Below are 288358 nucleotides of genomic sequence, written 5' to 3'. Positions count from 1 at the left end.
CCTGGCTATCCTGGCTATCCTGTCTGTCCTGGCTATCCTGGCTATCCTGGCTATCCTGGCAGTCCTGGCTATCCTGGCTATCCTGCCTATCCTGGCTATCCTGGCTATCCTGTCTGTCCTGGCTATCCTGGCTGTCCTGGCTATCCTGTCTGTCCTGGCAGTCCTGGCTGTCCTGGCTATCCTGTCTGTCCTGGCTGTCCTGGCTATCCTGGCTATCCTGGCTGTCCTGGCAGTCCTGGCTATCCTGGCTATCCTGGCTATCCTGTCTGTCCTGGCTATCCTGTCTGTCCTGGCAGTCCTGTCTGTCCTGGCAGTCCTGGCTATCCTGGCTGTCCTGGCAGTCCTGGCTATCCTGGCTATCCTGGCAGTCCTGTCTGTCCTGGCTATCCTGGCTCCAAGGGCTGGACATGGGAATTCTGCCTTTCACCACTGTGACACTCCAAGCCAGCCCAGTTTGATTTGCAGGTGTGGGAGTGAGCTGGGGTTTCTCTCCAGTGCACATCTCTGAAATGTGTGCAGGTCAGGTCCTCATTAGTCAGAGGAAAGACAACATCTTAATTATCCAGGGAGCTGTTCATGGTTGTGTGTGCACTGTAGGGAAAGTAACATGGTAAAGACACAACTAAACAACTGTGGTGGCAAAAATAGTTTAGATTTTTTTTTTTTTTAATTTAACCCATCAATTTTATGGCTCGTTTTGACCACAAACTGAAATTGTTGTGATTTTGTTGTTTGTTTGTGTATTTTTTTTCCCTTTCCAGTCCCTGGCTGAGATCTGTTCGGTGTTCTGGCTCTGACTGTCAGGCAGCTGCAGCTCTGCCCTTGGCTCTCTGGTTGTGTGTTTGCCCACAAGGGTCAGGGATTTCCAGCAGCTCAAGGGAGTCTTGGCTGCATGAGGAATACAGGATGAGGCAGGAACTCAGAATGTTACCTTGTTTATCTTAGAGGGAAAACAGGAACTAAGAGGAAAGAAGAAGGTTTTATGAGCTCTGAATGAAAATGCCAGTACTCCATCTTCCCATGAGTTTCTGTCATTCTGCCTGACTCCTCACCTGGAGGATTGGGATATTTCTAATTGTCAGTGTTGTAAGAAGCAGCATCATTATGATAGAATCACCTAATCACCTCATCACTCTGCAGAACAATGATTTCCAGGTATTTTATTCAACCTTGGGACAAGGAGTGCCTGGCACAGCTGGCACCTCCTTGGCAGGAATCCTTTGGAGACCCATTGCTTTCTCCTCTGCTCCTCTTACAACCTCTGCTGGCTGCCTTTGGTGCTGATGTTCTGGTTTCATAGGACTCATCCTTTTACTGTAAGAACATCAGAGTGCTGTGAGTAAAAGTTTGTTCTGCTTTAGTTTCTTCTTGCTGTCAACTGTGGATGCCTTTTAGCTGGTTTATTTTTTTTCTCTGTTTTTTAAATTTTTTTTCTTGTTCCCCATCAGAAGATGTGTATCAGGGAGTAGGATCTCCTAAAAGCTTTATTTCAGAATTTCAAGTAATTCTGCTCTTGCTGCTTTTTTCCATGGCTCTGGGAAGTTATGGTAGTTCAACATTGAAATACCCACTGGTGCCATTAGCTTACAGACCTGAGATTCTCTCATCTTTTGAGAACATTACTCATTACTCCATTCTATTAATAACAGCAGCAGGGCTGTTAGTTCATTTTTACTCAGGGTTATTAATTTAATAGTATTTATTTTTAACTTAATTTGTTTTCTTCTTGATATCTCTTTTTATTCCAGTGCTCTTTCAATAGCCAAAATCTTCTTTAAACTCTGTTAGAGGTGAGATGATGACTTGTAGATTTTGATTGCTGGATCAGTATTTTTCCCCTCCTATTTTTGGGAAGAAAGGGATGAACAGCAGCAGTGTCTTGGCTGTCCTCTGGTAACTCTCCCAAGGTGTCTGGAGCAAGGCCAGTGCATGGTGCAGGGCAGGGCAGCTGAGCTGTCCCTGGCACTGGCAATGTGCATTTCTCACCCCTGTGGCCTCAGTGCTGAATTCCTGATCTTCTGGAGCAAAGATGCTGCTGCAGCTCTTGGGGCTCTCCCTGCTCCTCAGGGAAGGTCCTGGTGCCTTCAGAGAGGGTTGGTGGAGTCCTTAATGTAGAGTTGGAGATCAATCCCTTGAGTGCTTCACAAATATGAGGTGAATTGGGTGTGAATCCAAGGAACTTTACTTCACCCATATTCACTTCCAGTGTTTGCTGTGTCATAGCTGCAACCTTCCACAAGCCAGTATAAACATCTCATTTGCTTTTGTGCCTTGAATCCTAAAATGTATTTATTTTTATCATTCAGATATCAATTAAGCTCTGTCTCTACACATACCAACAGTTAAAACAAATCACTTGACAGATACAGTTAATATCTGCTGGAAGAGTTTTATAAATCCTTGGTTTAAAAAATAGTAATGTATTTTTACTTTATATATACTTCTCTTGCTTTTACATATGTGTTTAAAAAAGAAAAGAAAATGGTTTTGAGTTTTGGTGGGAGAAAAAATAAAGGGTAAAGAATGGTGGGCATAGTTACTGAGAGCAGCCTGCTCAGTTCTCTAAAACCCTGCACCAGTGTCCCTGAAAAATACAAGATGAAAACAAAACCTATAAACCAAATCAACCTGAGAGCACAAAGCAGATATTTAATAAAGCCATGTTGACACTGAACATAAGCAGTGATGGTGCAGTCTAAACAGAGTAAGCCAATAAAATGTTCAGGGCAGAACTGTTGTGTTTTCAGGTGGGATCAGGGGTTCTGTGAGAGTGGGAATTGCCAGTTTTACTCTGGGCTGTTTCCACTGGAGTTTCCTCTGAGCTGCCTCCAGAGCCTGGTGCTCCAGATTTACTCCCACAATTAAGGGCAGGTGGAATTTATGGCTGTTTGATTAGGCTGTTGCAAATGTTTAGCTTTGGGCTGGTTTAATGAGCTGGCTCAGGTTATGAATCAGCTGTGCCATTCATCACAGGGCAAAACTTTGGGATGTGACTGGCAAGTGCAAAATGTGTGTTTGCAAGGTCACACAGTGACTATATAACCCAGGACTTCTAATTTAATGAAGAATGATGCTTTCCTGGCCTAAATCCTTGCAATGGAAGGAGCCTTTTGCTCAGTTGAATTGAGGAAGACAGCATGATGCATCTCTGGGTAATGCTGAATTTCTGCATTTAAAGTGTTTGTTAAAAGATGCATTGAAATAAAAGCAGGAGTGTTTGCATTCCCAGCCACACCCAGAGGGGCAGGGAGGTCTGGGGTCCCACAGCAGCTCGTGGTGATAATGTCATGTCCAGGTGTGTTACACCAGGGATATTACAGTCAAGAGCAGCCCACAAACATTACAGGAAATTAATCCAGCAAATATATTCTTTCAGGGTTATCAGCTCATCTGAAGTAGCATCAAAACTCAGCCCATAATATAATCTATTCAACATTTGTTTCTTTCAGGCTTACAAGGAGCATCCTGTCCCAGAGGAATGCTCTGCATAATGAAAGACCTGCCTGGTGAGAGATATTGGATGGGCAGTTCAGCTGCTGCCTGGGAAGAGACAAACTACATTTGGCATAACAAATGGGAGCAGCAAATTCCTCTACATGCATCTATAAATTGCCAGGCATGATTCATCAGCTGGGGGGACTGGAATTTTTGGTGGTAATGAAATCTTGCAGAGTCATACATTTACCAAACTCTGCTGCCTGATGACTGATAGCTTCTACAAAAGAATCAAAGTGAGCCCTTGCTGTAGCTCGAAACATTCTGCCTTCCAAAGAGATGTCCCAGGCTTCTTCCTGAGGTTGCTAATCTGCCATCTCCCTCCTACCCTAAAAAAGGAGCAAACACATTCCTGGTGTCAGCAGAGAGCTCTGTAAGGCTGCCTCAGAGCCTGAATGACTGAAAGCAGTGCTGGAACCCCTGTGCCACAGTGTGCTCGTGGCACCAAACAGAGAAATGACTGCTTGGTACTGGAGCCTGCTGAAATGCAGCTCAATGCAGCTCTCCCTGTCTGGGTATCACTGGGATGTGTACCCAGCAGAATATTAAACATTTAATCTGAACAGAGACACTGCATCCTTGCAGGAAATCTGTAATGGTCTGTAATACAAACCAGAATATTTTCACTGGGTTTTGAGACTTACTCTTCCGTATGCAAATGGTAAAACCAACAGCAGTATCTTCCTTTCCTTTTCCTTTTCAGATTGTTATTGAGGATTTTGGTTCTATATCACAGGGACAAATTGGGGGAAAATAGAAATCATTGTTTAAAACATTAATATAATGAAATAGAAAAAGAAAAGAGAGTAAAAGAGGGCAAAAGAAAAAGAGAGAATTCCTTGATGTCCTTTAGAGTCTTCAGTTACTTGCATTGGGAAAATCTTACTTAAAAAAACCCAGAATCAGTTTGCTTTAGACAAGAGAAGTTCCCTGCAGGTTCATTTCTCCACTGCTACCAATCTGCAGTAACAGGAAACTCCTGTGATGAACTTACAAAATTGCCTGAACAAACCATTTTGAGTGGTGCCATTTCTTTACTTTCTGAGGGAACGCAAGCTCAGCATGGAAGAGTGCAAATGCATTTTGGAGGGGCTGATGGAAAACACTCTGATAGTAAAATGTGGAAGGCTTACTCATGGCAAACCCCACTGATTTCTACCTTATATATTCTTTGCAAAAATTATTGCAGTTTGTGTTTGGGAAATCCCCCAGTGGTGGTGATGATGCTGCAAAGCACGTGAGTTAATCCATGAGAGCAATGAAGTTCAGGGGGCTTCCACCCATCCAGGCACAGTCAGAATATTTGTTGGACAGTCATTAAGAAATGTTTACAATCCATTGACTACTTCACATGTACATCTTTTTGTGGTCAAAGTAATGAAAATATGGAGACTACTCTGATACTTGTTGACTTTGACTTTTAAAAAGCCCATCTAATGAGTTTTAGCCACCTCATTACATGCTCTTGTGATGTAGCAAGTAAATATTGCTAATTAGCTGCTGGGGCTAAACATTTTTGATCATGGGCAATTGAGATTGAGGCTTATTTAGTTCACCATTAGGTTGGAAAAGCATTTTTCCTTGGAGTAATTAATTGTCTACATCTGTGAAATTAGATTAATACAACGGTTTTATTGACTCCCAAAGTAAATCCTTGTTTGAGATGCTTTCTTAAATACAAGTCAGGGTGTGCCCTGATTGGAGTTCTCATGTTTGGGGAAGCTAAATTTGCCAGAATTGATGATAAAAGTTGGTTAGTTAGTGAAATTGAGCTAGATGAATTTTTAAGTGATGTGCAAAAAGCTGCAGGTTAAATTCTGCTTTGTGCTGAAGCTTTCTGCTGAATCATTAAGGGTTTATGCTATAAATATGGTGTCTTAATAGCCACTTTTTCCCCCTTAACTCACCTGAAAGTTATCGTATATTAAGATGCTGACTTCTCCAAGTACCTTGATACTTCCTGCAGGGGAGATAATGGTAAGTTATTGATGCATTTTGACAGCTTTTCAAACAGGTTGTCTGTGTGAAACAGAACTGTACAAAATGTAGCCTTCCAGACGTTAACGTGTAATTTGTCATTGCAGGAACAGTAAAACAAGCCTGGAATGTGTCTCAATTTTCTGAGCAGCAAATGAACAGAAAAAAAGATAAAAAAAATCTCTCTATGAGACACTTGTTGCTTCTGGCATGAAGGAGTCCTGGGGGGAGCTGTGAGCTCTGGGGCTGAGCTTTGTGGGGAGTTGGAGCAGTGGGAGCGGCCGAGCGCGGGGATGGGGACGGTGACAGTGCCAGGCTCCTCTGGTGTGCTCCTGGAACACTCCTGACCCAGCCACCCAGCCTGCCCAGAAGTTATTGTCTTTTTTCTGTTCTCTCTTTCCCCTGGGCTCCTGCCTTGCCGTGGCTATGCAGGAATTGTGTCCCCAGGAGCCATCTCAGCCATGCCCACATCCTCCTGCCCTTCATGTCCTTGGCTCAGAGTTAACTGTAACAGGAATCCCATGTGTAAGCAAAAATGCTGTCAATATTGAATGTTTTAAAACCGAGCCTGGGATATTTTTACCCTTTTTTCAATGCAAGCTATTAAACCCTCTTTCATACAGGGCAATTTTTTGATACAGGGTCAACACAAAAACTCCTCTAATATAAATCCCTGCACCTCTTCTTTCACTGGAACAACCATTGTGAGAACTGCTGAAAGTAGGTCTTGATCTGGCATTTAATATTCTAAGAGAATCACAAGGTTGTGATTATTGGGTTTGGAAGTTGCCACTGACTTCCCTTTACCAGGACTGATGCTACAGTCCCTAATGAGAAGGGCAAATTACAGGCATCTACATTTCAATGTCCACCAGAGCTTTCCAGGTATTTTGAGCCCCAGAGGAGGCTGTTTTATTCTTCCTATCCTGTATGGCCCATAGTACCCATTTTATCTCCCCATTAGAAGAACAAGAATTCAATTAATTAAGCCTGTCTTTAAGCAACTGGACAGTTTCCAGCCAGTATTTCAGTGTCTGGCTTAAATGAACACTCAACTGGTTTCTGCAATGGCATCAGCAGGGCTCAGTGGCTGCAAAAGAACTCAGTTGTGTATTTACCTTTTATGTAACAAGAAGTGGGTTTAGACTGAGCCTCCTCTCTGGAAAGAGAGCAAATTCTGAAACAGAAACAGGTTTCCTAAATTTTATTTGGTGTCTCAGTGTGTGAGACTGGGTGAAGCCTTAACAGAACCCAGACAGTGAGTGGCACAGTAGCAAATCTTCCTCTTCAAAATCCACCCTACCCATCCCCAGATCTGAATAGTTTGAGAGCTTTGGGCTGGTACAAATTAATTGATCTGAATGGATAAAGGTATTTATAGTAACAGGGAAGAGAGTGACTTCCTAGCTGGGGAAAAGAAAGAAGAAAACAGTGAGAAGTTTGGAGAGGAAATGGTAAATGTGATATTTGCATTAAGGGCTGGAGAATGTCTGCTGCCCTTTTTACATTTCTGGTGTGTTTGATTTGTGGCCTTGAAGGACAAGGAGGAGAAATTGAGTATATGTGGGTGCAGCAAGGAGGGGAGACAAATCAGTTAAGAAGAATGTGAAGAAAAAATTAGGAAGAGCAGGACAACAAAAAAAGGAAAGTACCTTATGGAATGAGGAAAAGGGAAACCAGAGAAATTACATGGAGATAGGAAGGAAAAGGTGGAAAACAGGAAAGAACTAAAGTGAAGAACTAGAAACACCCAAGAGGAAGAAAATTATGAACTATTCTGAGGGATAGCAATGGTAAGGAAGAAATACAAACTTACTTTTGTGGAGTTTTTAAACCCACATGCAATTGTATCTCTAGTTTAACCTTTAGCTGTTACAGGCAGAAATAGTGAGCTCTGAGATTAGTGAAAGTGTGGTTTTAACCTTTTTAAATCTGGATTTATAGCAGGCAAACTGTGGCCTCTTGGGTCAGAGCTGATGGTGCTGACTGTGTGCCTGGAGTGGGAGCAGCCCTTTGGGTCAGCACCAGGGGAGGTTGGGCTTCCATTCCATGGGATATTGGTTCAGGCTGGTGGATGGCAGGGATGATTTGCAGATGGATAGGGGATGTTATTCTGACACTAGGCAGCCCAGGACTGTCACAGAAACCTTTCCCCAGGTTTTTATTGTATTTAGGATTGTAATTTAGTTTTATCTCCAAGTATACCTGAAGCAGATTTTCTCAAAGCAGCAGGAAATAGATAAAAAATGCAAATGAAGCCAAATGATGCTGTACCAATCTCCTTAAGGAGTTTGATTGATTGAAATGACGTGTAGCCCCTTTTTTGCCTGGGTACAAAGTTGTTTTTCTCATGCTTTTAGCAGCTCTCTTGACTGTGTGAGGGCAGAGGGAGGCAGAGAGACCCATGAGGTGTGGAGATCATGAGGCACAAAGGAAAGCCAGTGCAGCAGCCCAGCAATCCTGCAATAACAGCTGCACTGGGGATAACAGTGGCTCCTGAGAGGTAACAGCAGCGATGCCAGGGACATTTCCTGCTGTGGGGAACTCTGCAGAGACCATGGCTGCACAGGTTTCCTTCTCCAGCTGAAGCTCCTGCAATCCTGTGCAGCAGAGACAGGGGGGGAAGAGGAGAACTTGAACAGTTCAAGTGCTGACAGTTGGCACTGCTGGGAAAATGGATGTAAATGGCATAAAATTTACAGATTCCCATCCTGCCAAGTTTCTTCTGAATGGATGTCATTGCCACCTCCTCAGCAGGCTTTGTAACAGCAGAAACTCAGCCTCCCCAGCTTCCTCACTCTTTAAATAAGACAATGCAATTCCTCAATAAATCTGAGAGATGGAACTGGGGTTTTACTCCTGAAATCTTGGCTTTGATGCCTTATGGAGCTGGAACAGAGGCTGGACAGAGTTTAGAGGAATGAAGAGGGTATTTATTGAAGGGCCTTCAAAGGCCACACCCTGGCAGTACCAGAGCCACAGCTCCAAGACAGGAGCAAAAGATGCCTTGGTCACGAGATCTCACATTTTTATAAGTTTAAATCCATTTGCATATAGAAATTAACTGCCCAATGAACAGCTTCAAATGATGAAGTTTCATCCTCCTTGCTTGCCTGCCCTCCTTTTTTCACATTGCTTATGTTTTGGGCCTGAAGTTTGAAGAGATTGTCCTTGAGTCTCCAGCTAGAATAGGATGGTTTTGTCTTCATCACCCTGTGAAAAGATCCTACTTAATAAAAAGCTAAAAGCTGCACACCAAAACAGAACAGAAAAACTTAGACCCCAGGGTATCAGTTTGGTAATGTTTTTGGGCTGGATCTTGCCAGGTGTTGGGTGTCTCAGCTCCCCCTGACCTCAGAGGCAGGTGAGGCCCTGGGCCCTCTGCTCCATCAGCTTTTTGTCCTTCCTCTCCCCAGGAGGGTGTGTTTGCCTCAGGGGATGGGAAGGTGAGTGAGCAAAATGTGAGAGCTGCCTTCATTTGCCTTTCTCATCAGGGCTGTGGCACCAATTCTGTTGAAATGAAGTCAGTGGCAACTTCCAAACCCAATAATTCAATCCTGTGATTCTCTGAGGATATTAAATGCCTGGTCAGGACTTGCTTTTGGCAACCAAATCTGAGATAAATGTTAGTACCTGGAATTAGAACATAATCACAGGTTTGGTGAGAAAATAAATCCTGATCTGCTCTCACACTGGCTTGATGGATGCTAAGGCAGCCATTGGAGTTTATTATGTGACTGACCTGCAAATTAAAGAGGCTTTAAGAAAGAACTGACATAGATGATGTCTTGTGGCTTATTCTGTGTGAGTGCCTGAATTGTCTTTGACAGGACTCAATGTAATGCCTTTAAATGTCCCTCGATGTATTTGGGATTGTGTGACTCATGCAAGGGCTTTGAGACCTGAATTTTACTTTCCTCTGGGCTTGTTTGACCTCCCTGTTTCAATTTTTGCCTCCTCCAAAATTAGTTAAATAGACATGTTGTAAAACTTAATTAATATTTTTGATGTTTTGAAATCCTTGAGTGAAACATAGAGATCTGTGAAGGGATCATTTGAGAGCTTCAGTTCCTAAGTGTAGCTGTTAACTGAAATAATCAGAACTCCTGGTCATGGATTGCTTAGGCAGAGCACTGTAAAATATGAAACACCAGTGTACAGTAAACTTTTAAAAAATAATAGAATAAGAAATAGAATCTGTTCATCAAAGGCCACAAAGCTTTTTTTAAAAAAAATTTTATTTTCTGAAGAAACAGAATACAGGCAAGAATATAGGCTTCAGTTAGACAAAAATATTTAATCTGTCCCTCTGTGTTGTCTCAGTGGCTGCCTCATCCCTTTTAGGATTTGGATGTATAGATTTGAAATAGAGCAAACAGCAATACCAAAACCCAGCCCTCTCTGTGTGAATGCTGAGCATTATTTGAGCAGCAGGGAGGGACAGAACCACACTGGATGTTTCCCACCTCCACCTCAGCCCCTCAGCCCTACCAAGGCAGGCAGCAGCAGTGGAGTTGTGGGGCCTCTTTGCCTGTGGATTCCAAAGCTAACAGATTGTTTCCAGGGCTGCATTACCCTGTAGTGAGATTCTAATGAAAGTTTCAGGCTCACTTGTATGTTTTTAAGATAGTGCCATAAACATTTCCTCCAATACAGCCAAGTGCAAATTGAATTGCTTTGATTTACCTCCCTGAAGTAGGGGTATAATAATTTCTTATAAACACGAGTGGCACAAGGCAAAGTCCCCGTTGAAACAGGGCATTTTAGTGCTTTTATCTCTGCCTGGAAAGGATTGGAAATCAAATCTGTCAGCAAAGGCTGTTAACTGTTTAACTCCTGGAAGCCCTCTCACAGAAGTGATGCTGTGGTGTCCCTTGAATCAGCACTGAAATGTGAGCTGGTAAATTCCTTTGTTCTGTAGCATAAAGCTGGTGCTATGTAAGCCTTCCCCATTCACACACTTGTGCTCTCTGCAGTAGGATATTTATCACTTCTCATCCTATTCCATAATTGGGAAGTGGCACCAAGGAGCACATGAATATCCAGATCTGTGTGTAACCCCCATGGAATTCTTTCCTTTGATCCAAATAAACTTCAGGTGAAGTCCGTGGAGAAATTCCCTCCTCTGTTGCACCCATGCCGTGTGAGAGGGAGGAGGAGGAGGAGGAGGCCACCTCAGACCCAGCCATGGGCAGAATGTCCCTACAGGGTGTGAGAATCCCTCAGGGCACAGGACAGGCACCAGCCTCGTTTGCTTGGGGGGTCTCTGAAACCTTCACCCTGTGCTTGGGAACTGGGATCTGTGCTTTGGGTGTTTCTGCATGGGAGGTGGAAGAGCTCAGGAGAGCTTTCCACCCCCTTCAGGAGCCGGGACAGCTGCAGACAGCAGGGCTGGGAGGTGGTGCCCCCACCTTCCCTCACACAATCAGACACACTTTTTAAAAATGCAGATGCCAATCACTTTGCTTACAGAGCTGTGCTCTATTATAACTGATTGTGAAGGATTTGGGAATTGTGAGGGACTCTGTCCACACTTAAGACTTTTGCAATTTAAGTCGAGGGAGGTCTCAAAAACATGTTGATGTTATCTGGTACCTTTCTCTTATGGTGAAAATGTTAATGCTGCAATTACTGAGAAAGACAAACCTGGGACCTGTAAAACAAAACAATAACAATCTTGTAAACAAGTGTCTGTATGATTGCTCTTGACATTTTAATTTGCCACTTATTAAAAGTCCATTTCCTTGACCTGAAGAGCCTAAATTTGAATGAATTTGAGCATCTCACGGCAGCAAGATTGTTAAAACTACTTCTTAAATGGCATAAATAATACTGACCAAGAGGAGGTATTTAACATACAATCATCTTCAAATAGCAATCTGTTGTTTTTCAGTCTATCCTTCCAGAGCAGGTTTCCCAGCACACCCCTGCCCTGGTGATTTGCTGAGGTCACTGAGCAGAAGCTGCTCCCAGGCTGGTTTTGCTGGCTGTGTCACAGCCTGGCTGCAGGGGCTGTGTCAGCCAGCCCAGCAGTGCTGAGTGCTCCTGGTACTGCTTTTCATCGGCCCTCTTGGCCAGAGGGATTTGGGAGAGCTGTGGCAGGCAGGGAAGTGAATTTGCATGAAGTGAAAAGCAGCAGTGTGGCCCTGAGCCTCCAGTTCTCTATCAGAGGGTGCACAAAGAGAAGCAGAAATAATTCACACCTCCAATGCCAGGGTTTCCCATGGAAGCCATCAGACAGGCTCTCTGCTGCTTCTAGCATGACTCTGCATTTGGGTAATGCTTCAATTGTCATGTAAATTTTAGAGTAAGCAAATACAAAGTCCCAACACGTGTTTAACTCGCAGAAGATAAGCTTAATTTAACAGTGCTTCGCTCCTGTAGGTGGGAAGATGCATTGTGATGGTAATTATGCTGCATCTCCTCTCACCAGCTCCACTTCCTTGAGGCTCCTGTCTCTGCCAGCTCCCTCTTCCATGGTGCAGAGCTCACCCAGAAGCTGTGATCACTTTTAATTGCTGTGTGGCAGTGCTGGAGCTTGGTTAATTGTGTGCTGTGCCAAGCTGAAGGACAGGGAGATGTCTAGCTTGTTCTCTCTCAGCACATGAACCTTCCCCAGTTGTCTGTGATTCATTTTGGATCAATAGTTCTTTAAATGTACAGCAGAAAGTGTGATTTAAAGTCAAATTCATCTAGATACATTTAACAGTGCTTTAAAAAATTTATTACCAGCTGAACTGGTAGCAAAATGGCCATGCTGCTTATGATTTGGCTGGTATCCTGACTTTCTTGCTTTCCAGATTATTTTTGGATAGTTTGGCAAATCTGTACTTTCAGGCAGTTCAGCACATCTCCTCGTAATACAACATAAATTGGACTGTAAAAACTAATGGACTGGAATACATCAGGGCTTTAAAGACTTATGGCCAATTCTATATATTATGTGCAGTGAAAGAGGCTCTCAGCCTCAGGTCTGTCATAGGAAAACTCGACCTGAAGTTGAAAAACTATCCAAGCTTTCCTGTAATGGCAGTCTGTCTGCTCTGGGGAATGGCCTGGCTCCTCTTGAAATGCAGTACTTACAGAGAAATTCTGATTTAATCCCCTCTTTTTGGGGCTGCACTAAGGAAGAGAGAGAGGAGAAGGTGTGAGCTGAGTGAGCAATTCAGCAGAGGAGGACAAGAGGCACCAAGCTGCTCCAGTGGTCAGCAAGTGCTTCTGAGGCTGCCTTGGAGCCACTCTGGGCAGGGTCCAGCCTTTCCTGAGGCAGCAGCTGTCCCCTTCTTCCCTCCCTGTGCTCCTCAGAAGTGGGAATGTGTCAGTTTTAAAGAATGTCATCTGGCTGAGCCACAGCCTGCCCAAATGCCAGGCTGGCTCTGCCCTGGCTCAGAGCTGCTCAGCCCCTTTGGTGGCAGCAGCTCCTGGGGGTGGCATTGTCACCACTGTGAGCACTGTGAGCACTGTGAGCACTGTGAGCACTGTGAGCACTGCCACCACTGTCACCACTGTCACCACTGTGAGCACTGTGAGCACTGCCACCACTGTCACCACTGTCACCACTGTGAGCACTGTGAGCACTGTGAGCACTGTGAGCACTGTCAGCACTGTCAGCACTGTCACCACTGTCACCACTGTCACCACTGTCAGCTCTGTCACCCTGGCTCTGTGCACCCAGGGCTGCCCCCCTGTCACCCCCAGCCCAGCCCCACCGTGTCACACCTGGGCTGATCCATGGTGGCTGAGCTCATCTCCCTTCCCTGGACCTTCTCCTAATGCATTTGGTACAAGCCCCACCCTGGCTGTTTGCTTCCCAGCCTTTATGTTCCACATTTTGTTGCCAGCAGTCCCAGCCATCTGCACCCCAAGGGAAGTAAGTCAGCTTGATGTCAGTTATGTGGAAAATTGAGGAAGAAAGAGATGGCCTCTGACTCAAATGAAATGCCATCAGTTCTACAAGATATAAGTCTGCTGTCACAGTTACAAAGAAATTTTATTTTTCAGGGGACAAGAATGACTTTTTTGGGGGTGGTGGAGGAGTTTTTTCTTTGTTTTTTTCTTCATGTGTCATTGGGTTTTTTTGTTTGTTGTTTTTTTTTGGTGTTGTTTTGTTTTTTGTTTTTTGTTTTTGTTTTTAATCTGAGTAGATTCCAGGAGTGCCAAAGACATTAAATATATAGTGATAATAATAAATTATTAATATTAATTAATTAAACATACATTATGTTCCTACAAGCCTAATAGAAATTTATCCATGACTTGCTACTGATTATTTGTTTGTACATTGACTTCATACAGATATCTGAGTATTTCACAAATGTAAATGAATTCAGGCTCGCTGCTTACTTTTTAGATAATAGTAATACAATTATTTTAAAGAATAAAGTAGCTTACCCCTACTGTTTAATATGCATTTTTTAAGTACTAGGGCTGCTTAAGTCAGATTTCTGTTATATTTTTGTCTGAGCTTACTGACATTTTCAGCTGGAGTATCACAGAATCATGGAATGGGATGGAAGGGACCTTAAAACTCATCCCATCCCACCCAGTGCCACCCCATCCATGGCAGGGACACCTTCCACTGTCCCAGGCTGCTCCCAGCCCCAGTGTCCAACCTGGCCTTGGGCACTGCCAGGGATCCAGGGGCAGCCCCAGCTGCTCTGGGCACCCTGTGCCAGGGCCTGCCCACCCTGCCAGGGAACAATTCCTCATTGCCAAGATCCCATCCAGCCCTGCCCTCTGGCACTGGCAGCCATTCCCTGGCTCCTGTCCCTCCAGCCCTTGGCAATTGTCTCTCTCCATCTTTCCTGCAGCTCCTTCAGGCCCTGCAAGGCCACCCTGAGCTCAGCCCAAAGCTTCTCCTGTGCAGGTGAACAATGGCAGCTGTGCCAGCCTTTCCTCCCAGCAGAGCTGCTCCATCCCTCTGCTCATCCTGGTGCCTCCTCTGGGCTCTCTGCAGCAGCTCCAGGTCCTGGCTGTGCTGGGCCCAGGGCTGGGGCAGCTCTGCAGGTGGGGTCTCACCTGAGGGGCAGAGGGGCAGAATCCCCTCCCTGCTGCCCACACCAGGCTCAGCCCAGGGCAGCTCCAGCTCCCACCTCCCTCCTCAGGGAGCAGCTCCAGATCCCCTCCCAAAGGCAGCCAGGGTCAGGGATGTCCCAGCAAGGACTGGCAGCTGGTGGGGCTGTGTCTGGCACCTCAGAGCCAGCCCATGGCTGCCCTGGGCTGTGTCTGACCTGTCCTTGCCAGCAGCTCACACACAGGCAGGGAACAATGCAAAATTCTTGCTCAAAATGCATTTCTGTTCTTTAGTCATGTTTGGTCAGATGGGTTCTTCACTCTGGAAATCATTGGCTGCAGACAGCATCCGCCCTGCTGAGCACAAAATAAACAATTACAGGTTCAAAGTGATCTAAAACCACACAGGGACACCTGCAGAGGGACACTGGCCATTTCCTTCCAGCTCTGTGCATTCCTTGGGCTGGGAATGGCATCAGTGCCACCACAGCAAATTCCAGCCAGGCTTTGCCTCAGCTCTCACAGAGAGGGGCAAGAGGCACCAAAAGGGCAGAAACATTGCCCTGAGTTTACCTGTTCAACAAATAGATTTAAACTGGGAGTACAGAAGGAATATTTTAATTCCTAGATTAATATCCTAATTTATTTTGTATATCTAATCCTTTGTATTCAGTGTACCTGCCTTCTACTGAGTGTTATGGCTTGTATAAAACACTATATATAAATTGTGTAGTGTGTTATAATACTAATATATTCTGAATTTATTAGTTCTCAGTCTATCCTCTGAGAACCTGACAATGAATATTAAATAAAGCTGCTGTCACAAAAGCATTTCACATTATAGCCTTGGATAATTTGTAATACACTAAATATTTTGCATTTAATGAAAAACCATTGGCTTGCATCTACTAGTTTAGAATTAGTTTTGAACTGAGATAGCCAAGGCATTAAAATCACTTTATGTCAGTAAGTACATATGTTTTGGGGAGGTTCTTTATTTGGTGCAATTCAGACATCACTAATACTTATGAAAATTACTTGTGCAATGAGCTGTTACTGTCTCAGGAATTCTCTTCTTTGTCTTTATGGTCCATAGATTTATCTCACTTTGAGGGCTTTTTTTTTTGGTGTAAATAATTCAAATTATTCTTTTCATTTTAATATGATCTGATCAGTATGTATCATGCATTTTAATGTAATAAGAGTTTCTAATTATTTAGAACCATTATTAGTTTTCTGAAATTCAAGGGAATTAAATCACAATGATTGTAGTTCCCTCTAGCATTGCCAGAGAAGTTCTTAGCACTTAAAACCGAATTTCTCAACTAGATTTTCTTAAGATGCTTGGCAGAATTATATTAAATTGTGTTAAATTTCAAGATTTTGTCTTTATTTTTGAGAATGACATTAAACTGCTGTTGCTTTGTGCCAGTCTGGTTGCAAAGAATGGGGTTTGACTTTGCTATTTGCACTGTGGGTACCATGATTTAAAGATGGTTTTCTTGTGCCTGTCCATCCCCACCTCCCCTCACCTGTTTTCCCCTTTTTGTGGTTTTAATTCCATGGTTGGTGAGGTAGAATGTGGGATATTAAGACCAGAATTTTTGGTGAAGTACAGTTAATGCAGCAACAAAACAGGAGCTGTAAAGTCCTGTTTGCCTGCAAGGGCAGGTTTTTTATCCCAGGTGATGTAACCCAGTCGTGTGCCTTTGCTCTGGCCAAGAAACACTGTCCTCAGTATGTGTCTTTTGTCAAAAGAATCTTTGTTTTGAGAAGAAAAATATTTTAAAACTGTAATTTTCCAAAAGTTAAAATGAAATGAAATCTTTACTGCTGTGTTGTTCTTAGATGGACCTGCATATTTAATTCTTAAAATTTCCATACTCACTGTAGAGGACCAGAATATTGTAAATGTGGAAAAAATGGCATGAGATTAAGGAACACCTGCAGACTGCAAAGCACAGGGAGACTCATGACTCTGGGGGGGCCCAAGCTGAAAATTAGTAGAGATGGGGGAAGATTTGTTGTTCTGTGCCTGCACTGCCTGAAAACTGCCTGTAATTATTAATTCCTGGAGGCAGGGTGGATCTGCAGAAAGGACAGGGTGGGCACAAGAGGGTGCAGGGCTCTGTGCTGGTGCTTTCAGAGCAGGCTGGGGTTAGGAAGTTGGTTTTGCAGGAGAAGAGCCTAAAGCTGGAGATGAGGTTGCCATGGATTGGCCTTTCCCCAAGAGCAGACTTTGCTGTCTGCAGCCAGTTGAGTGGAGGGCTCCAATGGCTGAGAACATTAAAGGAATGAAGGCTCCACAAGATCTGGCACAAGAAGAAAGGAAATCATTTATTAGGGATTTCACTGGACTTATCTGACGTATTAGAGCCTTCAGTGGATTTTGTCTGGATTACTGCACAGTATCTTCCAGAGCCTTGCATGCCTCTGCTTTGCCTTGGAAAGCTGGGAATGGAGCAGAGGGTGAATGTCGTGTGTCTGAGCAAATGAAACACCCAGGATTCATCTCCCAGCAGGGCTGGAATGGGATCACTGGGATCTCTGTAGTGAGCTACTTTGATAGGGATTAAGTAACAAGAATTTAGGACCACAAAATACAATTTATATAAAATGACCTCACTTGATTGAAAACCAACACTGGATGAACAGAGTAATTTGGTTTGCCCTCACTTGAGTCCTTCTGTAGGAAACCCTATGCTCAGACTTGCATCCCAAAATGATGCTCCTGACTTTCCATGGATGTGGCAGAATTCACACTGTCCCAGGACAATATCTTAATGCCACTTTGTTTCATGCACTCTGGATGTGGTTAGAATTGGATCCTACTCTGAATTCATCAGCACTGTTTTTCATTTGTAACAGCCGAGAGCTTTGGGGGTTTCAGAAGAATTTGCTTCAGCTTTCTTTTTCATTAGAATTTATTTGCAGCTGAGGGAAATTCCAGCAGCCAGAAGCATCATCACATAAATTAATGGGTTGATCCCACTCCCTGGCCTAGCACAGCTTTGGGGCAAACTTGTTAAACCCTGGCAATACAGGTGTGCCTTTTCCTTCTGATTTTCTAGGTTAATAATGAGAAACTTTGAGGTCATAATTTACAAATGCAAAGCACTGATTAGCTGTTTAGATTAAATTATGAACAGCTTAATATGCTGTGTATGCTTTTCCTAGAAAGACTTGGATTATTTCATTGCTTCAGGAAACACAAGGGGTTTCTTTTTTCCTTGAGACAGTGCTGGGTGCATGTGCTGGGAATGGGAATCTTTGGGGTGAGGCTGGCAGGTTTGGGGAAGGGTCTGGTGGCTGCTTCAGGTCTGACTCTGTCAGCTCCTCCTCTCCCTCTGGTTTTTGGTGCTGTGGCTCTGTAGAGCTGCACCCAAGGAATCCACCATGGGAGTGCACCTTGGTGACTTCTGTGTGGGAACTTTTTTCAGTTGGATCACAGAATTTCCACATTCTTCTGGGGTGTCTGGTGGCCCAGTTGAAGCTACTGAGCAGCATGATCTGAAGAGAGCTGGGGAAATGCCAGGCATTCCCCTGCTGAGCATGTCTGAGGTTTCAGCCCAGGGCCTCTGGTCTCCCTCTGGAGGCTCCATCTCTGAGCCCTTCCCTCTTACAGAGCCTTGGAAAGCCAGGGAAGGGCAGCTGCCCACAGTGAGGGCTTTTTGGATCTAGAGAAGGTGCAGGAGACAGTGGGAAGCTGAACAAGGCTTTCAGAAATCATCTTCACAAAGTCTGTGCAGTAGGAGCTACAAGAACATAAATTGGTATTTCCTCCTGCAGTTTTGTTATTACATCAGGCCCTGGAATGCCCAGGTAGGGTGGTGTGGCTTTAACTCTTCACCAAAATTTTAGGAATTAATTAGCTTACAGTGCTTATGGCCTTCTATGTATATCTGTATATGGACACAAAGGTGTTGCAGCTGCAGCCCTCTCAGAACTCTGCTGCATCTCCATGGATGCTTCTTCCAAATCCAGGAAGCATCAGCTCAGCTCCTCTCACACACAGCCCAACAGACTTTCAACAGCACAAAGCATTTCTCACCCCCATTCACTCTCAGAAAAAGCTACTTTGCTGATAGCAACCTGGTTTTGAGTGCAGACGAAGCTGAAGTAATTTCATTGCATAACCTGCCACTTAATGGCTACAATTAGCTGAGTGAAATTTCCCACAATGGCTGGAGTTGGAGTTCTAATGATTTTGCTCCTGCCAAAATGCCCACTTTCCCCCTAAGACTCCATAGCTGATTATTAAAAACCTAAGGCATCATTTCGACTTCCCCACTCATATCTATCATAAAGAAAAATAACATTACATATGTTTACTGCTGTCACCTGCTTCCTTCCCACAATACATGTGTTCTGCAGGATATTAAAAAATCTATGATGCACAAGTGAGTCGTAACAAGAAAAGCAATTACATCTCTATCTTTATTCAGAGCACATAAGGTTTTGGGCTGTTCAGACAAAGATATGACATTTTCAGGCAGACAGTGTTATTGTTCCACACTCTCTGCAGTTTAGGATCTTTAATAAGAGCCTTCTCTTGAAAGCCTTTCTAGAATATTTTTGCATGTTCAGCTGAGCATTCACGTGTGAAGGTCCAGTGCAGGGCAGCAGAGGGGTGCCCAGAGCAGGAGCTGCTCCTGTCTGTGTAAAGAACAAGCTCTGGGCTTGTCAGGACCCAGGACATTGCTCTGGCTGCCCTGGGTGATTCCAGACCCTGGCAGGGGCTCAGAGACCTCGGCACAGAGTCACAAACACCTGTGCCTTGGATTCTAGCCCATGGAAACAATTACCAACTTTGTGTGAAGAGTTACAAGCCACAAGAGTTTGAGTAGAGTGTTAGTGAATTTGTCACAGGGTGAAAATGTAGAATTTTGGGGTTTTAGAATGGGGGTTCAGGAGGCAAGATGGAGGAATCTGGGTATGTCCTGTCCCTCTTCTCCTCTTCTTGTCCTCCATCTTCTGCTGGGATGGTGACACTTTTGGATTGGTTTAGACACAGACTGTCTAACATACGGGATAGGTATTGGAAAATTATTGTCAATAAAGTACAGTAGTTTGTAATATAAAAAGTTAACACCACCCCAAGGGCAGGGACTGTGCCACAGCCCAACCTGCTGGACAGATCTCAGTGGGTCAGAGAAAGAATGGAACAGATAAGAGAAAATAAACAACCCTGGAAAGCAGAACTGATGAATCTCGGGTTCTTCTTCAGTCTCAGGGCTGGAAAAAAGAGACTTTCCAACACCCTGGGAGCCATTTCAAGCACAGAAAGCCAAGAAGGGCTCTTGGGCTGCTCTTGGCAGGGTCCTGGGCAGAGATGGAGCCCCTGGTGAGGCTGGGAATGCAGGGACAGTTGGGTTTCACTGGCTGTGGTGTCCCTTTGAGATCACCCAGCTTTGCCACTGAAAGTGTCAGAAGAGAGGAACACCTGTACACTCCAAACACGTCTGGCATGTGCAGAAATGCTGTTCTGAGAGGCACAGAGCTGATGGCACCTGCACTCTGCCCTCCTGCTCCTGAGACAGGGGAATCAAGGAGGACCAAGAGCTCCTGGCAGGGGCAGAGCTGGATCTCCCTGCTGAGGTCCCTGAGGGTCTGAGCAGTTCAAATGCAGCTCCCCAAAGGGCAGTGCTGCTGTGGGGGAGCTGCTGGGCTCTCCAGCTCCCTGGCCTGGGGCACACGAGCCTGAGAATGGCCGCAATGGTCCCTGGTTTGTGCTGCACACTGACTCTGAACATGGGACCCTGCAGGAGCAGGGGGGCCTCAGGAGCCCTGAGTGCCATTTTCCCATCACATAAAGCATTTTTGGAGCTGTGTCTGCTGTCACCTTTCTGAGCTTGTTGGGTGTTTTGTGGCTCTCAGCCTCGTGGTTTCCCCAGCAGGAACCCTGATTGTCCCTGTCTGGTACCATGAGGAGGATGCTAAGGATTAATATTTACTGCTCCTCTGCATCACATGCAGGTGTCTTCCCAGTGTCTTTCTAGTGAGAAATCCTGGGACCTGAGAAAGCAAAGAGATGATTTTTCTGCCTTTCAAATCTGTATTTTCTAACTGATCATTTGTTAGTTTTCTTTACCAGGCATTTTCTAGTTTGTCCTGTCTGCAGAAAAACTCTTTTGCAAGACAGACCTGGAGGTTCTGCAGGACACCACAAATGCAGGTTTGTAAATTTATATGAGGTTTATCTTCAGTGGGCAGAGGAGACTGAATAAAAGGGCCTGTGTAAAACACACCTATTAAGGAAATATTTTCAAATTGTTGCTACAAAAACTGTTCAGATTCTGATGACATTCATTTGTACGGCTGTGAGGAACCAGTGGGAAGAATTCTCAAGTGTTCTTTCAGTCCCCTGAGGACTGACAGAGACATTTTGAAGTATTTTGCTTGGTAGCTGTGGTGCAGCAGCCAAGCAGTGCAATGGAGCAGCCAGAGTTTTATGTGTGTGTGGGTCAGTGCAGGTTAAACCTTCAGTCTGCTTTTGAACTGCATCATTACTTAGAGCACCAAGTGGCACCGAGTGGGGGCTGCAATTGCTGCTAGATATGGGATTAATGGCAGCAGCTGAAGTTGCCAGTTTGTCATGCAGACGTTAATGGCTTGGTGGGATCATATTTAAAACTCTATGTGTGGATAAAAAAAATGTTGCTCTGCTTGTTATTCAATTTTCCAACAGCCTGTAGGGGCTGGACTGTGCTGCTCCCCAAACAGAGGGGAATGACAGGGACAAAACACAAAACCTAAATTGCTTAACCTGCTTAAATTGTAGTGTTCTACATTGCTATGACTTAAGTAGGGTATAGTGTGAGGGAAAAAAAGAGCCTGCATGTATATTTTGCCCTTTACAGATAAGAAAATAAAACGCCTTATTGCAAGTAGGTTTTGGTTCTCTTAGAATGAAAAAAAAGAAGGGTAAAATCAAGTCCAACATCTGCTTGGTTTGCTCAGCCAAGAACTTGCCTTTAAAGCACAATTTCAGGAAAAAGCCCAAGTGCTAAGGTCAGCAAGCAGCAGAGGCATCACTTCCCAGTAGATGTGGAGGTGTGCTGGTATTTTCAGAATATCTCTGCATATATCTCTGTGTGAGGTCTCTATGTTTCTGCCACATACCAAGACTTTTGAAATGATGAAACTGTTCTGCCTCTCCATTGCAGTAATCATTGGAATCTGTGTTTTCCTTGCCTGAGGGACGCTCTGGTGGCAGGGTCCCAGGCTCGGGAAGCTCTCCCTGAGCTCAGCTCTGTGTGGCCACTGCTCAGGACCAGGCAGAGGAAAACAGGCTTGGCCATAGGAATGAGGTGCTGTGGAATTGCCCTTTCAACTGAAACTTGGCTGTTCATGGTTCTCCATCCAGGCCAGCATGTTCTGGTCCAACTGGGGAGGGGTGGGACATGCTGGGCACTGCCTGGTGCATTTTTGGAAAGCCAAACCACCATGGTTCCTAAAGATTATTGCTGCACGGGGGTGAGGGTGGTGTGAAACCCTGGCACACAGGGACATTTCACCCTCAGAGCTATCCCCTGTGTGCTGATGGAACCCTCTGGGGGCAGTTCAGCTCCTGCCCACGTTTGTGTTTAAAGGTGTGAGCACAAACTGCTCATGGTGACTGAGCTCCCTTTGCTCCCCACACAGCCCAGCAGCTGTGGCAGCCCCTGCCAGCTGTGCTGTGCCTATGCCAGCTGTGCTGTGCCTTTGCCAGCTGTGCTGTGCCTTTGCCAGCTGTGCTGCCCCTGGCCAGGGCTTGGCCAGGCCCTGCTGAGCTGCTGGAGCTGGGGGTGGATGCCCACCAAGGGCTGCACTGGAGCAATCTGCACAGCTCTGCATGGCTCTGTACAGCTCTGCATGGCTCTGCACGGCTCTGCATGGCTCTGTACAGCTCTGCATAGCTCTGCACGGCTCTGCATGGCTCTGTACAGCTCTGCACGGCTCTGTACAGCTCTGTACAGCTCTGCACAGCTCTGCACGGCTCTGTACAGCTCTGCATGGCTCTGTACAGCTCTGCATGGCTCTGCACGGCTCTGCACGGCTCTGTACAGCTCTGCATGGCTCTGTACAGCTCTGTACAGCTCTGCACGGCTCTGTACAGCTCTGCATGGCTCTGTACAGCTCTGTACAGCTCTGCACGGCTCTGCACGGCTCTGTACAGCTCTGCACGGCTCTGTACAGCTCTGTACAGCTCTGCACAGCTCTGCACAGCTCTGCACAGCTCTGTACAGCTCTGCACGGCTCTGCACGGCTCTGCACAGCTCTGCATGGCTCTGTACAGCTCTGTACAGCTCTGTACAGCTCTGCATGGCTCTGTACAGCTCTGTACAGCTCTGCACGGCTCTGCACAGCTCCAGAGCCCCCAATGTTTGAGGGGGAAGCTCCTGCCAGTGTTGCTGATTCTGCTGAGTTTTGGCTCAGCCGCCCTCTCCCGGGCTGATGTCCATGAGCTCAGCCTTGAGGGGATTTTCTGGGCAGGGATAGCAAGAAAAGGCCCCAGGCTGTGGTGGCAGGGCTGTGGTGACCTTCCCTCTCTGCTGTGCCCTGCCCTGGGGCAGCCTCAGCTTCCTGGGGGCTCAGAAATGCAGTGCAAGGACAATTTACCCTCACTCCACCCTTGGAGTTTGGTGTGCACTCAGTTTAGTGAGGTGCTGGTGATACAGAGGGAGCAAAGTGATGGCAGCCCCAGAGTGACCAGGACACCATTTATATCAACAAAATAACTATTAATATCAAATTGCTCGATCAGAATAATTTATGAATTTAATTTAGCTTTTCTTTAATTTTAATTTCCTACACAAGAATCTACTTTATACATGTTTAATAAAGGTCTAATGTCTATAAATCATGTAGCTGTATTTATTTTGGGAAGTTGTGAGGACTTGATTTTAAAAGAAAACTGTCTCTTCATAAAACACTATATTGATAATCCATGCAAATAGAAGGGAATTCTCTTTGGGGACGAATCCAGACAGGTGGATTTTAGGAATAAAAAATGCCTTATGAAAATGGCCTGAAATCTGCCATATCATGCTTCAAGTGAATTGTAAACTTTGCTTGTGAAAAACAACAGAGGGTTTTTTAAGTCTGCACCAAAATAATTCATACTGAGCACACACACAGTGCAGTGTGTGTTTGGATGCTGTGTGTTTGGGTGCTGTGTGTGTGTGTGTGTGTTTGGGTGCTGTGTGTGTGTGTGTGTGTTTGGGTGCTGTGTGTGTGTGTTTGGGTGCTGTGTGTGTTTGGGTGCTCTGTGTGTGTGTGTGTGTTTGGGTGCTGTGTGTGTGTGTTTGGGTGCTGTGTGTGTTTGGGTGCTCTGTGTGTGTGTTTGGGCGCTGTGTGTGTGTGTGTTTGGGTGCTGTGTGTGTGTGTTTGGGTGCTCTGTGTGTGTTTGGGTGCTGTGTGTGTGTTTGGGTGCTGTGTGTGTGTTTGGGTGCTGTGTGTGTGTGTTTGGGTGCTCTGTGTGTGTTTGGGTGCTGTGTGTGTGTTTGGGTGCTGTGTGTGTGTTTGGGTGCTCTGTGTGTGTGTTTGGGTGCTCTGTGTGTGTGTTTGGGTGCTCTGTGTGTGTGTTTGGGTGCTCTCAGTGTGTGGGTGCCCCCTGGGTGCTCTGTGCTGCTGTTTTTGGGTTCATTCCCCAAAGCCCCCCCTGCACTCTCTCTGCATCCCCAGCATGGCCCAGAGCAGGATCCTGGACACCTGGGCTGCATCCCAGTGGGGAAGTGCCCTGGAAATGGCTTGGAAATGCCAGGAATGGGCTGAGCAGTCAGGAATGAGCCCTGTTTATCATGCAAGAATTGGGTAATTCCATCCCTGACTTCCTGCTGCCTCTCCATTTGCTGCAGCCTGTTGGTGCCTAAGTGGTGAACACTTGAGGCAATACATTAAGACTTGAAAGGAACAATAAATTTTACAATTAGGTTAGCAAACACCAGCGATGGTATTTCTCCCTGTTGATAATTACAAATCAATTATCTCATATGTTTTAAAAAATGATAACTCCCATGGTGGTGTTGCACAGCAAATGTTCTCAGAAAGATGTGAGAACTTCAGGGCCAAGTGCTAGAACGTGTGCAGTGGTTAGCAACAGAAATGTTTGAACCCTGAAGCAATCCTTCTGTGAAAAATGTATTAAATTAAGGTCAGCTGGAGCAAACTGCTGCTGAACATGGTTAGTGTAAAAGAGAGAGCATCTTCAAGGAGGGAGATAATGGGACTGAATTTTTATGTCTAATGAACTGAAGATCCAGGCTCTGATGCAATGTTTTACAATCTGTTTATTGCACTATAGGGGTTTTTGTTCAATTCCATGAGCAACACTGCAAGTATGAAATGAAGTCTCTCATAATAATAAACTAATGACTACACGAGTCTGATTTCAGCAAATCAGTGTTTCTGTTACAAGCAATGGTTGAGTTGGTTATTTGTACTAAAAGGGCTGCAATTATTTACTTTAGCACTATATGTAGGCTGTTAGAATTAATTGACAAATAAGCAGGGTAAATCCATGCTCTAATATTGCATATCTAACTGTAGCAGCAGAGAGAAGAGCAAAGATGAACAGTTTTTGAGGAATAATGGTATTTTCAAAGGAAAGCTGTGTCAGAGAGGCCTGAAGGGAGTGGAGGGGCTGCCTGCAGCAGGGCAGGGCTGGTGGGTGTGTGCAGTGGCTTTTGGCACTGCCCCAGCCCTGCCCTGGAGCTGCCTTGCAGTGACCAGCAGAGACATTTGATGTGTTCTGGTGTTCCCCATGCCCATCTCACCCATGGCTGAAATGGCCTTTGCACCTGTGGGATGTGGCTGCTCTCTCTGCATCTCCCCTGTCCTTCAGGTTTGCTGTGAAGGCTCCTGAGGAGGTGGCACATGGCACTGTGCTGGCACCAGTGCAGACGTGGGGCTGCACTGGCAATTACAGAGACACAGACAATGTGTGAGAACCCAAACAAACAGCACCCACACACCAGCTCAGTTCCTGGATGCAAATGTTGTGCTTGCAGGTGCAGATGGGATAATTGTGCATGGAAATAATCACAGCCCATTTGCATGGGTAATTTGTGTACACAGTGATGGCACATGCATATCTACTGGTGCAAAACCTGCTTTGGAATCCAGAGAGTTACTGTGGCACTGCCTCAGCCCTGGGAGCAGTTTCCCTTTTCAGCCTTTTTGCCCCCACAGATATTGCAGTAAATAGAACAATGGATGTGTGATGTCCTTCCATGAACAGAGCAGGGAAAGGTTATGTCAGAAAACCTCTTCTGCTTTTCAGAAAAAGGAATATATATGTGTGTGTATACATATATATAGATATATATATATATAAGAAAGCATATATATATATATATATATATATATATATGTATATATGTATGTATGTATATGTATATGTCTTATATATGTCTTTAAGAAAGCACCATTCCCAAATTCTCTCCAGCTTTCCTTGGGAAGTGAAAACAAAGAGCAAAGAGAAAGAAGCTCTGAAATGGAAGAGAAAAAGAGCCCAGGCTGAGAGGAAAAGGGGCTCAGTGAAGCTGCATCCCATTTCATGATGGAAGCTGCTGACATTGCAGCTTCATGGCCTTTCCCAACAAACCTGACAGGCTTTACAGCAGCTCTAAATTAGAGTATGGAGCAAAGTACAAGTGGTTAGGAGTGAGTGCAGCAGGCAATTGCTGTAGAGTTTGTTGTCACTTTTAGTCCCAGGGAAGCCTAAATACTGTATTGTCTGTTTTGCTGACAGCACCTGCAAAAGTAAAATGAAAAACAAAAGTCTTTGACACTGAAGGATTATCTGTGTTAATTTTCCATGTTTTGCTCTGAAGGAGTGACATTTGTACTTTTAAACTTTTGTACTGCAGCTTTCCACTATTGTGCTCCTATTGTATAGAGTTTGGGATTGAAATGAGTTTAAAAATGTACCAAAGTGCTGCTTTGGCTCCTGCTGAATGTGTGCAAGAGGAATGTGAGTAACTTCATCATTTCTGCTGATTAATAATTTTAGATGTGTTTTGTGCATGTGTCTGAGAGCTGACAGCACAGATCTTTAGTACCTAATAACATCATATCTTACACATGAGATATAATAGGATTTATTAAGTAGGGCTTATACTAAAGACATTTATTCTCATAAGTTCTGCTGCATGGCAACCCTAGGATTTGTAATTATTTTCTGGTTAGGAATGAAATTCTGGTGTAATTCAGCAGCATTTGCAGTGATCTGTGGTGACCTGACACACAACATTTGGACTGAAGTGAGCAGCACAGCACCTGCCCCCACCAGAGCTGAGCTGGAACCATCATAAAACCAGCTGGGCTTTACACTGGGAGCAGCAGAGGAACTGGTGTCCATAATGCTGGAATAACAACAGCCTGGGTCTAGTTCTCAGAATGTTGATTAAAACAAGTTCCCCACTAAAGCAAACCCATTGCTTTTGTTGTTACTTTAAATCAAAAGTTTTACACCCATTTTTAATTGCAGAAAGGGATTAATTTGGGTCCTGTGCTTCTGGAAGATTATTTATGATGTCCAGAATCAGTAGTCAATCCCTTTAAAGTGTCCTTTTTTGACATCTGCCAGTCCAATGGCATCTTCCATGTGCCGTGGAAAGCAGGGAGAATCTGTCAGAGATCTGAATCTTGGTGGGGAAACCTTTCTCTGTAGAGTTAGACTTGACTTTTTCAAGAGACTAAAAATATCTTTTAGGGCCATGTGTGGTGTGTGCTGCTTTCTTTTAAGGAGTTTTTAAATTTCAGTTGTTTTGGGAGGATCTGGGTGTTCCTGGGCACATTAACACTTTTCTGTTGCTTGGCTTTGAATGTGGGCGGGTTCACACTGAGAAAGGTCTCTTTACATAATTTCCTTTATTTATTTCTCTCTATTAATAGCTTTCTGTGCCTACTACAGTTTATTGGCTACATAAACTGCAAAATCTGGTGAACTTTATGGTCCAGCACAGAGTCAGCTGTGTCAGATCCATGAAATGAGTGCAGCTGGTTTGTGCAGGGACTCGGAGCACACAGAGGGGCTGATAACAACCTGAAAGAACACCATTCCCCTTCAAACATCCTTCCATTAGAGTATGGAAAAATCCAGAGAGCTTGACCCTAGGGGGGTTCCATTATGGTTCCCTGTTCTGTGACAGCTGCCTCAGCCTCCCAGCACCACCACCTTCTGCTGCAGCTGAAGTTTCAGTGCTGAGGAGCTCAGGCACCTGGAGGGATGTGTGGGGTGAGAAGCCAGGGCTCTTGCAGGTGCAGGTGCTGTGGGGAGGATTTTTGCAGCCTGTGTTCTGTGCACTTGGCATTCTCTATGGCTGTATTAATAGGTTACTCATCATTTATGGGCAAATGTTTGCAGATCCCCAGGAGTTTCCATCCAGGAAGCACAGCACACATCCAAAATAGTCCAGCTGGGCAGCTTTGCTATTCATCTTTTGCTGCATGCCTTCAGCTGAACACAAGTGATGAGCTGTCCACAAAATGAAATGTCAGTTTTTATTTATGTCAGTCTCAGTGGTAAAAAGGCATTTCCAGTGCTAGAACCAACCCCTCATTTTTCAGCCATGAGCCCCTGGGGATTGCAGGCCTGAGGAGGGATGGGCTGGGAGGCAGAGCTGTCCCTGCAGGGCTCCCAGCAGTGCCTGATGAGGGAAGCCTTGCCTGGCACCCTGGCACAGCAAAGCACAACCAGATCAACGTGGGCAGCTCACACTGGTGCCAGGCACAAAGCTGATTATGGGCTCTGCTAATTCTCTGGATTCACATCAAAATGTCTTAGGAGCCAGAACTCCTGCTGGGTTTAGCAGTGTGGATTACACTGCAGATTATTTCCAGCTGTAATATATATATATATATATACACATATATATATATACACACAGATATATATATATATATACACACACACACAGATATATATATATATATATATATATATAGAGTCAGGACCTTTTCTATGGATGGTCCCTTTGTCACTCCTGGAGAAAGGGGGGTTTCTAGGGGGGTCTCTGGTGTTCTTGGGGGTCTCTGGTGTTGAGATGACCCCAAGATGTGTTAGAGAGTCTCTTTTCCCAGCCTGGCAGCCAAAGAAGGAGTCAGGATTCCTTTATTCTCATTCTCAAGGTTGTTTATTTTCTCTTGTCTGTTCCATTCTTTCTCTGACCTGCTGAGATCTGTCCAGCAGGTTGAGTTGTGGCACAGTCCCTGCCCTTGGGGTGGTGTTGGCTTTTTATATTATGAACTACGTGTACTTTATTTAAAATAATTTTCCAACACCCATCACCTATGTTAGACAGTCTGTGTCTACTCTAAACCAATCCAAGTGCCACCATCACAGCAGAAGATGGAGGACAAGAAGAAGGAGAAGGACAGGACACACCCAGATTCCTCCATCTTGCCTCCTGAACCCCCATTCTAAATGCCCAAAATTCTACTTTTTCACCCTGTGACAAATTCACTATCATTCTACTTAAACTCTTGTGGCTTGTAACTGCTCACACAAAGTTGGGAATTGTTTTTTCCATGGACTAAAATCCAAGGCACAGGTGTTTGTGACTCCATGCCAAGGTCTCTGAGCCCCTGCCAGGGTCTGGAGTCCTCCAGGGCAGCCAGAGGAGTGTCCTGGGTTCCCACAAACTATCAGCTGACTGTGGAAGGATCTCACTTGGCCCTGCTCAGCCTGACAGCAGCAGCAATAGAAGCTGTGTTGGGGCACAGGAATCTCCTGCAGGGTGAGCAGTGCAGGGCAGCAGCAGGAGCCCAGCCCTGGGGAGGGCTGGACGTGATGCTGAGAGAAGTATCCAAAACACATGAACTAAATTGTTCTTAACCAAGAGCTGTGGAATCAGTAGAGTTTGCTGATTCAGCTGGCCAAGGTGGGTTTAAAACTGGAATAGTTTTTGTTGTGGGGAGCAAAGGGTTCCTGAGAGCTGCCCCTGCAATTTCTCATGAACTCTCCAAGGCCACTCATTGCTGTGTCTCTGTGCTCTTCACTGACACCCATTCCTTTGCACTCAGAAAGACCCTCGAAAATGCAAGTTAGATGACCTCTGCTGACTCCCAGCCATATTAAATTTCATGTTTTTAACAGAGGAATTCATTACCCTTATTGCTAAGATACAATGAATAAGTGGCAGCTTTTTGGAATTAGCAGCCTGATGTCCTATCTCAGATGGCACTTTGACCATACTTTATATGCTTTGACATTTTATTTCATTTAATATTGTAGGATGCCCCAAGGTGCTTTAACCTGGAGGCTGCTGTAAAAATAAAGCTGAAATGCATCCCAGGAGCATTTTGGGAAAGCTTGGCTGTCGGGTCACTGGCACATGGAGCCAACAGTTAAAATACACAGTAAAAGAGTTTCAATAACCCACTAAAAATGCATCATTTATTCCAGCTTATCCATCCCAGTGTGCAAAGAGAGCTCTGGAAACCACTGCAGCTCCTCTTCCTAAAACTGCACATGGAGCCATTCTGCCTTCCAGAGACACGGAGGGAGGTTTGTGTGAGGGAAGGTTAAAAGAAGGGAACAATGATGCCTCCACAGCCAAAAATTGTCCTCTTTAAACTTTAATTTTTCATGCATAAACTGGGGCAAGTGATGAGCTGAACCAGCAGTAGGGATCTGTAGGAAAGCCTAAATGATGCTGTAAATCTTGAGTATAATTTTCAAGCTGTTTTGCTCAATTTCCCTCTCCCAGCTGCAGCAGGGCAGTTCTCCAGGTGACCTGGGAAGGGCCCATCTTTTCTCCTTCTGGAAGATTTGGAGTTGGAGGCTGCACAGAGCCCTGCAGTCCTTGGACACCCACTGGGAAGGGCACTGGGGTTTAACTTTCACCTTCAAGGGAATGGTTCCAGAGAGGGTGAAGGGCAGAAATTCTGGTGAGGTCTTTGACATCATTTCTGTAACTCTGAATAAAACAGATTATTCTGATTCCTACAGTCATCTGTAAGAAAGAAAATAGCCCAGCCCCACAGACCCCAACCCTAGAGAGAGAGATTGTTCTATTGTATTTTTACAATTAAGATAATAGTCTATGATTTCCTCCTTGTTATCTTAAGGAAAAATAAGCATTCATGCAAACACTGGTTATTAAGAATCCTAACTGCTGTCATTGTTGTACAGCTTTTTATGGCCTCAAAAAAAAGCTGGGAGATGGAGCATTTGTAAGTACTTTAATAACTGGTTGTCACTTGTCAAAGAATGGACACCAAGGATATCAGCAATTCACACACAGAGCCACTCAAAAGCTGAAGAATGTACAGTTATTAATTTCAAAGTAAAGAGCTGAGTTTAGTGACTGGTAAAGAAACCAGCTTTGTGGTTTGCAGGAATCAGAGGTTTTCTGTGGGATACAAGGTCTCAGCTCTGGGCAAATCCTCTGAGGCAGAAACACTCTGGCCTCTTACAAGAAGTTTCTCCTCTGCTCCATGTTGGGTCACGTGGTGGTGTAGGTGGAGATAAAGCATATTTTTTAAATCTAAAGGTTACTTTATTCAAAGGAACTCACTGAGTCAAAACACCAACTGACTTCTGGGGAATTAATAAATTAATTTGGTAGCATCATCTCAAAAAAATATCGCATATTTCTTTCTGCTTATATATACAAATTGCATGTACATGTAGAAATAACAATTAGCATTGTGTTATCATCTAATAAAAACTTCCTGAACGTTTAAAAATTTGATATGGCTATTCATGTCTCATGGCAAAGCATTTGTCTCTTGCATACCTGAATGCTGAAAGTTTCATTACCAGTGTGTGAATTTGCTCCTTTAGATCCTTCTTTAAATGAAAAAAAAAATCAACAATGTTGAAGTCTTTGGAACAAGCTTTATTTTGTTTTACTGTGTTGCTAGTGTATTGAGAAATATCACATCATATTAACTTATTTTTTCCTGGCTCACTTGCTTAGAGGTAACAGGACAAAATGCATTATAGGCTGAATTTTAAGTGCATGAAGTAGTTGAAAACCTTTTTTTCCCCTATGAATAGTAGCTGCCATCAATGCACAGTGATGCAGTGATTAATTTGGGATTCTCCAGGGATGGCTGGCAGTGATTCCTGCCTCCCTATCCCAGCATCACAACCTGATTCACAGCTCATTCCATCACAACTGTGCCACAGTTCGTGGGGCTGGGATGGGGCAGCATGGCCAGAGTTGTTTGTGGGGCTGGGATGGGGCAGCATGGCCAGAGTTGTTTGCAGCTGCCTGGCCTGGAAAATCTGAATGGCTCTTGCTGCTTCTTACAACAGAGGATGAGATCCAGAGATGTTGGGAACTGCTGGAAAGTGCCTGCAAACCCTATCAGGCAGAAATACATGCAATTAATTTCTGCTGTTTTCTGCTCTCACAGTGTGGAGGGGTGTGAGGTTTAATAACTCTATGCAGGGCATTCCCTGATGAGACTTTCAGAGCCCTTACTCTGGAATCTGCAGCCCTGGTTGTACTTTTAGCTACAATATTTATTGAAACTCACCTGCACTGAACAAAATGCAAGCTGTACTATTTGGGGTGCAATGGATGTCAGTTCCTTGGACCAGCTGGGAAGGAGGGAGAATTAGCAGATGCAGTTGCTCATGGTTCAACTCCCACCCTTGAATTCTCCATAACTTGCACAGTGAAGGTGAAATATCATGGGTGATTCTCCTGGGGGAGACTCTCACTGCCAGGTGCAGGGAAAGATGGGAAATAGGCTGCAAAGGAGATGCAGGTTATGCAGGTTTGCACACTGCCCTTGTAACTCAAATTTTCCAGGTCTCCTCTCAGTTGCTTTCTTACATTTGTCCAGGAAGAACAAGAGACTCCAAAAGCACCTGTGAGACAAAGGAGCCCTGGTGTGAGGATGCAGCACTGAGGGAATATTTTACAGGAACATTTCTTTGCTGCCACTTTCTCTGTTCTAGTCAAAGGCTCTGCAATCTGTCCATATTTATTGCTTGGTTTAATATACATTATTTAGAGTTTTCCCTGACCTTCATCCCTGGCTCTGAACCACGTTGTTTAATTTTGTGCAGATGGACACAAACACTTCCCCTGCAAATGTAAAATGTGGCTCTGAGATTTTCTGGGTGTGGGAAGGGCCCACAGACCTTTCATGTTGCAAAGGCTTTGGAAGGATCTCCCAAAGCTGAGCTGGACATCTCCACTCTGCCACGGGAAATTCATGGATTAAACTGAGATGTGCCATCACTCATCAAGCTGGTCAAGAATATTTCCCTGTTTGAATGTCTGCCCCACCCCAGCTTGGGAAGAAACATTCCCAGCCTCCTCTTTTTGGTTTATTCTTCATTAGTTTTGGGTTATTCCTCAGCTTTTTGTGTCTGGAGATCATTAGGCCTGTTCCATGCACCTCTATGTGAATCCACCTGCAGCACTGTGAGGTAGATGGAGCCCTCAAATCTCAGTAAAATCTCTCTATCCACTCACCCTGGGGCAGTGCAGCTTTTTATTTTTAATGCAAGTAAAACTGAAGCTTAATATTACACCTCCTTGAAGAAAGCATTTGAATTCCTAAAAGGGTGCTGTGTTTGAAGCATTATAATCTGCAGCTATTATGATTATTTTTTTATTTCCCTTTTAAGCTGAAGGTGGGAATTAGGGGTGCTGCAGTTTTTGAGAGGAAGATAGTTGAATTTTGGCTTTCTGCATGGTGGAACAGAGGAATTCTGTGACAGCCATTTATACAAATGGGCCAAGACATATCAGAGCTGATGTAAGTGCTGCCAATGCCTGAGTCTTGTCAGGTTTGTGCCTCCTGATCTTCACTACAAAGAAACCGTGCAAACATGTCACTTTATCACTTTGAGGAGTTAATTTGTCATCCAGGATGGTTTTAATCTCCGAGAGCACAACCATTTCTGAATTGTTTGTTTTATAACTCTGCTCTGTGAGATGTTGCTGGCTTTGATGTGCCTGTTGCTCTCGCCACAGGCAACGAAAAAACATCAGACAGTAAAATATTCCAGTGCAGAGGGCCCTGCTGACCATGCAGCTGGGGAGGGGCTTGCTGTGGCCAGGCCAGTGGGCACATAGTGACCAGGGCAATGATCACACAGTGACCAGGGCAGTGATCACACAGTGACCAGGCCAGTGATCACACAGTGACCAGGGCAGTGATCACACAGTGACCAGGGCAGTGATCACACAGTGACCAGGGCAATGATCACACAGTGACCAGGGCAGTGATCACACAGTGACCAGGGCAATGATCACACAGTGACCAGGGCAGTGGAGACCCCTTGGCTGAACCAGTGGTCACTCTGTGCCCAGGGCAGTGGTCACTCCATGGCCAGGGCAGTGGTCACTCCATGGCTGGGGCAGTGGTCACTCTGTGCCCAGGGCAGTGGTCACTCCATGGCTGGGGCAGTCAGTGGTCACTCCATGGCCAGGGCAGTCAGTGGTCACTCCATGGCCAGGGCAGTCAGTGGTCACTCTCACTCCATGACCGGGGCAGTCAGTGGTCACTCTGTCACTCCATGGCCAGGGCAGTGGTCACTCCATAGCTGGAGCCCTCAATGGTCACTCTGGTCACTCTGTGCCCAGGACAGTGGTCACTCCATGGCTGGGGCAGTCAGTGGTCACTCTGGTCACTCTGTGCCCAGGGCAGTGGTCACTCCATAGCCAGGGCAGTCAGTCTGGTCACTCTGTGCCCAGGGCAGTGGTCACTCCATGGCTGGAGCCCTCAATGGTCACTCTGTCACTCTGTGCCCAGGGCAGTGGTCACTCCATGGCTGGGGCAGTCAGTGGTCACTCCATGCCCAGGGCAGTGGTCACTCCTTGGCTGGGGCAGTCAGTGGTCACTCCATGCCCAGGGCAGTGGTCTCTCCATGGCTGGGGCAGTCAGTGGTCACTCTGGTCACTCTGTGCCCAGGGCAGTGGTCACTCCATGCCCACATCGATGCCACCTCCCATGTGTCCCCCCAGCCCCGTGTCCCTCAGGGGCTCCCAGGCCCTGCCTGGGTTGGGTTCTGAGGTGAAAATGGTGGATTTTGGTTCTTGTGCCCCCACCCAGGTGAGCTCAGAGAGCTCTGACAGCTGAAGCCATTCATTTGTTTATTATGGACAGGGCTCTGTGGGTTTTTGGCAGTTCCTGATCTGTGCTCTCCTGGTCCTGCCTGGGAAGGAGGCAGGGACTCATCACTTCTGGGGCTTGGTCTCTGTCACTGTGGGAATTATCACTCACTTCAATAATTTAAGAATCATTCTCTTGTTCATTTTCTGTCCAAAACTAAATTCCATCTGAAAAATTGCTGGCATTTTTCTCCTCAGAGTGTGAGCACTTATTGTCTAAGGAATTCAAATGCAAAGAGCTTGATGGCTCCATTCTCTTGGCACCAGCTCCATGCAGGAATTTTGTGGATCCTGATTTCACCAGTACCTTGAGCACATGTATTTTTAAAGTCTTTTTTCTCTTTTTCTTCTCTTTTTTTCTTTTCTTTCCCTTTCAAATTTTTTTTTTTGTTGGTCTGGAGATGCCCAGGAGCCACTGTATATTTAATGTGACAGAAAACTTTAAAAGTAATTTCTGTTTTTAACAGAAATTTATATTATATAATCTCTTTCTATTTTGGTATACATACATAGAAGTATAAATAGAACACTCTTGTTAACCTATTTATGAGGGTTGGAATATTGGGATCATCTATATCATACTGCAATAGTTAAAGATTTCATCAAGATAAAGATTTAAAGGGAAAAGCAACTTTGGACACAGTTTGGTTATTGCAGTAATAAAAGTATTAAATTGCAACTGATGGAGGTCAGAAGCATAAGCCACAGAGGGAAGAGCCACAATGACATGGAAAAAAGGCAAATATAGCAATATTTGGGTATTCTATGGGCACTGGAAAGAAGAATGGGTAGGAAGGAGACTATTAAACATAACATATCCATGTTTTAATACAAAGCCCATATAGAATAACCTGGAAGTAGAGGCAGTTTGAAACTGCATTTTACTTGGTTTGCTGGTAAATCTTTTGGAACAACTGGGTGGCATTTCTACCCAGCAGCTGCAGCAGCTGCCCTGAGAGATGCTGGTGGGCAAAGGAAATTTGCCTGGAAGGAATGAGCTGCCTTGGCTCCCCAGTGAGGCTCAGCAGCTCTGGAAGGTTTCCCAAAGCACAGGACTCCACCACTGACATCACCAGGAGATTCTGGAGCTCTCTTGGGACAGGATGGAACAGCACAGAGCAAAGTTCTTCCTTTGCATCTTTGATTTCTGAAGCTGTGCTGACAGTCTGTCACTGCCTGCCTGTGCTTGCTGCCTGTGCAAACAACCCAGACCACAAACCTCAGACCCAAAGTGCTGAAAGAGAAGGAAACTGCAGGATATTCTGCCAAAGAAACCCTAGGAATAAGTCAAAACCAGTATTTTTCCTACCTGAAATGTGACAGTAGCATATAATTAAATATATATGTGAACCCAAACTGTTACATATCTATATAAAAATCAGGCTACAGTGCTCAGCTTGAGTAACAAAGCTCAGGGATGTGGTTTCCAACACTCAGTTTTAGGCATTATTTAGTTTTACAGAGCTGGAAGTCTTTGCTATTTTGTGTTGGGTAATCAATGGGCTTTTCTTCCCCTCCTGCTGGTGTCCTGTCCCACAGGACAGAATGCCCTGGAGCCCCTCAGAGCACAGCACAAACCCTGAACCCTGGGCAGGCCAGCTCAGGCTGTCCCCTCCCAGCTGTTCCTGGGCTGGGGTTTGGGGCAGGATCCAGCTGGGCACTGCCATCCCTGACTGCCTCTGAAGCCAAGGGTTGGTTGGATTGGCAGAGGATCCTGAAGATTTGGCACAGGAGTGAGAAAATAATGGGTTTGCCTGTGCACAAGTCCAAACCCTGAGAGCAAAGAGCCAGTTTGGGTTTCCATGCTCCCTCAGGAGCAAAGAGCCAGTTTGGGTTTCCATGTTCCTCCAGGAGCAAAGAGCCAGTTTGGGTTTCCATGCTCCTCCAGGACCAGAGAGCCAGTTTGGGTTTCCATGCTCCCTCAGGAGCAAAGAGCCAGTTTGGGTTTCCATGTTCCTCCAGGAGCAAAGAGCCAGTTTGGGTTTCCATGTTCCTCCAGGAGCAAAGAGCCAGTTTGGGTTTCCATGCTCCCTCAGGACCAGAGAGCCAGTTTGGGTTTCCATGCTCCTACAGGAACAAAGAGCCAGTTTGGGTTTCCATGCTCCTCTAGGAGCAAAGAGCCAGTTTGTGTTTCCATGTTCCTCCAGGACCAGAGAGCCAGTTTGTGTTTCCATGTTCCTCCAGGACCAGAGAGCCAGTTTGGGTTTCCATGCTCCCTCAGGAGCAAAGAGCCAGTTTGGGTTTCCATGTTCCCTCAGGAGCAAAGAGCCAGTTTGGGTTTCCATGTTCCTACAGGAACAAAGAGCCAGTTTGGGTTTCCATGCTCCCTCAGGAGCAAAGAGCCAGTTTGGGTTTCCATGCTCCCTCAGGAGCAAAGAGCCAGTTTGGGTTTCCATGTTCCTACAGGAGCAAAGAGCCAGTTTGGGTTTCCATGCTCCTCCAGGATCATGGACAGCTGGAATTCTGTGCGCAGTGCACTGCTGGAGCATCCCTGCCCAGGTGAAGCCCTGTCACTGAAATTCCCCTGCTGAGGAGGAGGGCACACTGCTTCAGGGCCTCATTTCAGGAGCAGTGATTTGGTGTGGGTCCTTTTGTTATATTCCTGATTGCTGGCTCTGATAGCTGAGGCTTAATTCAATGGCTGTGGACATGGAAAAACCTCTCAATGATAACCACTCTGTTTTGTCCTGATTGAATTTGTGATATGCTGTGGTCATCATTCAGTGGAAATCAAGAGCTGGGAGTAGTGGCTTCACATCAATTCAGTCAAATCACTGCTTAAAACTGGAGTTATAATCCTTTAAATTTAATTTTGTGGGCAAATTGCAGTTGCCAGCTCCTCAATTTGACTCGTTCCAAAAACATAAGAAATTGAAAATGCCAGGAGGCATCAGTCCTGTAAATATATTAGTGCCATCTGGAGTGGCGTGACCTTGGACATTTTGCCTGGCCTTAGTATCTTATTGTTGAAAGTAATTCAGCCATTAATACTTGATTGAGTTTGTGCCTCTGACTACACAGAACTTGATTTTTACCTCTCACTCAAAGAGCAGGTGACATCTAATTTAATAAAGTATTAGATATGCATTATAATAATTTGTTGGGTTTTTTTACAGAAAAAGAGCAAGCAAATAAATATAGATTGCCTTGAAATCCACTGTGTGTGCAGTACAGGAAAGAGAACAAGATTTCTGGGTTTTGTGACAGCCTCAGTGAAGCACAACAATTAATTTTAGAGCTACCTGCCTTTGAGCTATTTTTTATCAAGTTTCAAAAAAAAAAATCTGCTTGTACCTTAAATCATTATCAAGCTTTGGGGAAACAATTTCTAGATTAAAATTACTTCAGGACTGGTGAAATGTTACAATTTTGACACAGGGCCCAGTGAAAATACTGGGAAGAATTCTATTGACTTGAAGTGAGCTAAAATTCCAGGGGCTTCAAAAGGTGATTTACATCAATGAGGTGAAGAGAACCAAACCTTTGGCTCACTGCAGGTTAAGTGTGGTCCAAACCTCAGTGCACCCAATGCAGCTGATTTAGCCCTGGGTGTTCAGGGGTGGGCTCATTAACACCAGTCAGGTAATGTCACATCAGGAGGGGCTTGTCAGGGAAAATGAGCAGCTCTAACAGCAGCTGCCTTCTTGCCAACAGAGTTGATTATTTTAATAGCAGCAGTGTTTTACAGAACTCTGCACACAAAGCAGATTAATAGCTGGAAACACAGGAATCTGAGGTAGATTTGTGATGGGCAGAATTGTGGTGTTGCCTGGTCTCTGGCAAGGTCTGAGGTCCCACTAATCTTGGAAAGATTGCTTAATTATGGCAGGAGTCTGTCTCAAGGTGTGCACATCTAACATGGCTGTTGGGAAAGCCTTTAAAACAAAGAATGTTTCCCTAAAGCAGTGAGATATTGGTGAATATTTCAAATATGAAATGCACACTCAGAGGGAAGTTGACTGAGGGCTTTGGAGCACTCTAGGGTTCAGCTCCCATCCAGTCAGCATAAAAGCAACATTTTTTGGTGTAATATCCTTGCCTAGCTTGTTGATAAACTCAAATAAGCCTCTTTTGACATGAGGCTGATGTGTAAGTCCTTGGGAAGGTGACAGCCTGGTCTGCTGCCCTAGGCAGCCCAGAGCCTGTGCTGGGCCACTGGGGCCAGAAAATACAACCAGTACCTAAAACCAGCAGAAAGCAAAGAGAGAAATGTGAAGAAATAATGATTTCATCAACATGATTTGCTCAAAGTGTGAAGAAATAATAATTTCATAAACATGATTTGCTCAAAGTGTGCAATAACTGAGAAGCAGTTATTATATATATATAACTCCTGGCAGATTGCTGCAGCTCCCCATGGGCTGCCCCGATGGAGGAAGGCTGGAGGATGGCCCTGCATGGGGCAGCCTGCTCTGGGCTGAGGGAAGGGTCGGGGTTCCCCTGAGCTGAGTGGCAGATCTTCCATCAGACTGTGCCCCAGCCTGCTCTGAGCTGAATGGCACCTGTCAGAGTCACTTGTGCTGTCATAGTAACATATCTGATAAACAGAAATCCAGGAATTACCAAGGTGCAGATCTGCTGATTGTTTTGGAGCAAGGCCTAAAGTCAGGCAGGATTCAGTGTCAGCTCTGCCATGGCACCACTTTTGGCTATCAGGGACTTTCAAACTTTACCTCACTATTGCTTATGAAGCACTTCAGTCAATCAAATCCATAGGAGCCAAAAATGCAACTAAGTAAATTGTCCATGTCTTAGCAGAGACATTAAAGCTAAAATATGACCAAAGGGTGTTGTGCCAGGCTGGTCACTTGAAAAGGGACAGTGCTCACCTGGGGATTCCCAGGGAACCACCAAACTCTTTGTATTGCAGGTTCATGAACCTTAAAAATGCCAGAGAAGAGAGCAGTTTCTTTAGTGTAACTAATTGTAGTTAATAGAAGTACAGATAAAATTGAATCATTGGATGCCTTTGTTAAGAACCACAGTGAAAACAGGCAGTAACAGCAATGACTCTTCAGTCTCAGCTGCTCCTGGACAGAGGGGGTCATGCAAGCATAACTTTATTTGACATTTAGAGGATTGTTAACGACCAAAGAACCTGAGATCCAAGCAGATCTGCCAGTGCTTTCTTAAAAGTTTCCCTTAACCATGTGTTATGTGCCTTATGTTGAATTAAATCTTCTCTATAAGGAAAAATGGGTTTCAAACTGAACTTTGAATCATCAGGTGATCAAATTTCATTGCAAATTTCCTGTAATTTTGCAAAGAGCTACTCTGAATCCTGATGTTTCATACACCATATTTTAACAAGTGCTTGCACTTGCATTATCAAAAGCCACACAAAGAAGGATCAGCTATCACAGTTTAAGGGGTTATAAGTTTTTCCTGCTTCCCTTCCACTAGGATATAGAGAAGGAGAATTTTGGCAAGCCTTTGGAATTCTGGGGTCTGTTATCTGGTGAGTCTTACTGATATTCCTTACAAAATACACATTGAGAGTCATCCATTCTGTCCAAGCAGTGGGAATAACCAGTATGGAAACTGGCAGGGTTTGCATTCAGCTTTCTGCTTTCATCTGGGCCATGAAAACTGAACATTTGAAATCACAGAAAAAAAAAAAAAGATGATTCCAAAATCATCATTTTTTTTTGGCATAGCTGAGAGAAATATACATCAAAATATGCATCAAAAAGATATTAAAATGATATCAATAATTTTAATATCAAAAAGATATTAAAATTAAAAGATATTCCCCTTGCCAGGCCAGCCCTTCCCCTTGTGAGGATTTCTCTCTCAGTGTCCTTGCTGCTTTCATCCCAGTGGGGAAAAAGGGTGTCCTTGGCTTGGCAGGGGCTGGGCTGGGGTAGGGGCTCCCACCCCCTCCTTGGGGATTTAGAACAGCCCCTGCAGGGGCTTTGGGTCCTGCTCTTGCCCTGGGTCCCTAAGCCAAGCTCAACATGCTGGGGAAGGCTGGACATGAGCTCCAGGGGGACGTGGGCCCTGCTGGCACCACGGGGCTGGGAGGTGATGGCCACAGGCTCTGCTCAGGGACCAGTGTGGCAGCCCAGGACATCCCTCTGACTGCCTGCAGGGCTCGAGCTCCTGGCAAGGGCTCCCAGACCCTGCATGAAGCCAAAGGCACCTGGGACTTTGATTTTGACCCATGGAAAAATTTACCAACCTTATATGAGGAACTACAAGCCACAAGAGTTTAAGCAGAATGATAGTTAGTTTATCACGGGGTGAAAAATAGATTTTTGGGGGTTTTAGAATGGAGGTTCAGGGGGCAAGATGGAGGAATTTGGGCATGCCCTGTCCTTCTTTCTCCCTCCTGGCCTCCATGTTCTGTGTGATGCTGGCACTTCTGCATTGGTTTAGAGTAGGAACACACTGTCTAACATAGGTGATAGGTATTGGAAAATTATTGTCAACAAAGCACACGTAGTTTTTAGTGTAAAATGTTGACACCAGCCCAAGGGTGGTCAGTGTGCCTTGGACTGTCCTGCTGAATGGACCTCAGCAGGCCAGGGAAAGAATGTTATAGAGAACAGAAAAAGAAACAACTTTGAAAAGCACAGCTGAAGAATCCTGACTCCTCCTTTGACTGCGAGGCTGGGAAAAGAGACTTTCTAACACATCTCAGGGTCACTCTGAGCAGAAGAGATTCTGAGAGCCCAGAACCCACAGCTGGGCCACAGGTGAGCCACAGGTGATCCAAACTGAGCCACAGCTGGGCCACAGCTGGGCCACAGGTGATGCACAGGTGATGCACAGCTCATCCACAGCTGGGCCACAGCTCAGTCACAGCTCATCCACAGGTGATCCAAGCTGATCCACAGGTGATCCACAGGTGATGCACAGGTGATGCACAGGTGATCCAAGCTGACCCACAGGTGAGCCACAGGTGATCCAAACTGAGCCACAGCTGGGCCACAGGTGATGCACAGGTGATCCACAGCTCATCCACAGCTCATCCACAGGTGATCCAAGCTGATCCACAGCAGGACCAGGTCTGGTTCCCATCAGGAGCAGCCATTGCTGAGCTGCCTGCTTTGCCTCCTGTATTTGTGTTTTCAGAACTGAGCTCTGCTTTCCCAGGCTCTGTGCTGCATGGGAGAGCTGATGGTTTCAGTCTCTAAGTGCTTGCTGAAATGGCATAAATAGTGAGGCACAAAGACTCTCACGCTGCTGGAGCCGGGGAACAGCAGAACAAACTTGCACTTATGTGACACTTCAGAAACACGAGTTTGGGGCCTCAGATGGAGACAGACAGGAACGGCTGAAAAGTCACTGCCAAACCACAAGCACTCCATTGAAGGAAGAGGAACAGACTTGGCAGACAAAACAAACAATGTCGAGGGTGCTGTAAAGCCCAGTGCTTTGCTTTTCATTTTTCAACTCGGCTGGAACATCACGGAGTGATTTTTAGAAAGGCTCTGCAGCTCTCACATCCCTGCCTTTTGCTCTCACAGCCATTCCTAAAGCCACCTTTTCCCCCAGCCTGCTTTCTCCAAGTTGTTTATCTGCTGCTGGTTTTCATTGGGCTGGCACTTTGCAGAAATGTGGAAGTTCCTTTGGAACTATTTTTGTTTAACTCTTTAAGCCCCTGTCCATGCAGCAAAGTTGTTTCCCTTGCATACCTCTCTTTCTAGAAACTGTATTCCAGAATAAAAGCGATTCATCCATTCTGGAGTTAATTATCTTGGGGAAAAAAACCCTAAAATTCCTTTTGTGTGCTATGTTTATGCTGGGACTTAGAGCAGAGCAGCAGAGCAGAATTGGCAGAACAGAATTCTGAGTGATGGGAGGGTTTTCCTGCAGACAAACCCAGCCCCTTGGCCCAGCTGCCAGGTTTGCAGACACTCCTGCAGCCAGAGCACAGCACGGCTCCCAGGCACTGCCAAGTCCCACACACACCCAAATCTGAGGCTTCCCCTGCCTCCACAGGGATTTTCCTAAAGAAACCATCTCCTCTGCCAGGCTTTCTGCTGTAGAGGCACCTGGGGGAGCAGGGCAGCCCTGGGCTGGTTTTTGTGTTTTCCAGAGACACCAGAGTCTGAGTTATGGCTCCTCACACTCGGGGAGGGAGAAGCTCTTTTGCAAGATCTCAGGTAAAGAGCAGTGCAGCAGAGCTTGTTACATTGATGGTGCTTTACTCTGACATTTTGATTTAGTTTAAAATTCTGTTTAAACTTTACTTCTAGATAGTAGTGCTTAAATTTTTTATTGGTAGGCTGCTTGCAACTAGTCCATCCAATTTGTTTTCTTTCTGTGGATTGGCTGACAAAAATACAAAAGCAAACAGTAGCTTGGAAATCAGCTCTGAAAGTTTAATGAACCTGGGGACTGACAGACGAAGGGGTTCTCTGGGAGAATTCAGCTTTGGTAGTTCCACACCTCCTTTCTTGCTTGGAAGTTGAGTCAACCAACCAAAACCATCAAGATTAAGTGTCCTGGATTTAGGTAACCTTTTTAGGGTCTGAAAAGTCCAATCAAAATGCTACACTTTTGTAAATGTCTTTTTGCTGGTGGCCTTTTAAAACAATGTCTACACGTGCACTGTAAGTCCTGGAGAGCTGAAAATCAAAGTACCTTACAAATGTTGAGGGCGGTTTCAGTAACTCTTGCAGCTATCACAGGTTGAGCTGTACTCTGTTGAATATTGAAGACAAGAATGTCATTTCTGCCTAAGTTAAAGATGTTAGAATTCCACTCTTAGGTCAATTTTGTGCTTGTAAGGAATGACACCAGGGTTTAACATTGTCCTTTCTAAATTGCAAAGGATGGAATTTTCTCCCAAGGTATGTGCTGTGTAATCAGATATTCAGTTTGTTTTGTAATTGGTTCAAAACTTTTGAAGCCTAAGAATGGAACACTCAAAACTGATACAGGGACAATTTTACAAATGCACTCCAAATTGAGGGTTGTTATTGTAGAGAAGAAAGAATTAACTGCTCAAAGAAATGGTACTGATCTTCAGAAGTTTGTATTTTGTTTATCTGAAGAGTTATTACCTTGAAATTAATTTTGTTAAGTAGTCTTTTTAGTGCTTCACATTTACACTAATAAAAAAGCATAATTTTTAAACCTACAAAAAGCAAACCTGCTTTAAGCATAAGTCTCTCCTGAGCTGCTCTGTGTAATCCTATAGGCAGGGAATTTCTAAAACAAATACCTGGGAAGGAACAGCCCTTTTTGACAGGCACATTTGCAAGGCACCAAGGCAGTTCTTTGAGAAATTTCCTCTGAATTAAGTTCAGCTGTTCTCACTGCAGGGAGATTTCATTATTCATTTAACTCTTTTGGGAACAAAGGTACAGATCTAAAAATCCTTACCCTGAAAGATGCTGAAATGCCTCAAATGTCTTTGCTTATTATGTATCCCTAGATCAGCCCTACAACTTCAACACAGAGGACCAAATCTATGCCACGTGTGAGCCTTTCAAATTCAGGGAAGCTGTGCTGAGGGTGAACTTGGCTATCAACAGCTCCTTAGATCTAAATATCAGGGTCATTGCTTAGATCCTTTGGTCCTTGATGTAGGTGTCTCACAGCTCATGAAAGGAGCAGGGCTATTTAAATATTCAGGGAACAAGCAGTGCCTGTGAGAGCAGCAAGAGGCTTCTTCCTTTCAATGGTAAAGGGCCCATAAATTCCAAATGTAGGAAAGGGAAGGAGAAGAAAAACCCGCTGTGAAGAGGTAAAAATGGCAAAATGCAAAGACAGACATTTCAGGAGGACAAAAAGGAAAAATATCAAAAGTATCTAGTACTTCAAATCTAGAAAATTACTTTTTTTCCGAAACAGCAAATTGTAAAATGGTGCAGTAATTCAAAGTCTCAAAGCTTCACCTGGTCACCATGGCCCCATTTCTGGTTAGAAGGAGCCAAAACTCATTTTCATACTGTTCAAACCTGGGTTGGTTTTTTGCTTTATTTCCCCTTCCCCTTCTCCTCCAAGAATACTCCAAGTTATGGATTTAGTATTTACACAAAGTATGGGAAAAAGAAAGAATCAAGGTCATATTCTTCCTTTCATTATCAAATGATCATTCCTGGCTCTCCACACCTTTGGCTGAGCAGGAGGAGTGTCCCAGCCTGCACTGGCTGTGCTTCCTGCTAATCCATCCTGCTGTGTGGGAGGGAGCAAGTGGCTGTGATCAAAAGGAAATCCAGCCTGAATACATGGAGAAATAACGTGGATTTACAGTTCCCTTCATAAGGACATATTTGACAAAGGCTTTGTGCTTTTAATGAGCGAGCATCTCCCTTTGTACCAAGGCAACTTTTATCTACTCGAGGAACTTCCTTAATTTTTTTGTTCTTGTTGTTTAAAATGCAGCTGTTGAGCCTTAGAGGCTGCAGCATTCAGAGTTCACGTTCTGCCTGTTTCAGAAAGGATGGCAGAGCTGTTTGTCTCCTGGGCAGAGACAAATGGGGGTGGCTCTGGCAGTGTCACACTGCAGGACACGTTTGTGGCAGGGCTGGGCATTCAGCTGAGGGATTCTCTGGGTTTGGATCCATTATAAAACAGGTCTGGGGGATTTTTGCTCATTTCTTTATGTTAAATATGTATTTATGTTAAATATGTAATTTCCTGCCATGAAGGCATTTATGGCATTTTTTATTGAAACATTTAAAGGGAAATTTTTAAAAGTGCATCATTGAAGCTGTCAGGCCTGAAGAGCCCCAGGGAGAACTTTTCCTTCAGCAAACACTTCCCTCCTGCTGGGAACTGCTAGAAGGTGTAATCTGTTTGTCAGATGATCATGTTCCCCTCAGGGTTCTCCTGGCAGCAGCCATGGGGCTCCTCAGGACTGCAGAAAGGCAGTGAAATGTTGGGAAAGCTCAGCACCAGCTCTGGGCTGTACAGGCAGCTGCACAAATTGTGACCCCATCCATTGGGTGCTCTGAGCTTCTGGATTTGCTCTTCCTCAGAGCTGACATCCTTTGCTTGCCTCAGAGCTGGCAAATGCCACAGAATGTGTGCTTGGAGGCAGCACAGGTCCCTTGGAACTGCCTGAGCTTCACTGACCAGTTTGTCATCGTGGTCCTGACTAACCAGGCTGGGCTTTGGAAAGCCTGAATTACTGCCCCTTACAATGCATCTATAAAGGCTCTTAGAATTTAAGACTGGAATGTCATCAAATTGTTCAAGTCCATTTTGGTTACTATTAAATACATTGTTTGCACTGTTTGTAGAAGTCTCCAGAATTGCCTCATCTTTCACAAGGACATTTATGGGAGTAGTTTGCTGTATTTGAAAGTGCAAAGCTTTCTGAATTCTTCCAAAGCAACCATCACCCTCTGAACAGACTTAGCCCCTACCAGAACCATTGAAATAGAAAGAAAACAGTATTATAATCCTGTAAAACCTGTCATGAGTATCATAAAGTCCCCAGCAATGACATTGGAAGCAGATGTACAGACAACAACTGTTCTGTGGCCAGCAAAGTCCTCTCTGTGCATTAGGAGGCAGAACACTGAGCTGTGCTCTTGACCTCTGAATAAATCTGCTCCTTCTGCAGACAGCATCCTTTGCCAACCACATCAGGAAAAGTTCCCCAAAGTATATAGTTCTGAATTCAGTTTCTGCTGACTACAGCTCTGTCACACTTTACACACAAAACATATGTTAGTACATTCCAGGTTTTAGTGTGGAAACCCTTATGGAGCAGGATTTTAGGCTGTTGGTTTGTTTTATAAAATCAGCCATCCCTCCAGACAGAAATAGGAATTTTTCCAGCGAGTTGTGTTGGCAGGTGAGCTGTGCAGCCTGTGCAGTTTGTGTTGTCCCATGACAGTCTGCATGCAGCACAGTTATGAAACGTGCATATTATGCTGTAAAGTTGAGGGAAAAGAGGATTTTATGTGTTTAAGTTTTGGAACATGTAAAGCATGTGGTGCACACAGATCTGCCTGGTGACAAGGCAACAAGCTGCTCCAGATCAGCTTCCCCTGCAGGGAAACAGCCCAGAGGACTTGGGTGCCCAGATCCTAAGAAATCCAAAGGGGGTAAATTTCCTGCCTCGTTAATGGACTTTCAACAGGCCTAAAATGTTAAACCAGAACTTGACTAAACTGGGTAAACCAGGCTCTTATGTCAGCAGGAGAAAATCAGGCATTTTGTGTAAGAGGAACTGCATGTGTCTGACTCCCTAAGCTCCTGCATCTTGTTGCTTTTATAGAAAACTCCACTGTGGTCCTGGGGGAAGCTGCTGATCTGTGGAGTTTTTCCAGTGCAATATCTGGACATGAGAGAGAGGAGACTGAACTTGTGCTTTCCTTTAGCCAAGGCTGTGGTGAGAATCAGATGAAAAGTAATTCATGAGGGCAACCCCAGCAGACTTTCTTTTCTAGAAGGACAAGAGCCTGGGTTTTGTGGGCATTGCACTTATCTAGTGCTTTCAAAATCTAATCTTGTCTATTTTCTCTTCCTTGGTCCTTGAAAACACAGATGGTATTTTGGAGTTGCCTGCTGTATAGCTCATTCAACATGTTTTCCTTTCACTATGATTGCTTTGGAGAACAAGTCAATAGAGAATTTATCTGGGAGGGGATGAACTCCCCATGTCAGTGCAGGCAGCCTGGTGTGACTGTCACTGGACTGACACCAGCAGCCTGGGCCTCCTCAAAAAGAGTTTTCCTGCTCTTGTCAGCACTCATCTGATTTCCAGTGGAGAGCACTGAGGAGCCTGAAGGGCTCTGTGTCCCTGCTCTGCTCGTGGGCTCTCACAGAGGTGGAATGAGCTGGTCTGGCCTGCTCAGCCTTTGCAGCTCAGCTGAGAAAGCCCAGAGTTATTGCTCCTGGGGATGTCAGCACCTGCCCACCACTGCTCTGGGCTGATTTAACTTCTGCTAGATGGCAGAATTTTCTCTCACTCCAAGCTTCCTTTGAATGTAAATGAACAATCCAGAGGCTGCAAGCTCATGTCAGATATATTGTGCCATTTCAAAGGTTGTTTTCTAGTGAGGTATTTTCATATTTCAAATGGCAGTGTCTGGTTCTGGCAGCACAGGCCATCAGGATGCAGACTAGCATTGCTAGCTGTTATTGTGGGGAAAAGATGCCATCTTCAGCTGGGGATTTAAGGGAAAAGAAACAGGGAGAGAGAGCTGGAAAAAACCAGATTTAGCAGGATTAGACTTGCCTGTGTCTACATGCTGAATATCAGGCTTGAAACTGTGTAGGGTGTTTTACCTTGGAAGCAGCAATAAAATGTGAGTTTTGGTAAATAATGAATTGAAAACAATGTTTTGTGAAGGCAGTTACCTTTTCACACACTTTAAGCATACCTAGCTCAGGTGGGCATTTCATGAGCTGCTGCTGGAGCCCTGCATCAGAAGCAGAGGCAGGGCAGAGGCAAGGGCAGTGATACAAACCCCTCTGCTGGTCACTCACCCCTGCAGAGCTCCAGGCCACTCCATGCAATGCTGGTGAGGAAATCCAGCTGCCTTTGGCATTTTCCCTGGACCAGGATGGAGCAGTGTCCTTAAGGGTCAGCTGGGGCTATTTTGCCTTTGGGGGGTCTCAGGTGAAGCACAGTGTTGGTAGAACTGAACCCCTCCTCTGTAAGGGTGCAAACAGAACTCAGGTGAATCACTGGGCTCCCCATGGCTGGGCACCGAGTGCAGCATGGGGAAATGCAAACCCAGAGCTTTCAGGTGAGTGTTCCAGCCCCTGCTGAACCCATGGGGAGACACTCCCTGCCCATGGTGGCCTGAAGCAAGCTCGAGGGGTGGCCAGGGCACTGCAGGGCTGGGGGCACCAAGAAATGGGCAGGGTTGGTGTGCCCCAAAATGGGCAGGGTTTGTTTGCCCTAGAAATGGGCAGGGTTGGTGTGCCCTAGAAATGGGCAGGGTTTGTTTGTCCTAGAAATGGGCAGGGTTGGTGTGCCCCAGAAATGGGCAGGGTTGGTGTGCCCTAGAAATGGGCAGGGTTGGGTGCCCTAGAAATGGGCAGGGTTGGTGTGCCCTAGAAAGGGCAGGGTTGGTGTGCCCTAGAAATGGGCAGGGTTTGTTTGCCCCAGAAATGGGCAGGGTTGGTGTGCCCCAAAATGGGCAGGGTTTGTTTGCCCCAGAAATGGGCAGGGTTTGTTTGCCCCAGAAATGGGCAGGGTTGGTGTGCCCCAGAAATGGGCAGGGTTGGTGTGCCCTAGAAATGGGCAGGGTTTGTTTGCCCTAGAAATGGGCAGGGTTGGTGTGCCCTAGAAATGGGCAGGGTTGGTGTGCCCCAGAAATGGGCAGGGTTGGTGTGCCCCAGAAATGGGCAGGGTTGGTGTGCCCTAGAAATGGGCAGGGTTTGTTTGTCCTAGAAATGGGCAGGGTTGGTGTGCCCTAGAAATGGGCAGGGTTGGTGTGCCCCAGAAATGGGCAGGGTTGGTGTGCCCTAGAAATGGGCAGGGTTGGTGTGCCCTAGAAATGGGCAGGGTTTGTTTGTCGTAGAAATGGGCAGGGTTGGTGTGCCCTAGAAATGGGCAGGGTTGGTGTGCCCCAGAAATGGGCAGGGTTGGTGTGCCCTAGAAATGGGCAGGGTTGGGTGCCCTAGAAATGGGCAGGGTTGGTGTGCCCTAGAAATGGGCAGGGTTGGTTTGCTCTAGAAATGGGCACGGTTGGTGTGCCCCAGAAATGGGCAGGGTTTGTTTGTCCTAGAAATGGGCAGGGTTTGTTTGCCCTAGAAATGGGCAGGGTTTGTTTGTCCTAGAAATGGGCAGGGTTGGTGTGCCCCAGAAATGGGCAGGGTTTGTTTGCCCCAGAAATGGGCAGGGTTTGTTTGTCCTAGAAATGGGCAGGGTTGGTGTGCCCCAGAAATGGGCAGGGTTGGTGTGCCCCAGAAATGGGCAGGGTTTGTTTGCTCTAGAAATGGGCAGGGTTGGTGTGCCCTAGAAATGGGCAGGGTTTGTTTGCCCCAGAAATGGGCAGGGTTTGTTTGCCCTAGAAATGGGCAGGGTTGGTGTGCCCCAGAAATGGGCAGGGTTGGTGTGCTCTAGAAATGGGCAGGGTTTGTTTGTCGTAGAAATGGGCAGGGTTGGTGTGCCCCAGAAATGGGCAGGGTTGGTGTGCCCCAGAAATGGGCAGGGTTGGGTGCCCTAGAAATGGGCAGGGTTGGGTGCCCTAGAAATGGGCAGGGTTGGTGTGCCCCAGAAATGGGCAGGGTTGGTGTGCCCCAGAAATGGGCAGGGTTTGTTTGTCGTAGAAATGGGCAGGGTTGGTGTGCCCAAGAAATGGGCAGGGTTGGTGTGCCCCAAAATGGGCAGGGTTTGTTTGCCCTAGAAATGGGCACGGTTGGTGTGCCCTAGAAATGGGCAGGGTTTGTCCCTTCAGAAATGACCTGTGGAAGCTGTGCATGGCAGTTGCTGCAAACTGACTTCTTGGGGGTTCTGTATGGGCTGCTTGCATCTCTTCTTTCCACCAAGAGTGCCTTTTGGGTGTGTTTAAGCTTTCTCCTGTGTTTTAAAGTCAGAGAGATTTTTCCATCCACCGATTTCAAAGCGTGTCGCTTTTACACTGCCAAATGTAGAGCTTGAAGCAGAGTGAGGAAGTCACTTAGAGCAGCCTTTGTAAGAGCCTTTAACAGCTCGCAGGTCTCCTAAATCCCAAGCCAAAGCTCTGTCTGCTAGGCTGGTCTGCATTCTGAGATTTTGTACAGATACAGCAAGTACATATTAAAAAGCTGCAGCAGAACACAAGATTAAAGGGCGATATGTGAAGTACAATATCCTCCAAGTATTTGAAGGGAGGGAAGCAGTTGGAGGGTGACAGTCTGTTCCCTGGCAACTTCTGACATTTGTGTTAATTCTCTGCTGGAATGAAAAATAAGCCTTCTGAACTCTTTGTGTAAATGGAACTGGTGAAAAACCTGTTTTCAGATTGGAAGCAGAGCGCAGGAGCAGCTGGGTTTGTGGAGGATGGTGCCATTTGTCCTGGATCAGATGGTTGTGCTGGGGCTCTGGCACATGGGTTATTCTCATCCAGGCTTCTTGATTTAATTCTCATAAGAAGGGAGTAAGTTCTTTAAGCATTCTCTGGCTGTTCTCCAGCCACAAGCCAGTGTGCAGAGCTGTTACTACAGTGTCAAGGTTTGTTAGGAGGCAGTGCCATTTGTGGGCTTTATGTTTAAGGAGTATTTCCTGCATTCATCTCTCTTTGACATCCTTTTTCCAGCCAAGGAATAAGAAACTGCCTAACCTTTGCTCCTGTTCTTTATACTGTCTGGCAATAAACCTCATCATCCCAGTGACTTGGGCCTTGATCTGGCCAGGCATTTATAACTAAATAGGAATAAATTTCTATTCAAAACTGGGAGGAATTCAGTCTGTTCACAGGCTTAGAGTAAAGGATGAGTTAAGTACCCGGCTGGATTGAAGCTCAGACTGGCTGATGTCATAGGTGAAAGCTGTCATATTGCAGGTTGTGTCCCCTGAGAGGAGGATCAGAAGGGCTTTCTTCCCTTTGTTTTTTCCTCCTCCACTCATTTCCAGTGCTCCACAACCTTTGCAAAGCCTGCAGGTCCTGCCTGTGTTGCAGTTTTCCTTCCTGGAGGCAGAGCCATTGTGTGATGTTGAGATGTCTCAGTTTGTTTTCAAAGAGCATGCACCTGGCTGAGGCACAATAACATGTATTGATTTTTGGGCTGTTTGTAGAAAGTCTCCTTGGTCTGGAGCACATGAAAGCAGCAATGAGGTATTGTGTGGAGTTAAAAGCAGAACGCATTCTTTCTGAAAGCAGAAACTGCTGAGACTTCCAGATGGTGTGCCAGAAAAGTTTTATTAGCCCTCCATAGGCTTTTCACTTTTTCCAGATCCCTGCAAAATGGAGAGGCCTCTCCCTCTGATTTTCTTGCCAAATCCAAATATGAATCTACTGTTTATCCAGATTGCACTGGCTTTAACACATTATTTACATTGCCTGGATTCCTTTTGTCTGGCACCTCAGATTTTGTCCGTGTTGAGGTAGAGTCAGGCATTGCTGGAGAAGGACATTTGTTAAAACTTGCATTTTAGGAACTAATTCTTTCAGGAACAGCAGGTAGGAGGATCTGATCCTATTACATGACATCTGTGGACCGAAAAAGAAAAAAACCCAAAAAACAAAAAAAGAGAAAAGCAAAAATGCTTCTTCCTTAATTTGATCAGCTTAAGTGCTATTTTGGATCATTTGATCACCACTTCTTGTGCCAGGTGACAGCTGTCTTAAGAGAACAACTCAATTTCCTTGTTTATTATGCACAGGTCCTTTCCCAAGGGTGAGTATGTATCTAGTGGAGAAAAGATAATGGATACCAAGTTGTAAGAGGTTAGATGACAGTAATTGAAGCAATATGTTGGCACAGTTTATTTAACTATGAGATTTCAGCTGCATATTGATTTAAAAGAAACTTGAGAGAAGGAGTAGAAGTTGAAGTTGTTTATTGATTTAATTCTTCTTTTCCTTAAGTCTAAGGACTGGAGCATTAATGGAAGAAGGGATATTATTTCTGGCCTGGTATTTGCATCTCAAAAGATGACATTTTGAGAGAGAATCTTTAGAATATGCTGGTGTTTTTTGCCACATGTGAAATGAGAGGGTTGTGCAGATCTGCTTCAACTATTCAGGGAGCAGTCATTTCTCCAATGGGCTGTAAAATGCTGTGGGTGCTCAGCACCCAACAGCCACTGCCAGGTTGAAGGTGTGGTGATCTCCAAGGCTGGGAGCACTGGAGTTTTGCTTTTTACTTTTAACACTCTTCCCATAGTTTGAAAATTGTAGATCAATGAAAAGTCATCTCTCCCCAGCTCCTGAAGGAGCCCACTGGAGCTGAAGCAGGGCCTTTCTTATCACTGTTACTTTCAACTCCGTTGGGATTTTTTATCCCATAAAATATTTAGGATTCATTTTGGTACATTTTCTTTAAGAGAAAAAGTGGTTTACCCCCAATTCACTATAAAAATCAGTATCCTTGAGATTTCTTCTGACTTACATACAATGTGAATCTTTGAATCTGTCAATTTAAGCATTGCAGGGAAAAGCTGGTATAAAACCTTAGAGATGTGAATCCAAGAAAGCTGCAAAAATGCTCTTAATTGATTTTCATTTTTCTCTGTTCATTTTGGAAAACAAGACTGTAAATTTATCCTCACTTCTTGAGCCATAAAAACCTCAAACTGTTTCAGACAGAATTGAACAAATGACTTTGGTTTTAGCATCTTGTACAATGCAGCTTTCCCCAAACCCAAGTGAAGTTCCATACTGTTCTTTTTTTATTAATATTTAGAAGGATGTAAAGGGCCTCTGCCATGCTGTGTACTGTAGAGACTCAGAATAAAGAAATAGCCTGCCTTTTTGAAACCAGTGGTTGAAGCATTGCTGCCAAATCACTTGGAGAAGAAAGGCAGGACACGATCCAGTGAATGGCACAGAGAAAAAGAAACTAATCCCTGGAAAAGGGAAAAAAGGAAATCTTTTCAAAGGGATGGAGGTGGAATATTTATGCTTGCCATAGTAATAGCAGCAGGCCATTGCTCTGTGTGACATTCAGGTGACACAGAGGGCCTCAATGGGCTGAGCTGTGGCAGCCCTGTGTGAGGCAGATGTGTGGGATTATTCCTCCTCCTCCTCCTCCTCCTCGCCAGCAGTGCTGCATCCCACATGTGCCCAGTCCGTGCTCCTTGAACACCTTGAGCACGCACTGAGGGCTCTGTGCTGAGCTGTCTGTGCCATTCCAGGCAGGAGAGGTCCCTGCAGGGGCTGTGCTGGGAGCTGGGGGCTCCCACACCCTCCACACTGGAAGCTTCTGAGTTACACAACCGGACAATGATTCCCCCTCTAAGCAAAGGAAACAGACTCTGCTCTTAACTAAAAAAATCACCAGAACCTTACATAATTAGCAAGGTAAGAGAAGGTAATCCTTTCAGGGGAGGAACTGTCTCCATAAATACAGGGCTGCTTCCATGTGGAAAGGAAATGCCTGGAAACCACCCCCTCCTTTGTTCTCCTCCCATCCTGAAGAACATTAAGTATGTCCTTGCAGCACTCGTGCTTCCTCTTTCAGCTCTCCAGCATCGTCTTGCACAGACAATGATTTCTCCTGGTCCATCCCAGTCCCACTCAGCTCTGGGGTGTTGCTCTCCTCTCCCTGAAGAGCAGTTCCAGGATTTTCCTGTTTGCTGATTGAGATGCAGAAATTCACTGTGCAGGCAGAGCTAATTACCCCTCATTATGCATTCATGGAAAGCCAAACAACCTCCCCTAAATTAACAATGTTTCTCCTCCATTCATTTTTCCCCCCCTGCCTCTCCCCCCTTCTCTCCAGTTACATCCATCCCTCCTTTGGCATCCATTCCCTGATTTTTAATGTGCCCTTGGCCCAGCTCACTTTCAACATCCCCCAAGCTTTGTTTTCCCTGCCCCACCTCCAGCTCCTTCTCAAACTGAGGACGAGGTTCCCACAAGTGACCTCGAGCAGCAGCACTTTGATCTCCAGGGAGCCCCAAGCCCAGGCCTGACCCTCTCACCTCGGACACCTCCAGAGGAGGGGGAAGGAGCTGGAGGCTGAGCCAAGCCCAGCAGGGCATTAGCAGCTCCCTGGCAGTGGCAGGATGAGCTCCTTTTGTTCAGCTGGAAGATAAACAGCTGTCTTGGGGTAATTAATAACCCTAATGGTGTGTTCCAAAAAATGGAATAATCATAGGATTGAGTAATCAAAACTATTGATTAATGTCGAAGGCCCCTGGAAAAGGTTTAGCACAAAATGTTTCATCCTTCTGGGCATGGTTCCACTAGAGGCTGTAGTGATGATTGAACAATAGAATTATTGTACAAAGTCATTGTTTCCAGAATGGAAAAAAAAATTAGTGGTTTTTTTTTTTTTCCTTTAGCAATTCATTCATCAAATAAAATATGCATTTTTGAACAGTGGCATTTCAGCCACCATTCTGTTTTTCAGCTGGGCTCAGAACTCACACACAAATCCCATTGGCATCACTGGTGTTTCTGTGGTGCAAATTAAAGGAAAATTTTGCTCTTAAAAGTAAAATCCTGGAGTCTTCATTTGTTTTCTATGCAAAGAAAAGTGCTGATGATTTCAGGAGAAGTCCTTACTACCTCCACCACTTTTTGTGCTTGAATACTTTTTCTTTGCTTTGCAAAATGGAAATCTTGGAGCAGGAGGTGTGAAGGGAGGGATTAATTTCCTTGGAATTTAAAACAACTCTAATAAAAATTCTGTAACATGTAACTCCTAGGCCTAATAGTCTCTACAACAAATAATACTTTAGGGAACACTAAATTGTGTAATGATAGTTCTGCTCATATTGGCTAAATCATTATGTATTGCAAAATGTCAGCCACTGAAGAAATCATAACTAAGCATGCTGTGAGCCTGCAATCTTGTAAAAGCCTGAGATCATAAAAGGAAAAGTGGGACTAAAAATATTTCAAAGATGCCAGAATGAAAAGGCTAACAACTGTCTTTTTCACATTTTAAAATTTACCTGTTTTCCCCAGGAGAGCATGAAGACATAATCAATCAAAGCAGGGCTTTTGTAGATCCTCCTGTGATTAATCTAATTATTTTGGAGAGATCAGATGAATTTGCAGTTGATATAAACAGCAGTTTGATTGAAGTATCAAAGGTAGATCAATAGGCCCAGAATGTGGATCAAAACATTCTAAGCTAGGGAGCTTAGAATCAATATTTTCATGAGGAGCATCAACAACTGGGACTGCTGTGCTTAAGCTGATGGAATAAATGTACTATTTTCAGGAGTCACTTGTCACCAAACCAGCACTGCTGTGTCTGAGGCGTTTGCTGCACATGAGCCTCTCACAACACCCAAGGAAACTTTCTAAAGCCAGAGAGTGGCAGTGGAGCCCTGCAGGGCTGAGGTCTGGGAATTTTCCTGGCACTGGAAAGCTGGCAAGGGCTGCCCAAAGGGTGGCAAGGGTGGGGAAAAGCTCTGAGAGCTCAGGAGAGCACTGGTGGGGCTGGGGCAGGCTCCCACCACCTCCTGCAGACATCCCTGACCTGGTACAGCAGGAACATTTTGGCTTGGATGTAGGAGAGCAGCTCAGGGAGCAGGGCCTGACTGTAGGGGAACAAGAAGCTTCCTTCCCAAAGCTCCCAGAGACTGAAGGGGGTGATGATCAGGGCCCATTTTCTGTAATTCTGCTTTTATTCTGCCCCAGTTTAGGCTCCAATGCCTGCACTGGTCTCCCCTCAGCACACACACTTAAAAGGATTTTGGGCAAGGATGCCATAGAGCGGTTGGCCATGGGAAAAGATTCCTCTCCAAGTTCCCTGGAGCTGGAGACCTGAGCCCTCTCTGTCCCTTCTCCTCCATGAGTGTGAGTTGAGTTATCCTGATGAAAGATGCTGTGTTTGGCTGCAGCTCTTCTCAGAGGGAGAGGTGAGCAGGGAATGCTGATAGGAGGCACTCCTGGTCATTAATCCTGTGCTGACCCTGCCTGTGGCCCTGAAACTGATACAGCTGATATGGGAAGAGAAAAATCTTCCCATAAACCAGACCCAAATTCAGCAAAAAGCACTTCTACACTTCTTTTTCAGAGTTCAACATAAAACCCATAACACTTGTAACAATTGTCTTTTGATTTTCAAGGAGATTGTGAAGAACTTATTGCTTTAAAAAATAGTTTTAACCTCTCTGACACTTCAGTTTTTAAAAATCTTAGAAGGAGATTGAGAACACAAACAAGAACTCACCAGCTCTGTAGTTGAACAGTGTCAGCTTTTGGCCTCTGTGCACAGAATAATTTCCTTTCCAGGTTCTTTGTGGATGCAAACATGTACAAATGACTCAGAGTAAGGAATACATCTCAAGAAGGTCATTGAAACACAAACTCTGTTTCTTTCAGCAACTTTACAGTAGCTTTCTGGTCTTTTTTTTTTTTTATTTTATCTCTCTAAGGAGGTTTCAGGGTTGCATTCCAAGTTGCAAGGATCCTCCACATGCACTTACAGCACAGGTGAGCACACAAAGGGCTGTTAATGTTTTCTTATTGTTCTGTAGCATAAAAACTCTTTGGACATAATCAGGTTGCTAAACTTTCTCAGGGCTCCTTTTGTTCACAGGGTGGTGCAGTCTCTAAAAGCCAGATTTTTGGGGTGCAGATAGGACTAGGGGTGCCTGGGGAAGTTAAGGAGTGCTGGAGTGTTCCACCTTGGCACTTTAGTGTTCAGATGCTGTTGGAAAAAGCCCTCAATGCCTGTCTGTGCCATAGAGCATGGAAATACCAGGAATCTGTCTCAGTTCCAAAATGAAAGGTGATAGCTGTAGCTGCTTTTCACCTTGCATTTTAAATGTTAGCCTTGAATTCCTTCTCCACCCGACATGCAGCAGAATTCTGGCTGGGTCTAGCAACACTTTTGCCGGGGTCTGACCTTTCCCATGATGTGCATAGTTTGAAGTTCATTAGTATTTTATCTAACTTGTTCTGGTTGGGAAACTGCACCAAATCTTCAGCAGAATCAGTTTGGAAATGAGTTTGTGAACTGATACCTGATAGCAGCCATGCACTTGTGAAAACAGAGCAAGAAGCAGTTTGGTATATTGGAATGGCTCACTGATTAGTTTTCACCTGAGGGCAGCACAGCTCCTGGCAGGGACATCTCTGTGCCACTCCAAGGGGTAACACAGACCTCAGTGAAGCCTGGCTGTCATTACCCTGTGCAGGGGCCTTCACTCAGGGCACTCTGAGAGCAAGGGATCACTTTGGGCTGGGGAAATGCCATGGCAACCATGGTACCTTATCTCCATGACACTTGCTGTGGGGTTTTATCCAGCCTCACTGTGAACTGGGACTGGCACGAACCAACTCAAGCTTATGATTGGAATTTTCCATATGAAAGGATGCTCAGGAGTTAAATCTGGAAATCAGGCAGTGCCTTTAGTTTGGATTTCCCTTAAGCCCCAGAAGCAGAGAGTTGATGGGAGCTGCCTGCCTTAACAGGGAAGGAGGAATAAAACCCCAGAGGTCCATTAGGCACCACCTCACAATCTGTCTGAACTGTGAGGAAAAGTGCAGGGTTTGAGTTTGGAGAGAGAAAGGGGCTTAATCACTTGTTACTGCTCTGGTTCTACACCTAGGGAACAACTCCAGCAACAGCCCTGAATCTTCTTTGCCTGAATGCAGACACATGTGGGGATTCCTCCATGCTGTGAGCCAGGGACTTAGAGCTCCTCTTTATTAGAGCAGCACTGGAAAACACTAAAGCAAAGCTGGATTTATTTGTAAACACAAACAGTTCGACACAAACACCATCTGCTTTTCACCACTGGTTTCTGTTCAACAGTCCCATCTCCTGACAGGGGTCAGCTCCCTGTTTTGGGGGGCAGCCACTGCTCTGTTCTGAGGTTTCCTGGTGGCAGCTTCCCCGTGTCCCCTCAGCAGATGCTGCAGGGCACACATGGGCAGGAGCCAGGTGTTGGGAGTGGCTTTGTGCTAGGTTTCAAATAATAAAATATATTTTCCCAGGAGTTCAGTAAAGCTAACATCAAGAACCCCTCCTCACCCACTTTAAACACACCTTTCCTTGTGTTCCCCATAAAAGTAAGTAAATCCTTGCTATGATGTGTAAACATGATCATTTCAAGCACTGTTAGATACTGGTTCCAACTGTAGTCACTGGTTCTAACCTAAAGCAATGAATTTTTTTTGGTGCTGAAGAAAAAAAATGCATGCTATATTCTCAGTGCTTTCAGTACTGAATGGTTGGAAATTTTGGCAATAACTAAAAACCTTCCCAGCCTTTTCTTGCTCCCTTGCCCCAGTGAGTGTTTCTTGTCCAACTTAACCCAGGTAAATTCTTGAAGATCTCTCCTTTGAACATTTAACAGCCAAAAAAAAAAAAAGAGAAACTCAGTATACATTTAATATGATAAACGCACTTGCTGAAAACCCAAACTTCCAGAGTAGAGACAGTTAACCAGAGTTTTACATGCCTTCCTCTTGACTTCAGTGAGCTGTGGATCACACCCAAAAATATGCTACCCACTGCAACTTTGTAATTCCATTTAGCAGATGCTTTCAAACACAATGGGAGGTTTTCAGAAATATCTTTGTCTGGAAGTGTTCATCTGCAGACATAAAAACAGCCTTGATAACATTAGAGGGAAGATAACAATGTCTATCTCTGTAATGATATCACCTTATCTTTAATTAATGTAGAGTACTGTAAGATGTTTCTCTGAGATATGAACCTCTTGCTAGGGTAAGATTCTTCCTGAAACAAAGTGTTTGAGCCAGGGTAGCTGTTCTAAACAAAGGTTTTATGGAACTTGTTCACCAGCCTTGAAGGCAGCCAGAGCTGCTCTGGTTGTTTCCTTTAAGGCAGGAAAAATAATAAGGAAAAATAATAAGGAAAAATAATAAGGCTTCTGACAGAAACATGAAGCTACCTATTGCTAATACTGCAGTGATTTGATTAGAAACTGCCTTAGTCCATGGAATCACATGACCTCAGCTGTATGTTTTAACTGGAAATGAGCCCAAATAAATCCTCTGGATCTGAGCTTGGAGTAGTTTCAAATTCACTGTCAAAATTCAGACACCTCAGACAGCTTTTACATCTGTAATCTCCCTATTTCAACAATAATTGTGTCACAAAAGTCTTACAAGCTTGTATGAGGTCCCATCCTCAAAATATGGGAAGTACCAGCAATGGAGTTTCCTGTAGAGTCTGAACCCCTCCTTTACCCAAACAATCTGATTTGTAGTTAAGGAATGCTCAGTGTTTATTTCTTCCATTTCCAGTGGGGCCTCCAATTTTATTTTGCTTCCATCTTCTGACTGTTGGTCTGAGCAGCAGTGAGAGTCTTGCATGTTCTCCTCCTCCTTGTTCCCTCTTGTCTCCTTCCTACAGCATTTTCCTCATCCTGGCTCCTGAGGCTGACACCAGCAAATGTCCTGCTCATGTTCTCCAGGCTCTGGGACAAATGGGCTGAGTTCCCATTCCAGAGAAGGTCCTGGGCAGACCAGGATTGCTCACCCAGCTCTCAACCACGTGTCCATGGACCACAGAGCAATTGGGAGGTTTAGTTGTCTCTAATATGTTTTACATGTGTGATTTCTTGTGGAACTAATCAATCGAACATCACAGCTGTTAGAGTTCCCCACCCTTTTAAAAATTCACCCACTTGGCTAAATGTTTATGGCTGATAGAGATCTTTGAGTAGTGAAGAACAGCCAGTGCTTGCTGGAAGAAGGCACAGATGTGAGATTGCCACTGAAATGGTGAGGATGGAAAGGTACAGACCCAAAGCCAGGCCATTCCCAAATATCTTTCCCCAGGAAGTAATCTGCAGTACCAGGGTTGATTCTCTGTCTCTTTGAGGTAGTCCTGGCTCCCAGTGCTGGACTTGCTCTGTTTTGTGCACCTTGTGCTGCTGCAGAACTGTTTTTAGACCTAGTGAACAGTGCTGCAAACAGGCTCCAGGGTACTTTGGAGTGAAGGGCTCTGGGTGTGATCATTCCAAGCCTCTCCCTGAGTTGGAGAGGTAGATGGTGGGAGGTGCTGGGCAATGTCTTCCCAGTCTGTGACATACTGTACTCTCTGTCATGCAAATACAGAACAACTTTCTTCCACCTGAAATCATCTCTGCTACAGACAACCAGGTTGCCATGAAAGTAAGAGAAAAAAAAAAGCACTGTTCTCTCTGCTTAAACAACAGATTTGTCTCTGAGTTGCCAAAATTGTGAGCGTCAGGGTAGCTGAGCACACTTTTGTGTGTACAATTGTCTGTGCATATGTCTGGTACTCCTTGTTTTGGAAGGGCTGTAGAAGGTTTGTATGGAGCCAGTCCATCTGTTCAGTGATTCAGTAAGCTGAGAACAGTCAAACTTGTCACTCTGCCCCCCTTGCTGTCATCCTTTCAGACTCTGCCACCAACCTCAGATTTTAATGTCATTTTTTAAATACTGGCACCCTGCTGCATCCTGTGTTTGACCAGTCCTGTTCATGCAGGCTCAGTGCCACACCAGAGCTCCCTGCCCAGAGAAATGAGTTCTGTTTGCAGAAGGGAAAGTTTCACTGCCCTTTCCATGTGCATATGAAACTCCCTTCTCCAGAGATGAGCACAGATTTGTGTCAAAGACACTGCTTCTACCAGAGACTGAGAAATGGAAGCAATTAAAGGCAGCTCCACCCCTCTGAAGGTGAGGTGGGGAGAGGCATTTGCTGCCAGTGCTTTGTGTTTGTGAGGATTTGCAGTGCTTTAGGGATGAGGGCAGTCTGGGGTGCTGTGCACAGGCAGCATGGAGCTGCAGAGTGATCCCAATGACACGTTCAGATGAGCCAGTTTGTTCCAGGACAGTAAACTGCCAGGGAATGCAGTGCTGTGGGACTGTGCCTGGTGGGTCAGGGCATGCTGGGGCTGTGCAAACACTCAACAATACTGTGACAGGCTGTGGTGTGCTGCTTTCTTCCAGAAGAAAGAGGCTGGCTGAAAAATCCAGGCTGGGCTTCAGATTTGGAAAATACCCAAACTAAATGCTGCCCTGGATTTTGCAATGCTGCCTACTGGAAATGCCACCTGCAGCTTCAGGTGAGCATGGAGTGCCTTGCCCTGGTGCTGCTGTGACCTCTGAGCTGCTGGTGCTTCCAACACAGGGGACATTTCTACCATGGCTGGGATTTGGGCATAACTGCAGAGTCCAGGTAGAGTTTTGGGAGGCACTTGCATTAGAGGGACACATTACAGTAAAAATTGCAGGTGTGAATGCAAAGTGATCCCACACAGGAGTTCCCCCAGGGCCAAGGGGACTGGGAGCAGCGGTGCCTGTTCACACAGCTCTCTGCCAGAAAGATTTATCCCCTGCCTTTATCAAGGACCTGATGCAGAAGGAGGATTGTAGATTCTCTGTGGTTTATCCTTGCCCATATTTTCCCCTCCATCAGGCACATCTCCATTTCATGGACAGCTTTATGCTCAGCTCTGTGAAATGCAGAAAATGCTACAGAGTGCAGTGTCTCTAACACTTCCTGGGAAACAGAAGCTGCAGTGAGGAGCACCAGCATGGTACAAGTCTTAACAGCCAGAGACTGGAACAACCTCCTCCCTGAGGATCTAGAATTAAAATAAAGGACTGAGCATGGCATGGGAAGAAAAAGGACCAAACTTGCCTAGCCAAAGGCATATCACAGGTGAGTGGCAAACCCATGAACAGACAAGTGCTCCCTGAGTCCCTCCCTGGTACCCTGCCCTGGCTGGATCTCTCCTGTTGTAAAATTGGGCAGTGAGATGTTGTTCAAAGGGGAGAGACTCCAAAGGCTTTCACAGAAGTATCTCCTCAGGACACTGCTGTTTTGTGCACACACATGCTCTCATATATATATGTGGGGGGAGAGGAGGGAGAGAAGAGCATCCTGTGGGATTTCTTTTGCCATCTGCCGAGTTCTGAGTGCCATCTGCAAAGTAAAAGCGTTTATGTTGTTTAGCCTTTGTTCAAAATGTATTTTTTGTCACGGTGGCTTTTGGCATTATCACGCATGATTAGAAGAAATATTCAACAGTTTGGAGCAAGCAGAACAAAACACTGACAGCTCAGAACTCTGAAACATCCAGTTTGCAGAGTAATTGGACAGAAGGGTTTGACACTGTACTTCCACTCAGGAGTTGAGATGTGACCTTTCAGGTTCACAGGACACAGACAGCAGCTTGTGTGGAGAGGAGAGGCTTCTCCAGCAGGACATGGGGGAGCTCCAGGCAAGGAGAATCACAATCACCCACGCCATTGCTCGTCAGAAGTGCCTTGGTCAGAGGGGGGTCCGAGCAGTCAGGACAAGTTTGGAACCCAGGAAATCCCTCTGGCTGCCCTGGATGGCTCGAGCCCCTCTCTGGGGGTGCTCAGAGACCTTGGCACAGAGCCCAAGACCCCTGTGCCTTTGATCTTGACCCATGGAAAAACAATTACCAACCTTTATATGAAGAATTACAAGTCAAAAGAGCTTAAGTAGAATCATAGTTTGTCACGGGGTGAAAAATAGATTTTTGAGGTTTTTAGAATGGGGGGCTCAGGGTCCCAAGATGGAGGAATTTGGGTGTGCCTTGTCCTTTTCCCTTCTTCTTCCTAGCCTCCATCTTCTGCTGTGATGTTGGCATTTTTAGATTGGTTAGAGTGGAAACTCACTGTCTAACATAGGTGATAGGTATTGGGAAGTTATGGTAAATAATGTACATGTAGTTTTTAGTATAAAAAGATAACACTGCCCTGAAGTGCCTCTGTCTGTCCTGCTGAGCAGACCTCAGCAGGCCAGGAGAAAGAATTTTATAGATAAGAAACAATAAACAACTTGAGGACGAGCACTGAAGAGCTCTGACTCCTTCTTTGACTGCTGGGCTGGGAAAAGAGACTTTCTAACACATCCCGGGGTCACTGTGGGCAGCAGAGAGTGTGAGAGACCAGCAGCTCTGTGGAGGGGGTGCTCCATCCCTGCCCCCTGGCTCAGTGCTGCCCTGGGCCGGGCAGGAACAGCGCTGGGCACCGCCCGTGCCACGGGGAGCAGCGAAACACAGGCAGAACAGAGAGGGAGAAAAGCAGAGCCCCCTGCCCTCTTTTGGCATTTGTAACACAAATGTGGCTGCTTGCCAGCCGGAGCTGGGAGTCTGCACTTCAGATTTGTTTGTGGCCAAAAAATAGTCGGCTTAAGAAAGAACAAAGAGAACTCTCTAATGGCCCATCATGATCTAGGAAGATAAGGAGAGGAAGAGAAGCTGTCCTTTACCTAACATAGGATCCTGCTACAGGAATCTTCATGGTTTGGGTGGCTTCTGCAGATTGAATTTATGTGAGGAGGTTCATCCAGCTGCTGGAATACAAATTGTTTTCAGCTTCACAGCCATATTATGAAGGACAATCCTATTATGTGCCATAAATTAAAAGAAAAAAATATGGAAGTCCGTAATTTTTATGTCTTCCAATGCAGCCTGATTTTCTGAAGCACACATATGAAGGAAAAATTGATGCTCCAAGTTGTGTTCCAGAGACATTTCTAACTCAGAGAGAGCTATCATGTATAGTTGTAAGCAGGATTATTTCAAATTATTTGAAATACCTTGAAATTTAAGGCCTTCCTTTATGTTACCTATTCCTGGAGCCCCACTGATTGCTGAATCCTATTGCTTTCCCAGAGAGATGGAGGATGAGCGTTCAATGCACTGGAAGTTAGATGGGAGTTACAATTAATCTTTAAAAGTATCGAAGGTGTGCAAGCTCAATTTATTGCTGTATTCTGTGGGTTTGTGGAGCTGGGAACAGGGTTAACATGGCCTGATGCTTTGTTTGCTCTTTCAGTGAGGGGATGAGACCTGTGCGGGAGTTTGTCATAGTTGGGGTGAGCTGTGGGGATGGGGAATACACACCCCATGGACCACGTTCACTGCTAATTCCTGCTGGTTCTGCAGGCTCAGAGAGCTGACAGATGTGGGCACAGTGCTGTTTATTGTTTTATTTTAAATACATCAATTGTCCAAGAGGAGCTGAATTTGGCATTGGATTTAAGCTGAATGGTTGGCAATCCTAAGGTTTACCTGTACCTTGGTTTGGTTTTCTGTGGGGGATCATTTCTACACTGTGAACAGGACACTTTGTGGGATAAGGCAAAAGCTGAGGATGAACCCCACACAGTTATCACAGCATTTTTGGATCCAGGTCCTTCCCCAGACAGGTGGGAGAAGCTGAAAAAGCTTTGCCTCTGTCTGACCAAGGTAATTCATCAGCAGGATCCATCCTGAGTCCTTCCTTCCTGGCACATGGCCTGACAGCGTATCAGGGCAATAAAGCTCTTGGAAGCTTTAGCCCAGCTGCCTTCTTTATGGTGAGAACACTCCACTGGAAGAGCTAAAATTATGATTATTGCTACTGTTATTATTATGTCTCATGGATACAGGCCTGGGATCATTGTCTTAGCCTTGAAGGCTGCCTCAGCCAAATGCACAATGAGCTGGGTCAGACCACCCCAGAGCAGGACACGGGCCAGTTCCATGGGTCTGGCTGGAATATCCACGTTCTTCCCTGCTTCAGTCCCTAGAACAGCCCAAACACAGCATCTGAGAGGCAGCTCAGCAGGCCTTCAGCTGCACTGGGAATCCCACAGGATTATTACATGAAAACAAAGAGCCCCAGTCTCTACTGCTCCCTTGGCAGGGATCACCTGAGGAAGGGTCAGGCTCCCCTCAGCTGGGAGTTAGGGGTGTCAGGGGCCAGCTGGGCCACAGCAGCAGCGAGGGGACTGAGCCTGCTCCCCCTACCAGGATGGAAAATAACAGCAGAGAGAAAAAGCCTGTAAAATAGTCAAGGAGTCAGAGAAATTATCACCCAATAAAACTGCAGTAGAATGGAAATATGAAAAATCTTGAATGAATAAAGGAGGATATGTCTTAAACCGTGCTGTCAAACTGTGGATTCTGTCACTGTCTGAGCCAAGAAACCTGGGTTCAAGGTATGGTTATTTCTCTATGAATAACAAGGTTTGTGCATGATGTGACACTAATAAAATCTCACTGGAGAACAGGAAAGTCTGCATGTCTTAGTGATTAAGCAGACTGACCTTTCGTGGGCTGAATTACATTTGTGTATTCCGTATTTCTATATTTCTTTCCACAGGAACATCTGGTGCTGGCTCATCCTGGAGACAGGTTTCTGGACTGGGCTGGCTGTGGGTCCAATCCAGTGCAGTTCAATTGTGCAGCAATTTCTCCTTTGATGCAAATTTTCTCCCAAATTACTGTTAGCAGATTAACTAGAAATCTTGTGTTCTGAGGAGCTGCATTTGCTGCAAGAACAGCTGTGAAATTTGATAAAATCACCATGGTGTGTTAAAATGGTTTTATAGCAGTAGCCCTTCGGTTAACCCTGGATCATTTAACAGCTGGATAAGTCTTTCAAGAGTAATTAAAATGATGTTCTCAGAGAATTTAATATTTTATACATGGCTTTTTCAAAGAGGAGCAGTGAAGACAGAGATGCCAAAACTGAAAGCCTGGCACTGGACACTCAGTTTTGCTCCCTGGTGCATAAATTTGCATACATATTTGGAAAGGAGCAATGCCTGACTTAAATAAGCAGTTTCCTTCTAACCCCACCTCCTAGATGATGAACCTTGGAAATAATAAAATGTACAGACTATGGAAACTATTGACTAGTTTTAATAGTCAATTAAAACTTCCCCAGTTGCTGTGCTACAAATGGACTATGAAAACTTGCAGAAAAACATGTCACTTTAACTCAAGTCCATCTGACTGGAATAATTACCTCCCCAAAGCTATTCCCTTAAACAGGTTCACAGTTTGGCTATTTACCTTTTTTTGCTGTTAGAACACATTGTTATTATAATTCATGAAGCCTGTTTATATGATTGCCAATACTTTTAAGTATGGATAATTGTGAGTGTTTGAATAACTGACATTATGTACATCAGCTATAGAATTAATTGACATTATCTGATGTATTATATATCCCATTTATTTCAACACCTTACATGGTATTTTGTCATTTTATTATTGCCATATCTCTTCTTTTGACAAGTTAATAATAAAAAGGCAAAACAAAGCATTATGTGTTGTTGAAGTAAATGCATCTTCATTATACAACAAATAAATTCTTCAGCAAAACCTGCCAGGTGCCAGGAAGAGATTGAAATTGCAATGGACACATAAGTAAGTGTAAGTGGGCATTCAGAGGGGACACAGGCCCAGCCCTGCTCCCTGTGTCTCCCAAAGGAATGAGCTCCTTGTTATCCAGTCCATGGCAGGGCATCCACTCCTCCAGCTGGAGCTGCAGCCTTGGCTTCACCCTCCTGACAATGTCCTTTCATTCCCTACTCCACTGAGGCTGAAAGGACTTGGTTCCCAGCACTCTGTGCTCCCATCACTATTCAGGACTCATCCAAGATCTAAGCAAGAGCCAATAGAGTCTTATAATTTTGTCAAATATAGCAGGTGAAAACCATATTCCTCACTTTCAGAGTTTTCAGCCCAATTTTTTTTTTCTGCCCCAAAGCATCAGACAGCAGTGCTCTTGAAATTCAAAAAAAAGAAGGCTGTAAGCATTACTTTAATGGCAAAATCAGATTGTTCTCATTCTTTGTGTGTTAAAAAAAAACCAACAAAAAACCCCGCAAACCTCCCAAACCCAGGGCCATTTCAGTAATACTGTTCAGAGGTTAACAGCAATTTTCTGTAGCTCTGACCATATATATTGGCCAAGTGTGTATCAACATGTCTCATAGTGTAATATCTAATCATAAAATTTGGTATTGAGAGAAGATATAAAAACATTATTTTATTTTCCTATCTGCAACTTTGAATTGGTAAAGACTAATAAAAGAAAATGTAATAAAATTCCCTGTTAAATGCTTGGTTTGTGATCCTCACAGTCCCTCCAGAAATCACAATCCTCATGTTTCCACAGCATAAATAATATGTAGTAAACAGAATTATGGTTTCATTCGGTGTTGTCACATCATGCTGTAGTTTACAACAAGTGCAATTGCATTTCTTTTGGAACAGATTAAGAACAGTGTGGAAGGTGCATTCCCTGAGGCACTGGAGTCGAGGATAATAAACTCCATGTCCATTATGTGCCAATGAGACTACAGAAATGAAATCTCTGCATTCAGAGCAAGAGGATATTTATTTTAGAAGTGCTCTGTTAAGAGATTTGTTTTGGGATATGTTGGAAGAAGACATTTTATGCACTGAATAGACATAAATACCCAATGGCTTGACTGTGTCATCATAAACTGTGAGCAAAACTCAGGTGTTTATAGCATGGCCGACCAAAAGAATCATTGCAGCCTTTCAAAGTTCATTGTTTGTGCTTAAAAATGAGGGCTTGGTTGCTTTTGTCTGTCTTTGGTTTGTTTTGGGTTGGGGGCTTCCCCGTTCTCCCCATTCTCAAAAATTGCAAGTGGATTTCTTGGGATCTGGGGTTAGTACAGCTGGACAAAGGCCAAGAGGTCATTTTCTTTCTGACTGCTATGAGATGTTCTGGTAGATAATCAGGTTGTGTAACCCATATTATTTATTTTAAAAATACTTCAGTGGAATTGAAACTATCATATTTTTTATGCAGCATGAAAATAGGCTTGAAAATAGGAAAATAAAAATAGGCAAATCCCCAAAGGTTGCCTTCCCCACCCTTGGGCCCTTACCTAATGCTTACCTAATAACCCATGTTCCACCTTCCACCTTCCACCTCAGTCCCTCTGCAGTATCTGCTCAGATTTACTTGGGTTTCCTGTCCTGAGGTGCTCCTTTTATTGCTTCTCTCATTTTTCTTCTCCAGATGTGTGGACATCTCTCCATGTAGACATGGCTGAGAGAGCTAGTATTTACAGTGAGCATGGGGAAGGACCTCTGCCAACTGGGTGTGTAAATCCCTTCAGGTTCATCATAAAATCCAACCTGGATTTTGTAAAACATTGATGTGGAAAGGTTTGCTGTTGTAAATATCTGTGTGAAAGCAGAAGGAACAATCACCTTGCCCTTGTTGTAATGATCATTGCAGCGAGCTCTCATGTCTCTGTTACACAGCAGCAAAGTAACTTCATCCTCTTGCAGGATTTCAAGCTGAGAAATTAACTTTTTGTCCATCATGTGGTAAGGGACCTACAAAAAATAAATGGCACATATTCACAAATACTGTGCCAATGGGAAGCAGTTGGATCTTTCTCATGGTTACGGGGTATCCATGAGGCCCAGATCATGACCTGAAGTGGTGCACAGCAAGCCCTGACTCACCTCCACCCCACTTGTGAAAAGTAAAGAGAAAATCTGCAAATTGCATCTGTGCAAAATGGTGTCACAGCCTCTGGTGGTGGCTGCAGTGGGGAAACGCCAATTGCCAGGTGAAATGCAGACTTCAGCACTGGGAGGGTTGGCACAGCTCACAGAAAATGGAAGGGGGATGGACCCTGAAGTTTGTTTCAAATGCAGAGAGGGCAGATTTTTAAACGATGTGCTCTGAAAGACTGTACTTCCACCACTCTTCATCTCTGCAGGCACCCGTCAGGGAGATGCCCTGATTACCTGTGCAGGGTCAATCACCTACACAGATGCTGGGGGTTTTGACTATAAGCTGGTTTGCTGTTTGTTCTTCCTGTTACTGACAGCACACGGAGAGAAGGAGCTTTGAACTGCTGAATGATGTGCAGAGAAACCACTGCAGAAACAAGAGAACAGAGCCCAGCCCAGTCCTTGATGGTTTTTGCAGTTTGCTCAGCCTGTGTTTGCCCTTGTCAGGAAATACAGAACGCTCAGAGCAGCAAAGACTTTTCATTCTGCTTGAACTTGGCCCTGCTTGGAAGGCTGAGTTTGATAAAGTCAAAAGATTCATTGCATCAAGAAAGGTGCAAATAGTGGCACAGTCTAACAGGGCTACAGATGCCAGGCCTTGCTTTGCCTTTCCTCACCTGCCATTCCTATAGCAGAGGGTGTCCTCTATTTTAAGCATATTTTAGCTGAAATTTTATTAAACTTTGTTTGAATCCTGGTAGCAGCTTTCAGCCCAGCTAGAGCTGTAGATGTTTGCTGAATATGACAATTATTGTGGGTTTTGGCACTAATTCTGCCCAGGAGTGCTCTGAAGTAGTCAGAACTTTTGGAGTGGAGAAGAGTGCATGCACTTGTGCTTGTTTTAAGCATTCCAAGAGGAAACTCTGTGAGAATTTTCTGATGGTGCAAATTGTGAAACCTCTATGGCAGTGGAAGGAGGAGCTGCTGTGGGATTACTGGGATGAACTTGTACTGTAGTGTGATGGACATGGCTCTTGGTCTCTTTAAGGGTAGAAAAACCTCTTTTTGATAATAGCACAGTCCTTTTAGGCTTCATAAAGACTGGCACTGAGGGGTTTTTTGGGCATCAGTGACCATGGCTAATTTAACTTAGCATTATGAACAATAAAATACGTTGTCAGGCATCAGATCTGAACTCAGGAATTGTTTTTTTGTTTCTCCCTATTGAGATTATAAATGTAAACCCATAAAAATTGTGAAAGTAATTTTCTAGAATTTGATTTTATGATGTTTTATTATTAAAACAAGAAATATAGTTTCCTATCTTAGGGAGAACTAGAAACAACATAAATAAGAGTCAGAGTTTTTGAGAAGAATGAGCCTATTCCTTCAAAGTTGCAAGTTCCTGCTGCTTTGGAAAGTGATAAATCCCAAAGAAATCTCACCTTGGACATTTTACTTGCTGAGTGAATTCAGAAAACAGCTATTTTTTTAAAAAGAGATATTATAATATAGCAATCTATTATTCAGAAAAATGTTTTAGCAGCTCATTCAGAAGCATTTGTCTCTGTAAAAACTCTGCAGTCAATGCAAAAAGCAACATTTTGGAAAGCTGAATTTGGGGCAACTGACCTTCCAAAAATTCAGGCCAATTAGAAAGCTGGACACATCACCTTAGTAACATGTAATAAACAAAAGGCATTCTTAGCACCTAATTGTAAGTTAGAACTTACTTATACAACACAATTCTTCAAGGATCACAAATAATGAACAAATTAATGAAATTTATAGCCTGTTTGCAAATCACTTGTTGACAGAAAGTGTTTTCCTTGTCAACTCACATTACTCATTGCCAATTCTTTCAGTGACTGACTTCAAAGCTACAGATTCCTCAGTGATGTTTTTTGGATAAACTCTCCTACTCCAGCTGGTGTGCAACAGTCCTGCCTGTGATTTTAATAATTGCTATGATTAATTACTTGCTAACGTTGCTCCTTGCCCCTTTTGCTGAGTGCATCCAGACAGGGCAGTGCAAACACTGTCAGGGCAAGAGAACAGCTCCCTCTAAGGCTCCCCACACTCCTGGTGCAGAGGAGCTGAGGAGGATGGCAGGAGGGAAAGCTGGAGAGAAAGGCCAGCCCCTGGAGAAGCTCTTCCCCCCAGGAGCAAGGCAGGAGTGCCTGCCAGGCCCTCGTGCAGAACGTTCACTGAAATATGAGGAGTCACGCGCGCGGACTCCGACCTGCCAAGCCACGGCTTACACACTGATTATACAGCTCGTCCCTTGGGTTTTGGGCCAAGATTTTAAATTGTAACATCCCTAAAATCCTTTGTTTTGTTCCCCTTGGTGAGAGTGGTGACTTTCAGCTGGGAGCATGGAGGTGGTGTCAGGATGTGAACATGTCAATAGGTATTTATTGCTCCTGAAATTCAGGACATTTTCAAGGCATGTACTCAGACTCAGCCCTTTAGCCTTACCTTGTCCTTTCCTGCCTTTGAAATCCAGCCTGTCTCTTTCTGATCTGCTGCTGCTATCTCTTCTAATTCTCTTTCTTTAATTCTCTAATATTCTCTGTTCTAAAGCAGAATCTTCAACTTTTTCTACTGTTTTGTTTGTCCCATGCTTCCAACAAGCATTATAGGTTGTCTGGTAAATTCTGATTGGTTATGTAATCAGCTGGACATGGAGATAAACTGTGGCCCAAATGTTTCTTAAAATATTTTGTAATTACCTATAAATTTTGATGACTGCCTGCCCTAAGTCATTGTAACCAGTAGATAAATGCAGTGTTGAACTCTAGGGAACAGCAGTGCAAACAAAAGTCCATTTACACAGAATTGGTATTTGCAATACTCTAAGACTCACTTCAAATTTCTCCCTTTTCTATGTGTACATCTCAGCACTGACAGTGCTCCTCTTCATCCTTATTTTGGGAATTTCTTGGTGTGTTTGCAGAGGTATTGGTACAAAAATGCAAAAGAGAAAGCTGAGATTTGGTTGCAGAAGAGCATTGAATAGTTTCAGTGAATATAAAACTTTTCAAGACATCCTGAAGTGAAGAAATTAAAACAGGCTGTGAATGAAGAATAACTGGCTGAATTCTAATTTAATTGTAGATTTTGAAACTGCATAATTTATTTGTTAAAAGACATAAAATCTAGTAAATATTTTTTTTCCAACAGAGGAGTTTTCAGATACAGTTTTGATGGAGTAGGAGGGAGTTTTGATATATTTCCTCCAGTACAGTCTATTTTCTAGCTGAGAAAGAGAAGGAAAGCCTGGAGAACTGGAAGTGCTTTGCTTATGCTGGTCTGAAAAAAACACCCCAAATACACTCGATTATCTCCTCACAGAAACACAAAAGGATGATGGAAGAAGGAAAGAGGGAGAGAAGGGACAGGTTTGGGGCCCTGGGGGGATATTTGGATCTCTGGGGCAGATTTGGAGCTGTGGAGCAGATTTGGAGCCCTGGGGCAGGTTTGGAACCCTGGAACAGATTTGGAACCCTGGGGAAGATTTGGAGATGTGGGGCAAATTTGGAGCCCTGGGGCAGGTTTGGAGCCCTGGGGCAGGTTTGGAGCCCTGGGGCAGATTTGGAGCTGTGGGCAGGTTTGAAGCCCTGGGGCAGATTTGGAGCTGTGGGCAGGTTTGAAGCCCTGGGGCAGGTTTGGAGCCCTGGCCCACATTTGGAGCCCTGGCCCAGGTATGGAGCCCTGGCCCAGGTTTGGAGCCCTGGGGCAGGTTTGGAGCCCTAGCACAGGTTTGGAGCCCTGGCCCAGGTTTGGAGCCCTGGCACAGGTTTGGAGCCCTGGGGCAGGTTTGGAGCCCTGTGGCAGGTTTGGAGCCCTGGCACAGGTTAGGAGCCCTGGGGCAGATTTGGAGCTGTGGGCAGGTTTGGAGCCCTGGCACAGGTTAGGAGCCCTGGCACAGGTTTGGAGCCCTGGGGCAGGTATGGAGCCCTGGGACAGGTTTGGAGCCCTGGGACAGGTTTGGAGCTGTGGGCAGGTTTGGAGCCCTGGCACAGGTTAGGAGCCCTGGCACAGGTTTGGAGCCCTGGGGCAGATTTGGAGCTGTGGGCAGGTTTGGAGCCCTGGCACAGGTTTGGAGCCCTGGCACAGGTTTGGAGCCCTGGGGCAGGTTTGGAGCCCTTTCCCAGTTTTGGAGCCCTGGGGCAGGTTTGGAGCCCTGGCACAGATGTCACCCAGCAGAAATGGCGTGTGGGGGGAGATGTGGCACATTGGTGCTGCCACATCCTGTTCCCAGGGGAGCACTGGGGATCCCAGTTGCCAGGGTGACAGAGGGAGGATGCAGAGTGGCAGCCCCAGCAGGGCTCCCCTGCCCCTCCTGCCCAAGGGGGCCTGGCACAGCCCTTTCCACATCGCCCCTCACAGGCTGCACTTCCCTGCACGATCAGCAAACGCAGCAAAAAGGATGAATTGACTTAATGAGTTATTTTGATCTCTTCTGAAGTGATAAAAAGAAAGCTGTAAAACTCAGTGCATACAAGTTCCAACTTGAAGACATCTAATAGTATCTAATATAGTAATTTGATTAATGTTCTCTGCTCCTTCTGTAGGTTTCTCTAATGCACCCTGCTGAGATTTTGGAAGTGCTCACAATGTACACAGGAAATTAAATGACAAAGAATACACTGTGAACTGTTCATATCAAGCAAACTAGAATGAAATACAGTATTTGTTGGGAGAATAATAAGCATCCACATGCAATGCTGCATGCTGGCTAACAATTTAACCAGTGCTTGAAAAAACAGATTAACTATATTATGTGCCTCTCCCATCTGTAACTGCCAACTCATTACATAGCAAGATAGGTTCCATCTCAGCCAGCCTGAGACCTCTAAAATCAATATAACTCTTTAAATGCAACTTAGAAACTCCTAGACTATGAGCTCAAACCATAGCATTGGTGCTTGCCTATTTAAGTGATAATCCAGAGGTAAAACTTTTAAAAGAAGTCTGTCTGTGAAAGTAAAAAGCGTGATACAGGTCTCATTATTGGAAAGCAAAGGTCTTTCCTTTCTTCTCAAACTCAGGTGGATAAAAATCAATCTTCAGCAGGACTGGTTGTGCAGCACTGAGGGCCAGCTGTGAGGATCTAATAGAGCCTCTGGGCTGAGGGAAGGCAAGAAGATGTACTTCTCCATCAAAAGGGAGATAAATCTTCCCAGCTGCTTGTTTCAGTCTGCCATGAATACCATGGTGTGCCTGGATTTAGTACAAGACAACCAGCTGTAAGCTGGGTGCAGTCTGGATCTGGTGCTACCTTGTACATGCAATTTTAGCCAGGCAAAAATGTGGGCTTTGCAGAATTTAATTCCTTTTAATGGCCCTAGTGAAAACACCCGTGAGTGGGTGCATCTATTTCAGCACAGGACAACTGACAGATGCAGCAGGAATATTTCATGGCATCACTGGAGTACTGGGTGTTCCCTTCTGTCACTCTCAGGTAGCCCTGACTCGGATTTCCCTCACCCTGGGATTTTGTCAGGTGTGAACATGTGAGAGGCACTGCAGCAGTGGTCCAAGCAATACTTGTTTTTTGGTAACAGAAAAAGATTGGAGCACACACTGATTCTTCTTTATCCAGATTTGGGCATGGCTGCTAAGCAGAATTCTGCCTTATATCTGGATTTTTAGCGTGCTGATAGCAGGGGTCTTTAGGGATCTTTGTTTAATTCCCTATTAAAGTGCTTCAGATATGAAAATCAGAAAAGAATTGTGATTTCAACATTCAAACTGAAGATCCACAGATTATGTATTTCAAACAATCTTTGCTCATTTTTTTCTTATTATTGTCACAACTACCACATTTCTTTTCCAAGTACTTTTAGATGACCCATATCTTCTCTTTTTTCAGCAAGAAGCCACTCATGCATCTCATGAGTATCACAGATTCTCACTGTGTTTGTTTATCAGTGTGTTTTCAGTGTCTCTTGATCCTTTTGGCTGTCCAAATGTTTGTTTGGAATTATTCATAACATTAGGGAGTCAATCTGCTTTACTCCAGTTCTAGGACAAAAAATTGCTCTGGTCAAGACCTCTTCAAGACTGGGAGCTGCATTCAGACTGGAGTCCACCAAAGCACAGGGATGCACTAAAGTTCCCTTGCTCCACTGGTCCTCCCGTGTAGGGAAATTGTTAAATTGGAATGAGAATTGTTATCAAATAAAAGAGACTACCAGGGATGAAACCCAGAAGGGTTTCTTTAAATGCAGTTCTAGCAAACTGATAATTCAAGCTTCTAATTGTTAGCAAAACAATAGGAAGTCTATAAGCTGGATATTTGCCAGCAGGAGCCACTTCTGGAAACTCTTTGCTTTTCTCCCTTCATCTGCTGCATTGAGATGAGGGAGAGAGTTATGTCAACACTTGGAGATAATCTTTTTATATGGGTTTACATAAGAGAATAAGGAAAAGGCTGAAAAAATTGTTCCCTTTTGTAGGTGTTGTACTGAAGAAAAGCAAAAATATGGAAAGTTACTATCTGAGAATAATAAAACAAATAAAGGAAATAGGCCTAAAATGAAGGAACCCGGAAAGGCATTGCCCACACAGGGGCAGTTTATGCTGTGCCACTCTTGTATGAATGCACAGGTTTGTGGAGTGTTTCTCTTCAGGTTTCTGTGGGAGAAACATCAGCAACCAATCTCAAAAGGAGCAGATTTAACAAACATTATTAAACTTGAATAGCAAGGAGCAGCAGGGCAGTTTAATCACTCCTGTATTTCTAATGAACAGGAGTGCACTTGATTGCTTTGGAGGTGGCTCTGAGCTGCAGAGTGAGTCCCCAGCGAGAGGAGGAACTGCCCCGTGGGGCTGTGTCAGTGTGTGCAGGACAGGGAGGGCAGCAGTGCCTGCCATCCTGCTCCAGGTGCCCCAGGAGCACAATTTGGCAAAAGAGGAGTTCTCTGTTGCCTCAGTGGGGCACTGCTGGTGGCAGAGCTGCAGCAAGGGCTGGGGTGGTGCCCAGGAGAGCCAGGAGGGCACATCTGGGGCTGCTGGGCTGTGACACCAACACTCCCCCCCAAGGTCCCAGCCCACAAGGCCTGCCCCACACAGGTCACTGCCACACTTTTCTTGGATTATTTTGCAATCACTTGTGGGTTTTTTTCCTGGTTTTATAGTAAAAGAGTTATTTTAACTCACTGTTTCCCCAGTTCTGACTCAGTGCTGTTCTCTCGTGGCATTCCCTATTTGCATTTTACAGTTCTTATTCTGATTACAGCTTGAGCCTGGCAGAAGTGCTTTAAGCAGTGTCTGGTTTACTCAGGCTGAGGTATTTTGGAGTGCTGCAGACATTCAGATATCCTCTGCTGAATTTAGCAAATGTCCTGCCTGGTTTTCCTTGCCTAAAAACTGAATAGAATCATTGCTCTCTTTCTTTGCCTTCCCCTCCCTCAAAGCTCTAGCAGATGATGGTTAAATTATTGCAAACCTTTCTGTATGGTAGCTCAAGGCACCGGACAGCAAATGAAAAGGCCAAAAAAGTATCTGTGAATAGATTTTCTTGTTTAAATTTTCAACCAAGAGCTGCAGTGAATTTTTCAAACTATTTTAAATATTGTAGAGTTCTGTCATATTTTTGCCATCCTGACATTGTAAATTGATGTATTTTATTGGCCTGACACAACAATAAATAATACAATTCAGTTTTATTTAATGATTTCTGGTTTCAGCAGTAGAGAAGCTTTGCCAATTTTAAATTAGGTCTCGGAGTAAATTTAAAATTAATGAAATTTAAAGCTGTGATTTGTTTAAGGATCCAGAACATTCACTCTTTCATCTATTCATCAAGCTCTTTAATTACCTAGTATGCATGAAACCTGTATTATGTCTTATTATTGAGAGATTAATTTTATGAAAACCTCAGAGTAATACATCATTAGAGTGACTCTTGGATAATGTATAGTCTAACCTTTTCTGCTAATCCCACCACAGAAGAAGAGAGGGAAGCTGACAACTCTTCTGCAGTGTTTTATTCCTGCTGTTCCCCTGCAGTATTATCAGCTGCTCACAGAGTTTTCTCTCGTTCCCCGTTCATTTCCAGCCCTCGCTGTCTGTCAGTCCCACTCAGCCCGGGCTCGGAGATGTGCCAGGGCACGTCCAGGAGCAATCCAGGTGGATGTTGTGCCGCTGCAGAGGACGGGCAAGGCTGGGGGACACTGCCGCAGGATTTGGGAGCCTCCCGGGGCTGAGGCACTGCGGGGATGGAGCCGCCTGTGCGGTGGGGAGGGAGGAACTGCCCGCACTCACGAGTCCTGCTGGGAGCTCCGGGAGCCACGGCAGCTCCCACAGGCCAGGGGCGGGAAATGGCTCTCGGAGCTCAGGAACCCCACTCCGTGCCCCCTCTCTGGGGCAAACAATTCCCGCTCGGCAGCTGCAGGTGTCCAACAGCAGCTGTGAGAGAGCCACAGAATGCACGGAGGGAGCAGCAAGTCCAGGGGGAGCGGAGAACCTCCCGTGCCGTGCCTCGGCTCCTGCCCGGTGCACCAGCCCCGGGAGGGTGCGCTCTGTCCGGCCCCAGCCCCAGCCCCGGGAGGGTGCGCCCTGTCCGGCCTCAGCCCCGGGAGGGTGCACCCTATCCAGCCCCAGCCCCGGGAGGGTGTCCCCTGTCCGGCCCCAGCCCCGGGAGGGTGTCCCCTGTCCGGCCCCAGCCCCGGGAGGGTGCGCCCTGTCCGGCCCCAGCCCCGGGAGGGTGCGCCCTGTCCCCCGGGAGCTGGGCCCACCGTGCCCAGGGGCCAGCGGGCAGCGGCTGGGGCTGGGGGACCCGTGCTGGGGACAGGGACAGCGACAGTCACCAGTGCAGGGCTGCACTCACCCTGCAGCCCCTCCACGGCCCCAGCTGAGCCCTGCCCTGGCTGGGCTCTGTGGGCACTGTCCTGGCTCTGTGGACACTGCCCTGGCTGTGTGGGCACTGCCTGCCCTGCCTGTGTGGGCATTGCCTGCCCCGGCTGTGTGGGCACTGCCAGCCCTGGCTGTGGGGCATTGCCTGCCCCGGCTGTGTGGGCACTGTCCTGGCTGTGTGGGCACTGTCCTGGCTGTGTGGACACTGTCCTGGCTGTGTGGGCACTGCCCCGGCTGTGTGGGCACTGCCCCGGCTGTGTGGGCACTGTCCTGGCTGTGTGGACACTGCCCCGGCTGTGTGGGCACTTCCCCGGCTGTGTGGGCACTGCTGTGGCTCTATGGACACTGTCCCGGCTGTGTGGGCACTGCCCTGGCTCCATGGACGCTGTCATGGCTGTGTGGGCACTGCCGTGGCTCTATGGACACTGTCCTGGCTGTGTGGGCACTGTCCTGGCTGTGTGGGCATTGCCTGCCCCGGCTGTGTGGGCACTGTCCTGGCTGTGTGGGCACTGCCGTGGCTCTATGGACACTGCCCCGGCTGTGTGGGCACTGCCCCGGCTCTATGGGCACTGCCAGCCCTAGCCTGGGTGGGGCTCCTCCTCACCTCCAGAGGAGCAGGGCTGTGTGGGCACAAGAAGGATGTTCTGCTGTTGCAAGAAATTATCATTAAATTGTGTCCAATAATTTGTATTCCTCAGGTATGTTTTACCTTCTCATGCTGTGTGCGACCTCTTTTCATTGCTGCCAAAAAGAAATTATTTTTCCATTTTTTCCCCCAGTGCTTCCATGCCAGGCTAATTCTCTGTTCTCTTGAAAGCTAATATATCCACTTTTCGTATTAATATTTGTGAGAGTAATATTAGGAATGTTTTATTTCATTATCTCACAGCTGAGAACTGTAGTCACACTGGGTTATAAAGCAGCTAATTACAGTGTTAGTGACTTTACAGTGTGCCATGCCTGCAGTGCAGCTTGTCAGTTTCTGAGAATTTCTAACAAGAAAGTAGTTTGCAGGGTACTTTGTGAATCTAGTCTGAGAAATGTTGCATATGCAGCAACTTTGCAATGCTCTACATCTCCTAATCAAAACTCTTTCACCTCTAAGGGCATTTGCATTTCATGGAAAACTTGATAAATTCAGATTATTCGACATATGTACTTTTCCCTGTCTGTGCTTGTTAAATCAAAAATATTTAGGATACTGCAGAGTAACAGAATATTTGAGTGCAGTGATCCCTTCTGCTACTCCTCCTCTGGGTTTGCAGCCGTCACTACCTCATAGTAATTGTGGAGTTGCAAAGCTATAATTAAAGCTTCAGATGAGGAACAATGAATAAAAGGGACACCTCTTTCCCCCATTCAGCCTTCATTAAAGTAATTGTCATTAATGAGAAAGGAAAAAGGGGGGGGAATGCCCAATTCATAAGCAGATGTGCAGCCTTTTAACCGTAATGTTTTCCAAAACCTGGTCTCTGCTTAGGAGGACTTGGTTTGGGATTTCCAGAAAGCTCCCTCTGGGCAGTGTGGCATTGCATGGAGCACGCTTTCCATTTCAGACAAAAATCTATATTTTAGAGAGCACAGGTGGCAGTGGATTCAGTTACCTGGATTAAGCAACCCTGCAGAGGTTTGGAGCCCACTTATGTGGGAGAGCTTGGAGAGTTTTAGCACTTTGACAAAACTCTCTGTGGCCACTTGAGCTGGATACACACTGGAAGCAGCTCAGAGTATTTCCCCACACTCAGGAAGTCCTGCTGGCAACTTCAGCAGCCACCAGGCAGCTCTCACAGGCCTGAGCTTGGAAATGGTTCTCTTGCAGTTCAGAAACTCCACTCTGCATCCCCTCCTGTGGAAGGAATTCCTGATCCCCTCCTGGCTTTGTCCTGGAGGTTCTGGCTGCAAAGCACTCCGTGTGCATGAGACCAAACTCCCCTTCTGTCCAGCTCAGACATTCCCAGCGGGTGCTGTGTCACTGTGTTTCCCTGCTGGAGCTCTCTTTTAGTGGTGGAAATGGATTCCCCTCCCTGTGTTCCTCACCTGAGTGGGGTCCCTGCAGTTCTGGAGCCTGGAGATTCCCTCAAAGAGTGGGAGTTTCCAGCAGTCCCTCCCCTCCCCTCCTGCAGTTTCCCATCCCAAAGGTCAGGGCAGGGGGCACAGGAGGGAAGTGATTTCCCTTTGGTCGTTCAGCAGCTCAGGTTATGAATGAAATCCACACTTTTCCAGTCCCCATCCCTTACCTTGCTCACTCCAGACCTTCCCTGAGGTTCATGAGCTGAGCTTGTGTATCACAATTTTCTGTTCTTTACCATTAATGGATGTGCTCTTTAAGGGATCAGGAAACAACTTCTAGTGAAGATTTAATGAACAGCAATAGATGTTTCTTGCACAGATACACACACACACACATGTATTTTGATATCTCACATCCTTTAAAATAACACATACTTTATTTTTCACTCAAGAAAAAAGTCTTTTAGCATTAACAGGAAAAGCAATTTTTCCCCCCCCAGTGATTACAGGAGATGGGTGAGCCTGGAGTGATTCTGTTTTATTGAATCTTCCCAATACCTGACAGCAGTGGAAATACCTGATTTAATAATTCAGAACTGGCGCCTGCAGAAATATTTGCATTGTGCATGTTTGAAAAATACCAGAGCCAGAAGTAACTTTAAAAATCTGTACTTTGTGCTGGTGAGTGAGGAGATGTGTCCGGCCACCTTGACATCGTGGGAAGGGCAGGGTTTGTGAATACAGGGTTTGTATTCTAGCACATTCCATTTTATTAAACAAAACTGTACTTTCTGTCTACCCAGAAATGCCTCCCAGGAGATGCTCTAGAGAAAATCTGTAATTCAAAGTGACTGTTTTATGTTATTCTCTTTCAGCACTTTTTCTCCTTATAAATTGTCAGCAACCAATATATACTTTTTATTTTCCTCTGAATCATGTAAACTAACAAATCTTAATCTACATCTGCAAATTAAAGGCAGAAGAAGTCAATTACAAGTGCTTGGTTTACCTAAACTGAATTGCACTAAGTCTTTTGATTGAACTTATAAAGTCATGTGGTTGATGTTCCAAGACCATAAAACTTCTAAGATGACTTCCATCATTAATATCTGGTGTTTCTGAATTATGAATTCTTTTTTTCTTTTTTTTGCAAGCCCTCCAGTATTTAATCAAAATTTGCAGTTTCTGTAGACATTTTGTTGGCGGATTTGTTTCTTAGAGCTTTCATGAGATGTAAATGCAGGAGAGGTGAGCACAGGCTGCCTAAATGCAATTCAGGCATTCAAAGGAAGGATACCTTTGGATACCACCAGGCTCTCTTGCTCCTTCTTCCTCCATAATCTGCTGTTTGGGCAGGAGCCTCAGCTGACATGTGCTGCTCACATCTACCAGAGCTGGGTCACCCTGCCCCTGCCCTGAGCTGATGGGTGTCACACTGCTGCTGTGACAGGCTGATGGCTCAGCTCTGGACCTGCGGTGTTTGCAGAGCTCACAGGTCACAAATTCAGACTGTGACTGTTGATTTGCAGGGAGCCATTCCACTGAGGCCCACAGCACAGCCCTGCTGGCCATCAGCACTGGGGGCTCTTTTGGAAGCTCCCCTCCCTGCTCTGCCTTTGTCTGTGCTGCCTGCTTGTTCACTTCAATCCAGACACATTTGGAAGTTACCTTTGTGTAGATAAACAAAATGAGAAAGGAAAGGATTGCACTATGTAAAGGTTTGCTGCAGTCAGTAAGACAGGTTTTTTTCAGCTCCTAAAATACACTGAAGTCTGAGGGAGGATGGTATAAAACAATTTAACATTAGAGGATTTTCAGAGATAGTTCAACTAAAGCACTCTGAAGGTACAATTGTAAAGGGAGATGATGCAGTGCTAAATATACAAAATGCAACATTCTATTTTTGTTATAATTAATTGTAACCAGTTCTTATTTAAATCAGCCTGCCAGTCATAATTAGTCTGTACTTTAAATGTTTTGCTTGATGCTGTGGAGCAGAAACAGTTTTTATATTAAAATAATAATGGAAGCTCTGTAGAAAAGTAGACCACAGCATTACAATCCTCACCTGTGTGCCCTGGGAAGGATTCCCTGTTCCAGACAGTGCTTTGTAACACAGGGATGAGATCCAGGCTGGATTTGTGCCAGGGGAGCACTGAGACTGCTCTCTGCAGACACGGTGATGTTTGTTTTACACCTCCAGTTCTCCTGTGAGAGGAGCCAGGACCACCTTCCTGCAGCAGGCAAGGAGCACTTCCTTGGACTCCAAATTGTTATTTCTCAGTGTAGGATTACACACGAGCTTTCTGGTTGCCTCACTTTGTAACCCTTGCTGGGTACAGTTATTTTAGTGGCACAGCATCTAATTTGGCTGTGTTCTTTTTATTCTCAGAACTCTGATATTTGTGGAAGGTGCAAGGGGTGTTGGAGATTTGTGTTAATGCTGTGCAGGAAGGAAGTTTGATGATGAGCTATATTATGTATGGCTCACTAGGTAGTAGTAAACATTCCTCTTTGTTGCTGTGCTTGGGGATTATCAAAGGGTGTTGTGTTCCTAGTTAGAATTTTTCTGGATTAATGAAACAGATCACAGATCACTGCATAGCAACGTGCCTGAAGTCTGTGAAATGTTTTCTGAATAAGGATTGGATCAGGCCCATTGAGAATATAAAGTGCTGGAAAGAACACAGTATGATTTTACAGACCCTGCATTCAGTTGTTTTCTCTCAGTGGCCTCACAGCCTCTCTAATTAGAAACTTGAGGTTTCTCTAGTCTGCTCTGTGTTTCTCCTCCTCTCTTACAACACACCAGCAACATCCAAATCCTCATTGTTACTCAGGCACTCCTGGCTGTCCCTGACAGGGCAGCTTTTTTTTGAATATGGACTGGTTCAAATGAAATTAGGAATGCTTAAAGTTTCAAAGCTTCCCATAGAGATTTATGGTCTGTGCATGTCCATGCTGGGATTGCACATCAGTCTTTGGGGGCTCAAGAGCAGGATGCCTTGAGCCCCCAAAGGTGGAGGCTGCTCATGTTGAGCCAAGGACTGCCACCCATCCCTGAAACTGAAGTGTCAGTAGCCAAGGGAATATTTTGGAGTTTTGAATGTCTACCAAACCCCCAGGAGGTTCTGTAGCTTAATAGGTAATTTTAGTTTTGTTCACAATGTCCATAAAAATGGGAGAAAAATGTGCATCTCACAGCCAAGTATGAGCGGCAGAGAACAAGTCTCCAGTCAGATCCCTCTCACAGGTTCAGAATTCAGAGACAAAAGTACCTGCAAAAGCCTGGGGGTCTCTGTTCTTGTCTCTTCCCAATCAAGGGAATAGAAGCTGGGGCCAGGAGCCTGCTTGTGAGCTCTGGAAATCTCTAACTTTGCTGCCTGTGGCAAGTATTATGAATCTGCCAATAAAGTTATTTTAATGCCTGACAAATGATTGTTGCATAAAGTTCTTTGCAGTCCCATTTCTTTGGCTAGCAGCTTTACTTGTCCTCTGGTTTTGGGGCACAATAAATCTAAAATCAGATCTCTGAGATGAGCCTGCACAAAAAGCTGTTATAAATGCATTTATTTGGCCTTTTATTCTCAGAGAGTGTTAATATCTGATTCTGGTTTAACTCAGAATATCTTGAATTGTTACTGTTCCCAATAGCTGAGAAATCCCAGATCCTCTTGCATACAACCCTTTAGATTTTGCATTTCTCAAATATGAGGGTTGTTGCTTCTTATGCTTGATCCTGAGAAGGTCCAAATATCTTAAAAATGTTCTCCTGCTTATAACACATGAGTAACAAACGGAGGGGGGGGGGGATTTATGGGAGGTGTCTTGGAATCCTTTTGTGGGGGGAAGTCTCTAAGGAATGCAAGTTCCACTGCTGTTCCATTGTTAAAATGCTGACAGAGGTGAAGTGCCTTAGTCATGGAGATTTTGGACTGAGTCAGATGGTGAGAGATGCTCCTGCAGGCCCAACACAAACATGAATTCACCTCGTACCCTCTGTTGTCTGTGCTGCCTGGTGAAGCAGCTTTGCTGTTGAGATGAGGAGGTTTGAAGTGTGTGATTCACCAGAGTGTTGCCATTGATGAGATGCTGAAGCTGTGCACAGGTCACACAATTATGTTTCGACTCACAGGATGGAAATCCAGATGGTTATTCAAGAGCCTCACATTTTTGCATCAGGGGAAAGGTGAAACAACTTCATTAAAATTATTCTTCCTCTTGCCTCTTCTATTACCATTTTTTTTTTTTTTAGTGTTTCTGGGCTACATAACCATATCCAGGGTATTATCCTCCTTCAGGGATGAAGGATAATGGGATATTAAAGGAAGCCCGGGTTCTCCAAACATCTTAGTTTTGCTGATAAATGTTTGCTGTATTTTATGTGCTGTTACAGCAAGAAACATGAGCTGCTGTAGGGAATGTGCTTGTTTCTGTGGTCCTAACAAGGGCATTCCTTTAAATTTTATAAAAACTTCATTCCTGTTTCAATACTGGCAGAATCCAAAATTGAAAACCTATAGGTCACATTTGAATAATTGCCTTGCTTGCCCTGTACCTTAAGCAGAATTGTGATTGTGCTACCCTCGTAGTCTTGGGGCATGAAAACCCTTCAAAGTGATGACCAATGGAATATTCTTTATTTCATTTTAAAAACAGGCTTGTTTTACTAATTTAATCTCTTATTTTAAAGAAGCTTTTCAATTTATTCCTGAGTGTAGCAGAAAGAAACAGTGACATTTGTATCTGTGACAGTCCAGGCCAGTTACCAAGGGCTCTACAGCCTAGAACATTTCCAGAGCTTTGCAGGGAATGGGTCAGAACTGTGGTAATGGCAGAACTGACTTTGCACTCAAACCAAAAAATATACAGATGATAGCAGATTTAGTATTCTATTTTATTTCATTGATAATTTACTGTTTATGTCTCCTTGTTTTGTTTTGGTTTTGTTGCTAGTTTGTTTTTAGTTTGTTGGTTTTTTTTCTTTCAATGAAATGAGTTTGCTGACTGCATTTGATAGGATGGATGAAAATCCAGGGCTATATCATCACTTGGATCTGGTCAGTTGGCATAGCTGCATTTTGTACCAGCTGGGGTTCTGCCTTTCAATTTGGAACAAGTTTTATACCCTGGTCCTCTTTTTTCTATTTGGACTCAAACCAGTAAAACTGGCACAGAGTTTCCCTCCCTTTTCTATTTCTGTTTTGCCTAGTTCCTAAACTTCCTGGAGAAGACAACATCCTTTCTCTTTCCAGAATGAACCTGGCAAATAATTTATAAATAAACAAAGAAATAGCAATAATGGAGTAGAAGGAAAGGAATGCTATCCATTATTTATGTACATAATTAAATGAATCCCTGGTTCTTTGAAAGCACAAAGACAAAAGTTCACTGTGGGTGTATTATGTACCTAGATGCTGAAGCACTTAATGGTGGTCTTATATGAGAATGCTGCTTCCATTTTCTCTCCAGAAATTACATTTTGTTCCATCAGGTAGCTCTCAGTTTGCAGCTATTGCTGCACACACTGCAATTCCTACTCAGGTTTGTCAGGAATTCAGCAATTAATGGTCAGGAGGTTGCTTTTTGGTTTTTTCTTTAATATATTATTGTCCTGTACATCCAAACCCAGATTTGGTGGCAGTAGTGCCCTGCAGGCAAACGGGGTGGCTCCAACCTGTGGCACACATCACCTCTCTGTGGGAGGCTTTGCTGCCTTGGACCTCCCTGTGTATTTTATGGGATGGAGAAACTTAAGCATGAACCATGTTTGCTCAATTAAGTTATTATCCACTGCTTGAATTACTCCTCCACTATGTTTTTTAATCCTCCCAGTGAGGGTTGAAGCTGCTAATTCACACACCAAGAGAATATTTTTGTTTATTTCAGTTTTGGCATTGATATACAAAGTGTTACATTATTTTTCTGTAGTTCTCATTTTCTCTTTAATCCATATTTTTATGTTGCGCCATGTTGCCCAGAATAGTAAGAGAGTCATTTCATACATAGGGGAAACTGGAAAAAAACCCAAATTAATCGAGTTGTCTTAATTGAACAAGGAGATGCTTAGAGTTGAAACATAAGGAGCTGAACTTGGAGCTCTTAATGTGGTCTGCAAAGTTAAGCTGTGCTTCTGAGTGAATAGGTAAGTTTTATGAACTATTATTTTTCCTTCCCCAGACTATTTTCTGTCAAATTCAGCAATCCAGCTCTCCACAGGATAATGCACATGGAAAATAATTTTGTTTTTAGGTGCCACTCAGTTTACCTGCTTCCCATGGAGCTCCTGCCAGCTGCTCTGGAGCTGTTAGATCCTTGCCAACGCGTGGCTCTAGTCCTGAAGGGAGGCTGTGTCCCAAAGTGTGCCTGGCTTTGGGGCCAGCAACTGGTGTGGAGCCCTGCAGGGCACTGCCTCAGCCCAGCATGGAAAATGCCCAGCAAAACCCTCAGCCAGGCCCTGGGAATGAGCTGGGAGTGATGCTGTGCCAGAGCATTCCAGAGAAGTCCCAGCTGTCCCAGCTGCTCCTCTCTGTTCCAGGAGAGGTTCCCTTTCTAGGTATTTCCCAGTATATACCTAAACCTCTTCCCAGTTTACTGTAGGTCATGGGAAAATACTACACAGTAGGTTAGAATTTTGAAATCTGTAGTTAAATACTTGAAATATAAAAAGACACTTCAGACAAGTTCAGTGACAATTTTGACTTTCTTAGTTCATTGCAGTCTGTTTAGCACTACCAGTTATAAAAAAACCCAACCTTTTTCTACCAAGGAAATATATGTAATCAATATTTGTGTTGTACAGCAATCATCAAAATCCATGGGTGTTGCCAGCAATACACCTCAGAATTTAATGAGATCTGTCAGGGAAGTGAAATTCAACAATGAGTTGCCCAAAGGAAACCGCGGCCTACCACCAGGTTTTATGTGTGTGTTTCCTGAGCTTTGGAGCAGAGGCATAACAAGGTCCATATTTCCCTCTGGTGTTTTGCAGGTTTTCCCTGTGTCCAGGGCAGCTTTCCCAGGCACTGGCAGGGACACAGGGCCCTTTTATGAGTGCTGGCTGCTCACCCACAGCCTGGCCCAAACGCTCTGGCTCCCTCCTGTCAGCTGCCCTCAGAGCAGACACCAAAGGCTGCACTTGCTTTGGGGTGAGGAAATCCCACATTGTCCAGGGGCAGCACCCCCAGCAGATCCCAGAAAGCTCTGGGCATGGGCTGTGTGTGAGGGCTAGATCAGGTTTTCTGCACTGACCTTTATCCCCATCAGGGCATCTGAGAGGACACTCAATGTTCCTGGTAGTTATAGAGGTTCCAGTTATTCACCTGGCTGAGGTGTGGGACATCAAAACATGAACAAACAGCCCAAATAATCTTTTCCCATGCAGTCAGGAATCCTGGGTGGAAAGGAGCACTATGCCCATCCATCTCTGGCTGTGATGGTGTTATTCCAGGAGATAACCTATCCTGAAGCCAGGAGAAGGAATGACTGCAGTGAAGAAGAGCAGAGGAAAATGTTTGTTGGAGAGGAGAGGAAATGGCTGGAGGAAGCAAAGCAAGCATGGAATTCTAATGCTAGATTTTATCAATTTATAAGGTTTAATTACTTATGCTTGTGGTACCTCTGAAGCAAAAGGGAATCCAGGTTAATCTTCACAAGATATGCAATAGAAATTATTTATTAAAATAAGGCCCATTACTGTGATTATCAGACACATTTTTAATTAAATCCAAAGTTGTGTCAGTAGAAATTTTTACTTATATGATCTCAAAATGTTTGGGCTTGTTCATCTTTCTAAGCTTTACTTCTCTTCCATAAAGATCATGAACTCGGCTTAATTAGAGGGAGTAGTTAATGTCAGAGCAAATTAATTTCAGTCAACCAAAGGGGCCCTTTGAGGATGCTGCTCCCCACCTGTAGCTGGGAAGTCCCAGCCCTGGCGCTGAGCGAGCTCTCATTAACTGGGAACGGGATTTCCATGGATCCACAGCAGGAGCAGCTGGGGCTGGTGCAGGGACTGTGACCCCACCGAAGGGCAGCACACAGGGCTCATTCCCAGTGCCTTTCCAGCCTCCCCACAGCTTCTGGACTTTAAAGAGGGCTCTGAAGCTCGTGAAGCAGGTTTGCATGCAAGGCCTCTCCCAGGGAGTTGGACTGCTGTCTCTCAGGGATGCCTCTGTAATACATTCAGTTTGCAAGTAGGAAAGATTTCAGTTTTCCAGCTACTCTTTTTAGCTTTTTAGGGACTCTTTTTTAGCTGCTCTTCCACAGAGCCAGGCCAAAATTCTCAGTTGTGTAAGCAGATCAGTTGATCTGAGTATTCATTTTTACATCAGAGTCTCTTTTAGGTCCCAAGCACAAGAGACTATTTTTTTCCCATGGATTTCACTCAATGTTAGCTGTAAATGTCTGCCTTTATTTTTTTTTAATTGAGTCCCTTTCTTTTTTGATGCTACTACACTAACTTTGTATGTAAAATAGCAGAGCAATTTCACATCCTATAATGAATTTATTTGCTTAAAAATAAACACAGTAACTTTTTTTAGGTGTTAAAACATAAAGTAAAAATATCAGTTAATAGTAAATCATTGCTTAAAAATGCAACTTGTCCCAAAATTCTGGGCTACTCAATGTTCTTAAGAGGTTGTAATGAGCTGAATTCATTGGTTAAATTAAAATGCTTTTTCTCATATTCAGTAAATGCAATGTGTGTGCAATTGAACAAAAATAAAATTGAAATTTACATTTTCATCAAATGAATAACCACATGCTGAGGATTGCTTGACTGCAATTTATGATTATGCAAATGAAACAGGTTTTGCAACTAGGATATGTACAATAAATGGGAGTTCCATTATTGTGTATCAAAAAGCCATTAACCTTGAAAATTATATACAATTGACATGAACATTTCTAAAATACGTCCAAAACCTGCTAATGTTCCCCCTCCTCCCCTATGTATAGGGCCTGTACATTAGATTTAGCAAAAGAATTCAGAGAGAATAATTTATTAAATGAGCTCTGCCACTTTTTTGTTGGTGAGCTCTCTGTGACAACTTGCTGGGTCCTTTATTCATTATTTAAATCAGGAAGTGCTGCTGATGAATTCCTCATCTGCTGACAAGAACACGCGTTCCAAAAGCTGTTCCTAAGCAGAATTTGCTGTTTCAAAGTCCTGGTGAGGCAGTGGGGAGGGGGTGCTGAGGCTCGTGGCAGTTCCCCAGGTGACAGGTTTCCTTGTTGGGAGCCCTCCCTGGCTGCTGTCTGGGCACTGCTGCTGTTTGATGGCTCTAAATCAGATTTTCCTCTTCCTCAGGGACAAAAGCAGCAGAAGTGGAGGTAGAGCACAGCAGGACCGGCCCAGAACATGCTGTTGGTTCTGGCTCTGCCTTGGCATGGGCAAGGCAAAGCAAACAGCCCAGAGCTTAAAGCCTTGAGACAATTTTCCATGTATTTCCTAAAAATGGTCCCTTCCTGAGTGGATTTTTGGTTATGGAGAGGAGCCCCCTCTGTGGCACAGGCCGGATGGGGATGCTGGAGGTGCAGCCCCTGTGCCGGGGCAGGTGTGGCAGCTGCTAGGGGATTGCAGTGCTCAGATCCTGCATGCTCCAGCTGCTGCACTCCTCACCCAGAAACATTACCAGGAAATCTCCAAGGCTCCCAGTGCCCTGCTGTGCATTGCCAAAACTCTGGAATGAAAAATACACATCACTGAGTGGTCAAAGAATACAATGTTTCCATAGGCAGGTTCTCAAGTGGTACCTCAAAGCTCGTCTGTTCTTTCAATGACTATTTCATGGCTTTGTGGAAGTGTTTCAGCTGTATCTCTGTGTCAGTTATGCAGAAGAGTTTGATATCCTGGGTTTTTTTTTTTCCATAGGAGGAGTTCACAGGATGGTACACAACATGTAAGGTACCAAGATTTGTTGGTAGGAGATCGCCTTTTGTCTGTTATCCACAATGGTTAATTTGCCATAATTTCTGAGGTTCCTTTTTCTCACATGCCCAGAGCTATCACAGGAGAATGTCCTATAAGCTTTTATTGAAAATAAATCAAAATAATGTTAAACATGGCCCTCATCATCCTAAACCCAGGGCCCTTTTGGCAGCTCTTTTCTTCCTTTGTCTCTGTAAGAAAGTGAATGGGTTTCCTTGCCCAGGTCTCACTTTTAGAGTGGACTTTACATCTAAACCACTGCCAAAAAGATGCTAGCATAGAGCACTATAATGAAATAAAATACAGATTAGAGTGGATGGAAGTGTCATAGCTGGGAAGGAGGACAGGAGGAGCTGGAAATCTGGGTATGTACAGTTCCATGTAAGGGTAGACACTGATGTTTTGAGGAGTCTAAAGTAGAAAATTGAGAGTACAAGTGATTTCATTGGCAAAGCAGAAAAGCTTTGTTACAGACTTGGAAAAACCTGCAGCAGAAAGGGACATATGGATATTTAATTGTAATTTTTCAATATTACTTTTGACCACAGGAAATAGTCTTGTGACTTCTACTGAAGGAGGCTGCAGCAGCTCCCTAGAGCTCCTTTTGGCTGTACCCTTAAATGATTGTCTTCATTCAAATAGAAAAGGGGGATCTTGTGTTACTTTTGAACTAGAAAATGATGGCCAGAATTAATAACTATTGCAGAGGAATTGACTTAAAATGCAGTTACCCAAATTTTCCCCAAAACTGGTGGGGTGTGTTTGAACTGTGAAGTTTGACCAGATGGGGGATGCAAGTGCATCCTGTAGGGTTAGCAAAGCTTTTGCTTTTTTACTTTAAGGTGGCTAATGTTTTTATTCTATATGAAGGGTTGAATTAGAGAACCCTTTAAAACCAATTTAAAAGGTTTTTTTCCCTAGCATTGTATTTGCTGTCTATTCTATTGCAGTGATGCAAGGCCATTCAGTCTCTCCCTGGGGTGAGCTCTTGGGCACCATCAGCCTCCCCAGGTGGAATAGCCCATTGGAGAAGGAAATCCTTCTCCTCACATTGCTTCTTCCACCACAAGGATGAAGCTGAGAGCTCCTGGGTGCCACTGTTTACTTGGAAACACAAAAGAAGGTGGCTGTTTGCTCACACTGGCTCTTGCTTTCATCACAATCTACTGAGACATCTTGGAAAAATAGCATTTTTTTTTTGTACTTTTTAACTCCTGAAAAAATCTATCACAGAATGGATCATGACTGAGCATTTCATGTGCTGCTCCTGCTAAGTTTGCCAGGGAACAACAGAAAGCCAGATCTGTGCCTTATTTTTCAGAACTCTCTGTAAACACCCCCGGAATTAATCTCAGGAAATACCAGAAATGCTAAAATATCTACTTTTTGTGTGTGCTCACAGAGCAGATTTAGGACACTCCTTTGAAGGATGTATATAAAGGCAGCACTTGCCATAAGTTAAAAGCGTCCTTCTTGACATCTCTGGAACACATTTCTCAAAGTACTTAAGGAGTGATTGAACTTTTAATTCCACCAACGTGTCTGGATGTGTTCAAATGGAGCGGTGCAGAACCCCACAGCCTCCAGCTCACCCTGCATGTCCAAGGGCTGTGCCAGGGTTTGTGTGAGCACATGGGGACACTCCCAAAACTGCCCTAACAGCTCCCAAACTCCTGTCAATAGGATCTCTCTGACATGATCTGCCTGCTGTGGTGCTCATCCTCTCTCTCTTGAGTGTAGCAGTCATCAGTGACTTCAGCACCAATTCCTTATTTTAGGGTAGCACAAGTTGGTGGGGCTGATACCACTTTGGGAATAAGCTCATTTTCCTCCGCTGGCAAATACCACTCAAGAGTTTATTCAGGGCTCCTGATTCCTGTGAATTAGGAGTAAGACACTTTTTTTAATATGAAAATGTCGAGGCTGAAGCAGAAAATGCCAGCTGTAAAGTAGCTTTGCTTGGTGCTTTCCTCATCAAACAAGGAGCCTTATTACCCCTCCATTAGGTACAGGTCTGTGAAGAGTTTTTATTATCTGTAACTCTTCAGCCACTAGATGGTGGGAAAGTTGCAATCTGAGAGGACTCAGGGACCTGATCTGCCCTCCCAGGGTTAACCCACAGCAGGCAGGAGTGAACACAGCACTCCTTAAATCATCGTGAAATTTCCCCTGAGGTGGCATCTGGATTGTGGCATTGCTTTGTACATCTCTATCCAAATCAGCTTTGTGCTGCAGAACCTTGTCTGTGTTACCAGGGCAGCTGGCATGAAAAGAATCCCTTTAGTGGCCAATTTCAGTGAAGAAACGGAAACAAATTATCAAGAGTCGAGTTCATGCTAAAATTCAAAAGTACCACAGCCACAGTGCTGGCAGTGCCTGTTCTAAAGCTGACTCTGGTGTGCTGCATGCCTGCAACCCCTGTGTCATCAAATAACTGAGAGAACCCCTAGAACACTTCAATACAAAGTGCACTGAGTAATTTTTGTCTCAGTTGCTTCCATGGCTGATAGCGTGAAGAGGAGGTGTGCAGTATTCCCAAAAATATTGTGTGCACAGGGCTGAGCCTTTCTTGCACAGTGCTCTGGAATTTGCTGAGCTGGTTTTTTGTGTGGACATTTGGAGAGGAAATGGTTTGATTTGAAAATGTCTTTACCAGGTTTATGACTCCCTGCTCAGCTCTGAAGGACAGCTCCATAAATACTCCTGGCTCTGGGATCCCTTGCCAGGGTCTCTGCTGGAGTGGCAGATTCATCACCTCCCTTTTTGATTTGGGAAATGAATCGAAGGCCCATCTTCCAATGCAAATGGCTGTGATAGCAGCCCTTAATGATTGAGGTAACTCCAGAGCAGGCTTTGGGAGCATCAGATGATGGCAATGCCTTTGATTTATGTGCCACCTTTCATTCCCAGCCATCTCAAAGCACCTATAACTTCTGGCAAACCTGTGCTGAGTTAATGGGTTATTTCAGAGTCTATTCAGCAATAACTGTTAAGTGCTCAGAAGGAAGACTGATTGATGGGTGAGATGGCCCAGAACTTTAATTATCTTAATGAACAATTTTTGAACTTAACAAAAAGTCTAGCCCTAACACAAGTGGAGCCATGAACTTTAATTCCACCACTCATTCCATTAAACCCTGAGCTCAGTGGTAATTTAAAGCCTTCTCTCTTGCTCTGTGTGTGTTTTTCAGAGGAGTCCACTGAGGCATTGCTGACACAGAACCACTTCTGCTCTGGAACATCCCACACCTGCAGAGAGCTCCAGGACCCAGTGACAAACAGCTCCTGACCATGAGGAAGCTGCTAAAAAATTTGATAAGCAATGACTCAAGTTTGACAGGAGGAAACAAATAGTTAAAGTATTCAGAATAGTTCTGGGACAATTATTAGATATTAAGCAGATATTAAAGACTCTGGTTCAGCACCTGCTCTGCTGTTTTGTCTATGATAGGAAACAGAAGTGGTAAATAGCTGAACCAGGGCAACAGGCAGCAGGAAAACAGTATGAAAGGCAAACAGATTGCTGTTGAGAAGATGGGTTTGGGATGATCTTAGTGTGAAAGTTCTTTTAAAATTAGTAATTGTGATCACACATACATTGTGTCATCTACACCTCCTTGTACTCTTCTTACGCCTCTCTGTTATTGTACTTTTAAACCTTAATCATTTTTCCACAGAAATGAAATTGTTATTAGCATCTGTTGTGTCTGCATAATTACTGTGCCTGTTAAAAGGCTTATTTCTATTATTTCCAGATCCTTTCCACAAATCCTTACATTGGTAATTAGGATATCTTGCAAATACTGATGCTGTGAAAAGGATCAGAAATTTTCAGCCTGAACTAATAATTTCCTTCTGATAACTCATACTATAGGGGGTACCATAAAAATATTAATAATATTAGAAAAAAGCAATAATTCCAAGCTGTGTTTTACTCTATGTGTTGCCAAGGAGATCCAGCTCTGTGGGTGACTTTAGGACCTGGACTCCTTGTACCAACTACAGCAGAAATGTCAAGAACGTGATAATTATTTGGACTGGAAAGAACTTCAGTATAGTTTGTTCCACCTGTATTTTCATCCTGGAGATTGAGGAGGGGTCAGAGAAGGCACCTGAGGGTGGGGGCTTGTGCCAGGAGCCTTTTGGAGCAATAGGGAGAGGTGAGTTGTGGAGGGGGACTTGGGGTGAAGTCACTGAATGTCCACACGTGGGTTCCTGGGAATGCACCTCTGGGTTTCCCCCGTGCTCGTGGGGAGCAGCACGTGGGCACATCCCCAGAGTGCCTGCACACAAACATGTTCCTACCCAGCCTTCCAGAGGCCATTGGAAACGTGGGGACACGCCTGCAGTGCTCTGGGAAATGCCCAGGGCTGCTGGAGTGCTGGCCATGGGCTGCTCCTGCTGGGCAGGCAGGGCTGAGGAGCAGCAGCCCTGGGCATGGCCCTGCTCTGAGCTGGAATCCCCATCCCCAGGGAGTGAGCCTGTGCTCACTGTGTGCACAGATCTCCCTCTCACTGCTCTTCCCAAAGCCCATCCCAGGGCTGCTCTGCTGCTCTCAGGCTGGAGTTCTGAGTGTTCAATTATCCTGCACAGATGTCTGCTGCTCTTTCAGCCTCTGCCAGCAGAAGGAAGCTCAACTGCCTCTTACATTTATTCCCAAGGAAAAATGGCTGAAGAGTTTTGAAGCCCCTTTCGGCCAGGTTTAACCAATGTTTCCCTCAAAAACCTGATGTGGGTCATCTCTGAGGAGCTGAAGGAGGGTTTGGAGCCTTTCCATTCCCTGCAGCCCTCTGAGCTGCCAGCCCTGCTGGGCCAATCCCCCACATCCCAAATCCTCCATGGTTATGGAGCCATGGCATCTCTGGTGCAGGACAGATTTCTGGGAACTGGAGCTGAAGGAGGAGGAAAAGAGAGATTTGAGCATCACCAGGAGCTGTACAAGGCAGCAAAGGTGAGGGTCAGGCTCCTGGGACCCAGCTTGGGCTCCATGAGCTTGGGAGTGCAGAATTCAGGCTTCAAATGTTGCATTCCCCTAAAACTTCCGACGTTCAAAGGAAACTCTTTGTCTGTCAGATCTCTCAGCACAGATAATTCTGTCATTTCCTCTTGCTGTTTTCTGGTTTTTGTTGATGTCTGCAGGCATGAACCTGTGGTCTGTCCTTTTGGTTTTGTGACATTTTCCTTTCCTCCTCAGCTCAGAGCAAAAGGGTCTTGTTACATTGGACAAATGTCCTTTTCTAAAATTCATTTTTCCTAAGCCATGTGACCACAATGATCTCATTCTTTAAGAGGCTGGGCAGTGTGAAAGCTTGAGAGAGACAAAAAAAGCAGTTTCTGGAAGAACTGTTAAAAGATATCCATTTATCACAACTATAATAGAACCTCATAATTAATTTAAATAGAATTTGTTTTCCATAACACAGATTTTTGGGTGTAAAGTACATCCTTTGAGAGAAGCAAGAGAAAACAAACTCTGTTATTTTTGATTACCTTTCTGTTTTGTTTTTTATTCATTATGTTAATTTTATGCTAATAACCTTCTTACATTAAGGTTCACTTTATACTGCATAAACTGACAAATAGAGCAATATTTATCAAGCATAAATATTAAAAACACTATAAAGACTTCTAGGCTTCTAATTATTATGCTAATATATCTCTAAATTATTCTTGGATTACCACCCTACAGTTCACTGTGGAACATGACACAAAAATGGTAAAAATACCAAAATTCTATTTCTTAATGCTATTAATGAATCACATAGAAAGGCTGTCTATGGATTGAAAAAGCACCTGTTATAGCATTGTGGAAGTGAAGATACAGAATTCATTTCTTCTGGTGAACTGTTGAGCCTTTGTTTATATTATCATAAATACCAAGGAAATCCAAAGTGCTTTTTTGTCTTTCAAGTACAGGAAATCCCAATATATTGCATGGAAATTCCCCCTGTTGAGGCAATTCTTGGTACTTCTTTTCAGTGTGTGTGTTTGTTGGTGTCTGTTCAGATGGTGCAAGGCTGTGGCTTTCAGCCTCTCCTGATTTTGTGTTCCATCCCCAGGGACAGATGGGCCCCAGATCTCAGATACCACATTTATTCTGTGCTGTTACCACTGGGGGCAAAATCCCTCCACTATGTGCAAGGACTAATTGTCTCTTCTTTTTCCACCCAAATATGTGACTTTTTTTTCCAGAAGTTCTTTCTTTTAATAAACATTCCGCAGGTTTTCTGTTGGTTTTATTTATTTGGTTTTGTTTTATTTTCAATGTCTTAAATGTGGGCACTACAGATAGTGACAAAAATGCTGTCTATGGCAGCTGATTTTTCAGTTAACTCTTTACTTGTACCATCTACAATGGAGCAGGCTTGGTGTTAATAGGATCCTTAATTCTCCACAGCTAAATTCACTGCATGTCTCTTTGTAGGAGTTATTACCAATTGGAATAAAGGTGGACTAAAGGTGTGAACTGAGTGTCCCAAGCACAGAAGTGGCTCCTTCCCAGGGAGGCTCCATACCTGGGAGCTGTGGGGAGTCACTGCTCTGTGAAGAACAGCTTTGATTCACTCACTAAAAGCCTCTGCCAGTCACTCTGGGCTGGGGCACTGTGTGCAGTGCATTATTATTAAGTGTCCTTTTAAAATGGAAACAAATGCCTCTGCTGGGATGTAGTGCTCTTGCACAGAGAGCTGCTCAGCTGACAACCAGCTCTTTAAAGTGATATTATAGTGCAAAATAGCGCCGTGAAGGGGGAGGGCAGGGCTGTGTCCCATCAGGTGACAGGGAAGGATTGCCCAGAGCAGCAGCCAAGTTCAGCAGGGCTGAGGGAGATGGGGCTGCAGAGATGAGGGGCTGCCAGGGGCAGGCTGAGCCTGGGCTCTGCAGGGAGGGACACACAGTCACAGCAGCAAGAGGAAAGGAAGAGCTGCTCTTGCGTTCTTCTTTCAGAGTCCTCAGGGAAATAGCTTGAGTGACTCACAGCTTCTCCTTCCTTCCTTTGTGTGTTTGTGAGTGAGTGGATGTGCTGTGTGAGGGTGGCTGGGACCAGTTATGGAGGGAAAGGTAAATCAGAGACACTGAGTTTGCCTTTGGGGCACGTTTAAAGGGCAGAACAGAGGTGTGTGTGCTTTGGGAGGAGCTGGTTTGGGTGCTGGGAACTCAGGTGCAGGGAGGTCCTGTCCCTCTGTGCCAGCCTCCACTGCAGGGCATTTCTGCTCCTGTGGCACTCTGGAGGTGTCAGAGGCTACAGAGGATCCCTTCCCTTCCCTTCCCTTCCCTTCCCTTCCCTTCCCTTCCCTTCCCTTCCCTTCCCTTCCCTTCCCTTCCCTTCCCTTCCCTTCCCTTCCCTTCCCTTCCCTTCCCTTCCCTTCCCTTCCCTTCCCTTCCCTTCCCCTGGGCTGGGCTGTGCCCAAGGTCTTACACAGAGCCACAGAGAGCCAAGCATGGTCACAAGTCTGAGGGACAAAGGTGCCTTTAGACACCAGTGCCTGTGGGTGCTTCAGTAGAGAAAGATAAATATATAGAAATTGTAGCCAGATGTATTGCTCAGCTGTGTCTGCACTGTTTGTTTTAGCTGTTCCATGCTAATAGTTTGAAAATACAATCAAGTTTCTGGTGAAAAGGATTTTTTAAATTAAAAATCAGTACCTATTTTTGACCTCTGTAAGAATCCAAATAAAACCCACTTTGTTGGTTTTGATGTTACAACTCCCAATTAAGTGTTTAACAAGAAAATATTCCTGCTGGGAACATTCAATATCAATTTTCAGTAACTAGCTGCAGCATGAAATCTTGGTTTCTCTGCAGAGAACCAGTTTGTTGTCTGGCCCAGCCAGTATTGATCCCTGTCTCCATCAGGGGAAGCCACCTGGACCTTCCCTCTCCATTCCCCAGCATCCCTGCTTGGCCCTGTTTATAATGAGCTGCAGGGACAGAGTCATGGGGCACTGGGCACAGCCCTGTCCCTGGAGTGCTGCTGCCCAGTCCCACACTGATGGGAGGCTTCTGTATAAACCTGCCCTAAATCAAGAGGAGAAATCACTTTTAAAGTGGATTGAGCATTAATTTTGGACATGCCTTTACTTACAAACCACAGCACAGAACAGTTCCCTTTTCAGGGGTGTCCTCAACCAGCACTATGGGTTTTAGCATGATTTTTGTGCTTCTTAGAAGTACACCTGAGTGCTGGTGCTTGGGAGACAATATTCATTCCACAGGTAGCAGATGAACTTATCCTAAACCACTGTTTTCCTAAAACACTGCAACAAGATGGAGAGGGGGTTAAGGTCATCTGTCTGATGGTAAACCTGCTATGTGCAGAATTTTATTCTGTTTTGTAAATCAGGAAAGCTGAGGTTTTCCAACCTGAAATAGTGTGTGTATAATGAAATAATCTCTGTCTATATATGTGTGAGGGAGCAGGAGGAAAGAAGAAGGGATATTTTCTCCCTTTTTACTTTTTGCACCAGTTGACCACACAGATGAAAACAACCCACAGCACAAAGTAATTGTGAAATCAATCAGTAATCCAACAGTCCTGAGCTCTGGAGTAACCTCTCAGGAAGGGAGAAAAGAAAGAAGAACACAATATATTAAATACAAATCCTAAAAGATAGGTAATGTGCCAAAGAGGTTATTGCATTCAGGAGGCTTGATAAGGGTGATTTAGCAGGTGAAGAGATCACCTCTGCAGATCAGAGAGGGAAAGGACCACGAGGAGATAAAAGGAGGAATGCACAACAGAGAGATAAGTGAGCCTTATCTTCTTTGCACTTACCTCATGGTTGTTAACATTTTGTCTTCTTTCCATAATCAAATTCCCAAACCCTCAGATGCAGAGCACCCTGACCTTTGGTCTCTTCTGTAGTCCAGTAAAACCAGGACAAAACCGAAGGAACCATTGGCGCAATTCAGCTTGTTTGTTTAACAACAAAAAAGTAAACAATACAATTCTAGACTCAATATTTGGGGGTCTACTTGTAAACTGTGATAAGCTCCAAACCTTCTTTTGTTTCTGCAGGCAGATATTGAGCACAAGGCTTGTAAATGTATTTCTGCCTCAGACACTGGGCTGGGGGCTGTGCACGCACAATATTGGCTCCTTCGGGAGCTCACTTGAATTTAGACCCCATGTGGATGCCAGTTCTGAAAGGATGCCTTATACTTACCTACAGAGGGAAAGCTGCCTTTCAGAGGCTGTTCCTGCAGCTAGAAAAGTCTGTAATTGCCTTGGTCAAAAAAGGGTTTTTTCAGCTCCAAAACAGATGCCATATGCCATAAATTGCATGTTTCCCATCACTGTTGCTTACATATGTCCTAGAATTTTTAGGGATTTTTGGTTGGTTGGTTGGTTGGTTGGGTGTTTTTTTTTTTTTTTTTTTTTTTTTTTTTTTTTTTTTAAGATATATTTTATGAATTTTGCTGTGTGGTAAAAATTCTAAGGCAACCTTCCCTTCCCTTCCCTTCCCTTCCCTTCCCTTCCCTTCCCTTCCCTTCCCTTCCCTTCCCTTCCCTTCCCTTCCCTTCCCTTCCCTTCCCTTCCCTTCCCTTCTCCATTTCTTGAGAAGAGTTTGTAATTATTACTGTTCTTCAGGAAATGCTTTACTAGAAAGATAATTGCAGTCTCCTGTTTGTGTATTTTAAACATTTATTGTGTACCTGTAATTTAAAAGTATATTAGGGCAGAAAAGAACCATTTGGAGAATATTGATAAATCAGACAGGTCTGATTTAAAGAATCAGAATTCTGTTGTGCTTAAATGCAGTAACTGCCTGGAGCTTAATTCTGAGATTAAATTGAATATATAGAATTCCATGCATTTTTTATAAATACAACTTGAAGCCACAGACCTTTAATTAAAATGTATAGAAGCATTTTATCAGGCAGCAAATATCTATATCAGTGTTCAAGTGGGCAATGCTGCCACATGAGAAAGGAAGTGCAAGGCCTGTGCAGGTTGGTGGAGAGGACAGTAAATGTGATGCTGAGGATATGGGTTTAATTTAAAGAATAATTTCTGTTGCACCCACGACTTTATTCTTTCATCTTACTGGCAGCACAAATGTTTCCATCCATTTAATTTCATCCTCTTCCTTTTCATCTCAGATATTTATATGTTTGCATGGCCCTATCATGATAATATCCAGCTGCCCCCCAAACAGAAATATCCTTAACAGTTTCTCTTCTTTTTTCTCTCAGAGTCTTCAGGGGGATATCTTGAGTGACTCACAGCTTCTCCTTCCTTCCTTTGTGTGTTTGTGGGTGAGTGGATGTGCTGTGTGAGGGTGGCTGGGACCAGTTATGGAGGGAAAGGTAAATCAGAGACACTGAGTTTGCCTTTGGGGCACGTTTAAAGGGCAGTACAGAGGTGTGTGAGCTTTGGGAGGAGCTGGTTTGGGGTGCTGGGAACTCAGGTGCAGGGAGGTCCTGTCCCTCTGTGCCAGCCTCCACAGCAGGGCATTTCTGCTCCTCTGGCACTCTGAGAGTCTGGGAATTTGGGATCCACGTCCCAGACTTCAGTGCCAGACAGTACCTCAGAGGGTTAAGCATAACTGTCCATTTTTATACAACTTTCATAAGGTCAAACCCCAAAAAGATATTTTTTTTTTACCTGAATCTGCCACATCTCTGTGATTTACAGGAATTCCTTCTTGTGCTACTAAACTCTGATGCCAAAAAAACAAACAAAAAACCAGAATGAACCTGGACAGTTCCAAACCTTTTGAAGAGTTTCTCTTCATTTTCCCCCTCCAGTTAATCTGGTTCCAGTGATCATATGGACAAGGCAGGAGAGTTGAGCAGACCCCAAGGCTGGGCCTGCCAGGATCAGACCTGTCCTAAAGACCTCAGGGAATGTTTCAAACTTCCCAGTCCTGCCTTTACACCGGTGTGAGAGCATCCCATCCATTGCTGCAAAACTCCTGGGAACCTCCCTGTTTTTATCAGAAGGTAAAGCAGTGTGGGAGAAGCTGGAATGCTGATGGGTTCTGTGCTGAAGTGAGAAAAGGAGCCATCAAACATTTCTGTCATCTCATGGCTGGGTTTCCAGCAAGGGCTGGATTGCCCTGAGTAGCCCAGCCTTGGTAACCTCCATGGGCAGCACTGTCATCCCCACAGGCCCTGAGCCTGGCAGCTGGGATGAAGAGCATCAACCAACCTTGTCAGGAGCTGAACCAACTCTTCTTGAGTGTCTGAGCTACAGAGGCACTGCCTCGTGCACTTTTGCACTCACAGCTCCTGAGCACCAGGTGTGCCCCTGATGGAGCCCCTTCTGCTCCTCTCCACCAGGCCTGGGGATTTGCTCTGGGACAGCAGCCCCATTTTATAATCTTTCTTCAAAGAGTATTTTTGAGACATGCAAAGGAGATTTATTTAAACAGGGAGGTAAAATGAGGCCTAGTAATAAACACAGATGCTCTCCCTGTGTTTAAATTCCTTCCTCACAGAAATGTTTTCATCTTAGGTTTCTTTTCAATTATTTTCTTTGCCTAGACCTTGCAGATGTTCACCTGGCAGGTGTGTTTGTGGTCAGCCTTTAGAGCTTGTGGTGGACAGAGCTGAGGGCTGAGTGTCCTGATGGGCAGGGCTGTCTGAACACCCCTGTGGGCACTCACAGAGGCAAAACAGAATTTGCAGCTGAATTTTCCACAAGCATTTCACTGAGCAAAAATGGCCGTGACTGTTTGTCCTCTGGGCAGCTGTGATTCTCTTTCTAGAAGACAGCAGTTATGAAATTATTCCAATGTGTGTGAATTGGTGCTTGTTCTGCCATTCTCACTGGATTTATTGGGGTTGAACTAACAGAAGGAGCAAAACTGCTCCTTAGTCACGTCTCTCTCACAATTAGCAGTGCCAATAAAAGCAGTGAGGGTGTGTTATCCCTGCTCTGTGCTGGGACTGTCAGGGGGAGCAGCACTGATGTAATCACACTCCACCACCAACACAGGGACCTCTGGGTGTGCAAGAAGCAGCTCTAATGAACCACATTCCAGCAATCCCCAGCTGGAAAATGGCTCCTACCTGGGGAAATTACACTTGGATACAGCTGGATAGTACTGCTAATGACAGTGTCTTATTGATAGAAGCACATTTCTTGTAAAAAAACCATGAGGGAAAAGCCTTTAGTCACATATCCTGCAGGATGGGAAGGAGCCTGAGCTGGCAGTGGGGCAGCCCATCAGGGAGGGCAGGAGCAGAAGCCTCCCCAGGCTGTGAGGAGCAGTGGGGAGCAGCAGGGTCACTGAGGTGGCTGCTGGCCACGTTCCCAGGAGCCAGGCAGGCTGGGTCTCAGTGCCATGGCACGGGCAAGGATGGGATGGATTGGCCAGGGAGCAAGGAATGCCACAGGGGCCTTGCCATCAGCAGGGAAACACTGCCTGGGGCCTCCACAAAGCACCTTCAAAAGCCCAAAATGACTTTGCAGAACTGAATGGCTCTGGGCTGGCGTGTTCAGCACCCAAGGGCTGACAGAACCTAAAATGATGCTCTTAACAGAAAAATGAGACTGTGGCTTCTCTGCCAAAGCCTAGGGATCCAGGGCTTTGTCTGGTGCATACTAAAGAATGGGAAAAAGGCTTCAGGAGAGGAAAAGAGATCTCAGAAAGTGAGAAAAAATAAACAGAAAGAGAACTGATATTTACATTGTGATCTTCCTGATTATTTGCTGTGCTATTGCATATGTTTATTTACTGAATGCTGTCTTTTACCAAATAGATTGTTTCATTTCTTCTTGAGAATTGGCTTCTTTTGCTATTTAAGCAAGCAGCCCACAGGAATGCCTTCTCAAGCATTCAAGTTACTTTGCAGACAGTGCTTGAGGCCTTCAGCAGTGTTTGTTTAGAATGGGCTGATTCCCCTTCTGCTCATTGCAGGGCTCTGCTTTCAGGCAATGCTTTATCCAATCCTAATGACAAACACAGGGAGGAGGTTTAAGTCCCAATATGCAGCAGAATGAGTTTTATTTGTTTAACTGGCAGCATGTGGTAACTTCCTTTCCTTCTTCACTCCCCACAAGATGCAGCCCCACCAGAGATGTGGCTGTGTGTGCTTGGCACACAGGACTTTGTGCCTTTGGGTGCACCTGAGCAGCAGATGCAAACCCCTCTGCCACAAACCCCTCATACAGAGATTTGGGCTCCATTTCCTTCCTGTGCTCCCTTTTGCTTCCAGTGGGGTAACAACTCATTCCTGGTTTTATGTGGTGGTGTTCACAGGGGTTCCTGGATGAGGGAAGAGACGAGGATCTGACTCCATGTTTCACAAGGCTGATTGATTATTTTATCATATATATTACATTAAAACTATGCTAAAAGAATAGAAGAAAAGGTTTCATCAGAAGGCTGGCTAAGAATAGAAAAAGAAAGAATGATAACAAAGGTTTGTGGCTTGGGCTCTGTGTCCAAGCCAGCTGACTGTGATTGGCCATTAATTAGAAACAACCACATGAGCCCAATCCCAGCTGCACCTGTTGCATTCCACAGCAGCAGATAACCATTGGTTCCATTTTGTTTCCGAAGCCTCTCAGCTTCTCAGGAGGAAAAATCCTAAGGAAAGGATTTTTCATAAAAGTTGTCTGCGACAGTTTTATGCAAAGAGCAATTTAAAAAAAGTATGTAAGTACTGCCAAACCAGGATTGCACTTTGGCAGTGGCAGCACGAAGTCAAACTGCTCTGGAGGCTGATAACCCGTGTACAGTGTCTGCACTACAGCTCTCTCCAGCTGGGTGGAAACCCCTCCCTTTCTGACAGATGCCATCTGTAGTGTCAAGTTTCAGGTTTCAGCTCTGTCCCACCCTGTCCTGTCCTACTTTTGACAGATTCCTTTACTGCAGTTCAGCCATCCTTGGCAACTCAACAGCTGCAGGCAGATTTTCCCTTCCTGGAGGAAGAAAGGTGACAGCTTCAGCTGGTGGCATCATTTAGTCTGGCAGGGGACTCCAGAGGTAACCCAGACTTAGTAAAATGGCTCCAGCCAGAAAAGGTTGCTTGGGGCTGCTCCATGTTTTAGTAACTCCAGGGATGGACACTCCCCAGCCTCTCTGAGTCCCTTATGGCAATTTCCCCCTCCTTGCATTACATTAAAACGGTTGAAGGTTGGATTCAAATTATAAAACAAGTCTTCTGAAGTCATTCAGCTCCAACAATTGGTTTTCTTTCAAATAACAAGAATTGATTTTGCCCATTTTTCATGAGAGAGGGCAACTGTGCCATCTTGTTTATCAAAAAGTCTTTGGCATCTAATGAAACTTTCCCTGTAAGAGCTGGCTGCCTGTGAAGCTTTTTGGAAGGCTTTGCAAAGGTCATAGCCTCAATCCTCAGCTTCAAAGAGAATGTCAGAAGGCTTTACAGGGTCATTTTATATCCAGCAAAACAGGAGATCATATGGCTACAAAGTTTTAACTTGTCTTGGGCAAATATTTTCTCTAAGCTGCAAAAAATGTTGTATTTATACTTTTAATGTATGCTGTATTATTAAGCTCTGACATTAAACACCTTCATGCCAGTCTGAGGCACTGAACTTTGCTAATCATACAGGAAAACAAGGGAAGGGGAAACCTGGCAGGTCTTACAGAGCATTTCTTCCTTGCTGTTAACTCCAGAGGTCCCTTCCAACCTTGGCCATTCCTTGCTTAATGCTGGATTGATCAAAACTCTCAGCAGGCAGAACTGAAGCCATGGAAGCTCCTTGATTCTAAACTAGAATGTATAATCTGTCCTTTACACAGCACAGGGACCAGGACTCCCAGGTGTATCCTCTGCTTCTTTAACAGGCAAGGGAATGGTGTTAACAGACACCCAGTTTTGATGCAAAACAATGCAGGTGAAGCCTTACCCAAAAAAGCACAGAACAAACCAGAAACCCCAGCAGAAATACAAAAATGCCCCTTTCCTGGAGTATCCCAAGAGTGTTATCCCCAAGAGAAGAGCCTGCTGCTGTGGAAACAATTCCATCCTCCTGCTGATGGCTGGGACCTGCCAGGCAAGTTAATCATTTACAAACTCCAGAAGGGAATTTTATAGAATACAGTGGGGCAAAATATGTTTAACTGCACTGGATAGCAAATTCCTGGAAAAATGAAGTATTGTTCAGCTTGAGACTGCTTGAGCCTGCCAAATAAATTCAGTTGGGAAAAGATGTCGAGGCCAAGATCAAGGGAAAAATGCAACAAGTCAGCATTTAGGGCACTCCAGCATTTATTGCTTTACACACCAGACTCACAGGATATTGGTTTCAGTGCTCTGAAACCCTTCTGTTGAAATGGTTTCACTGTATCAATTTCACTCTAAATGAACAATCAGAGCTCTGGGACCTGTTTCCACCCCTGTGGGGTCTTTGCTAATTGTTCTTCAAGTCCAGCCTGGGCTACCTTGCTCAGACCACTCTGGTTAGTCTGGATCCTGAGAATAAATCTTGAAGGTACCTAATAAGAATGGAATACTCAAGTTATAGTTTCTTCTCCTGTAAATGTTTTATTGCCTAAGAAAAAATGGAAAGATTATAATTCCTTAAAGTAGCAAAAAAGATGATTAGAACACTTTTGTGAAGGTGGAAGCTCTCCTCAGGCATTCAGCATTCTTAGGCAGAGAGAGGAATTGTCATTAGATTGGTTTGAGTTGTGAATCTATCTCATTTTAAAATAATCCTTCAAGATGAGTCATGCTTAGTCCAACTCCCAGTGTAACTGAGCTCCACAAGTAGGAAAAAAGAAACCCAGCAATAACTCCCACTCCTTTCTTCCTCCTCTTCCTGGTGCTGAATCCCCTGTCCTGCTTTGGCCGAGCATTTCTAGCTGGCCACTGGGCTCCCAGAGACAAGAGTGCAATTAGCCTCTGCCTCTGGGCTAATTGACCTGCAGCCTTTGTGTTCCTGCTAATTAGTGAGGCAGCCAAGCTGGCTCTGCCTGAGGCTGACCCGGGGTTCAGCTACCAGGGGCTTTGGGCACTGATGCTAAAGGACAATTTTCCCTCCCCGTTGTTGTCCCCTGTCCTGGCCCTGCAGCAGCTCCTGGGTCAGGAACTGGGGCTCCCTGTCCTGGGCTGGGCTCTGGGAAAGGCTCTGGCCCAGCAGTTCTGGCATTTCATCTTCTGCTGGTTCCTAAAACCAACTTTGCTAGGTTCCTACCTCTCTAGACAACCAAAATATTGTATTGCAGTATTTCATTTCAACTGGCTATTTTTCTTAAGAAATGCTGTTTGATTGGCACGGATTTCGTCTGTGAGGCATCTAAGCCCAACACAGGTAAATCAATAGAGTGATAAAGATGAGGTATCAGCATTGTTCAAAAGATGGGATTTTCATCCTAATGGCTCAACCTGCTCAGCAATTCTCTTTTGGTTTTGCCAGATGTAAGGGCATAACCTTGAACACGAGAAAAACCTTCTCAGTCTTGTAAAAAAGAGGTTCACATGAAGGCAGCATTGCAATTTGTGTTGTTGTCAGGAAGGGTTTTTCTCTTGAGCCTCTCTTGAATGTCACAAAAAATTCAAAACAGAAAGAGTTACTCTAATCAGTCATAGTCAGGCTTGTTTACATAGACATTAACACAAAAAGAACAATTAGTTCCCATTATTACAATTTTCCAAAAATGAGCCTTATTTTGCCTGGTTAATTCAGGTGCTGTTTGAGGGCCCTGTGCTGGAGATATCTTTGAATTTCATGGCTTTAGGTGGACTCACCTGGCAGTCAGTGGTACAATATCAGAGTATGTCCTAGCTTGGTTTATTTGCACCCTGAAAGTGTCCTGGTGACGTGTGAATTGGTTAAAGAAGATCTGGTGGGAGATGGTGCTCAAGAGCTGGGTTTGTGCAGTGTGGGGTATGTTCAGTTGCCATGGTTATTCCAGCAAAATATATGTACAGTTAGTTGAGTCCCTGTATAGTTTAACTTGCACAATGAATAAAAAAATAGGAGCATAAAACTTCTCATGTGAAACAAAATCTTTATAATCTGAGGGTTCATGATAATAAATTGAAACTGGAATATATATTAGGCACAGATACACTGGAGTGGTGGCAGCTAAAGTAACAGTGTTTATCTTTTTACATAAATAGCAAAGCAGGTCAGAAATGCAAAACAGGTCAGAAATAAATGAGTTTCTAAAAGCTGAAGTGATGATGTGATAATCTGCATTTTGGAAATGATCTTGTGGCATTCAGAGCTACGAATAATGAACTTGGCTCTTTTTTTGCCTCTCATTTTCTTCTATCACTGGAAGAGGCAGGAGGAGGAAGGTCCAAAGCAGCAGAAAAGTGACCACTGAGACTGTGCAAATTAGTTACAACCAGAATTAGTTGTTCAGCTGAAGGTAATTTCTCACATGATCTCTCAAGTCTTTACTGACTGTTTGTATTTCTCTTTAGGCACTGAATAATTTGGTAACAGAATGTGAGTAATGCCTTAAAGGGAATTAAGTCTGTCTAGTTATTTCTTGCTGCTCAAAGATAACATTACCTTTACTAGGCTGTCTGGAAAAATGTGTTAGCATGAAATTCATATCCCTATGAACCCTCATTTATAATGCCTGGTTCTCTGCTGTGGTCTAAAGCAATGAGGGAAGCTGTTGAGCAGCAGAAGAGGGACAACCTTCATCCTCTGCTCCCTCTCCGTTTCAATTTCAACTGTTTGAAGTGTTTATGAGAGTGGAAGCTGAAGTCTCACAGGCCAGACAAAAGCTTGAGTTCTTTTGCTTTACAGGAACCTTGGTTTTCAGAAATGATGTTTTTATTCTGATTTTGGAGAGTTTGACTCAGCAGCAAAGCAATGTCTGATATTACAGCACCATATTCTTGTGTTATAAAACAAAGGCATATTTATGAATAACCATGGCCAGAATTTGCCTTGTACACATGGAAATGGGGGATTAATGAGTCTGATCCACCCCAGAGAGCAGTGTTGAAGTAAAGGTATGAAACACACAAGTGGTGAAAAATACATTACAGAAGCAGCATTAACTTTGTCCCTGTTTGTTTTTAATGCAGTGGTATGCATAAAATAAGCCAGAAATAAAATTTCCTCAAAGGTGGAATAGAATGTTAAATTCACTACAAATAATAGTATGGCTAAGCTTCATAATGTCAAGGCTTTTTCTTCTACCATTGGGCATTTCAAACAGATGTAGCATCTCGAGTATCAGATGGTGTAGAACAGGCATCAAAAATCAGTGTTCCAAGGCTGGGTGTGTGACAGGGAATGTGGTGGGCATTGGATGCTGTGTGACTGCAGTGCAGGGGAATGGACTGAGTGGTGGCCAGGGATTTCAAATCCAATATCCATTCCAAAGGCAGAGGTCCATGTGTGAGTTCTGGTGATAATGTGGATAATGATTCTGTCAAGTCAAATGCACTTGCTGACCGATATAAATGAGTTATGGGGGCCTTTTGAATAATGTGCTGGTGATGAGCCATAAATCACACTGCAATCCCCACTCCATCTGCAGAGGGAGGCCTGCAGTGCTTTCCTGGTAACCCTCGAGTTGGTGCACATATTAACATGAAAAATAACCAGTCTGCCAACTTTAAGCAGTGGTTTGCTTTGGATAAACACTCTGACAGTTTGGGCAGGCTGGTAAAGAGGTCTGACAGATTTGTTTGTTGTATGAATAATACCTCATTTATTGTGTTGGAACAACTGACAGTCCCTCATCAATGGCAGCAGGGCAGGGATGAGCACTGTACGAGTCAAACAAGGATCCTGCTCAGCTGTCATTTTATTAATATATTAATTACCTGTTAATTGAACAATGCAGTGTTCAGTATCTTGGTCAGAGACATGGAGGATTCTGTTCTTGCTGAAGAAAGCAATGAAGTCACAGGGTGATCTCTGTGTCAGAGGGCTGGCAGTCCCAGCCCAGGCAGGATGCAGCAGACAGGCAGAGTGAAAGCTGAAGGGTCAGTGAGATGGGCAGCAGGCTCAGGCCCAGCACTCTGATGGTTCCAGGGCTCTGCCAATGGGCTGGGGCAGCTTTGGGGGCTGGTGCATTCCTGGGGCAGGGGATGCAGGCAATTCTGTCTCCTTGAGCATCACTGTCTCACCCCGAGTGTGGGGCTGTTGCAGTGTGTCACCATTTCCCGTTTCAACTATCCAAACCTCCTCAGGTGCGCCAACCTTTCCTCCTCCCCCTTTTGCCCTCCTGCCTGGGAGCTGTCCATCAATCTTAACATTCCAGCAGGGCATCCTGTGGTTGGCAGGATTTCAAAAGATGCCCCCAGGTCTGGGCTCATTGGCCTGTCCAAGTGTCTGTATCCTGGGACCCTTCCCCTCCTCACACCTGGTTGGCCCTTACCTGTCCCTTCCCCTCCCCCTGTCCCCGGGGCTTAAAAGGACACGAGACCATGGGGCCGGGAGTTCTATTGCGAGCTGTTACCACATTCAGAGGTCTACCACCCTGAAATAAAACTCTGGATTAAAACTTTACGATAGAACCTGCTCTTTTCTCTTCACTGTCGCCTGAACCTTTTCCACCACAGGTAAACTGAGTTCCTATTTGGCCTGGATTTGTTCTGAGTGCCCAGCTGCAGCATCCAGCTGGCCAAAGGTATCTCTGGGGTAAAACGCCACAGCTGCTGCCTTTGGTCCAGCAGTGAGGCCAGACAAAGCCAGGCAGGACACACCCCAAAACATCCGGGGTCCAATATTGAATATGAGGCAGGCACAGGGAAGGTTGGGTAAGCTTGGCTGACTCAAGCTAAATTTAAGAAAACAGATTCTAAGAGATACCAGGTTCCAGAGGTGTCCTGTGTGCAGACTGGGAGTAGCCAGGGCTGTTTGTGGCACCATGGAGGGAAAGGCTGAAGCAGGCAGGGCTCCAGACCAGCAAGCCAAGCTTCTGCTTTATTAAACATCAGAGAATCCAAGCACACAATTTAAATCCACAAAAACCAGGGTTCACAGTGCTCATGCTATCACTTGTTCCTGTTATTAATTTTCCCACTGGCACTTACTCCAGTGTAGTTTCGTGGCTGTACAAGATGTGTTTCGTCTGTAGCCAAGCTGTGAAAACCTCAACTTTCTATTTATTCCTTATTTTTTGGTATCACGTAGACAAAAATGCATTTCCATTAAAGTCAATTTTGCCATAAGGCAAAAGTAGTTCCATCTTTCCTGCCTTGTCCCATCTTATTTTCCCAAACTGTAACTTTGTTCAAGAAAAAAGATAGCAGTAACATGCTCTGACAATAATCACACCCTTGTGTTTTAGTGCTTGGCTCTGTGATATTCTGAAAAATAAGAGGTGTTGATACAGACACATATAAATATTCCTGCAAATAAGTTTTGTTTTAAAATACCTATTGTTTTCTTTCCATGTCTGCCTTTATTGTGGAAAAACACAAAAGATTTCTGTCGCTTGTGAGGTTCCTACATTGAGAAAATTACCAACCAGGCACTGTAATTGCTGCAGCAGAGCAACAAATAAGACTACTTCATGTTGTTTAGACAATTTGATTAGTCTTACTCAGGATTTCAGAATGTGATAATCTGCATGTTGCTTTACCTTGAGTGCTCAACCATTCTCCTCAGTGATTTATACAAGCAAATGAAATGTCAACTTGAAGTGTTCCAGATTTAGATCTCCTGAAGCTCCATGTTCCTGCTCTTTGTTACAAACACTCTGTGAAGGTCCCCACCAACCCATGTGTGCTGTTACAGTTCTGGCTCAAACATCATTGTCTCCAAACTTGAGGCAAGACCTCTCTACTTCTCTACGACAGCAGAACTTTGTAAAAAAAATGGTCTTAACATGAACCACTTACACAAAACCACCCACAGTGCTTTTTTGGTCTTCTGGAGAAAACCACAAATTTAGCTAATACAATCTGTTCTCACAAAGAAAGTCCTCAGGACTTCCTCCCAAGGGAAATGTGAATTAGAGACAAAGCAGGGAAATCAGTGGCTGCGTATCAGAGCATTGCAGGGCCACATGCAGCTGGGGGTCTGGCCTGATGCTGTTCTGCAGCTGAAACATCTGAAAAAAAGCTTGGGAGTTGCAACAATTTATGGTTCAGAGGAGCAGAAACATCTCTGTCAAAAGAGCCCAGTGTTGATAGCAGGTGATGCAGGGAAACCTGGCCTGAGAACGTGAGAGAACACCCAGAGACAGCAGGAAAGAACAAACAAACACCATGTTATTATTTGTCTGTCATGGTAAGAAGATCCCCTGTTTGCTGTGGAAGCTGTTCATGTCAATACATGAATGTATTTAACTTCTTGCAGTCAGGTTTGTGTTTTTCCTCACTTTGCTGAAGGAATGGGGCAGTCAGTTTAATCCAAACCCTGATGGAATTCTCACTGGTTTAGGTAGAGCTCCTCAGCTCTTTTTGAATCTAAAACTGAGAAGAACTCCTGAAATTCCCAGTCTACTTGTGGCACGTCTTGTCTGTGTGAAAACAAGTGGGATGCTTCAAATTCCGGTAACCAACTGGACAAGATTAGGTTTTCAATCCTAATTGCAGGCCAAAGGAAGGATTGTATATTGTTCATTCAGCTTCTCTTTCATGCTGACAGATACTTGGAATTCCCACCATGTGACAGAGCTATTTGTGTTGAAACTGTCTTTTGTCCAATGTAAATTGTGGTGTAATTCCAGAAGTACCTGCATTTCCTAAGATATCACTGAAATGTTGCTGCCTGCCCACTGAAGCCTCAATACTGAATAAATACCCAGAAAAGCTGTGTAAGCTCTTGATTTTAATGCACACTTGACCTCTTTGTCTCCAGAAATGTATTCTATCGAGTTTAGATTTCTGTGTCCCTTCCTTTCATCCATCTAATTAACCAAGCTTCAACTTCTTAACTTCAACAGTGCACAACAGATTGGAAGAGGATTTCTGTGCAGACAGTGGGGATGGGTGCTGATCACATATTCTCAAGGTCAGACAATGGAATAACAAATCAGGAATATCCATATTTTATTGAGCAGTCCCAGAACACTGCTGCTAGAATGCCAAGGGACTTACATGGCTGTTACCAAAGTTTTAATTTGTTCTGTTCTTTGGAGTGAAAAATTTTGTGTAGGGCTTTGTTTGTGTTTTTTTTTTTTTTAATTATTTTTACAGAATGCACTGAGATTATATTTCCAGTGTAGCCATGGAGAGAAGGAGGCAAACTTTGAACTTCCCAAGGTGCTTGGCAGCCCCTTTGCTGAGGGCCCTCAGCCCAGCAGCCCTGTCTCCCACTGCCCTCTGCCCCAGGCTGGCTCCAGCCCAGACTGGGGCTGGCTCCATCCCAGACTGGTGCTGATTCCATCCCAAACTGGGGCTGGTTCCATCCCAAATGGGTGCTGGTTCCATCCCAAACTGGTGCTGGTTCCATCCCAAACTGGTGCTGGCTCCATCCCAAACGGGTGCTGGTTCCATCCCAAACTGGGGCTGGTTCCATCCCAGACTGGGGCTGGCACCATCCCAAACTGGGGCTGGTTCCATCCCAAACTGGTGCTGGTTCCATCCCAAATGGGTGCTGGTTCCATCCCAAACTGGTGCTGGCTCCATCCCAAACTGGTGCTGGCTCCATCCCAAACTGGTGCTGGTTCCATCCCAAATGGGTGCTGGTTCCATCCCAAACTGGTGCTGGCTCCATCCCAGACTGGGGCTGGCTCCATCCCAAACTGGGGCTGTCTCCATCCCAAACTGGTGCTGGCTCCATCCCAAACTGGGGCTGGCTGTGCTCTGCCCCATGCTCCAGGTGAGGACACTCTACAGGATCAGAGCAGGGAATCAGGAAGAGCCAGGAGCTGCAGGGCTGATGTGGTGCCAGCTGTGCCTCAAAGCCCCCTGCCCTGGCCCTGGGTGTCCCAGGAGCCCCCTGCTCTGTGTCACACCCAGGGACACCAGCCTGGGCCAGGGAAGGAGCACAGGAGCAGCTCTGGGGTGCTCATCCCAAGCGTGTCCTGGGCAGCACCAAGGGCAGCTCCAGGGGCTCAGGGGTGTTGTTGTCATGAGGGTGGAACAGAGAGGTTGGAAATGCAGGTGTAATTCAGGAGAGAGATGGGAAGGCCAAAGCAAAGAGCAGGGAGGGAGGGAGAGTGGAAAGACAGCATGGAAAACAAGCTACAAGGAATGGATATCAAGGAGTTGGGGAGCTCCAGTCTGTGATCAATAAACAGGGCTCAGGACATACTGAAATGGGGAAATCATTGATCCCACATTTCCTCCATGCAATGCAAATGTGCCCAGACCTGTGTGGAGACATTTTACCATCACATTGCCCCTCAGGACAGAGTGTGGGACAGGATGGGAATTATCCAGGAGGAGTTCAGAGGCTGCATGGCACTTTAGGTCAATTAATATGCACAGCACTGCATTTCCTCCTTCAAATTAATAAACAGCACATTCAATTCTTTTCTGCTAATTGAATGTTTAACTTGTTTGTCTAAGGCCAGGCATAGGTCAGGAGGAGGTTAGGGATGGATATTGCTTGTTTTCTCCAGAGCCCTGAGCCATTGCTGGGTTTCAGATTTCCTCCAGCCTGTCTCATTGCCATACAATTTTGCAGACAGATGAAAGAGTTTCTTTCATTATGAAAACAAAAGGGCAAGCAAAGAGTTAGGGAAACTGATAATTATATACAAACTTCTTCCCCAAGGGCAAAGGGAAAAAAAAGAAAATCAATGTGTTGCAGTTTTTTTCAATATAATTAGTAACTTAATGATGAGATAATTAGTATACATATTTTCTTTTCAGAACTTAACTGTGCAAGGAGTTTATAGCTAGAAGACACTTTCTTTTTATATCATTCTTATGGCTGGCTAGGGCATGTGAACAATGGGAAATGAGGAAACAACTTAGCACAGTTTAAAAAATTAGATAATTTGGGACATACTTCTCAGCTGCTTTATTTGTGAGCTTGTTTTGCTATTTTTCCTTGAATTTCTTGTCTGCTTAAGTTGAAAATTCTGGAAGGCTAACAGCAAAGCTGTGATTATAATGACTTCTGTAGCAATTCAGCAACTACCTCTGAAACTTCCAAGCGATTTTGGTGCTGAGGCTGGAGATTGTTATCACTTGGGACACCTGCAGGAGTCTGGTTATGCATCCCCAGGAGTCACCAGCCAGAGAGTGACTCCTTTGGCCAGCAGGACATGGATTTGTCTCACAGAATATGTCCCAGGTTCCCATCATTCTCTCTTTATGGACTATGTAAGAAATGTGTAACTTCAGCTCAATGTCAGGCAGAGACAAAGCAGCTGCCTGGAGGGTTTATCAGCAATGGGCTGGGTGTGCTCTAGAGCAGGGTGTGCTCTGTGGGGGCAGCAGTCAGAGCTGCTCTGAGATGTGTTCCATGTGGAGACTCCTGGGTTAAGCCCGGGGTACTACAGAAAACACCCAGGTGCCGTGGGCACAGGGCTGAGCGTTGTTCCCTCCCAGCTGCCAAGGAGGAAAGCTGGCACAGTGTCCTGTGAGGCTGCCCTGCCTCAGAGCCCTCACTGCTGCAGCACCATGCAGAGGGGTGCCAGGCTGCCAGGGGTGACACTTTGGCTCTCCTTGGAGGAGGATGAGCTGGGTGTCTGTGTGCAGAGCCTGCTGCTGACCCAAGTGCTCTGTCCCTGGCTAATGCTGGGAGGAGCTGCCCAGGGCAGAGGGAATCTCCCTCCCCACTCTGTGGTGCCTGACAAGGGCTCTCTGTGCCTGGCACGGGGCTCTCCTTTGAGCCACCCCTGTTCCCTGCTGCTGTCTGTGTGTTGAGCATGGAGACTAAGCCACTGTAAGCCAGCTTTGAATTATTAATCCTTTTCTATCCTCTTTCCTTTCTCAGCCCCTCTCTGCCAATATTGTTTCTTGGCTTCCCTGCCAGAGTCTGAGGCTCTGCTGCCACCTTGCCAGCTCCAGGTTCTGCCCTTTGCACTCCCTGGTCCCTCCTGCTCCCATCCCACCAGTTCTGCTGGGTCTTGCACAACTTCCCTCTGGCCATTAGAAACTCATCCCTTCTCCTTTCTTGCACAAGGCAAGGAAGTTTCTTTTCATTCCCTCCTCAGCTTAGACATAACTCATCAGCCCTCTCAAAAAGCTTTGCACCTCCTGAGCCTGGGCTGATGCAGAACGAGCATCCTTTGCTTTTCTTCCCATCCTGAGCACAGCTTGTGGAAGTGAAATGTGCTGAAACACAGAGGGCAATAATTTGACAAAAGCTTCCTTCTAAAGGGTAATTCAGCAAGATGTGAAGGCCAGAGTTGCTTTTACAGGTTTGATTTTCAGGATGTACCATTTCTGATGGGGCAGAATCCCCCTGAAAGCTTCAGTGACATTTAAATGAAGTAGTAGATGAAGGGTCACTCTTCTGACCCAAAAGCTGGTGAAAAGCACAATGATAAATGGACATTTTGTGCACCCCAGTAAGGGTACAGTGAGGATATTTCATTTAGACAGGAAGAAAACACCAGGAGGTAAACAGTGATTTCTTGAATGTTCTTTTCTACAGGAGATTTGGTTTATGACTTAAATTAATTAATTTCATGAAGGGCAATGATAATTGAGACCTCTTTGTATGTTTTATAGTGTGAATACTAATGTAATTAAATGCTTAAAATTAAGACTAGATAAAAACTTGATCTGTCAGTAGTAACTCTGTAAAGACAAATTGCAGTGCACACACCCACTGTAAGAATCTGTGATTTATTTATACAGCCATTTATAATGCACTAAATAGCAGCATGCCAATTATTATGGAAACAAATTGGGCTTATATTAGCATGTCTGAGGTGATCATTGATCCCAAATAACATTATTTGAAGACCAGTAGAGAGAATAATGAGGGAATAACACTCTGCCCTGGGGCTGCTCGATGCATTTCAAAATGGAAAGTGAGACTGGCATATTTTGGGTTTTATTGATTTTATCAAGAAACAAACAGAAAAGCTGTGTTGCTTTTCATCAGTAAGATTTTCTTGTTCCTGTCACAAGCAAATAGCTTCTTTCATCACTGCCAACAACAGGAATGTCTCTTGGAGGGGCAGGGAGCAGAGAGGGGAAAGGCAAATCTTTCATGTTCTGAAATGTCTTTCACTCCTTCCAAAGATGGAGATGGACTTCAGTGGAAATTCTTCTTCAAAAACTAAAGAAATGTACTGAGGAATATTGCTCATTGAAAAAACACAGATTCTTTTCAGGCTTTGTTTTTAATTATTATTTTTGTTCATAATTCCTGAAATAGTAGGGAAAGGCTCACTGCTTGTGAATTTTATTTACTTTTTTTGATGCTAAGAACTGATTCTGATAATTACTTTGATAAGTAAAGCTCACAGTTACTTCTGATTCTGGGATAGTGTTGGAATAAATGTGGTGTTTTGAAAGATCTTGAATTATACCCTGTATAATAAAAAGGAGGAATATATGCATCAAAATCTGATTTTGATGGAAAGAATAAACTGTAAACTAAACAGGAGGGGTGTGATGGCTTCCCTTCTTTTTCGTGTTTTGGTTAAAATTTCAATATTGGAAACTCAATAGCAAAGAACCAAAACTAGAGTTCATTTTATTTCTGATGAAATGAACTACAGAATTCAACAGTGAAATTCTTGAATGCAGTCAGGCAAGGTATCATGAGTGAGACACCTGCAGAACATGTCCAATAATAGGAATGTGTCACAGCTGTCTGAAGGAAGTGATGAAGCAGCTGCAGCTCTTCCACCGAAGGGAAGAGAAGCAGCCAGAAATACTGAGGAAAAAAAATTAAGGAAATAAAATAGAATTTTTTAAATTGCTGGTCCTTTTCATATGAGCTAAAATGCTCCTAACTAGTAATGAAGTGGGCACATTTGCATTTGAGTTTTGAAGGGAGGCCTCAAAATGGAATTGAGCAGCTTGTGATGTCAAGCACAGCTTAGCACAAAGGAGCCCAAATAATGAGCACAAGAGCCAAGCCAGGGCACAGCAGCCCCTGGAGCAGCAGCAGGCAGAGCTGGACCTCAGAGAGCTGGCAATGACCTGAGTGATCAGTGCAGGTCGATTCAATCAATTATCAATACCTGGGCAGGAGAACACCACTGGGGCTGTTCCAGAGGCTGTGCAGCCTCCCAGCTCTGGGCTGTGAGCAGAAATCCACAGAAATCCAACCAGAAATCAGATGGTGCTGATCAGGGGGTTCGGGCAGAAGTGTTGTTCCTGGCTTACAGTAAAAAACCACCTGTGAGATGCCATCCCCAAGTCAGCCCCAGTCACCCAGAGCCTGGCCAGCCCCTGCAGGGCCTCACATCCCTGTGGAGACTGGGCCAGGATTGCCCACATTTGTCTCCAGTGCTCTGCTCAGTGAAGAGCCCCCAACACTGTAACAATGAGCTGCTGAAGCACTTCCTAGGGGGCTGTGCTTAACTCCATTTTCATCTGGTGACAGTTCCTGCCCCTCCTGTTGCCTCAGTGAGGACTCTCTGGAACAATTCACAACTGATCTGACTTCATGGACAAGCAAGGAGGGAAGAGACAGGCTGTGGCAGATGATATTTTTTGAAATAATTATCATGATTATTTTTGAAATAATGATCATTCTAGTTAAGTTTGCCCTGACATGTTTATAATATTGCATGGGAATTAAAACAAAGGGGAATTTTCCTTTTCCCCTAATTTTCTCTGTAGACCTGTGGCTGGGACATCAAAACTGTTTGCAGAGTCCCAGTTTCCTGCTGTGAAAGTTGTTAGCATGGGAGCAGAAATCCCATTTTGGGGTGCCTTTGTTTTTAAATAATTCTTTAATTGTGATTTGCCAAGAACTGTGCTGAGACTTCGTGGTTTTATCTGCTCCAGCCCAGCTGAGGAGATGTGATAAATGCAACCTGTTAACAGCACAGTGAGACACTGGAGCTGCAGCAGGCACAGGCTGCAGTGATGGGCTATAATCAGAGGTGAAGGGAGATGGAGCACCACACAAATACCTCTGAGAAATTTGTTAAACAAACTCAAGCTCTTGTATAATTAGATGACAAGATTTATTTTAGACTATGAGGTATGAGTGTGACAGCACTATAATTTGTCTTAAATAATTTCTTCGCACCCAACAAGACACAGTCTTCAGAGTTCAGTCCTTCTATGCATTTCTTAAAAATCAAACCCAACACTTTTTACACCTAAATTGAATATGGAAATGGAACTAAAGCTTGCTGAAAGGCAGGTCTGAAGTTTCCTTTCAAGATTAAAGAGATTACCTGATTTAGTGAAGTAATTACTCATGCTTTGCTATCTGATTTCCTCTAAAATAATCTTGTTGACAGCTCCTGCTTTATTTATTTCATTGTGAAGGGATGTGTGCACACAGAGTGGCTGAAACCTCTGGGGACAGGACATCTCTGTTCTCCCTTTGCTCCCTGTGTAACCCATTGCTGTCCAGAAGAGACAGGACAGGGTGGCAGTCCCTGCCCTCCCAGTGGAAGGGAAGGCATTCAGCAGTGCCCCAGGTGCTCCCCTTGCCATTTTCCCTGTTCTGAAGGGAGGCATGGAGCCTGCTGCTCTATCTGGTCTCCTAAACTCTGCCATGCTATGAATGGTATCATCATTTTTGTCCAAAAACCACTGAAATCCCTGTTTGCCCCATCAGGGCAGGAGCAAGGGCAGAATTTCCTGCCCTGTCCCAGGTTGCTGTGCAGGGATGTTTGGGATGTTTTGTGCAGCAGTGCCCAGCAGGCTGTGGCCCTTGCCTGGAAGCAGCAGTGCCTGGTTGTGCCCTCTGTGCCCGTGCAGAGGCCCAGGGCAGGTGTCTGTGCCACACTGGGCAGGGCTGCTCTGGTCCTTTACAGTGCCTGCCCCTGGGGACAGTGCTGGGAGCACAGTCAGGCAGATGGGGCTTTGTTTCCATGGCTTTAAATTGCTTCCCACAAATATTTGTGCCAGTCTGCAGAGTGCTGGTGGCAAGGTGAGTCAGTGTGGCCTCAGCAAATGGCTTTAAAGACCAGAGGGAATATTTATGGTAACGTTCCTGCAGCCTAATTACAACATGTGCCTACATTATCCATGACATTTTGAGCTCTCCTGGTTTGTTTTCTGTTGTTTCCAGGTCCTAATGCAAAAGCACTTGCTGGCAACACAGAACTCCTGTTTTCAGGGATCCATCTGCAATTTGAATTGTTTGATCAGACACAGAGTCAAAGACCCTTCTTTGTGTGCCAGCTTTTTTCCCTCTGCAAGTTATGATGAGCTTTTCCTTTTCTCTTATCCTCTGCGTGCTTTCATTCTTGCCACAGGGTCTTTTAAAAACTCTGCATCCATCACTGACATGTCAGGAGGAATTGGAAACTTCATTGAAAGGGAAGATAATCAGCCTTATGTTGCTTGCTTATGTTTTTGGTGTGTTTTATCCTAACTAGGCAGAGCTTTTCTGAACCACTGGTGATCCCAAAGGAAATCAGCTGATTCTTTCTGGTGACATAGCTGGGTAGCCTTCCTGACAAAATAAAGCATCCCTGCTCTGTAGCTGAGCTCTCTGGAGGTAACGCTCATCCTCGAAGAGCTGGAGCTGTTCTATATTCATGGAGCTTTGAATTCATTAACTGTGAATCTGTTGTCTTGTCAAGTCTCTCCTAAGAAATGTTAAAATTCAGCCAGATGTCTGGTGTTATCTATCTCCCCCTTAAAAAAAGAATTCAGAGGGAATCTTTAATCTGTGAAGCTGATAGTCAGCGAAGTTCAGTCCGTTCCCATACCTGGCACTTCTTGTGCCTTTGAACAGAATTATCATGGTGGGGTCAAGGCATTTCACTCGACAAGTTTTTACTCATAAAATGGTTGGGAGGATGTCTGTCACAGTTTATTGGTTAAACTCATGACTACATGACAGATTTGCTAGTTCTGTGAGGCTGCTATTCTGTCACTCTTGATGGTGGAGTGATACAGCTTCTGGTAGCAAGTTTTATGAGTGTTCTTAGCAGAACATCAAGACTCCAAAATTCTGACTTTGGTTGCTCTGGATAGAGGTGTGCATGAGTAGATCTTGCTGTTCCCTTTCTCAGAACTTACAGCTAAGGGATAAAATGGTGATAACATTTGCCAGAGGCTCTCAGTCCTCAGGCTGGTAGCCCAGCAGCCTGGGAGTGTGACTCCAGTTTTACATTAACAATCTCACAAGCTGAAGAGCCTTTTCTTCGTGTTTGTGGCAGTGAACCCAGCAGCTCTTGGACCCCTCACTGAAGTTAGAAACATCAGATTTCTTCTCTTCACCAACGAGCCCCAAAGCCTTGGACTTGCCCAGTTTGCTGAGAGCTTGTTGCACCACTGTGTGTGTGGGGAGTCCTTGGCTCTGGGGACAATGTTCTCAGCCACTCCTGGATCTCAAGGACAGCCAAAGAGCCCCTGGAGTTCCCTCACAGCATCTGTGCATTTCTAAATGGAAAAACAGCAAAGGAAGTTTTCTTGCTGTTCTAATATTTTTAGTGGGGCTTTTGTTGAACATTCCTTATCCAGAAACTGAGCAAAAAAAATATGCATGATGTAAAATCTCAGCATTTCAAAATGCTGGCATTTCCTTTTGACAATAATCCTATTTACATCTGGGTTCCAGCTGAAAGAGGGGAAATTTAAGTGAGATGTTGGGAAGAAATTCTCCCTAGGGAGGGTGGGGAGGCCCTGGCAGACATTTCACATCCCTGGCAGTGCCCAAGGCCAGGTTGGACACTGGGGCTGGGAGCAGCCTGGGACAGTGGAAGGTGTCCCTGCCATGGCAGGGGTGGCACTGGGTGGGCTTTAAGGTCCCTCCAGCCCAAATCCTTCTGTGATTCCATGGTTGTATCTGTGCCAGCATCACCAGCACTTCCCAGCTGCAGACTGGAAACTCCTGCATTCCAGGGCTACTGAAATCCCATGGCTTTATCATGACACTTCAATTTTCTTGCAACAGAACCTTAGTGTGAGGGGCAAGAGTGGTTAAATGACTAGGAAAGATTTCCTTAGGAAATCCTGCTCCTCCAGAGCCTTTTGAGATGTTAATCTTCAACCTGTTTCCTTATTTTGGACTCCAGGCAGACACTGTAAAAGCAGACTGGGATACCTCACTTCAAAAGACATTTTCAACACCAGTGGTTGCTTATTGATTCAGCTGTTCATAAATCATTTAGAGATCCTCCTGCTGAACACAGCTCTCAGACAGGATCCCTGATGTTACTAAACTCAGCTGTACAAGCCCTCCCAGGCAATCCACCCCAACAATGCCTTGTTTGATCAAGCGTCTGCTTTAGGGTTTTTTTTAGCATGAAACCTTTATGTGTTTTCAACAGAGTTTAGGTAGAGAACCCTAGATTTGTGTTTTGAAGTAAGTAAAGGTGGCATTTGGCTCTATTTTTATTGCAAACTACAAAACAAAATCAACCAGTGTTTAAAAGAGTGAGGTAGTTTGCCAAAAAACAACTAACACAAAAGCTGGGGAACTTGAGAAATGCAAGATATGCAACCTTAATTCAGACACCTGGGCTTCTGAATTATGAAATACAAGGGTGGATGATGTGTAATCACAATGTCTATGTGCAGGGGAGAGCTGCTGCTTATCCTTAGTTCTGCCACTCCTGACTTCTGAATGCTTCAATTTGCAGCATTAGCAATTCCCTCTTCTTGAAGCATCTTATCTGTGATTCTCCACAAACTCCAAAGTTGTCTACATTTGGATAACATTTCCAGCTTCTCCCTAAATTAACTTATGTAAAACATCAGGCCACTACTGTGAAGCAGAGGGTACCAGAGTCCCAATAAAATGGCAAAATTTGCCATGGTAAGAACAGTGTATTTTCCACATAAACTACTCTCTAAAAAAAGCTGAATATTTCTTGCTGAAATTTAAGAGAAGCCTGAGGCAGACATCAGCCTGGAATGGAAAATGTCAGTCAGAGCAATTAAAGTGGAGCAAGGCAGGAGCAGCTGAGGCAGAGTGGCAGGAGAGGCTGGGCAGGGCTGGCTGCAGTCAGAGCCCCTGACCCTGCCCTGGAACGGTGCCTCAGCCCTGGGGAGGCTCCAGCCAAGCCCTTGGCAGGTGCTTGTCAGGAGCCAGGACATCCCCCTGGCTGTCCTGAGCAGCCCAGACCCTGCCAGGGGGCTCAGAGACCCTGGCACAGAGCCCAAGATGCCCCTGTGGGTTTGATTATGATCTGTGGAGCAAGTTACCAACCTTAGATGAAGATCTGCAAGCCAGGACAAATTAAGTAGAATGACAGTGAAGTTATCACGGGGTGGAAAAGTCGATTTTGGGATTTTTAGAATGGGGGTTCAGGGGGCAAGATGGAGGGAACTGGGCATGTCCAGCCTTTCTCCTTCTTCTTCTTGGCCTCCATCTTCTGCTGTGATGGTGGCACTCACAGATTGGTTTAGAGTAGAAGCTCACTGTCTAACACAGGTGATGGGTATTGGGAAGGAATTGTAACCATTGTACAGGTAGTTTTTAGTATAAAGACATAACCCTGCCCTGGGGGCAGGCAGAGTGCCTGGAACTGTCCTGCTGGATGGACCTGGCAGGGCAGGAGAAAGAATTTTATAGATAAGGAACAATAAACAACCTTGAGACTGAGAAATGAAGAGCTCTGACTGCTTCTTCAAGTGCTGGGAAAAGAGACTTTGGAATCTTCTTGGGGTCACTGTGAGCAGCAGAGATCCTGACAGGTGCTGCCAGTCCCTGTGCCAGGGGAGGGGTTACCTGGTCACTGTGGGGGGATTGGGTGGGCTGGGAGCAGCTCTGTTCCTGCAGGATCCCACAGGGAGGGGAATGGGGGATTCCTGGCACTGCTGAGGGACTGCACAGCAAGGAGCAGCACAAAGAGGTGAATTAGTGATAACAGGGAGTTCTGGGGATGCTCAAGGTGCCACAGAAGCAGCACTACAAAAGCATCTCTGTTTTCTTTTAATGGGAAACTAAAGACTGATACTGAATAATCTTTTAATCATAGACAGCTTGTGCAGTCTACAAGGAGATACTTCTATTTGATTTGATAAGTTGCACCCTAGAAACAGAATCCCAGGACCACTGAGGCTGGACAGGCCCTCCCAGCCCATGGAGTCCCAGCTGTGCCCATGCCCACCCTGTCCCCAGCCCAGAGCCCTGAGTGCCACCTCCAGCCCTTCCTGGGACACTCCAGGGATGGGCACTGCAACCCCCCCTGGGCAGTTCCTGAGCCCCCTTTCCATGGGGAAATTCCTGCTGTGCCCACCCTGAGCTGCCCTGGCCCAGCCTGAGGCCGTTCCCTCTGCTCCTGTCCCTGTTCCCTGGAGCACAGCCCGACCCCCTGGCAGGAGATTCCTCCCTGTGAGTGTGGGTGGGTGATGAAAGGTTCTATGGCATTGCTCAGGTATCATTTCTGCTTATTCTGTCTTTCAAAGAATTATTTTTGAGAAATAGTTATTTTCATAATATATGAACATGCAGAATGAGAGAAAATGACAGAGGATTTACTTTTTCCCCTATAAATATTGTGAGTTGAAAGGACCAAAAAGCAATTAAAAGCTGTTCCAGGGAAGCCTTGTTACCTGTGCTGTGTCTAGGCTCCTCAAGACACTGAGCCCAAAATTATCATTTTCTCTACACTGAGCAAATAAAAAACATGACTCACTGTCAACCAAAAACATGGATCCTGTTCATACCCCTAATCATCCTCTGCTATCTGGAAACGTGACAGCCCAGTGCAAGTTTCAGAAACATTTAGAAAATGAATATAATTGTGGGAGCTGAAATAAATAAGGGCCTGTTCTCCCCACAGCCCTCCCAGAGACACTTCACCCTGCTGGGTAATCCCCTCCCTGCCCAGCACTGCACTGTGCATGGTGATGAACCCAGATATCTCAGCATCTCGAGGTGTTTCCTCTAGAGAGGTGAGAAATATTTTATGGCTGAGTGCTTTTTAACACCAAAGTCTAATTTTTAGTATTGCTGTCAGTGTTAGATTTTTCTAAAACAGAGGGAAAAAAAAGAATTGTCTTTAAATAGGCTGTTAGCTCCAGTTAGTTATTAGGATTTGGAGCAGCTTTTATCAGGCAGTAGTGGCAGCTCAGCACCTTCATGGAGCAGCACAGGAGCTGCCCTGAGTAAAGCCCTGTGGAGCTGGGTCTGTGCAGGGACAAGGAGAGCTTTATCTCCTGCTGCCTCTCTTTTCCTGCTTGCAAAACATCAAAGCACCAGCAAATGTCCCTGTGCCCACCTGGGCACTGCCACGTTCAGGTGGGTACAGCCTGTGAAGGGAGTGGTGAGTGCTGCCAAAGAAAAGGGAGGTGAGGCAGAATGCAAATCCCAAATTCAGAGTACAGATCAACGTGCTTCTCAATTCTATTTGTTACTTAACCAACTGCAGGTGTCTGTTTTTTTAATTCCTTACTATCATCTTAAACTGGTAAATCAAAACTAAAGAGAAAGAGAAAATTGAAAAGGCTGGTCTGTAAAACCAACAGATGACAAAAAATAAAAAAAGGAAACATTTTTTGCAGGATGTCATTAAGGGATGGTTCATAAATCTTGTCTTTAAGCAGATCCACTGCTCAGGCTCAGCTTGTACTTGTGACTGCAAGTTTACTTTTTTTTCCTTGGTTTTTTAATGCCTCACAACTTGGAGCCTCCCAAGTGAAATATTTGCAGACTCTGGAAGTGCTGTTAAATAGAACTGTGCCCCCACCTCTGTAATAATCTTCAATGCTCTGAATAATCCATCTCCTTCCTTTGTAGCTACACTTTGTAGAGAGCTGGGACATCAGGGATGTTTCTCTTTGGCCATCATTTGACCAGGAAACAAGCCCTGAGCATCTAAAAATGTTGTTTCTTTTGATTAATGCCCAGAGTTGGGTCTGTCCCTAACCTACAATAAGGTCTGGTTAAACACAGCTTCAAAATTCAGTGCCTGTGTTTCCTTTTGGGTTTGTTTGTTTGTTCTGTTCCCCCCATGTGAAGTATAAGAAGGCTGGGCTTTATACTCAGGATTATATTTCCTGAAACCTTTGCTTTTGAGATAGTTACATTGTGTGCAGAAGACTTAAAAGAAAATTCTTTTGTTTTTAAGCCTATGATTTGTGGGTCAGTCTAATAAGTGACTGAGCTGCATTTTTGAGGCTGTAAAAATGAACCAGAAAACAGCTTTAAATACAATGCAGCACTTTGGCTTTGTAGGACATTTTCTCGTCAACAATTAATTTTGCTATAGGGTTTATCTGCAATGCATTTTTGGAGCTCTCCTTGCAGCCAGGCATTTTCACCTCCCAGGATGGGGAACTCTGAGGCTGTGCAGGGTAATGACAATGCTGTGTCTGAGCACTCCAAATGCTGTGCAGGATAACTGGAGCAGATATTAGTTTCCCACTGTGCTCAGTTGTTCCACAGCAGCTAATTAAAAGGCAGTTGACAAGCACAGAAGACAAGCAATGCTTGCTGGAGTCCTTAGCAAGCTGAAAAATAATCTAATAAACCCAGAATTAATTTAGGCTCAAATATTTTTGTTGCAAATGGTTAATGGGATGATGGTTGAACTGGTGAGCACAGACACTTTTCTACATGAAGTAGCACATGACCAGTCTAACTTTTCTCCCATGTAATAAAATTATACAAATCTGAATTATGCACATGTTCCCAAGTTCCTAGACTTCATTAAATACTAGGGGATTAAAAACTTGTATAAATTAATCAATGTGCTATAATCCTAAAAATTATAAAATGAGCCCTTGAGGAAGTAATGTAATATTGGCTTTTTAATTAGCACGACAGCAGAGATTCATTGTTCCCTGGTGTAAGCCGTGTTTATTAAGTGCATTATCAGCTGCAGTGCAAACCCCACCGTGCTGCTGCTGCCTGGGAGGGTGCCTGCTGCTGCTTTGGATTCAAATGACACATTTGCATCCCCTGCTCACACAGGTAAAGCTGAGCTGATGGTGTGTTTAATATTTGACTTGACTTTCAGGAGCAAATCACTCTCTGATGATTCCTGGCCTGTTCTATCTAGATCCCCTTGAACAATTCTTGTTGAAGCCTGGGGCCTTGCTGGTAGCAGGGCTCACAATGTCTGTTCAGAGTGGTCTGAAAATGTCAGCCAGGTTTCTAGAGCCAGCATTAGGTAGAGTGAGGTTTGAGAAGTGCTTCTGTTGCCTGGAATAAAGCACAAAACCGTTCCATACACTGTAAAAATGATAATATAAAAGCAAATTTTTAGCTGAAAGCCTTCATGGTGGACAATATGGCAAGATGCACGTGTGACACAGTATTTCTGTCATTTTTACAATGTTAGTTGATTAGTTTATCTAGCAAATATTGTCCAGTTCCAAGAGCAGTTACTTAGGTGATTTCCCCTGGGTTCTGCCCCACTGGAGCCCTCCCCCAGACCTTTTAGCCCTGTGCTTTATGGTGTCTGTGATGTGTGGTGCAAAACAAAGTGTCCTTGGTAGACTGAAGGCAGGGCTAAACAGAATTTCAAGAATGTTTTAGTAAGGATTTGTTAAACTATGGGAGAGGGCAGGAAAAGTATTAAAAGTTATAACAATGTATTAACAGTCTACAAATTTACAAATATATGAAAAATAAATTAAAAAAAATCTTCAGACATCACTTCCTGTACCATTTGACCTATGTTATGCTTTCAAGACACAAACAATTTTTCATATAAAACTATATTTGAAAGTCTTCATTCATATTCTCCCCTCTGCTTCATCCCACAGGCAGTTGTCATGGTCATGGTTATGGGAATAAAAAGTGCTCCCTCCTATTACACAGGGCTGCTTCTGATAATGTTCAACATCAGTGAATCATCCAAGCTTTTAATTCTGTCATGCCAGACCTGTCAATAAACTGAGTGACAAAATTTGGTGACGTTAACCTTCAGGTGTCAGTGACCACAGGAAAAAAATAGCAGCAAATTTTGCTGTTGTTCATATGAAAACATAAAACCACATTGATTTTCCAAAGGTTATTGTGAAAAACACAGTACATGGCCAACAAATAAAACACCTTGAAGAATATCTATGGCACAGAAACAGCTATGTGACAAATTAATGGGGGGGAATTTGAGACAGATTTATAAATTCACCCTTTCCAGTTTCAAAGTAGATCTCACTTTTTTTTTTGGTAATCTAAAGGTTGAGTCCAGACATTCCAGTCCAGGCCAGGTGAGCCAGGCTGGGCTGTGTTCTGCACCTGGCTGGCCAAGGGGCAGGCACTGAGCACTGCTGGGGCACCTGGCAGTGCTTCCTGAACCTGCTTTACCTGCAGAACCCTCCCTTGGGGCATTTATTGCACCTTAGAGTGGATGTTTGTTTAGGCTCAGGGTGTCTGAAGCACATGCTTTGGTGTTGTGGGAATCCCAGTTTGTGAGTTTACCTTAATTTGGGTCAGAGAATTTAATTTGCGAGCAGCTGTGGCTCAGTGCAGGGCAGGGTGGGTGCAGTGCTGGAGAGCTGCACACAGTGGGGCTGGCCCTGGGACTTCCCTGGGCTGGACAGGCAGCATTGCCTGGGACTGCCCCTCATTTCAGAGGGGAACACAAAACAAAACACAAAAAAAGAGGAATTTAACTCCATCCTTGGCAGATTTCCCCAACAGTGTCTGTGCTCATGGAAACAAACAAGGAGGAGCAGAGATCTGAGCATCTTTCCATGTAATTCCTGTGGAGCTGCTGGAAGAGAGACAAGTTTCCTGTGCAGAACATGATGGCAACAAAGACTGTGGTCCTTTTGTTTCCACTCTGTATTTTTTAGAAATTGAAAGGAAAAACAAAGTCAATGAAATTTGACTAGTCCCCAGTATCCAAGGCTTTTCCATGCATTATTTATTGTCCCAGTCCTCAGCTGGAGTAAATAAGGCTGCTCACACTGATGCTGACTGGGGTTTGCTCAGTTGCATCCTCATTCTGGGCAGTGGAGCCATGCTTTCATACCAAAGATGCATGTCTCTTTTTCTTCCTTCCTCTCTTGCTTCCTGTTGGAGCATTAAAATAATTCAGTGTAAGCAAACTATCCCCAGGATATCCAAGAATTCTGTTGTTATGTCTTCTTCTGTTTCTATTTACATTTGCTGTAAATAACCTTTTGCATTAGTGAAGGAAGGCTCCCAGTTATGGGAAACATTCACTAGAAGCTTATTTCTGATTCCCCCAAATTTCTAGAATTACATTGTGTTATGAGAGACAGCTACTTAAATGTTCCTTCCTTTTCAATAGGATTTTCAGCAATTTAAAAAAATCTAATGCTGTTTATATTTTATTCAGAGAGGTTAATATTCATATTATATCTCTTTTATGTTCAAATACTTCAGGGGATAAGGCAGCACTGAGTTTTGAACTACAGAACTAGATTTGGAATATAAAAATGCATCTCTTATTATGAAGTGATTGCTAGGAGACCACTGGAAGGAAACCCAAATTATGATTTTTTGGTTTTCTACATCCCAAAATAGCCTCACTCCACTGTTTTTTATATGAACATGAAACATTGCTGCTGGGCTCCTCACTTGCATTCTGTGTTTCAGGTCAATGCACTTTGAAGCAGATGGAGCAGTAATTCATGAAAAACAGTGTTTAGGAAAGGAAAGGTAAGTCAGTTTTACAGACCCTGTAATGTCTGGGAATGTCTGACTCACACTGGATTGGGAAGGGGTCAGAGTTGCTCCACAGCTGCCCCATTTATTTCTAGGGGAAAAGGGGGAACAGCACAGCTGCCAGATCCCAGACTGGACACCTCCTCTGTGCATCTCCTCATTTTTCCTCCATCTAATGGATCTAATACTTGCAAATCCAATGAAATATCTTGGCTTAACAACATTTCATGGGCTCTTCCCACCATTTAGCCCTTGACTGAAATCCTGTAAACTGCTGAATGGAATTGCATGGAACAGCAATCACAGGGGAGAGGGGCAGGATGGTCCCAGCCCCCGTGGGTGCTGCTTTCTGAGGCTGTGTCTGAATGCTCACAGCTTCTGACAGCTGGGCAGGGACAGAAATGCCTCAACTCCATCTGCCCTGGCCATACAGGTGGAATTCCAGGTGCCAAAGAGTCTCCATATTAGATTACCACCAGTGCCTGAGAAAACGAGGGACTGGAAGTCATTTACGAGAAGGAAGTTTGTCTTTCCCAATTCCTGAAGAAAAATTATTTAGTATGAGCAGCTGCTTGGTGTGAAATTTAATTCCCTCAGTTCTACCCAGTTTTCTTCCAGCATAAAAGTGTTGGAGAACTTTCCATGAGCATTTGGAATAGTGCTGGTCCTCCACTCAATTTGCTGCTATTTCTTTATCTTCCTTTTAAACAGCTCTTCATGGTAAAGGTCTGTGAACAGAAGTGCAGCAAAAATTCAGAAAAAATTATTGCTTTAATTAGTATATCTTATTTACTTCTTCATGAAATAAAGTGAAGTGTGGACATGCAGAACTTTTAGGGAAGATGTGCAGTCAACAGAGGATGGAGTTGTGAGGGACAAATGATGGGTGCAGCATCCATGGGAAGCTGGGTAGGAGAGGTACCTCAAGGAGCAGTTTTAAGGAAGCTCCACAGGTATATGGAGCCTTCCATTCCCTTCCATTCCCAGTGAGCTCAGCTGGGACAACATGTGGGAAAGTTTTGTGAGCTCACTTCAAAAACCTGCTTGTGATTCCTGCCTGCACTCCCATCCAGTGAATAATTTGACTCCCTGGCTATCTTCCAAGCCAATAACGCTGACCAAATTATTTGGAGCATGCAGATGGCAACAAAAGGGCACCAGGTGCTGTTTTATTGTAATAAAGATGTGCAAACCTTTGCATCACACCAGGTTATTTATCCACATGAATCATCAGGATGCTCAGCTTCCTCCCCTGCTTTAGTAAATGTTGAATAAGAGGCATCAGCTGTTTCCAGAGTGTGCCCTTCTGTATATGGCACAGATATTTTGCTCTGGGCTTCTCTTCCCCACTCTGACCCACAGAGGCATTCAGGGGATCTTCTCTTTGATTTTAATGATTACTGAGTAATTGGAAGCCCAGATGTTCAGTGCCTTAATTGCTGAGTGTTAGCCTATAAAAGAGAGTAGGCAGTTAGTATCTGAAGGGAGGATTTTATGGCATATAAATGTTATTTGGTACATTAAGTGACATTATTTACATCCAATTTAGCTCTCTAAGGTGGCAACCTGAGGCAGTAACTTGCCATGATGGAAAAATTGCATTTGCTCTCCCATGTATCCTGTGTGGATACCAAAAATCAGGCACCAAAGGAGAGCAGGACAATGTTGGTCACCAGGTGAGAGTACCCTGCTACCCCAGCAGATCTCTGACTGCCAGGTTTTCTGTAGGATCAGGGCAATGGCTCTGCTCTCTGGGAAAGGCTTAAAAGTCAACAGTAAAATTACAAAATTGGCTCTTGCAGCCCTCAAACAAGATCAGGATTTGGTGAGATCACAAGAAGGAAATTTCCATTTCTTTCAATTGTCACGCTGATGTATGAGAAAGAACTTGAGCACTTGACATTGATTCAATATCACTCAACTCTGCAGCAACTGGAATTTCTTTCTGTAAGAGAAGAAATTAAACTGCTGCCCTCAGTGGTTTAAAAACTGAGGTGAGGACTTTCTGAGCAGGGCAGACACGGTGAGGGATGGCACAGCTCATAAACTGTTTAATATTCAGGTAAAATTACATCTGCCTCCTTTGATCCCTGTTCAAGTGTCTGACTCCTGCAGGAATCAAATACACAAACTTATTTTCTTCTTTTGTAAATTCCTGTCACCTTTTGGCAACCTGAGCTGGCATTAACCATTGTAGGCCATGATGAAGATCATAGTAAAAGAAATGACCTTCCACTAGGAAATGCAAATTTGCCACTAGGAGAAATAAAAGAAAATATTGTCAGCAAAACCCATCTGTGGTGGACCCAAGCCCTCTGCAATATCTTTGTTATTGCAGCTGGTGGTTTATACTGTTAGTGCACATTATGTTTTTGTGAGCATGTCAGTGCTTGTGCAAGTTTCATCTGGTTTTTTCAGACTCCTGAGCTGAGGGTACAGAGCACCTGCAGACACCTCAGCTGTGGCTCCCCAGCCTGTCTTTGTCAGGGCTCTCCAGCCTTCTCTGCTGCTGAGAAAAGATTTTATTGAGGCAGAAGTGAGAGCCCAAGTGAGGCTGTGGGGAAAGCTGAGGGCAGAACTCCTGCCTTGGAAGGGGGTGGCAAAGGTTAATTGATGGTTGGAGCATTCCTTCCAAACACATCAGACCACGTGTGAAACCCAGCCTGACCTGCAGTGATGGCTTTAGCTCAGGAGATGAGAGAGCTCCTGTGTGACCCACCCTGCTCAGTCCAGCTCTGCCATCAGCACTGCCATTGTTTCTCCCATGGAAGGAAGGCTGGGGGATGATCCATTACCAGGCACAGCACGTTGCTCTCACTGATTGGAAAGCAGTCACACACCACCAAGCATTTATTCTGTTTACTGAGATGTAACACCAAGGAACAGCAATTCACACCTGCAGTGAAGTTGTTATACTTCCTATTTCTTTTCTTTATTCTATTTTTATCCTTCTTCATTTTTCCTGTTTCATTTTTTCCTTTTTTTTAATCTTCTCTGCCTCTCCTTCCCTCCCTCTATGATGGGTGCCAGTGGCAGCCCTGACACTTCTCTTAAACCTGAAATAAAGGATAAATGGTCAGTGGCACTTTCTCAGCTCTCCAAGGAGCATTACTGTCAGGAGCCAGGACATCCCTCTGGCTGTCCTGAGCAGCCCAGACCCTGCCAGGGGGCTCAGAGACCCTGGCACAGAGCCCAAGATGCCCCTGTGGGTTTGATTATGACCCATGGAGCAAATTACCAACCTTAGATGAAGATCTGCAAGCCATGACAAATTAAGTAGAATGATTGTGAAGTTATCACGAAATAGAAAAAGTAGATTTTGGGGTTTTTAGAATGGGGGTTCAGGAGGCAAGATGGAGGAATCTGGGCATGTCCAGCCTTTCTCCTTCTTCTTCTTGGCCTCCATCTTCTGCTGTGATGGTGGCACTCACAGATTGGTTTAGAGTAGAAGCTCACTGTCTAACACAGGTGATGGGTATTGGACAGGAATTGTAAACATTGTACAGGTAGTTTTTAGTATAAAGACATAACCCTGCCCTGGGGGCAGGCAGAGTGCCTGGAACTGTCCTGCTGGATGGACCTGGCAGGGCAGGAGAAAGAATTTTATAGATAAGGAACAATAAACAACCTTGAGACCGAGAAATGAAGAGCCCTGACTGCTTCTTCAAGTGCTGGGCTGGGAAAAGAGACTTTGGAACTCTTCTTGGGGTCACTGTGACAAGCAAGAGGTCCCAACACTTTACCCTGGCTGGAACTGGTGACTTTTCTGTTGGACAATCAGTTTAAACATCTCTGGCTTGCAGATGAACTATCTGTACAAATGTGTGTGTATATATATTCATATGTGTAGCTCAGACCAAATCACATCATGAGCTGTGACATTTAAAGAGATCTTCCTTCTTAGCCATGAGCTGCTGTGTTATATCAGGGAATCTTCCAAAATCAAACCTGTGTCTGGAGCCCAGTGAGGGACAAGAGAAGAATGAATCCTTCTCTCTGGGTCACTGGTCCAGTCAGAGAATCTTCAAATCACAGAATATTTAACACTGCTTTTGAAAAATACCTGTTCCAGTCAAGACCAACCACAGCCTGAAAGCACTGAGGTGTTTGCAGGAATCTTGGAGCAGTCCTCGGAAAGCAAGAAATAAAATGGGCAAGTGAAATAACTCTGAGGGAGCAGGAGCCTCTGTGTGAGCATTCCAGGACTGTTTTCCTTTGCTTGTAAGGGCCATAACCTAAATAAATAAATTGAGGACAGGACATCCCACTTGCCCAATATTTATCACAGACCAACTCCAGAGTTTTTAGATTGCTGTTCTTGCCTCTCCAAACATGAAACTTGCCAATATAATGTCTCTCACAGGGACAGGTGGGCACAGAAATGGAATGCTGAAAAGATTTAAAGGTGGAAAGCAATGGAGACCTGGGTGGTAAGAAAATATTCCATTTGAATTGGTCTCAAGTGTTAAATAATGGATGTGTGTGTATGCAGGCTATTCAAATGTTTTTGATTTCTTATGCTGAAGATTAAAATTTCCATTAGTATTCCACCTCTTCAGTTTTGCCTGGGGACTCCTAATTATATTTTTGAAATTGCAACCAAACAAAAACTTATCAAAAAAGAAACAACCAGATAATACAATAAGGAGCTTTTTACCCTTTTCTTCTTCCCTGCAATCAATGTTTAGCTCTCTGTACAGCCCTTGACTGCAGACTCACCTGCATTAGCTCTTGCATCTCCCCATCATTTCTGCTGCTGAGCCCCTTTCAAGGTGGTCCTAAGCAGTTCCACCAAATCTGGTGTCCTGAAATGCTGCTGAGGAAGCCTGAGGTCCAAAACAACAGAGGTGATCTTGGATTTCATCTAAACTTCCATGCAGTCCCACACTCAGCAAAGAGAGGATTATCTAACTAATGACCAGGTTCTACTCCATAAACTGAGGCACTCAATTGCTTTTGAGAAAATGTTATTGATATTTCACTTCTAATGCTTTCTGCTGCTGAGGCCCTTGGAAATGCACTTTTCTGCAGTTGTTAAGGTGCCTGAGCAGAGTGGGAAATGGGGAGGTGCTGACAGGGCCCAAAGCTCGAGGGCTGTTCTGTTTCCATTGCTGATCTCTGGTGACAGCACATCCCTGCTGGGAGGGAGGGCTGGCAGGGTGGTGTTGCTGCTCTTGTGCTTACACTGGGCAGTTGCAGGGATATTCCCAAAATGATCCCTTTTTGTTGTGCCTGATGGAGAATTGGGTATAAAACCCTGAAGCAGAAGGGTTAAGCTTTTTTAAAGTCTGAGTCTGCTCAGTGTGGGTCACGAGTCACAGCCCCAGAGTGTGTCTGGGGACCAGTGAACCCAGTAAGAGCTGCCTCCCTCCCAGTGCCTGCCCCGGGCTGAGGGGCGAGACAGCTGCTACAGCTTCATGGCACTTCCCAGAATGAATCTATGGAAGGGCACTGGACATAAATGCAGACCTCAAAGCACTACTGAACTTTCTTTATAGCTTATTCCTGCAGTCTTAATTGCAGTAAATTCTGCTGAACTGAAAGCACCTTCCAAGGGCCTGCCTCTGCTTCCCTCACGTGAGCTTTAAATTGTGTTTTTATAATTAAGCAATAAATTTTAAAGCTATTTCAACTGCACTTTTTAATATGCCACAGGTTGTCCACTTGTTGTAGCTGGGGTTTGATGCTCATAGATCATTTTCTCTGCTGTGCTGCATGACAAAAAGCTGTTCCCAGGATTAAAAAACCTTTCTGGGCAAATGGCACCTGTGGCTCTCTCCACAGGGGGTACAATGAACATTTCTGATCTGGGTGACCCCCCCCCCAAAAAAAAAGAAAAAAAGAAGTTTTAATAGTGAAGTGACAGAATATCAGTGTAATGTTATGTTTTCTGAGATTCTTGGTATGATAACATCAATAATAAACTGTGGTGGTAATTTTGACCTCCATAAAGCCACGTTGAGGTGGTGTTATAGGAGTTTCCAGCTATAATACTGTTTTAGGGGTTTTCTAAGGCAGGAATTAAAGATCACCCCCCAATAGATAAATGATTACTCTGTTAGGAAAGCAGGGAACCTTTAGCAGCCATATAGAAAATAAGATATAAAATTGCCAGCTAAATAAGGAAATAATGTGTTTAAAAATATGAAATTGTTTTGAAGTAAATATCCCTGGCCGTAATGGAGATTACCTGGATTTTTGCTCTGTTATATCAAAAGTAGGTAAAATTTTTAGTCAAAATATGCAGGAATTACCCTGTGCCTTTATAATGCTATGGTAGGGGTTTGCATTGGTTTAGTTAATATTAATGCACAGGCCTGTGCTCTGTGGGTCAGAAAAGCATGGCCCTGTTTAATATGCTTTGATTGCTCTGATTTTCTTTTAGTTAGAGAAATGGATGTGTTGCAAAAATGAAGTTTTCTTTTGCTTTTACCATTGTCTTTTCTTATGATGAATAAGGTTCCAAAATGTTCTTTGAACTGAAGCTGTTTAGGCTCGATGGAGCTGGGACAGTGCAGAGGCCGAGGCACAGAGCAGGAGTGGGGCAGGGACTCAGTTCCTGTGGGGTTTGAATTCCTGTGGGGTTTGAATTCCTGTGGGGTTTGAGATCCTGTGGGGTTTGAGATCCTGGGGGGTTTGAGATCCTGTGGGGTTTGAGATCCTGGGGGGTTTGAGATCCTCTGGGGTTCCAGTTCCTGTGGGGTTTGAGTTTCCTGTGGGGTTTGAGTTTCCTGTGGGGTTTGAGATCCAGGGGGGTTTGAGATCTTGGAGGGTTTGAGATCCTGCGGGGTTTGAGTTCCTGTGGGGTTTGAGTTTCCTGTGGGGTTTGAGATCCTGCGGGGTTTGAGATCCTGGGGGGTTCCAGTTCCTGTGGGGTTTGAGTTCCTGTGGGGTTCCAGTCCCTGTGGGGTTCCAGTCCCTGTGGGATTCCAGTTCCTGTGAGACTCCAGTCCCTGTGGGATCCAGTCCTTATGGGATTCCAGTTCCTGTGGGCTTCCAGTCCTTGTGGGACTCCAGTCCCTTTGGGATTCCAGTCCCTTTGGGATTCTAATTCCCATGGGACTACAGTCCCTTTGGGGTTCCAGTCCTTTTGGGACACCAGTTCCTGTGGGATTCCATTCCCTGTGGGATGTCAGTCCCTTTGGGGTTCCAGTCCCTGTGGGATTCCATGGAGCTGTGTTTGGGGACACCTGTGACAGATGAACTCCTCCAGCTGCAGCATTGCAGACAGCCCAAGTAATCTGCAGTCCTGAATACCTCAGGAGAGTCACTGTGTGCTGTGCTGAATTAAACACCTTGAGCTAAGCAAACACAGGGAGACAGCCCTGACTTAGAACTTAATTCAGCCCTGAACCTGTGCACTCAGGTCTCCTGCTTCATTTAATTGAAGTGTGTTTGTGCTTAATATTTGTTGGGAAGGATTGCACAGTGTATTCACTATTTCTTTCTCCTGGTTTTCATGCACAGAAGCCTCTGTGTGTGTTTTAATTCTAACCCACAGTCGTGGAAGTCAACTCAGCATAAAATCCTTGTGATTCCTGAGCTTTGCTGGGGCAAAACATGTTCTAACCATGGCACAGCCAACCTTCCACCAGAGAAAGAATTAAATTAACAGTTTTTAATATTGTGACATTTGGACCACTTCTTATAAATGTGTAAAAACAAAGCATAACACTCCAGAGGAAGCAAAAATTTCTGTTTCTGAGAGCACACATATTGCCCTGATTGACTCGGGGTTACAAACACACACTGGAAACAGGAAAATTGTTCACAATATTTCCTTGGCACGTTCAGCTCCTTCCAGCTTGTTCCCTTCCCTTTAAAGCAGCGTAGAGTAAACAGGCTCAGGTTTTTTGATTTTTAATTTGCCTTGTGTGAAGAACATTTTCTCAGTCAGCCTTGTTTGGTAGAATTCATCTCTTCCTCCAGATTCCACAGGCACCTCATAGAGCCAAGACATTGTACAGGACCCAGGCACTTCCCATTAAAATCATGGATGCTCCCAGGTTTTCCTTGAGAATTAATGGCTTCCAGCAGCACAGGGGCAATGAATCTCTGCTCTGTTGAGAGCCCCATTTCCAGGCTGCCTCTGCTGCAGGAACATTGACACTCATACTTGGTCATACCAAGGATGCTCATGGTCCTTTGATCCTTTGTCACTGTTTCTCCTCATTTCTGGTTATATTCTTCTCTAAAGTTAATTCCAGTGGTTGTTGGGTTGGTTTTATTTGCCCCAAACTACTTCACTCAGTGTCCAGTTGACTGGTGGTATCTTATTTTCTTTAAGAACTCCTCACGTTGTCACCTTGACTGTCAGGACCTCACCTCGCTCCTCTGGTGACTCCAAAGCCCTGCTGGATGTGGATATTTACCAAAAAGCCAGCTCTGGGGGACAGGGGAAGGTGTTTCATCATTCACCATTTAATGGTTTTGGTGCCAATACAAATGTGATTGCATGGAATACTCCAAATCCCAGTGCCACCATGTTGTGGGGGCTGCTGCTCCAGGCTGGATTACACCCCTGTCAGAGCTTCTGGAGATCATTGTCTGTCCCAGATAAAATCTGTCTTGCTGTGTCATGGACAGGCAGTCTCTGTGCTCCTGCAAAGCCTGCCTGTGGGGTGTAGGAGCAGTTCAATGCCCTGAGAAGCCTGGAGCAGCTGTTTCCCTGCTCCAGGCAATGTGGCTGCTGGGCCAAAGCAGTGCCAGAATGGCCCAGGCCCAAGCCCATGCTGGCCCTGGACTGAGCTCTCCATGGGGCTGGGGCTGCTCCAGGGTTTGGGCTCCTGGCTGGGCTGAGCTGGTGCTGCTGCCATGGGGCAGGGGCAGCCCTGGCTGTGTCCTCCCAGTGTGGCACCAGCGCTGTCCCCTCCTGTAGGATCTCTGCTGCTCACAGTGACCCCAGGATAAGTTAGAAAGTCTCTTTTCCCAGCCCAGCACTTGAAGAAGCAGTCAGGGCTCTTCATTTCTCGGTCTCAAGGTTGTTCATTGTTCCTTATCTATAAAATTCTTTCTCCTGCCCTGCCAGGCCCATCCAGCAGGACAGTTCCAGGCACTCTGCCTGCCCCCAGGGCAGGGTTATGTCTTTATACTAAAAACTACCTGTACAATGGTTACAATTCCTTCCCAATACCCATCACCTGTGTTAGACAGTGAGCTTCTACTCTAAACCAATCTGTGAGTGCCACCATCACAGCAGAAGATGGAGGCCAAGAAGAAGAAGGAGAAAGGCTGGACACACCCAGTTCCCTCCATCTTGCCTCCTGAACCCCCATTCTAAAAACCCCAAAATCTACTTTTTCACTTTGTGATAACTTCACTGTCATTCTACTTAATTTGTCATGGCTTGCAGATCTTCATCTAAGGTTGGTAATTTGCTCCATGGGTCATAATCAAACCCACAGGGGCATCTTGGGCTCTGTGCCAGGGTCTCTGAGTGCCCTGGCAGGGTCTGGGCTGCTCAGGACAGCCAGAGGGATGTTCTGGGTTCCCACACCCTCCTGGGGACAGGGACTGCCAGGGCACACCAGCTGTGAATGCTGGGGGGGAAATCCCACAGTGCAGTGACAGAAATGCCTCTTCTTGCATATTTAGTCCTTGGTGCCTGCTCATTATCAGCCTGCATTGTATTCCTGTCTTCAGTGAGTAGGATGAATAACTTCTAATCTGTGTGTTTGGACCAAGAAATATTAATTTGAGCTTCATTGTAAGCTTACAGTATTTTAAATTCCTTCCAAGCGACGTTTGGCCTCAACTGCACAATGTGTTTACTGAGGCAAAAACAAGAGAATGATAATTTTCACTGGAGCACACCTGCAATAATGGCTCACAGCATTTAATTTTTCCCTTGGTTTCCTGGTAGACTTTGTTTTGACACCTGCAAACAACCTTTTCCAAATCAAAGCGAGCTTTTTCTCTCCGTGTCATGCTGCCACCCAAGTTGAGCTGACAAAGTCCAACTAGGAAACAGAGCAATTATAAACACAGTTTCCTCTGGTGCTTGTGCTGTTTTTAGCTTTGCTGCTCTTCCAAGAAGAAACCTGTGCCTAATGTTTCCAGCTTAGCATGTAAAATTAATAAAATCTGACAATTACACTGAACAACATACAATGCAAGTTAAGGGATCCTTTCTGATGTGATTGAACTTGAAAATATTAAATTGGCTCCTTCTTCTTACACTATTTTTTGGTTTAACACAAAGATCATAAAATGTGTATCTGGAGTGATAAACGCTAATTGGCTCTAGGCAGCCTTTTCTCACAGAGACAAAAGAACAGTTGTTATTGCTGTACTCCTTTCAATAAATACACTTGTAAGCTGCAGCTCAGCTGGGCTGCCCTGGGAAGAGGCAGCCTTTCATGAGGAACATAAAAGAGATCAAATTTATAAGTGGGCAGGTAGACTGAAGAGAAAGGTATTTTATATATTAGGGACATATAAAGTGTATTATTTGTGCTCACACAGTGCCAAGAAATATCTTACCAGGAGAAATGCAATCTGAAATTAATCCTGTACCGTGCTAGAGAAAACCATGGGCTCAGCATAGATGTGAATCAGGCCCTGATTGAGTCCATAGACTGAATCAGGTGTGGGAATTAATTCCTTAGTCCTATAAGATTGTCTGATGCTACTTGGGCTCACTTTTGGATTTCAAGCCTTAGCCCACAATATTTCCATTTGTTCCCTTGCTTTCCATTTGTCTTCATGGGAAGGATTTACTTAATTTTCAATATATTGATCATTAAACCTCATCAGCCACCTTCCTTCTCTGCTTCTTGAAGTGTCTTGTGTGTCTGACAGTGACATTCTCCAGGATCATTGATAGCACAGGAGTAAAATGCTTAAATTAAGGACAAATGTTTTTCTTTACTGTGTTGCTTTCCTTTGTATAACCAAGAATAAAAACAGTCACTTGTTCCTTAAATTAGATTTGTTGCTAGTATTTTTTAGTGTGTATTCTTGTTTACTTCATGACCTAGAGTAAAATATTCCAGTGCTATTGCAAGCAGAATTTCAATCATTGTCTAGAGTTTCTGTTACCTATTCCATAATTTCTAGATGATCCTATCTGACACAGCACGGTTTAGATTACACCAGAGACTGAAATGGGTCTGGGATCACTCACCATGATCCCTCACCATGACCATGCTGTTTGGAGTTCTTATATTTCCAGATTATTTATCATTCTCACCGGTAAGTGGGAAGGAAGAGGAAGATATGGGATATAATTTTTTACAAGGTGTTTTCCACAGAGATTGAAATATTGCAATATTATATCAACTGTCCATTATTTCAATTAACTAATTTTGTTCATGGCTTGTCTTCTTGCAGCAGGAGCTAAAAGCAGGAGTGAATTGCCTTTAAGAAATTGCTGTATCATTCCTCAGGAAAAGCAGGGCTTGTTCCAAAGGGTCTCCAGCTGACAGCCTGATTTAGTGCCTAAATACCTGTTTGAACAGAGGCTCCATGAGACTGCAGAAGAACCTTTGGAGTATCTTTTAAGATTGACTGGGAGTCTTAATGAAGGCAAGGTCCCTGCCCTTGGCCCGTGCTGCTCTGGCCTCCAGCAGTCATTATCTGAGTCGTGTCCTGCCGAGCTCTGGCAGCCAGCACGGCCGTGCTGAGCCCTGCTGAGCAAAGTGTTATTACTGGAGCAATGTGCTCAGCTGGCTGTGGGCTGCCCCAGCATTTGGAGGCCCTGCACCAGCCCTCATGGCTGCCTGGGTTCCCAAAACTCCCTGCAGGAATGGGGCTCTGCTGCTTCCAGCTCCAGTTCAGCCAAGAGCAGCCAGACCCTGCGAGAGGGCTTGGTTCCTCCTCACATCCAAACCCAGCTGCAGTTTTTGGGCTGCCCTAGGGTTTGAGTGTGTGATATGGAAATAGCCCATGCTGTTCCTGTGCTGGGAGCTCTGGCAGAGCTCAGGCTGGCCCACAGGTGCTCCTGGAGGATAACACACATGGCCAGCCCTGGCACCCCTGGGCATGTGGAGAGCTGGGCTGGCACCACCAAAGGTGATGGGTTTTCCATGCTCTGTGTGCTCCTGGGTTGATTTGCTTCATGCCAATGTAGGCTCTTCTGAACAGCACAAAGCAGCTGCAAAACCCACACTGAAAACCAACCAGCTTTCACATTACATGATTAAGAACCAAAATAATAACTAAATAGTAATAAGAATATTGTATGAACACTTAAACCATTAGCACTGACCCCTGGCTATTCAGAAAAATAAAAAAAGCATAAATATTTATTTGGGAAAACTGCTATAGGAAAGGAAGAAAAATCTCTAATGTTTGATAAAGCTTGAATCAGATTCAACAAATTGCTTATCTCCAACCAGCTCTGTGCCAGAGTATGAGGGCCAGAGGAGCAGAGCTGAATCACCTGGCATGGTCAGCTTGAACCTGTTGGTGAGCCACACACCTGCAGTTTGTATGAAATAAAGGAGACAGCAAAGGACTGGGGAAGTGAATCAAGACAGAAAGTCAAGTGCCTGGGTTTGTCTGATTGATAACTGGTTTGTTTTTAAAATATCAAAGCACTTCTGGCACTCCAATACAGATTGGCTGAGATATTAAAAAAAAAAGCATCCTTTGGCTTGTGCTGAATATTTTTTAAAGTAAGAATAAATGATAACTCTCTAATTTTAAAAAAGACTCGGAATTTCTTTTGCCAAAATGTTACATCAGTGTCTTCCTTTTTGCTGTTCCTCATGTTATGATTTTTCAATATTTTTTCCTTGTAAACTATCATCACAAACTTTTACAATGTTAGGCACGACATCTTACCTCATAATGTCATTTATTAGCAGAAGTTTAATAGCTGCCAATAATCATAACGTGCTTACTTTTGACTACTGGGACCCCATCTGTTCTGCTACTTTAGACCTAAATGAAAATTATGTAGTGCATTACTGAGACTTTTTACACGTGGGACGTGCTGGGAATCTTTATCTACTTGATTTCTTCTGTGTTTTTTTTTTTTAATAAGACAGCTTTCATTGATGAAAAACTGAAATTACTGAATTTTTTTTCATTAATATGCACAATACAATTTTTCTTCTATTTTATTCTCGTGATAGTCAATAATGTTACTAATCTTGGGTTTGTTCTTGAGTGGTAGCCTGGTGATGAACACTGTTCTGTGCATCCAGGTTGTGTTCATGGCCCTGCTGCAATTGGCCAGTGTTCTCTTCCCTTCAAAAATAATAATAAAAAAAAAGAAATAAACATAGGTAGCTTTTAACAGCTTTGAATATTTGCAGGCTCATTTTTCATTTGCCAGCTGGAGCTGATACCTCTGACTCTACTGTTCCCCCAGTGTTTACAGGGGTTTTTCCCAACCTCTCTGAATCTCTGTGTGGATTGAAAAGAAAACCTAATGTGAAATCTTTCTTTTCTGTCTATTCTGCCGAGTCTGAGAGCCTTTGAGTAAGGCAGCAGCCTGTGGAGGTTGTGTCTGCACTTAGTGTGCACATTAGAAATTCCCAAACGGGGCAGGAATGGGAGGGGCAGCGGCTTTGACCCCGTGTCCCCCTCCCCTCTGCCCATGTGCGCTCAGAACCTCTGCTCCCCTTTGCTTGAGGGTTTCGAGAGCAAACAGTTGCCTGGAAAAAAAGCTCCCAAACTGATAAAATAGGAGCATCTCCTTTCCAATGCAGATCTGCAGCATTAGTCACTGAAATGTTCACTGGTTCAGGGGCCTGTGTAGGTTATTAGCACACAGCACACCCAGGGCTCTGTTCTAGCAGGCACATCTCAGCTCCCAGTGTCAGGGGAAAATTGTGTTTACTATCAATGTGTCCCTGTAAAGAAAACACTGCTAGCTCTCTACTGCTGCTGATCTGGGAGAGAAAAGTGCTGTGGAAGGGAGGGCAGAAACTGGGAGGAGAGAAAAAAGGGAGATTAATGTTGAATCATGTGTTGTGTGTGAGCAGGCAGCTACAGCTGGGCCTGGGATTTTGGATATTTGGATATTTGGATAACTGCAGACTGGGTGAGCTTTAGCTCCTGCTCAGACATGCAAATGAAGATTTCAAATCTTCAGCTCAGAAGAGGAGCTGAAAGCCCAGAACCTGTTTCCTTCATTGTTGAATGGAATCTCAACTTCTCAAAACATGGCTGCCTATTTAGCATCTGAATGGAGTTTTAAAATCCCCTTCTTATACATTTGATTTGAAAATATATTATAATAATAGGAAGGGCCTTTTTTCTGCTGTATGGCAGTGGGAATTGTGCTGAAAAGCTTTGTGGTACTGAAGGGAAATGTTGAGAAGGTGGCAATCTGCACCCTCTGAGCCTCTGCCATGTTTTAGAGCCCCATGCCAGCACCCAGCTTTCACTGCCAGCTCTCCTGGCTGCTGCAGGTGTCCTCTAAGGTGCTGTTATCTCACCTTGCTTGGGTCAGCAGGATGCTCAAACCAGGCTGTGCCTCCTCACCCAGCTTATCTTCTTCTAGCTTGTTTTTAATTAACCTTTTGTCATGTGTTTGAAGACCTGTAGGCATGAGCTGTGGATATAATTCCATTTTTTTTCCAGAGAGATGTCAGTGTGGAGCGCCTGCCCAGACCTGGGAGCTGCAGGGTGTCCTCCTCCCTGCAGGTCAGCCTGTCAGGGCACAGCTTTGGGGAGCCTTCTTTTCAGGAGGGTGGACAAAATGGGCTCTCTGATGCACTTGGAAGATTCCAGCATCTTTTTATCTGAAACAAGGACATAAAAAGCAGCTGGGCATAAGACACAACTGAACAGATGAGATACACAGTCTCTTTTCTCCTAAGTAAAAATAGATTGCTGTTCATTTTGAGCCTATATGATGCAATAAGAGCTCTCTTGCAGTGTAATTATATCTTGTGCTCCAGAGGAGTTACAAAGATGAGGATGCTGCAGTTACTCACCTCCTTTGCCATTCTGATTCCAAGAGGTGTCAAGGGAAAGAGCAGATGTATGTGCTAAGTTATTATCCACATCCTTTTTCAGTGGTTAGCAAGATTTTCTTCTGCAGTAGACCTTATGTCATGAAATACATAAATATTCCTGATTCTCAAATAAGAACACAACTCATCCCTGCAAAGATCATACAAGAAACCACAGCTAGAAATCCCAGTAATATAAATTTTTAAACCATTTTACTCAACTACCAAAGTGTTAGGCTTAGCAGATGTCTTCTTTCCAGTTTTTGTAAACATTTACAGTCCTATAAGGTAGGTGAACAATTAACATGAGTGAGTTTTTGGTACCTGCAGCCATAAATTATTTGTCACTCCTGTAAATATCTTTATATGCCAAGAAATGCTGCCAAGTGAGCGCTGGTCAGGTATTTAGGAACACCTTGGAGGAAAACAGACTGCTTTAAGGTTTGGTTTGGTGTTTTGTTTTGGTTTTTTCTAGTCTCATATGGCCTAAATGAAATCCTCTCCTCCTTGGCAAGGGATGCTGTCTGTGAGACCTGCCTTAAATGTACCTTTTATGGCTGGGAGACAAATTTCATTCTGTGAAGTCAGAAAGTGTTCTTCACTTCCCTGAGTCATCCCTGAAATAACTAAATTTGGGTCAAGCCCCTCCTCCAGCTTTGCCTGCTGCTGAGGCTCCATGGGCTGCTTGCTCCCTTCTCTCTTTCCAGATCTGTGTTTTCCACAAGGAGGTGGGATAAGAAGCTGGAATCCTCATCAGAAAAGGACACTTTTGCTTTCTCCCAGCAGAACCTGGGAACCCCAACGTGCCAGCAATGGGTTTTAGAGGGGAAGGGGAGCATTTTCCAAATGTCTTTTGCCTATAAGGGTGTCTTGCAAAGCACACACCCTTCTGACTGCCTTTAATTGCTGCCTTTTTGGGGTCACAGAAAAATCAAACTTGCAAGTAAGAGAAGAGAAAGCTTCAGAGAAGTAAATCAGGAAACAGATGCACCCAATTTTATGAAATATGATTCATAACTTCTAGCTATGCACTTTCCATTTGTTCACCCTTTTGCTATTCTGGGTTTGATTAAGAAACTTCCCCTTGAGCCAGAATCTGAATTTAACTATAAAAGTCCTTGGGTTGTAGAAATGATGGTGTTCTGTATATAAAACAATTACCTATTTTAGTCTTTGTCTATGTACCAAACTACAATGCAGAAACATGTGAAAAGTCAGCAGACAGTTTTATTTTTCCAGGGAGCCATAAAAATGACCAATCAATACAGCAGAGTTACAGGGTGCAGTTGGGTACTGAGACACAGAGCAGAGAACATGGCAGGAGCTCTGCAGGATGTCCAACATCTCCATCAAGAGTGCACTTCCTACACTTGTATGGTTTTATACAGTTTATTGCTCTACTGTTATTCTCCTAGATAGTTCCAAACTGTGCTGAAATTCCATTCAAGGAAATTCTGTCAGGATGATGAAGAACACTACATTACTCCATAATACTTTTCTCCATCTGAAAGTGAGCAGTTGGACTTTGTATTTTGCTGGCTGAGGATATACAAAAGGAGAATAATTTTGGTCACAAACCCCAGCTTTGAGTGTTTTTGAACTACACTTGCGCTTGAGGGCAAAACCAAGATTATTTGAGTTGAGTTTTGAAACTGTGTATTCCAAACACAGCAAAGAGTCTGTGTGGGGAAGGACACATGGACAATGTAGGGTTGTAATTCAGAATATCTTGGTGTGTAAATTCTGGCCTGGATGTTTCTTGCATTGGCTCTGAATTCAAGCATGGTTGGCATTCCTCAAATCCATTTATAATGCCGTGAGAAAATGAAGGGTGCAGCAAAGTCAAACACCATTTCTTGCCCATAAAAACATATGAAGTAGGGGTGGGGGAAATAGCAGTGGTGAGTTTGGACTTGCTTTCAACCATTCTTTGTGCCATCTTCCCAAGGCTTTCCACTCCTGGAAACTCTGTGTCTGTAGCTGGCATAAAGACATTAAAGAAAATGGGAGCTCCCTTCACAGAATTAAAGTCTGACAAATGTTAGCCTGAGATCTGTTTGGTTTAATGAATGCTTCAATTAAGTTATTTTTGAAGTAATATTGATGAAATTAGAATAGAGAGATCATTTCTTGGAGGAAAGTGGATTGAGGCAAAAGGGGGGTGTCAGGAAGAGAGTTTCTGCAATTTCATTAATGGCTCCTTTGGTTAAGAGATGAAAATACAAATATTGTTTAAATATCACAGCTCTTTTTCTAAAGAACACTCAGATAAACCAGACCAGTATGTTCTAAATTTTCTCCCAGTTCATTTGTAGTTCTTTAGTCTCTCCAAATAGCCACAGAGAAACATGGGGACATCAAAATGTCCCAGGTGAGAGCTCTGCACTGCTCACTCAGAGGCTGCAGCACGTGTGGATCACCCAGGGCCATCCAGCTCTGTTTATCCAGACCAAAAGGTTGCTCTCAGAGGCTGGGGAAATTCTCTCACCATTTCTGGCTTTCTGGTGGCTGTTTGCCAGTTCCACTTCCGGAGCTGCCTGTTGGAAGTTTGCAGCTTGGCAAGATGAGAAAGAGGAATGGCAGATCCACCCAGTCTGCAAAGTTCACGGCAGGCTTTTCTCAAGTTTTTGATGGTTTGAGTTGGTTTTTCTTGTTCTGTACCAGTTCTTCCACCATCTGTGCAATTCCCATTAATAGTTGTGAGTGATTTGTGTGTCTAATTCTTCATGCAGAGTGTTGAAAATCTACCCTAAAGCTATGAAAAAATAATGGGGAAAGCATGTATAATTGAAAATAGTCTTAATCACTGGAATGTTGAAATCCACATGGCTTGGAAGACTTGAAAGATTTCTTGTTTTAGAAAAGCTGAATTGAAAAGTGCTGTCATTTTCTTTAAATACATTCTTTTGAATAAAATATCAATTCCTGGTGCCAGCAGCAAGCTTCTAAACATGTTCAAGATGACATGATTGATAACAAGAATGCTCTTCTCAAGATGTTTCTAATTCCAACTCTCTGTATCAAGAATGTTAAACTTCCAACCTGATATATGATATAATAATGAATATTTAAACCAAAGATTATTATTTTTTTAAAGCCCAAATGGTTACTGGGACTTAATGGAAATCTGAGACCAGGTTGTTGGCTCCAGAGTGTGGATAAATTCTATAAGCTGCCTCTTGAGTACAAATAATTTCTCACTTGATCCTACAATGGTGGGCACAGTCTTGTTGCTATCACAAAGCTAGAATCAAATAGTCATAAATGTTCTGTGTCTGTCTCCATATCTCAAAATTAAGTAAGAAATTTTGGCTTTCATGGCTTCCTGGTAAGTTTGTACCACTGAGTTTCTCCAGTTTTTGAAACTTTAATGGCCAACATGTGATTTGGGATGAGAATCCTCCTCCAGTTTGGGAACTTTGGCCGCCTCTCGTGCCATGGCAGAATGTCAGTCATGTTGTCTCTGCCAACAAGGATCTTTTCCCTCCTGTGGAGAGCCTGGACCCTGGAAGAATGTCCAGTTTGTCGAGGAAAGAAGTGATACCACCGCCTGTGGAGATAAAGAGGGTCCTAAACCATCCTATCTTAACTTTGGGAACCAACCAAAGAACTCTTATTTTGTAATTTGGAGTCAGAATTGTGATGTACAAAAAGCTTATTTGCTCTCTTCCTAAATGTGTCTGAATTTTACCGGCTCCCGAGGTTGCTGCATGCTCCCAGTCAAGAGCTGGGTTGTGTTTTTCCAGCTGGACAAGGTGATCTCTCAGAGGGTTGAGGCAGACACACAATTGAAGGTCAGTGTCATTTCTCATCTAGAGCTCGCCAGCTGGCAATCTCCACCTGTAAATCTCTGAATTAACATCATGGCTTTAAACAATTAAATTTCAGGAACAATATGTGACTAATTAACGGTAGTGGAACTTGGTATGGGAAAGGACAATCTTCTCCATTTTAATTTAAAATGTGTCAGAGTACCTGACTTGGTATTACATTACTGTACATCAATGCCAGACAATGACAGCACTGTAAATAGCATTAACTGGCTGGCACAGGGAAAACCAAGAAAATTTACAGTTGATGTATCAAATTATAGCTCAGATTCCAGCCTCAAATTATAGGCTTGTCAGAAAACATGGTGAAATAAGAGGAAAATGCTCATTAGGTTGGGATAAAATGGAAGCAGTTCCCTGGATATTTTGTTTGGGTCATACCCTGGAAGCCTCCTGTTGGTATCACATGGAGGCCTTTCTGTAGAACCACTAGATGTTTTAACTGGTTTCAGGAGAAGGAAAAGAGCCTTTTGGGTCCAACAGAAACCAAATTCCTTGCAGCTTTTCTGTTCTGTCAAACAAAAAAAACCTCTAAGGGCCAGAAAGTGTCAGGCAGGATCAGTGACCCATCTGTGAGTGTCACACACAGAACTGGGAGGAGGAACAGGGCAGGAATTGCTCTGACACTCAGGAATAGGGTCAAGTGAGTGATTTCTGTGTGATTCACTTGCTGGGCTCCAGATTTCATCCTGCTGAAGTGCAATCTGCTGGGCCCAGGTTCTACAGAAACATTTATTTCAAAAAACATCCATGGTTTTTGGTCCTCTCCAGCTGTTGAGAGTTCACCCTCTTAAAATTCTCTTCCTGTCAGTAAAGCGCATAAAAAAAATGCAGAACCTGTCTAGAAAAAACCTGAGCTACTCTTTTGGAAAAAAAAAATTCTCTTCTAAGTCCATTCTTTCAAATGCATCTTAACTCTGTGCAGTGGATCTTCTCCTGTCTAGCTTGCAGCCATTACTCCTGGACTTTTCACCTCCAGCAGTTCCTCCCTATTCTTGTTTTGTTATTTTATTTACATTGCTCTGATCTATCTCCTCTGTGCAGTATCATTTTCCACTCCCCACTTCCTCAGAAGTGATGGCCTCACATCCTCAGCCTGTGTAAATTCGATTAGGTCTCCTCTGGCTCGGAGTAAATCAATGGGGCTGCTGTGGATTTACACCAGCTCAGAATCTGTCCTGGGGCTTTTAATCATTGTTACAGCCCTTCTCCAAGTAATCAATGGCACATTTGTACTGTGCTGGGCTCTAGCCCCAGGAGAACTTCTGGTCCTGGTTCTGCTGATTGAATTTCATTTAAAGTGGGAATCCCATGTGTGTAGCTGGGGGCACAGGTGGGGCTTTCCTCACCTGAATATGAGAGAATACTGCTTCTGAATCCAAAAATATATCTCTGTGTCCCTTTTGGATGTTGTCTCTCAGGAGGATTCGTTGCTATTTCCTTCAAACCCATGTAGCCAAAGAAGAGAGTTATTAAAAAGTAGATAAAGAAAATGAAAGATGGATTCACAAAGGGAAGGGAGTTAAGAGTTAACTGGGTTTTAGTTGCTGCCAGATTGCATCTAGTTTTCAAATGTTTTCAGGGGGAGGATACTCAGATTTCCTATCTCCAGCTGGGTCTGGGTTTCCAAATCTCTGTCAAATTGAGCCCGTTTCCTTGGTAACAATCTCACCCTCCCACCTATGAATAAGGACAATGGCTTCTCTCTGCTGAGTGGGGATGGTGGAGCCAAAAGAGAAGGATGAGGTGAGTCTGCTGCACAGAACCTCCACCCAAATTCCGAGTGGTTGGGTCTCAGATGGTTGGGTAGAGATTACAGGAGCTAGGTAAGGATGGGAAAAGATGCTGCACACCCCAAGCTTTCCTCTAGACCTGATATTTTTGCTCCATCTGGGGGCAGTTTTACACATGAACAGTTGCAATGACGAATGAAAACTGTGTCTTGCATATGTGTATGCTTGGCAAGTTTGGGGGGTTTTGTCTTCCCTTTCCCCTTTGATTGGGCTTGACTAGGCCCTAAGTCTATATCTAAGGTCAGTCGTTGGTTTGAGGTTTGTGGCCCAGCTCAAGATCTGAGAGACCAAAATCATAAGTTAGAACTAATGTGTCATTTTTTCCCCTTTTCATTGTGCTAAAAAAGCCACCAAGATTTCTTCCAAGGTTTTTAGTCATCCCTCAAGGTTTTTCCATGATATTGCTTTAGATTTCAGGCAAATTTTGAAGCCACTGGAATCTGTCTGTCTTGGCATAAATTATTTTATTTCTTTTGTGCTGTGACAGACGTGGATTTTTTCTGTGAAGTCCCTCTTTGCCTCTCCTGTTGGAGTCCTGCTTTAATGGCTGTGCCTGTGCCATATGTGATATATTTGATACACCCTGAGTCTCTGGAAGGCTTTGTAACACTCTGACAATTCCATCCCCTTATCCAGTGTCCTGCCTTCGTTTACATTATGTGATGGAGCTGACACTTCAATTATAATTTTTGTCAAATACTAATAGACTGTTCAAACATGAGGAAGCCTAAAAACTAATTCTCTCCTTCCTTGTCCCAATTATTCATCAACAAAATGGTTTGCTTATTCACTGAATTGATTTTCTATTACTTTTTAAAATCTAAACCCACAGTAACTATTTGTGATACTGTTATAGATACTGCATCAATTATTCCCTGTAATTGCTTCATCCCCCCACTCATACATCATTCTTCAGTCCCTCTCTTCAGCTGATGGACATTTTTCAGACAGAGCTAAGACTGAGATTCAACTCTTACATCTCCCAGCAGGATTGTAACTTCCTGTCTCTCCTGGACTGTTCTGAGAGCTTGGGTCTTGGCCAAAGCACTGGTGATGGATTTCTCAGCATTTTCTGCACTCAGTTTAGTCCCAGCTGTGGAGAGCATCACCAGCTGCACATAAACCTAAGGAGACAATTGTTAATGGGCTTGGTGCTTGGAGCCTGGATCTCCAAAGGTCAGCTGTAAAACTTGCAATTGCATTTTCTGAGGTGGTGCAAGCGGGCTCTCCACAGCCTGAGCCAGCCTGGAATCCAGAGAACCATGCAGAGAGGGAACATGGGGCTAATGAGACCTCCAGTTGACACATAATGTTTACTGTGACTTTTGCAAAGAGGAAATTTGTAAGACTGGAGATAATCCCCCCATGCTTCATAATTTATATGTCACTCAGAACATATGCTGACATGCAGCTGATTAACAGCAAGCTTTGGTGGCACATTAATTAGTATTTAATCCAGAGGCTCTATTAAGATGTGATAAAATATCTTTTTTTTTTCCAGTAGTCATTCAATTACAATGCACAAATGATCTTGACCATCTTCTGAGTTTCACATATTTCACTTAAAAGCCTAATAACCATGTCTCACTTCTGTGAAAGTTGGCACACACACAACAGACTCCCCAGATACAGCTTGGATTAATGGGAAGTGCTTATGATAAAAGAGCAATTGTACATTTTTTAAAGAATAACTAATGCCAATAAGTACAGCTGAGATGAGTCTGTTATTTGTACATTGTTGATATTCCTTTCTCTCCCCTTTTGCTAAGTGCACTGTGTAGTTTTGAGACTATTATTTCTCTTTCAGCACCTCTTTGTTTCTTTTCTGAAATCAAAGAATGTGGCTTAAAAGAATGTGACTTACAGAAAGGGGGGAGGAGGGAATTGTGCTCCTGGATGGAATTATTTGTAAATAATTTATCTTCTTGCAGTGGTTTTCTCTTCTTTCTTCAGCATTCTTGCATCTCCTTCTTTCTTGCTGGAGCCCACGATGATATTCTCTTTTGCAGATAAGAGTTATTTTGCTGCAAGCTCTCTGGTAGAGCAGTTTTGCCTTTCTGCTGAGAATATGAATGCAGAGTTCTGGTGGCAGTGGCCACAATTCAAGAAGAAAGAGCCCAGGATTTATTTGGTGGAGGAGATAACCCATAAGCTGTAGGCAATAGAGCTGTATCATATTCTATGTGTGCTTTTCTCTAAATTATTCAAGAATTTATTTGTGTCTCTTTGTCTTTTTTATTATTATTATTCAGTGCATCCCCCTGTGACTGTTTTAATGTCCACAATCAGATGTGTTTATTTTTTCTCATTAGCTAGATTTGAAATCAATGTTCTCCTCCCTTGCCAGTTTTTATCTTGCAGCTTCCTTACACCCAAGGAAAACATGGCTGGGAAAAATCTCAGATTTGGTCAGGATTTCCTGCTCTGAGATTTTTCAGGAGCTTTACTGGTGTGTCAGATGCAGTGCCCACAATGAACCATGACCACTGTAAGTCAGCCAGGTCAAACCAAGGAAGTGCCACCACTTGGGGCGGTACCCAGATTACAGCCCAGTACATTTATTGAGATAAATGTATGCCTCAATAATCAATGAAGGGGGTGGGTTTTTAACAGCTGCTGCTGTACAACAGGATGGTTGTTTGTAGTTGTTTGTAGTAAGCAGAACTCTTCTGCATTGGGAATAGAAATTTTGGTTCTGAAACTGAAAAGCTGCTCCTGGCCTTATTTTGTGTCACATGTTCACAGACAGAGAGGCCTTTCCTATGTCATTGTCTCCCAGAGCACCTGCTGAGACATGAACAGACATTTCCACATTGGAATGGGGCAACTGAGATGCCAGAATTGTTGTTCTGTAGTCCCAGACATATCTGTTGGGTTTGCTGTCATGCACTGTCATGGCTTGCCATCACAATCACCCTTCTGAGACCAGAAGCTGCTCTGAAATTGGATTTATTTATTCATTTTGACTGTATACATGGACTTACCTCTAACACTGTGACATATGTCTTCTATCCCTGTAATAATGGACTAAGGGCACACCCTTGGATAGGGTAAATCCAGATGGGTTCACTTAGGCCCAAGTCAGCAAATAAACTTGGAGTCTGCTCTACAAATCTCCACAAAAGTACTGAGCACTTGGCCCTGCCCTTGATTTGCACTCATCTGCTGGGAATGGAGGAAGTTCCCACAGACACCCAGCTCTATCCTCAGTATCTGCTTGTCATTTAAATAGCAATTGCTGTGTTTCTCTTCTTTATTTTAGTTTCTGTCTTTGCAGTATTTCTCAGATACTGCAAACTTTCTTCTCAGCCTTCCTGGCTCCCTTTCAGCACTGAAACTGAGTCTGCTGTTGTTAAATGTCAGTGATGCAGCTACCCACGCTTGGACTCAACACCTCCCCTCCCTCTGTCTGTCTCCTTTTTCCATGTGGCAAATGAAAAGTTTTCAGGAAAAGCACAGCAGGTGCTTGCGCTCTTGTGTGTCTCAGAGCATCCAGGACCTCCCAATATTGAAAGAAGATGGTATTTCCCTAAAATTCCCTCTTCACCCCATTTCCAGTATAGAATAAGACAGAGGAATGGGCATCTGACAAAACATTATTCCTGTCAGGCTTTTAACGTTATTGTTGGACATAACTGAGGCTAACCCTTGCCCTGGAGTCAGTGATCATTTTGCACCAAGGGGCCTGAGCTCTGTGAGGCTTCATTCCCACATGAGCTGTCTGTTTTAGCATGTGTTTAATGTGGAATGGTAAATCCTTCTTAGTGGGGGAAAAAGTGTCCTCAGCCTCTATATTAAACTCTCTCCCCATGCCTTTTTTCTTTCCTCCTGCTTTTCCCCCACTGCTTTCTGCTTGTGTGCAGTTTTTGCTCAGCCTCCAGCCAAAGGCAGCACTATCAGGTGTGAAGGGCACGTCTGGATTTAGGCATGGCTGGGCTGGGATGGAGATGGGGGAACGAGCTCCTGGAGGAGTGTGAGCTCAGCAGGGGCTGCTGAGGCCCTGTCCCTCTGCAGGGGCAGCTCCCAGCCCAGAGCAGCTCCTGTGGAGCCCCACACCCTCCCGTGGGGCTCAGGGCCACATTTCCCCTCCTAAATGTCATGACACAAAGGGATAAATGGAGAAGCTCCTGTTGCTGCACTGTCCCACCTTGGAGCCTGGCTACAGGAGGGACCACCCCGAGCCCTGGAAATAGAAATAGAAATAGAAATAGAAATAGAAATAGAAATAGAAATAGAACAGCTCAGGGCTCAGTGCCACAGTCACTGCAGGGCCACTGAGCACAGCGTGGGCTGGGAGCTCCAACTGGGCTTTAATGGGCCCTGCAGCTCCTCTGCTGCTTTTCACAGAATCCCAGACTGCTCTGGGGTGGAAGGGACCTTGAGGTTCACCCAGTGCCACCCCTGCCATGGCAGGGACACCTTCCACTGTCCCAGGCTGCTCCCTGCCCCAGTGTCCAACCTGGCCTTGGGCACTGCCAGGGATCCAGGGGCAGCCCCAGCTGCTCTGGGCACCCTGTGCCAGGGCCTGCCCACCCTGCCAGGGAACAATTCCTCATTGCCAAGATCCCACCCAGCCCTGCCCTCTGGCACTGGCAGCCATTCCCTGGCTCCTGTCCCTCCAGCCCTTGGCAATTGTCTCTCTCCATCTCTCCTGCAGCTCCTTCAGGCCCTGCAAGGCCACCCTGAGCTCAGCCCAAAGCTTCTCCTGTGCAGGTGAACAATGCCAGCTGTGCCAGCCTTTCCTCCCAGCAGAGCTGCTCCATCCCTCTGCTCATCCTGGTGCCTCCTCACAAACATCTCTTCATGATGCTCCTTAACAGATTTCACCAGCTCTGAACTGGAAAGTGAAAGCAAACGTGGACAGAGGTGAGCCCTGGCTTTGAGTGCAGTTTTGGCATCCCAGCTACACTTTGATTTCCAGGAGGCAGGTGTTTTGTAACTGCTGGATGTGATTGAAATGAGTTTAACACCCTTAATGCATCAGGTTACCCTATCACTTTCTGTAATGGAGTGTTGAAGGAACAAGATAATGAAGGATCTGATTATCAAATGTCCTAGAAAAATTTAACATTGACCTGTACTTTCAAGTGGGCAAAGATAGAATTATAAACTAATTCCACTTTCTTTGATTTTGCTGCACTTAAATGCATAAAATGTTATGCTGATTATCACAACAGCATGAGTTTGCTTTGCAGGAAATCTGCAAGAATACTGGTTAGAAATGTCCTCCTAGCTTGATTATTTTTCCTTATTATTCCGATGTATTGCACTGAGCAGATATTCAGAATTTGTCTGGTTATGTAATGTAGACATTTTCTGTCATGGGGAAATTTCAAAATCATTATTTTAGAAGTCTCATCCTTTGATAAAACAGTGCTGTTTGCTTAAATACTTAATGGAGAGATCTCTTTTATGAAACAGAGAAATGCCTTGATCAGATATTCAGACTTCACATTTCACCTCCATTACCATGCATGTGAGTACAAGGCAGTGCCGTTCCTTCAAGTAAGGTTACAGCATTCATCAGAGCTTGAGTTTATAAAAGGATTTCCATGGAGTTGATCAGATACCTGTCTGACTCTGCTGACAGATGGAGTCAAGTATCTTTTCAGCTGCAGATTGATTGGAGTGCAAGATTAATTTAGTGTCTTCCAAAACACTTTCCTACAAATCCTTTTATTTTACCCTTTGGTTGCCCTGCCAAAACCTTGCTATCTTTTTAATATGATGCATAATAGAACAGCAAATCTATATTACTGCTGACAGTGTCGGTGCAAAGCATACATTAAAATGTGATAGAGAGAAGAAAAAATGCTTTATTGATAGCAGTCAAGGTTAGAGGAAAGCCACTCCTCTGTGATCCTATTTGTGTTTCCACAGTTGTGTTAGTATTCAAGGGAGCTGAGCTTTTTTGGCTTTGGATGAGAAAGGGAAGCAACTTCCAAAGGGGGTTTGTGAGTAAGCCCTGGAGTTACTGAGGTGGAATTACTGGAATAAAACAGGAGAGAGTGTGAACCATGCCTTTTGTTTGAGGCTGTATCAGATATACTGGAAATACTGAGCTTCTGTCCAGCCTCCTGCAGGCAGGACCAGGGCACAGAGGGGAACCCTGGAGCCTCCACACAAGAGGAGGAGCCTGGTCTTGGGTGAGGGGATGGAAATAACTTACCATAAGGACTGCACCTTCTACTGCTGATGTGTTGAACACCAATATTTGGAATAAGAAAATGACTATCTTATTCCACTGACTTGAATAGCTGAAATGTGTGAGAGAATGTTCATTCATTCCAGCATCTTCAATTACCTGAACTGCTACTAGGGTCTTTATACCTATTTTTCCTGCAGTATGGGTAAATATTATCTTAATTTTCTCATAGTGATTTTCTGGTTTTGAGTAATTTGTTCCAGTCCCTGAAATTATTGTTTATGTGAGACAAGGAATGAGGACAATTTGTTTGGAATTTTTTACAGTTTTTGCGTGCTATAATTCTCCAATCTGCTTCAATTGTTTCACTTTAATTGTTCCTGCTAACACTTATATCCCGCACAACCTCTATGAGGAACAGAGCTATTTTAAGAATATACATAAAAGCTGGCAATTACATTGTCTTATCAAGTTTTTGCAGCTTATTAAGTTGTTCAGTGGTACTGGAAATGATTAGACTCAATCCTGTAGGAATGAGAGCCTCAAACAGGAGCCTGGGCTTTTAAAGCTGTGATATCCTGGAACATTCCACCTGCTGAATGGGTTTCAAAGGCACTGGCAAGGAGAAATCATTCGGGGTGGAAGGAAAATGTGCCCAGGTTTGAATAAAAGCAGAAACACATTAAAAGCTCCTCACAGTGGGAGGCTGGACAGACCCAGCCACGGCATGGACTCCTCTGCTTTGTTAAAGAAGTGATGAATTACCATCTTCAAGGTGAGCTCCCATGGCCCCCAGCCACAGCAGAATGCACTCCTTGGCTGACAGGCAGCAAATGTGATCCTGGTTTGCTTCCTGGACAATGCACTAGCCAGGTCCTGTGCCAGGAAGGGGAATTAGGGTTGCATTTCTGTCTTGGGATGGCAGCAGAGACAATGTCAGCAGTCTGGTTTCTCCTCTCTCCTCATCTTGGAGCTGTTTACCACTGAAGGATTTTGTGGGACTGCACTAGCAAAGGTGTAAGTGGAAAAATCAAAGAAATTGAAACACTTTTGCAAACCCATCAAGCTTAAAAAGGCATGTTTTTTAATCAAAAACCCCAAGCGAAGGCCTGCAGTGTGTGCTATGAAAAGAAATTATTTGGCTTGCAAAAGAGACTGAAAAAAATAAAAAAAATAAGCAGACCTGTACAAATTGTGAAAACATGAAGCAAAGAGCTCTATTCTGTGTATTATTAGAACAAGAAGGCCTGGGTTATCCATACTCTTGGCAGTAGTGGGAGTCAGGACAGGCAGTGGGAAGTGGGGACAGATACACAACTTCCATTGGTCTTCCAGTTTTATCAGCACCTGAATGGCTGGAAGCTTTTCATCTGCACAGCTCCTGAGTTTATTATGCCTCCTTTGTATTTATTCTCTCTCTCTCTCTCTTTAAATACAAGCTACAGCATTTCTGCCATCTGAATTCTGCAGGACAAAGCTGGGATCCTGTGTGCAAGGAACATTTCTGTCACACTGCTGGATGCTGAGGAGCTCCTGTCCCAGGTTTCTGCCTGCAGAGGGAAAAAACTTTACATTTTGTAATGTTCTGATGGCAAAATAAACTCCTCAAGAACTTGGAGCCATATGTTGGACAGCTGCTGGGAGCCAGCCCAGGAAGAGGGTGGAGCAGCCTCTGTGTAATCTGTGAGTAGCTGTTGGGTTACTGGAGTTCAAAAAAATGGAAAAAACTTGGATGTTGGTTTTAGCTGGAAATTTTCTTTGCCTAAATTAGTCTTCCCAGATGCTAGGGAATAATTCAGTGAAGATAAATAATGTACAGAAAGAAGAGATGCTTCTAAAAGAACTTTGCAGTAGATTAGTTCCAACCATGTGCATATAAACACATATTTACACACACTTACATATATATATATATATATATATATATATATATATATGTATATATACATACACACATATATCTTAACCAAATATTTGCAGGCTCTTTCAGAGTTAAGTATTTTTGAGTTTTCTTGGAGAAACTTTCATTATGATTAATTATCGTCAAAGTCTTGATCTGGAGAGATAAATAGAGATATATATTTGTACAACATCTGATTTTGCATAGTTTATAAGAAGTTATTTCTCAACAGCCCTGTTTGAGCTTACAAAAGTCAGTCTGCTCTTTTTAAATAGTTGCCAGCTGTGTTATTTTCTTTCATTCATTCAGCTAATTTCTCCCATATTTAAATAGCTTGAGAGCTATGTTAAGGCTTCATTCTGTTCAAAACTCAAATTAAAATGCTGATTTCTGCAGTGCCTGGCATTTCTGACTAGCACTTTAGTGACTAGCTCTGATCTCTTTATTAAAGAGTTTACATGACAGTTGCAATTGTAGAGGGAAAATAAAAATAAGCAGACAGCCTTTTCCCACTGACGTGGCTGTTTAGAGCACAAAGTGGTTTTTGCCTCGTGCTCCTGACGTAGCCGCGCTTTGCCTTTGTGGGACGTTGGATTTTTCTTGGGAAATATTTTAAGGGAATTAGTTCTCAAGGGCTTTTCACTGCAGTGGATGGTGTGTTCTCACAAATGGAATGTGATGACTCTAAATAACTGTTTTCCCTTCCAGGCTGGTTGGTGAGGTGCAGGTAGACAGATCTGTTTGGAATGCTCCTCCTCAGATTTCACTGCTTGCCATCGAGCAGTCAGAAAGAAATATGAGGCTTGTAAAGTGTGGGAAAGAAGCTGCCTTTGACAAGCAAAAGGCCCAGTCCAGGCCATTTTCTTTGACTCCAATAAGATTTGACTAAGACATAAAGAAGCTGGCCTGCAACATGTTAAAAATCTATCTTTGTTCTGAGTGTAGCTTGAACTACTGACCCAGGACATTTGCTACGAGGTGCTCTGGAGCTGGCCTGAAGCTTTCACGACCAATGTTGTTGCTCCTGTCTCTCCCAGATGTCTGTTAAATCAGGATAGATGCTTCACTGAATTTAGAGAAAATTAACTGCTAGCCCTGAGTGCAGGAGGAGAAGATTTATTTAAAGCGCTTGTCCCTCTTTGGAAGACAAAGCAGCAGATTGAAGTTAAACCTGCCAATAAGGATCATGCTGGAGATAAGCAACGTTGAAAGCAGCAGTGTCAGCCTCCTGCAAACTTGTCCTTGGGCCTGTCTGAAGAGGTGGCAGAGTGGACAGATGGCTCTGAGCTCCTTGTCTTGGATCAGCATTTCAATTCTACAAGATTTCTCCATGAGAGGAACTCACAGATAAACCCAGGCCTGATTAGTTGGCAGAAGGTTCTGGTAATTTTTGGGCACACATCCCTGGAGGGGGTTATGGATGATCCCTCTTTTATCATTTCAGACTCTGTGCCACTCTCCAGCTCTGTGTGCCAGGGTTTTTGCTGAAGGAAGGGCCCTGCTGTCACCCTGCCCGAGGGACAGGTCCCAGGGATGGACAGAGCAGGCCTGGCCTCAGCTGGGGCAGTCACAGGCATTGCTGTTGGTGTGTGCAGGATCTGTAAACATCAATCCTTCCCAAATGGTTTGAAGATGAGTAGTCTTACAGGGAAGAAAAGAGAGAAGGTCCCTGTTTATCAAGCCAGGATTTAATCCCTCCAATTAGATTTTTGAGGTGGGAGAAACCCACGGAAGAATTTGAAATGTCTAAAATAACAGAAAGCAGCTATAAATGTTTTTTACCACCTCATTGTTCAGCCTGGAGAGGAGAAGCTTTGGGCTGAGCTCAGTGTGGGGACCTGAAGGAGCTGCAGGAAAGATGGAGAGAGACAATTGCCATGGGCTGGAGGGACAGGAGCCAGGGAATGGCTGCCAGTGCCAGAGGGCAGGGCTGGATGGGATCTTGGCAATGAGGAATTGTTCCCTGGCAGGGTGGGCAGGGCCTGGCACAGGGTGCCCAGAGCAGCTGGGGCTGCCCCTGCATCCCTGGCAGTGCCCAAGGCCAGGTTGGACACTGGGGCTGGGAGCAGCCTGGGACAGTGGAAGGTGTCCCTGCCATGGCAGGGGTGGCACTGGGTGGGATTTAAGGTCCATTCCAACTCAACCCTTTCAATGATTCTCTGATTTTAGGTACATCCTCACTAGTCCCCCACATCTGCTAACCTCCACTTCTCCTGGCTGCTTCCCACTTTTTTCTCTGTGCTCCCTCCTTTTTCCTCACCTGCCAGTTGCTCAGCTCCTGCCCTCCCCCACTTTAACCACCACCACTCAGCTCTTTTTTCCCTTTGGCACCCCCTTTTTCTTTCTTGCAGGAACCCACTGGAAAGAGCTATTCAGGGGCACAGTGACTTTTAAAAGGTAGCTCGCTTTTAAAGGTGAGCTATGGATCCAACCACATCCCTGCAAAGCCTTTTTGGAGTCACTCTGTGCAATGTGACTCATGGCCTCCTCCTGTGTAGGCCATGCTCCACAGACTGCGGGCTCTTCATTAGACATCCTTGTGGTTCCTGAAAGAGTAAATGGTGCTGTCAGCTCCTCAGAGCTCTTCCTGCCATGGGCAGGGATGCAGATCCCACAGTCTGGACTGCACACCTCTGTTCAGGCCTGGGTGACCAAGGTGAACACCTCAGTTCAGGCCTGGGTGACCAAGGTTAACAAACACCTCTGTTCAGGCCTGGGTTACCAAGGTTAACACCTCAGTTTAGGCCTGGGTGACTGAGGTTAACAAACACCTCAGTTTAGGCCTGGGTGACCAAGGTTAACACCTCTCTTTAGGCCTGGGTGACCAAGGTGAAAAAACACCTCTGTTCAGGCCTGGGTTACCAAGGTTAACACCTCAGTTTAGGCCTGGGTGACCGAGGTTAACAAACACCTCAGTTTAGGCCTGGGTGACCAAGGTTAACACCTCAGTTTAGGCCTGGGTGACCGAGGTTAACAAACACCTCTCTTTAGGCCTGGGTGACCAAGGTGAACACCTCAGTTTAGGCCTGGGTGACCGAGGTTAACAAACACCTCTCTTTAGGCCTGGGTTACCAAGGTTAACACCTCTGTTTAGGCCTGGGTGACCAAGGTTAACAAACACCTCAGTTTAGGCCTGGGTGACCAAGGTGAACAAACACCTCTCTTTAGGCCTGGGTGACCAAGGTGAACACCTCTCTTTAGGCCTGGGTGACCAAGGTTAACAAACACCCCTGTTTAGGCCTGGGTGACCAAAGTTAACTCCTCAGTTTAGGCCTGGGTGACCGAGGTGTCTCTGCCCTGTCTGGGTGCTGGCTGTGATTCTCTCCCCACTCTGACTGATGTGTGAAGGCAATATGAGATAGGTTAAAAAGAATAAAGATTTCAATTTCAGCACATAAAGCCTTTCTGAGGTGATCCTCAAAGAAGAATGAGGGAGGGAAGACAGAAAAAGGAGTATGTAGCAATATTATGACAAGCCAGCTGTTTTGCTTAAGCAAGTTAAGATTCCCTTTGCCCCAGTCTCAATTCTTATGCCTTTTGCTGTTGGGATTGTACAGAGACTTATCCAACAGAATCAGCTGATTTTGTGGTATGAAGTGATGCTGTCAGAGAGGTGATCACAGCTGATCTCACAACACAAACAGTGACATTTGTTTTAACTCATGGAAGGCAGAAACAAGAGTGTCTGTGTCACACCTGTGATTTCACCTCAAGTTTTTGTTTCATTGCTCTTTTTATGATGTGTGTTCAGTAGGAAGAGAGAGACTAAGGCAAGAAGAGAAACTGCTTTGCCTTTTGACTTGATTGGCACCTGAATCACACAGAGCAGACCATTAGTAATGTCCATATTTTAATTTCTCAATATTTTATTTCAAATTCTTAGTAGGAGAAAAGTTCTAATAGTTAAACATACCAAGCTCTTGCCTGTCCATGGGTGAGCACAACATCTTACTTTTTTCATGTCACCAAAGCAAAATCTCTGGATTTTAGCTTGGATATTCACATGCCTTTAGCTTATAGGCAGGTAGTTAAATTGGGCAAGCTGAAAAAAAAATGTATCCAATTGTTTGTGTCTAAATGTGTTTTCTTCTGGAAACTCTTCCTGAATTAAAATGTAATTGGGATTTCTATCCCAGTATAAGATGGAATATTTTTATTGCTTCCCCCCCACTGCAGGAATAACATCCATTTTCCAGCTGTAGTTTTTCTGATAAAAAAATATAATTTAATCTGCAGTTTGGATAGCAGCAGAAGCCAAGATTGGAACAAATATGCTCAGACTCTCTCAATTTCCTTGCTGTGATCCATCAGTTCATTATGTCAAGGTCAAAGCTAAACATTTGAAACTCTTTTTATTTTGCAAAATCGAAAATGTCGGGAAATGTCAGGATTAGGAGCAGTGTTGGCAGAATCAATGCTGCAGAGCATCACTTCACCAACAGCACAACACCTCAGTGCTCAGAAGCTCTTGGCTCCCCAGAGAAGGATCTGCTCCCCCAGCTGAGCAGCAGGGACTTTACTAATCCTAGGGAAGGTTTAGCAGCACCTTGCTTTGCTACCAACAGATTCATCCCCCCTGCTTTGGATTTGCTGTGACTTCTCCCTGTCCTGTGCCAGGAGATCAATTTAAAGAACCTCCTGGCCCTGCTCTTGTTTTCTCTGAGTCCCAGCCAGCCTGGAAGGCTTTTCCCTGGAATGCAGTGGCCACCCTTTGTGTTCTTTCACCTTGGAGTGCTCTGCTGCCATGAAAGAGAAAAGTCATGGATTTTGCAGCTCCTTAATTGAATTAGCAAGGTTTTCTGTGTTGGTTATTTTTTTTTTTTAAAGCAATGAACTTATCCCAGTGCAAGTCTCCAGTAAACAAAAAAGAAAATAGAAGAATGACTGTTCCTTCCATGCCATTAAGTACTTAAGCACATCCTTAATTTTATTTGGCATTGCAGTGAGTTCTAGCAATTTTTAAAATATCTTCCTCAATCAGTTAAATAAAGTAAAAAATTGAAAACAGAGAAGATGGAGGCAGCACAGCATTTTAAACAGCAGACCTCATCCCTTGCCAGCCCCTCTGCCACAAAACCTGCAAAACAAACACACAGTAAAGCAGATGTTTGAATTCTGAGCAAAATATTTTAAAACATAACTGTCTGGCTGGAAACTAGGAAGGTGGCATTCATCCCAGGAGAATTTTTTTGGTAGTGCCTTTTTTTTTCTCTTTAAGAATTCATAGTGATTTAATCATAATTGATTTACTGAAATTGAATTACTCATTCAACTTCCTCAGAGCCCCAGTGTGTGCCTTGGTCTCCCAACAGTGAATGAGTTAAATGTTTCTGAGCATCCATTTTCCCAAGATGAAGCTTTTGTTTAGAAGTACCTTCAGAAATTATTGCTAATTCTTGTAGGCAAGTGACAGTGTTGTGGCAGCTGAGTTAACTCATCAGCACTCTAGGAATTGATCTAATTCACATTTCTACCCAGAGGCTGCAGTGGTCACATTGGAGTTGTATTTTTATTTGTGAATAATGAGAGTCCCTTCCCTCCCAGCCCTGTGCTGGTGCCTGCCCTGCTCGTTCCCCCAGCCCCTTTTAGCCTGCCCCATTCCCTGTGCCCTGCTCCATCCCCTGTGCCCTGCTCCATTCCCTGTGCTCTGCTCCATCCCCTGTGCTCTGCTCCATCCCCTGCCCTGCTCCATCCCCCTGCTCTGCTCCATCCCCTGTGCCCTGCTCCATCCCCCTGCTCTGCTCCATCCCCTGTGCCCTGCTCCATCCCCCTGCTCTGCTCCATCCCCTGTGCCCTGCTCCATCCCCTGTGCCCTGCTCCATCCTCCTGCCCTGCTCCATCCCCTGTGCCCTGCTCCATTCCCTGTGCCCTGCTCCATCCCCTGCCCTGCTCCATCCCCTGTGCCCTGCTCCATCCCCTGTACCCTGCTCCATCCCCTGTGCCCTGCTCCATCCCCTGTTCCCTGCTCCATCCCCTGTGCCCTGCTCCATCCCCTGTGTCCTGCTCCATCCCCTGTACCCTGCTCCATCCCCTGTTCCCTGCTCCATCCCCTGTGCCCTGCTCCATTCCCTGTGCCCTGCTCCATCCCCTGTGCCCTGCTCCATCCCCTGTGCCCTGATCCACCCCCTGTACCCTGCTCCATCCCCTGTGCCCTGCTCCATCCCCTGTGCCCTGCTCCATCCTCCTGCCCTGCTCCATCCTCTGTACCCTGCTCCATGCCCCTGTCCTGCTCCATCCCCATCCCCTGTGCTCTGCTCCATCCCCTGTGCCCTGCTCCATCCTCTGTACCCTGCTCCATCCTCTGTGCCCTGCTCCATGCCCTGTACCCTGCTCTATCCCCCTGTGCCCTGCTCCATCCCCTGTGCCCTGCTCCATCCCCTGTACCCTGCTCCATCCCCCCTGCTCCATCCCCATCCCCCTGTCCTGCTCCATCCCCTGCCCTGCTCCATCCCCTGTACCCTGCTCTATCCCCCTGTGCCCTGCTCCATCCCCTGTGCCCTGCTCCATCCCCTGTGCCCTGCTCCATCCCCTGTTCCCTGCTCCATCCCCTGCCCTGCTCCATCCCCTGCTCTGCTCCATCCCCCTGCCCTGCTCCATCCCCTGTGCCCTGCTCCATCCCCTATGTCCTGCTCCATCCCCTGTTCCCTGCTCCATCCCCTATGTCCTGCTCCATCCCCTGTGCCCTGCTCCATCCCCTGTGTCCTGCTCCATCCCCCTGCCCTGTTCCATCCTCTATCCCCCTGCCCTGCTCCATCCCCCCTGCCCTGCTCCATCCCCATCCCCCTGCCCTGCTCCATCCCCATCCCCTGCCCTGCTCCCCAGATCTGGGGGTGCTGGGGCAGCTCTGCCCCAGGTGTGACCCCAGGGGTGTCAGAGTGAGTCCCTGCTGTGCTGGGCTGTGTGGGCAGGGCCTGGGGGATCCCTGTGCTGCATCCCCACCGTGGGCATCACCTCCTGCTCCTCATGGAGCCACCAGTGCAAAATCAGGGCTAAAAGGAGAGGTGCCTTTGCTAACATCTAAGTGCCTCTCTCCATATTTCCTATTTGTTTGTGCTGCTCTCTGTGTTTCCCATTTGTGTGAGCTGCTGCTGCTGCCCAGCTCAGAAATTCCAAGTCCTTGTTGACCACAATTCCATGTGTTGGTTCCATTCCCTGCCTGCTCCTTTGCCACTGCTCTTTGCTTGGTTCTTGTGGCTGCCCATAGCCTTTTGTTTTGCCCCAAGCAGATTTTTATTGACAGTGAGGTTTTTTACCTCTCTCTGTAGCCTTACTTTTCTCCTGTTTTTCACGAATTAATTAAGATTTTAAAAAAGAAGATAGTTTTGCTCCTTAGGTTCATTCCCTAAAAGATTCTTCCACACATATGGAAATTTTGCCAATTCCATCTTAGTATTTTCACTGTTGTTGATTTTATTTCCTTTTCTTACATTCTCACTTCAATTGACTCCTGTCTCTTTCAGAGCTCCTTCAGAAAGTGGGTTGGTACAAAATATCTGTTTCTATGGAAGACACTAATCTTCCTGCACAATAAAACAATTTAATAAGCTGTACAAAATTGAAAAGGCAATTTAATTGCCAGTGCTTATGCATTTTCTTAGAATAGCTAAAATCCCACCAAAGGTGGGATACCAGAGGTACCAGGAGCCCTCAGCTAAAGAACTAAAATAATGGGAGCAGATTCACTGTAAGAAAAAAAAAAGACAAGATATCTTTATAAATTTTCTTTCATTTATTCAAATGTTATAAATATCACAGAGTGTGATAACTTGGTTTATAAATTGAAGGAAGAAAGTGAATGTGCCAACCTGGAAAAAATATAAACAATTATACTGTCAGTCATTGTTTGAATTATTCATTTGAAATATCTTTTAAGAGTTTTCCATTTTGTCTGTAAGGCAAAGAAACATATTTATAGGAGTAAAATGTACTAAATAATTATTGAAGTATGCATCAAAGAATTCCTTTGATTATTTCAGAATAAATATTCCAAACTGCCACTTTGGATTTTATTGTCAAGTGGTGGAATATTTGATGTCTTCTATAAGATTTCAAACCTGAGGCAAACAAATTTAAAAAAAAGACCAACTTTTATCTTTCAAAGGAAGAGCATCGCTGTTGTGAGTGACTCAGAAAAATACAAACGTGATCAACAAGTTGGAAAATAGCAAAGTAATGAAAAATGTATTTCAATTAATGGGAACCAATTCCAGATTTGAGAAATTTGTGTTTGCAACTCCACGTCCTCTGCTGTTTGCCAGTGTTTGTGTTTGCAGCCAGCCCTGACTTGTACAGAACTTTGGATTAGCAGATATTTAGGAGGTTTGTGAAAAACTGTAAAATACACAGATCATATTTTTTCTCCTTAAAAGCACATAGGGATTCACCAAAGTAATTCCCAAGTTCTGTATGGGGAAAAACAAATATTCCAGTTTGTGTAGAGAGCCATGGGAAGTTTGCTTGCACACGTTAAACTTGGGTAAAAGTTAATTAAGGGTAGCTCTATAGTCAGCCAATGGAATTACATGCTAATAAAACTATATTTTTTAATTAAAACAAATCCTGCCAGGGAGGCACTTGAAAAATAAAAGCAGCAAGCCAGAAAAACACCTTGTGAAGTACACAGAACACATAGTAGAAATCCATTCTAAATTTTGTGAAATAGGAGAAGTTTTGAAACAAAGTTGGGGAGAATTTAAGGTTTTTTTTTAAGAAGGGAGAGAGAGGAGCATTAAACATTAAATGGGGAGTGCAGGTAAGGAAAAATAATAGCTACTTAAAGTTGTCTCGTGGTGCAAAATTAAGTCTTGTGATGAAATATTCAGGGCACATTCAGCAGCTGTAACTCAGATCAGACACAGTCCCAGGTCTCTGGATCCCTTTGCTGTTAACAATTAACAGGGCCAGGATCAAGAGACCCAATTAATAAAGAATAACTCTCAAAAAAGAAAGATTTTTGCTGCTGACTGCAGTGGGATGAACGTTTACTATCTAGTTCAATATATACCAATTCAGGCAATGTAAAATATTTGAAAACCATCATAGAAATATTGTGTAAGTATTAAAATTGATAACATAGAAAATTATCATCATTGATTCCTGGGTTTTCACTTAAATCTTTCATCCTTTCAGTTCAAAGTCATGACTATTTGCACATTTGTTATTAAAAGAGAAGCCAGTATTCTTTTTTAAATGTAGTGAAGTGAGTGAATTGAATTTTTTCACTTTCAATTATTCAGGTTTGGATATAAAAATGCATCAAAGTATGCTGTTAATGTGTTACAGGCAAAATAATGGGAAATTGGAACGGAATGGCTTTTGTATCTGGCTGCATCTAGCTATCAAACAAACCTCTCTATTAATTGTTAAATCCTAATGACTTCAAAAGACACTTCTGGGATTGTGGTGGAACTCTGATTCCCAATCTCCACTGGGCACAGTGACTGCACTGAACTCCTGGTCACTACTCCTGTCAGCTCTGTCCCTGCTTTTATTCCCACAAGCTCATGAAAGGCATTCTGTGTTTTGAGAAAGGAGCCTTTCCCAAATCTCTTGGCAGGTAAGGTTTTGGAAGACTCAGTTGTTTTGTAATAATAACGATTTTTTCACTTTCAGTCCCTCGGTTGTAGGAGTTGTTTCCTGGCACTGCCAAGCAGCAGAAGTGATGGCAATGTGAGGTCACCTGATATCTACCTTTCCTCACTTTTCTGAGGAAAAACCCAGACTAATTTGCTCAGGCAGAGCACCCTCAGAGACAGGGTTTGTTTGGGTGGTGCTGGGGCAGGGCTGTGCTAAAGGGAGCTCTGCAGGGTGGGCACAGCCTCAGCTGGGGCTCCCCAGGCTCTGCCAGCACCAGGCAGCCCTTCCCCACCATGCCCTGAGCATCTGCACACCCTGTGCCAGCACAAGCAGCCCTTCCCCACCATCCCCTGGGCATCTGCACACCCTGTGCCAGCACAAGCAGCCCTTCCCCACCGTGCCCTGAGCATCTGCACGCCCTGTGCCAGCACAAGCAGCCCTTCCCCACCATGCCCTGAGCATCTGCACACCCTGTGCCAGCACAAGCAGCCCTTCCCCACCATCTCTGAGCATCTGCACACCCTGTGCCAGCACAAGCAGCCCTTCCCCACCATGCCCTGAGCATCTGCACACCCTGTGCCAGCACAAGCAGCCCTTCCCCACCATCTCTGAGCATCTGCACACCCTGTGCCAGCACAACCAGCCCTTCCCCACCATCCCTGACAATTTCTGTAGGAGAGCTGGGGGTGGGATGGTGGGGATGGATGGACACGAGAGATCTCTGCAGCCAGGTCAGGAACTTGGGGTTTATTGCAAAGGGCCTGGGGGCAGGGCCCTGCTGGGAGCTGCCAAACACAGCTCAGAGCAGGGCTGAGAGAAGAGAGGGGGAGAGAGGGTGAGAGGGTGAGAGAGTAAGAGGGTGAGAGCATAAGGGAGTAAAAGGGGTAAGAGAATGAGGTTCCCATTACAATACAATAAATCTTCTTCTATGTTGAATATTCTAATTCTCACTAACCAATCTAGTACAAGATACAAATCCCATAGCATTTCCATACAGCCTATAAGAATCATTACATTACCACACTGTGTTACATTTTAAACCCTATAAACTCCTCTTTGGGCCCCTTCTGCCAAGCTGTAGGGTCTGCTCTGACCCTTGGGCCTGTCTGCAAGCAGAGGGTGTTGTTCCATCAAAAGGGGATCACCTTCAGCTGGCCACGCCATTGTTTTCCAGTTGTTCAGTAACTGAGGTATCTCAAAGCTTGCTTTCATTTCAATCTCACTTATAGTTTCTATATTCTCAAAGTCTTTTGCCAGACAATCATATTTATAAGGCTTTTCTGTTTCATCTTCCCCAACACATTTCCACACCCTGTGGCAGCACCAACAGCCCTTCCCCACCATCTCCTGACCATTTCCACACCTGTGGCAGCACCAACAGCCCTTCCCCACCATCCCCTGACCATTTTTTCACACCCTGTGGCACAAGCACAGACAGGGAGAGGTGGAACAAGCAGGGCTGTTCCTGTGGCTTTGGGCTCACAGCTGCTCTGGGGCACAGGTGAGGGAGGGGGAATGAACAAGGCTCAGGAGGCACTGGGAGAAGGAGCTACAGAGACCCTGGCTACATAAATTCAGTATATTTGCCAACAAAACCAGATCCTTTATCAGCCTTCTATGGTAGGAAATTCTGTCAGGTTGTTCTCTGGCATTGCCATGCAGATATAGACAGGATGTTTGTTTCATGGCAGATTTTTAATAATTTCCAAGACCATTTGCCTTAAAATGTAACTGGTATTGTCTGAGTTCATGTTACTAAACCTCTTTTAAGACATATATTATGAAATTTTATTTATTCATTATGATGTTTTTTTTTTCCTGAGGTATTTTTTATAAATTAAAAGTGACTTTGTTTTCATACAATATATTGGAAAACAAAGGGGTTCTGTCATTTAGAGAATATCAGTCTCTTGTCTTCATGAAGTGCATTAGAGATCAGAGCAAAGTGGACACTTAAGAGATCATCAGGTTGACACTGTCAAGAAAATGCTTTTAATTTTTCACCTAAACTTGTCCCCTCAGGGTCTCTTTCTTCCTGCACCTCTCATTTTGTTTGTGAAACTTACAGCTGTGGTGCTTCTCTTGTGTTCAAAACTGTAAAAATGCAATAAAAAAGCAAAAAAGCAAAGCAAAGCCATTGAAAGAGAGCACCAAATTGTTGCTATCCTGCTCCCTGGGCTCTCTGCTTAGGAGCTCTATTCACTTAAAACATTTTCCAGCTTCTGAAGCACTTGATTAAAGTCAGTTGGGAAAAAGATCAGCTCTTAAAAGTGCTAATTTGTGCCTCAGAAAACTTGAGTAAGTCTAAATATGCAATTCCCTGTTGCTGTGTGTTGCTGTGGGGTTTGTCTGGGGATGGTTTTCCCATCCCACTGCACTCTGGGCTGCTCTGCTGTGGGTCTGTCCCCTGGGCTGGCAGTGCCAGGTGCTCCTGGGGACAGGGATCCTCTGCATCCCCTGGGCTGTTCCAGGTGCTCCTGGGGACAGGGATCCTCTGCATCCCCTGGGCTGTTCCAGGTGCTCCTGGGGACAGGCCTGCTCTGCATCCCCCAGCTCCTCTGTCCCCTGGGCTGGCAGTGCCAGGTGCTCCTGGGGACAGCCCTGCTCTGCATCCCCTGGGCTGTTCCAGGTGCTCCTGGGGACAGGCCTGCTCTGCATCCCCTGGGCTGGCAGTGCCAGGTGCTCCTGGGGACAGCCCTGCTCTGCATCCCCCAGCTCTGTGCCCTGGGCTGGCAGTGCCAGGTGCTCCTGGGGACAGGCCTGCTCTGCATCCCCTGGGCTGTTCCAGGTGCTCCTGGGGACAGGGCCTGCTCTGCATCCCCCAGCTCCTCTGTGCCCTGGGCTGTTCCAGGTGCTCCTGGGGACAGGGCCTGCTCTGCATCCCCTGGGCTGTGCCAGGTGCTCCTGGGGACAGGGCCTGCTCTGCATCCCCTGGGCAGTGCCAGGTGCTCCTGGGGACAGCCCTGCTCTGCATCCCCTGGGCTGTGCCAGGTGCTCCTGGGGACAGGCCTGCTCTGCATCCCCCAGCTCCTCTGTGCCCTGGGCTCTTCCAGGTGCTCCTGGGGACAGCCCTGCTCTGCATCCCCCAGCTCCTCTGTCCCCTGCAGGGTGTTCCAGGTGCTCCTGGGGACAGGCCTGCTCTGCATCCCCCAGCTCTGTGCCCTGTAGGCTGTTCCAGGTGCTCCTGGGGACAGGCCTGCTCTGCATCTCCCAGCTCCTCTGTCCCCTGCAGGTAATTCCAGGTGCTCCTGGGGACAGCCCTGCTCTGCATCCCCCAGCTCTGTCCCCTGGGCTGGCAGTGCCAGGTGCTCCTGGGGACAGCCCTGCTCTGCATCCCCTGGGCTCTTCCAGGTGCTCCTGGGGACAGGGCTCCTCTGCATCCCCCAGCTCCTCTGTCCCCTGGGCTGGCTGAGTGTCCCCAGAGCAGAGCCAGGGCTGTCTCTCCTGTCTGTCTCTGGCTGTAGGAGCCATTTAGGGTCAGTGCTGCTGCTGCTGTTCCCCTGGGGTTCAACCTCCCTCCCTCAGATGAGGGGAAGAGCAGAGCAGACCCAGCCCTGCTCTGGGGGTGTGTGCATAAACGAGCTCTGCATGGCCAAGGTGACAGTGGAACAGAACAAAGGTGCAAGGGAACTATTTGAGGCTGACAAAGATCTAACTACACCTCCTAGAAGCAACTTTGCTACCATTGAAGCAGATGAAAATCACTTTTAGGGAATGTACCAAGTATTCATAGCTTTTTTTCCCGAATTAAAATAGATTGTCTTCCAGTGTCCTAACTAATTCATGTATCAATCTAATTTGTTTTGCATACTGAAGGCATCCTCTTCATGTCCTTTTTTTACTCCCCCTTTGAAGGTTATTAAAAGTCTTCTAATCTAGTAATTCCTAACACTTCTCTCTTTCTGCAAGAACAGAATTGTCACTGCATATTTTAGAGAGAACCCCGTGCCTTGTCTCTCACACCTCCCTGCTGCAGCCAGCCTCTTTCTCTGGTGGTGCATTGTGAGAATTCTGGTATTAGCAGCAGTTCTGGCTTTGCCTGGAGATGAGAATTCCCTCCTTCAGCTGATGGCTCCAGCCTGCCCTGGGGCTGCTCTCCAGAGCTGTTGTATAATGCACAGACAGGGGAACAAGCAGCACTGGGAACCTTTTCAAACTCTAAACTGAATATTTAGCTGCTGGGGCCTTAGGCCCTCTCTTCCCTCCATGCATCATAGCAAATTAAGAGCTGTTTCTGAAATTATTCTGATGCTGCTCTAGAAAAGTGTTGTTTTTTCATTTTTTTTCCCTCAAGCAACTGTAATCTCAAGTGTCAAATCTGTAGATGATTTCAGAAGTGCCAAAAGACTTTTGATATTTTAATTCTTGGCAAAACATTGGTGTGCCACTAATGCAGATGGGCTGACATGTGAGACTACCAACTGCATGGATCAAAGCTCTTCCAGAATCCCTGGATTTCCTAAAAACTGCTGACACATGGCAAACAGCAACCCTATGTTGCCATATTCAGGTATGTAGCTGCTGTAGTTTTAGTATTTTATATCTATCTTTATATATACCTATAAAAATAAATAAAAATAATGTATGTGATGACACATAAATGACACATAAACTCCCTCCTGAACAAGAGAGCCTGTTCCAATGTCTGGCCATCCTTTTAGTGAAGAAATTTTTCCCAATATCCAATCCAAACCTCTCGGTGAAACTTGAGGTCATTTCCCCTTGTGCTATTGCTGGTTGTCTGGGAAGTACTGGGGCAATTGGCATTTCAGAGGATTAAGTCTCCATGCTAATCTGATTAGCAGGGTAAAGTCTTCTCAGAAATGTGCAGTGTCTTTTGGCTGAGATGTGGGGGCGGTTAACTGGCTTCATTTCTATTCCTGTGCTTGTCCTGCTCTGCTCAAGGGACTGACCTTTGTAGAAAATCAGCCCATTAATTGTGTTATGAGAGCTAGAGGAGGAGAGGATTTACTTGAAACCTTAAAATAGTGAGGTAAGCAGGCATCTCAAAATGCAAAATCAAATAAAAAAATCTATATGACCTCCATCCACCAAGAGGTGGCACAGAACCAGGAAACAAAAGCATAGACATAGGCAGCCACAGCTTTAAAAACACCAAAAAATGGCTCTGGATGAAAAGGAAAGAGCAAAAAAAATCTTCCATATGTGAGAATAGAGGTCATAACAACAGCAATGAAAAACTAGATCAATAATCAGAACAGCAGTAATCAGAATTTACTGAAACAGTAAGAAACAGTCAGAAATACTCTGTAGTGTAGCTGTAGCCAAACGTTAATTTTTGTGCTTTTGAAAGAAAAAGTGTAACTCTGATATTGCACTTTGGTTTCTGTGGTCTCAGTTAACACTCAGAGCATATTGACAAAATCATTAACAAAGTGGTGATGTAAAAAGTGTCACAGATTTAAAGGCCAAGCCCCAAGAATGCTCAGGTAGAGGCTTGTCCCTGCTAAATTGAACAGTTTAGGAGCCAAATCCCCCATCACTCTCTAAGCAACACAGGGATGGGCATCTCAGAGGGGAGTCCTGACCCCAGCCCCCTTCCTGCAGCTCTTACCCTGCATGGAGTGAAGGGCACAGGGCTCCAGCTCTCTTTGGGCAAGCACAGGCCCAGCAAGGCACCAACCCTGTAATTATGGCACAGGCAAATTGATTCCCTTCCAGTGAGCAATCTGCAGAGTGCAGTGCTGTGTGAGATCAGCTCTTTAATTCTGGTGCTGGACTAAACTCTGAGCACCTTGCATTGTTCACTGTTTGTTCCATGGCAAACCCATTGCCCTGTAAATGCCCAGAGTTATGTTTTATATGAAGAACCCATGCCCAGAGTTATGTTTTATATGAAGAATCCCACCTTAAAAGCACATGCTGCAGTTTTGTTGTCTGGTTAAGGGCATGTCCTGTAATCAAAGGGTTTTTTTCAGGTGAACACTCTGGGATCTGCATGTTTCTCTACCAAATTCCACCACTCAAAGCACTGATGGCTGAGCATCCTCACAGAGGTCACAGCTGAAGGGAGCACACTGAGAGAAAGCTTCTGCTGGTGGGAAAGATGTCCTGCCAGTCCCACAATCACTGTCCTGGGCCACCTTTCCCTTCTTTTGTAAAGTTTAGGGTCCCAGCTCCTCTTCAGCCCACCTGTCTTTGCTGCTGGTCTATAAAGGCAGCTGTGAATGGGGAATAAGCTCAGCAGAAATGTCTGCACTATTCAAATTGTTTGGGAAACTTAGAATGCACTAATATCTCTTGTTTGTTTATTTAAAGATGAATGGAACTTCATTTGGCTTGCAAAAAGTAGTACTCAGTTAATAGAAGCAGGAAATATGACAGATTTTCCATGATTTACCTGTCACTTAAATTTTTGTTGGTCAGTAATACTTTAAGCAATATGAATTTTTGTCACAAGAACTCTCTTTGCTTCCAGTCCCAAAACTGTTGCAGGCATCTTTTATGGAAAATCCTTTCCTTAGGATTTTTCCTCCTGAGAAGCTGAGAGGCCTCAGGAACAAAATGTAACCAATGGTTATCTGCTGCTGTGGAATGCAACAGGGGCATCTGGGATTGGCCCATGTTGGATGTTTGTAATTAATGGCCAATCACAGCCCAGCTGGCTCAGACAGAGTCTGAGACAAAGCCTTTGTTATCATTCCTTCCTATTCTATTCTTAGCCAGCCTTCTGATGAAATCCTTTCTTCTATTCTTTTAGTATAGTTTTAATATAATATATATCATAAAATAATAAATCAGCCTTGTGGAACATGGAGTCAGATCCTCGTCTCTTCCCTCATCCTGGGACCCTGTGAGCATGGTCACACTAAAACTCTTGGGCAGGATGCTAAACATGTTTTAGTATATATTTACAACTCTCATGCTGGCAACTTAGGGGAGCTTTTAAGTAATCAAGATCCACTCCAATGTTTGATGTTTGCTGAGACAGTCACTGTGTGTGTGTGTGGCTGAGTCTGTCCTGCCTGGAGTTCCTTAAAATCTGAGTTTCCTTTTCCCATACATTGTAATAACAGACTTAAAATCAAGTAAGTAGTAATGTAGAAAACCTCCCCATTGTGTCTTTCCAGTGTGATACAATATTTTGCTACAAAAAAATTCAAGGGAAATGTGGTTTCCTGTTTTCCTTTTCCAGTGTTTTTGGACAACTGTGACATGTCAGCAGTGTTCAAAACTGTAAGTGCAATATTTAATACTTCTAGTGAGTAAAATACATGTGGAAAAGGAGGAATGTAATAATGATAAGAGAATAACAGTGTAGTTGCAAGGTAAATTCCTTTTTGTCATTAAGATCTAACAAAGAATTTTGAGCAGGCATCTTTCATTGTAGCAAAAGCAAAATTTAAAACACAGCTGCTTTTAGAAGCAGGGATAATAAAGTGAATGAACTTAGAACCAAGGAGTAAGACCTCAGAAAGTATCACTGACTCTTGCCTAGAGCTGCTTTAAGTTTGGGCACAGTGCATGAGACAACCCTGTGGTTCTGGCAGGGGATTTAATGGCTGTGGCACCTGAATCTGCAGTTCCCTGGCTGGTGGAAGAGCAGCCCAGCCATGGGAGCACCTTGGGAGGGTGGGAGAGCCCAAAGGGGTGAGGCCATGGAATGAACCTGTGGGATCTCAGCACATCGTTCCCGATGTCCAGAGATGCCAGGAGAACCCTTGGGGGTCTCGAAAATCCTGGAATGTTGCCAAGAGTGTTTGGTGGCTTGATTTTGATCCATCCACAGAAGTAACAAGAGTCTGAGGACAAGAGAATCACTTTAGAGTACAAGGTGTAAAAGAGACACATTTAGAGGGTGAGATATAGACTTTAAGGTTTTTGGTACAGGGGGGTTATGGAGACAAGATGGAGGGATCAGGGTGTGTCTTGTCCTTCTTCTTTCTTCTTCTTGTCCTCCATCTCCTGTGATGATGTTGGCACTTAGAGATTGGTTTATGGTGAAGGTGCACTTGCCAACATGGGCGAAAAGCATTGGGAAATAAAGGTAAATATTGTGTACGTAGATTTTAGTATAAAAAGACATGACCGCCCCGTGGGTGGTCAGAGAGTGCCTGTGACTGCTTGCAGATCAGACCTCTGTTGGGCAGACAGAAAATTTTGTAGATAAGAAATAATAAACAATCTGAAGACCGAAAAACTGAAGAGTCCAGACTCGTCCTTTGCATCGCGTGCCACCCAAGAACCACTCTACCCGTGTCAGGGCAGAGACAGGCAGCCGAACCCGACATGAACCCTCTGCGATCAATCTGCCCCTCCAGTGGGGATGACAAACTGAAAGAGGAAATTCATTTTCCCCAACCTACCCATGTTTAATCCAAAGAAAATCTCTCTATTTTCTGCATGTGGGACAGGTTTTTGTGCTGGAGATTGCTGTGGCACAAGGATGGTCTTTGGCTGCTCCTGGTGGTTTTTCCCTGTTCACAGGAGCTGGAAGATTGAATGCACCTCCTCAGTATTCAGACATGGCAAGCCCTGGTAATTAGCTGTCCCAGGGCTGGATTATTAGTAAGCTATAAAAATTCTCTAATTTCCATCAACAAATACAGTTTCCAGTCATTATAGTCTGCAAGAATAGCATCAATTTATCTGAAATTTTCTTCTCCTAAGCATCAGTAGGAAGAGTTATTCCCACATGAATTTAGACGGATGATTAGAAAGAGACTTTTTCAAGATGGCTTTAAAATGAAGCAGCAAGACCTAAGAATGTAAATCATGTTCTATGGGAAGAAAAAAAAAAAAAAGCAGATCAGGCTGGGAATGCAAATCATATTCAAGGGAAAAATTCAGATCAATATTAGAATCTGCCTTGTGTGACTGCAGTAGCATAAAATTATCTGCTGAGCTGCCTGTAAAAATGACAGGGGAGAGAAGAAAAAGATTTCAAGCAAAAGATGGCCTGTTGATAATTTGGCACAATTAAGCTAAATTTTAACCACCCAAATTGGTGGTAAAATATTTTATGAAAACAGATGCAGAATACTGGTGGTAAATGCCAGGTACAATCTGATTTCATTGTTGCAGCAAGATGAAGTATAAGATATTTGAGGGGTGAGGAAAAGAACTTGACTGGTATTGAATTCCTGGGCAATGGAAGCTTGATTCTCAAACGTTCAATTAGGAAACAAATCAGTGACCTCATTTTTCCAAGATTATGTCTGACTTTAAAGGAGAGATGCCAAACTTTGATAGACATATTCTGGGGAAATTTAATTTAGGAAAGGCTTTCATTATTACACAACCTTAACAGGAATTATTAAGAATTTTCTCATAGAGGAACAATTAGAATAATAGGCATTAAAGCAAACCAACCAATCATACAAACAAACCTTTACCTGTTCAGCTTTACTTTTTGGAACTGAAACAGAATTCCAAGACTCCTCAGCCCCCACTTCCTGCAGATCTTACACAGTTCCCCAGATTTCAGAGGATATTTTTTTTTCCTGTGGGATAAAGCTTCCCAAAAGTCATGGAGTCTTTGCCCCACTTCCCTGAGGGTTCTGATAACCCCATTTTTTAAAAAATTGTTGTCAGATGCCAAACCAGGGCAAGATTTCAGTTTCAAATTCCTTGATTTAGAGCTGTGCTCTGACCTCCTCTAGCTGCCTCCAAAGCCTGATCTCTATGGGCAGGTGAGTCTCCCTCATTCTGGATAAAATATGTGACAGTACATGCTGAAGTTGGACATTTGCTGAGATGAAGGTAGTGGTGTGAAACATTTGCTAAATTGGTATTTTCTGAGCACCTTGTGAGATTTTTTTTTAAATTTGTGACAGGCAGTTTTGCAAGTGGTACATTCCACATGGGAAATAAAAATTTCAATGTATTTGTCTAAAATTTATTAGAAATGGTGTTTTAAAATTTCAGTGGGAATTGAACGGGGTAAGTAATTTGTTAAGTAATGTAGGTGAAAAAGAAGCTTGTTTTTCACATGAAAGATCCTTTGAGAGGTCCTTGTCTTCAGCATTTTACCATTATGACAGCAGCACTTCAGGGGAAAAAGACACTCATGACTTGTTCTGTGTGAGCATTGAGTGGTGGCCAGAGCTGTGAGACAGCTTTGTTCACTAATGACTGGTGGAAAGTCATGGTTACATGGCACTATCACACTGCACTAATAACTGTGCAGGTCCTGACTTAAGAAATGGGATTTCCAACTTCTCTTTCATGGCAAGTATCCAAATTCCATTGTTTGATCAATCATGTGACAAAACTAAGTAGCAGGAGGTTACTGTTGATGGTTTCAATACTGTGAAGAGAAAAATGGTTAAAAGTTTCTTTTTGAAACAAAAGGCTGTTCTCTGCAAAGGTTTTCATGCTTATGTGGAGCATAGAGCAGTGAGCCATCCTGCAGGGAAAGGGGAATTCAGGATGTCCATCACCTCTGCAATTCCATGCTGCTGCTGGATGAGCACCAAGGCTGGGGCTACAAATTGGCAGGAGGAATTATTTCAGTCTTCAACTGCAGGCTTCGAATGAAAACTCTATCTTCCAAAAGCTGGTTTTGCCTCATTGCCACATTCTTCCTTGTTCACCTGGAGAAGGATGTACTTGGAAATTCCTGAGTAGGCATGGTGGAAGAGCTGTGGGGAAGAGTCTCCTTCCTTTCCCTTTCCCTTTCCCTTTCCCTTTCCCTTTCCCTTTCCCTTTCCCTTTCCCTTTCCCTTTTCCCTTTTCCCTTTTCCTTTTCCCTTTTCCCTTTCCCTTTTCCCTTTCCCTTTTCCCTTTCCCTTTTCCCTTTTCCCTTTTCCCTTTCCCTTTTCCCTTTCCCTTTTCCCTTTTCCCTTTTCCTTTTCCCTTTCCCTTTTCCCTTTCCCTTTTTCTTTGTTTTTAGGAGACAGAGAGATGCAAATAACCATAACTGGGACAGTGGTTTATTCAGAGAGAGCTGCATTTAAGCACAAGCTCAGGAAATATGACCCATGTGAAGGATGTGCCCATCCAAGACCAGACTTCACACCTCTCCTCAGAGAATCATAAAGATTGCCTCAAACAAACCATGTTTAATTTCTCTGTATTGAAAATGAAGACTGAAATGGATGTCTGGATAAATGAACCTAAGGAGAACTGAGAGGTGATTTTGTTTAAATTCTTTTGATTGCAGCAGAAATCAAATTTATTTTGCTGGAGGGTGACTTACCAAGCAAAGCACATTAAATCAGTCTGCTTCCAAGGGAGGGAACAGCAGCAGATCTATATCCATGCTGCAGAGGGAAGTTGTCTGTTACATGCTCATTACACATATTTATGTCTCAGCTGCCAGCTGAAAAGTATTCATGAATTTTATATATTTTAAAAGTGTTTCCAGGTATGCCCTTAGCTTTTCAGGCTCGGTCTGAGCTTGTACAAACTGCAGATTCCCTCTCTGCCTGCTGCAGTGTTTAATTTTCCCCTGCTGGGAGTGGTGGGAGTTCCAGTGCAGACGGGGCTGGAGCTGGCAGGAGGCAGCCAAGCATGGGAGAGGATCCGTGCTCGGTGCTAATGGCACAAGCAGGGGCTGTCAGCTCCGTGCAGCACCAGCACACAAGGGTCTGATGGAATTGTGTGCACCTGGGAACACCTCTGTGAGCTCCTCTGCTGCAGGGCTGTGGGGTGCTCTGCCTGTTCCATGGCTGGAGGCTCCAGCAGGTGAGGAACCTGCCACACGCTGCCCTTGCACACCAGGGAAAGTTCACTCCAGCTGGGCAGAGCTGGCACACAAGGGTGGCAGCCACCTGCACTGGGGGCACCTTGCCTTAGGTCTGCCCCCAGGACAGCTCTGCTTTTGGGCCAGGACTCAGACCCACACCAACACTAACAAACCTTCCCTGGGGATGCCAAGGGTCTGGGAAGGGCTGGGGCTGCCATTCCTCCTGCACCTCCTGCACCAGCCTGAGCAGCCAGAGCAGTTCTGGGAGTGTGGCACAGGGACAGGCAGGGCTGCCATTCCTCCTGCACCAGCCTGAGCAGCCAGAGCAGTTCTGGGAGTGTGGCACAGGGACAGGCAGGGCTGGCTCTGCCCATCCCTCCTGCACCAGCCTGAGCAGCCAGAGCCCTTCTGTGAATGTGGCACAGGGACAGGCAGGGCTGGGGCTGCCCATCCCTCCTGCACCAGCCTGAGCAGCCAGAGCAGTTCTGGGAGTGTGGCACAGGGACAGGCAGGGCTGCCATTCCTCCTGCACCAACCTGAGCAGCCAGAGCAGTTCTGGGAGTGTGGCACAGGGACAGGCATAGCTGGGGCTGCCATTCCTCCTGCACCAGCCTGAGCAGCCAGAGCCCTTCTGTGAGTGTGGCACAGGGACAGGCAGGGCTGGGGCTGCCCATCCCTCCTGCACCATCCCAAGCAGCCAGAGCAGTTCTGGGAGTGTGGCACAGGGACAGGCAGGGCTGGGGCTGCTATTCCTCCTGCACCTCCTGCACCAGCCTGAGCAGCCAGAGCAGTTCTGGGAGTGTGGCACAGGGACAGGCAGGGCTGGGGCTGCCATTCCTCCTGCACCAGCCTGAGCAGCCAGAGCAGTTCTGGGAGTGTGGCACAGGGACAGGCAGGGCTGGCTCTGCCCATCCCTCCTGCACCATCCTGAACAGCCAGAGCCCTTCTGGGAGTGTGGCACAGGGACAGGCATAGCTGGGGCTGCCATTCCTCCTGCACCAGCCTGAGCAGCCAGAGCAGTTCTGGGAGTGTGGCACAGGGACAGGCAGGGCTGGCTCTGCCCAGGGCCTGCTGAGGGGCCCTGCAGGTGGGAAGGACATGGAGCAGTGGGAATGGCAGTCCCAGGGTGCTGGGCAGGCATCTCAGTCCCTCTGGGCTGTGCTCTTCCTGACACCTCAGCATTTCAGCTCTTTTATTTTCCATCTGTTTGTCATCCTGCAGTTCTTTAGTGTATAACTCTGAACTCCACACACAGTGGGAGCTGCTGCTCCCCCATTTGGGGCAGACACAACAATTCCTCTCCAGGCCTGGAATCAAGGACACCTCACTGCCTCAGGCCCCAGAGATGGAAACAAAAGAGAGTTGGGAGGAGCAAACTTGGGGTTAATGACTTCATTACCTGCAGCTGTAATTGGGAGATTAACCCCCAATGTGCAGATGGACCAAACTCCTGACCCATTGTCCATTTTGGGTGTAGCCCCTGGGGAGGGCTCTGCCTGCCCAAAATGTACCTGAAGGCCCTTCAATAAATAGAACTGCTTTTTCTTCCCTTCATTCTGTCTGGCCTCTGGTTTAGGTAGTCTCAGAAAGGCACCATTCCCTCCATGGGGAGCAAACCCTTTCTGGGTGGGAAGGAAGGGAGCAGAGCTACATTTCTAACACAAGATTTTACTTTGCTCAGCAGTGAAAATGTTTGTGTGGAAACCCAGGAGGAGCTGATCCTTCCCAGGCCCAGAGAAGGAGCTCTGAGCTCTTTCTGCTCTGCATTTACTGCAGCAACCACATTCAGAGAGAAGGAGAAGCAGCACACCTTGAGAGTAAATATAAAAGAAACAAAGGGTTCTTTTAACCTATTAACAGTCTTGAACCTTCAAGAGGTTTTAATCCCTAATTATAAATAATACTTTGCTCATTTCTCTAACATTGCATATTCACATCAGGTAAATGGAGTTTTTTTCCTGCTTTTGAGAGACACAGAATCTTTTAGTAGAACAACAGGACATTTTGAATAACCTCAAAATTTAGATTCCTGAAGATTAAAATTTGATTTTTTCAGATGGCTGAATTTTATTTCTTTTATAAGATGTAATGATAATTATATGATTTCAAAACCATATCTTGGTAAATGAATGATGGGGGTTTGTGCAGAAAATGTCATTGATTTCAGTGTCTTGGGCTGTTTCCTGTAGAGTGCATAGGGACAGGAGTGACACCTGCACATTGACACTGTTGATTGCTACCCAAGGGTAAAACTGACCCTATGTGCCCACCCAAACCTTTCTTTTCATGTTCAAGGAGTGCTCTTGTGGCCAAAAAATGTTGAAAGATTCCAGTCAAATTAGTGGTAGAGCATCTGCAGGCATGGAACACGTTGTTTGCTTCTGACATTCGAAGAAAGATTTAGGTCTTAGGTTTAAAAAAATCTGTGATGCTTCTGAATTTTGCAGGTTTTTTTCCATATTCTTCTCTCAGTTCACCATAAGCTGGGTGTTCTTCCAGTGAAATATTGGACATAGGTCCATTGGACTTTGATAAATAAGAGATCTTTAAAATCTTTTTGTCTAATTTTCTGTTGGTATTCAGAGGAGCAGGATTGAACTCTGCAAAGGCAGGCAAATCCCACAGTATTGGCCTCAGGTTATTTAAAATAAAGGATCCCCCTTCCTGTACTAAGGGCATGGTGTAATATATTTACAGATGAGGTGTTACTTTGAAGTTGGGATCTTGTCTTTGATCAAAAGCATTCAGCTTCCCTCATGTCTCTCAGAAGGAGACAGGAGTTAGTTCACACTGGTGTGGGTTTTTTTAATGTTTTGGACAGCAAAAATGACATTTACATGAAACAGTAATCCTGGGAATGTATGAGATAAGACAATTTCAACCATGAGCTGAGAGAAAGGATCCCAAGCAGCCTTGAAACCAAGCAGAAGTAACAGCATGTCACAGTCACTCTGCCTCCCTCACCTGCTGTTAATTAATGTCCTGATAAAGGATGAAAAGTGAAATGTGCTTAAAATTTTCCTGATAATCAGGAGAAGGGTTTTGATTACATACTCTTAATTCAGCAGGCTTCTTTAGGCAGTTTGAATTTACTGCAGTGGTGTGGTATTTGCTGGGGTCCCCAGGACAAAGGAGGAATTGAGAATCTGACTCCATGTTTCTTAGAATGCTAATTTAGTATTTTTTGTACTTATATTATAATAAAAATATAATATTTTAAATATAATAATATAATAATATCATTATAATAAAAATAAATATTTTTGTACTTATATTATAATAAAAAATGCTATACTAAAGCTATATGAAAGAATAGAGAAAGGATACAGACAGGAGGTTACAAAGAATGATATTGGAAAACCCCTGACTCGCCAGAGCCTTGACACAGCTGGCTGTGATTGGCCATTAAGTTAAAACAATTCACATGAAACCAATCAAACAATGACCAGTTGGTAAACAATCTCCAGACCACATTCCAAAGCAGGAAACACAGGAGAAGCAATCAAATAATTAATGTTTTCATTTCTCTCTGAGGCTTCTCAGCTTCCCAGGAGAAGAAATCCTGGTGAAGGGATTTTTCAGAGAATGTGAATTTTTCAGTGGCACAGTGCAGCTTTCCAAGCCATGAAGGAACAGGGCACAGGGACTGGCAGGGCAGTGGGTTTTGGGTTCCTGAGGAGGGCAGAGAAGGCACAATACAATTAAAGGAAAACCACCTGAGTTCTGGCTTGCTTAGGCTTTGCAGTCACTGAGGGCACCGACTTTATCAGGCCTGAGCACTCAGATCAATGGTTTTATCTTTCTGCTGCTTTTGTATTGACTGGCCATGGATTGCTATATGGTTTTTTTAAATGTGAACATGAATGTGTCTATCCTGGGGGGAAGAAAGGAGTCTGGAAGAATAATACACTGTGTGCACACAGCAGGGAAACAGCACCGAGGCATCTCTGTGAATTTCCTTTCAATAAAGCATTTGTAACTTATTGCAGAGCACGACTTGAGTATTGTGGATGGACCAAGCTTTGCCCCTGCCCTTTGTGGCACACAGGTGGAGCTATCCTGCCTAACAGTGGGAACAATGGGAACCTCTAGTCTTTGATTTTTGTAGCATGCAAGGGTTTGGAAATGATTCTTTGAAGCAACCAAAGCTTCTTCACTGAGAGCTGTGATGTCAGAGTGCCAAAGCCCAGTGGGACACCAGGAGCCTTGCCCAGGCTCAGATCTCTGTCTCTGCATGGTGTCACCAGGCAGTGCCAGCCAAGGGGACATCAGGAAGCCATTTCTTCTGTTTGCATTGAGGCTTTTAGGGTCTTCTGATGGTCCTCCAAAAGCACAGCTCTGCTCTGTGGTTAAACAGATGTTTGCTCACGAAGCACAGCTCCAGAGAATCCCTGTGGCCAGCAGGGAATGGTGGGTTTGGGCTCCTGTGCTCAGTCAGGGGTGGGTTTGGGCTCCTGTGCTGGGTCAGGGGTGGGTTTGGGCACCTGTGCTGGGTCAGGGGTGGGTTTGGGCTCCTGTGCTGGGTCAGGGGTGGGTTTGGGCTCCTGTGCTCAGTCAGGGGTGGGTTTGGGCTCCTGTGCTGGCTCAGGGGTGGGTTTGGGCACCTGTGCTCAGTCAGGGGTGGGTTTGGGCTCCTGTGCTCAGTCAGGGGTGGGTTTGGGCTCCTGTGCTGGGTCAGGGGTGGTTTGGGCTCCTGCGCTGGGTCAGGGGTGGTTTGGGCTCCTGTGTTGGGTCAGGGGTGGTTTGGGCACCTGCGCTGGCTCAGGGGTGGGTTTGGGCTCCTGCGCTGGGTCAGGGGTGGTTTGGGCACCTGTGCTCAGTCAGGGGTGGGTTTGGGCACCTGTGCTCAGTCAGGGGTGGGTTTGGGCACATGTGCTGGGTCGGGGTGGGTTTGGGCTCCTGTGCTGGGTCAGGGGTGGGTTTGGGCTCCTGTGCTGGCTCAGGGGTGGGTTTGGGCTCCTGTGCTGGCTCAGGGGTGGGTTTGGGCTCCTGTGCTGGCTCAGGGGTGGGTTTGGGCACCTGTGTTGGGTCAGGGGTGGGTTTGGGCTCCTGCGCTGGGTCAGGGGTGGTTTGGGCACCTGTGCTCAGTCAGGGGTGGGTTTGGGCTCCTGTGCTGGCTCAGGGGTGGGTTTGGGCACCTGTGCTCAGTCAGGGGTGGGTTTGGGCACATGTGCTGGGTCGGGGTGGGTTTGGGCTCCTGTGCTGGGTCAGGGGTGGGTTTGGGCACCTGTGCTCAGTCAGGGGTGGGTTTGGGCACCTGCACTGGGTCAGGGGTGGGTTTGGGCACATGTGCTCAGTCAGGGGTGGGTTTGGGCACCTGTGCTCAGTCAGGGGTGGGTTTGGGCACATGTGCTGGGTCGGGGTGGGTTTGGGCTCCTGTGCTGGGTCAGGGGTGGGTTTGGGCACCTGTGCTCAGTCAGGGGTGGGTTTGGGCACCTGCACTGGGTCAGGGGTGGGTTTGGGCACCTGTGCTCAGTCAGGGGTGGGTTTGGGCTCCTGCACTGGGTCAGGGGTGGGTTTGGGCACCTGTGCTCAGTCAGGGGTGGGTTTGGGCTCCTGTGCTGGGTCAGGGGTGGGTTTGGGCACATGTGCTCAGTCAGGGGTGGGTTTGGGCACCTGTGTTGTGGCAATGGCCTTCCCCTGTCACAGAAACAGAATGGGAATCTCAGCCCATGTCGCAGCCTGAGTCCTGTATGGTTTGTTTGGCCACATCTCAGATCCCCATGAGAGAAAAAAAGGCACAAAGAATCATTTCACATTTCTGTAGATTTAACTCTTTTTAACTAGGAGAAAGCAAACCAATTTTTTAAACATGTTATTTAATGATTTAATGTTATTAAAATACTGAAACCAAAGTGGTGGAAGTGTGATGCCTACCCAGTCAAATGGCTGCTTGCTGGAAAAGCCAAACTAATATGAATTGTTAGTAGAAAAATCCAGTCAAATAGGAGAGTAAGGTCCAGCTACTTAAATCTGTGGAGAAGAACTGACTGTAGCCATGCAAAGAGCACTTGGATCCTGTTCTTCCACTTGCTGAATTGTGCTGAGCAGGACTCCACAAAGCAGATTTTGTCTGGGGCAGTTCCTTCAGTGGGGCTGGGCTCTCTTTCCTTCCACAACAATGATTTGATCTCATATTATATGAAGCCATGCAATGGGAATTTTCTGCATTGCAGGATTCTTACCCTTACAATCAGATAAAAGAACTTGTAGTTGATGAACTTCAGTGAGGAAAGGCACTATAAATTATTTTGACAAGGAAACTTTGTCATTCAAATAGGGTTTGTGCAATCTGTAAATCAAACTCTTAACTCCACTTTGCTCAATTTATGTGATCTTTACAATATGAAGTGATACAATCTGGTGGGTTTTTTTACCTAAATCCAATACAATTAAAACATATAGTGTTTTGCCCACCTTTTTAAAAGCTATGGGGGCTTTCATGGTGAGGGTAACTTGAGATGGGGTTGTGTATCTGAGCTGGGAAAGGGGATTAGTTTAATTTGAGATGTAACAGCAATAAAGCTTTGGGGTTTTTCCCTTGTGCTGACTGACTGCAGCTTCCAGCAGCTTTCCTCTGAGTATTACTGCCTCAGACTCTTCATTTCCTTTCCAGGATCATATCCCCTCTTCCCAGTGATTTTAGCTTTCACTCTTTCAATTCTTTGTCTCTCTTACAAGACCCCCAGATAAATAATAAAAATAAAGACAAAATAAGGGTAAGGGGGGTTTCTCTATGTCTGATAGGCAGCACTGACAAGATATTCTGGTATTTTTCCTGCTTCCCTCTGCTTCACCTGTTCTTTACATTTTGCAACAAGAACTACCTGTTGGCCTAGGTCTGTACTGTACCTACCACAAGGGAGTGCCCATTCTTGTTAATTTGTAATGATATTATTATATTTTTATTTAGTTTAAATGGGACTTTCATCATCTTGAAATCAGAACTGAATAGGAAGAAATATCATTACTCCCAACTATAAGTGTAAATAAACAACAAAGAGAAAATAATCTCTGTTATTTTTTTCCTTTAAAGAATCATAATAAATTATTGTTCTTCTGTCCTACACCACAGTCCTGCCTTGAAGGCCATGGGAAATGAGATATCAGAGTGCCAGAACTCAGAGTGCAGGTAAAAAGCCTGGGAGGGGAAGGTTTCAGGAGTGCCAGGGTGCTGTGGACCTTCAGTTTGCACCTCCCATGCAGAGCCCAAGCCCTGGCACTGCAGAGCTGCAGCCACCCCCACAGCTGTGCCAGGGGAGTTCACAGCAGAGAAACAGCTTTGGAGATTTCCCTTTTCCACATCAATCCTCTGTCTTTGTTTTTCTTCAAATGCCGATTCCTTTCTGCTCCTGGTGCTCTGAGAAGTGTAGAAATGTGAGATGCAAAAAGAAAGCCTTGGAAGTGTTTTCACAAAGCAGCTTTGGTGTCTCACAAAGTCCTGTCTGAATGTATGGGAACATCCAGAACAGAAATACTGTCTTTGCATTATTAATAATGCTATCAACTGAATAGCAAAGTACTTTATAACCTTCTTCCCAAATTAATTCTGCATTCTAGAAAATTGAAATCAGTATAAGTCTGTACCAATTCTGTAGAATCATATATGCCAAAGTATTTCTTATTTGTACTACTGTAGTTCCTCATGTAAATTATAATGAAATTTATCTCTCAACCTCCTGTTGGTCTTAAAAGGAAAATTATCTAAGGTCTGTCATAACTGCACATTGGTGGGGCTGTATGTCCATCCTTCTCTAGATAATTTTTTTAAAAAACAATCCAAATAATTCTTAGAATCCATTATAGTTTGGGTTGGAAGGGGCCTTCAAGCCCATCCAGTTCCACCTTCCACCAGACCAGGTTGCTCCAAGCCCTGTCCAGCCTGGCCTTGGTAGTTGCACTTCCAATGTGAATTTAAGCCCTTGGAGCTGAGCAGAGCAGAGTCCTGGGAGTGGTGAAGGGATCTGGGGGACACCCTGCCCTGTGCATCTCCAGTGAGGACTGCTTATTGCTGCTCTCTTTGGCGTGGCTGAAGTACAATCTACTGAGTCACTCCCAAAATGGGAAGCTTTTGGCAAGAGGCACAAAGCACCGAGGCAGAAGGCTGAGCTTTGTTTGGAGTAATTCCTCACGTGTGCATTGTTACAAGCTGCAAGCTGGAGGAAGCAGTGACCTCTGCACACCTTGAAAATTAGTACAAGGCAAATTAGCAGTGAGTCACAGAACTTGCCAAGGGCATCCTTTTTGAAGTGTTTGGAGAATTAATAAGGGGTGTAGATGCTGCATGTATAACACACAAAGTCGATCAGTGCTGTTGAGTTAAAAATCCAGCTGTCACAGGCAGACTCTGCTCCTGCCCAAAGACAGCCTTAAAAATTGATGGCTTTATAAAATAAATAAAGCTTACATGCTATTTAAATCCACTGCTTAGTTGGAATTTTTTTTCAGCATCCTGGAGGTTTAGGAGGAAGCCGTGCCCTGGCCCTGGAGCAGTTCCCAGCACACTGGGGTGTCCCAGCCTGTCGAGGTGACCCTCAGATATCAGAAAGTCTCTTTTTCCAGCCCTGTGACCAAAGAAGAAGTTGAGATTCGTCGGTTCTGCTTTCCAGGGTTGTTTATTTTCTCTTATCTGTTCCATTCTTTCTCTGACCCACTGAGATCTGTCCAGCAGGTTGGGCTGTGGCACAGTCCCTGCCCTTGGGGTGGTGTTGGCTTTTTATACTAAAACCTACTGTACTTTATTGACAATAATTTTCCAATACCTATCACCTATGTTAGACAGTCTGTCTCTAAACCAATCCAGAAGTGTCACCATCACAGCAGAAGATGGAGGACAAGAAGAAGGAGAAGAAGGACAGGACAGGCCCAAATCCCTCCACCTTGCCTCCTGAACCCCCATTCTAAAATCCCAAAATTCTACACTTTCACTCCGTGACAAATTCCCTACCATTCTATTCAAACTCTTACGGCTTGTAAATCTTCACACAAAGTTGGTAATTGTTTCCATGGGCTAGAATCAAAGGCACAGGTGTCTTTGACTCCATGCCAAGGTCTCTGAGCCCCCTGCCAGGGTCTCGAGTCCTCCAGGACAGCCAGAGCAATGTCCTGGGTTCCAACACCAGCCAACCCTGACGGGTGACACGTGGCAGCACCATGAACGCCACAGAGCCTCCTGGTTCTGAGGGATGAGAGGCAATTCCAGGCCCAATGCTCAGGATGCTGATTGTTAAAACAGAACAAACATGGAAATAGCGGGGGGGAAAAACATCAAAGACATCTTTGCTTTTTAGTGCAGGCTCTTGGATGGAATAACCATCCAGAATTGGACTTCAGAAGGACGATCCCTTTTCTTTGCAGAATGGAGCATTATAGACTGATGGTGCCAGGGGAAAAGCTGGCTCTCCTGGTGCTGCTCTGCTATATAAAGTGCTCAGACAGCTGATTAATCTATGGGATTGGTTATCATTTGACTCTGGATATTTTGTTCAAATGTTTTTTTTCAGTGATTCATGAAGCCCTTATCGGAATTCAAACAGCACTTCACGAATCAAGTAGGAGCTTAAAAAAAAAAAAAATTAGCAGTAATGAGCTCATTTCCATAGAAATAGAGCCAGGCTCACTGGTGGGTCAAACTGTTCTGCCCTTCCTCTTTCCAGTGTTTTCCTCAATTCTTTTCCATTTATTTCATGCATCATTATCTTCCATTTTCTGTGTATCTAAACCATGCCATTTGGCTTTTTGTTCTCTAACCAGCAACTGCCACTTCAAGTTATTTCCAAATGGTGTAAAAAAATTGTCATCCATATTTCACTTGAGAAAATTTAAAATTCATTGTCACATTGCAAGCCATTACTCATGACAGTTTCCTTAATAGATTACAAATCATAGTTTGAAGTAGCATTGAGCAAAAATTTCTAATGCTCAAGCCTCTCCATTCCTCTAGGATTAGTAACATGTTTTAATGATATTGCATTTGTATTCTTTCAGTTTTCTTTCATGAGACATCAAAGAAGCAGCAGAAAGTGTCTTTCATATTCCAGACAGACCACAATACTTTGGTGTTTTCCTTCCTTCAGAATAACTGCTAGCCAAGATGAAAGCCAAGGTCTTGTGAGCAAAACCTGGGCCATCTGAAAAGAGATGGGATCCCTTTGAGGGTCTCAATTTGTTGGGAAGAGGGAATTGCTTTCAGTTTCATCCATCACAGCACAAGGCTTGTTAGGGCAGGTTCCAGAGGAGGAACGTCAGGATGGAAGGTCACACACAGCTCCTGCAGATGTTCAGATTGTTTTGTGCATTTTCATCCAGGAGACGAAGAAGGAATAAGAAAGAAGATTTTATGGCTTGAAATCATATACACAGAGTTCCTACTGAGGGCTGTGCATGCTGTTGAGGAAAAGCAGAAAATATTGGAATAATCAGAAGAGGGAACTGGTCTGAGAGTGGACTGGACTTGGTGATTTATCTGTAAGACAAGAATAAATGATGTTAATGAAATATCCATATTTTATATATACATATCAGTAGCTCTATATAATCACGTGGCTGGCAGCCACATATATAAGGAAAGAGAAGCTGTTCTCAGTAGCTCTACATCACAAAAAATCCTGAGATTCTGAAAAACAAATAGGTTTGAATAGGAAACTAATATTATTGAAATCCTTTATCTAGAGGAGAAAAACCCCATTAGGAAATATGCACTGGAAGGAGGGCACAGGAAAGCAAACATTTTTCCTAACTTGTATCAGGCTGGATCTGAAGGTGGAAGAGGGTTCTGCATCCACTGGATTTGTCCCTCTCCTGGGGGAAAGCTGCTGGGGTACAGGGGTGAGTGAGGGGAGAAGGGAACCCCATCTCTGCTGGAACTTGCATCCATCTCTGTTCCCCAACAGGTGGGAATTGCATGCTGAAATAAATGGCTTTAAAGGAAAACAAAAACTTGTTCTGGGAATAGATTTTCTGCCAAAGATGGTGGAGTGTGCCCAGAAATCCTCACAGGGCAGAGCAGGAGTAGGGCCAGGAGGGTAAAGCTCACAAGGTTCATCTTTCCGGAGCCAGCATGTTCCAGGTGAATGCTGCCAGTGCCACTGCTCCCTTCAGGGACAGAAGGGGTCTCTCAGTCTGCCCTTTTCCTCATTTTCCCCATACAGAAGTGTGCATCAAAGGCAAGCTTGGTCTACTGACTCCTGTGTTACAGCTTCTGTGAGAGCAGCACTACTGGGACCAATAATATCCATATTATTGCACCAGGCAAAAGTGCAAATAAATGGCCTCCAAAAGCAATCAGACAAAAGCACAGAGCATAAGGTCATTAGTGACTGTGAGACAGAGTGGACAGGGTAAAGCAAGAGGTTTAATGTCTCCAAGCAGAGACTGTGGAGCTCCTCCTCTGGGAAGGGGGTGAGCCCCATTTCTTGCACTCTGCTGTTGTCCATGGTGAAATTTTGCTGGAGAAAGGAGGTCAGCCAGACACTTTGGAGGTCAGCAGACCTTTGGCATCAGGAGGAGAGGAACACCAAACCCCCTTTCCTTACTGTGTCATGGAATGTGACAGAACCAGGATTCCAAACTGCCCCAGGACATGCAGTGTTTTTGTGTTATTTGATTTTTATCAAAGGGCATAACAAGGACAGCTGCTGGCCTGGATTTCCAGGCTTGGATAATGAATCTTTGCTGGGAAAGAAGAAGAAGATCCAGAACAGAAGTTGGATGGCACACTCTACCTGTTATTGCTGCAGGAGACACCTCTGCTCCCTCCCTCAGCAGTGGCTCCTTGTTTTGTGAGCAGTGGTGTTAAGGCCCCTGGTGATGGACTGGACATGAACACATGCAACAGAGTGAGAACTGCTGCAGCCTGCAGAGATCTCAAACATTTCTTTATTTGCAGTTTTTTTTCTCTTTATTGAAGCTCTCTCAAATAGAGATGATAGAGAACATCTCCAGGTCTCTCTATGAGGGGGATCTTTACTTTGTCTTTTAGAGAGCACAGTGAAGAGTGAACAGGATCACAGTGCCAACAAAACCCAACCAAATGTTTGGTGTGATTCTTGTTTTTTCCTATTTTGCTTCTTGAAGGGAATTCTGTAGGACAAGGTTAATCCTACAGACTGGCTGTGCTTCCCCCAGGCTCCTCCCTGCTGCAAATCACCCTGGGCTTTACCAGAGAAGCCAGGAACTGTCCTGTTAAAACTTCCCAGTGGCTGGTTCTGTGCTTAATTGTCAGCTGAGTTTTCTGACACTGATCTGTAATGCCATCCTTCTGTGCAGGAATTTTTTAGGATCTTTACTGAGCACAGATGAAGGAAAGTTTCCTTAGCAACAGGAATAACATGGAATACTGAAAAGCTCTCTGGTGACTCTGCTTGTTTCTGCACATGAAAAAAAGGCTTTTTTTTTGCCTTTTTTTTTTTTTTTTCTCTGTGGGATGCAATAGAAAGACTCAGACACACAACCTGACATTTCTTGCCTACTTTCCAATTTTCAAGCAAATGAAGTAAAAAAACTTCAGGCAGGCATCATTCAAGTAATTCTCTTAGTATGCCCAATTCCTTCATTAATTAATTTGCAGAAGCCTATTAGCATATAGCAAAAAGCATGATTTAGCTTGACTTGTATCCAAGGAAACATGTATACTTAATCACTGAGATAATGCTTTGCACCTCTGTAGCACTTCTCTAGCCGTGCTTGGAGGAATTTCAGGGCAGCTTTTAAATGCATTTAGACATCTCCAGATGCAGAGAGGTGCCTGGAGAGTTTTCAGAAAGTGATTTCAATAATCCATCAGTTATCTGCCAGATCCCTTGTGAGAGGCAGCAAAAGAACCATTCCAGTAGTGCAGAAGATTAGGAAAAAAACCACAATGAAGCTTTGAAAGAGTTAAGAGATAATCCAACCTTATGATTCCTACCAGTGGGCTTTAATGACTAACTCAGGCTCCCTGCAAGGCAAGGCTGTGTAATTAATGCAGTTCAAGGAAAAAAGGGACCATTTAGCTGGGGGTGGTGGGACACCAGGTGGCTGCTGTGCTGCAGGGGGGTCCCTGGAAGCTGCACCCTAGCTCAGTGCCCTCCTCACCCCAGGGACCCTGAGCCCTCCCCTGTCTTGGCAAGGGACCAGCACTGGGCCACGAGAAGCCTTGTGGGACAATTAATCTGTTTGGTGGCAATAACTGATAACCACAGCATCTGAGCCCCTCCCATCTCTGCCTCAGTTTCCCCTTCCAAGCAGAGTTTTTGCAGGGTTAGGTTCATTTTTCCAGTTGGATATGACTGCCCTCTATAAATAACACCCAGCCTTTGATCCACTGAGACCAAACATGCCAAAGGTTTGATTTTCTGCAATAGCTCCTCCATCATTCCAGGTTTCCTTGTCTCTGCTTATTTTAGTTTGAATTCATCTTTCTAGATCGTGGGGTTAAAGTGCATTAGAATTCCAGCACACACAAAAAAAATGGGTTTAGGTCCTCATAAAGTAACCTTTGCCTCCTTCTCAAGTGTGAATTAGACAGAAGTTTCTACATCCAGAACTATTGGAAAGAAAGGCTTGGGATTAGGTTTGGTGAAATGAATAGTTTTCTTTATTTTGTCACTTGAAAGAAGTTTTGGTCTCCAAATCTTGCTGGCTAAGGTTTTTGCAATTTCCTGCTTTTTGCTAGCGTGGGCAATGATACATTAAGGGAAGAAAGTGGATTATGAAGACAAACCCAACAGAATGGTAAATAATACTTGCAAAGCAGCATTGCTGACTGAGGAGCTGAATTCAGAGATACTATTCTGAGACTACTAACATTTCATTGATTCTCTCAATTGGGAAATCACGGCAAAAAATTTCCTGCCAAAGCTCAAAATATCTGCTAGATAAAATATCTAGTATTGCAAAGTAACTGGGCATATTGGTTGAGAAATATAAACAAAGAGAATAAAGAAATTTTTGGTGCGAAATCTTTATATCACGTATTTTTATGCCAGTTTATGTTTCCAAAAGAGAATGTTTAAAAGCACTTAAAACAAGTGAGTAAAACTCAGTGCATGTTCTTGCATACATTTAATTGCATCTTTCAGTGTGCAGTAATGAAATGGCATAGCAGGACCATCATTGTGGTCAAAGAGATTTCATTGTAATGCAAGTTTAATTGCCGTGAATGACTTCCAACCATGTTATTAACAACACAATGCACTTGATATTTTTACATATTTGTGGGGTGCAAGACTGAAATGTGTTTGCCAGGAGCTGACAAACTAAATTCTGGGTCAGGGACTGGAACAAGCTATTCCATCTCCTGGTGATGAGAATGAGATATAGAAACCACTGCAACAGAGCACGGAGTGCTTTACATCCAATCTCTCATGACAAGCTGACATTTTCCACCTGTTAAAATACCCAAACAGAGCACTGCACACCTGCTAAATCTGAGATAAAGAAGCCAGGGATGACAGCCCTGTGGGCAGGATTCCAGCCTGGGTTTGGTTTGGATGTGTGTGTGTGTGTCTGGCAGCTCCTGCCTGCTGCCACTGCTGCTGGGCCTGTGGGGGCACAAACACCCAGGAGAGGCTCTGAAATAAGGCCTGGGGATGTCATGGAGCTCCACTGGTCCAGGAAGGATAAAGCTGGGCAGGACTTGGCCTGCTGGCACTTTCTGGGTGTGCAGCAAGTCCCTGTCATGGGGAGGCAGCCTGGCCAGGGCTGTGGGGAATGTCTGTGAGGTCTGGGGACAGCAGTGTCCCTCTGTGCCCCAGAGGAAAGCAGGGCCCTCTCCCAGCCCCTCAGTGAGCACAGTGAGCTCTGCCTTTGCCCACAGCTTCACCCCTTCCCAAACTGCTCAAGGGGAACTCCAGGAACACTGCACAACCCCAAACCTCCTGGAGAGCTCTCCTGGGATCACGGCCCCAAGGGGAAGCTGAAATGACACAACAGCCCAGAGAGCCTTGGAAATGGAACCCACACACACACACTGGTTCTGAAACAGCCCATGGATGAATTCCTTGGAAATTTGCTTCTCCTACAAGTCAAAAGTGAATCCCAGATTAAATCCCCATGGTTTACCTGGCTCCCTAGCCTACCCCGAGCTGCCAGCCATTCCCAGCACAGGCAGTATTTCCTTAGGCTCAGCAGGTTTTCCACCTCTTTTAATCTATTTGTTGCACATGCCACAGTGCTGTCATTGCCTTGGGAAGGTCACCCCTGGTGTGTGATTCCCTGATGGCCAAGTTTTCTTGTTCCAGGTGTGAGAGCTGTGGGGACTGCCTTTGAGGATGGGCTGCAGCTGGGGTTTCTCTGTTCTGCTGCAACACTGCAGGACTGTGTTGGAACCCGGGCACAGGGAATATTTCTTTGCCTATCCTGGGATGTCCTGATCCCCAGGAGAACACTGCTTTTAACCTTTGTCCATGGGGAAAGCTGCCAAGACTTTGGGATGAGTTTAAATCTACAAGTGTGTAAAATAGATAGTAGTAGAGTTTATCACAGGGTGAACAACCTAAAAGTTTTGGGTTTTTAGCATGGAAGTGGATAGGAGACCATATGGAAGATTTTAGGCATTGTCTGATCTCCTTCTTGTTCTTTATCTACTCCATTTTTGGCAGTGTTGGTGGCACAGGGTGATTGGTTAGAAAAAACCACAATAGAGATGTTGTGTGGACAGACAAATAATTAGTTATTGGTAAAGTTATAAAGTTATAAAGTTATAAAGCACGTTCTAAGAGTTAATTAAACAAAACAGCTTTAAAAGGCCGTAACTGTGTGTGTCTTGTGACTTTTGGTGCCTTCTCTTTGTACTCTAAGTCTGACATGTAGAAGGTGTGCAGAACTGCTGATAAGAGAAAAATAAACAACAACCTAAAAACCAAAAAACCCCAAATCCCATCCATCTCTGATTCCTAACACAAACATTTTAGAGGTCTCCTCATCAGGGGGACCCATGGAAGAGGTTCCAGCAGGACAGGGCTGTCTCCTCTCCCCAAATGCAGGGTTTGGCCAAAGAGGGAGTTCCTCCTGGCTGCCAGCAGTGCTGTGTCCCCTGTGCAACCACACAGGCACCCCCAGGCTGGTGTGGGCTGATCTGGGGCTGCAGGGAGGAGCAGGGGTCACCTGGAATGTGCCTCTGACTGGGACCTCAGTCACTGCATGGACAGCCTGCAGGTGCAGGGCAGGCCAAGGGATTCACCAAGGTATCTGAAATTGGTGTTAATAATGGCTGAGAGCTTGGCCTAAATAAAATTCGACCTCCCCCAAATGCAGCAGTTTCTTTGCCTTTGTTTGTAATAGAAGCAGGGTAAAGGAAAATTCCCATCCTGACCATGCAGGACCCCCTCCAAGGGTGCCCTGGCAGCACCTGAGCTGGCACAGAGGCTCCACACTCACACCAGCTTTTCCTCTGCTCCAGGTTTCCCATGGCAGAGTCGCAGATGTCCTGATCCTTAAAATAATTTAATCTTGCTGTAAGAACAAAATCACAGGCTGAGCTGGTGCCTCTGAGGAGATATCCTGAAAAAAGGTACCCTGACACCACATCCTTGGTGACTCCTGGCTCCTGTGGCCACCTCACATCACTGATGGCACCTGTGGCTGTTCCTGGTGACTCCTGGCTCCTGTGGCCACCCCAGATCACTGATGGCACCTGTGGGCACTGCTGGTGATCCCTGGCTCCTGTGGGCACGGCTGGTGATCCCTGGCTCCTGAGGTTCATTCCAGGTGATCCCTGGCTCCTGTGGCTGTTCCTGGTGATCCCTGGCACTGTGACCACCCAGGTGCATTGGCTTTCGTGAGCTGAGCCCTTCTGTCCTCATGTCACCATCTGGTAAGTGTTATTTATGAATTATACTGACAGTGGCAGTGAAAGTGATATTTGGGGTTTTTTTAGGTTGAAATGTGCCATCTATCCTGGTTTTCCATCCACAGAAGCTGATTCCTACATACCATGCTCCCAAATCTCATCTAAGGCTCTCAGATGCCACAGCCAGGATGGGCATTTCAGTCACAAGAAATAGATAATTCCAATAATTAATTTAACTCTGTGTAACACACAAATGAACTCTTTAAAGGGAACAAAACAAGCACAGCAGAGCAGTTGAATCAAAAGCTGATCCTGTACTTGGCTGCCCCTGAGGAAAATGCAGGGGAGGTTCCCAGAGCTCCTGAGTCAGCAGGAGGATGAAATTGTTGTTTCCACAAAGCTGCAAAGTGCTGGGGCTGCTGCCTGTTAGTGATGAGAGCTCTACAGACCTTGCCCTGGTGCATTTTGCACCAGTCTGGCCTGCAGTGGAAGGAGCAATCCAGGCAGGTGTTAGGGAGTGGGGTGCTTTGGAAGGCACACCCTGCCTCCAGTGCCATTCTCAACACTGAAATGCTTTAAGCTTTTATTAGGATGTTAAAATAAATAGAGTTAAACCAATCCTTCTTTGGAGCAGTCTCAGGATGTCTGGGTTGCACTCCTGGTGTGGCTCTGATGATGAAGTGCTTTGATGCACAGTCTACAGGATTATTTGCCCTCCTACAGACCTGTCACTACTAATTTGGAGTGTAAGTGTGGCAGGACAGATGCTTCATTTCTTTCCAGCTAAACCAGGGAGCACAGGTGGATTCCTGGATCCTTGGCTTGTGTTTGTGCCTTTCATTCCTGCTGTGGATTTTAGAGTTCAGCGTTTGTATTTTTAGTTTAAAGCACTGGTTTTCCTCTTTTAAAATACTTTAAAATACTCACTCATAGCTACTGTTTTACTGCTGAAATTAAGCTGTGACTGTGAGTAGGCAAAGACCAGAAAGTGCCCAGTCCTCCTGCCCCAAGGGAGCTGCAGCAGGCAGGGCAGGGTTGGTGGCCTGGGGAAGGGAAGGGAAGGGAAGGGAAGGGAAGGGAAGGGAAGGGAAGGGAAGGGAAGGGAAGGGAAGGGAAGGGAAGGGAAGGGAAGGGAAGGGAAGGGAAGGGAAGGGAAGGGAAGGGAAGGGAAGGGAGGCAGCAGAAGGGGCTGCTGGGCACTGCTGGGGACAAGGAGGCTGAATGCAGGGAGGGGAATGCAGAGCCTGACTGACAGCTCTGCCTCTGGGAACAGGCTCTGGTTGCTCCCCTGGTACTGGAATCTGGCTTGCTGCGAGAAGAATCCAGATTATTCAGTCAAAGTCACCAGGGGGAAGCACCAGGGTCACTCTGCCTTTTGTAAGGAAACCTAAATCCCAGTGATGAACCACCTTGGTGCTTTTCAGCACTTTTTTAAAAATATGCACAGCTTTTAGAAATGAGTCTTCCATTTTAGAACCAAATTCTCTGCAGGTGAAAACTTGTTTTCCCTCAGTGAAGAGGTGCCAACCCTTCCAGCCTCTGCCATTATTTCAGTGCTTTAGCCCCTCAAAAGCAAGGCTGCTGTCCTGCTGGTCCCTCTGGCATCCTAAAATTTCAGTCCCATCCCTTCTCAGCCTTGGTTTCTCTGGGTTTATCCTGAGTTGAAAGAGTTTGTGCTGAGTGGGGTTCAGTGAGGCTCATTTTCCTTAAAAGCTTGCAAAACTCTTTTTCCAATATATTAATTATTGTTAATGGCTCTCTCCATGATTCAGCTTACAGAACCTATTTTAAAATGTTTTTTATGCCTTTGCCTGATTATAGGATTGTTTTCCAAGTGCCAACTGCGCCGTGTCCTGGAGGCTCAGGTTCCCAAAATGAATGAGCCCTTGGCTGTGATTTACTGCTGTGCTCCCCAAACATATTTAAAGCAGACAGTGCACGTCGCTCTGTCAGCTGCTGGTCTGAGCTGTTGTTTGTTTTGCTGAACTCCCCTTCTATTGCATAATTGCATTTGCCAGGTGGAAGTGAGAGCTGTCTGTTTGAAATCGTAATTAATAGTGTCTTGGGAGTTTCCTCCAACTAAACCCTGCTGCAGTTTGTTCTCTCGCTGCACCCAGTGCACATCAGTCACCTCCCACAGCAGCTCTCAAGGTTAGCAGCCTGCCTGCCCAAGGATAGATGGCCTACTTAGGTATTAAACAAAATTACTTTCAGTGAGTGACAATAGATTCAGTGATGCTGGGGCTTCTGGAGAGGGGAAAAAATAATATTTTAATCAGTAAAAATAGGAGAGAGTTTATACGGTGTTAGAAGACTAGAGCTGCATATGGAAAACTGTGTCTGTGAAATAATTTCTTCCAAGTCCTATTAGGATGTAAATGTGATTTAAATTAAATCAAGGAAAGTGACCAACAATTATAAAATCCCATTTCTGAGAAATCGAGTTTAGGATTTGCACTATTTCTCTATCAGACCTTGGTGCTATCTCTGTAATAAAAGGTGAAAAGGTGACTCATGCTATTTAAAAAGGAGGTTATTGCAAATTGAAGCTGGAGCTATAATTGGCTCTCCTGCTGATGCAAGTGAGGAAAAAACAATTAGTGGAACACTCGAAGAAAAAAGGCTGATCTCCAGAAGTGGTGGAAAATAGCAAGTCCTTTCCCTGGCATGCTGGCACGGGCAGGGACAGCCAAGGCTCTCCTGCAGGAGTTTCCAGGCTGCACAACTGGACAGTGTGAGTGACTCCCCTGGCACAAGGTGCTTTCTTGTGGGTATTTGCTCTACAGCTCTGGCATTCCACGAGTCTGTGGGTTTTATTTCCTGGATTTGTTAGTAGGAATATTGCCATTTTGAATTGTGCTCCATTTTTCCCTTCAGTGAGGTGATGAGGGAGTAGCTGAGCTGCAGCTGGCCATTGTATTGCAGAATACACAAGAGCTCCCAGACGTGCTGCAGCTCTCAGAAAAACCTCCCCTCTCCTGACTGGACTTATCCTTAATAATTGGCCATGTATTCCTGAGCTTTTCTGAGCTTTTGCAAGGCCTGCCTTATCAATATTGGATAGAAAATGTTCTTTCCTGAAGTCTCGTACGAGCTGTAAAGGTCAGGGATGATGGCAGTCTGAAAATCCACATTTCTATTTGACCTCTCTATGCTTAACAAGTGTTTAATTCTCTTTCTCCCCGATGGGAAGGGTGATGTGCTGGCTCTGTGACACCAAATTATCCCTCCTGCCTCCAGCTCCCTTTTGTGAAACGCTGCAGCTCTGAGACTGTCAGCCCTGGGGCTGGCACATCCCTTTGCTGCTGCTGCTGTTTGCAGGGTGCTGGCTGGGCAGAGGGGAACCCTCAGCGTGCCCAGGCTCATTCTCATTTGGAGCAGCATTGTTTGTGAAATATGAGACTTGTTTGTGAAATATGACCTTTCCTGTAGTATGGAACAGCTGGAATTTAATCTCAAATCGGTGCTCGTAGGAGTTGGCAATGTCAGGGCCACCGGGCAGAGCCTGGGAGGCATTTCTGTCCCCTGCCAGCACTCCTGTCCCCTGCCAGCATTTCTGTCCCCTGCCAGCCTTTCTGTCCCCTGTCAGCACTCCTGTCCCCTGCCAGGGCTGGGGATGGCTGCCATGTCACACACCGTGGGACAGCCCTGCTCACCACCACACACAGGGCACTGTGCCCTGTGCCAGCACCCTGGTGAGCCCTGCTGTCCTGGCTGGAAAACAGAGCCTGCACCCTGGAGCAGGGGCAGAAAAAAGTTTAAAAAAATCCTAAAAAAAAAAAAAAAAAATAAAGTAACCTTTTGCTAAACTTTTCTTATATAGCCATAAACAAAACTATTTTTACTGTAACACAAAAACTGCATTTAAAAAAAAAGCAATAACTTCAAAACCAAAAAAGCGCAATAAGATTATGTAAAAGAGTACATAAACAAAAACAAATAAAAAATTTAATACCCCCTGTCTTCAGTAAAAAAAAACCCCTCTGTTCTCGAAACTCCTCAATCCCAAAAAGTAAATTTATAAAAACCTAACATCCCAAAAGTAAAAAAATGTTACTTTTTTTAAAACTAAACAAAACATCCTTAAAAAAAGAACCCTAAAAACAACTCTAATCCATACAGTAGTATGGATTAGAGTAGTAAAACCACTGTACATAAAAAAAAAACCCACAATAACAAATATTCTCTAAACAGTACCACGTGTAACATAAACCACAAACAAATTTCAACTGTGCTTCCTAAAAAACCTATAATACAAAAAAAACCCCTCGTGTCCAGTGCAGCTGGAGCTGTGGGATTGCTGTGCCTGGTTTGGAGCCCCGGCTCCCTGAGCAGGAGAGGGAATGGGGGAAGCAGGAATGCCTCTGTTCCTCAGGCACACTGCCATGAAATCCCAGTTTCAGTGGGAAGTGCAGCCTGGCAGGAGGTTGCCAATATTCTGGCATTTTTTCTGTCCCTCATGGGTCAGTTTTTATCATCCCAGCAAGGGTTGATCCCCACACTGGTGGATCTTAGGCAGGGCTTTAGTTAGGTGAGTTCTCTGCCTTGCAGCTGATAAATCACTGATTGCAAAATGGGGCTTGAAAGAGAAAAGCCTCAGAGAGATATAACTTCATGAATGAGATTTTTAAAATTGGTTTTTTCCCTTTTCCTTTATTTTACAGCAATGTAAAGTAACCTTTTGGGCTGCAGGCTCAGCTCTCTTGGGCTGCATGTTGTGACTAACCCAACTTGAAATCTGTTAATTTAGCTAATGTTGCTGCATTACAAACCTGCTGGAAGTTACCCTTTTCTCTTAGAAACTAAGTTTCTAGTAGCTTCTTTCATATACTTTTGGCGTTATAAATTTCAATCAGTTTTAAAAAAAAAATATTAATTGTTTGTAGGTCAGTGTCACAGTTCACTGTTGCATTTAAACAGCATCTTTCTCATTTCCATCCCATATACATGCACACAGAGTTTAAAATGAGGCTCTCAATAGCCACCATATCATTGCAATGAGGAGCTAAAAAGCTTAGGAGTGTTAGGGAGCCCTTTTCATGTGGTGGTTCTTCAAAATATGGGGTGTGTTTTGAGGTTGAATTGGGTTTTCTGTCTCTTTGTGTTCCCCTTTACTATTTTCTCCTGAATTTTGCTTCAGAAACAAAATTCTAGTTTCCCTTTTTTTGTGAAGATTCTTTACAGAAGAAATTGCCTGACCATGATGAACAAATAAAGGAGGAATCTTATTCACTTAGTGGCTGTAATTCATGATAAGCTGCACAAATTGCTCATGGAACCGGGCAGGGCTGGGGATGTTCTGCTGAGGGGGAGCCCTGCTTGGACACCAAACTGGGCATTTTCACAGATTTTTTGGTCTCATTTTGACTGGTTGATTTAAAGCACTTGGGAGCCTTGCTTTCCTGAATATCTGAAACAACTTCAAGTGCAACTGTCCCTTCAAGTGCAGCAGCAATTTTTGATAACAAATTAAATTACTATTATATTTAAACTAAAATTTTTCTTAGTATTATCCTAATTCCCAGAATGCAATATAATGTTTCTCCTTTTTTTCTAATCCAAAGTACCTATAAAGTTAATAAAAAGTTGCATTCCTACATGATCACTTAAAATCTAGATGAAACAAACATTAAACAGCAAAGATGGTATCAAAGCTGGATAATGATACATTTCAGATAATGTTTAGTCTTGAACTACAGAAAAACTAATCACAAAGAATCCCATAATAAATTGCATCTGAAATAGCATTAAACCTTGCAATAAGAGGCTCTTGTGGCTTTTCCCCATCAATAAAAACCTGAACACAGAAATCAAATCCTTTCACTTGTCCAGGCTGACAAAGCTCCAGCTTTTCTGTTGTTTCAGCACTGTATTTATGGAGACAATTTCTCATTAATAAGAAATTTTTTGCATCTGTGATTTTTTCTCTGTGCGTGATGTATCAGAGATGTAAAACCTGCGAGTGTTGGGAAGTGGTTGAGTTACAGGGGTTTAGGGCAAGAGCTGGGATGTGGAATTTGTGGGATCAGAGAGGGATGGTTGAACTCTCTGGATGTGGAATTTGTGGGAGCAAAGAGGGATGGTTGAGCTCTCTGGATGTGGAATTTGTGGGAGCAAAGAGGGATGGGATGGTTGAGCTTTCTGGATGTGGAATTTGTGGGATCAGAGAGGGATGGTTGAGCTCTCTGGATGTGGAATTTGTGGGATCAAAGAGGGATGGTTGAGCTTTCTGGATGTGGAATTTGTGGGATCAGAGAGGGATGGTTGAGCTCTCTGGATGTGGAATTTGTGGGATCAAAGAGGGATGGTTGAGCTTTCTGGATGTGGAATTTGTGGGATCAGAGAGGGATGGTTGAGCTCTCTGGATGTGGAATTTGTGGGACCAAAGAGGGATGGTTGAGCTTTCTGGATGTGGAATTTGTGGGAGCAAAGAGGGATGGTTGAGCTCTCTGGATGTGGAATTTGTGGGAGCAAAGAGGGATGGTTGAGCTTTCTGGATGTGGAATTTGTGGGAGCAAAGAGGGATGGGATGGTTGAGCTTTCTGGTCTGCTCTTCACAAGATGTTTTGTTGCCAAATCAATTTTCAGCTTCTGACTGAACTGCTGATCACACTGCTCTAGGAATTATCCTAGGCGTGGTATTGGGAATTTATCCAAGTGTTTTCCCCCAACTGTATTTTCCCTGGGCTTTGAAAATACAATAAATTAAATCCCAGATTCTCTCTCCATCATTTCGGATTTTTTTCTGAATTTCAGTGAGATTGGGTGCACTGCCTGCTTGGACATACATTGAAAATACAATAAATAAAAATCCCAGATTCTCTCTCCATCATTTCGGATTATTTTCTGAATTTCAGTGAGATTGGGTGCACTGCCTGCTTGGACACCCACAGAGGTGACAAGGAATGTGAGTGAAGGAGAAGGAGGGAAGGGAAATCTCCATCCTGCTCATTCTCCATATTGAGGAGCTTCAGCCACTCTGCTCACAAAAATTCCCTCTTTTTTTCCCCTTGACCCCTTCTTTCAAGAGGATATTTTAAACCTAAAATATGAACTACAGTTTTAGAATTCCTCCTCACCACTTTCTTAGCTTTAGTATTGAGAAATTGGCTCATAAAGGGTTTCTGTAAATTCACTTTAGTGACACTTTGTGTCACTCTCCTGTGAACCTGGGCTTCTGAATAAGGTTTTTGTTAGATTTTAGGACTCCTGTGGGATAGATCAGTTTAATTTATAACTTCTAAACGGTACTAAAAGGAAAATGAAGCAATTATTGCTAATATTTAAAAGCTGGTGATTATATGATATTTACAATATCTGGTGTTTACAAAAAACCCCAACCAATCCCCAATAAAACCCAAACCAAAAGCAACATGGAAACACCTCTGCAAAAAGGCGCCTCAGGGCTCAGATCAGCATCTTGCCAACCTTCAATAAGTCCAGTTGCCAAAAAATGGTTTGAAGTTTTTGCAAGAAAAACACAGCAAAGTGCCAGTTAAATGTCATGTGTTGGAATAAACATATAGGTCAGCAGAGCTCTGTGGAGACCTGAAATTCTGCCTTATAGAGATTTTTCAGGTTTTCCAAAACTCATTCCCATTCAAAACTGGAATGTGAAGGTAGCATTACTTTGTTTTTGTAGAGTTTAAAATTCTCCAAGACATTTGGATTCACTTTGTATAATTAAAAAAAAACAAACCAAACAAAATAAACCCAAAAAACCCCAGAAGTAAATCTATAATGCAACAGCCCCCTTCAGCTGTTTGCCTTCTCCTGTGTTTTTTTGGAGTTCATGTGCAGTGATGTCTGTACAATTTCATAACACATCCTATGGATAGACAGGACATTAAATCTATTGTGTAACTGAAAGCTGAGGAATCCTCTTAGAATGCTTTTACTCTAAAATGCAAATAATGCTCTTTAGTTGTATGTACACATTGCATTAAATGACCCCAGAGCTTGTTGACAATGGTTGAGCAGGCTTCCAATAGAGGGATTTTTAAAAATTATTATTTGTGATTTCAAACGTGCTGATGAGCACGTAGCATGTGTTATCATGCATAAAAATCACACTGAAAAATCAGCCCTATATGGGAAAAATATCTTGAATATGGTACAGATCCACACATACCTGGATGTGTGAGATATGAAAATATCAACACGTATTTTCTGTGCTTAAAATGGAATTAAACCCTTCTTTTAGTCTTGAAATATAGCAGTTCTATCTAGATTTATGTGAGCTCTGTGACAGAATGTAATTTTAGAACATTTCATATTTACAAAGTCATCTCTTCCTGAATTTTGAAGGATACTTTTAGTGCTCTTTTGCACTCAGGTTAAGAGGCTTAAAATGTCTTTTTAAATAGCAATTAATAAAGTTATAAGGTCCAATCCAATTTTTAGACCACAAGATAGGAGAAAACAGGGGTAGTTAGTAGAAGATAAAGTCAGGATTAATTTTATTATATTTACTATATTTATATTACATTTTATTATATTTATTCTTTCCTTAGGGTGGTTTTTTTGTTAAAAACATTGAGTTGGGCCTAGGGTTGATGCAGCCAGATCCTTCCTGAATAAATGTGCTGTGTTCCTGTATTTCACATGTTCTGCACTGATCCTGAAGATCCAGGTATCTGTCTGTGTATTTCATATCCTGAGTGTGTATTTCTTTAAATAGCTTTTCTTTTGTGCCAATCCCCATTCTCAGCACAGAATAAACACTTTTCCAGGGAGTTCTGCCTGCATTTGAACTTGAAGCTCAGCTGCCATTGCTTACAGTGATGAATGGCTGCTGCTTCTGACCGATGGATGCAGGGTGTCGGCTCCAAATTCACATTTTTGTGGAATCAGATTAATAGTGCAACTCTTCTGGTGCTCAGCCTCATGTGAAATCCAATCTATTTATGCTCTTTCCAATTTTCATTGTATTATTGAGAATCATATTTAGTGAGCCTGACTAGTGAGGACACGACACGGGAAGGTAATTCATATTCTACAGGGTTAACTCAGCACTGCTCCCTTGCAGACACAGGGGCTCTTCACAGCCAGTCCACCTGCCTGAGTGTTCCTCCAGGAGCTGAGGAATTTTATCAAGAGGCATGAGGCCAGTGAGAGGACTCATGATTGGGAAATACAACTTTGTATACACCAAGGTGCTGGTGGGATCTCCAAGGCTGCTGCCTGCAGGGTTTGGCTGGGGATGGAGGAGGCAGTGGGGATGTACCAGCAGTACTGGGTGCTCAGGGGCTGTTCTGGAGCTCAGGGGCTGTTCTGGTGTTCAGGGCTGTTCTGGTGCTCAGGGTCTGTTCTGTTCTGGAGCTCAGGGGCTGTTCTGGAGCTCAGGGGCTGTTCTGGTGTTTAGGGGCTGTTCTGGTATTCAGGGCTGTTCTGGTGTTTAGGGGCTGTTCTGGTATTCAGGGCTGTTCTGGTGCTCAGGGATTGTTCTGGTGTTCAGGGGCTGTTCTGGTGTTTAGGGGCAGTTCTGGTGCTCAGGGGCTGTTCTGGTGTTCAGGGATTGTTCTGGTGTTCAGGGGCAGTTCTGGTGCTCAGGGGCTGTTCTGGTGTTTAGGGGCTGTTCTGGTGTTCAGGGGCAGTTCTGGTGCTCGGGGCATTTCTGGTATTCAGGGCTGTTCTGGTGTTTAGGGGCTGTTCTGGTGCTCAGGGCTGTTCTGGTGTTTAGGGGCAGTTCTGGTGCCCCTGGAGCCCCAGGGGGGAGCAGGAGATGGCCCTGGCAGGTGCTGGGGGTGGGAGCCCTCCCTGTCCTTACAGATGTGCTGCAGGAATGCAGAGGGTGGAAAATATTGCTGCCATTTCCAGGCAGGGCTGATGCCTTTTTAGGACTACCTAAAACCAGAGGCCAGACAGAATGAAGGGAACAAAAAGCAGTTCTATTTATTGAAGGGCCTTCAGGTACATTTTGGGCAGGCAGAGCCCTCCCCAGGGGCTACACCCAAAATGGACAATGGGTCAGGAGTTTGGTCCATCTGCACATTGGGGGTTAATCTCCCAATTACAGCTGCAGGTAATGAAGTCATTAACCCCAAGTTTGCTCCCCCCACTCTCTTTTGTTTCCATCTCTGGGGCCTGAGGCAGTGAGGTGTCCTTGATTCCAGGCCTGGAGAGGAATTGTTGTGTCTGCCCCAAATGGGGGAGCAGCAGCTCCCACTGTGTGTGGAGTTCAGAGTTATACACTAAAGAGTTGCAGGATCACAAATAGATGGAAAATGCAAAAGCTGAAATGCTGAGGCATCAGGGTCGAGTCTTGCCTAAGGAGCTGCTCAAGGGGCTGTGGGAGAGACAAGAACAGAACCCAAATCTCCAGGGCTCCCATCCAGCCTTTCCTGTGAAATTACTTCCCTTGCAAGTGAGTTCTCAGCCTGACATGCACAAACAATGAACTTTCTTCCTCCCACCCCCGTGGGACCTCCCCTGTTTGCTGTTGAATGACCCCCAAAGCTGCTGGGGCAGCCATACCCACATTTCAGACCGAAAATAAGGGCACTGAGCAGCTTCCCCCTTATTTCCAGGCTTTGCTATGATACTTCTCTGGAATCTCCTTGTCTCCCCTACAGCTGGGAGGTTTTCATCCTTTAGGACCCCTTTTGGGGGAGCTTTCTATTTTTCTTTTTCCAGTGGTGGCACGAGGGAGACAGGAAAAACACAAGAAGAATGTAATAATTCAGAAATTTATGAAACCTCTGAGGTAGAGCGTGCAAGAAAGCATGCAAGGCTTTGGCAGGGTCATGCAGTGGAAATCTGACAGCTGTTCTACAGCTATAACTCTTCTGAGATGGTACAGTGTGTCTGTTCTAACATCACTTTATTATATATAAAATATATATTTCAGAGAAAACTTTTTTTCCCCCTCAGAAAGCTTGTGATAAAATCACAGTTTTCTCCTCTAAGTCCAAATTGGGGGCAGGGGATAGAGGGGGAAAGGGAGGAATTATGAATAAATGTTTTTCTTCATAATCTGCATGTAAAGTTAACTTTCAGCTGGTTACCTTGGTTCCACTGCCTGGATTGGGGTGAAGCTGACTTGGGCTTGTGTCAGACAGACCATTTTATATCATCACTTGTCCAGTGCAAAACAAAACCAATTTCTTGTTCTTGAGTGTTTTCCTTCCTTCCTTCCTTCCTTCCTTCCTTCCTTCCTTCCTTCCTTCCTTCCTTCCTTCCTTCCTTCCTTCCTTCCTTCCTTCCTTCCTTCCTTCCTTCCTTCCTTCCTTCCTTCCTTCCTTCCTTCCTCCCTTCCTCCCTTCCTCCCTTCCTCCCTTCCTCCCTTCCTCCCTTCCTCCCTTCCTCCCTCTTTTTCTCTCTTTCTCATATAGTTCCACATTTTCCACCAAAGCTATGAGGTATAAATGTACTTCCAGTTGTACCTTTTAATCTCAGGAGCAGTTCCTTTATCTTTTCTGGTGTTGGAACATCACTTTAAAGTGCATCTACTGCACATAAATTCTGAGTAACTCACACCAGCTGTTTAACCTTATCATCATTTTCTGAGCCTTAGCCTATGATCTTTAATTACCTGTAGTGAGCATTTTAATTTTCTTTTCCAGAAGTGGCTTGCCCTTGTTGCCAGGAGATGATGTGAGCAGTGAGGGCTGCCCAGTGCCCGTGGCTCTTCAGTTCCACTGGTTTGGACCTGATGTTGTCCAGGGTGTGTCACTGGTGTCACTTGGCTTTGTCAGCACTGAAACACCGGGTTTGTGGCACAGCCAAAGAGGGACAAGGGTTTGGTAACAAAGCTAAAGAGGTTCAGGGGTTTGTTAGCACAATTAAAGAGGGGAAGTGTTTGTTAGCACAATGGAGAGGGACAAAGGTTTGTAACACAATTAAAGAAGGACAAGGGTTTGTTAACACAATGGAGAGGGACAAGAGTTTGTAGCACAATTAAAGAAGGACAAGGGTTTGTTAACACAATCGAAGAGGGACAAGAGTTTGTAGCACAATTAAGAAGAGGAGTTTGTGAGCACAATTAAAGAGAGACAGGGGTTTGTTAAGAAGGACAATGTTTTTTTAGCACAAAGGGGTGCAAAGGTTTGTTAGCACAGTTGAAGAGGTGCAAGGGTTTCTAGCACAACTAAAGGCCCAAGGCTTTATTATTATTAACACAATTATTATTATATATTATATATTATTAACACAGTCAAGAAGGACAAGGGTTTGTTAGCACAATTAAAGAGGTGCAAAGGTTTGTTAACACAGTTGAAGAGGTGCAAGGGTTTCTAGCACAACTAAAGGCCCAAGGCTTTATTAACACAATTAAAGGTTTGTTAGCACAATTAAAGAGTGGAGCGTTTATTAACACCATAAGAGGGGAAGTGTTTGTTAACACAATGAAGAGGGCCAAAGGTTTGTAGCACAGTTAGAGAGGTGGGAGGGTTTGTGGCACAGCCAGAGGGACAAACATCCGTGCCCTTCATTCCTTGTGCCTGCAGCCCTTTGTTCTGTGCAATGGCTGGCGCTGGAGAGGACTGGGCTGAGCCTGGAATCCCGGCTTGATTTGGATGTGTGGGATGAGTTCAGCGAGCTTCCCCTGCTGCAAGGAGAGCAGAGGAGTGTGAGAGCCTCGCTGGTGTGAGCTGTGGCTATTCCAGGCTTTTCAGGTGGTTATTTCAGGCTTTTCAGGACCTCCAAAGGAGGTTCCCAAGGCCCTGAGATCCTCCGGGGTGAGCTGCAGAGGCAGAGCTCTGGTGTCACTCATCTCCCACATCTGCCACCACGTTGCACTGCAGGAACGCAGCCTTGCTCACTGAGGATGTTATTAACCTTTGCATGCTGGGGCAGCAGCCACTGCACTGCAGTCAGCTGAAATCTAAAAATTCATTTGTGGAATGTCAGCCTGGAACTTGTTTTACAGCGCTGAGGTTACCTCTGCAAACTTCTCACTGATGGAGAATTCCTGGCTGCTATGGAAAGCCTGGCTCCTCCTGCCTCCTGCCCCTGTGGCAGCTGATCTTTGCTTGTTTGAGTCTTATTTCCATGGTACCTGCTGAAGGGCTTTAACCACCCCCTGGTTTCCTGAGGAATATTTAACAGCTCTTCTGAGATTTGGGAGCATCCTGGGAAATGCTGGGTGGAGACAATGGGAAGCTGCATCTCCATGAGAATGCATTTGTTTGTTAAGAAGTGATTTCTGTAACTCCAAGCCGTTTGCTTTGGGGAACTGAAGCTACCCTGCAGAATTCTGAACAGAGTGGGAAATGGGAGTCTCTGCAGGGTGGGTTAAGCTGGTACCAACACTTCAGTGCCACTCGACTGAGAGATGGGGCTTAGTCTGTGCAGGATTGGGTCTCTGGAGGGTAAAAAAATATTTAAATAGAGTATTTTTAGAAGAGAGGGATTATTGAAAAGATTTTTGCTGAAAATAATAAATTCTCAGTGTGGGGAAGAAGAGACATGTATCTTTTCCTGGCAGCTAGTTTGTGTGCAGGTCTGAATATCTTTCTGGCTTAATTTAAGTTATTAATGCCTTGACTTCCCTGCTGAAGTGGGCTGAAATTAACATTTATTCTCAAGGACTTGCTCCTTAGACTAAGAAACAAATTGAGATAAATTTGAATGAAGATACATGGCCTATCATCCCTGTGAACAGAAAGCCAGAATCTTACTTAACACCTTTTTTGAGAAGTGTGAGGAAATGGGGTGAAAATGGGCTGTTTGAGGGCATGCTGGTGGCTTATACTGAGTTGACAACCTCAAGTCTCATCTCTCTGCAAAGATAAAAGTAGAAAATCATTATTTTCAGTTTCTCGAGGACTTTATTTTTTAAGGGGAGAAAACATTTTTGATCTTCAGTTGCATTGAAGCTTCATTTAGGTACTTGTGTCTGGGTGAAAGTTCAGGATTTACCACGAAGGAAAAAAAAGGAAAAAATAATCCAACCATGGTCTTGAAGGCACATGTTGGAAAAACACCTTTCAAGGAGGAAAAAGTCTTCCCTGCTCAGCTCTGCAGTGATCACAGTCTCTGCAAGGACAGTGAGGGGAGCTCTTTGCAGGGGCAGAGCTGCGTGGATGTGGGGATGTTGTGTCACACTGGAATCGACCAGTGCTGTTCTCAGCCTTCCATCCAATCCTTTGGGAACTTTCTACTCTTCTTAAATGCAATGAATATATAAACCAGGAATCAGGAAGAAGGCAAACACACCTTTCCCACAGCCCCAGTGCACTTCTGAAATTTGTTTGCATTCACAGAAATAGTCTGAATGAATGTTGTCAAAACTACTCATGTGACTGAATGTTCCTGCCCTGGACTCATGTTTCAGCCTTGAGGAAGCAAATATTGTTCCAAGGGTATCAGAAAAGGAAATGAAGCCTTTGAGAGTAATATTTTGCATGTCTTTGTCAGCAGACATCATGTATCATTCCATCTCTGCCCTGCTGTAATTGATTTGCAAGTATTAGGCATTTACTCAGCTGGGTTTATCATTTATTGGGATCAGTCTCCCTCCTGCTCTCTCCTCACTGGCAGCTCAGCTCTGCCCAAGGATGGGCTGGAGGAGCCCAGGCTGGGCTGTGAAACACAGGGAGAGAGAGCCCCGGGCTCTGCTGCTCTGGAATGACCTCACCTGACCTGGAAATGCTAAAAACCAGCACTGCCCTGGCACACAGAACTGCAGCCCTGCACTGCCCTGGCACACAGAAATGCACAGAGAAACAGCACTGCCCTGGCACACAGAACTGCAGCCCTGCACTGCCCTGGCACAGAGAACTGCAGCCCTGCACTGCCCTGGCACACAGAAATGCACAGAGAAACAGCACTGCCCTGGCACACAGAACTGCAGCCCTGCACTGCCCTGGCACAGAGAACTGCAGCGCTGCACGGCTCTGCACTGCTCTGCACTGCCCTGGCACACAGAAATGCACAGAGAAACAGCACTGCCCTGGCACAGAGAAATGCAGCCCTGCACTGCCCTGCACTGCCCTGCACTGCCCTGGCACAGAGAACTGCAGTCCTGCACTGACCTGCACTGCTCTGCACTGCTCACCACTGCCCTGGCACAGAGAAATGCAGCCCTGCATTGCCCTGCCCTGCACTGCCCTGGCACACAGAAGTGCAGTCCTGCACTGCCCTGCACTGCTCTGCACTGCCCTGGCACACAGGACTGCAGCCCTGCACTGCCCTGCACTGCCCTGCACTGCTCTGCACTGGGGCAGGGCTGGCTGCAAACCCCCGAGCGCTTTCCCAGGAAGGGCCCCAGGCTGCAGCACAAATATTGTGAAGGCCTCCAATGACCAGGTGTAATTAACATGCTTCTGGTTGTGTTTTAATCATAGCCTAATTAACATGCTTCTGGTTGTGTTTTAATCATAGCCATGTCTCTGGTACTGCTGTGCAGTTGGGGCAGTGACCAGTGCAGTTCAGGCACTTGGGCTGTTGTGCATGAATTAACCTCACTGTGGAGCATCATCTTTTCCACCATGGGGTTTGAAGAAAACCTGGGGGTTGAATGGAACCTGGCTGATGTTGGGGAAATTGCCACGTCAGCTACAAGTTGTGGTTACCCAAGTAGCTTTCATGGCTGACAAACAAGGAATGCAAAGCATACAAGGAAAGTTAAACAAACAAAAGCTGTGCTGCAGTGGATGAATGGGATTGTGACCTCTAAGGAAATGTCTGGAGCTTTCAGAGCTCTCTCAAGTCATAAATTGCAATCAGCTCCAGGCCCTGAGGAACTCAGTCATGTTTTCCTGGTGTTTTGGTGCAGCCTTTGCAGAGGCCCCCATCTCCTGGCAGAGGGAGCAGCAAGGCCACGGTGCTGCATGGGCAGGACAGGCTCCATGGCCAGGGTCTTGTGCCAGCATTCATCCTGGGAAGAGCTTTGAAAATATTGTCTAATTCCAGGGAAAGGGGAGATGAGAAAGGCCCCAGGATAGCATCTCTCTGAATTGCTGGCATTATGCAGAGTAAGAACTGTATTCCAAGAACCCACTGATGACTCTAAAGGGTTAAGGAAAAATCACTGTTTTGACCATTTTACCCCTCCTTTTTAATAAAAAAAAATAAGCCAACATAAAAATACTGTAAATTCTACAGAAATATCATGGAGGAAATCTTCCTATCACTGCATTGTTGGTTAATGTGCTGCCTTTGCACCTTCTCAAATTTGGGATCCCTTCTTCCATCGGGGTGGTCCCTTGAATGTCTGGCTGCATTTAATTTAATTTAATTTAATTTAATTTCATTTCATTTCATTTCACTTCTGCCTGACCCTGACATCCCCTCTGCAGTTCCATGGGGTAGGTGATGATTGTCCCTCTTGCACCCCCAATAATCCAGCTCTGCATCAGTGCCCTTCTGCTCTTTAGGAAAACTCTGCTCTGTTTTCCCAGGCTTTGTTTGGGCTGAGTAACCTTTCTGGTTTTTCCATGCTGATTTATCAGGTAGTGATTGGTTTCTATCAGCTCACAATACCCATTTTCTGTATTGTTGCTTTAATTAATTCCTTCTCATCAAGTTACTGGACCTTTTCTGTATTGCTGCTACAGGAGATCTCTGCCTTCCTGGGTTGCCCATTTGCTGGCAGAAAAGAGAAATATCCACTATTTTTTTCCCAAGTCAGTGGCATGGGAAGTGACCCTTCATGCTGTGAGACTCTGTCAAATGAAATTCCTTGGGATTTTTTGTCTGTTATGACAGAGGTATAAAAGTGTTTGCTTTTCTAGCTATTTAGAGAGGGAGAAGATGGCCCTGAATGCTTTAGAAATGTCTGGCAAAGGCAACCTAAGATATTAAAAAACAAAATAGGAAGACCTGTGGATGTCACTAAATGTACCAGCTACACCAACATTTCTGAGCTGAAAATACAGAAACATTCTGAGATTTACTGGGAGGAATCACTGCTTAGTTTCACATGCTCAAGCCAAGAGCTTTTTTACCCCTTCCTAATTGTTATTTGTGTTCCTTCACCTGAAACAGACTCTGAATTCCTATAATGCACTTATGAATCTACTTTGCATTCCCCATCCTGGAGTTTCATTTTACCTGCAATATGGACAGCTCATTACTCAGGCTCTCAGGGAAAAAGTTCCCTCCATCCCTTCATTCCTGGGGTTCTGTCTCTCTCTACTAACACTCAGAAATGCTTCTTCTGCTATTTTAGTGATCTTTCTGAAATGAAACGTGCAGGTGTGGCCTACTGATAATGCATTTAAAATTCCAACCTTTTCTAACAGGTGAGAATTTATCACTTTTTTTAAAAAGCTCATCTTTGGAGAAGGTGGTGAGGAGTTGTTCTCCTGCCTGGTTTGGGAGCTGAGGAGAGCCCAAAGCACAGAGGCACTTTGACAGTGGCAGTGCCTGCCACAGGCAGCGAGGCAGGACTGACAAAATTCTCTTGGCAAACAGCACTGAGCAGATGCAGATGGAATGGTGAGGTTGAACTGCACCTAGAACTCAATGCAGGGCACATTTTGGTGCTACATTTCTGAAGGATGGAGTGCATGGCTGTGTCTGGAAGCTGTCAGCAGCCACCTGCCTGCCCCGTGCTGGATGCACAGGGATGTCAGAGCCAGGCTGGGCCAGGAGCTGGGAAAATGCCTTTAGCTGGGACACCCAGCAGCAGGGGAGGGCAAATTGGAAGAAGAGATTGAACTTCAGTTGGGGTTATAAAAGGGGAAATTGGATCTTTACCCAATGATTCTTATTGACTGTTCTTACAGATTTATGCAGAGAGATTTATTTCAATAAAGAGGTCCCTCTGTGGTCACAGGGGCCCAGTGTTGGCTCTCTGGTGCTTGATTTGGGCTGGCTTTGGGGATTTAACTGTGTCTAATCTTAAGCACCTTTATAAGTCTCCCAAATCAGGAGTCCAATTGCTCTGTGAAGGTGGTGGTAAAAATAGGCCTGGTCAGTATTTCCCGTGGGCTGAGGGACCTGTTTGAGAGGATGGATTCTCTGCTTTAGCTCTGCAGGGAGCCCAGAGTGATTGGCTTCTGCCTCAGGCTCCAAGCACTCCAGAAATCACACATGAGACTCTGGAGCTGTGGCAGGGCTGCAGGGCAAACCCAGCTGGGAAGTGCAGCCAGGGCCAGGATGTGCTGCCCACGGGAGAAAATGCCAAGTTCAGCCTCTCTCTATTTCCCAGGCTGGATTTCCTTGGCTGAAAAACAAGCAGCTTTTATTTTACAGCAAATATTTCAAGAAAATGACATCAATCCCCATCTGAGACTGCCCTGGGGCATGAAAATAACATAAGGGAAATGTTTGACCAGCGTGTTTCATACTGAAATAAGCAGTGTCTAAGCAAATATTCCTGTATTGTTTCTACAGGCAGACTCTGGCAGGCAGGAGATTCCTGCTGGAACGGGGCTGCTCCATCCTGGTACCTGGGCCTGCAGTGAGCTCAGAGTGGAGCTGCTCCTTTCTCCTCCCAAGGCTGCTCTCAGCCCACACAGGCAGGGTTGTTTCCTCCAGCAGAACCCTTTCCTGCAGGGCTTGATTAAAAACACGTGGCTGAGCTGCCAGTCTGGCTCTGAGGAGCTCAGCCTCGTGTCCATTGGGTCTGAAACTGTTGCTGAGTCTTTCAAAGCAAGAATTCAAACTATTTTTTTTTCTTTTTTACAACTTTTGTCCTAATATATGTTTTTTATGGAAAGTTGGGCCATGAAAAAAATATTCTGTATTTGCACAAAGAATGGGATGTTTATCTTTTTAAAATGTTTTCTGCGAACAGCTTAAAAAATTGAAATCGCTTTTGCAATTTAGAGGAAAAGTGAACTATTTATTTAAGTACTTAATCCGTTGTGCATCAAGGCACTTTAATGAATCAGACAAGAAACAGACCTGAAGCACGACAAAGGCGGTGAGAGGAATACGCGAGGAGAAACTTGATCTCATTTACTTTTATTGGTGAGGTGGAAGGGAGAAGTGCCTGAAATCCCCTAGGTTAATGGGATTCTGAATGCTGTCTTGCCCGTGGTATCTTGAGGAGCAGATTAGCAGCTGCTGGCCCAGGCAGTTGGCAGAGCAGCAGAACTCCCGAGCCTTGGCTCTCTTTGCTCTCTGACCCAGCTGCAGACAGAGCTCAGCTGCCTCCACTCCAGCAGGCCAGCTTCATTAGCCCAAAGTGATGATGCAAAAGCTGTTCTAAGGAGCACCATTAATCACCAGCCCCAGCAAACACTGTTGGGGTCAGCGGGGAGAAATGTTTTTGTCCGGGCCTGTGCAATGCCCCACAGCCGGGCGCCCCTGGCTCGCAATTCCCGTTTTTACTGGGGAGAGCTTGCTCCAAAGCCTTGTCTGCTTGGTCACCCCTCAAGGAGAGAGAATGCCTCTCCATATGTCTTCAGCAGAAGGCAGCTGGGGCTGACAGATAGCAACGAGATGATGCATTCCAAGAAATGCTCAATCCATGGCAAGATAATGAGTGTGGGGGGAGGGAGCCGAACCAGACTCAGACAGAGATGGATGCCAGGCAAGGACACAGAGCTGGGCAGCCACGGGTCAGGCTGGGCACACAGCTCAGCGCCTGAAAAAATAAAAATTTGAGGAGAAAGAAGTTGAACACTTTTATGAAGGAAGTTGTAGAAAGTGCAGAGGCGTGAAAACCAACAGTGTTTTTTTTTATTTCCTTGTAAAACAGCTCAGAAACATTCAGGAAGTGGTAGATTGAGTGGGAGAAGAAATCAATGGAATTTAATGGGTGGGGCAAGCAGAATTTGAGAGCTAAATCTAAGGAAAAATCTGTTGGGATATACATGTGCCAACTCAAGTGTCTGTGTGAAGGGTAATATACTGGCCTGTTTTGTGCATAATAAAAATACTTCAGTGGATGAAATTCTCTCTGTGGTACAGGACTGTAAAGGACAGGGCGGTCCCTTGCAAACAACTGATCACTGTAAGGCCATTTGGAAAATGAACCTTGTCACCAGAGCTGTAGGACAGCCCAGAACTGGCACCTGCCCTGCTGTCTTTGCATGGGTAAGAACACCTGGGGAGAGCCTGGGCCTGTCTGGCAAGGGGCAGGAGAGAAATCATCATTTCTTCTTGCTCTCCAGTGTGTTGCAGAATGTATTTTAGCAGGTAATTTATCCCCCAAAGCTGCAGCTGATGTGGAGTGTCCAGCCCTCTGAGCCAGCAGCAACAAAAAACCAATATAAACTCTGATCTTTATGTAACAGACAGGAGTCAGAATAAAGGTAGCCTGCTTCAGGCAGCCTCATTCTTGAGGCAGTTGGATTTTGTTTTCTTGCTTTCCCTGCTTCCTCCTGATAAACACTATTTCCCAGTCTCCAGTTTCCTTTGTTTGTTTTCAGCCTCATTCATGCAGCATCCCACTTTGTGCTGTGAAAAGACCAATCCCCTACTTTGTGGAGGATTAAAATGAGTTGCACTCAGGGTGTAATTCACTCACAAGGCCAGGTGTCTGTGGTTGGGCTCAGTCTGGCTGAGGGATGCTCTGGCAGGGTCTTTTCCCCCGCTCTGCTGGGGGATTTCTCCCTGGGGAAGCAGCTCCCACCAAACTCCTCCCCAACACCAGCACCATTCCCCAGGCAGGGGTTTGCAGGGTTAATGAGTGCAATTAGCTCGGTGCTATGAGCAGCAGGGCTCTCCAGAGGGGCTGGGAAGGCAGCACAGCCCAGGGCTGGAGGAGCTGTGCAGGGCTGTGCCCCTCGTCCTGCACCGGCTCCAGGTGGGGACACCACGGCCCCATCCCTGTGCCACAGCAAATGGCACTTCCAGGCATTGCCCACCCTGGGATCGCTGGGACCCAGCCCTGCCTGTGTTCCTGGGGCTGGGATCACTCCAGGGCAGTCAATAAAGGAGTCATTCCATGCTGCAAATGGAGTACGGGCTACAGAACCACTGTTTTACTGCATTTGTCACTTAAAAAGACAGGACATGAGAATAAGGTTAAAACCTATAAATCTAAGTCCTCAGGTACTGGAGAGGGACGTATTGTACTTTTCACTGTACTTATCACTGACTGTGATCTGTCAGTCAGGAGCAGCTTTCTGTCCTTCACTGCTTGGACCTGGCTTGGTCAGGGAGTGGAACTTGCAGAAGGGAATAGAGACTTCACAAAAGCACCAGCATTATTTATTATCCACCTGTCTGTTGCTCTCTTGTGGTGAGTTTGGGATTTTTTGAGGGGTATTTTTACTGAAGAAATGAGGAAAAGGTTATTTTGCAGTTTCAGATCATTTGTTCATTGTCATCTCCCTGATTAACTCTAATGAATTCACCTGGACTTTGCCAAAAGCAGGTGTTGAGGAATAGAAACTTTCCACAGCCCAAACCAGATGTCTCCTCCAAATCAGTGGGAATGTCCCTGTGAAAAATGAATTGAATGTGGCAAGGTTTTGCTGTCCTGGGAAAAGTGAGTAAGAGGAATCCATCTTTTGCCATGAGTTCCCCATTATTAAGAGTTCCTCATGTGTTTTTATATAGCAGTAGTAACAAGCCCATTGTGTTTTTATTCTGTCCCTCTCTGATTACACTGAGCCCCTGAGGCAAATTTTTATACTCAGTAAGTCTTCTGTCAGACTATAGAAATCTTTGTAGCAATAGATTGTAATGAAGATTAAGTTGATGGGTTCATGAGTGATTTATTATAAATTATTGTGCAGTAAGGGTTTCTTTTTCCCCCTTGTGTAGTGAAAGAATTATGTGAGTGTGGTCTCAGGGCAACCTCTCAGGGAAATGAGGAGGATAAAACAAGTCAAGAGTGTCCTCAGATTGTCCTCTGCTCTTTGATGCATTTTTGGAAGGCTCTCTTGGAGATGGAGGGGTTCTCTGGTGGGAATTCTGGAGCTGTGCTTTCCCGTGGCACTCCAGCACAGGGTGATGCAGACCTGGGGAGGAACTGTACATAAGTACAAGAATATAAATCAGCTTCAAGATGAAAGCTCTTAAATCTGTTCTGTGCTGCTCACGCTGATTATCATGGCCCCAAGGCATAGTTACAGAAGGATGCACTCAGGAGGGCTCCTTCAGAATTTCCACAAGTCATTACTGATTATGGATCTGCACTTCTAAGTGTTTATGGGGGGATGATTGATACACTGAGGATGTACCTTTCAGGACTGCGTAAAGAGGAGCAAGGCTTGATTTGCACTTGGATTTTCATTATTTTACCATTTCAAGTGGCTCCTATTTCATAAACAGCAGCTATGGTAATGCATTTAGGATGGTTTTCATATTCATGGATACATATATATGCATATTTTTACCAGATAGGCACTTAAAATTTTCCAGTCATTATTATGAAATGCAATATAGCCTCTAAAGCTCATCCTGAAAGGATATCTATAATCAATTAACTGACTCTCCAGAGCAGCCTTAATCTGGCATTTTAATTAACACCATATTGGAAAGCAGAGCAAGCTCCTGCAGAACTCTTGCAACAGGAGCTGGGCATTGCAGCCCAGCTTTGCAGGCAGGGTCTCAAGGTCTGAGGGATGCTTTTTGTATCCCACAGCTCCACTGCTCAAAATCCTACCTGTAGGATCAAAAGGAAGAATGAAAAGGGCTCTATTTCCAAGGGAAACGGAGAGCAGTGCAGCAGCTTCCAAGGAAATAAGATGAGCTGCTGCTGGAGGCCAGCCAGGCAGAGCAGGGCTGTACCAGGGGCTCGTGAGCACAAGTGAGCTCTGGCAAAGCCCAGAGCAGGAGCCAGGCAAAGCAGGGCTGGAATGAGCTCCTTGAGAGGTGTCTGCTTCAGGAGCAAGCAGCAGCGTGATCACTGCTGATATCCCTTTGTCAAATGCAGTAATTCCTTTATCAGCTGTGATTTGATAAATCTGTATTTATTGGTTAGCATTTCAGTGGGTCTCACTTGGCAGAATTTCATTACACTGAGTCTGCTCTGCAGCTGTCGAAGCTCCTCAGAATCAATAATTTACAGCAGGAAAAGCTCCAGTGTTTGTATTTAAAACTTTACAGTGCTTTTTGTGCTTCTGGTCTTTTCTGTGGGAACAGCTCTGGGTGAGAGCCCCAGTTCTGGGCTGAGTTTCTGTAGTTATCTACAGAACTCTTTTCTTTTGTTCTGTGATAATAAACAGAGATGATTTCGTGTAGATAAACAGGTACAAATTCCTTTTGTCACTCCCATCATTTATTTCATGCAAAGACATATTTATCCTGCTGGAAGTTAATGATCCATTTTTCTGAGGGTTTTCTTTCTTTTCACTATTTCTGACTATATAGAAAACTCCACATTTAGAAACACAAACTTTTGTGATTGTTTGGGGACCTCAGGGTGCTGGAAATGAAAACAGCCATACCTGCACATGGTTCAACACAGAGGACATCCAGTGATACTAAGGGGCAGTGATCTTTTCTCCATAAAAACTTTTACAGATTTCCTAAATCTCTTCTGGTGTTGAAGGATTGGAAAAAAATCTGATCTGAAAATGAGACCAGAACACTTGACTATTCAGCTATGTAAGAGGCATATTTGCATTAGCTATCCAGAATTTTAATTGCTCTTACAGGTGGATGTTTACTGAAGAACTTTTTTTGATAAATGAAAGAACTAAATGACACTCTTATTCTTAGGGTTCAGATCTACATTTTCTTTGTTTGCTGGTAGAGTAAAACTTGCCACACAGACTGCAGGGGTCTGTTTGTCCACACAGAAATTTCCTTTTACTGGGCTTTATAAGATGATTAAAATGTTTCTGTGAACCTTGGCTGGCTCTTGGCTGCCTGAGCAGGCTGGGGAAGGGAGGGAGGGCCAGGAGCTGCTCCTGGTGTGTGGCCGGGGTGGAACTCAGCCCAACAAGTGGTGGGCACAGCCTGAGCTGATCAGGAGAGTGATTAAATTCCTGCTGTGTGTAATAATTGCTGTATTGATAGAACAGTGGGGTAAGTGAATTTGTGCTTAATCTGCTGTGTCAACCTGGAAAAAATGTGCTTTGGGAGTGAGGGCATTTTTGTGCTTATATTAATTTGATACCACTTTTGGTAAATGGGTCAGTGATCTGAGGTATTGTGTTTCTGGCATTAAGAGAAGTGCTGGGCACTCCAAAATGTTTAAGCTTTCCTTCCTGTGAAAATCACTTTGTCTTCCTGGGCTTGGAGATGATAAAATATGGTTTTGGCCATCATCATCATTATTATTATTAGTAGTAGTAGTAGTAGTATTGTTGTTGTTGTTGTTTTATTTTTTATTTGTGAGATAAGCAAAATTTTGGTCTGGCAGAGGCAGGAAAAAAAGTGAAGTAGCATCCAAACTGCTCTTTGAAAATACACAGATAAACTGAATCATAATAATAACAACATGCTAATCAAATAATTTGACCTTATTAGAACTCTAATATATCCAGCAGAGCCTGGCATGTGCTGACAGGAGTTTTCCAGCATCCGGTTCTGCTCCTGTGGAAAACATTGGTTGTTTCACAGTGAGGTCTGAGGGAGGTGACTGAAGAATGCTGTTAGACTTTGGTGGGATGAGAGAAAGTTCATTTAATGCTTCACACGCTATTGTGCAGGCCAAGGGGTTCAGGCATCTCAAAAATAATTTCCAGATCAGCCCCAACAAATATCAGTTTTGCTGAAATACCTGAGTGCTGCCCTGAACTGAAACAGAGCTGGATAATTTTAAGTTGGATGCAATGAAAATTCCCTGCAGGCTGGTAGAAGTAAGATGTTTGGTAAAAAAAAAAAAAAAAGAGCTGAGATTGGGGTTTCATCCCCATCTGGGACTTCCAACTTCTTTGGGATAAATGGGAATAGAATCAGAACACTTGGAACAGCAGGGGCAGGTGAGAAGGGCCAGAGCTGAAGGAAACCAAAGCCTGAGGAGTTCCAGGGCTGGCTGGAAGAGGGAAGAGCTCCAGGCCAGCCCTTCTCCCCTTTTCCCAGGAAATGCCTGGTGTAGAGCAGGGATGGCAGCTGGCACAGGAGCCTCCTTGCTCTGCAGAGCCACTTTGCCAGCCTGACCCCAGCCTGCAGGATGAGATTCCTGCCTGGACTGGGAGTGGGAGTGCACTAATTATTGCTGATGGCAGGCTCTGTGTAATAGCAATTCTCACTCAATTACTCAGAGCACAGTGTCACTATTAGAACCCAATTAATTTTAAAAAGCATTCCAATTTAAAGGAAGGCAATATGTTGCATTTCTACAAGTTATCTATAGTGTTAGGATGGCCAATTTAGCCAACTCTTTACTGCATTAGACAGTGATGCAAACAAAGCAGCAAAAAATGGTGTGAGGAGAAATAAATATCTGTGTTTGTGGGGCTGAGAGCTCCCGAGGTTGTGCATTGCAGGCCTTTCTCAGGGTCTGTACCAGCACATGCAGAACCACTGAGGACGTTTTAAACCAAATTTTGTTGGAGGGTAGTGGTCTGCTGTACTTATGGTATGTATGTATGCATGAATGTATGTATGGTATGTACTTTAAGGTAAGAACAGAAAGTAAGTACCAGCTAAGGTCAGTACATAGATAAACATTCAGTGTTCCATTTCACCTGTGATTTAGGATTGAATTTCACAGAATCAAAGAGCTGTGAATGAATGATCTGGGTGGGAGGGGCCTTGCCCCTCTTCCATGGGCAGGGACACCTCCCACTGTCCCCAGGGTCCAACCTGGCCTTGGGCACTGCCAGGGATCCAGGGGCAGCCCCAGGGCCTGCCCACCCTGCCAGGGAACAATCCCTCATTGCCAGTTTCCTTCACTCATAATGAACAGGGTTTTACCTACAGGTCTTTCCTGAAGAGAGAACACCACAGTCATGGTAAATAGTAACAAGAGATTTCTAATTTGAGGCTTCCTTTGGTCTATGGGAAGTGTCAGCTTCTGGTGTAACATTTAAGTAAAATGTAATAAAATATATAATGTTAAAATTAAATGTTAATAATATATATAGCTCAAAGCAGTGGACCAGAGTCTTCTAAATTGTAAAAGAAAAAAAATTGATTTTGGCCTGAGTGTGAGGCATGTGCTAAGACAGCTGCACTCTGTTTCCTGGCTCTTAATGCAGCTGATGCCATCCATGTACACCTGGGGAGCCCTGAGACTCCCTCCATGAATGTGTGTGAAACAGCTGGGCAGAAAGGGGAAATAAGCCTTGGTTTGGGGCAGGAGCTGTTCCTGCAGCCTCTGGAGCCTGGCAGCTGTGCTGTGTCTGTGGGGCTTGGGGGATCACAGCTGCTGCCAGAGAGGAGAGACTGCCCCCAGCAAGGGGCAAAGAGCCCCTGGCAGCCCCTGGCTACAGAAACATTAATTGGGAAGGGAGCACACTGCTAGCCTTATGCCTGGCCTTGATGTGAGCAGCAATGACAACCTCTTTGCTCCCAGATTTTGCTGTCACTTGGTGGTGAGGTTTCCATCTGGACTGCAAGAGATGTTTAAGATTTGAACTGACTGACTGGAAGAATTTAGTGGAATGACTCCATTTGCACTACTCCAAAATGCACAGGGCTGTTACCTGACAAGCTATTCAAGAAATGCTTGTAAATGTGGGTTATTTGTCATTGTTTGTTTGACTAGGAGGAAAACCTCACCTGTTTTCCACCAGCAGCATTTGCTTTCTGTAGTCATTTTGGAAGTTATTTTCATGCTAAGGTTGCATGGGTTTTGTGCTGGGATCTGATGGGGCTGTGCTCAGACTTCCCTTCAGGTGGGAAATACAAACCATGGGATTTCATAGCTGCCATTCCATCCCAGATGTCCTTTGAGAGGCTGTTCTGTAGCCCCCCTCCCTGCAGGCTGCAGTCACTGGTGCTGTGATGATTGAGCCGTTTGGAGAAAGAGGTGGAAGCAAACATGCTTAAAGCCCAGCCAGTGCCCAGAGAGTCAGATCCTCATTAGCAGCCCCTTCCAGCCATGATCACTCAGCCTTGGAGAGCAGGTTTTATCTTGCTCTCCACCAACCTTGCTGCCCACAAGTGATTTGCACTCTTATGGAGCAGAACTGGGAGCAGAATGGATAATAACAAGTCTGAAAAATGCTCTGAAAGCAAAAAAAACCACCCTGGGCTCAGGGAGAGCAAACCTGGAATTCAGAGCAGAAAATAAAGAACATTAAAAGGTCAGGGCTGCTGGAGCTACAACATTGGGATTATGTCACTGGATAATAAATCTTTATCCCAAGAGAAAAGGCAGGGGAATATTCCTGGGGCCCTCCCATGTTCTTCCTCTGGGGAAGGAGCATGTTTACCCTGCTGAGCATTTCCTCGTGGTGGAAGCCATTAATAAATAGAAATAAGCCTCATTTATTGCCCTGGGAAGCAGGGATCAGAGGGGAGCTCCTGCCCAGGGTGAGACCACAGCCTGGCTCAGGGCTCCTGCTGGACAGATCTGGGTTAAATGGGATTTCAGAATCACAAATTTGATCAAATCAGATTTGCTGGGAGAAGCCACCAGGGAGCGAGGATGGGCAGAGCTGCTGTGGGACAGGCACAGGGCTGGAGGATGGATGGGGTGGGGATTGGGACCCTGCTCCTGCTTCATGAACCCCTCCTGGCCTGCACTCGGGGCTTCTCAGAGACAGATTTTGGTGTGTTTGAAAAGTATTTATTTCTGTAATTATCTTTGCAGCATCACAATGGCTTCATTCAGTGCCAAGTTCCCTAAGTTAGTGATGTAAGAGTGCTCTGCCACGGGGACAAGCTGAAGGGAAAACTGGAATTCTGGGCATGGCAGAGCCCACTCACCACAGCACAGACTGGCCAGAGTTGTTCTCCAGTCTCATTACCAATTTACAGTCCGAATCTAAAAGGAGCCACCTTGATCTTCTTTCCTCCCTGTCGCTCTCAGTGCAAATTTGGTGTTTGTTTAATTATATTTACTCATTTATATGTTTTAATAGCATGCTAAGCATCTAATTTATATCTGAATTTATTAGATATAATAGTGTTTCTGTGGAAAACTTAGTACAGCCACCACTGGATGTTTTTCTTTCCATAAGTTTATTATTTACCTCCAGTAAATTACATTTCCATAAGAAACCTAATGATGGCACAACACATCTTAACAACAAAAAATTCCTTTATTTTCCTATTTAAAATTTATATTTTAAGAATTCTATTTTCCCCTTTAAATAATGAACTGTAGACGAGGGCATGTGCATCTTTCTCCTGTGATGTTTAACTGGCATGGTTATCAAGTTATCTTTAAAGATTGTTTGTTGCAGAGCACCAATTGGAACCAAACACCTCCTTAATGAGTAGGAGGTGGATTTGTGCTTGGAACAGTTATTGAGGGAAAAAAACGATCCAGAGTGGAATGGCACTGTCAATGGGAGAAAGCTGAAGGGTTTCCCAAAGGATTTATTTGGATTTCACTGAGGAACACTGGCTCAGGGCAACATAAACACAAGATGTAAACATCCTGTGCCTGAAGCCAGTAGTCAGTGTTCCTTTGGAGAAATCCAAATACATCCATTCTTGGAGGACGTTCAGAGCTGTTTGGTGCAATCCTGGCTGCCCTGGGAGGTGCAGGGTGGAGTGCTGGGGTTTGCTCTGCTTCCATGCTGGGGGGCAGCCCAGGCTCAGCCCGTGCCTGGGGTTTGTGCCTCTGGCCAAGCTGCCCTGTGAGGCCTAAGCTCTGATCAATGGGGCCTGGCTGCCTTGCTGCTGACATTATTGCCTGAAGTCCAGTTCAGCAGAGCTCAGGTGACGGGCACAGGCACTGTGCTTGACCTAAGATTATTTCAAAGAGGACTGAGCACTGCTTTTGAATTTAGTGAAAGCCTCTTTAAAAACACTGCACCAGCCCTGTCCCCTTTTACCAATGCCGTTGAAATGTCAGCGTTGATAGACACGTCTAGTTTTGTTCTGTGTCTGGATTTGAACTGAAGGATGACAGCTATAGACTTTAATATGACTTATCTCTCTCTTCAATCCCAAGCTTTAGGTATTCATGTTAATTAAAATGCATGGTAATGTCAAGCTGGTGAATAGTTACAATGTAAAATGCCAATTATCCTATTTTTGAATGCATCTGAAATAATAAATGAATTCATCAAGCCATGAGCCTCCAACTAAACAGATGTCTGGGATGTAAATGGATGGGAAGGACCAGTGCCATAAGTCCTACAGACATTTGCCAGGCCTCTGATGTTCTCTGTACCTTTGCTGTTAAGGCTGTTGAGGCTGAAGGCTCGTGCACAGCAAGAGGGGTTTGGCTGTGCCTGTGCCAGCTGTGGTGCACAGCTGCAGGAGAGCTGCCCTGGGGCCTCCAGGTGCTCCTGGAGGCTGGAGAGGCACCAGAACTGGCTGTCCTTGTAAGCTCAGGCCCCTATGCTGGAGTGGGGTATGTGAGGTTTGTGGGAGATTTTGTTTTGTGATTTTTTTTTCTTTAAACTGGTGTTCCACCTAAAGTACTCTGCAGTGCTAATGTTTCTTTTTTCCCAGTCAGAACTAAAGAGGTTTAAGCTTAAGCTGAGTGTCTGCAGGAGTGAGTCCTGCAGGGAGGCAGTTCTCCCTGTTGGTCAGTCTCCACTGCAGGCAGGTGGGAAGCAGCCTTTGAGCAGATTGGGCTGCATTTACAGGCATTTGATCTCTGCTGAACTGGGGTAACCAATGAAACCTCTTCTATTATTCACTCTGTCTGCCTCAAATAATTCAGGACCAGTGGTCTCCAGCCACTTTGTGATACAGCTCGCCTACAACATGAAATTTTCAGCAGCTGCATTTGAATCAGTTGACAGTTCAGAAGCATGGTGCTGGTTTGTGTTTAAGGGATCCAGATTTGGATTTAGAACTGCCCTGTGCCTGGGAATGCAGCAGCACATCCAGGCTGTGAGCAGAGTCCAGAGGCGTTTTCCTGCTCAGCTGATTCACTCCACAGCTTCAGCAAAGAAGGGAGGGATGCTCCAGAGCTCAGGCAAGCACACGCATGATTATTTAAAGTGCTGTGCTGCTAATACCAGAGTTCTGTGAAAGTTGGGGATGGGTGAGGTGGTGTCAGCAGAGGCCTTCAGCTAAGAAAATGGGTATTTCCATGCTGAGTTCTTTGTAGGAGGATTCAAGTTCCAAATTGGTGAATGCTTTCAAGTGTCTGAACTGCTGCTTTTGCTTTCCTCCAGAGACTTTCACACACATTTCTATCCATTCAGGACTTGGGAAATGTTAAAAATCCAAGGTGTAACCAAAGACTGGCTCTTTATGAGAAGAGTCAGGTAGAGTTTTGGCTCGTGTCTCTCTACAGAGAGGGCTGGTACCTCATGATAAGCTCTGTGCAAGGTTTGAGAAGCCTGGTCTGCTCTGGTGATGGGAAGTACTGCAGGTGCCATAAAGAGAATAGTGCCCCTCACACTGAAGAACACTGGCCAGGACAGAAGGAAGTTGCAGTTTTTGTTCTCTTCTGACCCCACATCTGACACCTGCAGACCTGGGCTCAAACCACAGTTCAGAATAACTTCAAGGCAAAGGTGTAGGTGTGCACCCACACAAAATAAACCTTTTTCTACAGTTAAGACCCCCTAGCATATGCCCTGGTTTGTCCCTAGAACTGAAGGGCATTGTGAGCACAGTGGGCACAGGTGCTGCAATTCTCAGTTAAACATTTGCTTAATGAGGGATGTAAGCATACTGCTCAGAAACCTGGACTGTCTTTGGAGGAACATTTACAGTTCTTTGTGAGGGGATCTTTGTTCAGCACAGAAGATGTCCCTCCTGTCCAGCACTGCTCTGAGCAGTGGTGGGAGCACAGCTGACTCATTCATTTGCTGCTGTCGCTCAGCAACAGTTGTGAGGGTGATGGAGAGCTGAGAACAGGGAAGGAAGGTGACATCTGGAGACCCTAGGAAGGGAAAGTGGAAGTGCTTGCATTCTGAAAAAAGGATCCTGCCAAGAATGTAAAAGTACATATGGGTGGCTCTCAAGCAAGCTGTAGAAATGTTCTTGATCTTTGAGTTTTCTTCTGCTTCGTTTCTGTGCTGTGTCTCCACTCGTCTGGTGTCTGAGAAAGAGCAACTGTCAGAAGTCAGGGAAGGCAAGAGAAGTTTTAGGGTGTGTGGAAGCTCTGCTCTGTGGTACACGATCCCTGGTGATTGACTCCCTCTATGTGATACGTGAGAGTGAAATCCAGACCATGTAACCCATCTGTCCTCATCTACTTGCACACAAAGGGTCACTATCTCCTTCCTTGGGAAGCCAAATTTTACCCATTCCTTTAAAAAACCCCACAAACCCAAACCCACAAACAAACAACAGAAAAAACCTACAAGACAGACATAAAAATAAAAGCAGAAAAAGTGAAATTTGGGTGTGGTGTTAATGACAGCAAGCCTCTGGGTTCAAGCCTGTGTGGGCCAGCTCTGGACTCGATGATCCTTGTGGGTCCCTTCAACTCAGAAAGGTCTGTGGCTGTGATCTGTGACTGTGACTAATTTTAACTAATTGACCTTTACCAGGAGTAGAGCAGAGTGCCCCCAGCACTCTGTAGGACACAGAAAGAGTGCAAGGACTGTTCTGCATTAAAAATGGATGAACACAACTTATTCTGCATATAAGGTCAGAATCTACTGTTCAATGAATAATTAGGATTGTACACACTTAATGCTTGGATAGCCAAGTATTTCTGGACATTTTATTTACCGGTAGAAATGTGTGTCTTCTCAAGGGACCCATGGGCACACTTTTGGTGTGTTGTGAGTTGTTACTGGCCCCCAGACTGTGCCTCTGCAGGGCCAATGCTTCTCTCATCCTTGGGCCCCCCCTTGGTGTGAGGCTCTGTCCCCATCCCTGTGTTACCTGTCTGCAAACTGGGCCCAGCTCTGCTGCAAGCACTGCAGGGGGCAGTGGATCAAACCTGTTTTCACAGAGCTTCTCTTAACAAAGTTGTTCATCCAACCCCCCCAGTTCCCAGCAATGAGCCCCAAGGCAGTGAATCCCTGAGGCCACAGAGGGATGTGCTTCACCAGCTCCTCCTGCTCGCTGAGATGGCCCTCAAGCAGCAGGAGCAGGGAGGGGATGGTGTTGGCAGGTGAGCAGTGCTGCCTCAGATTGCTCTGGTGCCACAGGATTTCAGCAATTCACCATTTCCAGCAGCAGGAAAGGCCCATTCCTGCAGCAGGACCATCGTTCAGGGATGCCTGACTGCCGGCCAGGGGTGATGTAGGGACTTGCCAGAAGATAAGGAAAGGTGGGTGTTCAACTCTCAGTTTCTCAGCTGAGAGGAGCTGTAGTTCTGGGTGGGGCCAGAGGTGGGAACTGTCCTGGCATTGAGGGGACAATTGCTGGGAAAGCCCTGCTGGGATTGTCAGGGTCCCCTCAGGTCCCATTCCAAGAGTCAGAACTGTTTCTCTCAGCCAGCTCAGGAGCTCTGAGCCTTCTGTCCCTGTGGAGGGTCCTGGTGGTGGTGTTGGGCATCCTTGGGACCCCTTGGAGAGGGTTTGTTTTTACATCTCTGAAGCTGTTCTGACCCAGACACCTGTGCTTGGCCAGAAGCCAGTGCAGAGCTGACAGCTGAGCACAGAGGACAAAAGACACTCCAGGGTGTGAAAACCAAAATGTGCCTCGGCTGTTGGCCCCTGAGTTGGGTGGGGCCATTTCTTTGAGGACAAACTAATTGTATCCCTTCTCCTTTTACAGCAAGAGGACTTTGCAATGGCTTTTTCTTTTCAGCTCTAATTAGGAAAATGTTCTGGAAGTTCAGTATTATTTATTGCCTGAATGTTAGTGACAAATAAACGAATTCTAAAGTGATCAGTGATAGCTATAAACTTGCTCATGGAGTTTGGGAGAGATTAAAATTAATTTGTGATTAAATGACAGTGTTTTGGTGAATTCTCATCTTATTAAAGACATGCAAAGGACTGAATTATCTACATAAACTAAAATGAAATCGATTCTTTAGATCTGAGAGCTCTTATGACTATTCAAAGCAAGGTGGAGGGCATTGCCCCTGCAGATTTTGGGTCAGCTTACAACACTTTGTGTTTATCATAGGATAGTTAGCATAACCCCCTTACTGTTGTTTGGCTTTTTGGGTTTGTTTTTTTTTTTTTAATTTGGTTGGTTAGATTGTCAAGGTGTTGCTTTTTAAATTTGTTTTTATGCTTTTATTTTAATCAAAGCAGTAGTGCCCTTATTTTCTTTTCCAGTCTTTTAAATTAAACAGATTACAGTTCTTAGAGCTTACTATCTCAGAAAATTATTTAATCTTTGGGAAAAAAAGGGAGTTTATTATCTTTGTGTGTAGTTGTGTACTGGCAGCTGATCCCACCCACATTCCTTAGAAAAACTCTGAGTAGTGAAACTTTGGCTCTTGGGTTTTCTGTTCACTCACTTCAATGTTGTAGCCAAACACCAAGTGAAGATTTCAAAGTATCCTGCTCAGTAGTTGCACTGAAATCAAATGAATATGTTTGTTTGTTTTAGCCCATGCTGCACTTTCAATTCAAAGAAGGGGAGCTTTCAGAACCTGAGGTAACAAGAGCTTGATCACACTCTCCCCCTTCTGTCACCCAGACTGGTCTGTACTGGGAACAGACCATTTCATTTGGAGTCTGAATGTTACAGCAAAAACTGTACATTTACAGAATTTACAAGAGCAGGGCTTGGGCCATGTTCACACTTCAGTTACCTCTTACTGGAGTCTAAACAAAGAAACTTAATTTTCCTTAAAATCTGGTTTACTGCATTGTCATAATAAACCAACTGATCTCTTGATGCATTAAGAAACAAAAAATGTTGAATTTTAATAGCATTGCTTATTTTTACAGAAGAAATATAGATGAGAGAATAAGAAAATGTGTGTAAGACACCTTTCCTTACCTATTTAATTTCTTGTTATCTCTAAAGTAGGGGATGCAAACCAAAAATTTCCTCAATCATTGTGGTGTTTCTGCCTTAGTAATTTCTCCTAATAAACCTTCCTCAGCTTTTGCCATCTCTGAACAAGAAATTGCTTTAAGCTATTAATTATACATGCAATTTCTCTCTTTTTTTTTTATTCCAATTCTCTCCCTTTGGCCTATCATCTCTGTGGAGCAGCAAATAGCAATTCAGAGAGATGTGTATCATTACCATCTAAAATGTTGTAGGATTCAGGGTTTGTTAAACCATCTCTTTTGTTAAGGTATTTAGGATTTTTAGATTTTTTTTGTGTTGTCCAGCAGACTGGGAGGTGCTGGCATTGTGATTCCATAAATTCTTAGACAACTGGACAAAGTGCTGGCCAGTCACCTTGGTCTGCAATATCTCTGGAAGCCTCACTGGTGTGCTTTAAAGCACCCAAAGCACCCAAAGTTGTCACCTCTGCTGTTCCCTTCTCATTGCAGGGTGGGAGTTATGGACCATCCCTCCCCAGCTCTCATGGGGTTTCATCCAGCTGGGCTTCAGCAGAGCTACAGGGGCACCTACAACTGGGAATGTCCTTCAGCCTCTCCAGCCTGAGGAGGTCAAAGCTCTCAAATGTTTTGTTCCAAGCTGGTTGTGCCTCCAGCCTCTGCCTCGAGCCACGGTGTGCTGGTTGTGCCTGGTGCTGTTGGGTCTGTTTGCTCTCTGTGCTCCATGGTTTGGGTCTGTTTGCTCTCTGTGCCCCATGGTTTGGGTCTGTTTGCTCTCTGTGCCCCATGGTGTTGGCTCTGTTTGCTCTCTGTGCCCCATGGTTTGGGTCTGTTTGCTCTCTGTGCCCCATGGTTTGGGTCTGTTCCTCTCTGTGCCCCATGGTTTGGGTCTGTTTGCTCTCTGTGCCCCATGGTTTGGCTCTGTTTGCTCTCTGTGCCCCATGGTTTGGGTCTGTTTGCTCTCTGTGCCCCATGGTTTGGGTCTGTTCCTCTCTGTGCCCCATGGTTTGGGTCTGTTCCTCTCTGTGCCCCATGGTTTGGGTCTGTTCCTCTCTGTGCCCCATGGTTTGGGTCTGTTTGCTCTCTGTGCCCCATGGTTTGGGTCTGTTCCTCTCTGTGCCCCATGGTTTGGGTCTGTTCCTCTCTGTGCCCCATGGTTTGGGTCTGTTTGCTCTCTTGCCCCATGGTTTGGGTCTGTTTCTCTCTGTGCCCCATGGTGTTGGCTCTGTTTGCTCTCTTGCCCCATGGTGTTGGCTCTGTTTGCTCTCTGTGCCCCATGGTTTGGGTCTGTTTGCTCTCTGTGCCCCATGGTTTGGGTCTGTTTGCTCTCTGTGCCCCATGGTTTGGGTCTGTTTCTCTCTGTGCTCCCATGGTTTGGGTCTGTTTCTTTCTGTGCCCCATGGTTTGGGTCTGTTTGCTCTCTGTGCCCCATGGTTTTGGCTCTGTTTGCTCTCTGTGCCCCATAGTGTTGGCTCTGTTTGCTCTCTGTGCCCCATGGTTTGGCTCTGTTTGCTCTCTGTGCCCCATGGTTTGGGTCTGTTTGCTCTCTGTGCCCCATGGTTTGGGTCTGTTCCTCTCTGTGCCCCATGGTTTGGGTCTGTTTGCTCTCTTGCCCCATGGTTTGGGTCTGTTTGCTCTCTGTGCCCCATGCTTTGGGTCTGTTTGCTCTCTGTGCCCTGTGGTTTGGGTCTGTTTGCTCTCTGTGCCCCATGGTTTGGGTCTGTTCCTCTCTGTGCCCCATGGTTTGGGTCTGTTTCCTCTCTGTGCCCCATGGTTTGGGTCTGTTCCTCTCTGTGCCCCATGGTTTGGGTCTGTTTGCTCTCTGTGCCTCATGGTGTTGGCTCTGTTTGCTCTCTGTGCCCCATGGTTTGGGTCTGTTCCTCTCTGTGCCCCATGGTTTGGCTCTGTTTGCTCTCTGTGCCCCATGGTTTGGGTCTGTTCCTCTCTGTGCCCCATGGTTTGGGTCTGTTTGCTCTCTGTGCCCCATGGTTTGGGTCTGTTTGCTCTCTGTGCCCCATGGTTTGGGTCTGTTCCTCTCTGTGCCCTGTGGTGTTGGCTCTGTTTGCTCTCTGTGCTCCCAGGGACAGCCTCTGCTTCTCTGCTGCCTTCAGGGCTGAGTGTTTGCCCCATTTTTAAATCTGAACACTGAATTCCAGGTGTCAGCATGCCAAGGGAGGGAAGGCACAGCTGTGCTTGGGGCTTCTGAAGATGATGTACCCAGGAAAAATGTCTGGTAGAAAGGTGAAAACAGGTGAGGCAGTCCCTAGAGAGGGATCTCTTGTCTGTTTTGTCACTGAAGTCCCCTCTCACTGCTGCCTGTGATAGAGTTTGCCTTGAATTCATTGTAGCTGTAGTTTCTCTATGGCTGGTGAGTCCCTAGGGGGGTACAAAGCCATGGATTGTTCAATTACAGTGTCTGAGAGCACTGGGCACCAGCACAAGGAGTTGTCCTTGACGAGCAGGTCCCCAGTTGTGATGGCTGCAGCTAATTCCCTTTTGGAATTCTGCTTACATTGTGAAGCAGCTGTAAAATTTCAGCCTTAATGTGTGCTACCTGGAGAATTTCTGAAAATATAGTACATGGGTATCAAAAAATGGTTTCAGGAATCATAAATTTCTTTTGCCATGTCCTGACAAAAATGATAAAATCTCCAGATGCGTCAATGCTTTCCAAATTGAGATCTTCATCTGGCAATATTATAAAGATGGTTTTAAAAAAAGAAAAGATTTAGTAACAAATACATTTCCCTGGATTTATCTCCTATTTAATATTGTAGCAGCCAAGACTTTTATGTCAGAGGATCCTAAAACTAAGTTATTGTTAGAATTAATCACAAAAGAAGTTGTCGTGCCTACCAAGCTCCCAGAACCAACCAATAGCTTTTCAACCTCAGGTTTAAGTCTCATAAATTTCTCAGCTATTCATGCTTAATATCCTACAGCCTGTGAGCAGTGCCAGCGCTGCTCCAGCTGCACCTCACCAGGGAAGGGTGTCCTGGCAGGGGTGAGCCTTGGGTGAGGCTGCAGCTGCTCAGAAATGTGTTCCCTGAGCAGCAGGGCTCTGCCAGGCCCACCAGGCAGGAATGGGGTGGGGCTGGGGTTCCTTTTGCCCTTTGGGATCAGTTTTAAGGGATCAGTTCTCCCCGCAGGCAGTCAGCACCAGGCTGTGGCAGAGCAGGGGCTGAGGACAGCCCTGCCCCAGCCCAGGGCACCTCGGGGGTGGCAGGGACAAACCTGGGGGTGCTGAGGGGTGCAGGGCTGGGCATGGCAAAGGGAAAGGGCAGCAACTGCACTGAGACCCAAGGGAATCCCCAGTGCAGGGTCCAAGGGCTGTGAGAGGTGAGGAATTAGCAGCTGTTTTGTGTCTCTGTGCATTCCCCACTGTCTGCAACAGTCACTACAGGGAACATCTGGAGCAGGTTGGTCACAATAGCAGATGTACAGATTCCTCCTGCCCACCAGAATCCCTTCATGCAGTTTTCAGCTTTATCTGCAATGTTTTATCTGCTGCACTGCTGAGGGTTTGCTGGTCCAAAGCTCCCAGGAAAGAGGTGCTAGCACTGAGGTGTATTGGATTCCCGTTCCTGTGTTTTCTCCCACCCATGCAGAATTCTCCTTTTTAGCATCTGCTGATATTCTGATTAACTTTCCTCAGCTCCTTTCAAATCTGGTCCTGAAGGGGCATCTGACTGGATAGGTCCAGCATTCCAATATCTCCCATTCCTGCTGCTTTCTTTATCAAAGTTGGTAGTGTCAGCTCTAAAATTTAAAAAAAATTGGAAATTTTCCTTAAAGAATATAACACATTGCTCACTATCTGTTGTGTAAGACTTCCTGACAATGGAATTGCTGAAAATTTAATCCCACAGACCTTGCCCCCCAAACCCACAACCTCCTCAAATCTCTCTCAGAAAAAATCTGTCAATAATTATTATGTGCTTATGTTTCTTTAAGATGTGCTCAGGCACAGGATTGCTCAGGGATCAACCCTAGTGAGCATAATTTGGAACCCCACAGAGATTTTAGATTGTGCATGGGGTGCTGAGCACCTCCTGCTTTTTGTAGTCGACGTTGTGTCCAATTTTTCCTTTGCTTTGTTTTTTGCATCTATTTTATCTTTCTGGGTTACAAGTTCAGTGTTTTAGTGACAAGGGCAGCTGGTGCTGCAGAGCTCCCAGGAGAGCCCAGGTGGTGCTGCCGGGGTGTGAGCAGGGTCCCTCCTGCTCAGGAGAGGCTCCATGGGGAGTGGTGGCTCACCAACAGAGAGGACAGGTCTGAGGGGGTGAAAGTGCTTCAGAGCACCCAGGGGTTGTGCAGGGATGCTCTTTCTGCAGCTGGGTCAGTGTGGCCCAGGGACACTGCAGGTTTGTCCCTTTGTTCTGCTCGTTCCCTGCTGGAGCAGCAGATCCCACTGGATAAAGCACTCATTTGTTGGCAAAGAAAATTGCCAGCTTTTTGTCTGCTGGGAAACTGCAACAGCTGCCTGAAAATTCAGAAAAAAAAAGATAAATTAAATAAAACGAGGTCCTAATTTTGTTATAGGGATAAAAAGATCTTACTGCACTAAAGTTTGCTAAATCCATCAAGCAGCAGAGTGAACCCACCACGAATTGTGATGTGAGAGCCACGAGGGCTGCTGCTAACCAGAGCACAGGGGTTTATGGAAGTGCTTTCCATCTTTCCATGGCATTTTCCAGTTCAAAGGTGTTCTCTGTCTTCCCTCCTGGCAGGTTTGTTAGCAGACCTGAGCAGGTGCTGTGCTGATGTCTCTGTACTTGCAGCACCATCCTCATGTGAGCTTTGCTGCTCTCCTCAGGGCTTTGAGTGACAGCTGGAACAACTGAAAACAACATATTTCAAGACCCTGTGCCCTCCTTCAGAGCTGTGTTAAAACACTTTGTTATTTATATTTAATCTGCCTTCTTGGGGTTTGGTTCAATGTAATGGCTTTTTGAAATCCAGAGGGTATGGGATCACACACTTGCACTTGGACAGAAATGGAAAATGTAATAATACTGTGACCTCCTGGATGTGACTGATCCTTCCTGTGCAGGGGCTCCTCAGTGGTTCCAGAGAGAACCTGGAACCAGCTCAGTGCAACCTAAAAATGAGGCTTTAAATTTGGCACCAGTGATGTGCCCAAACAGAGCTGCCTTTCACCATTGTGCCCCTTCTCATTTGCTGCTGTTTCAGCATATTTTCATTGAGTTAATAAAATATTGATAACAAAAAAAAAAACCCAAAAAACCTACAAAAAACCAAAGTTGCACAGGTTTTCTAGCTTGGGATATGCCTTTTTCGGCTGGATTGCTTCTTTCGGTGTTTTCCTTTATTTGCAGTAAATTGTTTTCCAGTTCCCCAAGTTTGACAAGCTTATTTCAAACTGTTAGAAAACCCCATCTGACCTACAGAGATTAAGGCTCCTGAGGTACAACAAGCAGTTTTCTTGCTATTGAAAACAATTTTGAAAAGATTTTTTGGGATTAATTCTGTGATTGGTTTGGGTTTGGTTTCTTTGGTGTGGTTTTTTTTGTTGGTTTGGTTTTTGGTCTTCTTGTGTTGTGCTGGTTTTTGGTTTTTTGGGGTTTTTTTCGTTTTCTTTTAGTTTTTGTTTGGTTTGTTTTTATTTATTCTGGGTTTTTTTAAGCAAGTTTATTTCTAAGCTTTTTCTTACAGTGCACTTAGCATAGACACATTGCACTACCAAATATTTAAATATTTTCAAGAGAACTTTCCAAGAAACACCTGATATATTAAAAAAAAGAAAAAAAAAGCTACTGAAATATTCATCACATGTTACCTGAAATATCTTGTGAATAATGGGCAGATACTGTACCAGCAGGTAACCTTTAAAATAACTTAATCAAGTAGCAACTGGTAACATTGTGTGATGTTTCTTCTGGGAATAGTGGCAAGCAGCAGAAATGTTGATTACTTGGCCCTTTGCCTTTCCAGTGCTGAATTACTGAAATCACTGTGAAACTTTTGCATAAATGCACATAATTCTCATTTTTATTTTTAGATATTAATATTTTTTGACTGGAGAAAATGCAAGTCAAACTTCCCCTGCATTTTCACTGACGTTTCTGTCTGGTTTGGATCTGTGTGGGTCCTCTCTGTAGGAATATTATGCTAATTTGCAGCAGACTGAAAAATGTGGAAGAAAAATGTCCATGATACATGAATGCACATAGGTAAAACATTTCTTAAAATTAAAATGTGTGCTGCTCCAAAAGACAGCACAAATCTAAGCTGCATCTCAGAATCTTAATAATTGGGATTTTTCTTTTAATCTTGCAAGATTTATCAGAAGACATGATGTAGTTATACTCCTGCTTATTATAGGGGAGATGTTTATGGATAATAATCTGTAAAATTTTAATTTGGTGGTAAAAATAAAATAATGAAATATATATTTCCTTGGATCCAAGCCTTTGGTTTTGCATTTGAAATGTTAAAGGAGCTGTGAAATTGCTAATTTGCATCCCCAGGAAATGTGGAACACCTGCTTTTTGGCAAAGGTCTTTACTGAAAAGGAGAAAATAGTTTCAAAAGATGTGTACTCCAGGGCTGATCACAGCCAGCAGGCCTGGGTCAGCTTTAGTTTAAAATGGAGTTAATTCCAATCTTGAACACTGTATGAACAGGATTATAGGGAAGTTTTAAACACAGATTTCCCTTTATGAGTGAATTTTTCAAGTTTAAAACTGGAACTTCTTATTCTGTCCCTCAGTCATTTGGGGACACGAGCTGTGGGTTTCTGACAGGTGTCACTCTGTAGGTGTAAACTGAGATGCAGATCCTCTGAATTTGTGTACCTTTGTGAGTACACAATATTGGCACAAGGATCCTTGGACCTTCTCCCAGACTGCTCCAAAAGACAAATCAGAGTCGGAGTGTTTTTCCTCTGATTGCTCACCCCACAAAAGCAGTGACCATGAGGGGGAGCAGAGACCCAGCCCTTGGCAGAGCCTTCCTGACCTCTGAGCTCTGAACCTGGCCTAAAGAAAGTTGGGCCAAGAACCAAACAAGAACCAAACCCCTTTGTCCTGCTCCTTCCAGAGCACAGCCCCTGAGGCAGCTCAGCAGGGCCAGAGCGGCACAGCCCGGCTCACAGAGCTGGGCTTTGGGCTTTGGGCTGGGCTTTGGGTTTTGGGCTGGGCTTTGTGCTGGGCTTTGGGCTGGGCTTTGTGCCTGGAGCAGCCCCAGTGCAGGCGGGCAGGAGAGCTGAACTCGTCCTCAGAGCTGCTCAGCCCCTCTGCCCTTGGCCCTGGCTGCGGGAGGGAGCAGCTGCCTGACAAACAGAGATTCAGCACTGATCATTGAAATCCCAGCAGAGTCTGGGACAGGACAAACAGGGAAAACTTTCTGAAATGCTGAGGAAAGGTGGAACCAACTTCAGCCCCTCGAGTTCCAGTAAAGCAGCAAAGTCTGGCCATGGAGAAGTTGTGATGGGCTTGCACATATCCTAAAATAGGCCATGACACTGACTTGTGTGTCATCAGCACAGTGCAAATAACACAATTCCCCATCCATAGCTAGGGAATGAAGTGTTTGTTTGTGCTGTGCCAGCACCACCCCAGCACCTCCTCATTCCATGCTGCACACCCAGGATCAAAGCCCAGCAGGGAGAGGGGGCAGCCTGGGATCCTGCACTGAATTACTGAATTTGGTGCTGGGCTTTGTGTGTATGGAGACAGCTGCTGTTTATTCCTCTTGTGCATATTGCAGTGTTCTCAATTTGCCTCCCACACCCAGTTATGTTCCTGGATTCAGCTGAAAGGGCACTTAAAAAGCAGTATGACACTTCCCTGTGCTTGCAGCCAATGTAACAAAAGTTCTACATTTTCCAGACCTGCAGCACAGCATCAAATACATTTTTAATTTAGGGTAGTAAGTATTGAGGCCAGAAGGATGCAGAAAATTTATTATCACTTCTTATATGACTTCATCTGTAAGTTATCGCTGTCTTGAGCCTGGCTGGACATTTGTGTGTGAGTTTGCAACTCTGCTTGTGGGGGAAAAAGAAGGAAATCATGTCTTGAAGTCCTCTAGTCATCTCTCTTGGTAGTTTACCACTGGTTGCTTGTCCTGACTCTTAAAATGTGTGCAGATTGATTTTTGTTTGGATTTGTTTCCCCTCTTAGAGTATTTGCAGGGATCCCCATGGCAGGGAGGAATGACAAGGAGGACTCCATCTTATCAGAAGGCTAATTAATTACTTTATTATACTATATTATTCTATACTATATTACACTGTGTTACACTACATCTAAACTGAATCTGCCAAGCACTCAACTGCACACAACTGCACCGAATCTCATGACTGTCACCCTCACACACACCTGACACACACACACACCTGGCCCTGACAGGCCAAGGAAACAAAACACCATCACTGTGGGTGAACAATCTCCATATTGCATTCTACTTTGGCACAACACAGGCACAGCAAATGAGATAAGAATTGTTTTTTCTTTCTCTGAGGTTCAGAGAATGTGAAACCCAGAAATATTCTTGAGAAGAATTGTGCCTTGCTTTTTTCTGTAAAAAAAAAATATATATATATAGCAACAGTCCCTCTCACCTCATTAGAAAAGTTCCTTATTGCACATCCACATCCCTTCATTCCTGGGAAGGAGCCTCTCTCTATAGTAGAGGAAATGTATTTGAATATGTGTATAGAGGCTTTGCCCCAGAGGTCCCGGTTGCCCTTGATGGGCTGCAGCTGTAACTGATGAAGATGACCGGGATAAAAGGGGTGGGTAAGCCAGTCAGGGAGAGCCTTGGAGGAGCCCTGACCTGAGAGAGAACAGCATGCAGCAGAAGGAGTCTGTGAGGAGCTGCAGCCATGAGAATACATCGGAGAGGTATGGACTTTAGAAATCTAATAACACCAATATGGGACTCTAGAAATAATAGAAGAAAAACAAGTGGTGATCCCGACGTGATAGTTAGCAGAGCATAAGACAGCCGAGAGCTGTGGTGGCCAAGAGCTGCGACAAGATAAGACAGCCGAGAGCTGTGGCAGCCGAGAACTGCAGTGGTTGCTAGCAGAAGATAAGACAGCCGAGACTCTCTGCTTTCCTGTGCACTGCAGCTCTGTAGAGACCTTTCTGAGAGCCCAGGCAAGGCATTGACATGCCAGTGGGATGCTGCTGCAGATCCAGTAGCTCTGTCTTGGGTGCCTGCCTCGTGTTCCCTGTGTTTGATCAGCAGGGCTGCAGCTGGGAGCTGGCAGGGCTTGGAGGGGCAGTCAGGGTGGCTGCTGCTCTCATGGGTTAAGCACACCAGAATTGTTGAAGATAAACCTAAAGCTCTGTTTTTCCAGCACTCAAATATTGCCCTGCCATAAGGGGTCTGTTCATTCTTGAGATTCAAAAATGAGCTGAAAGGAATTTTAAACTTCTGAGGTTTTGTAAACCTTAAAAACCTGGAAAGAGTAACAGAGAGAAGGGAACAGAGCTGGGGAGGGTTCTGGAGCCCCAGGAGAGGCTGAGGGAGCTGGGCAGGGGCTGAGCCTGGAGCAAAGGAGGCTCAGGGGGCCCTTGTGGCTCTGCCCAGCTCCTGCCAGGAGGGCACAGCCGGGGGGGTCGGGCTGTGCTCCAGGGAACAGGGACAGGAGCAGAGGGAACGGCCTCAGGCTGGGCCAGGGCAGCTCAGGGGGGATTCTGGGAACAATTTCCTCACAGAAAGGGTTCTCCAGCCTGGCACAGCTGCCCAGGGCAGGGGTGGAGGCCCCATCCCTAAAGGGATTTAAAATCCATATGGAGGTGGCATTTGGGACATGGGTTAGTGGTGGCCTTAGCAGTGCTGGGTCAATAGTTGAACTTGATGGTCTTGGTTGGAGTTTTCTAACCCAAATGATTCTATGATTTTAAAGTGGAGGGAGGTTAGTTGGCTCCAGTCTACTGCACTTGGTGTTCTGTAAGATTATTTCCAGAAAAATGCTGTGTTTCTCCATCCATATAATTGGTAGATTGGATGGGACAGGACAGATTAACACCAGCTAGTCTTAATTTGCAAGTTTACAACTGAACTACGATACTTTGGGCAGTAAATGAATATTTTTGTATGTTTTATATATATTAGTATATTTTCCTGTGTGGCATGAGTGACTTTTATGCTGGAAATGGCTTAGAAAATAATTTTGTATCAAGTTGAAACCTGATAACTTTGTTGCAAAAACTTCCTTCCTTTTTCCCATTCAGAGTCTTTGTAAAGTTTCCTCAACATGTGGTGTTTTCACAGAGCACAGTTTTTATTTTGCAATGCTTTTATCATCTGAGATGCTTTTCTCTGAGGTGCCTCTGATCTGTCCATCTCCCAGGCCTGCTGCTCCCAAGCACAGGCTGAGATCTAATGGCACTTGGATAATCGTGCTTATTTTACATCCTCGCTGCTGTGACCCAAATAGCATCACTTTTTACACTTTGTACACTTTTTACATGCCAGGGTTCCACTGCTGCCTTATCCTGCCTGACACCCAGCTCTGTGCCTGTGATGCTCCTCTATGGAATCTGTTCACAGGGAAATCCTCCCAGCCTTGCTCAGTCTCAGCTCCTGCATCTCCCAGCAAAGTCAGGGGATATCAGCAGGAGATGCCAGATTAAGACTGAACAAAGACCTCAGGATTTGGTTCCCTGTCTGTGCATTTGTTTGTTCCTTTCAGCTGAAACTATTTGCCATTTTTTTTCTATTGAATCATAGGACAAATTGATTTAATTATTTTGGTCCCTCAGGGTCTTTGACATCTTGCATACTGTTTAGGGGGGTGTAAAGTTTTCTCTCTAATTTCTTATATTTAATAATAAGCAATATTAAGGTTGCTGTATTTGTATTATAAATGCATGTTTGGATACTTTGAAGAGTCTACTTTGTAGCTTCTTAATCATAAAAACTTGTTGAAAACCTTGCTTTTTCAGGGAGGTGGGGAGAAAATCTTCCAAAGAAAATAAAACAAGTGACAAAATTCTGTGTCATAGAGATGTACTGTGTCATAGAGAGGAAAAAATAACCCCAAAAGTCCCAAATCAGTTTGTGTTCTTAAATAATCTGTATTTTCATGTTTAGAAATAAAAGTATGAAGGGAAGGAGGAAAGAGTTAGAAAATAATCACTTTGTGCTTTTATTTTTGGGTACAATGACACATAGAATTATGTTATAGAACCCATGTTATATAGAACTCTCCGTATTTACATGAATCTGCAAATATTTGAAGTAATTGTATCTCCTGGCATACACACGTGCATTGGTGAATCATGTTGTGAGCTGATACTTAAATCAGTTGCAAAATAATGGTATTTTGCTAAATCAATGTCTTAAAGACTGAATTTGTCACTGATTTTTTTTTTTTTTTTTGGAGGTGAAATCAGCAGCTTTGTCTCTTTCCATTATATAGAATTACCTGTTCAAACAGAATCACAGCATGGTTTGGGTTGGGAGGCATCTTAAAGTCATTTTGTTCCCCCCCTGCCATGGGCAGGGACACCTCCCAGTACCCCAGCTCACCCAGTTTGGTGGTTTGTATGGAGTGTGTCCCACAGCTGTGAGTTTGGGATCCTCAGGCTGTGCCTGCTTGCTTGGATTTCCCCCCTAAAACCTGGGGCAGAGTTTGTGGCTGGAGGAAAGGGGGAATGACTGAGATGCTTTTGGAAGGGACTGATCCTCAGCTGCTGAGGCCAGAGTGAGCTGTGGAGTGGCATCCTTGAAATGTATCTTTGAAAAGTGACATTTTTATTTATTCAGCGAGTTCATTGGGGGGAACACTGACCTGTTTGAAGAAGAGCTGTGAGAGTCTGGTGTGAGTATCTCCCATCACAGCCATCCCTGCAGTGCAATATCAGTGCAGAGAAACAGCACAAATTTTATCAACTTTCCTGCTGTGGATGCACATGAATATGAAAAAAAAATGCTGAAAGTTTGAAGTTTAATCTGCAGTGTTCTTTGTTACTGTCCCATCCTTTACTGTCCCTTTTTGTCTATGCCTCCAATTCATAATTAAAAGGGAGGAAAAAATAGGAGGAGTAGGAGAAAGAAGGAAAAAAATAATGAAATCTTTCTAAGACTTTTGGCTCTAATTAGATTTTCATTAAGCTTTTATAAAATCTATTACACAAATCCTTGTAAGAAATGAGAGCATAGTTCATGGGGATGATTAACAAATTGGCTTAATGAACTTATCTTGAACCTCTCGGACCCACTGCAGAGTTCTCGTCCCTTGCAGTGTTGGAAGGGAACACTCCCAGAGTGTCAGGAAGGGTCAGCTCTGCTCTGAGCAGGGAGGAGGTGTTGGGGAAGATGAAACAGGAAAGTTTTATGAATATGATTGTCTGGCAAAAGACTTTGAGAATATAGAAACTGTGAGATTGAAATGAAAGCAAGCTTTGAGATCCCTCAGTTACTGAACAACTGGAAAACAATGGTGTGGCCAGCTGAAGGTGATCCCCTTTTGATGGAACAACACCCTCTGCTTGCAGACAGGCCCAAGGGGCAGAGCAGACCCTACAGCTTGGCAGAAGGGGCCCAAAGAGGAGTTTTTAGGGTTTAAAATGTAACACAGTGTGGTAATGTATTGATTCTTATAGGCTGTATGGAAATGCTACAGAGTTTGTATATTGTACTAGATTGGTTTGTGAGAATCAGAATATTCAGCACAGAAGAAAATTTATTGTATTGTAACAGGAACTCCGCACTCTTACCCTCTTATCCTCTCACCCTCTCTGCCCCTCTCTTCTCTCAGTCCTGCTCTGAGCTGTGTTTGGCAGCTCCCAGCAGGGCCCTGCCCCCAGGCCCTTTGCAATAAACCCCAAGTTCCTGACCTGGCTCCAGAGATCTCTCGTGTCCGTCTGTCCCGACCATGCAACCCCCGACGCTCCAACGAGAAGGGACCAAGACCAGAGGGGCCCGGCTGTGTTTGTGCCTTTGGGAGAGCAGAGCCACAGCCACTCTGAGGGCACGGCCACAGCCACTCTGAGGGCACGGCCACAGCCACACTGAGGGCACAGCCAGAGCCACACTGAGGGCACAGCCACACTGAGGGCACAGCTACAGCCACACTGAGGGCACAGCTACAGCCACACTGAGGGCACAGCCAGAGCCACACTGAGAGCACAGCTACAGCCACTCTGAGGGCACAGCCATGGACAGCCAGAGCCACTCTGAGGGCACAGCCAGAGCCACTCTGAGGGCACAGCCAGAGCCACTCTGAGGGCACAGCCAGAGCCACTCTGAGGGCACAGCTACAGCAACACTGAGGGCACAGCCAGAGCCACTCTGAGGGCACAGCCAGAGCCACTCTGAGGGCACAGCCAGAGCCACACTGAGGGCACAGCCACAGCCACACTGAGCTGAGAGCACAGCCATGCACAGCCACAGCCACACTGAGGGCGCAGCCACAGCCACTCTGAGCTGAGAGCACAGCCATGCGCAGCCACAGCCACACTGAGCTGTCTGCTCTGGCAGCTGCAGCAGGGAAGGGCCCCAGAGCCAGGCTCAGAGATGGGGCTGGGGCAGCTGAAGGCAGATTTACCTCCTGCACTCCTTGGGGCTGGGGCTGGAACCAGGAGTGCCTGACCTTATGTCTGTTTGCCTGGGGAGGGCAGGGACAGCAGCCCCTGGCCCCGTTTGTTTGTGCTGCTGGAAATCCCAGCACTCTATCCCACAGTGACCTGCTCAAGGGCTGCCAGCACACATCCCAAGCAAGATTAGAACTGCCAAAACAGAGGGTACTTCCAAAAATTATGTCTGAGAGGGGAATTAAGAAGTTTCTTTAACTTCTACACATCTAGGATGTGAGATGATAATTCCTAAAACTCCTCTATGGTTTATTTTATATATATGTATATATATATATATATATACCCTCAAAACATTTTATAAAAAAAATACATTTCTTGATGTTAAGCAGGTAGAGGTGGGAAAGGTCTCCTAACCAGATTTTTTTTGAGATGGTGTGCTTGGTTTGATACTGTTCTGGGATATTTAGCGTTGAATATAACCATTCCAGGTCTAAAAGCACAGGTGAAAGCAAACTTACAATCGGGAGTTTGGTCCTGACTCATCATGAGAAAAACCCATCAAAATTATGTTCTTTAAGGAATATTGTTGAAATATAATGTTTCCAGACAGGATTACCAGATCCACTGGGACAAATAACTCCTGATGGAAGTTCTGGCAGCCCTGGCCCTGCTCTCCCTTCCTTCTCACAGAGTCTCTGCCCTCTGCCCTCACTGGTAGTGCAAGGAGAGCTGTTGTACAAATCAGGGAGGTGCCTGACTGGTTTTGGTTTTTGATGGGTGATTTTCTACTGGACCATTCCCATCCTGGCTCTCTGAGTGTGCTGTTTACCCCAGCACAGCCCCAGTGAGGGAGATGGGACATGGGGATGTGTGTGGCTGAGGAGAGCCCTGGCACTCCTTAGCTCTGCTCTTCAATGTTCACCTCACTCAGCTGCTCCAGCCTGAGAATTAAAACGGAGCTCTGTTCCCTTCCTGGGAGGGAATAAACACCACAGCCCCTCTCTGTGGCTCTGTTGCTGACTCAGCTGTGTGGGATGTGCACGGTGCCCCTCTCCTCCCACCTGTGCAGGAGCAGGAGCTGCAGCTCCTTTGCCATTCCCCCAGTGCCGCCTGAGCGGGAATTCAGCAGCAAAAGCAGCTCAGAGCAGGAATGGCAGCTTGTCCTCATTCCTGCTGCCTCTTGCCAAGCCTAAAGCATCTCCTTTTCACTCCTTGGAGAGGTTATCAAGCCCTTGGAAGAAGCAGAAGTTCTGGAAACCCAAAGTTTGGAAGTGAGGCAGCAGGTGGCTGGGGGTGGTGCCTTTAATCCATGTCTGACACGTCAACAGGACCTGTCCCAGCCCCTTCTGGGCTTTGTGCTCCAGAGCCCTCATCTCAAAATTCAGCTGGGACCTGGAGCTGGGTCTGCTCACTTTTGCCAACACTTATCTGCAGGAGACAGCAGTGGTCAAATAATGGACAACATCTCATCTCCAATCAGGGCTGCGGCAGATAAGCTTGGATAGAGCTATTCTGCCAACTCTAAGTACTTATTAGGAAAAGTCTTTTATCTTCCTAATATCAAGGTTAAAAAACTGCTCTGCAGCCTTACAAGTTATTTGAAAGTTAGGTCTTAAAGGTTAAGAATTAGAAAAATCTTAGCTTGCCCTTGTAACCCTGAGCCACTTCTTTGTGCACACACGCTATTTTGCAATTATTTTAATTGCAGAATAGCGATCCCAGCCTCACATCCTGCAGTTCAGAAAGGTTAAGGAATTGCACCTGAGGGCAACAGCTATGTCACATCAAGGCTTACCTAAATGTGTCTCTGCTGGAAGCAAATATGCCTTGCTGTTCAGAGGAGAATTTGTTAGTCAAATAAACTGGGACTGTCCTGGTGCCACCCGTGTCTGGTCTCACAGTAACCTTAAATGTATGTGAAGAAATGTCCCTTAAGAAGTGTAGTGTTCACTTTGTTATTTCCTATTCAGGTTCTCTGCAGTTTGTAATTTATTTATTAAGGGGGAGGATGAGGGTGAATTACTGGAATAGGGGATGATGCAGAGCTGCAGTTGTGGGCTGGTTTTGGGGTTATTTTCCTGCTGCAGGAAGTGCCAGGACCCCACTATGGGCACACAGAGGGTTGAGCTCACAGCAGGGCCTTGCAGCTCTCTAAATTAGGAGGCAAAAGAAACCTTGTTCCCATCAGGAATTGAGCATCTTACTGCAGAGGATCAAGCCAAAAGTTGGAAGAATGTTGGTGCTGGGTTCATGTACCTGTCCTGAGCACTGGAGCAGTTGGAAATTTGGAATACAGGCCAAATCCTGTGTATGCAAAGACTATCAGTAAAACTGGAGTAAAGAAATTGTGGCCCCCTGTTCCCACTGCAATCAACCTCCAAATCCTGAATGAAGTCAGGAGGATGAGGATTTGTCCTGTAACTCCTGCAGACAGGACCAGGACTGGACTGATAAATCTCAAACTATATATTTACTGATGATATTTTTAGTTTTGATAGGAGGACATGAAAATCAGCATTTAATATTTGTAGCAGTTTTTTGACATTCAAAATTGACATCAAAATTGATATTTTGACATTTTGACATAGCCTTGACACCAAGGACTTTTACTTGTAAAGGATAATTCTGACAGCAGATGCAGTCAGGTATGTAAATAAATACAAAATCTAGGGCAGGCTTGTTTTTTTATGGGATTTCTGCTTTTTTGGTGGGCAAAAGATGACCTTTAAGATGGTGTATATTTGTGTTTTACCTAATCATAATTTTTAATTTTATTGTATATTTTGATCTCTAGTCACCAAATTGTTCCTGAGCAATAAACAGCTCTTTGAAACTGTTCTCAGAAGAAATAAAGAAGAAATTCTATTGCCTGTTTGGTGATGTTTACTTGAAAGCACTTACCAATTAAAAGCAGGGCAAGTTGGGATAACTATTGTATTTATTATTAGGATTTTTAAGCTGGGTAGTTGAATGATCCATGTTAGATCTATTTTTACACAACTCCATCTCACTGTTCTTACACATAACATTAAATGATTGATGTATTTTCTCTCTTTTTTTTTTCTCCCACTTCTGTGAACTGCATTAATTTGGGGATGTTTCCAGCTTAATTTATTACATCTCTCTGTGTGTATTTGTTTCTCTCTTTCTTCATTCAGAGACATTTATTAAATTCAAGTTAAATTCAAGTTACTGAGAGCTAGTAGATGGAGTGAGGCCCTGCAATCCAAGGAAGTTTTGCTGGTGGAAGTGCTGGATGCAGTTTAATGTGGTTTATTGCCCTGGCTCCAGAGCACAAGCTTTGATGTTCATTCTGCTCCTGCTTTGGCTGTCCCCCAGCAGCAGGGATGCAGCGGCACTGGGAGGCACTGGGAGCCCTTGCAGCTGCCCTGCAGCCCTGGAGCAGGGCATGGCCCGGGCTGCGAATCCCTGAGCCCTGGGGCTGCAGTGACACTGCACCTCTGGTTCTTTGGCTTTGAATCTCTTTTATTCCTCTTTGCAACCCAATGGCATAAGCTATTAACATCTCTTCAGTTTTATAAACATAGCAATAGTGTCTTTTCTTTTTAAATAAAGATTGATGCATCTCTGGCTTTTTGGCCGTGGTGGCATGAGGTTCCTAACTTGTCAAGCAGTGAGCAAAGACATTCATTTTTTCTGTTCTCCTCTCCCTCAATTATATATTCTCAGCATAAAAAACCCATTCTGATTAATGTATTTACATTTTCCAGGGCTCTCTGTAGAGCCTGTACTGGTTCAGCACACTTTTTTGGCAGTTCTTGTTGGCACAACTTCTATGACTTGCATGCTAAAAAAGAAAAAAATAAAAAAAAAAAAGGGAGAGAAAAAGAAGAATCATCTGACTTTGGGTTCATAAATGAAGATGTCAAAACTCTCCTCAGCTTCACTGTTGCAACATCAGCCATCAGAGGTTTTTATCCAAGAAATTTCCTCTGTTTAGATCCTTCCAACAGAGAATTGTCATCAATGAATTCTGTGTGAAATTCCATCCTGGACTGTCCCATCCTCAACAGCAGAACCAAAAGCAGGATTGCCCCTGCTCCCTTGGGGAATCAGCACCCCCAGTGCTCCATGGCAGGCACAAATCCCAGCCAGGGCTATGGATCTTTACATACAAATTTTATGGCATTTTCTTTGGGGCCCTACTAACAAAACTGGTACATTTTCCTAAAAGTGATTCAAATTACTGAATTTCAACCTCACAGAGTGAGAGCATATTTCTAACTGATTTATGTACTGTACCTTCACAGTGAATGTACAGTTCTGAAGGCAAAATGAATAATTTGTAACTCTAAATAGAGACAATGTTTAGTGTTTAAAGCTTCTTCATGATTTTTTAAACCCTTCTCTTCAGAGAAGCTTTTTAAAACATGAGGGAAGGCTGAGAGGAGCGCTTTAAACAACTTTTCCAATCATGTTTGTGATTTTGAAGCCTTACCTCCACAGGAATATGTTAGGCAATGACCAGGAGAGGGCTGAGGGACGTGAGTGTCTGAGGCTGTCGTGTGCTCAGTCACATCAGGGATTTCCCCTGGCCTCATTCTGACATTCCCCACACTCTGATGATTTTTTTTTTTCATCCTTTTTGAAAGTTTCAAACTCATTTTCAACAAGCAATGGCACCGGAGCAGCTGCTGTGCTTCAGGTGGTGGTGGAATGGCCCAGCGTGCAGTGCTGGAATGGTCAGGCTGTGCTATGGCAGAACCAGCGCCCACCAGGCTCTCCCTGTGCACGTGGTGATCAAACTGCTCTTCCTGGATTTCAGAGGGGATGGGGTAAAATGTGACACAGGCTCTGCCTGCTGATGTTTGTCCCCTTTGTCCTTGTGCTGTGTTCTATTCTGTTGTAAGAATTTCATTCTCTGGAAGGTTGGGGGGGAATGTTTCAAAGTCCAAGGTGCTGCCTTGCCATGTCCCTTGACTCTGGAACAGCTCCTGCTGTTCTCTCTGTCTCCCTTTACCTGTTTGATGTCAGCTGGGTTTGACTTCAGCCTTGCTGGAGCAGTAACCTCAGTCTGGAGCCAGAGAGCAGCAGCTCTAATTCCAAAAGACCAGGGCTTTTTTCCCTTGAAATTGCTTACTTGTATTCAGGAAGCTGCTGAGATAGAGATGCTGTGATGTATTAATACTTGGTTAAAAAAAAAAAAACAAAAAAACAAACCAAAACCCAACAAAGCAAACCAGCTTTTAAAATTAAGCTAATTTTTTGTGTAAGAAACTCAGGGAATTCAGTGGTGCTGTTCCCATGGAATTTGCTCACAATGTAGGGCTCAAATTTGGCATTTGGGCAGTTGCTACATCTGATTTCAAACTTCTGATATGCAGATTTCCCCCATCTGTCAGGGGGGATGAAGGTTCCTCCTCTCCTCCTATTTGGTCTTTATTTCCACAATAACAGAGGCAGTGCTAATTTCATTAGTTAGACTTTTTGCCACAAGAAATTTCAGTGTATTTAATCTGATAAATAACTAGATGTTGCTCATGATATTTCAAAAGTTAAAAGAGAACAAATTGGAATTTGTGAACTTACATTTGCAAAGTCCAAGAGTTTTCTCAAGGTGAATCAAGGCTCAGAGATTTAATTCCCTTCAGCCAGCTGCCCATGGAGCTGATTCCTAAAATAATGCTAATGACTGTGGCAACTTAGCAACAAAAAAAGGTAAACCAAGTTTTAACAGTTCCTTCAGTTGTCTCTTGCTTCAAACCAGAAAACTAATTATAACAATATTCTCCTGTTTTAATTGTGGCTGTGGATGACTGACGGCAAACATGTAATTAACTGATGCAGGAGTTGACATAAGACAGTTGACACCAATTTTTTATACATTATTATATGAAGACATGTAGTGAAGCAATTAGTCCTTCATTAGTTTGGAGTCATTTCAAAAGCTTTGAAATACTTCTGTGGTTAATTTTTAATTATCAAGGAAATGTATCTTCTAATGGTGTTAACTTCAGGGACCGAAATGAAACGTGCTCCCCTGAGACTCACTGCAATGAGATAAACTCACTGCACAGCTGCTGGGCCCCAGAAGCTTTGGGAGCCTTTGGGGGCTCAGCAGGGCTGAGGCTCTGAAGATTTTCCTTGTTTTGCCAGCTCTTGGTGCTTGCAGAGTGCCAGGGATGCTGTGCTCCTGCAGGCAGGGGAGGAGCTGCCTCCTGCACCCCTGATCATGACCGATGCTTTTGGCTCTTTGGTTGGTGCAGCCAAGGGCTGCAAGCCAGGCTGAGGAGTTCCTGCTCCATTTCATGTGTGCCTCACTCCTCCCTTGCCTCTCCCAGCTAAAGCAGAACTGAAATGTCACCTGGTGAGGACAGGCAGCTGCTGAGCCGCAGGACAGGGGATTTAGTTCAGGTTTCCTTTTGGATTCATTTTGTCTTCAATTTGCTCTCCTGTTCTCACCTGACATTGTGATAAACCTTTTATGAACTTGGACATCTTTCCGTCTACTTGAAAAAAAATTTTAATGTTTTGTTTAAGGAATTACTGAAAAGATTATCTTGGGCTTTCACTGGCAATTTGTCACCTTCTTTCCTCTTGGAAAATCTCTCCTTGGCTGGCTGGAAGCAATAAACAGAATAGGTGTGCATTGCAGTGTGCCATGTGGGGGATCCTTGTTCTGTGCACAGTCTTTAAAAAAACCCTTTATAACTTACATTTATGTTGTGAAACTAAAGATAGTTTATAGAAAAATGTGGGAAACTGAGCTGTCAAAGGCTGGATGGGTCTCTGAGCAAGCTGGTCTAGTGGAAGTCTCTGGCAGGGTTGGAATGAGATGATCTCATGGTAAGGTCCTTCCAACCCAAACCACTCTGGTTCTAATGAAATAAAACCATGCAGGAAACAGAATCTGTTGTTTGTAAAAGCTGGAAAACCACTTTCCAAATGCAGATGTCCTGTGAAATGTTTTGTTCATAAATTTTCGCAGATTTCTGATTAAGCAGTGAAGAGCTGTTCTGGAACAAAGGCCAGTTCTGTTGATGTGAGCATGCCTGGAGTCTGGATAGGATGGACTTTTTGTACCTGCTGCAAAAATCTTTATCAATGCACTACAAGCATTGAAGCTGTGTTAGGTTGTCAGCTAACAAAAATTAAAGCAATCTGAATTCAGTAAGGGAAAATTATAACACCTGGACCTTTGAAACAGACATGGTACTTTTCTATTTTTTTTAATTTTAGTAGTAATAATTACTTTGTAATTAAGCTTTCATTATTATTTACCCAATGTTGCTGGGAGAAGAGTATTTAATTTCTCCCATGATGTTTCAGGGTGCTCCTTTTCCTACCAATCTCCTTAAAAAGCATTTCTGGGTGTGCTGAAACGAGCACTGTCACATCAGCTCCTTTCATCTCGGTGGCAATCAGTCCCTGGTGTCCCCAGGATGGCTGTGGCACTCAGGTCTGGCAATGCAGCACTCAGGGGCCCAGAGGCAGCCTCTGAGAGGATGCTTGTTCTGAGGATGTGCTTCACCTTCCCTTGTCAGGCAGAAATAAACCTCAGTGGAGGTAGCTGTGCCCAACGTGTGTGAACAGCACAAGGAATTATTTTTCCTGAAGCATTTGTACCTTTAGGACACACTTCCAGCTGTACTTGGTGGAAAGGGAGTGAGGGGAAAGAGGGAATAATTTTGGTCACAGTTTAAGGTGCACAAGACTCCCTTCCCATGTGTGATTTTCTGCTCTGAACAGGGGACACGTCCTGAGGTACATGGGAGGAGAAGAGGTTGAGGGTGTTCATGGGGAATGGAGACTCAAAGGAAGAAAATGTTATTAGGCTATTTAGTTTTTAAATGTTTTCCACACACTTTAAGAAAGTTTTAAAACAGGTTTAGGAGAACTTCTACTCGTATCAGGTGGCTTGACAGTTTCTTTGTCGTTGGATGGCAAATTGTAGTGAATAGTACTGCAGAGAAGTAGAATTTGTGTGAAAATGAGGGAAAAAAGGCCTAAAGCAGCACTATACATTAAAAAAAAAAAAAAAGAAACAAAGACAGGAAATCTCCAAACAAACAAACAAAAAAAAAAAAAAGGTGAAGAGGAGGAAGAAGACAAAAAACAAGAAGACAAAGAAGAAGGAGAAGGAGGAGGAGGAGGAGAATGAGAAGGAGAAGAAAGAGGCAGAAGAAGGACCAGAATAAGAAGCAGAAGAAGAAGCAGGAGAAGAAGAAGCAGAAGAAGCAGAAGAAGAAGCAGAAGCAGCAGCAGAAGCTGAAGGAGAAGAAGGAGAAGAAGGAGAAAGGCTGGCCTCAGTTATTTGTGATTTGAAGTCTCCAGGAGCTCATTGTACTCAGCCCTTCTAGGGACCAAATCCTGTTTCCATGTGAGAGAAACATTTTCAGGCTTCAGGCTCGTGGCTGTGTTCCAGGATCACAGAATTGTTTAAATTAGAGAAAACCTTGGAGCCCATGGAGTCCCAGCTGTGCCTGATGCCCACCCTGTCCCCAGCCCAGAGCCCTGAGTGCCACCTCCAGCCCTTCCTGGGACACCTCCAGGGATGGGCACTGCAAACCCCCCTGGGAGTTCATTCCAACCCTTCCTAGGGAGAAATTCTTCCCACTGTCCAGGGTGCCCCTGCCCCAGGGCAGCTCAGGTTTGAGTTCCAGGGGAGGCTGTGTGGCCCTGGTCTGTGCTGCACAGGCCTCCCACAGGCCTCTCCCTCTACATGAAGGTCACATGAGAATTTTGGGGAGGAAAATTATATTTTTCTTTTAATTTTCTTTTTAATTTTTTCCCCTCCTCCTGTTGTCCCAGCCATCTGCATCCTCTGACAGAAGGGAAAATGCAGCATAAAGCGCTTAGGCCTGGGAAAGCAGCCTTTAGCAGGGGTGGCATTCTCACTCTTTTTTCCCAGGGAAAAGTGGGTGGAATTATCTGTTAGCTCACAGAGGAACCTTTTTGACTCTGCTGTGAGAAAACAACTGGTGCTGCTCTGTGCCTGCCATGTGTCCCAGCAGCAAGAGGGGTCTGAGTGGATCCAGCTGGGGCAGGTTGGTCTGCAGCACACAAATTCCTCAGACTCACTCTCACTCTTGAGCAAGTCCATAGAGGAGAGAGAAATAATTCTGGGAAACTGATGAGCAGTGCCTGTGTTTTTTAATTTATCAAGCAGGTGGAGAAAAGGAAGAATGCAGGATGTTTTACCCTTGGGTGACACACAAGGTTGCTGATGACACAGGCATTATTTTCCCTGTATGCTGATAACTCAGGAGTTGACAAAGTTGAGCGTTGTATTTCACAAGATATTTTAAGTATTACAGACTTGACGCTGTGGAAATGGAAAAATGTCAGTCACACTGGTATTAGAGCAGGGAAAAAAGAATGATAAGTACTGAGTTTGTCACTTAATATTACTTAACTCCAAATACTGAAGGTTGTTCCATTTCCAGTGTTTCTTTTCTTCTGAGTATTTAAAGTTATTCTTTAATATCAGAAATAAAGCAGTGGTGGTTGTCTGTGCTCTCCAATCCATCCCCCTGTCCTGGGTGACTGCACAGTGTTAAAGGGGAATGTTCAATAATTCAATAGTGTGAATTTCCTAATTTGATCTTTATACTGAACTTCTCTGCTGTGTTTTGTGCTGGGAAGGGTCCATGAAGATTTTGATTTGCAGCAGTGACTGACACGAGCCCATCTTGGCCATGGTGAGGCACAGCTGGACTAAGGTTAATGTTCATTTGAGCAGGACTCTTTGGTGGCTTCTTAAAACTCTCAGGGTGGTGGCATCCACAGACTTATTGAAGCAAAAACCTCACAAGTGTTGGCGGATCAATGGAATCTCAACTTTGACTTTTCTTTTTCCACATTTTTAATAGTTTGAAAATATTTTTTAATTTTTTGTATTTTCACTTTGATTATATATAGCTGGTTATTTTAAATATATTTTTTAAAATTCTCTTCTATAAGAATAATTTTATTACTGGCCATACTGGGCTGTATTAGTACTTGTAACAGAAATTTGGTGGATAATCTTTTGAACAAAAAATAGAAATTGCTCTCTGTTGGAAGTAGATATTTTCCTTTATTCTTCAAATATAATTTGTGGCCAATCTTTTGTGCTCTGCTTTTTAGATGGAGGGGTGCAGGAGAATTCTTCTCTTGTGCTGACAAGAACCCTTACTTTTGCTGCATTGAAGAATTAATTGGAGACTCAGTTAATGGTCATTTATTGGCAATGATCAATAGGCTCCTGCAGAGCTGAATATGGAGCCCATTTTATGGAACTTTAATGCACTCTGAGTGCACCCTGTGCTCCTTTTGGCCTGGGAATAAATTAAGTTTTTCCCTGTGATGATTGAAACACAATTTTACCAGAACTTTAAAGTAGAATTATAGAATTTTTTCCTTGGTGTCAAGAAACAGAAACTACTGAAATGTCTGGGGCTCTAAGCAAAAGGAATGGAAGTAGACCACAGAAAATGAAAATAGATTAAATTGAGACTCCATGGAAATCATCCTCCCAGCTTTCAGAATGAATCCTTTCTTCCGGTGCAGGTGTTTAGGGTCACTAAATTTCTGTAGTTTTCTCTTTTACTTTTCCTGAGAGTCTTCCATGAAGTTTTCCCTTTGCTGTGCCCATGGAGTGGGGTCCCTGAACCATTCCATGATGCTGTGCTAGGTATAAATTCAATAATGCAGCTGGCAACAATTCTGTTTGCACCATATATACAGAATAGGAAAAATTCAGTGGGGTTTTGCACCATCAAAATTCCATTCCTGATTTGTTGGAGCATCGGGGGTTGCACGGTCGGGACAGATGGACACGAGAGATCTCTGGAGCCAGGTCAGGAACTTGGGGTTCATTGCAAAGGGCCTGGGGGCAGGGCCCTGCTGGGAGCTGCCAAACACAGCTCAGAGCAGGACTGAGAGAAGAGAGGGGGAGAGAGGGTGAGAGGGTAAGAAGGTAAAAGCATAAGAGAGTAAAAGGGGTAAGAGCATAGAAAAGTAAGAGCTAAGAGGCAAGAGGTAAGAGTGCGAAGTTCTTGTTACAATACAATAAATCATCTTCTGTGTTGAATATTCTGATTCTCACGAACCAATCTAGTCCAAGATACAAATCCCATAGCATTTCCATACAGCCTGTAAGAATCATTACATTACCACACTGTGTTACATTTTAAACCCTAAAAACTCCTCTTTGGGCCCCTTCTGCCAAGCTGTAGGGTCTGCTCTGCCCCTTGGGCCTGTCTGCAAGCAGAGGGTGTTGTTCCATCAAAAGGGGATCACCTTCAGCTGGCCACACCATTGTTTTCCAGTTGTTCAGTAACTGAGGGATCTCAAAGCTTGCTTTCATTTCAATCTCGCTTATAGTTTCCATATTCTCAAAATCTTTTCCCAGACAATCATATTTATAAGGCTTTCCTGTTCCATCTTCCCCAACACTTATTTTTTGAGGAATGAACACTGAATAGTTTGTAATATACCTCATGTCCTGCTGGAATGGAGTCCATGGGAAGGTCTTGCATAGTTCCTTCCTCCTGGAGAAACTGCAGTCCTTTTCACCTGGCTTTGATGCTGGCTTTGACACCTGGGTGCAGATCAGTGGGACCTGGGGTGCTCTCAGGATTCCCTTGGAGTTGATGTTAGCAGGAAAAGCACGTGGAATTTGTTGGAGGTGACACAAGCAGTGCCCAGCAGGCTCAGGGCTGCAGACCACGCCAGGTGTGTGTCAGGAAAATTGCAAAAAGGCCCAGGGAGATTACTGAAAAATTGATTGCAAATTGGCAGGCAGGCACAGCAGCCACTGCTGCAGAGTCTATGATTTGTTTATGTTTACCTAATCATAATTTAATCTTTCTGCTGTTGACACTTAATGCTAAACCAGCTTTCTGAGATCATCAATTCCCAGTGTTTTGAAGAAGATTCCAAGAGATTAAGTGATAGCAGCAGTCAGAGGAAACATAACTGGGCGCTACCACACATCCCAGATTTTGGAGAGAGTTGTCACATGCAAGATGTTAATTATTAATTTAAATTAAAATGCTGCTTTGTCTTCAAAAAGAATCTCAGGAGTTCTGAAAAAATAAATATTGGTTCCTAAATCCATTTTCTAGTTTTCATTTACCTTTGTTACTCTGGTTCAGAGGTTTCCTTGAAGCTTGCTTGGCTGCTGGAATACAGATACAGCTCATGTTTGTGCTTCTATGCATCTGACTTTTCATTTCCATAAGATGAAATATTTTCCTAATGAGATTTCTATCCTGCCAGCTGTAGTGTGTCCCAAGGAGAATGCCAAAGGAATGAGTCTGGAGACACCAACCCTGTTCTGTAAACAGAACAGGAAAGACAGACTATGAGAGACAGACTATGAGAGATTCTGCTCTCTCTTAAAGAAATAAATAAAGGTGAGGGAGGCAAGAAGGGATTTGTCTCTTGCTACTAAATTCTGGTTTTCCCTTCTGGTTTTCAAAAATCTAAGACTTTAATTTACTGCCCTTGTGATAATTTCAGCTCTGTGCTGAAACAAAGATGTTAATTCTGACAGGAAGAATATGTCTTTTTCCAAAGATATTTGAAGAACAATGAAGAACCAAGAAAAGAAGAAATCCCAAATTAGCAGATCTTAGTAATATACATTCTTCAGTATTAATTCCCTGGGAATCAGAATGAAGATTAATATCAGCTGTTACTTCTGGCTTACCCAGCTTCCAGCTCACTTATATTCCCAAATACTGAGTGTTCTGAGCTTTCCCAGGTGCCTGTGGCTATAAGTGCAGGGTGAACAGCATGTGAGCAGTGACAGAACCACTCTTTTAAATTGTTGCCCATATCCACTACATGAGAAGGTTTTTTCTTGTAAGTGTGTGAATGATGCTACACCAGTTGAGAGGACACCTGCTGCCTGCAGGATGTTTGGATACATCACAAGGATTTCTGTTCTGCACTGGTTTGTTTCCATGGACTGGTGCCTAACTTGAAAATTCAAGCTCAGTATTTGCAAACAGCGCTGGGAAGTTTTCATCATTTATGTCTCCAGTGGCAAAAATAACTTGGAAGGGATGGGTGATGGTTTGAATTTGGTTAATTGCTTTATTAAAGGAGGAGCTGCTTTCTGAAAGGCCTGCCCAGGGTGTTTGCTGAGTGTACAGATAATATACTACTGACAAATGTCAGGAGCCAGGACATCCCCCTGGCTGTCCTGAGCAGCCCAGACCCTGCCAGGGGGCTCAGAGACCCTGGCACAGAGCCCAGGATGCCCCTGTGGGTTTGATCATGACCCCTGGAGCAAATTACCAACCTTAGATTTGCAAGCCATGACAGTTAAGTAGAATAATAGTGAAGTTATCATGGGGTGGAAAAGTCGATTTTGGGGTTTTTAGAATGGGGGTTCAGGAGGCAAGATGGAGGGATCTGGGCATGTCCAGCCTTTCTCCTTCTTCTTCTTGGCCTCCATCTTCTGCTGTGATGGTGGCACTCACAGATTGGTTTAGAGTAGAAGCTCACTGTCTAACACAGGTGATGGGTATTGGGAAGGAATTGCAAACATTGTACAGGTAGTTTTTAGTATAAAGACATAACCCTGCCCTGGGGGCAGGCAGAGTGCCTGGAACTGTCCTGCTGGATGGACCTGGGCAGAGCAGGAGAAAGAATTTTATAGATAAGGAACAATAAACAACCTTGAGACTGAGAAATGAAGAGCCCTGACTGCTTCTTCAAGCACCGGGCTGGGAAAAGAGACTTTCCAACTCTTCTTGGGGTCACTGTGAGAAGCAGAGATCCCAACAGATAAAGTTCTGTTCATCTGAGAGGTGAGCAGAACCCACTGGTCCTGCTTTACAGGTCCTACCTTTGACCTGCATTCCTCTCAAGGTTTCAGTACTTGCTGTGTAATAGCATCAATAACTGCCTGTTCCCCTTTGGCCTGACTGAGCTGCCCCAGCTCCAGCTCTGCTCTCCCCCTCTAGCAGTGGGAGTGTGCTGAGGAGCAGATCTGGAGCTCAGTGCACAGGATGTCTTCATGGCAATACTCCTGGGGTTTGTTTGTTATCAGGAAGGGCTGCTCAGAATTATGACTGGAATTATGTACAATTGTAGGTGTCTGGAAGAAGAAAGCACTCCCAGTTGGGAATGCAGAGAACACGAGCTTATTCAGTTCAATTGAATGTGTGACTGAGGAAGGGAGGGTGGCAGACAGCAGAGTGCCAGCTGAGTCTGTGGGCTGCTGGGAGGTGGGCAATGGAGTTGCTCCACTTGTGGAGAGCCAGGAATTGGCTCTTTTCCTCTGGAGCCAGCAGAAATCACTGCTCCAACCCCATATCTCTTCTCTGTCCCAGAGGCTGAAGGCAGGAGGTGTCACCTCAGGTGTCCCACTTGTGGCACAGGCTGTGCAACTCTGCTGTACCCAAGGAGGCTGAAAACTCTGAGTTGTGTTTTGGTACTGATGTGAAAAAAAAAAAAAAAGAAAAAAAAAGAAAAAAAAAGAGGAGACCAGGGAGGTGGAATCTAATTCTAAAGTAATAGAAGTTGTCCAAACCTGCTGCAGAGGCAGGATAAAATGTTCCTCTCTCTATTACCCAGCATTCCCCTGGCACTGGCAGGAGAGTTTGTCCTGCTGCCAACAATTGGACTGGACTCTGGACTTGACTCTCCAGGATTTTCAGGAATTCTGGGCAATGGAGAGCCTGCTGTGCTGGCTTATGATGGACAGATCCAGACTGTCAGCCTACTCTGAGAGTGAGATAAATGCTGCACAGATTTATTCCTTGTTTGCACACATCTCTGGAAAGTCCTGGACACAGATGTGGGCAATGGAGTCTTCCTCAAGTTTGATCTGTTTGCATGAATAAGAGGCATTTGTATCAAGAATAAAAAAATCAAGCTGCAGTTGGTGTGAATTTGGGTTAAATCATCCTGCTGATGACATGAGAGATTTGCATTGTGCCCATATATGTGGAACACATGGAATTTGCTTTTAGTAATACAGAAGTAATGTGGGTTAGTCACTGTGGTAGCACAGGATCCAGAGCAGGTTTGGCTGCAGTGAAAGTGCTGGGGAAGGAGAGCCATGAACTGCAAAAAAGGAGAGAGCAAAGGGAGTGAGAAACAGGTGCCTAAATGTGGATTCTTTTCTCGGCTGTAGCTCATACCTTGGACAATCTGTTGCCCCTAAATGTCTTAAGTACTGGAGTTACATGGAAATTCCTTGTGAAATGAAAATTGTCCAGTACAAAGGACCTTTGTGGTTTGGGTATGTTTGGTTTTGTCTTTTTTTTTCCTTTGGCCTGAAAATTAGCTGAATGCTAAACTGGGTAGAAAATGCATTTTTCCTACTACATAATGATAAAACATCTGAAATAGAAAACTTGTCTCAATATGTGACATTTAGGTGTCCACTTAAATGTTTTTCTTTGTTTCAGTTTGAAAGATGTTTCTGAGTTATTGCCATGGATTGGATTCTCTGATTTAATGGTGCAGTGTCTCACTGGTTTTTACACTGACTAAAAAAAATTACAGCTAGATTAGGCAGTCTTTAATCTTCAGTAATTAAATTATTATTTGATTTCACAGCAAAAGATGTGTAGATGTCTCCTAGAATAGATTGATAATGAATATCTGAATACTTAACACTAAGAACACATTGGGGTTTTTCCTTTGAAAGATAAGAAAAGAGTATAGGTTACTGTAAAAGGGAATTTAAATGAGTGTAGTCTGTTCACACTAAAGCAATTTCAAGAACAGTTTAATGACTAAAAGTATTAAACATACTTAAATTTATATATTGAAGAATGGCAAATGAATATGATTTCATTTATTGTATAGAGTTGATTTAGTTGTGCAAAGTGGACAAAAGGCAAGTTCCATTGAGATGAAAACAGGTCTGGGTTGAAAAGGAGCAATGTGAGGAACCAGCTGGGCTGTGCTTTGTGAAGCCACACCCCAGTGTGTCTGTTCCTGAGCCAGGCTTCCATTTTCCCCCTTGGTGTGCCCCTGTCCCCTCCATGCCCCAGGAAGAGTTTTCCTTGCAGGAAATACCCTGAGTACCCTGTGTGCCCCTGAACTTGGTTAGCAGGCAGTGGAGGTGGAGCCCTGTGTGAGCACACCTGCCCCAAGGCAGGGAATTCATGTCCTGTGCTGGTCTCTGTGCTGTGAGGAGAAGAGGAACATGGCAGGACCCCAGGGCCAAGGGCAGGCTCTCCCAACACCCACAGCAATACACATGAGAGCAAAGCACAGGCTCAGGCAGGCTGCCCTTTGAGGAGTGGCTGCTGGGGCTGAAGGGAACAGGGAGAGCTTCTACACTCAACTTAAGACATGGGAGCTGCAGGGAGTGACAAGAAAGATTTCCCTCTGTGAGCAAAACAGAAGGTTATTTTTCCAGGCATGTCTTCAAGCAGTTTGGGTCAAAATACTCATTGGTGTAAGGCCATTAGAGTACAGAAGAGTTACCCTGGGTTAAACTCACCCTCAGTGTGTCTGAGGCAGGGGAGGGATTCTAGCTTTGAAGAAAGCAAGCTAGAGATTTATTCTCTTTTAAGTATCTCCTCCTACACTGTTGTACCTTTTTCTCTGCCTTAAAACTTTTTGCCAGCAAGCCCCTGGTTTTGACAACCATCTGTCAGCCCTGGGAGATAAAAGAGCAGAATTGCTGAAGGCTTCACCGAGGAGCACTGTGCAAAGCCTGAAAAGAATTGTCCACTTTTAAGCTGCCCTACATTTAATTATATGGTTGGAGCTTTTAAGTGAGCACTGGGATTTGAGATGGGATGAAGCCTGCAATTTCTGTAATAGCTCTGAGGACGTGAGTGCTGTGACCTCCTGTTTATTCAGGATTGATGTTGTGTGCCTGGCACTGCCCAACTGCACAGGCTCACACAGCAGAATGCACAACGACACAAAAGGCACGAGTTGACAGCTTGAGATAAGCTTAAACCCTTTGCAAATGTAGTAATTATAATATATGTGCTAATAAGAGTGCCTAGAGCTTTTATTTCATACTCTGGTTGTTGCTGCAGCACAGCTGAGTGAGAGTTGTTAAAATGCTGTGAGCTTTGGACATTGCTCAGCTGTTGCTGAAACACCCCCAAACACCCAAAATGGTTCAGGAGCTGAGTTAGTTACTGGAATTGCTCAGTCCAGGGAGGCCTGAAATGAGGAGTCTATTCCAGATTAATATCAGGATAAATGAGGCTCTTTGGCAACAGTGGAGTTTGCTGAAATGACATATTTTCTTGTAAAGACAGTGGCCACTACCTTCAGAGGCTGAACTAATTTAATACTTGAATGCACTGAAGGAATAAGATTCTCACACTACAGAGGCATTGCAGCCTGAGCTCTTGGCCATAGATCTGTATTGTTATGGAGGTCCCTGGCATTCTGCATGTCCTGCTCAGGTTTAGAGCAAGGGCTGCTGTGAGAGCCTTTTGCTGTCACCCAGAGCAGGGGCAGCACCTCCACACTGACCCAGGCAGCAGGACATGAGCAAGTGTAAAGCATTTTTAGATGCTTGCAAACTTCCCTTTCCATGTTGACTACATGCATGGATCCCAGATTAAAAATTACCTGGCAGGTACAGAAAGCACTGAAAGCAAACTCTTTTGTCTATTAATAGCATGCTTGTGTATTTAATTCTCTTTTCTCCTGCCTATCACCAAGCCACACAGGGTTGTCAGGCAAAAACAAATGCCTATTTTCACAATAGGCAGAAATAGTTTTCCAAACCTTTGTGAATACTCTCAATACTGTTTGCCTCACTTAACTGGGGAATGAGAAATGCAACATGAGAGAAAATATGACTGAAATTGGGAACGAGATGTGGAACTTCAGCTTTTTCATTGCCTGATAACAAGTTCAATGCTTCATATCAGCTTCTTGCTGGCACAGGAACTGAATTTGTATTTAAGGACACAGCCAGCTTAAAACATGAAAATTGAAGTTATTTTTCAGTGATCAACCTTTTTCTGAGCAAACCTGTGCACAGAGGAGTTCTCTCAGTTCTGTCAGACCTAGTGGTTGAAAATAACTACTTAGAAAGAAATACTTTAATAATTAAATAGTCAACATTGTTTGGAGTAGGAATAGTGATTACAATAGCATCCTCTCTGTGCCTGGGCCTCTTGCCAATGAGACTCTCACATGAAAATTGATGAGTAAGCAGCAAGTTTAATATTGCAGCTTTCATTGCTTTGCTGGGAGCAGCATCGCTTCCACTAGAAAATATAGGAGAAATGCATTATCTTCTTGCAATTTATTTATAAAGGGAACAAGTTCAGAATTAGACTTTTTATTTTCTATTTCTGATTTGCCATTATCAGGAATGCATTCTCCACTTTTTGAGGCAAATATGCAGCTGTATGAATAGTATTGAACTTATTTTTCTGATTTGGACTCTGTGGACAGGAAGAAGACTATTTTCCATTTCTGTCCTTCAAAATAAAAAGGAGAGAAAGCAGTAACCCCCTGGATACTGATGTGGTGAGCCTGGTGGAAGCTTTTGCCCCTGTTTACAGAAGAGAAATGTTTGTTATACTTGTGAATGCAGGGGCCACTTCTTTGTTTCCTCACCCCCTTGATAAATGTTTCAGTATGACCAGAATCAGCTCTGTAAAATGAGATACTTTCCCAGTTTGTAGGAGTCCCTAAAGATGGTACTGAATCCTCATTGGAGCTAAAGGGAATGCAGATAATCTTCAGCAGCAGTACAATTCCTTTATTCCATGCCTGGCTCCTGGTTTGAGGCAGAACTCCTCCCCTTCACCCAGAGGTGATGCCCTGCCCAGGAGGCAGCAGCACTCCCAGCTGCAGGAAGCAGGGATCCAGCTCCTTCAGCCCCTGGAGTGGCAGAGCAGCACAGGAGCTGTGGGAAGGCTGCGTGGAAGGTCCTTCCTGGCTCCATTCCCACCACCACAGGCAGAATCCTGCCTTGTGCTTGGGCAGAGCACCCTGGCAGCAGCTGAGAGCTGCTCCAGCCTTCAAAAGGACAAGGGATAACAAGTCCTGATAAAGCAGGATAGCATTTTTGCAGTGGGACAGTGTTCTGTGGTGTTCCAGTCTCAGACCAGGAAAGGAAAACCTCCCTGTAAGGCTTAGACACAGCCTGAAAAGCAAAATAGCACAGCCTGTCCCTGCCTTGTGTGCAGGTGAAACGTGGGGTTTATCATGAACCTCATCCCTTTCAGAGATACAAACACTGAACTGCTTTGAATCTTTGCTCTGTATGGAAAGTAACAGGTATAGAACAGTTCAGGGTGGTGTGAAGACAAAGAAGATAAGCTAATGTGGAAACTGGCCCAGCTGTGACTCAAAATCAGCTGGATTTTACCCCAAAATTGGTTTCAAGGCATTAGTTTCAAGCCCTAGGAATCATTTGTTTAACTTAGGGTGAGCCTGAGAGTTCCCCTGTAAGCCTTTAGTGCTAAGTTATATATATAACAGGTATATATATAAATATATATATATATATGTATAATTTGTCCAAGTTTTTCTTTCCCATTGGTTACTTGTTTCCCCTACATGGTTGCAGTTCTAGAATGTTCCACCCCCAAGTGTATGTATTGTTTCTTGTGTTTCAGGTCTTTGGATCCTGCCCCTCCTACTGTGCCCAGCTTCTCTTGTTTGTTGTTTCCACCCTTTATTTAAGTTCTTTTTGTGGGCAGCACCTACATTCCCGCTCCTTTTTCTTTTTGCCAGCCTGGCCCTGACAGGTCAGGGGACCAGGGAGGTTTGTGGCAGCCACCCTCACTGTGACAGGCTGGGGCTGGAAGCACACACAGGGGTTTGTCATCTTATTGACAGGGAAATGCAAGAAGCTTTCACAGGAGGTATTGTGTGGTGCTCCAGCAGATCCTTTCATGTCCAAATGTCCATTGTTAGGCTGGAAACAACAGCAGGAGAGCAGCATTTTTTCCTGCACTGAGAATGCTGCATTTTAGAGCATGAGGGAGAAGATGGTGCTGTACTGGGAAGCAACCTTCCAGAATTCCACAGCTCTGGGAGCTTGAAGAGAAGGGAGGAAGGCAAAAGCTGCAAGGTAGGCAAAGGCAGCATGTTTGCTGTAGGGAGGGCAGGCTGGAAACAAATGCACAGGATTCTGCCCCATGCAGGATCATGAGGAGCCACTGCACCCTTGCCATCTCTTACCAGAGTGCTCTTCAAGCATTAAATCTCCAGACTGGATTAACCCCCTGTGACCCTGCTGTGAAACCACACACAATGTACCAATGTACCCAGGCTGTGCCCTGCACTAAGGGTTGGGTACAAATAAATGCAAATAAAATCCCTCCCTCTCTCCTTCCTCCTTCCTCCTGAGCTTCTCCTCCCTGCTCAGGGCAGCTTTGTGTGCCCCATCCCAGGGCTGTGCTCAGTGTGCCCCATCCCAGGGCTGTGCTCTGTGTGCCCCCATTCCTGGGGCTGTGCTCTGTGTGCCCCATTCCAGGGCTGTGCTCAGTGTGCCCCATCCCAGGGCTGTGCTCTGTATGCCCCATTCCAGGGCTGTGCTCTGTGTGCCCCATCCCAGGGTTATCCCACAAAGGGGCTGTGCTCTGTGTGCCCCCATCCCAGGGCCATGCTCAGTGTGCCCCATTCCAGGGTTATCCCACAAAGGGGCTGTGCTCTGTGTGCCCCATCCCTGGGCTGTGCTCTGTGTGCCCCATTCCAGGGCTGTGCTCTGTGTGCCCCATTCCAGGGCTGTGCTCTGTGTGCCCCATCCCAGGGCTGTGCTCTGTGTGCCTCCATTCCAGGGCTGTGCTCTCTGTGACCCCATTCCTGGGTTCTGGGTCCCCCTGGAGAAGGGGCTGTGCTCTGTGTGCCCCATTCCAGGGTTATCCCCCAAAGGGGCTGTGCTCTGTGTGCCCCATTCCTGGGTTCTGGGTCCCCCCGGAGAAGGGGCTGTGCTCTGTGTGCCCCCATCCCAGGGTTATCCCCCAAAGGGGCTGCACTCTGTGTGCCCCATCCCAGGGTTATCCCACAAAGGGGCTGTGCTCTGTGTGCCCCATCCCAGGGCCATGCTCAGTGTGCCCCATTCCAGGGTTATCCCCTAAAGGGGCTGTGCTCTGTGTGCCCCATGCCAGGGCTGTGCTCTGTGTGCCCCCATTCCTGGGTCCCCCTGGAGAAGGGGCTGTGCTCTGTGTGTCCCTGTTCCCTCCTGTGTCCTCACAGGGTAGCCAAACCCACATCCACACCCCCAGATTTTCTGGCTCTTGCCAGTGAAGCTAAAGGCCCCTGCAGTATCCAGGGCAGCAGGCTGTGAAATCAGGGCACAGCCATGGGCACCAGGCACATGTGAGCCCATCACTTCATTCCCATATGGGGTTCTCAAAAGCTGCAAGCATGGATTTGTATTTTTACTTCTGTCTGGCCTCAATTTGACATTTAGGAACTCTAATTTTGCAAGAATCATTCCTTAAGCATCATCAGTGCTGCCTCCTTTCCCCTGCTACGTGACCAGAGATAATAAATTGGCTCAACTGAGCCATGCTGGACATTGCTGAGGCTTTTTTCTTGAGGGGCATCAGGTACAATTGGCCAGAAATGGGAATGAATCCCTTTGCACCTTCGTGTCTGCCTTGAATGAACTCAAAACCTGGGAAAAACTTTAATCTTTGGCATGTGGGGGGGCAGGAAGGGAACTTGAGGAGGGTGAAGCAGTGGGGTGGCACAGGGTCCATTAAGCCTGGACAAGGGGGCCTCTCAGGGCCTTTTCCCTACAAAACTGGGCTGCTTTGTCTAATAATACACTGTGCAAGTGAAGGGGAGATCGCTGAGGAGGAAGAGGAGGAATAATTGCTGTTGTAATACTAAAAGAACTTTATGAAGACTTTTATTAAATCCGTATGAATTCCAGTTATAGCAGCATCTTTCACAAGTTAAATTTTTAATTTCTTAGCTATCTCATTTTGTTTTTTTAACACTGTGGAACACTCCATCTTAAATAAATGCACTGGTTCAGAAATAATAGCAGGAGAAGGACCAAAAGAGCAATACATTTTTTACTCAGACTTCTGCAAAAAACCGCCCACAACATTTATTTGATGATTGAAACAAGTAAATGAAGTCTTTATTTGCTATTTATTTGCCTTAAATAGCTGAACTTATAATTATTGGGTACCTGTGATGACACAAAGCTACAAATATAACATAAACCAGGGGATGTGCAGTACTGATTTCTAACAAATACCCCTAGGAAAGCATCAATTAACTCAAATGAGGCCATTTTCACTGAAATGTAGATGTGGATAAATAATGCATGGAAACAAAGTCTGTTTGATAAAATTCTCCACGAGGTTATTCCTGGAGCTTGCATTTGTATTGTCTTTATCTGCAGCACACAGGCTGAGCCCGTGCCCGTCGTGTCCTGCTGGAGATGCTCTGTCAGGGGGGCAAAAGTCCCTGTGTCACATCACTCTGCTCCCAGAAATGGCTGAAAAGCACCCAAGTCCCAGCAGCTGCTGCCATCGTGGCTCTTTTGGTGATGCCATTAAAGGAGGGGTGTCCCCTCAGGTCTCCCTGAAATGAGTTCAGTGGCACCATTGATTGTTGGAGGAAAACCTCTGTCAATAAAAATTAACAATTCACTTGTTACGTTCCCTGGGTGTCACATATTGAGAATTCATTTAGATCTATGCTGAGCATCCTATTCAAATAATGTCATGGTAATATTTGCCTGTTTAAGGGTTTATGTGCATGTCAGAGAGGGTATGTGAGGGGGTGTGCAGCTCAGCAGCAGAAATATAAGGATGCAAAAATCAGATTTTGCTCCAAAAGTTTGTTTTAGTAGGTTACTGCTACCTCTGTAGGGTTCAGCTGAATTTGCAACGAATTTACAGAGGTGGGGTTTGTATTAAATGGAAAATTAAAACCTGCCCAATGCTTTTTCCTTTGGAATGTGTAAGCTCGGGACCTTTTAAAGTCTTTCTCCTTTTAAGTGTAGATCTTTTTGCTCTGGCAGAGGAAAATGGCCCTGTGAGAGACCAGCCAGGGACTGTGAGAGCCCAGCAGTTGATCTCAGTGCTGGGGGTGTTCTTGGCCCCCTCCCTGCCTTGGAGCAGGGCAGATATCCCGTGGCAGAGAGGAGGATGCTGCCTGGGGAATCCTGGCCTCCACAGCCTTGTCCAGATGTGCTTTTCCCTCCTTCCCACTCCTTCAGCTGGCCCTTAGAATGACCATATTTTGTTGTTCACAGGGATTTTTGCACAGGGCTTTTGCAGCAGTACCAGGGCAGTTCTCTGCATTCTGGTGGATGATAAATTGGTGTTGGTGGAGGTCAGAGGTTGTGCTGTGGGATTTACCCTTCCTGCTTGGGCTGGCCATGAGTGGGGGCAGTTGAGGGCTTTGTCTCGCTCCCTGTGGGTGCCTGTGTCCCATGGACAAGGTGCTTCTCCATGCAGGAGAAAGGTCAGAACTGAAGATGGTTTCAGTCACTGCCAGCCTGAGTCCCACCCATGATCTCAGTTGTGCCTTCAGTGTTTGTAGGAGGAATTGTTTTCCTGGCTTTGTGTGCTGCTCCTGCTCTCAAGGATTGGGAGAAGCAGGATAAGTAGGATTTTTCTGGTAAAAATCATCCACTGCAGCAGAACTATTTGTGTACTTCAGACATTCTGATACAGGTTTTTGTGGTTTAACACATAAATCAGCACCTTGTCTGTTCACAGTTTGGATTTTTGTTTAATTTTAGGCAGTGAGTAAAAACAAATTCTCTTTGAAATTCTATTAAAACGTTGGACTTTTTAGTTTGCTAAATGTAAAGTTACATGATTAAAGATATATTTTTATATAATCTAACATTTGGGATTAACTGGTACAATTTTGCCTGTTATATAAATATTTTAGCTTCTCTCGGGGCGAAGTTCATATTTACTTGAATATCAATCAGTGTTAGGGGGAATTCAATTCATTTAATGGGTGCACTGATTGTTACTTAGGAAATTTAAAAGCAGAATTCATATAAAATTATTTGATTGCAATCTTCAGAAAATGAGGTTCCCTTTGAACCCAATCCCAGTTCTTAAATATCTGTTCTATGATAATGTGGTCAATGATTTTTTTTCTACTGGGAGCTTTATTCATCTTGGCTTGGTGCTTCGTTAATGATAGATTTAAAATTTAAATAAAACCACCAGCAACTGAATTTCTGTGTCTAAAGCGACACCTCTGCCAAGACTTTTGAAATTTTGACATTATGTTATTTATTTTTCCTTAGAAATTGGATTGAGAAAGAGTAGCCAAATATATCCTGATTTAATTCTATTTTTTTTTGCCTATAGAATGAAAATTTTGCTCACTCCTTTTGAAGGCTGCTAAGATTATAATGTTTTTTAGTATAAAACCAATTTGGTTTTCCTGAATTCTCATGGCAAATAGCAGGTTTTAGGTTTCTGGTTTACAAAAGCTCCTTGAGTGTGGTAATAAATCAGATATCAGAACTGCCGTTCTGCTCTTGCATGGGATGTTTTCCTGTTGTCTGCTCTGTGGAGCTGTGCTGGAGGAACAGCTGCCTGTTCATCCAACAGGACAGGATCCAAAGAGGAGAAAAAGAGCCAGACAAAATATCTTACTTATGAATTCTGGTTTAATAAATGTGCTTTCTATGAATGATTCATGGATTTTGTGATTACATTCAATTATTTTTCAACAGCTCATGCTTCATTTCATCAAGAATTTCAATCAATGCCAAGTGATTAATTATCATTCTCCTAGTAGCCTTTTGTCTAATAAACAGTTCTAATGATCATGTTCAGCCTTGGCATGCACACATGTCAGCCATGTACTAATCAACCACTCCTGGAACTGGATGCTTTGGGTCTGGTTTTGGGGAGACAAAGCCCCAGTCTCCTTCCCTTGGCTTGCCCCTTCCATCCCAGATAAAAGCTGTAGTTGAGCAGCAAAGGCCAAATTTCTTCATTCAAGAATTCCTTTGTGCCATGGTGAAATATTGTTAATTCCGCTGTCTTGGCCTTTAATTTTTCATCTCCTTTTGCACAATACATTCAGGAAACTTTTTGGAGTGCCTTTCCCCACCCTGTTCTGGGTGTTCTGTGTGTTCATTTCCATCCCCACTCTGCTAAACCCCAGATCCCCACAAGCCAAAGGAGCCTCTGGCTGAGCCTCATCTGTGTGTGGCAGATGAAGCTGATGCTGGTGCCCTTTTTGGGTTCAATTCTGAAACACCTGCAGGCAGAACCTTTCCAGAGCAGGGCTGGATTCTGCAGAGCTGCCTCATGGCTCCAGGCATGCTGCTCTTGCATACCTTGGAACAGATGGTTCATTTAAGCACTGGCAGAGTACCTCAGCTAATTGCTTGAGACCTCCCATTTTTCCTCTTTATTTGGGGAAGGAGTGGGCAGCCCTGCCTGCACAGATATGTGAACATATGAATGGTAAATGAAAACAGAATGGGAAATGTGAAACCACCCTTAATTGTGTGAGTAGCTTTCTTGAGTTCTCACAAAATGAATTAAGGAGGAACAATAAGGATTGTGTGGATTGGCACTTGGGGAGCTGGATGCATTTGTAGCTGTGCCAGCTGTGTGTTCCACCAAAGGCTTCCTGCCCTCTCACAGCTTCCTCCTCTCTTGTGGGAGGCTAGGATACAGATGGAGTGATGATTCCCCAGAAAGGCCTCCCAGACTCTGGTGTGTTGTCTTTCAGCACTGGATTTTCTCTGTGCCTGTGTTTAAAGGCACTTGACAGATTTTTGGTTTGCTAATTTAATGGATTTTTGTATTTTTTTAACATTCCTAAAATCCAGGGGCACAATATGCCACTTAACTTCAGTGTGAGGAAGTGAGATATTTGTGTTAATTCTGGACATACATTCACACATACACATTTTGCAAAACACTGAAACTTCTCCACCTTGTCCTTGCTGCCCTTCTCTGCACCTTTCTGTGTGTCCAGGGAATCCAGAGTCTTTTGTGGATGGGGGAACAAAACCATAAACAGCCTTTGGGATGTGACTGCAGATGGATATCCAGTAGCTTTTTCCCTTCTAATTTCTAAGACTTTGCTTTCTCTTTTTGTCCTTCTGGAGCACTGAATGATCTGTTTGAGTGCCAAGGGCGTTCACATTCAGGGGGGCCTGGGAGGGCTTTCTGCAGTTCCATGCCCACTACCCTTGGTGATTCTCAGGAGCTTTGCTCCCCGTGCAGCCTTTCCCCTGATCCCTGGGGGTGCTGCTGACTGGCCCAGGCTGCTGCAGTGCTCTTCCTGCCCCTGGAAAAACCTAAACCCTTATTTCTGTCCTGGGAGCTCTTCCTTGTCCCATGGCAGCTCGTATGAGGGACCTGGGGATGCATGGCTGAATGTTTTGGGAATTGCCAATGTAATCTGCTCCACCTCCATTCCAGCCCTTCGGGGTGTGCTTGGTGTGTGATCACAGCCTGTCCCTTTGTCCCCAGCTGTGCTGTCCCTGCTGAGGGTTTGCACTGCTGAGGCTGCTGTGACAGTGCAATTTATTTAAAACTGAGTCACCACGTGGACACCTCTCAACACAAAGTTATTTTTTCCCTTTTTTACCCCAAGGCAGGCTTACAGCAGAGGGAAATGCCAGGCCCAGGGAGTTTGTTTGCTGAGTTTAGTCTTTATTTTGATTAGGAAAATATTGTTTTTGACCATGTAAGACATCATGGATCAGGCTAAAGTTGCACCTGATCAACTTTCAGTTTCCATAATTTCCATAATTAATGAATTATGATAAAGTTAAAATGAGCTTTTTCATAGATCTGGAATGAATTTCATTTTTCTGGTGGTTTTTTTTGTACTGTTTTATTCCTGTGGTGCTATGGAAAATCCAAGACTGTGTCATACAAGCAGGAACTTGGGAAGATGAGTGAGAAACCGTGCCTGGTGTATCCTGTGCCTTTTAAATTCTACATGTGTACTCCAAATTTACAGTCCAAGGGAGATGGAGAGAGAAACCAGGTCCAAGAGAGTAAAATTTGAAAATTACAAATGTACTATTTACTGTGAAATTCTGTGTGGAAAAAAGTCTTCTTTTCTTAGGCATAGTTGGTAAGTGAGGGTGTTCCTAGCCCACTAGCATTAGCAAACAGATGTATTTCCACAATAAATGTAATAGTTCAGCCCTCACATTGCAGAGAGCCTTTGAAAGGCATTTTTCATGCAGCAGGGTCATTGAATGTTTAAGTTCTTGCAAAGATGGAATCCCAGTCTATTGCCTAAAAGGAAGAGAGAGGGACAATTTTATATGAGGCTTCAGTGGATTGTTTGTTGACTCTCTCTGTGCCTTTGAGCATAAACCAGTTTAAAATCCCTGTTCCCTATCCTGCTCCCCTCTCCTGGGGGAGCTGGGCTGTTTCAGGGAGCTCCTCAGTGCTGAATGGAGCCGGGGTTAGGAACACACCAGGGTGCCCTGTGCAGGGTACAACAGGCAGGACAGGAATTCCTCACCAGCAGCCTGCCCACGCCGAGCACGGAATTGGAAGAACAAATCTGTGCTTAGAATCTAACAGGGGAAGGAGGAATAAGAGCCAGATAATATCTGTAAGTGTTTTCAAGAAGCATTCAGAAGGGCTACTGCTGTGAGGTAGAGCTAGCCAAGATAAACATTTCATTTCAGGGCAAATCACCTATCACAATGGATACAAATATTAGGAACTCTGAAATGGGTGGTAATGTAGGTTCTCAGTTGAATTTCTGCTGTACTTTGTATTTCTTATCACCTGTATACATTAATAAAAATACACTCAGGCTTGGGAACTGCGAAGCATTTAAGTGTGATAAATGCTCTGTCTAGTGTCTAATAAGGATGATATCTAGCAGATAATATCACAATATTAAAATATATAACAGTATTGTAAAGCATGCAGTTGCAGTCTTACAGGGCACAATAAAAGTACATCTTAATAGCAGCAGGAACATGACCAGAAATTCCAAAGAAACACAAGATGAGAAACATCAGTCTGCAGCTCTTCTGTTGAGTGCCTCAGTCTGAAGGCCAAAATAGTCCAGTGTCAGATGGAAAAGGTGTCATCTGCATCTTCTTTTGAGGCTTCTCTGAACCTGGGTGAATGGTTTTGGCATCCAAATTGCTTTGTTTGATGGAAAACTGAGGATGTTCCTCAGCACACCTCATTCAGGATAGGGAAGTGGAGAGCCTGGAAAAGAAATAAAAGAGCTGAGAGAAGGACTGAAATAAAGACATGGCACTTTAGTATGAAACCTGAAGTGGTTACACACTCCCATAATAGCTCCACAGCTCCTGGCAGGCAGCTGCTGTGCTTCTAACAAGCTGACACAGCCTGGGCTGGGCCCACATTGATGCCCCTGATGAATATCCATCTTCATCTGCTTGGGAGTGAGCCTTATCCCACTCTGGAAACCTTACCTGAATGGACATTTTATATGCAGAAATACATTTAGGACCAAGCCAGAGAAAGAAATTATTTAATTTGTTGAAACATGTGCTTGTGGGGCTTTTCTAGAAACCTGTTCCCTGCTCTTCTCAGCAGAGGTTTGGAACTTCCAGGGCTTGGCTTTGGCAGCTCTAAGTGCTGCCCACTGAACCCTGATCTTCACTCAGAACATGGGAAGGAGTCCCTCAGGAGCAGGATGGCCACTGCAAAGGCACATGGTTGGGGAAAAAGGGAAGAATTTGGCTGCTGAGTCTCAGGGCTCCAGATTTGTGTGTGTGTGTTTGACGTTTTGGGAGTTCAAACCTGCCTTGGGACATTTTGGGTATTAACATTACTGAAAGTTCTTGGTTTTCATGTGACTCCTGGTTTTCATGTACTTCTACTCACTGGGAAGTGCACATTGCCCTTTTACTTGAGGTGTCTTGGATAGTCTGGTGCTCATTTTTTACCTTAATCTCTGTATTAGCACTTTTCTGACTCACAGTATTCCCATAAAGACAAATTATTTGGAAAACTACAAAGTCCTACAGCAATGAGGTTCATTTACAAAGCAAATTCAGTATAGAGGAATAAATAAAACTGAGCAGGTAATAAGGAGAAATATAGAATAATTGCTTCTCAAAAGATACTTATCATACTAGGAACCAAATTAGAAATGTTAAAGTAAAAGTAATACATACTGAAGCAAGTAATTAAGATTTTCAACATACATGGAAGAGAACAAAGAAGTTTTACTGTCAACTTTGAAAATAATTCTTCTTGAAAATTCTAAATACGAACCTCATGCTGAAAGGACTCTGCAATGCTAACTGATACTTAGGGGGGAGTATTTACATATATACATAAATTTTATTTTCTAATAGAGTTGTGCAGGGGACTGTTTGTCCTCCCACTTCATATTCTGTGTCATTGGTTGAAATAAATTTTAAGAGACTGGTTTTTCATAAGTTTTATGGATTCTAGAAACAAGGAAGGACCCAATATACCAATTTTTACTTGCTTCTTTGCATTCTAAAGAATAGCTTTGTACTGAAAGCTCCATACTTATGGAGAAAATAATACTGCAGGAATACAAAATAGAAAATTCCAGCATATTTAAAATGTTCCTGAAGCTTCCAAACCCAACTGCATGTAAGGATCATACATTTATGAATAAAGTTTAAAGTTTCCCAACCACACTGCTTACATTTTTGTAATGTGCTGTAGCCATGTGGCCCTTGAAGTGTCACAGGCCACATTTTTAGTGCTAACAGTCTTGGTATTTTGATTAAATAAAACAATTCCAGTGGCCATGCCTGAGTTTTGCATGTTATGAACCCAAATTTAAGCTATATATTATTCCTACTAAAGCCACACTGCTGCTTGAATAGTTACTCAATTTAAGCCCCTTTAACTGGATGTTCCTTGTTGCTTTTCAGCTGCTGAATTTCCTCTCCAGCAGACATTTCCTCCTTTTTAAATGTCATATTTCCTCATGTGCACCATGGTTTTACTGGCTCTGGTAGCTTTCTCATCCCCAGTAAAGCAGATCTGCAGATGAGCCTCCTCAGGTACCGTGAGTGACACGAAATTTCACCTGGTATGTTGTGAAATTTTATTGCTATTGGCAAATGACCCACGAGTGTATTGTAGCATAAACTAACATTGTCTGACTGACTGGTAATGAGCTGATTAGTAATGCAAAATAATTGCAAACAGAATTGATACTGCACTCCTGTGAAAAACAGCAAAATCAGTACGGTTCCACCTCTCAGGCTGTAGCAATTTTTCTATTTTTTTGCTTATATATTTAAGTTGTGGAATTGACTCTCCCTAACCTGTTCTTTCTCAGAAGAAATGCATTAAATCTACGAGGTGAAATAGGCATAGGTGAACAATGATACTTAGTGGTTTTACAGTCTAGCTTGTGAACTGTATTACATCATTCTTTTGTAGGGAATTAAATTCTTCAAGTCCCTTCAAGTATGGTCCACATGTGCAAATGATTATTGGAATGTGGCAGCTACATTCTTTGGGAGAAGCAAAGCAGAATGGCATCCTCCTAATTAAGCTTCTGCCTTCTGGAGAAAGAAGAAAAAAGGGGGGAAAAGAAAAAGACTGAGGTTCTTACTTAAGTGGCATTTGCAAGACAGAATCAATTGAAAATTAACTTCAAGTTCCTGTCTCAGACAGATTTTAATGCATGTCTGAGTGCCTTTAAGCCCATTGACCAGCTTATAAATGAGCACAGAGTTCTCCCTGAGGCACCCAGGGCTTGCTGGGATCCCGTCCTTGGGCTGCTCCCAGTGGCACTGACAGGCTGAGGCCTTGAACCAGCCTGCAACCATCAGAATAACCATCCTGTCAGTGGGCTGGGATACCCTGAAAGGGGAGTTGGGATAAAATTACTCTTTAAACTTGCAGAACAGGACTGGCCAATGCCCTCTGGCAGAGTGGTACTGGGGGAGAGGATGCTCTCAGAGTCTCTGCCACAGCCATAGTTTCAGAAATCTTCCAAAGACCATTAGTGCTGTAGGAATTCATCACCCCTAAGGAACGTATTTACACCCACACTGACAGAATTCCTTATTGCTCTAGTGAGGAGGAAGGAGCCAGGACAGCAGAGAGACAAAGAAAGGACCATGTTGTTTGGATTTTTTAAATATTTTGAAAGTTTTGAAAGCATCATTCTAATCAGGTGAAGCAATTCAGTAACAATTTTGATTTGAAGACTGCTTTTCAGGGGTTTGAGCTCTTTCACAAGACTGTTTAGGAAATAATTCTCATAAAGTGTTTTAAGCCACTCTGTCATTCCCACTTCAGTTAGTGAGAAATAGTATCTTCCCAGATTGCCTTCCCCTACCCAAACCAAGAATTGAATTTCCAGTTAATGATTTTATGTTTTCTGTTAAGTTTTATGTTAATCTGACCCACAATAGTTTAAGTGACTCATTGATTTCCTTATTTTTTAAACTTTTGTTGCCATTTTAAACTTAGTTGAGTCCTGTTTGAAATGGGAATGTAGTTTCAAAGCATCAGTCCAAATGTTGCTTTAAGGAATTTCCTGGGTGATTTCACAGCTTGTGTGTACACCAGGGAAAAGACTCAAAAAGCAAGCAACAAGTCCAGGAGGATTTTAATGTCAATGAATATTAAGAAAGCACAAATTATATGGCCTGAAAGTTTTGGTGCCCATATAAATTTGTATATTTCCCCATTGAATTATCCCAATGTGGATAATTTACCTTAAAGGAGCCACTTTGTGAGTGAAGATCATTTGAAGCACAGAATGTCCTGAGCTGGAACATCCACCAGGATGATGGATCCATCCCCTGGCCCTGCCCAGACCCCCAACAATCCCCCCAGGATGATGGATGCAGCCCCTGGCCCTGCCCAGACTCCCAACAATCCCCCCAGGATGATGGATGCAGCCCCTGGCCCTGCCCAGACCCCCAACAATCCCCCCAGGATGATGGATGCAGCCCCTGGCCCTGCCCAGACCCCCAACAATCCCCCCAGGATGGTGGATGCATCCCCTGGCCCTGCCCAGACCCCCAACAATCCCCCCAGGATGATGGATGCAGCCCCTGGCCCTGCCCAGACCCCCAACAATCCCCCCAGGATGATGGATGCAGCCCCTGGCCCTGCCCAGACCCCCAACAATCCCCCAGGATGATGGATGCAGCCCCTGGCCCTGCCCAGACCCCCAACAATCCCCCCAGGATGATGGATGCAGCCCCTGGCCCTGCCCAGACCCCCAACAATCCCCCCTGTCCATGCCTGGTGCCCAAAGGCTCCTGGAGCTCCGGCAGCCTCGGGGCTGTGCCCATTCCCTGGGCAGCCTGGGCAGTGCCCAGCACCCTCTGGGGGAAGCAGAACCTTGCCCTGCTCTGCAGCCTGAGCCTGCCCTGGCCCAGCTCCAGCCACTCCTGGGTGCTGCCCCTGGCCTGAGCAGAGATGCCCCAGCAGGGAGCTGGGCAGGTGATGTTTGTCTGGAAGGAGTTGGTGATGAGATGAATGAGCCCAGATGGCTCCTTGGGTGCTTGGAGCTTTGCTGCCCCTTTTGTGGGGTTTGGCTGTGGCTGCTGTCATGCTTGGGATGATTTCCTCCCAGGCTGGGTACACAGCTACCTTTTCTTTCCCTCATTTGATTATTTCTCACTTGCATTTCCTCTCCCTTCTGCTGCTGTTTCCAGGCCAAGTACATTTAATGAAAAATACCATTCTCCATCAGAATGTGTGCAAGTCCCAGGAAAAAAATATTTCAGCTTAGGAAAAAAGGGAATTAGAGAACAATTCCATAAACAGCAACTGTAGCACCATCACCACCATAGCCTGCTAAGAGCTCCATTTATGAGTGCAATTAGGCATATGGATAGCTCAGGTTTTGTCATCAGCCCAGAATGGGACAACTTAGTGAGGCAGATTCAATCTAAATCTATAACAGTAAAGCTGGTCTAAGATGTAACCCTATAATATGCCTGGAAATGAGAAGTTGTTGGAGAACTGCTTTATTTGGCAACATTTGCTAATGAAAGGATGCAATTCCATGCAGCAGGGAAAAGGATCCCTGACAGACATACCTGCCTGATGCAGGGGCTGAATGCCTCAGATTTATCAAAAATAACTGGGGGGAATCAGGGCAGGGGGGACAGTGCTGTGCTCCCAGTTAAATCACTCTGAGGGGCCAAGCAGGAAAAAAAGGGAATAATCTTGTGTGCAGGATAAGAACAGACTGAAACAGAGACACAGAAATAATGAATGTAGGCATTGCACCAAAAATGATTTTGTATCCTGTGTGTTTTGAGGCAGTTGTGACTGAGCTTTGGGTTCCAACAGGAGCAGACACTTGTGCCCCATTTGCAGCTGGGTAATTACAAACCTTCTGCCCTCTGCTTAAAAGAGACAAAAACCCACCTTCTGTTGGAGCAAGACAGAAAGCAATATTATCCATGTGCTATCTTCAAATAGAGCTAAATAATTTTCTGCTCATTAACTTAATTTACTGGTTTGTGCTTCCCTGTTTGTGGGGTTTGAGTGGCAGTGCCTTGTATGGCATTGCTGCTGGTGGGGGGCAGAGGGGAATCACTGGGATTAGCATACTGGGTTCAAATATTTCTGTTTTCTCCTTGCTTCCCAGGCAATAATCATATTTAGCAACTTCTGTAACTGTACACCAGATTGTCAGGGAACAAACATCTATGGGGGTGGTTCTCATAAAATTTTGCTGCTTGCTGAAGTAGAAAATGAGTATAATCAAGCATGGGACTGTCAAAGTGCAGCACTCCCAGAGAGCCAGGGGTTTGGTGCCTCTCTCCTGCACCAGAAATCCAAGCCCTGCTGCTGTTCAGAAGCTCTGTTTTCTGAGCAGTACTGTTGAAACATCCCCAGTTTTGTCTTTCACTGGTGCTGTAACTTTGCACTTTTAGGAATTCTCCAGACCAAAGTTATAATAAATTCATTGAGTAGTAGCTGAATTTGGGCAATTATCTCATTTCTGCTCTGATTAATTTTATTTTTTCTTCTTGTCTATTTTCAATTCAAATAGAAAATCATTCTCTAACTCACAGTTTTGCCAGATGTGGATTTGTAAGCAGCAATGGGCCTATTTTACATATCAGTTGGACCCACAGACCAAGTGGGCTTAAGAGGAGCATGCTAGCACCTTAGCAATGAACCACAGAATTTTGTATTTAATTTTGTATTTAAATCCAGAGTAGAATGTTTATAAAAAGCAAATTGTTCCAGCGTTTCCCCTGCACTTTTCAGCTCTGCTAAGCTGGAGTCTGTTTTCAGGAGATGAACTGCCCCTTGTTCCATGATAGGGATGCTTTGAGTGGTCTTTGAACCAACAGAGCTGCAGATGGTGCTGGGGCAGGTGGAGCAGCTCAGCACATTAATGAGTGCACAGACACACCCAAACATTCAGTACACAGAGATATTTTGAAATGGGGTTTTGCAATTATCTGTAGAATAACAGAAGGGTTTGGGTTGGAAGGGACCTTAAATCCCACCCAGTGCCACCCCTGCCATGGCAGGGACACCTTCCACTGTCCCAGGCTGCTCCAGCCCCAGTGTCCAACCTGGCCTTGGGCACTGCCAGGGATCCAGGGGCAGCCCCAGCTGCTCTGGGCACCCTGTGCCAGGGCCTGCCCACCCTGCCAGGGAACAATTCCTCATTGCCAAGATCCCATCCAGCCCTGCCCTCTGGCACTGGCAGCCATTCCCTGTGTCCTGTCCCTCCAGCCCTTGTCCAAAATTCCTCTTCATCCCCCTTGTAGGATCCCTTCAGCACTGGAAGAGTACAATGAGAGTTACCTTGCTTTCATATTTTACACAAGTGAAATATGTTTGGATTTGGGTGGTGGGAGGGGTTTTTAGACCTATTGTTTATAGTTTGGAGCTTTTTAATTTTCAAGTGTTTACAGAACTGAAGGGCAGCATTGTCAAGGCAATGAAAAGACTTGATTCATGGCAATAATGTGCTAATTTTTGTTGGCATCAATGAAACAATCACTCAGAATAGAGATGCAGGAACATGAAAAATAAGTGAAGAACATAATACTTATCAATGAATTTGAAAATCATTAGCGTTTTTGGAGTGTTTCCTTTGTGAGCCATATAAGAGCTTCTCTGCACAGGAGTTATTTTAGGTTAATTAAGAGAGGAACTGTTCAAAGTAAGGCATGGCAAGTGTGGAACTTCTAGACTGGCTTTTAAACCATGAACCCATCTCCTGCCTCAATCAGAATGAATTTTCAGCTGCAGAGAAGACAAAACTTAATTTTAAGTGGATTTTTTTTCCTTGATTCATGTTGTCTGGAAGTCGGTTACCTTAATTTTTATTTAAAATCAAGAAACTAATTTGCTCACTGCCTTGGCCAAAAGTAGTTTTTAACAGTGTTGCATAGTCCAGTCCATTTCAGCTTCTGACAAAGCCACTTTCTTCCTTTTTTAAGGAACTTAATGGCCTTGTGATCATGTGGAGCTGCATTGATACCACTGCTCTCTCTGAATAGCCCTGCTCTGCAAGTGGCTGCATCAGCTTTAATGGAACAACTTGAGGCAAAGACATGCTGCTCAGTTTGGGTAGACTGCAGGATCCTGCTCTTTAGAAAGGACTAAAGGAAATGAGAAAAAAACAAAACAACCCAAACTTCTCCCCTTTCATGTTTCTTATCTAGCTGAGCAGAATGAAAATGGGGATTTGGGGTTGTACATGATGCTGATGAAAAGCGAGATCTCGCCATTAATGTGTGAACATTTTTGCACACCTCCACAGTAGGGATTTTCCCTAATGCCTCTTGCATTAACAGCTGTGACAGGAACTCTGCTTCCAGCAGCTTCAAGTGGTTAAATCAATAATAGAAAGAGTTTAAAAATACTAATCCAGCACTGCTATGTGAACATCCCCTGCCCAGCCTGCCGACTCTGTATGCAAACAGATAATGGTAAGCATCAATAATTTTCACTGCTGAATTTTTCCATGTCTAAAATTTCAGGAAATCCTGCCTCAGATAATTTTTCAGAGGGCAGAAGCAGAGTTAGATACGTGATGTGTAGCCATATGCTAAGAGAAGTGATTCACCATTGCTGATGGAAGGAATTGAACCAGTCTGAATTGGCAGTGGATAATTTGACATATGCAGATAGGCACTGCCTAGGCCCAGCATTTCTGGGGTGTGAGTGCCTCTCATCATGCCAGATAAACAGGAGCAGCTGAAATTCAGAAGGTGTGATGCCCTTGTCAGGAACTGGAGGTGGAACAGAACAATTTTCCCATCTCTTGTGATTAGAAATGTGTGTTAGTAGATGCTCTTTGCTTCTGAAATAGGGATGGTTTGGGAGTAAATTGGGGAGATTATAAAGATCTAATAATTCCAGCAGCAGCACCAAGGCTGTATCTGGTAGGAACAGTGCAGCTCTACTACAGGTGGTGAGGACTGAGTGTGTTGGGTGTCAAACATGCCAAGGTTCAGCTGGGATAAATACTGAAGGTGGTGAGCTTGGTGGGTTTGGTGGCCTCGGATCAGCCAAAGCTGAGTTCTGCTGGGCACACCTGTGGGGTTGGGAAAGCTGGGGAGAGATTGCTGAGCAGTTTGGGTGGAGAGTGCCTCACTGCAGGTGCAAGGGGTGCTGTCCCCTGATGCTCTGCTCAGTGTGGGAGGTGGTGGGCAGTTCCTGTGCTGCCCTGACCTGGGCTCTGCTCCTGGCCATGGAGCTGCAGGAAGGCTTTCCTGAGCAGTCCAACAGCTTTGCATGTGCATTTCTGCACTGGAAGGTGAACAGGCAGCCTAAATAAATGTGTATCCAGCTTCCAAGCCAAGCTGAGGAAAACATTTTTGAAAATGCAAAGGGTCTTCACAGTGAGAAAAATCCTGGAATGTGCCTTGGAAGCAATGGTGATCTAAGGTCTCCATTCCCCATAGTGTAAATGTGGTTATAAATTTCTAACTCCCATTTAGAGATTGGAAACTTTCTGTGAGTTTGTAAAGTCTAACTAACCCCAGTCCATCCCCAGGTACCCCACTCCCCCCTCTAAAGATGTGCTGTAATCTGGGTACTAAACCAGGTGGTCCTCACCCATGGCTCAGTTAACAAGGAGCACTCCACACAAAATCTCCTGTAATTCAGTTGAAAGGTGCCCTGTAATCTCCCACTGCTACTCATTTCCTGCCTATTATTTATGATTCTAGCTTTGAAAATAGTTTATCCCATAATTTGACTTTGAGTCTGTTCAGTCCACACTTTGATCTAAAAGATTAAGATGGCTGGGTTTTAGATGTGGTCCCTCGACAGAGATCACAGGGAATTCATGAGGGCGTGGGGTATAAAAATAATTAGGGAGAATATCAATGTACAATACAAAAAGTTGAGCTTCTTTGCAGTAAACACCTCCCAGTAGGAAAATGAAAATGAATCTCAGTCCATGTATTCCCAGTGAATCTCTGCCATATTAAAACCCTAGATGGGAGTTAGAAATTTATAATCAGACTTGCACTGTAGGGATTTGAGGCATTAGTTCATCTTTGCATCCAAGGCACATTCCAGGCTTCTTCTCCCTGTGAAAAAACCTTTGCATTTTCAAACAGACCAGGAGGCTAAGTCATGTTTTGCTATTGCTAGTATCACAAAAATATATTTTCATATTTATAGGAACCAGCAATTGGATTCTATGGAAGGAGAGTCCATATATCATCCCTCTCCTCTATCTGTTCTGCAGTCATGTGGGGCTTTCCTCTGTTCAAGGAATTAGTCAAGCATGTAATAAGCAGATCACTGACAGTTTAAAATTATTTTTCTGAAATGGTGCATCATCAGTTGACTGGAGACAACTTATTCCAGGGATTTCTTCCAAATATAAAAGTGGCCTTTGGCTTTGAAGCCAACTTTATATTTGGGTTTTTTCCCCCAAAATTAAAACAAAATAACTTATGGAGTAATGTGCTGTGTGCACATGATGCTCTGTAGTGCTGTATTTTGTATTTGCTTTGAAACAGAATTGGGAAGAGAATGGGGATTAACTCTGCATGTGAGATTTAACCTTAACTCTTTGTATGTCCATGTGTATTTCCAGTGTGTCTGTTGTGGGACCTGGAAGCACCCTAGGAGAGGGGGTGATGCTGGGGAGGGCAAAGGGCAGCTGGGCAGTGCCTGTCCCTGTGTCCCCATGTCCCTGTGCCTGTGCCCCTGTCCCCATGCCCATGTCCCTGTGCCTGTGTCCACTTCCCTGTGTCCTTGTGCCTGTGTCCCTGTCCCCATGCCCATGTCCCTGTCCCTGTGCCTTTGTCCACTTCTCTGTGTCCCTGTGTCCCTGTCTCCCTGCCCATGTCCCTGTCCCTGTGCCTTTGTCCACTTCTCTGTGTCCCTGTGTCCCTGTGTCCCTGTCTCCCTGCCCATGTCCCTGTCCCTGTGTCCCTGTCCCTGTGTCCCTGCCCATGTCCCTGTCCCCGTGCCTGTGTCCTTGTCCCTGTGTCCCTGTCCCCATGCCTATGTCCCTGTCCCCATGCCTGTGTCCCCGTGCCTGTGCTCCTGTGCCTGTGTCCCTGGGCTGCCATGGCTGCCCAGGTGGCTGTGCCAGGCTGAGCAGGTGGCAGCTGCAGGGCTGCTGAAGCTGGCACTGTCAGGTGACATACCCAAGCATGGCGCGGCCACATCCCCATGCCCCTGCTACTGTCACTGCCCATCACTGCTGTCTGGCAGTGCCAGCAGCAGCTCTGATCTCCTGGGACTCTGTGCCAGCTGCAGGTGCAGCCTGTGCCCCACGGGACCCACGGAGGCCGTGGGGCACTGAGCAAACCACGCTCGCTCCTGTGGTGGCTGGAAAGCTGAAGGTTGGGGAAGACATTTGTTCTGAATTTTGTGACTCTGTTTGGACTGGGATTCTGGGTTATTCTGCCATGAGACTTGAGCTAACAAGCTTTGCTGAGGGTTGGAAATGTTTCTTGAATCTGTTCCTTCTTAAACACCATTGTGCTGTCAGTAATTCCTCATAGGAATGCTATTACCTGTGGACTTGTGTTAAGTCACCGGAAGGAAGGAAGGGAGGGAGGGAGGAAGTGGCGGAAGTGGCGGAAGTGGCGGAAGTGGCGGAAGTGGCGGAAGTGGCGGAAGTGGCGGAAGTGGCGGAAGGAAGGAAGGAAGGAAGGAAGGAAGGAAGGAAGGAAGGAAGGAAGTTCATAATCTGTCACAGCAACAAATCCCTGGATGGGCTGGACTCACACCTGTACAGGGAACCCTCAGCCAAGGCTGGTCAAGCCTAGATGCAGAGACACCAGTGCCCAGAGATCAGTGCAGAGAGAGATCCCAGCCAAGCAGCTGTTTAACCCAGATCCAACCAAGCAGCTGTTTAACCCAGATCCAGCCAAGCTGTTTAAAGCAGGGAGTTTCAAACCCCCTAGATAAAGAACCTTCCATAATAAACTGTTGCTGCTGTTTTGTACATTTCTGAGAGTTTGTGTTGTCCCTGCCTCTAACCAACAACCCCATGGAACAAAAACCTTGTGCTGTTTTATGTTGTCTTGTGTCAGCTGTGTTTATCTGCCATACTTAAACAGCTACTACTCTTAAGTTTCTTCTTCTTTCAGTAAAAATTATTTTACTTTATTTTACTTTAACACTAAAATAAAAACATGTCTGTGAGGGGTGGATTTTGCCTATCAGCTTCTGACTGAAACAGATTTTTGGTTGGTCATTTGAAAATCATTCTAGAGAACAGAGTTATCAGAATTGACTCAGAATTTCTGAGGCAGTGGGTCATAGAAACAAATAGAAAATTAAGGAAGGATTTTGAAGAGAGGCTTCTATAATTGTTCTACAGTTCCTTACCATTTTATCTAGAGAATAACCTCAAGGGAAAATGGAACATACCTGTTCTTTAGTTCTATAGATGCCTCTTCTAGGAGTCAAACTTTAGGTTGGGCTTTTGGGTTGCAGATTTCTTTATTTTTTAATGAAATATATTTAATTTCAAGGCAACGCTGTTTAAAATTTGGTGCAAGAGAAATATTTGGCTGGTAGTATTTCTTCTGTCTGTTCTGTAGGAACTCCTGCCTTCTTCCTTCCCCGTTTTCCCTTCTTCCTTAGGAGGCTGCAGGAAGCATAGCAGGCCCCCAGGTACTGTACACCTTAAATCTCCACTGGACACCTTAAATACATGTAAAAGCACAGAGAATGCTTGAATCTTGGGTGGAACTGGGTGATTTGCCCCATGCTGCCCTGCTTTATATTTTCAGAGAGTTTCTATGTATTCAGCCTTTCCTGATACCCTCTGGAGAGGTCTTCTGGTTATTTCTGTTTGGGGATTCCCATCTTGGCCAGCCAAAGATTGACCCTATTATTGTATCAATTAGTCTCATTCCCTTTAGCTGGGGAACCAAATCTAAGTGAATCTGAATTACTGTTCTCAAGTGCACACTAAATTATGACATAAATACAAGTGTATAATTAATGACAACCACTTGAACAGTATTGCATAGGCAATTTCACTTAAAAAAATACATAAATTCAATAGAGCCTGAAATATGAACTCGAGGTGTTAAATGCAGCACTTGGAGGATTTCAGAAGGCTGTATTTTCATATTTGTGAATATCTAGGTATGAAATCTGGATTTAGTGGTGGAAAAGGGACTGCATTTATGTGTGTGTATCAGGATATACAAACACATGGTGTGTGTAGGAATATACAGGCAGGAGAGGCTGCAAATTACTGAAAATGAAATTAAAGAAGGATACTGAAAACAGAGATGGTATCAGAGCTATCTCTGCCAAAGCATCCTATAGTAAATTTTGAATAGACTTGCTGAAACCTGCATTCTAGTATCAAATCAATTATGAAGTTAAAATATCTCCCTAAACTAGGAAGAAATGTGTTTGAATTCCCATTTGATGCCCTATCTCATGGGTTGGTTTTATCGTGCATTGTTTCTTGGAACTGAAACCTGGCTAGCTCTTCTTAGAACTGTGATTTTATTTGACCTGAATAATATTCATCCATCACTTTTGTTTTTGAAAGCATTAATATCTTGCAGCAAGGCTTCAAAATGGATTAACTTCCTAATCTTTCACTCTGGGAGACTTGGGTTAGATCTGTCAGAGGTGAGAATGATAGTCAATATGTTATTTGGCTGGTAAAGAGGAGTAGATAAGGTGGTGCTGTGATCCAAGAGTTCATTTGCAGAGCTCTGCTGCACAGTAGATAGGTAGTTGCTTTAAAAAAAAAACCCAAAACAAAACTCCAAACATTTATTTTTCACTAGCTATCAAAATAAGAGCATAAGGGGATTCCTATAATGCTGTGAGAGGAAAGGGGTGAATTCTAGCCTTGGTTCTGATTTTGTTTGGTTTAAAGTGCAGTGATCAACAAAGTTATGAATATGAATATATTTATTTTCCACACTAAATGCAGAATATATGGAAAGCAGAAGCAAACAGCTCTTCTAGCATGTTGTGATAAACTGATGTTGGCTATCAGACTGAAATTAGGTGTGTTGGTGTCTCTGTTAGCAAAGAATTCACTGGGAGAGCTGTTTATGGGAATTGACTGTGTTGGAATAGGTGCAGGATGAAAATAAATGTGTGTGTGTATTGAAGTGTATGATCCCATGGTTCAAGTCACTCTGAGACAGGGAATGCTGGGATCAGGTGGGGACTGCAGAGCAGATGATTCTCAGCACAACTTGGCATTGGTTTTTCTACCTAATTAAGAGCTTTTACATCCCTTATAAGTAAATATCCCTTATAAATATATATCCCTTGTAAATGAATATCTTGGTTTAAAAAGACAAGTGTCTGGTAAGGAAGGCAGGAGCCTCCCTTGAAATGGGAAGTGTAAACCCTCTCCCTCTGAATTAGTATAATTTTGAAATTAAGGGGCTATCAGGCAAAAATATGAGAATAGGAAAAGCAGTTCTTTATTAGGAAAAATTAAAAAATTAAAATGCACTAATATAAAACAACACTGCCAGAGTCAGAATAGGAGCTGACCCTCTGTGGGTGCACAGTCCCATTCAGTGATGGCTCAGCCCTCCTGCAGCACCAGGTGTGGTTCTGTTGGAGCAGGGATCCTGCACAAGGGTGGAGTTTTCCTCTGAAGCTCCAGGGGTGCTGTAGATGGGCCTGGGCTCCCTCTGGGAATGCAGTGGAAAGGCTGTCCTGGTGTCCCAAAATCTCAGATTATATCTGGGTAGGAATGCTTGGCTCCTCCCCCTGGCCTGGGTGGAGCATCTCCCAGTGGGATGATGTAATTTCATCAGTCATGCAGGGACTCCCAATGGCCCATTAACAGAAGATACCTCCTGGAGGGAGGATGGTCAAGGGAGAGATAAAGCAAACTGCCCCACCTGGTTTTAACAGCTGCCCCATTAACAGCAGATAACAGCCCCACCTCTAACAGCTGGCAATAGAATACACACCCCCGGCCACATCTTGCATTTGCAACCTAAGACAATGGCTATCCTTGTAAGTGAATATCCCTTTCATTCTTAATAAACTGGGAGGCTTCTGCCAATTCATTTTTATTTTGTCTTTTCTCTATTGCTGCTTTCTGCCTTGTGCTGTGAGAAGAAAAAAACACGAGAAGACCTGTTTTATTGCATTGACTAAGCAGATAAATACAATTTTCTCTAAGTTCATTAAATGTTTTTCCACCCTTCAAAGCATTTAGGTGTGTGCTTGCCACATATAATTAGTCCCTCAAATTAAGTGAATGTCATAATAATGGTTTGTTTTCAAATAGAATTAAGAGAATATGAGGGATTTTAAAGTCAACAGAGATGTTTATACAAGCAATTCTTATTCATTTTATTATAGATTAATGATTAGGTTTAATGGGAAATTGTTCTGGACATTCCCTATATGGCCTTGCAAAGGTGAGTGCAGTTTTCTTGCCCAAAATTCACTAAAAACTCAATAGAATTAAGGACAAAAAATTTCAACATACTTTATCAGACTCTCTAAAGTTCTTTCTGGTTTAAAAGAAACAAACCAAAACCAAAAAGTACCCCCCTCTCATAGTTTCCCAGGACTTTAATTAATTTAATAACTTAGCATCAGGATTGCATTTGCTCATTCACCTTTGCTGAGATTCAACTTCTGTCACCCTCGTGGCAGGAAAGTGCTGGTGGGATCAAGCAAACAGGAATGAGCAGGACTGAAGCCTGAGCTTGGCTGAAGCGGTGGCAAAGAAGATTAAAAAACAAACCAGCAAAGTAGGGAACATAGAAATGAAATAGCTCTACCTTAAATCACTACTGGATCTGGTCACTGAGGACTTGTTCTGACACTGACAAACACCTTTTTCATTTCCAAGTGCACAGTCTAAGTTGAGAGTCTTAATGAGTGTGTTTTATCTTGAAGATCAGTGGCCAGTCCACTTTGCAGGGTGCTCTATTTCTTCCAGCTTTTCATTTGCTTCTCTCACACTCTGAGTGTGCCTTGTCACTGACCAAATAGATCTTTTTGAGCAGAGTGCATTAATATGCTGTAACAGTCTACTTAAAACTATGGAGTGTACCTTGTATGCCTGTGCTAGTTAATCCAAAACAAAGATTAAGTAAGAGGTTTGTATATAAGGGGAAAGCTGAATGTGAAATTAAAATGTAAATCAAAAAGTAATTGGCTTTTTGTGCATAGTTTAGATAAGATTTACTTTTGAAGAATGACTTTGTGTTTTAACACAGCAGGCCAGACACCATGTGGCACACTTGCACTTAATAATGGCAACCAATCTGAGCCATAAATATTGCAAACGATGCCATTTGAATGAGGAGCCCTATGAACCATAATAAAAACTCCCGTGATTAATTCTAAAACTGCTCTGTTCATATTAGACCTGCAGTGGCCTCCCTGATGAGATCAATACAGCGTAGCAGAGTGATTCTAATAGAAGTGTTATTATCTTTTAATCTTCGGGAGAATGCCAACTTGGAGAATTCTTCAGCATTGTGGCTGCTTATTTTCTCAGAGCAACCTTGAAGGCAGTTGTTTTCTGAAATGAAGATGCATTAGAGTCTTTTCAAGGCTTTATCAATAATAGGACATGGTCACTGTTTGGGGAGCCAAAGGCACATTTGTATGCTGAGACTCACAATTGGGCACAGTGACCTTCCCTGTCAGCCTCGATTTGCTCAGCAGACAAATGCCTCCAGTGAATGAGGAGAAAGGACAGACAAGGCAGTGGGGTGATGCAGAGTAGGGCTTGCCAGGCAGCCAACATCATCCTGCTCTTCCCAGAGCCTCAGCTCTGTGTCCTGGGCTGAGCTTGGACCCTTCTGTGTCCTGAAGAGCTGCAGGCAGTGTGAACTGGAATGAGGAGTTTGGAACAGAATTCCACCAGTACTGGGAATGAAATTTCGGTCAGCAAATGTTAGAATCACAGAATCCCAGGATGGGGGAGGCTGGTGGGGCCCACGGGGGCTGCTCTGGTGGCACCTCCCTGCTCCAGCAGGGCCATCCCAGAGCCCAGGGCACAGCAGTGTGTCCGTGTGGCTCTGCAGTACCCCCAGGCAGGAGCCTGCACAGCCTCTGTGCACCACCTGCTCAGGGCTGGGCACTGCCCAGGGCAGGAGCTCTGGGCATGGGCAGGGGCAGCTCCTGGGCTCAGCCCTGCCCGTGGCTCTGGGGCCATGGCTGGGCCCGGAGCAGAGCCTGGGCCCTGCTCTGCCCCTCCCTGCACACGGGGACACCCGGGGCTGAGGGCCCCTCTCAGCTGGGGCTCCTCTCCAGGCTGAGCAGCCCCAGCTCCCTCAGCCTTTCCTGGGCACCGAGATGCTCCAGGCCCTTGCTCAGCTCCAGGAGCTCCTGGCCCTGCTGTGCTGAGGATCCACAGCTGCACACAGCACCCAGAGGTGCCTCCAGGGCTGGGCACAGGGGCAGGATCCCCCCTGACCTGTGCCAAGGCTCTTCCCCATGTCCCCAGGGCACCCTTGGCCTCCTTGGCCCCAGGACACTCTGCTGGCTCAGGGACAGCTCTGTGTCCCCAGCACCCCCAGGACACTCTGCTGGCTCAGGGACAGCTCTGTGTCCCCAGCACCCCCAGGGCACTCTGCTGGCTCAGGGACAGCTCTGTGTCCCCAGCACCCCCAGGGCACTCTGCTGGCTCAGGGACAGCTCTGTGTCCCCAGCACCCCCAGGGCACTCTGCTGGCTCAGGGACAGCTCTGTGTCCCCAGCACCCCCAGGGCACTCTGCTGGCTCAGGGACAGCTCTGTGTCCCCAGCACCCCCAGGTCCTTCCCCTAGAGCTGCTCCAGCAGGTGCCCTGAGTAGTTTTGTTCCTCTGAATTTACCAGAATATCTCACTCTATCAAAAAAACTTTCCATAGATGAGTCTGTGTAATAGAGACTCCTCCCATCAGCTCTTACACAAAAAGAACACACAGGATTATGTTTCAGAAATGTTTGGTCTCTACCCTACCTACTTCAAACACACATCCCAGAGGGGCACAGAGCACTGGCAAGGCAACTGAGAACCAGAGTCAGAAACCAAATTCTCTCAGAACAAAATGAAGCCCCAGTGTCACAATTATGTTTTGGAAACATCTGGAAAAGCAGACAGGTCTGATCAGTAGAAATTCGTGCACATTCAGCTAAGAATTAGGGTCCATCAGAAGCAAAAGAGGTGAAAAATCCTGAAAGACTGGCAACTGGTAAATAGATTAGGAAGGCAAATTGTTATAAAAATTCTAGGTGAATAATACTCTCAGAAGTTTTTTATGCAATATTACTTTTAATGGCCGCTAATACAAATATTATGCTTTTTTTTTTCAGCAGAGCAGATGGAATTTTAACATTCAGCAGTTTTACAACATTTTTCAGAAGCAGACTTTAGAATTTCACACCAACATTACATCACTATGTAGAGCTGTTTCTTTCTGTGTTCTACCAAAACCACCCCCTAGATAAAATAAATAAATAAAGTCAATATCAACTTCTACCTCCATTCATTACTGGTTCAAGCACACAGGAGGATTGTCTCTAATTTAAAGGACTCCAAATTTACAAGATCTTCATTGGAATCACTTATAGGTGGCACAGATACCTTCCATCCTCAGCAAAGGAACAGAAATATAACTGGAGTTATCAATAGTGCATTCTGGACCTCTTTGGCTATATGGCAAACTTCATTTTGTCTGGTTTTACTGTTGGTATGCTTCCAGGAAAATATTTAGTGGGACACTGGGGGAGAAGTTCTGAGAGTGTCTTCAAAGCATTTTCTTTTCAAGAGATGAGGTGCAACAGCCCCACAGTGAGAGACCTGTGCAGAATTCCCACTGCTGCACATCTAATTGCAATTATAAACCCCCACCTTAAATGGATAAATGCCTTCAGAAATTCCCAACAGCATCATTTAAAAATAAAATTAAAAAATACCTTGGTAATTACCATCTTTCAATTCTCAGGAAAATAATCTGCCTTCAACAGAATCACCTGACAGGTGTTACCACCTACAAAGTCCAGAGAAAAGGAGTTGTTTTCATGGACAAGATGCCTGACCCTGTTGTTTTACAGCTGCAAACAGCACACAAAAATGCTCATTTAATTTAGCTGAGACCAATTCTTTTGTCTAGCAGAGAATCTTGGTATTATTTTCCCTTCATCTTCAAAATGATGTGTGACCTTCAGTTGTTTCATTGATAACTACTTATAAAATATAATAACATATAGCTTATATGTGCAGGCATTTACTACAACAATTCCAGGTCTGGCCAAATGAAATTCCCAGTGCTGCAGCCATGGAATACAGGCATCACAAATCTAGAATCAGCTCTCTATGCTGGCTTGTGCAAATAAGTTCAGAACAAACACAAAAGCCTCTGAAATTGAGAGATCCAAAGCAAACGAGGCTTTGGGATAACACCAGAGTCATTTAATGTTCTGATTTTATAAATGTTGAATAGCAGAACAGGGAGACAACTTGCTCCTGACTAATACATTATCCCAGGAGTAATGAGACAAAACTGACAGATGAGAAAGAAAGTTGTGCTGGTATTTTCTCCAGACACACTGCTTTTTTCTGAGTAAAAGAAAAATAACAATGTTTTCCAGGGAAAAGCCAGTGGTGTGGAGCCATTTTTTAGAAAGGTTCAACCAGGACAAAATATTGACAAGACCCAAAAATCAACAACAAGGAAATCCTAAGAAACTGCTAGGACGGGCATCTAAAATGAATAAATTAATTTTACTAGGCCCAATAAAATTCTCTGCTCTCTACATCAGGCAGTCATTTAGGGC

This window comes from Agelaius tricolor, unplaced genomic scaffold (assembly GCF_023055355.1).
Source record: "Agelaius tricolor isolate 1412-34295 unplaced genomic scaffold, bAgeTri1.0.p SCAF_15, whole genome shotgun sequence".
NCBI lineage: Eukaryota > Metazoa > Chordata > Aves > Passeriformes > Icteridae > Agelaius > Agelaius tricolor.
This window is presented reverse-complemented; position numbering follows the sequence as displayed.